The following is a 282,883-nucleotide window of genomic DNA, read 5'->3' as shown; positions in this document are numbered from 1 at the left end:
GGCCTCCCTCTCCCCGCGTGAGGGGAGTTTTAAGGGAGTCAGCTGAGAGGAGGAGGGAGAGTGAGACACCTCTCATGCAGCTACTGATGGGAGGGAAAGAATGGGTCACTGGTGACTTCAAGTACAGGACCTGTGCGTGGGTCAAAATCCCTGGGCTGCAAGCCAACTTAGCCACATAAAACAACAGGAACGGGGCGACGTCTCCCTGAGCTCAGGGAGATGCCCTACCCACCCAACTGCATGGCGGTGGCCCCTGCATGCCCCTCTCTAAGACAGGAGGGAGCTGCCCTGTCCTACCCTCGCTTCTCCATCCCTTTCCTTCCCCCAACGTCCCAGACCAACTCCAAGGGTTTTTCTGACTCCTCGCTATTTTCTTTTTCAGTCTGATCTTTCCCCCACAATGACACCCAGGCACATCCGTGATCTTTCAAAGGTTCCCTCCCTCACAGCGGCTGCACCCCTGCCCTGCATGTGTGTGCTCCCCCCTTCCGCCCAGGCCTCGTCTGGTTTTCCCCTTTAAGTAATCCATAGCCAAGCTTGGGCTGGCCCCGGGGAAAACACGCACAGGCTTGTAAATCAGACAAGTGTATGAGCAAAGCCAGCTCACACTTCCTCCTCTGTAGAGGGAAGATCAGAGCCAGTACCCTCCCTGCTGGTTAGGGGTGTTGTGGGGACCAGAAGATGAGGTGCACTTGTCCTACACAGTGTAAATCCACAATCCCCGAGGCTATGGCTATGGATGACACCTTATGTTTGGCTGAGGCGGTGGTGGAGAAAAAGAAACAGCACTGGCCCCACTGCTGCTGGAGGTGGGATGAGTCCTTATTCTATTCTTATATGTACAGCTTGGGGCAGGTTACTCAAGTGCCCTCGAGCCTGGTTCTCAACTGTGAAGTCCACATTCCAGTCTCTCATCCAACACTAGAGGGACCTCGGGCATCAGTGATACTGGCTTTGTCTGCTGATTTGTTTTGTACTGTTTTGCCCCAATGAGTGAGGCTTTGCTCATCAGAAGGTGGTAGCAGACTGTGGCGTGGGCATCACCCTGGGATCAGGGCCACGTACAGAGGATGTGCACCTGGGTGCACCCAGGAAGCAGGGCTCGCGGTCGCTAGTGAGGAGGTCACAGAACAGACTGTGTTGGCTCAGCTCCCGGAAGAGAGGTCTTGAGCTGCCCAACATTGCCTCCCAGGCCCAGTGTCCATGCCTCCTTCCAGCCCCTGACCACCTCTCCTCAGCCCCACATGAGGCTCTCTGAGGTCCAGCTCAGCAGGGAGACTGCCACCAGGGGCAAGTTCAATGTGGGAGGCTCAGTCAGGGGCAAGAGGGGAAGTCAGAGCTCCCACCTTACCCACCCTTCCATGTCCCTTCCTCCAGGTGCCTCTCTGACCCCAACAGGATCCCAGCTCCAACCCCGACTCCCCCTGGCTTTCATTCAGAGTCCTCAAAAAAGACAGGTGACCTGTGACTGGACACCAGAAGGGAGGAGAAAGCCATGCAGGTGCCTGGGCGAAAACCTTTTAGGTGAAGGGAACAGAAAGGGCACAGTCTCAGGGCTGAGCGCTAGGCCTGGTCAAGAACCTCGAGGAGGCTGCACCCACAGGAGTGGGGCAAGCAGGAGAGGGCATGAATGGGTCTGGGACAGATTGAGCTTCCAATGTGGATACTCAGTTGGGCTCCTGAGGGGCATGGGTCTTCCCCAAAGCCCTCAGACTGCCATGTGCACATAGGGGCCACTGCTCAGTCTAACTCCTGGCTGGCCTGCCCCCAGTTCTAATGCAGTAGGATCTAAGGGGACCCTCCTCTCCTTATCCTGCCAGTGGAACTAAAGCATATGCCCTGTAGACTCTTGGAAACCAGGAAAGTATGGGAACACATGAATATGGCCCAAATGGTGTATTTGAGTAGTTTGTAGCCACCATCATATTTGCTCCTGAGAGGCAGGCAAAGGAGAGAAAATTCTGGACTATTCTAGGACCTGAGGCCAAAAGTGGGAGAGGTTGTGCTCAGCCAATGCAGTCCCAGCCCACCCCACACAGCCTAAACTGCTGGTGGCTTGAGCTGGAGGCAGCCCTTTGATTCTGTCCTGATGACCACTTCGGTCCCCAAGGCCCCTTCTATCCATGTGGCCCTCTCTGGCCTTGCACCCTCTCCCCCAGTGGGTGTGGGGCTGAGTGCAGGGACTCTTGGTAGTAGAGACTCAGCATCGGGGAGAGCCAGAGCCCCTGAGGAGCAGGCTGCACCGGACCCTCAGGGTGAGTGCAGGTTCCTGGAAGGCCCTCCCTCCAAGAGACCTCTGGCCACACTGCCACAGTGCCAAATGACTCACCGATGGCCCACCATTAGCTCACCTGGGGGAACAACGCCTGACCCAGCACCTACAATTTCTTGACTTGGTGATCAAAATGCAAATTTGATGGGATTCATATTTAGTTCCTGGTGGGCACAGGGTACCTCAGGGCAGCTTGTTTCCTGGCCAGAGCTCAGGGACGTCTGACACCAAGGAAAGGGCCCCAGCAGGGCCAAGGAGACTTGCCTGGGTGCTGGGCTGACTGGTAACCTAGGCTGCCCTCCTCCCTCCTTCACAAGAGGGCGCTCCAGGCCCCAGGATGCCCAGGCTGTACCCTCAGCCTTCTGAGGGCCTGGAAAAGGGTCTGCCACATGAGTGTCCACAAGGGGGCAATGTGGGCCAGTGCTTCCAGGGGCCAGCCAGCCTGGGGACCAGAGCCTCAGGCAGGACCCGAAGTATGGTGCGAATCCCACCCTCGCCCTGTGTGGGTGCCCAGGGGTCTCATCATCGCTGAGCCAGCCCCTGACTGTCCCTGCGCATGCAGCCTGCCCCCACTGGGCTAGAACTCATCTGTATATCACTCAACAATCTTGTTCATCACCAAGTTCATCACAGAGGTAGAGATACCAACCTGCTCTCTCTTGTGTAGGCCCCAGTGTGTTAGGGGGAGAATTTGACTTCAGTCCTATTGGTCTAAAGTGTGGTTACATCCAAAAGCTTCCATGGGCCTGAAAGGAGGTGTTTGTTCAGACTTTGTTATGGCACACCGCCTCTGTCCTCTGCTTCTCTCCCTAAGACAGTGTCCAAGGAGATTGAGAGAGGGAACTCATGGGCCCCAGGGCTTTGGAGAAGGGGGTTGCTAGCAAGTGGTGTGGTCCTAGGGTGAGCTTGTTGATGTCTGGTCTCCATGGGGATGACCCTCATCTTCCTCCTGCCCTGGACCCTACTCTGCCTTCCTCTGCCTCTGTTCTCCCCATACATGAGAAGTCCATATGGCTGTAAGAGCCTGTGCCCCACTGCTAGACCACGCTTTGGGGGCCAGGACCTGAAATTCCCTGGGCAGATGGCCCTGGCAGGATTTGTCTCCAACTCTGTCCTACCGAGGATAGATTGTCCTGCTGGTGTGTGTGGCCCTAGGCATACCTAGATAGAGTGGTCATGAGCTGATGAACCCTTCGAGGGGGTACATACTGGGGACACTGAAGGTCTCAGAACAGGGGCTCAGGCCAACATTCCCTCTATGTTGACCGTTCGGGCAAAGAACTCAGGAGAGCCCAAGACTGTGAACCCAGACCTAGCCTTCCAGGATGCTGCAGGATGGGTGTATTTGCCAATGAACAAGGAGAGAACATGTCTGTTTCATGGTTTAGCGCATGATGTGTAGCCCTGAAATATTTACATACGTGGATGTAGCTCTCCCTGGGGAAGAGATGCGTCTGACACTTCCCTGCTCTCAGCCGTTTTCCCTCCTCCCATGGTCTGCAGTCTACCTCCCTGTCGCTCTGCCACTGAAAGCATCCCAACCACACGTGGGAGAAGCCTTTGATCTGAGTGCACTAGCTCAGCTGTGGCTAGACCAAGGGGGAGAAAACGGAGAGCGAAGTACGATGACCCGGGGCCCTCGACAGGCCAGTGCTGTTGTCTCACAGGGTGATCTGGTTTGGGAGAGGTTGCTGCTTCCCTAGTAGGCTCAGGCAGCTGTCAATGCTGGGACAGAGGCAGGTGGTAGTGTTCAGTAAGGCTTTAGATCAAGGACTTGCAGGAGTGAGAATTGCAGATTTCTGAGGGAAGAACCTTCCTGGCAGAGGGAACAGGTGTGGAAAGGCCCAGAGACTAACTGAACCTGTGGTTGGGGCTTTGAGCATGGGGGAAGAGGCCACAAGCCCAGGAGTGCGGCAGTCCCCGGGGCGGGGGAGGGGAAGCAAGCAAAGGCGTTCTGCCCTGAGAGCCTGCAGAAGGAATGCACTTCTGCAGACAACATGAGTTGAGCCCTGTGAGGCCCGTGGCAGACTTCTGATCTCCAGAACTGTAAGAGAATATATTCGGGCTGTGTTAAACCTCTGAGTTTGGTGTGATGGTTGCTGCAGCTCTAGGAAACGCACACAGACTGGGGTGGGGTGTGAGAGAAAGTGAAGGAGGATCTGAAGTCATGCCCCTGAGCAATGAGGCGGGTGGCGCTGCCCTCACCTGGGATGCAGGAGGTGGGGTGCAGAGGGGAAATGACCCCGCCAGCCTGCTCACCGTGGCGCCCTAGCCCCAGGCATAGCGCTGTGTGTGGGATGCCCTCAGCCGAGGTTTGTGAAATAAGCAAATGTTTAGGTGCTCAGTAAATATGTGTGAAACGCGGGAGTGAATTAATGATTTGACAAGGCTGAGCTGGGACACCCCCCCCCTCCAGTGTCAAGGGGTTGCTGGGGGTGGGGAGCCAGGAGAAGGTCTACACAGACATATTCCTTGCCAGTCTCTGGAGCTCAAGCAGGCTCCCGTGGTCCTGCAGGGTTGGGGCCTCCTCCACAGGGTACTCCCCAACTCAGCTTGCCCCTCCCGCTGCCTTCCTCCCAGCCAGCCTTTGAGTCCAGTCTTGCAGGCCCCTCTCTGCCCCCCACGGATGCTACATCCCCAAAAGCCCTTCTGGAAACATCATTTTTTCTCCATCTTGCTATTTAGTGCTAGGACATCTTTTCAGACCCTTTGGCCCCAGAGTGAATTCAGGAAGGTTCTTGTCCTATGGAAGCAGAGAGGCCCAAATAGCCCTGCTTTGGGCCAAGAAGCCAACTCTTGGGACCCTCAGTGTCCTCTTCTAGACCTGGGTGGTGGGAGTTTTCTAAGGGGCTCAGTAAGGCAGGGGTCTCTTAGCCAGGGTCCCAAGGTTTGGAAGAAGCACCTAGAGGCCAGGCACCTCTGTCAAACTCCAGGGCTAGGTGGGTATGGGTGATGGCAGCTGAGGACAGGAGGGGCAGGAAGCCAGTGCAGCCCTGGCGGGGCGCCTTGACAAATGTCCCCTCTCTTTGGTGCCAGTGTGTGCATCTGTCCCATAGAAAAGACATGCACAGCCTGCTTTTATTATGTATTAAACACATTTGTACCGCATGCCCACCATGTGGCTAGCATGTGGGCCCTGCCCTGAGGAAGTCATCCTATTTGGACGAGGGTGATGTGGAGGTAACCTCACCTGTGAAGGTGATACCCACTGGAGCCCCCAGCTGGTCCCTTAGGATATATGGTTATGGTGGCTCTGGGGTTTCGGCTCCTCCATTCTTTGTGGGAGTGTTTTCCTTCTCCCAGGAGCCACCCTCCACCCCCTCCTCCATCCCTGCCCCCAACAGGAGAATGAATGTATTTCGTTCCCAGACACAGCCTTCTTCTTGGTGATGGCAAGGGTATTGGCTGACATTTGAGGTGTTGGCTGATAACCAAGCTGTTACCTGTTAATACAGGTGTTGGTGAATGCTGAAGTGTTATCTGTTAAGAGTTATGATGTTCAACGTGAAAGCTTAATGCTGATTAGGGTAATTTTTAACAAAGATTTTTGAAAACAGACTGCCGAGGACAGACAAATCCAGAGTGAAGGCCTTGGGGTGGTAAGTCAAGTCCCCAGCAATCAGCTGGGCTCCTCAGGTGTTTGCTGAAACTCTGGAAAAGCTTCAGATGTAAAGTCCCTTCAGGTGGGAAGAGGCCAGGGAAAATGCAGTCCTTCCCCAATGCATGGGGACGTTGGGTTTCAGAGAGAGGGACTAACTCCAGCCTTGGTAGCCCCAGAACAGAGGCGGAGCTCCCCATGTCCTCCTGACCCCAGTGCCTCACACTTCCTTCTAAAAGGCTCAGAGATTCATGGCCCAGGGGACTTCTAGATGTGTGGGTACAGTGGAGCTAAAATAAGGGCTGGCTGGAGAAATGGCAGAGAACCAGATCCGTCTACAGTGCCCACCCACACCTGGGCCTCTGGACTTCCCCCACCAGGCCATACACTGAAAGTTTCTATGCTGGACTGGACTGGACAGAGGGTCCCTGGACTGGGGGCCATGGGGCAGAAGGGGTAGAGGTTGCAGCACACATTTTCACAATGCTGAACCCCCAGACCTGCCCCCGCTCCCCACCTCCAGAACACTAGAATCTGGGCCTTTCCCTTCCAGGCAGGACAGCAGAGAGATTATCTCCAGCACATCTGATTAGCCAGGAGATACTGGGGTGCCATGGCAAAACTGACAGTCAGCAAGCCCCATTCATGAGTCCCACTCTGCAGCCTGAACAGCCAGCCAGGATGACCAGACGTCTGAGGGACACCTGTGACATGGAAGATCAAGAAGAAGCAAACAGAAAGGGGTACCTGGGAGGAGACAAGGACTATGCTGGAAGAAGACTTAGAAAATCCATCATTAATGTCCTCAGGAAGAAAAAATTATAGTCATGGAACAAGAACTAGGTGTTATAAAGAAGGAATATCCACCAACTATAAAGAGCTCTTGGAGTGCTCGCTTTGGCAGCACTATATATATATATAGTATATATACTATATACTATATATATATCTATAGAATATATACTATAAAAAGAGCTCTTGGAAATTAAGAACATGATGATGGAAATTGAAGACCCGGTGGAAGAGCTGAGAGCTAGGATTGAGGAAATCTTGCAGAAAGTAGACCAAACAGTTGAAAATAAGAGGAAAGTGTTAGAGAACTGGTCAAGTAGGTGTGACATCTACATGGCAGGAGTTCTCAAAAGAGAGAATAGGTGGGAGGAAAAGCATTGAAGAAATACTTGAACAACCTTGACATAAATTAAACCTGAATTTCCAGATTGAAAGGATCTACTGAACGCTCAAATCCAAGTGTGAGAGTAAGTGCACACTAAAGGCCCAGTAAAGGGCAATTTCAGAACACTGGAAACAAAGAGAAGTTCTTTCAAGCACCCAGAGAGAAATAATGGATACTGTACAAATGACAGGGCTCAGAATGACTTCAGACTTCACAAAAGCAAAAGTTGCATCTGGATAAAAGTTCTCAAAATTCTCAAGTTAAATGCTTTCTAAGCCAGAATTTTACACTCAGCCAAACTATTAATCAAGAGAGAGGGTAGAAGAAAGACTAAAGGTTCTTTTTACCAGCAAAAATGGGTTTATTCAGGACAAGCAAGCTACAACAAAATCATAGGTGCGTCCAATAGACAAAGGAGGGGACATTTATTTTACGGAAGGAGGAGGAAGTTGGGAGGGGCTGTTTCCAACAAAAGTCTGTTGGAGAAAAGCGAGAGTTCAGGGTGATGAGGGTTTCTCATTGGCTGAGTTGCAATATAGTTGATTTATAGAAGGTGCAGTGTCCATCTTTCCCTGTTGAAACCTGTCATTGATGATTTGGGACTGTTAAGGATGCTTCTGTTAGAGATCTGTAGTCGACAATTCTTCCTGTAGCCCACACTGAATGTTCCAGCTCCCCCTGCCAGCCTTCCCTTCTAGTATCCCCAGGCCACTGTAGTGAGGTTTCTTTACATTTGTTTTCACATTTCGGAAAGATAAGACCTCAAAAAATGTAGGCCCCAGAGCCCTTTCTCAGGAAGCTGCTTGAGGGTGTGCTCCACCGAACAGAGGGGGGAAATCAAGAAAGGGGAAGTCACGGAATGGAGAACACAGGAAATCCTCAGCAGAGAGAAGGACGAAGGGATGTCACAGTGCTGGGGCAGGCAGGTCCCGGGGTGAAGGCTGTCCCTCAGCTGAGAAAGCAGGGTGTATTTTGAGTTGATAGGATACATCACACACCAGGAGATCTTGGGGGAGAGCCGGACATTTGACAGAATTTAGAGTTGAATTTGTTGTGAGAAATTAAACATCATAAAAAAAGATGACATTAACTTCAGGGCAAACAAGAAGTAGATCAAGAAAGGAAAAGTTGTCATCACATATTACATGGCTCAGACGTGAGTGGTGTTTATAACTAGCATCACGCTACCAACCATGACCATTGGTCTGAACAAAATGATGATGTAGTGATATCAGAGGTCAGGAAGTGGCAACGTAAGTGTGTTACTTGGGAATATGGAAGTGAAACCAAAAGAATGAGCTCAAACTTGCCATGGAAAATGAGGGGTGGGGGGACGGCTGTGTTTTGTAAGAAGACTTGTAAAACTATGTAGCTCTCTACACTACATGCACGTAAAACTCTGGTAATGAGTCAAAACTAAATTTAAAACACACACTCTAAATGAGTTGTGTGCCCAATTTTGTCTCGTTGGTGAACTGGCAGGATGTGAACGTGTGCCTCAAAACCGGCTCATTTTTGTGCAGCCCTAGAAAGAGTGACAGTAGACTCTCCTTGTAATAAGTAAATACACGGGTGTGTAGTAACCAAATGCTGCTTTTACCTGTCCTTAGATATTACGGTGCCAAATAACAGTTTTATCTTCAGGAAGTTTTTTTTTAAAAAGCCATCTCATTGTTCTCATCTGTATTTATTTAGTTGTTAGTGAGTTAGAACGTGTTTAAAGTTGTATTAGTGGTAACATACAGTTCCCATTTTCAACTAAAGGGGTAGAAACTTGTAAATAACTCGTAAAAATGCTTTAAAAATTTTTTTTAATGTTTATTTATTTTTGAGGTGGGGGGAGGGGCACAGAGCGAGGGAGACACAGAATCTGAAGCAGGCTCCAGGTTCCAAGCTGTCAGCACAGAGCCCGACGCGGGGCTCGAACTCAACAAACTGTGAGATCATGAGCTGAGCAGAAGTTGGATGCCCAACAGCCCAGCCGATGGAGCTTTTTATACTCACCCCTTGTTAATGCATGCATTTTGCACATATTCCTTCCCAACTTGTCCCTTTCCTTTCAATTCTGTTTATGGTGTTTTTAACATTCATCTTTAGGGAGTCACTTTTATGTTGCCCTATCTGCTGGTTCTTTCCTTTATACTAAAAAAACCAGTTGTCTTCACCTTTGGCTTGTGCAGGGAGAGCCCGCCTCCTCTCATAGTGTATAATCACCTACATTCCCTTTTAATGTATTTTTCTTTTTTTAAACATTTTAGATCTTTGATCTGGGGTGAAACTTATTTTGGCATAAGATGGGAGGTAGGCTTTCTTTCTCTCTGATGGTCAGCCAGGCATTCCAACCCTATCTGTGAATGCATTGAGATAAACAGACACAACTTTGCCCTTAATTTTTTGCAGTATGAAACAAGAAAAAAAAAAGCAATCTTGTATTTTTTTTTAATTTTTTGATGTTTATTTACTTTTGAGAGAGAGAGCAAGAGAGCAGCAGAGAGAGGGAGACATAGAATCTGAAGCAGGCTCCAATCTGTCAGCACAAAGCCCAAAGCAGGGCTCCAACTCAGAAACCGAGAGATCCTGACCTGAGCCAAAGTCGGAGGCTCAACTGACTGAGCCACCCAGGCGCCCCAGCAACCTTGTATTTCTGTGTGTCTCTGTGGGAGCTGCCCACACACAGGCTCTGAAGCCAGACTTGCTGAGAGCAAGTCTCACACTTCTGAGAGCCCCCGTTTTCTCATCTGAAAATGGGGCTCTCTGCCATCCCGTGATGGGTGTGGGATGAGCTGGAGGAAGGGATGTGAGCAGGTGCTCAGGGAAGGCCACGGGTACCCCCCTGACTAGGCCTGGTTCAGCCACACCTCCCCACTCCCGTGAGCCCCGCCCCACTCCCCTCCTGGCTTTCCTCACATGCTAATTAACCCCAGTTTCCCTGTGAGATGGAGGCATCTGCTTTTGGAGTCCTTGTCAAGCAGACTCTGCCCTTCCTCCCCCCAGCTTCCCCCCTCCAGCCCTGCCCCCCCACCCCACCCCTCCTCACAGCCAGCTCTGGGCTGGGCACTGCTCAGAAGTTCACTGTAGGTGGGCCATATTCATCTTTCCCCAGTCCCACCACTGGCGAAGGCTGGGAAGAAAGGCAGGGGGCGCAGAAGCAGGGCATCCTGGACCTAAGCCATTCTAAGCTGCCGTGGTGGGCACAGGCTGAGCACTGCGTCTGGGGCCCAGGAGGCTCCCCCTCAGCCCGGGTGGGGATGGGAGCACAGGAGGGCATCACAATGTCAGGTGCAATTCATGAGTCCCACTGATTGATTGGCCCGAGGGTGGCACATCTGGACGGGTGGTGTACCCAAACCAGCAGCTGCGGGCCTCGGAGCTGCCCAGCATGGTTAGGAGGCCCATGAGAGTGGGGACTGAGGACCAAGTCCACTCAGAAGGGGGAGAGGAGTGGTGCCCCCTGGCAGGCGGCAGCAGGCCTGGTGAGACTCTCCCGGAGCCCCAGAGGGGCCCAGCTGGGCAGGAAGTTCTGGGAGCCTGGTGGGGCAACTCCCTCGTTCACTCCTACTGAGGCAGGGGCCTGGAGGACAGCCACCTCCCTCTTGGAGGTCTCCCTTCCTGGGAGGAGCCCTCCCAGGCTGCCCCTTATTCCTCTTACCCCTGGTGGAGGAAGGCTTCATACTCCCACCTCATCCCAGTGTCCACTGTTGTTGGGGAGGGCCACCTGTCCCCTGACCTCAGGCAGGGTGCTAAGTGGGGCCCCCTGGGGGTGCCAGGAGGCCTTCCCATCCTGAGGACCACAGCTTCCCCTTCCCAAGCCCCATGGGCTTCCCCTGCCAGCCCCCGGGGGCCTTCTGGAGGTCATGTGGACAGCAGGGTGCAGGAGCTTCGGAGTGGGGGTTTGCAGAGGAGGATAGAGAAGGCTCCATGTGTACAAACACCCACCTCCTCCACACCACCAACTCAGGAAGTGGGACCCAGAATAGAATGGGCCACTTTCAAGTTCCAAATTGGGCTGGGGGTGGGGGCTGAGGGCAGGGTGGTTGGTTGTAAAAATAGAAACAGGAGTGTGTGCGTGGGCTCCACGTCCTCTACCCATGGGGTTGGTGTCTAAAAATAGAACTTCCTAGTGGGGCCGGCCTGACTGTTGTTCTCTGTGGAAAATTCACCCAAACAAACCCCTAGGAGGGCAGAGACAGTAGTGGCCTGGGCTTCGCGGGATGCTGCTGGGCTTTGCTGGCAGGGGGGCAGCCCATTTGGGGAGGGGAGGTGGGTGTGCAGGGAGCCCCACAGTTCAGTGGTCCTTCTTGTGTGGGGAGGAGAGTCCTCCCAGGCCAGCAAGGCCGGCCGGGCTCTGTCGTCCCCAGAAAGGCTCCTCTGACTACATTACCCTACACGTCTCTCAGGCTGGCCGAGAAGGGAGCCAGGCTGAGCCACACACTCAAGCCAGGCCGGTACCAGGCATGAGGGGCAGAAGGCAAAGCCAGATCCAGGCACTGCCCTCCAGGCTATCACAGTGGGCAGCCCACCCAGAAGCCCACAGACAGGGCTTGCCACCGGGGGCAGCCTCCGATCAGGGCCCAGTGCTGGACAGTGCTGGGATGCAGAGCTGACTGACGGGGCCCTGCCCCCGGCACCCCTGCCTGGTGGGGGTGGTAGCTAGAAGTTCCAGCCAGGGCTATCCAGAGGGGTAGGTGGGGCTGGGCTGTAGGTGGGCTTGCGCAAGAATGCAGTGTGCGGGAGGCCTCCTGGGGCAGTGGTACTGAGCTGCTTCTCCCAGGAAGGATGCAAGAGGGCTAGGAGGCAGTGGGGAAACCAGCTGTAGGAGTTCTGGCTTGGAGTCTGGATGAGACTCCCCATTTCCACCTGGCACTCAGGCATCCCGTAAGCCACGGCCTCCACTGTCCACCCTCTGGCCCCCGCTCCTGCTCTACTGGTCTCCCCTGGCCACCAGCAAAGGAGGGTAAAGTGGAGTGAGGGAATGCTGGAGGGTGGGCCCGAGGTTCAGAAATAGCCTAGAGCTGAGGCTGACCACTCCCGCCCAGCCCTGTTCTCCTTGCCAGAGCACATACCGCTAGTGAGTCCCCTGGAAGAGGCACCTCAGAGCCCAGCAGCCAGCACCCCCTCCCGCCTTACAGCGTCAGTCCCTCTCTGTCACCTGCTGGGCCCTGTGGCCAGAGGCCCTGATCCTGCGGTTCCAAATGGCCTCCCCCAGAGGGGGCTGGGACAGTGGGAAGGGCACTTGTTCCCTGCTGTTCCAACTGGCAGGCAGACTGCCAGAGGGGGCAGTGGTACAGCCAACGGCCTTGGCCCGGCCCGAGAGCAAGCCCACCAAGGTGTTCCAAGCCCCTTTCCTTTCACCCCATAGCCAGGCTGGTGAGGCAGTACTTAGTATGACTAAGGGCCACTCCTGGGGTTGGGATGGGTGAGAAGGTTGATGTTTCTGGGTCCTCTGGACACAGCTCTGCCTAAGCCCGCCCCTTCCTCGCAGCTGCCCCTTGAGGCCTTTGTCTATTCATCCTACAACTGTTTTTTGAGCATCTACTCTGTGCCAGGAAGGCACTGAGACCCTGGAGAGGCCGCAGTGATGCAGCCAAGTATGGTCCTGACCTTGTAAGATGACATTCCAGAGGAGTCCAACCATAACCAATAAAAATATATAGGGATTTAGGGAAGGGGTAGAAAAGATACGTATGTACGTGTGTGTGTGTGTGTGTGTGTGTGTGTGTGTGTGTGTGTGTAATAAATCTGGGGGAAGACTGATGTAGGAGCGAACAGCAAGTGAAAGGTCTTGGGGCAGGAATGTCCCTACAGAGCGCCTTCCCCAGCAGCAAGAAGGCCAGTGGGGCTGCTGGGGGTGGGAAGTAGGGAGAGAGGAGCTCAGAGAGGGAACAGAAGTGTTGTGCAGACATGTGCCCTCAGTGAGAACCCAGGTATTTGCTCTGGGAGAGTCCACAGTGGACAGGTAACATGATCTGACTGACATTGTGACCGAATCCCTCTGTTGTGACATTGGATACTGTAAGGCAAGGACAGGAGCAGGAGACCAGATGAGAGAGGATGGTGTGGTGAGGGTCTGAGAGGGGTCAGGATTCTAGATGGACAGAGTAAGCATAGAGTTAAGAGGAGGAGGGGCATGAAGAATGAGGCCGGAGATGGGGAGGGCAGGGGAAATGAAGCGCCTGCTTTCCAATGTGTTAAACCTGAGACGTTTGGAGATACCCTGGAAGACATGGCGAGTGGGCCCTGGATCATGAGTCTGTGTGAAGCCTGGTGGTCAGCACAGAGGCTGGTGATGTGACTTTGGGCATGGTATGGCCAGGGCTCGTACGGATGTTGACAGGGAGTGAGCTGCTTAGAGCTCCAAGGTTTTGGGGGAGGAGTGACCTCTGGGCCAGCAGCAGATCTTGCCCCTCAGCTCATCTTAATCTTAGCCACCCTCAGACGGCAGCTGCCGCCAGTTGTTCTGGGCCCCGGCACAGCCCACCACGTGCACAGCCATGGCTACCCTAGTGATGGGTGTGGTAGAGGGACTAGCCCTGCTCTTTGGTCATCATCCCATGAGCGTGCTTCACGTGACACTGGTGTGCCTCTAACGTGGTCCTGCTCTAGGGAGGCCTGCCCCACTCTTCTCCTCTGGCCGGCCAGAGCTCGTTGCCTCACCTCTGCTCACCTGCGGGGCCGGGCCTGCCTGCACACCCTCCCCGCAAGCCAGAGCTGCCTCCTCACCAGCGCCAGCCCTGCCAGCTCCCACGGGGACCCCTGGGCGCCCGGCTCCTCTGGCCTGTGCCTCCTGTACTCCCTAGCTTGACAGGCTGCTTTGAGGTGCACTGGGGTCCCAACCAGCATTCCCTTTCCCCCCAGGGCCTAGAGTTAGACTGGCGAGGAAGGACAGCAGCAACCTGAGCTCTCGATTCTCTCCAAGGCAGGGGCTGCACACTCTTCCCCATTTGGCTGAGATCTCCTGCACACACAGGCAGTTTGCATTCCTGGGAGATATTTCTCTGGACCACCTGGTTTGTCCAAACCATCTGCAATGAGCCTCTCTGTCGTCACCCACCTTGGAGTGTGGCATCTGAAGTCAGCCCCTGCCCATCCTGTCATGCTGTCATGCAGGGGCTGGAGGCATGGATGTCTGGCTTTTTCCCACTCTGTTCCAGGTCTACCCCCTCCTTAGCCACCCACTCCAGAAAGTGGTCACTCATGGATGACACAACAATGTCTGCTCATGTGTCTATCTGCTCCTTCCTACAAGAGAGAAGCAAGAGCGAGGATTTCCCTGCATCACCTTGGGGTCCCCAGGGCCCAGCAGGTGTCGGCACTTGGTCTGCTGAACTGCCAGAAAACATGTATGTCCAGCCACAAGGTAATGAGCACTGTGTCAGGAGCTCCAACGCAGCCGAGCCGGCACTGAGCCTCCTTCACATGGGGCCCTGTTCCAAGAGTGAGGTGCCACGTGGGATGCTAATGGTGGCTGAGGCCAGCCAGTTCCACGGTGCTTCTGTGGGCCTGGAGGGGTAGAATTTCAGAGTCTCTGGGGTCTAAGTTCAGCCCTGACAACCAGATTCAGTTGTGGATGGGTGGGTGGGTGGAGTCACAGACTGGGGGCAGGGTGAGGGGCGGTGCTGGGCCAAGCAGGGAGAGTATCTCCCTGAGATACCTGAGTACACCCCTGAGAGGGGGCTTTAGGGCTGGGGTACCAGGCCCTTTGCTTGCTCCTATTCTTCCCCCAGCTTTTGCCAACTCTCCAGCAGATGCCCCTTCCCCCATTTCACAGATAGAGAAACTGAGTCCCTGTTGGTTGAAGGCTTTCCCGTAGCCTTACCAGCCTCCGACTACCCCTTCCTTACTTAGCTTTGCCCCTTCCTCTCAGGTGGTCTTGACTTCATCGTGGTCTCTTCCTGGTGGGCATGGGCCTGACCACTTGGTTTTCTGGTGTGTCCCGGGCAACTTCTCTGACCCCAAGTGTGTCTCATCAGAGAGCACATGAACTGTTGCAGCCAGGTCTCCCCTTTTGGGGGCCGGGACCGTTGCCAGGCAGCTCAGGGACAGGTAGACAGCGAGGTGCCTAAGCTCTGTCCAGCTGCAAGTGGACAGCCCCCCTTGCCCGGCAACGTCTCCTTAAGGCCCTCAGAGACCTCAGCGTGGGCATGACCTAAACCCAGCCCCTGGGTGACCCCCATGCCTGTGTGGTTCAGAGCCATCCAGTCCAGCCATTTCCCCCTGCTGGACTCTGGCCCTTCGTACCCAGTGCAACACAGAGGCAGACCTTGGCCTCCCACCTGGGCAAGGCCTAGCCTCTGCTCGGCTGGCCTTCTGCTCTCCCCATCAGCCTCTTTGGGCCCCCAGATAGATCCTGTCCTTCCTCTGCCCACAGCTTCCTAGGCTCTGGGACCAGGATCCAGCCTCCACTCATCTTGGAGATGAGCCCTGCCTCCTCCTCCTCATGCCCTAAGCAGTGAACCCCTTCCCCAGAAGGCTTCACTCACCTGCAAGCTTGCAGGCGTTGTTCCTTCTCCCTAGAATACCTTTACTCTATCTCCACTGCTCACATTGCCTACCTGGCCGTTATGGTTCCCGGCCCCCCACTCCCCAGGCCGGGGAGAGCTATTCCTCCCAGAAAGGCCCTTCCCCAAAGAGACCTGCCAAGCCCCCTTCCTCCACCAAGCCCCAGCCCCTTAAACAGGGTTATTTGGGTGTAAACCTGGATTGTAATCCCCCCTCTCTTCCTCAGCTATTGGGAGTGGCCTTGCTGCTGGGAGCTTCCCAGGAGGCAAAGTAAAGAGTACCCTATTTTCTGGGCCTCACAGTGTTGGGGCCAGATCCCTGAGCCTTAGGAGTCCAGACCTGGTCCACGGGCTGTGTCTTGATTTGGAAGCAGCTGAAAGTGCCCTGGCGGCTCTTTCCTGACAAGGGCGAGGTTCCAGAGGCTCAGTTCCCAGCAAGCCCTTCTCTGCCAGGGGGGATTCAATCCATATCTCTGCTCCATACCTCCTGATCAGAGTCAGACTCTTGAGTCAGGGGTCGGATCAGGGACATATACCACCTCCTCCAGCAGGATCAGGATTGCAGGGTTGAGAGGGGGGGCAGCGCCACCTCCAGGGGGGCCACAGTGTCAAGGGCGGCCTCGCAGAAAGAACAGAAACGCTGCTCATTCGTTCACATTTGCATTTACTGGGCACCTTCTGTGCGCTATGCACGGACGGCGTGTCTACGCCCGCAGCGGACGCCCACCTTCTCCTCCCCGGGGCGGGGGCGGGGCGGGGCAACGACCCAGCCCCGCCCCCAGCCGCCGCGCGGCAGATAGGGGCGGGACCCAGAGCCTGGGAAGGCGGGGCCAGGCTCGTGGGGAGGGGCGGGGCCCTGCGGGGCGGACCCGGGCTGGCCCCAGTGCCTGGCCGCGGGTCCCGCGGGCGGGAGCCGCCGCCGGCACGCAGGGCCCGCGGGCCGGGTGCAGAGTCTCACCGGTAAGGCACAGGCGGGGCGCGATCGAGTCCCCCGGACCGGCCCGGTTTCCCTGGGCTAGGGTCCTCGGCGCTTCTGCCCGAGAAAGCGCGCGGGTTCGGGGGCTTGCACGGTGTACCCCGGAGGTCCAGGGGTGGAGGGCGGTTGCGTCGCGTCGGGCCCGCGTACCTCTCTTTGTTCTCCCCCCTCCCGCTCCCCCCCCCCCCCCCCGCTTCCCTAGGCCCTTGGGGCTCGAGGGCCCCACAGCGCCCCTCCGCCCCCAGGCGACCGTCCGGACCGAGCCTCCAAAGGCTCAGAGCGGAATTTGCTCCCACCTCCTCCTGGTAATCCAAAAGGTGAGAGGAAAGTTGCTTATTGGAGCTGATTCACATTGAAGTGTGAGTGACTGATAGATCCGTGGCTCTGGGGAGTCTGCGAGTCTTATTTGGGGAAACAGTGAGTGCCAGAGAGGGTGGCAGAGAGGATGGGAGAGTTCGGGGTTGGGGACAGCCTCCTGAAGGCCGGTCTCTTCCAGCTGCGCAACACTTTCCTGCTGCTCCAGGCCTTGGCTGCCCCTGGTGAGGTGGTGCCGACCTGGGCTTCCTCTGAGAGTGTTGGCAGGGACTGAGCTCTGCTGCCCTGTGTCAGCCTGGGGCCGGTGCTCTCTGCCACCCTTGGTGACCACGAGCGCCTCACATCCCCTTTCTGTGCCTTCGTTTGTTCATCTGCCAGTGCTGGTCATGTCTGTGCCTTGGGCTGGTGGCCAGACCAAGTAAGCCGCCCCTCAGAAGTGGCTCTGGCCTGGGATGAGGGCTCTGTGTGGGACTGCTGGGGTGTCCGTGTGCGTGACAGACGTGTGATCTTGCTTATGAGGCGTCAGCCAGTCCCCAGCACAAAGGGGCTCAGAAAATGTTACTTGCAGTGACAGCTATGATGGTCATGATGACACGTGCAGACTTTTTTCTCAAGAGTTGGGGGACCAAGGGGACATGGTGAATCCTGGAGTGGGAATAGGGTCCCAGGTTCTTGTCCAGCTCAGCACTGACTCAGTGTGACCCCCAGGGGTCAGCCCCCAATCCTGTCCATGCCTGGCTCTGCAAAAGCAGAGGAGGGGGCTGGGCCCCATCACCTGCTGGAACCTCCTGCCACTGTGTCCTTTACCCAGGAGGGCCACACAGGGCGCTCCTGGGAGTCAGGGCTCCACTCCTGGTGGAACAGGGGGCCAGGGTGGTGGCTCTGATGGGTAAAGACTGTCAACCTCCCCTTCCCGACCTCCCCACCCCTGTTACTTGGCTCTGTGTCCCATACTGGAGCACACCTGGGCAGAGGGAGCAGGCAGAAGGGCAGACAGGTAGATGGTCCAGGCCAGTCCCTGTCAGCTGTCTGGGAAGAGGGTACTGATGGGGCCCTGGCCCTTTCAGGGAGTCCCTCAGGCCCACAGAGTCAGGAAAGAGCCCCCCAAGGAGGCTGGCCTAGGAGAGAAAGAAGACAGATGGGGGGGGGGGGGATGCAAATGTGTTTTGTCCCTTCCTATTATTCACATGGACAGAGGGAAATGAGGTGCTGAGTGAGCCCCTGCCGTCCTCTTCTTCCCCCTCCCCACCCCCCACCCGCAGGCAGCCCTGCAGATGGGAAGCCTGAGGGAACACAGACAGACAAGGTGGCCCAGCTTGGTCACAAGGGGCTGGGTCCTGGGTTTGAGTTTGGCCATGTCGATTTATCAGCTGTATGATCTCGTCCAGGAGATCTCACATTGCTGAGTCTTGGTTTCCTCATCTGTAAACTGCGGTAGTGAACCCCTACCTAGTGGGTGGTTCTGTACGTCTGAGGGGCTGGTGGTGGCTCATGGTTGGTGTTCAGTGACTGTGAGCCTCCAAACTGAACAGCAGGGACAGCTGGGCCGCCTCTGCTTGGGAGTAGGGGTAGGACCAGACATGGAAAGGCCTGGGGGCAAAGGGCAGGCTCTGCTTGGGTCTCGTGGCAAAGGCCTGAATCTGTGAGGAGTGGCCAGGGTTGGGGAGCCACCTGGGTCCTCCTGGCTTCTGTCCTTAAAGCTCTGTGGTGAGATACCCAAGGTCAGTGACTGGCAAGGTAGTAGGTGGCCTCAGTAAGTTCCAGGCACATGCATATGTGGTCCTTAGGTACCCCTGGGTAGTGCGGCCAGCCTGGGCAACCTGGCTGGTGGGCTACAGGTGGCCTGTGCAGGCAGGGGTTGCAGTCAAAAAAGAGGAGGGCTGTTCTCTGAGCCATGGTGGATGGCCTTGGAGGCAGGGACAGACTGAGCCAAAGGCTGGAAGTGGGAAGGGTGGCAGACCAGTTTGACCAGAGTGGCCTGGTGTGTGCCGGGTATGGTGAGGGCATGGATGGGGCAACCCGTAAAAGGGCAGAGGGGCTCTCAGAATGCCCCCCAGGGTAGGTGGTCTCTCTCCAGAAGGCCTCTGGATCTCTCCAGTGGCCCTGACTGGGCATTCACGGGCCGGGGCTGGCCCCATGTGTGGACCACGTAAGTCCCAGCCAGAGGTGGCTGGGGGGGGGGGGAGGGGGAGCACATTCTGGGCTCATCATAGCCTTGGGCAGGCAGGCCCAGCCGTTTCTGCCAGACCACCTTTCTCACCACCTCTGCAGGCCTGCGCAGGGGAGAGTGGACAGGATGGTGCCTCTTAGTCTCAGGCCAGGAGACCTGAGGCTCCTTAGTGACACTCTGATACTTCCTGACCCTCAGGTGACAGAAGCCCCTGGCTCTGGCTCACACTGAGGGATTTGGCCTTGGGGGCCAAGTTCCTGAGCTGCACGTGAAAGCCAGGAGCAGTACAAGTGAAATGAATGCCAGCCCTGCTGGGCTCTCAGTGGGGAGGGGCTTCACTGTGCTTGAGGTGACTTCCAGCTCTGAGGCCACCTGAACGGTCAGCCTCTGCTCACCCCTGCCCCAGAGTGTAGGCCGTGCTGGATCCTGATGGCAGGGCTGCTGTTTCCTTCACCCCTGGCCCACGTGGGCTGGCCATGCCAGATTCTAGTAGTCTTAGCCAGCTGGTCTCCCGGGATGGGGTTGGTGTGCTTGGTTGCTGGAGGCAGTGTCCTGGGGAGGTCAACAGGGCCTGTGGAGCTGGTGGGGCATCCGTGTGGTATCCACACCCCTAGCCCTTGCAGCCACGTTCTGATTCCGAGAAGTGCCCTGTTTCCTCGTGAATCAGATGTTTATTGTGCGCTCGCTGAGCCCAGGGTGGGGATGGCCTGCTGCCAAGCATGCCTGTTCCAGGCCACTGAGTGGGGTGTGGGTGCCTGCCTGCTGGAGCCTGCAGAGGGAGCGAGGTCCCCGCCCCAAGTCTGAAGTGGTGGTGATGGCTGTGCTCCCCCACGGAGGGGCGGGGGGGGGGGGGAACTGAGCCTGCCCGGCAGGCTGTGTCCACTTCAGGTCTGAGTGACTCCCTGGACTTTGGTCCTTTCCGTGTGAAATAGAGTAAGACCAGTTCGAATGCCTGATGTCCTTGGGAAAAGTGAATGAGATGCTGCCTAGGAGCCCTCATGGGCATCTCAAGCCCCGTGAGGGGCTCCATCAAGGCCGCACCCCCAGACCCCCGGCCAAGACATTCCTGCCCTTGATCTTGCACAGACTGTGCAGCTCCATTTTGAGGGTTTCCTCCAGCCTGGCCCGAGGTGATGTTGTAATCTAGCAGCCCTGTTCTGTAGTTGGAGGGCCACGTGTCTGCATACCCTGGCTGGACTTGAGGCCCCACCCATGTCCTGAGCTACACTAGGAGCCAGTCAAGCTCCTAGCCCTCAGTGCTGGTTGCCCCCAGCAAGGCGGGGAAAAAGTCAGAGGTAGACCTTGGGGCTTGGAATGCCAGGGTGGGGCCTTGGCTTGTCCCCACAGTCCACTTGGGGCTCTGGCTGGGGGCCTGGGCCCTTGCCACCTGGCTTCAGCCCTTGCCTCTGGAGCAGAGGTGGACCCCTTCAGAAAGCTGCTGCCCCCAGCCCTGTGCTCCTCTGCATATGCTGGGTGCTCTGTGTACCATGGCCTGGTTAGCATGGGCCCCAGGAGTAGACAGGCCTGCAGGTGGAGGGCAAGACCCGCTGGCAGATGCCACACGAGGCAGCTTGGCCTTGGCCCACCCTGCCTCTCTGTCCCTCAGAAGTAGTTTAATGAAAGGCCTAAGTGTCTGTCCTGCTTGATGCTTAGGGGACCCTTTCTGGCCAGTAACCGGGTGCCTCCTCTTAGCCTCCCAGTTCATTGCCTGGTCACCGTGTTTACTGGGAACTCATAAAAGACAGGGTGCCCACATAGGCCTGGTCCGGGGGGGGGGGGTGAGGTGCATGTGGGCCCCCCCACAGGGAAGTCCCACTGTGGAGCATCCCAGAAAGTTCAGAAGGCATGGCCTCAAGTGCCGGCGGGCAGGTGGCACCAGGGCGGGGGCAGGGCAGGGCCGGGCCCTCTTTGAAGTTGGCTTGTTACTACCTGCCTACATTTAACTGTCCGCTCAGCGTCTGAGATGAATCCGTGCCGTCATCCTGGAACCCTCTGCTGCCCAGCTTGGTGGAGTTGCCAATCAGATAACCATGGGTTGTTTGTTGTGCTTTGGCCTCGCTCAAAGGTTTCTGTCATCATTCCCCACCCCCCACCCCAGCTGACTGCCCTGCCCCAGCTCTGGGTTCCAGATGCTCTCAGTGGCCCCAGCAGGGTTCAGATGGGGAGACTGAGGTGGGGTATCCTGGGGGTCCCACCCTAAATGGAAGCAGTTCCTTTCTCTGTGGCTGTTTCCCTTCCTGAAGATGTGTGTTAGGGCCAAGATTGGGGTCAGCCTGAGCTCCCCTGAACTGCAGGCCACTCTGGAAACCCAGTCTTTGGGTCCCAGGGAGCCAGTCCCCGAGGTGGAGTTGGTGTGCAACCAGCAGGAGAGCGATGAGGAAGGCCCCAGAAGCCCCAAGTGGACAGGTGTGAGGACCACAGCCTTGTGTCAGAGCTGGAGGGAGGTGCACCAGGGCACTCAGCGCCTGCCTTGTCTCCTGAACGTCCCTCCCTAATCCAGCTACTTCCTTTCCTCCTATTTGGGGCCGGAAAGGGAGAAGCCGTTTGTGTTGGCTCCCTGGGATCCCTGATAGCCAGGCGGACACAGCACTGGGGGCCTGGCCCTGACAGGCAGATCAGGGGTCAGCTGGGCAGGCAGAGGGTGCAGTGGCTGTGTCTCCTAGCCCTCAGCCTAGGATGGGAGGTGGCCTGTCAGGCCTAGAACGTCTAGGAATGCAGGAGGTGCTAAGCAGGAGGCAGGGTGCTGTGAGCTGGACGCAGCCGAGGGCCTCAGAGCCCCTGCAGTTGGTGTCAGGCCGCCAAGGCCTCCCTGCCGACCCACCCAGCTCGGGTCAGGGCTGATGGTGCTTGGCGGTAGCCCCTCAGCCTCCAGTGTCTGCCTCCCTGCACCCTACCCTGTCTCAGGATCTTGTCTGCATTGTCCCCCTTCCTCAGGCAGTCCTCCTGTCTCTCCAATCTGGCTCAGGAAGGGTATGCTCCTCCGGGGACCTTACCCCGACACTGTGCCTGGTATGTGACAGGGCCGGGACCCCCAGACTCCCAGCGCTGGCTCCTTGCCACAGCAAACTACTTGGGGGAGGGGGGGCATGGGAGCAGGAGACTCTGGAACCCTTTCCCTCCCAGCCCAGTTTGGTTCCAGACCGTGGGCTACAGCTGCCAGCGGAGGGCGATGCCTGCCCTTAGGTCAGGGCTCTGTCTCTGGTCTGGTGCTGGGGTGTAGGGAGCGCCCCAGGCTGGGAGCAGGCCTGGGTTCTGTCCCACCTGGGTCAGCACCAGTGGTCCACAATGGAGTGAGGAATGGAGCCCGTCTCCGAGGCCCTGACCCGTTTTGGGGTCCTGGGCGCCTGGCCTCGGAAGGTCTGCCACCTGGGGCAGGGGCTCTCTGAAACCAGCCTTCCCATTTTCCTGGGACTGTGATGGGAGGGTAAAGTGCTGTGGTTGGTGGTGGCCATGTTCACTGTGGAGGCAGGAAGTTGCTGAGGAAGGAAGAAGGTTGAGAAAGAGATCCTACTCCTGAGGGGATCTAGGAGGCCCTGCCCCAAGCTGAAGCTTCCCAACAGCCAGGCACGGGGGCGGGGGTGGGGGGGCAGCTGTTCCGGGGCCAAGGTCTTGGGAAGCAGGAGGAGACTGCCCACTCCAAGCCCAAGCCAGCGGCCTCCATGTTGAGTCATGCACCCCCTCAAAAACCTGCACGGAGCCCTCCTGGGTGCCTGGCCTGGGGGTGGTCCTGGCCCTGCTAGTGGGCAGCACCCAAGAACGGCACAGGAGGTGCTGTGGGGGGCATCCATGATGGGGCCTCCTTGGGGTGGGAGCAGGAAGGGGAAAAAAGGGGCCAGGCTAGGGGCCCTGCGGTGTGTTGGCATAGAGACTCTGAAGGAGAGGCCTGGAGAAGGCAGAAGGGGTGCAGAAGTCAGGCCCGAGGGCATGGGAGGGTCTCGAGCAGGGGTTGGTTTCTATTTTCAAAGTTCACTTGGGTCTGGAGATGCTCCCACATGCGCAGCCCCCCTGAGGCAATGGCTGTGAAGCAGCTTGGGTGGGAGTGGGGGGGTTGGAAGGGGGCTTAGACAAGTAGGAGAGCTAGGTGTGTGGTGGGGAGAGGGGGTCAGCTGACCAGGGTGGAGTCAGTGACCGCAACCGAGCGGCTGTTGGGCCTGTGGGGGAGGCAGTCCTGGTCAGACGGGGTAGCGCTGGGCCCTGGTGCTACTGACTCTGCACCCCCCCCCCCCACGTTGTTTGCTGGCTTTTCTGGCCCACAGTGATGTGACCCCACAGCTGTCTCCCTGGGGATGGGGAGGGTGTTCCTAGAGCACCCACCGAGCCGTACCCCCTCCCCCTCCCACCCAGCAGGCTGCCCCAGCCAGGAGGAGGCCTTAGGGGCCGGCACCCAAGAGCTGGGCTCTGGGCTCTGCTGGCCGGCAGAAGCCTCCTTGCCTCTGGTGCCTCAGTTAGACTCCCTGTCTCTATTGCATGTGGGGATCTGAGGGAGTTCTCTAGGGCTCTGGCTCAGGGCTAGGGTGTGGGGTGGGGGTGGGCAGACGGGAGATCTCCGGCCGTGGGGCTCACACAGGTCTGGGCTGTGGTGGCTGGGGACGCCGACCAGAGCTGTCTGTGCCTCAGGAAGGGCCCGGCCTGGGATCCCTGGGCAGCGATGGGGTAAGCCCCTCTTCCTGCCCTGTGTCACGCTCTGAGAACCCTCAGGGAGCCATGCCCCAGCCTGATTGTGGGGCATCAGGGGTGTCTTGGGGTGTTCTGAACTGGGGCCGAAGGCCAGGCAGGAGTTTGTCAGATGGGGATGATATGAGGAAGTCAGGGAAGGGGTGTGAGGTGTGCACTGTGGTTGAGCACCAGCTGGGTAAGGACCTTGAACTTGAGCCTGAGTGTGATCACCTTTGAGAACGTTGAGAACCACCTCTCTGCTTCGGCTCAGAGCCAGGAGAGGGTGGGGTGGGGGGACAGGAGGGTGGGCCTGGGGCATGGGATCTCACAGGACACCTGGCCTTGGAAAGGGGACAGTGTGCAGGACAGCACGGTGGCTGGACGTAGACCCCCTGATGGAGGGCCCAGACTGCTTGCAGGGGAGACTGGGGACTGGGCTCTTTTCCTGCCAACCTGGGCCCCCTGCCAGACCCTTTTCTTCATTGGGCCTCCGAACAATGGGGCAGTATGAGGGCGCCTGGGAGCAGTCTGGTCCCCCTGTGGGGGGTCTGTGCTGAGGGCGCGGGAGGAGCCAGTGGCTGAGTCATCCTGTCCAGTGCCCAAGCCTGGGTTCCCAGGTGAAGGAGGAACACACTGCTCTCAGTTCCTCTAATGGGGGGCTGACCTGCTCCCCCTTCCCTCTTCTGCCCCTCTGTCCGGCCTCTTCCTGTGTCCTCTCTCTGGCTCCCTCCCTCTGGACCTGTCTCTGTCTCCCTGTCTCTGTCCAGCCAGAGACCGAGGCCTGGGAGTGGCCACAGCATGCTTCCCCAGGCCCTGCCCACTGTAGCCCCGACAGGCAGGCTAGCCTGTCGCCTGGGTGTTCCCTTTTGCTGGCCTGTGAGTGACCTCAGAAGGTCACTGATGAGAGGGCAAGACCAGGCGGGTGTGAGACCTCCCGAGGCCAACCTAAAATTTACCGATGGATACAATGTGACCAAAAACAAAAGACAATGCAATAAAATTAAAAAAAAAAAAAAAAAAAAAGAGGCAACAAAAAACCTCAGAAAGTAAAAAGTAATCAACAGCATCAAAGAAAAAAATGGTTTGAAAACAGCTTAAAAATGTTCTGTTGGGGATGAAAGTATAACAGTAGGTGGGTTAAGAGAGAAGAAAGACCTCACTGTAAAAGGCTGAAATGAGCAGAATGAGAGAGAGATTTTGTCGTGTAGACTCCCTGCTCTGCGTTCTGGCCTGGGGCAGGGTCAGCAGGAGGCCAGAACCCCATTGGACAAATGGTGACCTGGGGTTCCTGGTGAGTAAGGAGTCCCTGGAGGACCCAGATTGGGGCCACACCTCATGACCCTGCCCTGACCTAGCAGCCCTGAGCCAGTGAAATGTTGTAGAGTGCTGAGGGACACCACGGTTTCCTGTGGTCTAAGGGAGGCCACCGTGGCAGGAAAGATACTAAGGAGAGGGGTGGTGGGTCAGATGGCGGAGTGACCAAGGCCACTGACTGCTGCAGGGGTCAAGGCTGTGTCCCCGGTGGCCTAGCCCAAGATGCCTTGTCAAGTGGCTGCCAATGTGGAGGGCTCACACAGCTGCCTTGGCCTGGCACAGGTGGACAGCAGGTGTCCTTACAGTGTGCCCATGATGGCTGACCTTTGGTCTCTGACTTCGGTTCCCTCGAGGAGCAGTGGGGCTGGATCTCTCTGGCTGCCTCCTCTACCCACATCCCTCCCTAGCATCGGTTTCATGGCCTTGGCATCCCTGCTGTGTTCCCTTGTTACACCTTGCCCTGGTACTGAGATCTGGGCTGAGTGGGTGCCCTCTACCCTCAGAGGCCCTGAGACCCAGTGTTGGGACAAGTGGCTGTCTCAGAGTTCCAGTGAACGGTCGGTCTTCTTTGGTCCTCAGGGACCAAATAAGCCCATTTGCACCAGGACCCCATTGCAAATCAGTGAAACTAGGCCCGGAGCCTAAGCCTGAATGGGGTCCTGGCCTGGGACCTCACCCTGGGGACAGGCCTGGGATCTCATCCACACTCAGCTGGGCATGTGGCCCTGACAAACAGCTCTGAAATGAAACTGCTTTTGTCCCTCTGGTCTGAGGTGCGTGTTCCCTCCTACCCCAACCCCAGGCCCTTTGCACAAGTTGCTTCCCATCCGGGACACCCCCCCGTGTGGTTTCCGTGCTTGGCTACTTCATGTGGAAGATGGCTCCAAGGATGCTGGCTGATGTGTCACCGTGTCTGGGTGGAATGGTGGTCACAAGGACATGAGTCAGAAGTGGCTGCCTCCCCAGCAGATCGGGAGCCCCGCTCCGGGTGGGGCCAGCTTGGATCCTGGGGTGAAGGGGGTGGTGTTTGCCGGCAGGTGGCAGTGCCCTGACTGCCTCCCTCTGCCCCAGTACCAGGAGAACTTGGGGGTTGCGCTAATGCTCTGTGCAGGACAGACCAGCACCCCAGCCCACCCTGGCCCAGTGGTGGACAACACTTCCTGCTCTCAGTTTTATTAGCTACCCAGTGGGGTTCGGCTCTGGCTCTGTAGGGGCCCCCCTGTTTCTGACGGAGATACTGTTTCTGGGATATCTGATGGCCTGCTCCTTCACTTCATTTGACTCTCTGCTGAAGTGTGGACCTCTCCATCCACACAGCCCTAGCACTGAGCGCCGGGCCTCCTCGGTTCTCACCCCGCTGAGCCTGCCAGCTCTCAGAACGGCCTGAGTTACCAATGGAGACTCCGAGGCTTCGGCTTCTGCTTCTTGCCAGTCCTTGTTCTGGGGTGAACACTGTCCTCCCCCTGCAGCACTGGCAGCAGTGAGCCAGGCTCAGGCTGAATGTCTCCCGACTGGGCTGTCCCTGGGCTTTGGACGTGAGTGTAAAACAAGCAAACCCTGAGCCCACAAGGACAGGCTGGCATGCACCAGCACGCTGCACGGTCTGTCCCGCCCCCTGTGCTGCAGCCTCCTGCCCAGAGCCTGGGGCCCCCCCTCCCGTTGCCCTCTGGGCTGGTGTGTTTTCTGCCCAGGTGGGAGCCATTGTGGGGCTCCTCCTCTCCCTTCGCGCCTCTGGGAGCCAGCCTCAGCAGGAAATGCCGGACTGTGTGGTGTGGGTGAGGTGGCTCTGGGCTCCAGGCCCCATGGGCAGTGCCGGCTGGATGGCTGTGCTGCGGCCTTCTTAGCCTCCCTTTCCTCATCGGGAGAGCAGCAGTGTGTACCCTTGAGCAGCTGGGGACCGCGTAGGCCACGGAGCTGACACATTGGTGGACATTCCAGGCCCCTGCCCTGGCCCGGTGGCTTGGCCATCCGTAGCGGGAGGGGACTACAGGAAGGAAAGCACCCTAGCCTTCGTGATCCCCTGGCCTTGGCCTCAGCACGTGGGGAGTTTGCCCCCGTGGGATGTGCGTGCGACACAGGGGTCCCCAGGAGGGTCTGGTTGATGGTAGCCTCTGTTCCTGAGGAGGCCGGCCTAGGGCTGGTGGCAGGAACCAGGCCCCCTGTTGGGGAGGCAGGCCTTGCACTGAGCACCAGAACTGCCTTCTGGAGCCTTCTGCTGCCCAGTAGGATGGGTGCTCAGTGAGTATGTGCTGAGGGAGCCGATGTGGCATGGCCTGGGAAGGACAGAGGGGGAGCAGACTGGATTTGGGGAAGTCTTGGTCTCTGTGGATCCCTCATCTGGCCAGGGATCAGCTTATCTCTGACCTGAGAGGAGATGGTGTCTCTGTTTCTGGGTATCCTGCCAAAAAAGCAGATCTCCTGCCCAACCACATTCCCTGGACCCCTGGAAGGTCAGCAGCAGTGTTGGGCAGTCTTGTCGGCCTAGGGCCTGGCCCACCAGGTGCTTGGGGTGTGAGGGTGCCTGGTCTGGCCCCACATCTGCTCTGTCGGTGACCGTTGCCAGCCTTGCTTTGTGGACGAGGACACAGGCTGGGAGAAGTCATTCTGGGGAGGGGTTCAAGCCCTGCTTGGTGGGCACCAAAGCCCCTATACTGGGCCTATGTCATGTAGCCAGAGGCCCCCAGGGGTGGAGAAGTGGGGGTACTTGAGGCAAGAAATGAGCGTCCTGGGCTGGACGCCATGGGGAGTAAGGGGCACCCAGCTAGCCAGGGATGCAGTAGCTCATGCTCTAGAAAGTACTCAGTGCCTGCTTTGTGCTGGACACACTGTGGGGGGTGGACATGAGGAGTGACCGTCCTCTGGAGCTGATGCTGAGGGAGGGACAGGTGGTCCCCAGACAGACTGAAATGCTCAGGTGCAGGGTATGAAGGGAGGGGCAGACTCTCCCAGGAGCTGGGAGAGGGGTCCTGCGTGTGGTTGGAGGGCTGTGGGTGCGGTGGGTCACCTCTGGGTGCAATTCCCAGCGCTATGGGAATGTGGCTCAGAATGGGGCCATCAGTGGCCGGGGATCCTGGGGTGCTCAAGGGTCCAGACCCCGAGGGGCCGGAAGGGAAGGTGTAGCCCGGCTTCGAGCAGGATGGTTTGAGAGCACACTCCCCCTTTCCAACATGACTGCACTGACAGTGTTCGCAACAGAACCCCAGTGACCAAGTGCCCCTGGAGTATCCCTGCCCACCAGCCGTGCCAGATGGTCCTGGGGACATCCTGCACCAGAACTGTCAACCCCATTCTTCACATGAGGAAGCTGAGGCTCAGAGTGGGCCACAAGTTTAGAAGAGGGGATTGAGCCAGGCCTGTCCCCACGGAAGCCTGTGCAGTAACCACTGTGCTATTCTTGCCCACCCAGGTCCTGAGGCTGGAGCAGCCCCTTCATGGGGAACCACAGGGGCAGGAAGCCCTGAGCATCTCTCTTGGGGCTAGCACTTTGGGGCAAGGCTGACGAGAGGCAGGCTGCCTCCGCGGGCACGGGCCAGGAACTCGGGGCACACATCAGTGCTCTGGGACATTTTTTCTTAATCAGTTAAAAGGCACAGACTTGTTTAAGTTCTGATGAACCGAAGCGTGAATCCTGAGCACCTCTGCTGGCTTGTGGTTTGAGGCAGGAGAGTGGTTCATGCCAGTGACAATGCCAGCGTGGTTCCCCCCAGACCTAGCCTGCCCCTCACCACAGCCCACAGTGGACCTTGTCCCTCACACAGGGACCTTGGCCCGGGGCTCCCGCCATCCTCCCTCCTGCCTGCATGCTGCTCCTTCCTGGCCAGGCTCCAGCTCCCTCCTGGGGAGCCTCCCTCTCCGGGGCTCTGCTGGAGGGAGCTCTGCCCTGGGTATGAGCCCAGGGGTACCCCCGACTCTGTGAGGGCCCCTAGCTCTGCTCTGCACTCTGCCCAGCTTGGGAATGTTTGCTGGAGGCAGAGACGCCAGGCCAGGGAGAGGAAAGCTCCGGGGTGCTGTGTGACTGGGGCAGCGTCCAGGGATGTGAGGGCCTCATGAGTCTTCTTTGGGGACAGAGCTTGAGGGCCAAGTGTCTCAGAGCAGAAGCCCCACCCCCACCCCCATCCTGACCCAGAAGCCCAGGCCCCAGGGCGGGCAGCCATGCATGTGGGTCTCTTTCTGCACTTCCCTTAATTTCCTCTGCGCTTGGACACAGGAGTGACTGGACGCTTCCTGCCTCTATCCTGGGCAGCCCTGAGACCCTGGGGGCCTTCTGGACCCCAGCACACCGCTGTCTTTCTGGGGACACTGGCAGGCTCCAATGCGTCCAGTTCATCTCTGTTTTGCAGTTAGCAGTCTTGAATATCTGCTCCCTGCCGGCCACCCCTCATCTCACCGAGGAGGGATCCTGGGCCATGGATGGGCCTTGGTGGTGGCCACACTGGACATCAGTTCTTGTTCAGGGTCAGATTAACTCTAAGTACACTCTGGCTCTGAGGGATGGCCTAGGCAAGGGCTAGTTACAGCCACGTGAGGGGCATGGCCGTGTGTGTAGACGTGATTCTGAAGCCATCTGTCCCATCTATCCATCTGGGCCCTGCATGGGTCAGGCACCAGCCTGGCTCTGGGGATTCAGCAGGACCCAGGCCAGTGGGGAGTGCTGGGGTATCCGTGTGATACTCTGGTGTATCAGGCTATGCCACTGACGGAGATTTCGGAGAAGGGTGTGAGGTCCTAGATGGTTCTGTTTTCCAAGGATGAGGGAACATTTTGGAGAGGATTTAGTTTGCAGGTAGAAGAGATTGGCAGGTACTGGGAATGGGGCATGATTGATGGGCCTATGTGGCAGGCCTAGAGTTAAGCGCCCAGGGCTGGAAGCGGGAGCCAGACCCCATATACCTGTCCAGGGAATCAGGCTGACCCCTGCTTCATGGTGGAAATGTGCTATGGGGGGGCTGGCCAGGGGTGTGAACCAGAGGCAGGAGGAGGGCTCAGCAAGTGTGATGGGTGTGAGCTGGGTGTGGCACCCAATCCCGTGCTTGGGAGGGTAGGAGGTGGTGGGCCAGGCCCGCAGGAGGTGTGCACAGCCAAGGAGGCCAGCTCAGGTTAGCTCCGTCCAGCTGGATGCCCATGGCGGGCGCTGCCCACAGAACCCGTCTCTCCCTGCAGGATATGCTCGGGCTTCAAGTGAAGTTGGCCCAGGGAAAGGACTTTGGAGAGTCCCTGTGTGTGATAGTTTCCTAAGGCTGTCCTAACCCAGCACCACCCCCTGGGGGCTTAAAACAATAGACATTCACTCTCTGAGTCCTGGAAGGCAGAAATCCAAAATCCAGGGGTCAGCATGGCCATGCTCCCTCCGGAGGCTCTAGAGAAGGATCCTTTCTTCCTTGCCTTTTCCAGCTTCTGGTGGTTCCAGAAATCCTTGGCTTCTCTGGTTTGGGGCCACGTCACTCCAATCTGTGCCTCTGTCTCTTCTTTCTCTTGTAATCCAATCCTTGTCATTGGATTTAGGGCCCATCTGGCCAGTCCAGGATGAGATCCCTAACTACATGTGCAAAGGTCCCTTTTCCAAATAAGGTCACATTTGTAGTATCTGGGGACTAGGACTGAGACATATATCTCTTACACTGGGTGACTCTGGGTGGGCCCTGTCCTCTACATCATCCGCTCCCTCTGCCCAGTACCACCCTTGCAGCCCTGCTCTGGAAGGCAGCCTCTAGCCTCAAGTATGGAGAGAAGAGTGAGGCTCAGAGAAAGGAGGGAAGTTGTGTCTACGGGTCCTAGAGCTGGCTCTAGGTGGACCGAGGCCCTGCGGGAGGGGCTGATACAAAACATCTTGTTTTGAGAACTTGATGTTTTTCTCCATCATGGGTGCCAGCCACCCCTCCCTGGGCCCAGGCCCTCCCCAGAGCCCAACAGGCCCTTCTCAGCACCTTCAGTGCCTGAGCTGCCCCTGAAGGTGGCAGATGGGCACCGGGTTGGGCACAGGGGCCCGGGGTGCCTGAGGGAGACCCGGGGCTGGCGTTCCCAGGGACATGGTTCCATTCCTCACCCCTCCGTTCTCTGGCCATCAGCCTGGCCGGTCTCAGCATCTCTGAATGGCAGTGTTCTCACGGTCAGCGCAGGTTACAATAGGACCAGCTTCGTGGGCTGTGAGCACACGGGTGAGGAAAACTCCGTGCCCAGCTGCAGAGGTCACGCTGTGCTAGGTGTTTGCCTTGCTCCTGAGGAGGCTGAAGACCCCAAGAACTCAGAGTGAAATCTCCCTGTCTTGCTTTCTTTTCAGGCTGACCCTTGGCCCCTGCTGGCCCTGCTGGCTGGCTCCCACCCACCCTGGTAAGTGCCCTACGTTTGGTGTGGTGGGGTGGTCCCCAAGCCTGGCAGTTTGACGCACCTGCCCTTGGGGCAGGGGGAGGAGCCGCAGCTGGGGGAGGGTGGGCTAGAGACCACAGCCATGCTCCAGCCTCACGCCTTTTGCTGCTGGGATCCTGGCGTGGGATCATTTCCATGGCTATCTCCAGCACACCATAAAAGGTCTCGGAGCTGCCATTATTGGAGGGTCCTCTGTTTTCAGGAATATAAATGGCAGTGTTCGCTGCAAGGATAAAGTGATGCCTCAGGAGGTAGGAGGGCACATGAGGAAGCTGAGGCCCAGAGAAGAGCGGCCTGCAGAGGTCACATAGCAGCCCAGGACTCCTGACCTCCACCTCCCAGAGGGAGACAAAGGTTGGAGAAGGGGCCAGCATGGGTCTGACCCCTGATGGGGATCCTATTCCCCTCATGGCCCTCTGCCCCCCCCCACCTCTGCTGTTGTTTAGGCCCGTGGGGACCCTCCAGGGCGCAAGGGCGGGGGAGCTCTGGCTGCTGCCTTGACCTCAGGCCTCTTCATCCATCCACCTGTCTGTCCGTGAGGGGCGGTGCATCCTGGGGAGTGTTGGCTGGCTCCCGGTCCTCGTCTTGGCAGCTTCTCACCCCCACGCCTGTACCCCAGCCTCGCTGGGCCTCGGTCACCCTGTTGCCCCTGGATTCCTCCCCACCCTGTGATGTTGCCCTGAACCCCTGTCCTGTCTTTGACTTCCTCACCCCAGCCCCTCCCAGCAAACTCTGCCTCCCTCTGTCAGATCCAGCCCCCTCCCCTGGAGGCCTCCCCAGTCTAGTGCCTGCTGGGCCTGCCGCCTTCTGTTGACCCCATAGCATGGCCCTTGAGGCCGAGGCCCCCACCCTGGCCCAGAACTGCCCATTGGCTTGTCCTGGCCGGATCATGGCCCAGGAGCTCCTCACCTGCTATTTTATCTCAACCCTCAGCACCCATTTCACAGATGAAGAAACTAAGGTTCAGAGGTACTAAGTAAGTTGAGGCCACAGAGCTGGCACAGGACAAAGGTAGGCTGAGTGTCCAGCTTTAGCTCGCTCTGGGGCCCTCTATCCACCCTGGGCAGACTGCAAAGAGGAAGAAGGGGCAGAAACCCCCCTCTAACCCTCCCCCTTGCTACCTGTCTGTCTGTTGGTGTCTGTCTGTCATGGCCAACTTTCTGCCAAAAGCACAGTCTGCCCTTAGCCACCAAAGGGCATCGAGGCTGGCCTAGGCGTGGGGAGGCCAGGGCAGCCATGCCTATCCTGAGGAGAGCTCAGACACAAAGGTCAAGCCCCCCATCCTCTAAGAGACAGCAGGTGGTCTGTGACCCCAGATAGGCCCCCAGGTAGCACGAGGACCTTGGCAGATGTCTGGGGCAGTGGATGCTGTGGGAGATGGAGGTCCTCCGGCCTGGGAGCTGCCCTCCAGTGCCCTGACTACAAGTATGTGAGACGGCTAGGTGCCCCAGGAAACTTGGTGGACAAGACCATCAGCAACTCCCGGGGACCCTGTGGTCTGTGGCCTCTCTGACCCTCAAATCCTGCTGTGGGGGGGGGGATGGTGGTCCCAGAGTGCTCCTTCCTTTGGTTGGGCCTGTCCTCTGTGGGAAAGGTATGACCTTGAGACCCAAGCTCAGGAGAAGAGAGCCAGGGGATGTGGGGGCTCAGCACCGAACAGCCTGGGCTTGAATCCCTGCTCCCCAACTTTTTGGCTGTGGATCTGGGCAGGAGAGGCACCCAACCCTTGTGGGGCAGCGTAGGCTGGGGAGGGGACGCATTCTGAGTGGGACCTGGGGCAGGACCGGACAGTGGCAAGAGCATGCTCTGATAGTCGTCAAGCCTGGTGTTGAGAGTGATGATTGCCAGAGGCAGTGAGCCCAGCTCTGTCACAGAGGCCATGCCTGGCTGGGGGAGACGGGGAGGCCTGTGGTAGAGGAGGGAGGGAGGGTGGCAGGCAAATGCCTGGGCCAAGGCTGGGAACCTGGTCCCTTGGTCCCTTGGTCCCTTGGTGTCAAAGGTCAGAGAGGTAGAGGTAGTGAGTTCCCAGTGTTGGGTGTAAGCATCAGCTTCGTGAGGGGAAGGGGCTTCTGGGGCCAAGGAGACACAGTGTGACAGCCCATGGCTGGGAAGGGGCTTTGGTCATTTCCTGGAGAGAAGCCAAGTATGCAGAGGTGGCCACAGGAAGTGTGTGTGGGGCATCAGCAGGGAGCTTCCTCCCAGGGGACAAAGCTTGTCTTGCCCCGGGGCCTGGAGAGCTGTGGTCTCCGGCTGCAGTAGGGCATGGGGGCAGTGCTGGCTAAAATCCAGCAGGCCTAACAGCGCTGATGGGTGCAGCCCTGGGTCTCACTTCGGCCTCAGGACCTGGGAGGGTAGAAAGCAGGAAGTGCTGGCTAGCTGGGGCTGCCCAGGGACCCGGCAACAGGAAGTCTCTGGAGGGGAGGAAGCCTGGCGGCCACAGGCCCCACATGCAGCCGGCGGCTGTCAGCAGGAGGGAGCTGTGGATGCAGCTGCCTGGGCAGCACCCAGGACAATGCCGGGGCATCAGGCCTTCCCCGCCTGGGGGACGTGGGCTGTAGATCCTCCCTGTGGCCCCTGAGCCACATGGCCTCCCTGGGCCTCAGGACACCTGCCCCCAGCCCATCGACAGACAGGAGAAGAACCATGTGCTGGGTCAGTGCTCTCAGGTCAGTGCGGCTGCCCCGGGAACGGGGGGCTTAGCAGGTGGCGTAAACGCCGGGCCTGTGGAACTGTCCAGGCTGAGCCCTGGACCCCAGAGCCGATAGGCTGTGAGGAGAGCCCTGCGGAACTGGATGGGGCACAGTGGGAGCCCCAAGAGGGAGCCTGTTGCTAGGACACCCCTGCCCCACCATGTGCTACTCAGCCCGCAGCTGGCAGGGAGGTGGGGGCCCAGGTTGGGGGGTGCCTTCCCACCACGTATGCTGCCAGGTCCTGTGTGCGCACACATTGAGTGAGTATGTGTGAATGGATGTGAGTGTGTGTGTATGTGTACGCGTGGACCGTGCTTGGGAGCCTGGCATGGAGCTGAGGGGCTGGGGGGCTCTCCGCCTAAAGCCCAGGTCATGCCCCTTCCCTCTGGCATGGCTGCTTGCCGCCTCCCCCCCCCCCCCCCCCCCCCCCGCAGGAGATGTTTGGTTTTGATTCTCTTGTGGAGGAAGATTCTGGGAAGAGAAAGGGGGAGGGGAACGGAAAGGGGAAAGGGGAAAACAGATGGCCTGGGCGTGACCCCACTGCCACCTAGCGCCTGCAGGGTGCCTGCCTGGGGGCGTGGCTGTGCCTGGAGAGTCCCCCACCGTTTACTGGATGTGTAACTTTGGGCAGGTGACTCAGCCTCTCAGACCCTCGGTGTCTTCATCAGTGGTGTGGGGATGACGCCAGTTCACACGTCAGGGGGTGTCGGGATGATGATGTGGGGTGATCCTTGAGAAGCACAGAGCCTGGCTAATGGTGAATGCCCAGGGCGCTACTCCCAGCCTCAGGGTTCTAGTCTGTAAAACGGGAATAAAGCATTGAGCCCGTGGGACTTAAGGAGCTGTCAAGTAGAACATTCTAACCTACGCCCAGGCTGCCAGCCTGGGGCACGGGGGCCACCCACAAAGGGTCTCGGGAGCCCCTGGAGGCTGTGCGTGTGTGTATATTTACGAGCGAGTGAATGAGTGTGTGTGTCAGTGTGAGTCCATAAAAGTGTGTATGAGTACATAGTGAGCTTGAGCGTGTGTGACAATGAGTGCGTGTCTACGAATGGGTGTGTGTATCTGAGTGAGTGTGTGAGTGAGTGTGGGCGTATGAGCATGTACGTGTGAATATATTTGTGTCAGTGGGCATACATGAGAAAGCATACGTGTCTGTGTGTGTGTCTGTGTGTGTACGTGTGTTTGTGTGGGTGTGAGTGTGTGAATGAATGCATTTAGGTCCCCTTTTCACTGGGGCCGGAGGTCCCAGCCTCCCCTTTCCCTGCAGTGCCCACAAAGGGCCGGTGTGGTCACCACTGACAGGAACCCCTGACACTGTGGTCGCACGAGGCACCAGCTCCCTCATCACAGTCAGGGCAATGTCTGCAAGTGTCAGAGAGGAGACCGCAGGAGCTCAGCCTCCAGGGCCCCTGCTTGGCTCTCACACAGAGGCTTACACCCATGCACACGCATGCACACACACTGATGTGCACACTCTAACCTGTGTGTGCACTGTGCAGCTCACAAGCACAGCCTGCCCGAGCACACTATCTGTGGCACTCACACGTGGGCCTGTGCAAATCATCACCACACACCTGTGGGGCTCACAGCCCCGTGGTAGGGGGGAGCCACAGAGCCTGCACTTTGTGGGACTCCTCAAGGACTGTCTCTGGGGGACCGAGTGGTTTTCATCCACCAGCTCTGCCCCTGTCCCTGCTCCTCGGTCGCCTGGACTAACCTCCACTGTAAGAGAAGGTCAAGTGAGCTCAGGAGCGGAGACCAGGGCGTGTGCCTGAGGTGCCCGCCTTCCAAAGGTCACACGCCGTCTGAAAGGGTTCATGGAGCCCAGCGGCCACCCCCATGCTGGCCACCCTTACACCAACCTCTGTGTAATCAGAGTCCTGCCCCAGTCAGCCCCTCTGAGCTGCAGGGAACCAAGCCCCTCCCGGCATAGCAGTCTCCCTGGGTGGCCTCAGTACCCTCCTCTGTAGGGAGAGATGCCCTGAGGGGTGTCGGGGGACTCTGACGACTGGACTTTCTGTGCTCACTTTAAGTGAGAGGAAACAGAGGTCAGAGGAGGACAGGCCTGGTGGGATTTGAACCTGGCCCTCCAGCACTGTCCCTGGGGGCTCCCACCCAGGGTGGCTCAGCGGGCACCCCCAGCAGCACAGTGAGGTGTCCCTACTGCTGTGTCTGCCCCTGCAGAGGAAGGGACTGAGGCTTCCTGCTGATGAGCCCATGGAATGAATGAGTGGAGTTAAACCCTCAGGGAGCTGGGTGACACCGTGGACATTGAGGGAGGTAGCCGGGGAGGCCAGGTTGGCCAGGAGTCTGGATGTCTCTTGGGGGTTCCCCTCAATTTTCCTGGGCACCAGTGGAGTTGGAGTCTTTGAACTGGGCTGAAAGTCCCCAAAATCTGTGTGGTCACCACAGCCACCATGGCCCATCATTACCCTTACCCTCAGCTACCATTTCCTTCCTTTTTTCTGCTCCAGCCTGGCCTGGCACTGGGCACTTGGTCAGGTGTCAGCCCACTTCACCCACTGGTACAGGGTGGGGCCAGGTGGGGCCAGAGGATTTGGGGGCCTCAGGATGGGTTTCCCCTTGGGTAGTGCATCCTCTGGAGAGAAGCTGAGGATGTCAGCATCTGTCCCTGCAGTGAGGACGTTCCTAGGGGAGGTGAAGCTAGAGTACAACCTGATTCTCTCACGACCTACCCTCCACACTAAGGTTAGTCAGCGGCCACCTAAGAGCCCTCATTCTGCCCACAGAGAGACTGCGGCCAGGCAAGAGTGAGGCTCTCATGGGCCTGTACCTGCCTGGCCACTGAGCTGAGCCAGAGTGGGGCTGTATACTGCCCTAACTCCTCCCCTCCAGTTTCCCACACGTGTGGGACTGGGAGGAGTGGTGGGTTCCATACTTGTTCACGGTAGCTGCCCCTCCCCCAGGACACACGCTGGGGTCAGAGGAGGACAGGCCTGGTGGGGTTTGAACCTGGCCCTCCAGCACTGTCCCTGGCGGCTCCCACCCAGGGCGGCTCAGTGGGCACCCCCAGCAGCACAGTGAGGGGTCCCTACTGCTGTGTCTGCCCCTGCAGAGGAAGGGACTGAGGCTTCCTGCTGATGAGCCCATGGAATGAACAAGTGGAGTTAAACCATCATGGGGCTCGGTGACAGGGCCAACATTCTGTGCCCCCTCTGGGGCTCCCTGGGTGTCCCCTCTGTGCTGAGCCTGAGCTGGTGAAGATGGGGAACAGCGACAAGCTAGCGTGGTCAGTGTTAGGTGGAGGGAAGGGTGTTCTAACCCCACAGAGGGACACAGGACCCCTGGAGGTCAGGGAAGACCACCTGAGGGAGGGAACACTTGAACTAACTCTCATTTTTGGATTGTTCATTGCTAGTACGTATATAGAAGTATGGCTGTTTTTTGTGTTTTGATCTTATATTCTGCTAGCTCATTTATTAGTTCTAATAATTGTTTTGTGGGTTCTTTGAAATTGTCTGTATACATAACCATCTAATTTGTGAATAGTTTTGCTTCTTCATTTCCAATCTGGATACCTTTTATTGCTTTTTCTTGTGTAATTGCACTGGCTAGTACCTCCAGTACAAGGTTGAATACAAGTGGCAAGAGTAGATGTCTTTGCCTTGCCCCTGCTCTTAGGGGAAAGCTTTCAGTCTTTTTACCACTGAGTATGATGTTGGCTGGGGATTTTTCATCAACACCCTTTCCATGTTGAGGAAGTTTTCTCCTATTCCTGGTTTGTTGAGTGTTGCTCGTATCATGAAAAATTGTCAAGTTTTTGCCAAATGCTTTTTCTGTGTGTGTTGAGATGACCATGTGCTTTTTGTCTTTTATTTGATTAGCATGATGTATTACAATCATTGAATTGTAAGTGTTACCCTTGCATTCCCATGATAATTCCCACTCAGCGTGGTGTAGAATCCTTTTTACATGGTGCTGAATGCCATTTGCTAGTATTTTGGTGAGGCTTTCTACGTCTACAATCATAAGGGATGTTGATCTGTAGTTTTCCTGTGATGCCTTTGGCTTTGATGTCAGAGTAATGCTGGCCTGATACAGTGAGTTCCTTTGTCTTCTGTTTTGGGAGAAGTGAATGAAGGACTGGTGTTCATTTGAACCAATTCCTGAGGGCTGAGTTAGTTCAGTTGCAACTGGAGGCAGTGCAAACAGTGTGCACTGCAGCCTGGAGGTGGTGCTTGGTGGTTTTGGGTCTTGGATTCGGGAACCACAGGGTCTGGGTGGCACAGGTGCATGGGAGGGAGAGGGCATGAGGAGAGCCCCTGAGAAAGATCCATGGGGCCTGGATCTGGAAAGGCCAGGGGGCATGAGGAGGCCCTGGAGTCCTGGAACAAAGTGGTGATGGGAATGGCTTGTGTGGTGGGGGAGAGTGTGCTGAGTGAAGGTGATGGGGGAGGAGGTGCTGCAAGCAGGGGAAGGAACTGACACAAGTGGTGGGGGCTGCCCGGAGGTGGTGGAGAGGAGGAAGGGAGGTGGTGGCCTTGAGGGCTGAGTGTGCTGCCAGGGGAGAGATTGGCAAGGGCGCTGTGAACAAGGGCACACAGATGGGATGGAGCCTCCTGCTGCAGTGGGAAGGGGCATCGAGGTCCAGCCTGAAGTGGAGGCCAGGAAAGCAGGGAATGGTGCCCAGTGTGTAGCTGGGTGGGAGCAGTGCCCAGGCTGTCAGAGCTCCCTTATGCCATGGCTGGCCCGTTGCTTGGACAGGCTGTGTGCAGGTGGGAGGCAGAGGAGGCAGAATGCTTGGGGGGCCAGCAAGGCCATCCCAGCCTTTGGCCAGCCTGGGGGTCCCCTAGGAGGGGAGCCCCCATCTACCCAAGCAGGTGGGAGCTGCCAAGGACTGGACTTTGTACCTCCTGCAGGGAGACTCCTGCAGGGAATCCAGGGCTGGAGGCCCATGGCGGCAGATGGGTTAAGCAACTTGCCCAAGAGGGGGGCAGGAAGACCCACAGACCCACCCTGGGCCCCAGTGCCTGCGGGTCACACCCCCGTCAAGCCCACCCGCAACCCTCGGAGGCAGGGCTGCCCTCACCCCCATTTGCAGAGGCGCAGACTGAGGCTCAGGGAGGAGAAGCCCCTCTCCCAAGGGCTCTAGCCGGCCGGGAGTCCGGCCGTGTGCGCCTGCTTTGCCTCGCCCGCTTCCGGAGCCCGGGCCGCGCTGTGGACGTCCGCTTCGCGCCCCGAGCCACCGTCCCGCGTGGGCAGTTGGGGAAACTGAGGCCGCGCGGCGGCGGGCGGAGCGCCGGGTCCCCACCTGCCGCGCCCGCCCCGCCCGCGAGGGGAGGAGCCCGGCGGCCGCCCCGGGCGGGGGGCGCGGCGGGGCGCGGGGCGCGGCATGGCGGGCGCGGGGCGCGGGCGGCGGGGCTGGGGCGGGCGGGAGGCGGGCGCCGCGGGGCCGGGCCCGGGGCCGTGTCGCTGCGCGCAGGGACGGCGGGCCGCCGCGTGGACGCCGTGAGTACCGAGCCGCGCTTCCTGCGGGAACAAAGGCGGGCGTGGGCCGGCTGGGCGGGGCGCGGGGCTGTGTCGCGGGGGCCGGGGACGTGCCTTTGTTCGGAGCCTCCTCCGCTGTTGGCGGGACCCAGGCCGAGGGGTTGGTTTTGGGCAGATGGAGCCGGAGGGGGGCAGCCTGAGTGACCCAGGCAGAGGCCGGGGGAGCAGCCCCCGGACGTTTGGTGGAGGGTGCTGGTTTGCCAGCAGCAGAGTGGTTTTCTTTGTGTGTGTGTTTGGGAGTGGGAGCTGTAGTGGCAGGAGTCCCAGAGGATGGGGCCTCTGGGTCTAACCCTAGTGACTCATTGGGACACTGACCACACACCCAGTTCAGTCCAACTCCACTGGGGCCCCAGGAGGGACCCGGCACCAGGTTCAGGCAGGCACAGGCAAAACGGTGCCCGGTGGGGTTGCTGTTCAGAGGGACCAGTGGCAGGGGACCCGAATATGAGGTGGCTCACAGAAGAGGGGACTCAGAACCTGGGTCTTGAAGGATGAATACGAGTTCTTCATGTGAGAAGGGGTAGTGGTCAGTCATTCCAGGCAGAGGCCGGAGCCTGGCATGTTTCAGGGAGAGCAGCTGGGGTGAACAAGAGGCTGGACAAGGGCGAGGGCTGACGCTGGCACTTGGAATGTCAGGTTCTGCGGGCCCGAGTTAACCCTGAGGCAGTCAGCCTGCCCCTGGTGACTGCGCTGTGTGGTCCTTGCCTGAGTGGTGCCCCAGCTGATGGGGAGGCAGGGTGGATACCAGCCAGCCCACTGGATGGTCATCACGGCCACTGCCGATAAGGGTGTGCTGTGTGCCAGGCTGTGTCCACTCTGTCTTTCCATTCTACAGTTCCAGCAACTGAGGCCAAGGGGTCCCCCAGAAAGCCAAGCCAGGATGGGAAGTGGGGACTCTTGACTACCTGTTTTCCTGCTTCCTGGGCTCAGGGCCTTAAGGAAGGGATGGACTGAAGCTGGCTAAGGGCAGGCAGGAGTGGAGGGTGGGGCATCTGGGGGCCATGCCCCTCACCCCTTCCCTGCTAAAGGGTCAGAGATGGTAGAGAGGGTGACCAGGGCCTGGCCCAGCCCCTGTACCTCTTTGACTTCATTAGGCTGTGACCCTACTCATCTGCTAGAAGCCCTCCGTGGCGGTCCCCATCGTAGGTTCACGTAGCACTCAGATTTGGGGTGGTTATGGCCCAAGGCTTGATTTATCCAAGCCAGTGCTTTATTTTTTTTTAATTTATTTCGAGAGAGACAGAGCAGGAGCAGGGGAGGGGCAGAGGGAGAGGAAAAGAGAGAGAATCCCGAGCAGGCTTCGTGCTGTCAGCACAGAGTCCAACGTGGGGCTTGAACTCATGAAACGTGAGCTCATGACCTGAGTGAGACAAAGAGTTGGACCCTGAATCGAGTGAGCCACCCAGGTGCCCTTGGGCCAGTGGTTGTTTGAATTCACTCAGGGTGGTCCCTCCCCTTCCTTGAATTCAGTAGGCGTGTGCTGAGTAAACCAGTGACAGTGAAGGAACACACTCAGTTCTCAGAGTCCTTGGGGCTCAGGTTTGTGGCCAAATAGACCAGAGGCCAACCAGGTGGACCAGTTGGCCCTTTCTCTCCCTGGGGTCCCACCAAGAAGCCTGGGGCTTTCCGAAAGGAGTTTCCTCACCCCTTGCTGACCCTTCACACTGTCTTCAGTATCTTGGCAGTATTCCCCACTGCATGCCCTCAGCTTTGCCGTCTTCTGTCCCCCAGCCCTGGCTGAGACCTGTCTCCTTTTACTGCAGCTTCATGGCGGCCGAGGAGATGCACTGGCCGGCCCCCATGAAGGCCATTGGTGCCCAGAACTTGCTAACCATGCCCGGGGGCGTGGCCAAGGCTGGCTACCTGCACAAGAAGGGTGGCACCCAGCTGCAGTTGCTGAGATGTGAGTCCTCTGGGTGGTAGGGCGCATGACGGGAGGATGTGGGGACAGGGCTGAGCCCCAGCCCTGCCACCCCACTGCCCTGGTGGACCTCCATGGGCAAGCGATCTGTCTCTCTTAGCCTCTGCCTCCTTCCGTGGTGGGCCCTCCAGAGTTTTCCATCCCTCCATGGTGGCCAGTGCTGCCTGGGGGTGCTGAGGTCAGCCTCCCCACTCCCCAGGATCGTGGGAGGATTCGGGGTGTTACTGCTAAGTGGAGATAGGATGGGCATTTGGTGCACAGCGCTGATCATCGGTCCAGGGCAGCTTCAGTCTGCAGCCAGGGGCTGGGGGCCCTCAGTGGCCTGGTAGGTCTGGCCTTGCGCTATCCAGTGGGTGTTCAGTGAGTTGGTTGGTCACTCGGTCCTTAGTGAACTAATGTGCCAAGAGCCAGCTGGGTGCTGGACCTTCAGAGTTGCATGAGGCCGAAGCTCTGGTCCCTGGGACAGCATTTTGGGAGAGGGTGGGAGCCCCCAGGTCTGGGAGATGCCCAGTCATTAAGACATTGAAGGCCAAAGAGCATCAGGGCCTTGTTTGTCCTTCTGCCCAGGCCTTTGTTCCAGCAGCGCCCTCTGCCAAGGACTCCCAGGCACCGTGCTGCCTTACGGAGGTACTGCAGGCTGGGCTGCTGGTCTGCTCTGCTCTTTGGACAGGGGGCCTCCAAGGAGGGGCTGTAACTGATGTGCCCCTAGGCCGGGGAGGGACTGTCTGGGAATAGGACAGTGGAGTGTGGGGGTTCACTGTAACTGTCTAGGCTGGTGTTTGGCTCCATACCAGTGGCTCTTTGGGCTTCTTTGCCCCTACCCTCGCTCTGCCTTCCTAGGGTGGAAAGAGGTGGCCATGGCCTCTGGCCCTGGCTTTGCCCTTCTCTGAGCCAGCCTCTCTGGTCACAGTCTGCCCCTGCCCTGGGAATGGCCAGGCCTGCCTTGGTGCTCGGGCTGGTCAGCATGCCCATGGATCGTTTACGTTTGGACTCCGTGGGAGGGGCAGCATGCGAGCCCAACTCCAGGCCCTTCCATTTAGTGGGGTTCAAAGGCAGGAGGTCTGGCCTCGGGTCACCCAGGGCCTCTGGGAGTGGCCCCCAGAGTGGGGTCTGCCTGGCAGCCTCTCGGGGCTCACCCTGTGCCCTTGCCCCACTGCCCTCAGGGCCCCTGCGCTTTGTCATCATCCATAAGCGATGCGTCTACTACTTCAAGAGCAGCACGTCCGCCTCCCCGCAGGGTGCCTTCTCGCTGAACGGCTATAACCGGTAAGTGCCCGCTACCCGCCGGCCCCAGCAGAGCCCTGGCCAGGCCAACCCCAGGTTCCCACCCAGGGAAAGTTCGGGCTCTCCTGAGTTGGCTCATACCCCACCCACCCTGGATCGCGTCCAGCATTCTCCCCTCCCTCTTGGCCTCTATGTGGCCTCCTCACGACCTCCCCCAGGTCTCCCCGGCTTCAGGGCCTCCTGGGCTGGGGCCAGCTCCTTGCTTTACACATGCCATGGGCTGGGTCCACCCAGTGAGCGCCTCCCTGCTGATGGGGTTCCCCTGGGGTCCCCCGGGGAGGGATGTTTCCTTTTCCCAAACACACCACCCTGACCTCAGGGGATGGTGCAGATGGGCACGCCTGCCCCAGGTGCCTGGCCCCATGGGCTCCCCCGTGGCAGTGGGGGCAGGGTGGGGGCTGACATGTTAGGGCCCCCAACAGGCAGGCCAGGGGCCAGGTGGGGCTGAGGTGGGCAGCGAGGGTGACGTGTCCTCGCTTTGGAGCCCCGCATGCTGCTGCTCCCAGGATGACCTCCCAGACCCCAGAACCATGTCTGCCCATCCCTGTCCCTGCCTACGTGCTTTCCTCTGCCTGAAGCATCTAGGCCTTTGGCCTGGAGAGTGAGCAAGGTGGGACTGCCCAGACCTGCCAGTGTCCTTGGGGGCGTGCTGGGTGCTGGGTGCTGAGGCCTGCCCAGGTGCTGACCGCTGGCCCCGTGCCCTCAGGGTGATGCGGGCGGCTGAGGAGACGACGTCCAACAATGTCTTCCCCTTCAAGATTGTCCACATCAGCAAGAAGCACCGCACCTGGTTCTTCTCTGCCTCCTCTGAGGATGAGCGCAAGGTGAGGCTGCCTCCAGGGGCAGGGAGCTGGCAGGGATACCATCCTGGCCCTGAGGGGACGTGGGGGGGCAAGGTGCCGGGCAGGTGCTGTTCCTCAGTCCTCCTCCTTGCGTCCGTGGCCTGGTCCGGCACCACGCTCTTGGAAGCTGTGTCAGGAAGAGCCCTGAATGGGCTGAGGGGAGGCCAGAGCCCCAGGAAGGCTGCCAGCCAGGGCCCTGAGGGCAGGCAGCGTGAGGGAGGGGCAGGCCCTGGACAGCACTGTGCTCACCGCAACCCGGACTGATCCACAGGGCTGGATGGCCTTGCTGCGCAGGGAGATCGGCCACTTCCACGAGAAGAAGGACTTGCCCACAGACGCCAGGTGGGTCTGGGCATGGGAGGCATGGGCAGGGTGTCTCCAGGGCCACTGGGTTGACATGTGTGCCTACCTCCCAGCTTCCGGGGGCCTGACCCAGAATCGCCTTCTTGATGAGTTTTCTGAGGGTGCCAGCCAGGCTGTGTGTGTGTGTGTATGTGTATGTGTGCGTGTGTGTGTGTGTCCCGGAGTGTATAAGTGCGTGTGTGCACACCCATTGGTGGTTTCTGTTCAGGGGCTGTGTGTGATTTTACCTGCCCGCCCAGAGGCCCAGCACTTGTTGTAGCTCAGAACTTCAACTTCCCAGTCCCCTGACGCTCACCCTGGCGCGTTGAGACTGAGACCAGAGTGAGTCCCCCAGAGTGCCCCCACTGGCACAGTCCATCCGGGTCTCGGTGACCTCACCGTGAGGTGGCCCAGCAGGCAGCAAGGGCCCTTTGGGCAGGAACAAAAACCATCCTGTCCTTTCAGAGCTGAGGAAACTAAGGCCCAGAGAAGGCTGGGCACACCTGAGGCCATCCCACAGGTGCCTGCCTGCCCCCAGAGCTCCTGGCCCTGAGCCTTATAGCAGGCTCAGTTCAGAGCTGACTGGAGACCCAGAGGTGGGCAGTGGGATGTGGGGCTGGCCCTGAGGCCTGGCCCTGTCTGGTCGGTCAGGGGAGGCACCACAGCCTCCAGTCCCTGTGTCTGTTTTTATCACCTTGTGTGGGTCTTTTCTTTTTTAAGTTTATTCATTTTTGAGGGCGAGAGAGAGAGAGAGAGAGAGAGAGAGAGAGACAGACCAAGCATGAGTGGGGGAGGGGTAGAGAGCGAGGGAGACACAGAATCTGAAGCAGGCTCCAGGCTCTAAGCTGTCAGCACAGAGCCTGATGCGGGGCTTGAACTCATGAACGTGAGCTGAAGTCAGATGCTCAACCAACTGAGCCCCCCCAGGCACCCCCTATGTATTTTCTTGTTTTGTGTTTGTCTGTGGGTCCAGCTCTGTGTATGTCTGTGTGTGTCTGTGTCACGTTTGTGCTCATGTCCTCCTCTGTGTGTCTCTGTGCATATGTATCCATACGTGTGGGTGCAAAGGACTCCCCCCTGCACAGTGCTCACTCCCCCCCCCTCCCCCCCCCCCTTCAGTGACTCCAGCTCAGACACAGACAGCTTCTACGGTGCAGTCGAGCGGCCTGTGGACATCAGCCTCTCTCCATACCCCACAGACAATGAAGGTGAGGCCTGTTTCTGCAGCCCCTGCCCCACCACCTCTCGGCACCTGGCTGCGGCAGTAACAGGATCAGTCCCTCCTCTCTGGCTGCCACCAAGGAGGGGAAACATATCTGGCTGTCCTTGATCTGTCCGTTTGTCTTCCCCAGGCAGCCTGGGTCCTGGGTTCACACCCGGCCCACCTGGTCTTTGCCCAGTGCCTCCCTGACTCTTGGCTGCCAGTGTTCTGAGGGCACCTGCCCTGCCACCCAACCCTGGGTGCGGCTGGGCCTGGGCTGCCCTAGGTCTGACCCTCTGTCTGCCTCACAGACTATGAGCATGAGGACGAGGACGACTCATACATGGAGCCGGACTCCCCTGAGCCCGTGGAGCCCGAAGGTAGGTGGGCGACCTGTGAGCCTGGGGCGCTCACGGGGCTGGGGCCTAGAGCAGAGCCCTTCCTGGGCTGGGAGTGCTGGCCAGAATCCTGCTCTGGGTGGCCTCCGTTTCCCTGTTGTGTGCACTCTGGCTGGCTCTGCTCACCTGACCCTCCAGCCTCTGCAGTAAGCCTGGGATGGAGGGGGAGGATTTACAAATAAGTGAGCTGGGGGCCCACACTTGTGATGCTGGGCTGGGGTGGTCCTGGGGGCCGAGAGGGGGGAAGGAGGGACACTGAGGAGTGGGTGGGGCCAGGCTAGGGCCTACTCCTGTGGCCGATGGCCATCTGTAGCACCTCCAGGCTAGCCTGTCGCTTACCGACCCACTCCCACCCAACCTCCCTGGCAAGGGAGACAGGCTTGTACTGGGCATCACACGTATGCGCTACAGCAAAGCATAGGGTCAGCGGGAGAGGGCTGTGCCCATCACTCACTATCCTTTCCACTGTCCTGGGGACTTGGGACAAACCCCCTAACCCGCGGCCTCCCTGTGTCTCTGCCTCCTCTCCTCCAACGACCTTGTCCTCTGCCCACCTCAACCCCGAGTCCCTCTCAGGTGAAGCAGGTCCAGCCCCTTCCCTTCTACTGGCCCCTCCCTCTGAGGCCACCACCAGGGCCTCCCAGCCATGTGCCAGCTCCCCTCCCAGCACAGAGCCCACAGCTCCATCCTGTGTCCCTCTGCCCCTCCCTGAACTGTGGCCACACGTGGCTGGAGGTGAGCACGCTGGGCCTCGCTTTGCTCCCAGCCGTGCACCTCCGGGGCCAGCGCTCCTGCGCACCTGCCTGCACACTCCCTTCTGAGTGCCCCCTACAAGCAGGCTTTACCTCCCCGTCCCCGAAATGTGTCTTAATATGGTTCCAGCGACCTCCCCATCCCCCGATGCAGCCTCGGCACCTGTGAGTGGAGCTCTACCCGGCCTGGTGCCGTCCCCCCTGCTTCTCAGCCGCCTTGCTCAGCACCAGGTGCCTTGTGCTCCAGGCCCTCCCCCGCCTCACTCAGCCTTGTACCAGCCCCCTGATGCCCATCCGCACAACCCTGGCCACCCTGGGACTCAGGCCCGGCTCGCTCCTTTCCCTCCAGTCTTAGGCTGCCGGGACAGCCATGTCACACTGGCATCTCCATCCAGTACCTCTCCTCTGAACCCCAGACCTGTGCCCCGATGCCCACAATGTGTCTTGTAGCACGAACACACGTAACCCTCGCCTTCCTCCCCACCTGCTTCCATCCATCCCCATCACCTCTGTTGGTGGGAGTTATAGTCTCCTCTAACTGAGGTCAGGGCCTAGGAGTCCGCCTTGCCTCTTTTCTCTACCTCTGCTTCTGGGAACCTGATGGCTCCTGATGTGACATCTAGGCTTCTGGAAGCTTGTGTGGGCTACTTCTGGGGGGTGCGTGAGGCAGGCCAGGTGGTGCGGGTTGGTGGTGTTGGCCCAGCCTCAAGCAGCTCATGCTTGCTCACTGACTGGTCTCGTTGCTCTGCAGACACTCTGACCCACCCGCCGGCCTACCCCCCGCCTCCTGTGCCCACGCCCAGGAAGCCAGTCTTCTCCGACATGCCCCGTGCTCACTCCTTTGCCTCCAAGGGCCCGAGCCCTCTGCTGCCACCCCCGCCCCCGAAGCGTGGCCTCCCCGATGCAAGCCTGGCTCCCGAGGACTCCAAGAGGGACGTGCTGGGCCCAAGGCGGCCCGAGCCTGGCCTCAGAGTGCCCACGGCCTCCCGGAGGATGAGCGACCCCCCAGTGGGCAACCTGCCAACCATGCCCAACCTCCGGAAACCCCCTTGCTTCCGGGAGAGCCCCAGCCCCAGCCCAGAGCCCCGGGTCCCTGGCCATGGGGCTGGCTCTGCCTCCAGCTCTGCTGGCGTGGCCACTGCCACCTCCAGGAACTGTGACAAGCTCAAGTCCTTCCATCTGTCCCCTCGGGGGCCACCCACGCCCGAGCCCCCGCCGGTGCCGGCCAACAAGCCCAAGTTCTTGAAGATGACTGAAGAGGCCCCCACAAGAGAGGCAGCCAGGCCCGGACTCTTTGTACCCCCTGTGGCCCCCAGGCCTCCTGTACTGAAGCTGCCCATGCCCGAGGCCACAGTCCGGCCCCCCGTCCTGCCCAGGCCAGAGAAGCCACCCCTCCCCCACCTCCAGTGAGTTTACTTGGCACTGGGGCCCCTGGGGTCCCTCCCCAACCTGATGGGTTCTCCCGCTGGTGCCCTGGCCTCCTCATCTCTGGCCCTCTCTGTCCATGAGGGGTAGCCGGCAGCCCTAGCATAGGAGCGGGAAGGCTCCTGGACAGCCCCAGCCTGGCTAGGCTGAGCAGCCTCCCCTGCACTGGCCCCAGAAGAATGTCCAGTCTAGTGGGTGCTGGGCCTGGAGCCTGTGGCTGCCTGGGGAGCAGTGGGCAAGTTGGGTCTTGGGGGAAACTGGCCTCCCAGAGTCCGTGCTGGGCAACCCAAGGACCCTGCAAGGGTCAAGGGAGAGGCCTGCAGGGCTGTCTGCTCTGGGATGGACGGTAGGGGTGGGAGCTGGGGCTGTGAGCCTCTTGGGGCCAGCGAGTCTGCACAGGCCTCGCTGGTCCACAGCTGTCCTTCCCAGCCCTGCCTGGGGCTCTGGAGCCACCAAGGCTGCCTTTGTGCTCTTCCTGACTGGGAACTTGCCAGAATGTGGAGTATGTTGGTGACTCACCCTGAGGTCTGCGTGGAACACTGTCTTCTTTATTGCTGGGCTGCGTCAGGAGACTGGTGTCCCCTGCTCCCACAGTGTCATTCATACCACAGCCTGTGGTCAGAGATGTCCGGGGCCTTAAACAGTGAAGGCTCTGGGAGCCATGGGGCGAGCCTTGAGTGAGCGTGCTGACCCAGTGCTCCTGGAACCCCTTTGGCTCTGGCTCTCTCCTCCCTAGGGCTCTGTTAGCTCTGCTGCTGTGGGAGGGTGCCTGGGAGGACCCTCTTGCCAGGTGATAGTCCTAGAACTAGAACTATAGAACATAGTTCATAGAACTATGTGACAAGGGGCCATGATGGTGCAGACTGGGTCAGTTTGCCAAATGCTACAGGGTTGGGTGTGCCAGGGCCGACTGCCCACGGCCCAGCAGACCAGCCCCGTGTGGTCTCCTTTAATCCTCCTTGAAACTGTAGAGGCTTCGGACCACCTGGCCGCGTGTGTGGGACATGTTTGTGGACTCCCATCCATTCACATGCATCCACTCTCTGTGGCTTTGGGAGGGGCATGACTTGGCCAAGGTCACAAGCTGGTTAGCAGCAGAGCTGGGCTGAGACCCCCAGCCCAGAGCCTTCTCCCACAGCGCCCAGAGTACTCATCTGTCGTGTGACCCCTGACACCAGAGTTCAGGCCCTTAGGACCCCTCTTGCCAGTGGCATTGGCAGCCGTCACCCAAGGCCTGTTTCAGAGCTTTCTGGTGGAGGCCTAGGGTGTGTGGGGGTGGTGTGCAGGGGTGTGACAGTGATGTCCCTTCCTCTGTTTTTCCCCTTCAAGGCGGTCACCCCCTGATGGGCAGAGTTTCCGGAGCTTCTCCTTTGAGAAGCCCCGACGACTCTCGAAGCCTGAGGACACGAGTGCAGAGGGTTCTGACGATGACTATGAGAAGGTGAGGCAATGGAGAGCTCCGGATCCTGGCACTGGGCAGGTGGCAGTGGGCGGGCTGCAGGCCGGGGTGGCCCCTCACTGGCCACCTCCAGTGACAAGCCCCCAGGACGCTGGAGTTGTCGGGAGTGTAAGCGTGTGCACAGCCCCAGATCTGGGCACAGGCTGGCAGCCCACGGGGTGGGGGGAGGGGGGGGAGGGCTGGTGCAGACCCTGACCCTGACCGCCATTGGCCTCTCTCCAGGTGCCCCTGCCCAGCTCTGTCTTTATCAATACCACGGAATCCTACGAAGTGGAAAGGTCAGCACGAAGCCCTTCTTTCTCCGAATCCCTGTTTTTGCAGATGTGAGGTCCCCTGCCTTTCTGTCCCCTGTCACCTGCCTTGGTGTTGGACAGTGGCTAGCACAGGTGCATGGCCCTGAGCAGAGTGGGGAAGCCAGCAAAACAGCGGATGCCATCAGCCCAGTCCCACTGCTGCCTGTCACCCCGGGCAGGGCCCCAAGCCCCGCACAGGCCGGCCTCACCACACCGGTTGCTCTCAGACCATGTGCTGCAGAATAGTGAGGAGACAAAAACCTACACTGAGGAGTGAGGCTGGAGGGTCCCTGAGAGGGTTGGCTGTCTGAGGATGGTTTGTTGATGCAGCTGTGTTATTTTAGGCTGTTCAAAGCCACAAGCCCCCAGGGAGAGCCCCAGGATGGACTCTACTGCATCCGGGATTCCTCCACCAAGTCAGGGAAGGTAGGTGCCCAGGGAGGGTGCCCCAACAGTCACCCTGCTGAGTGAAGGCGCCCTGGGGACTGCTGCCTTGTGGGGGGGTTCGTCTGGTTCTGCACACACTTGGGCTGATGGCACGCATCGTGCTTTATACATCGCTTCCCTGCACAGCCTCTTACTTCGCATCTCAGCTCGTTCCGTGTCGTTGGGGTCTCTGCCTGGCAGCCCCTCCCCCATCTATTCTCAGGAACTGAATGCTGTCTGCAAGCTGCGATAGTGGCCCAGCCCCCCAGCACAGGCAGGAAATGGGAGGGAAGTGCTGGGGGTCCTGGAACTCTGATGCGGCTGTTTTTTTTTTTTTTAATGTTTACTTATCTTGAGAAAGAGTGTGTGTGTACATGCTCAGAACAGAGAAGGGCCAGAGAGAGAGGGAAGAGAGAGAATCCCAAGCAGGCTCCTCACTGTCAGCCCAGAACCTGATGTGGGGCTCGATCTCATGAACCGCAAGATCATGACCTGAGCCTAAGTCCAGAATTGGACACTTAACCTACGGAGTCACCCAGGCACTGGGCTGGGGGTTTTCATGCACTCTGAAGGGGAGGCTGCTTGGGGCAGTGGGAATAGGGAGAGAGAGTGCTGGGTCTGCCTCTGCTCCTCTGGGGTGAATTTGTGACCTCACTGAGCCTCAGTTTTCTTGTCCTTTTTTCCTTCTCCCTCCCCTCCCCTCCCCTCCCCTCCCCTCCCCTCCCCTCCCCTCCCCCCTCCCCTCCCCTCCCCTCCCCCCTCCCCTCCCCCTGCCCCTCCCCCTGCCCCTCCCCTCCCCAAGTAAACTCTGCCCCCAACGTGAGGCTTGAGCTCACAACCCCAAGATCAAGAGTCACACGCTCTTCCAGCTGAGCCAGGCTGGAGCCCCTCAGTGTTCCCATGTACGTCAGACATGGTCGTAGAGTAGCCAGGCACCTGCTGCTATTACTTATGTCTCATTGGAGGCTATTGGGCGGGAGCCCTGGGGCAAATGGCTGCCCATATCAGCCCTGCTGTCCACGTGTAGAGTGACCCCTCCCTAGGTCACCGTAAGTGCCGTAGGACCCAGGCATGATGCCTCTGTCCACTCCTCCGTCTCTGCGGTCCATCTCCTGAGGCTGGGGCTTCTCTCCCTGCAGGTTCTGGTCGTGTGGGATGAAAGCTCCAACAAAGTGAGGAACTACCGCATCTTTGAGAAGGTGGGCAGGCTGGCCCCTCACCTGGGCCCTGGCTGGGACGGCGGGGGTGTGTGTGTGTGTGTGTGTGTGTGTGTGTGTGTGTGTGTGTAGCAGGCACAGAGGTGACACAGGGCAGCCGGGAGCAGGCCTGACTGTCACCCTTGCTGCTGTCCACTGCACTTTGCAGGAGACCTCCCCCTGACCCTGCCACTCCTTCCCCTTCCCAGGACTCTAGGTTTTACCTGGAGGGCGAGGTGCTGTTTGTGAGCGTGGGCAGCCTGGTGGAGCATTACCACACCCACGTGCTGCCCAGCCACCAGAGCCTGCGACTGCAGCGCCCCTACGGCTACACAAGGCCCAGGTGACGCCCATCATACATGCTTCTGGGCAGAGACGACCACTGGGGCTGTGGCCCCGGGCCATGCAGACGGGACGGGCTCGCATGAGAGCATGATCTGGAGTGAGCGCCATGCTCTGATCCAGGGCCTTGTAGAATCTGCAAGGCCAGGCCCCACTCAGCAGGCTGGGTCCCTGGGGCTAGGCCAAGCTCTGGTCTCCAGAGGATCGGGGGGCTCTCCTGTCCCATGAAGACCACCCTGTCCAACCTTCCAAGAGCCCAGGGTCCCAGGACCGAGCCCCTCTTGGGCTTTGTGGACAAGAATTCTGGTCACCTCCACCCCTCCCCACTCGCCCAGCACACTAACCCGGCACTGGGTTGGGAGCTGGGCAGGGCTGGGGCATTTGGGGTTAGGGCAGGGGCTGGCCCCCCAGGACCGACACCCCCAGGAACGCTAAGACACAGGCTCCAGGATGGGCCATTGATGTACAATAAAGCACAGATGACCTTTCTGTCCGTGGCTGGGGTTTCATTGGGAGAGAGGGATGACCAGCCTTACCAAGTACCCACACCCACATCCAAGCGGCTGGCTGCAGCAGCCCAGCTTACAGGAAGCCTAAGAAGTTCTTGTCTTCTGGGGCAGAGGTCCCTAAATGACTTGCTCGGGGTGCATAGCTGGTAACAGAACAGGATTTTACCTTGGGCACTCTGGACTCAGAGCCTGTACTCTGAAGTGCCACAGGTCAGGGGCAAGGCAATGGGACTACAGAGCTAAAAGGTCCCCGTATGTACAGTTGGGTCATTTGCCGGATTAACAGATGGTTACTGGGAGACAGCTGAGCACACACTGGCCAGAGCATTGGGGTGTGCCTGGGTGGGGAGCTAGAACCCCACTGAGGTCTCCAGGAAGACTTCTTGGAGGAAGTGATGGCTACAGAGGGGTGGGAAGAGTGGGTCCTGTGTAGGCTGAGTGGGTGGGGAGGGTGGTCCCCAAATGCTGAGTCCCCTGGGCAACACCCCATTCAAGTCCTGCCCTCACCGCCCACTCCTTTCCTACTACAGAATTCCAGCAGGTGCTCTCCCTGGCAACGGCCATCCAGGCTGGATTTTTATGTGTGTGCAAACAGACTCCATTTAGGGTCTGGGCTGGCAGGGAGGGACCCCAGGGTCATCAGATCCTCTCTGCACCTTATGTGGAGAAAGAAGTTTGCTGTGTGAGATCCAAACCCAGGATAGCACTTGTGCCCACCAGCCAAGGATTAATCATCTTTGTTTGGATTGACCTCCACGGGCCCCTGGGCATGTTTTGGGGGTGGGGTGGCTTGCTGGAGGAGGGGGAGGGATGGGGCCTCTGTGGATGTGAGAGGCTGCGGCCCCAGGGTACTGAGAGGTCCCTTCTAGGAACCAAGTGTCCAGCACCGTCTGTGTAGATGTTTCCTCTAAAGCCTGCCAGAGGAGGGGTCAGCACAGGCACGGTCCAGTGTGGCGCACGGGGCGCTTTTGATGCCCTACCCCAGCCCCGGGAACGAGCAGCCCCTCCTCCCTGCAGCTACAGTTCTTGCCCCTCTCAGCCCTTGTGTGGGGAGCCCACTGAGGCACTCCATCCCCACTGTGGCTGCGGCTTTCCTTCCTGTAAAAACTGTTCAGCGGGGGGCTTGGACCAGAAGAGTGGTTTCCAGTCCGTGCCTGGGAGTCTGCTTGCTGGTGATGTGCTGCTGGATGTGGGATGCCTTAGCACTTCTGGCTAACATGGGGCTAAAATGTGTTTGAAGACCCCTGAGCTGGAAAGTCTGGAGGTTCTGGGGTCCAGAGCCTGGTGATAGGTCCTCTGCTCACTTGGATGGATGAGGCCTTGCTGCCCAAGACCCACCCCAGGGCCTGGACTGGCTTTACCTCTCCTTCTGGGCCCTATGCCTGCGCAGGACAGGCTCCTGCCTCCCTGAACTGCCCCAGGGGCCCTGGCCTCAGTGGTAAGAGTGTGTGTTTTGGGTGGCCGATGGGGTCGCAGGCATGGTCTCCAGCATAAAGGAGGAGCCAGAGGGATCCACTCCCTCCTGAGACCTGCCGTGAATGTTCTATTCCTCCTATAGTGTTGGAAGGTGGTTACCACTCACCAAGTACTTACTGGGTTCCAGGCACTGAGCCCCATGGATACTTGACATAGTTTGGATGGAGAAGAAGCTGCTATGTTCCCATTTGATAGGTGAGAAAACGGAGGGTCTGAGAAGCCTAGATTCAAGTCCCAGCTCTGCCACTTGCTACCATGTGACCTATCCTTTGCTGCTCTGAGCCCAGCCCTCAGCCCCTGGCTACCTCCCCACTACTCCTGGGGGCTTCTGATAGTCATGTGGAGTGTCTGCACAGTTCTTAGGTATGCCCTGACCAAGTCAAGGGGGCCACAGCCCTGGGGCAAGCAAACTGGCCTGCTTCCCTCTGCTTTGCCCTCTGGGCCCAGTCTTGGGGGGATAAATAGAAGGCCTGGGACCTGCCCCAGGGGCTAGCCTGCTTCTTCATCTTACAGATAGGGAAACTGAGGCTCAGAGAGGATTCATTGCCTTGTCTAGCATCATGGTGGGCTCAGGGATGGGTCCAACTCCTGGTCCTGTGAAAGGCCCAGACCCTTTGTGAAGTTCTCCAAGCAGAGGACTGAACGTGGGTTTACTTTTTTTATAGTTGATCAGAAAGAGTACGGGGAGCTTCTCTACCTTCTGTTAATAGACTTTCATGGTAAAAAGAAATGCTTTTAGAACCAGAAGAGACCTCACAGAGCGAGTCCAGACGTGCTACAAGTCCCTGCCCCAACTCTGGGGCGCATTTCAAGGACGCCCCCTGCTGGTCCAAGGAGGCACCCCTCCCCGCCCCCACCTCTCCGCACCCCTGTAGCGATGGGCCGCCCTGACAGGGCACCAGGGAAGAAAAGTCAGCGGCTTAGGGCCAAGGGAGAAGGGAGGCCTGGAGGACATGAAGGACACACAGGGAACACGGGGCAGAGCTGGCACTTAAACCAAGTCCGTGTGTCTAGAGGGCAGTGAGGGGAGGGCCTCTGTCTCTGGCCATGACCCCGTGGCACGGAGCCCCTCACTGGGAAGCTTGCCATATCCAGTCTGCTGTGTCTGTGCCTGCATGCCCTATCCCACCCCCTGGAAAAGATGGCCTGATGGGGGGACCTCGGGGAGGGCTCCTGTCCAGGGGGGGCAGTGACCCTCAAAGATGGTTGGTAATGGCCAGCCCTCATTAAGCTCCCTTCTGGCATGCTCCCACGAGAGGGAGAGTCTTGACACACAGCTGACCCCAGACACGTCTGCCTCCTTCAGACCTTCCTTTGCTCCTCATGAATCCTTAGAGGCTGCCCAACAGCTGCTCCTGCATCACCCTCCGGCTTCAGCTCTGGCCATGCTCTGAGCTACCCAGAGCTGAAGCATGCTCCTTTTTTTCTTTCTTTCCCCATAGAGTAAAACACACATTCAGAAAAATGAGCCAAATGCAAATGTGCAGCCTAACAAATTGCTATGAAGTGAACATTTTTACGATCCCATCAAGAGAGCCTCTCTGGCACCCGTGTGCCCTCCCCATCACAGCACCACTCTCCCGGTCTCATCGGCAACCCCTGTCCTGGCTTTGGTGAGGCTCATGTTCTTGTTTTGCTATAAAGCCTTCACCACTCAATTGTACATCCACTGCAGCGGTTTCCTGTTTTTGTATTTTATGTGAATGGAATCCTACAGATGAAGCTTTGACATCTGGCTTCTCTTGCTTGTCATGTCTTTGAGATTTGTCTGTGTTGCTGGGCGCAGCTGTAGTTCCCGTTCATTGCTGAAAACCATTCCATTATATAAGTGTATCGGTTCACGGTCCATTTTATCGTTGACGGACATTTGGTTTGCTTCCAGTGTGGGGCAGTCCCAGACAATGCTGCTAGCGACAATTTTATCCATGTTTCATGAGTTTCTCTAGGGTTATGTACCCAGGAGGCTGACTGCTGGGTTCTAGGGCATCAGAACCTTTTACTCTCTTCCAGGAATTTTATTGTTCCAGTTTACGCTCCGACCAGCAGTAAAAAAGATAGTTCCCTTGGTTCCACATCATTGCTGACACTTGGTATTGTCAGATTTTGTTTTTTGTCAATCTGGTGGGTGTATAATTATGGCTTTAATTTGCATTTAGCTGATTATTAGTGGGCTTGAGCATATTTTCATGTGTTTATTAACCATTGTGACTTGTCTCCTGTGAAGTGTCTATTTAAATGTTTTGCACATTTTTCTATGTGTTGTTCCTTTTTCTTGTTAATCTATACACATTCTTTACGTAGCCTTGATATTGTCAGTAATGTGTATTGCAAATATCGTCTCCAACTTTATAATTGTTCTTTTGCTTATGGTGAGAGGTAAGGGTTCACTTCTATTTTTTTCCCCTTAAGTTTACCCACTTCTTCCAGTACCATTTATTTATAATCTGCTCTCCCCCCACCATCTGCAACGCCACCTGTGACATGTCCATATATATGTAGGTCGGTTGTTGGACTCTGTTCTGTTCCATTTGTCAGTCTATTCCTATGCCAGTAGCAGCTATCTTAGTTACTGTCACTAGATTATGTCTTTCTATCTGCTAAGTAAGTCCTCACCTTATTTTCTTCCTTGAGAGTGTCTTGGCTATTATGGCTCTTTCTACTTCCATGTGAATTTTTTCTCCCACTTTCTTTTTCACTTAAGTTTTAAAATCAGCTCATCAATGTCACTAATAACTCAGCTGATCTTTTTAAGCTTATTTTGAGAGAAAGAGAGAGAGAGGGAGAGAGCACATGTACAAGCAGGGTAGGGGCAGAGAGAGAGAGGGAGAGAGAGAAGCCCAAGCAGGCTCCACGCTATCAACACAGAGCCCGACATGGGGCTTGATCCCGCAAACTGTGAGATCATGATCAGAGCTGAAACCAGAGTTGGATGCTTAACCGACTGAGCCACCCAGGCATCCCTCTGCCGATCTTTTGATTGGGAATTCATTATAGCTGTAAATCAGCTTGGAGAAAATTGACATCTTTACAACATTGAGTCTTCTGACTCATCAACATGGTCTATCTACCTCACTATTAATTTGAGCCTTCTTTAAGGTTTGCCAATAGGATTTCATCATTTTGTCCATTATGATCTTGCTCAAGTTTTTTTTTTTTTAATGTTTTTATTTATTTTTGAGACAGAGAGAGACAGAGCATGAATGGGGGAGGGTCAGAGACAGGGAGACACAGAATCTGAAGCAGGCTCCAGGCTCTGAGCTGTCAGCACAGAGCCCGATGCGGGGCTCGACCTCACGGACTGTGAGATCATGACCTGAGCCGAAGTTGGACGCTTAACCGACTGAGCCACCCAAGCACCCCAGGAAGGTGTATTTTAATAGTATAAAAACTTTTTTTTTATTATGATAAAATATGTGTAATACGAGATTTACCATTTTAACAGTACAGTTCTGTGGCATTAAGTACATTCACATTGTTGTGAATCATCTCCACCATCTATCCTGACAACTCTTTTCATCCTGTGAAAGGGAGACTCTGTCCCCATTAAACAACTCAGCATTCTCCCTCCCCCAGCCCCTGGCTCCCACCATCTGCTTTCTCCCCCTGAGAGACTCTGACACACAGCTGGCCGGTTAGCTCACTTGGTTTGAGTGTGATGCTAATAACACCCAGGTTGAGAATTCGAGCCCTGCAAGGCCAGTACTTCCTCTGCTTGTTTTGGCAGCACATGGACTGATGGGAATGATACAGAGATTAGCCTGGCGCTTGCAAGGATGGATTTCACTACTCTGGGAACCTCATATACGTGGAATCGTGTAACAGTTTGTTGTTTTGCATCTGGCTTGTCCCACTCAGCGTAGTGTCTTCAGTATTCATCTATGTTGTAACAGGTGCCAGGATTTCCTTCCTTTTTAAGGCTGAATAATATTCCATTGTACGGATGGACCACACTGTTTATCCATTCATCTTACACTGGCCACTTGAGTTGCTTCCACCTTTTGGTTATTGTTGATAATGCCGCTATGAACATGGACGTACAAATATCTGTTTGAGTCTCTGTTTTCATTCTTTGGAGTATGTACCCTAAAGTGGAATTGCTGGGTTCTATGGCAATTCTCTGCTTGCCTTTTTGAGGAACCACCTTACTGTTTTCCACAGTGGCTGCACCATTTCACATTTTCACCAGCAATGCATAATTTCTCCACATCCTTTCTAAACGCTTACTCTTTTCTTTTTTTATTATAGCAATTCCGAATCGGTGTTAGGTGGTATCTCGTGGTGATTTTGATTTGCAGTTTCCCAATGATTAGCGATGTTGGGCAAATGTGCTTATTGGCCATCTGTATGTCTTTGGAAAAGTGTTCAAGTCCTTTGCCCATTTCTTTTTTTTTTTTTTTAATGTTTATTTATTTTGGAGACAGAGAGAGACAGAGCATGAGAAGGGGAGGGGCAGAGAGAGAAGGAGACACAGAATCCGAAGCAGGCTCCAGGCTCCGAGCTGTCAGCACAGAGCCCGACGCGGGGCTCGAACCCACAAACCGTGAAATCATGACCTGAGCTGAAGTCAGTTGCTCAACCGACTGAGCCACCCAGGTGCCCCTGCCCATTTCTTCATTGGGTTGCTTGCTTTTTTGGTGTTGGGTTGTAGACAGTATTTTTAATATGCAATTCTCTTAGATTCAATTCTTTAGGAGCAAAACCTGAAATGGGGTTCCTGCGCGAGTGATTTCTAGAGATCTTATCTTATCTAGAGAGCTTATCTCAGGATAAGCTGAATGGGGGAACCAGGATAGGGAAAAGGAATAAAGAAAGGATGGAAGTCCCAGCTGGAGTCTAGCTTCAGCCTGATCGCACGGGGAGCTCTGGAGTGTGGCTTGTCTCACTGTTGATCCTGCTTTGAGGTGCCCCTGGATCAGCCAGTTATTGGCTCTAGGCTCTTCAAGTAGGGCGATAATGTCCTGGGCAGGGCGACACTGGAGGCAGGGCTCTGGGGTCATTAGCAGCTAACACTCAGCACCCGGGCAGAGCCCGCTTCCGACACCAAGCCAGAAAGGTAATCTGGGTAGGCACCAACAGCGACGACCGAGTCCACCCGGTGAACTACTCGTATCTACTTGCTTCTCACATCAAGGTCAGTCCATTCAGACATAGAGTGTCCAGTGTTCTAGTGGGTCCGAGTATCTGGGGGAACTTCTGAGAGGTGGGTAGAGAGATGAGCTGTAGCCCTCACTGGTGCAGTTGCCCTCCCAGGCCACAGATGATACTCACCATCTCCCTTTTCTACCACCCATTTTAGATTTCTTCACGGCTGACACTTTGGCTCTCCTAGATGGCTCGTGCCTGAGGGTCTGAGCTCCTGGGGGCCTGCCCTTACCAGGACATGTTGCCAGGCTTGCCTGTTTACAGTTTCTGGGTGGGGGAGTACCAAGAGATGCCCTGCTCCTCTGAATGCCTGTTCCGGTTGCCCGAGTGCCAAACCCATTCCTGCCTGCCCTCATCACGTGGCAGGTGGCTCTACACATTCCTAATACTGCAGGTCAGGTATCCTTACCAATATGGTTACTCCCTTCTGTGCCCACTGATCTACTGGCACAAATTGTCCCACGTGACCAGGTGGTAGCCATAGTTTCAACATTACTCTGCTCCCTGGTAGAAGTGTCCTCTTTGGTGACATCTAGGATGGCTAAGCTCACAGCACTTAGTGTTGCAGAACAGGAAGCACAAATTCCTGTAATAGGTCACTGGATATTGTGCCCATTAGGGATGGAGCTTCATAAAGTGGTTATTGATATAAAGTGCATACTGCTTCCTGGAGGCTAGCACCCCACCTCCCAGGTGTCCTCTCCAAGTTGGAGCCTCATCTGAATCTCCATGAGGTGAGTCCATCACTGTAGTATACCAGCAACTTCTAGATGGTGCATATTTGGTAGGAATGGTGGGCTCCCGGTCATGTGCCCATTGCCATACCTCCTTTACCATAAAGCAGGTCCTTTGGTAACTAGGCAGTTATGTGGGATTCCATGTCAGCAAAGTAGACACTTTGTGAGCTTGATAGTGGTGTTGGCAGAAAGTATTGCAGGCAGAAAAGGCAAACCCACACCCGGATCCATGAATTATTGCTTTTTCTAGAATAGAAAGGATCCAGTGTAATCAACTTGCCAACAAATAGCTCGTTGGCTCCTTCAGGGAGCTCAGCCCTGGTCTCTGATGCTGACAGGTTACATGTGGCAGTGGCAGTTGGTGGGTCAGCCTTGGTTACAGGAGTCCATGTTGTTAGACTCATGCATAGCCTCCACCCTGGTACCATGATTGCTTCATTCAGGAGACCACTGTGCCAGCAATATGGGGGCAGAGGACAGAGTCTGGCTGACGCTCATTGGCCAGTCCATTCTATCTGCTTGGTTGTTTTCAGCCTCTGTGGTGGATGCTCACTGGTGCACATTAACATGCGGTACAGAGATCTTCATTCTTTGTGCCTACTCCCACAGGCCCATTGACGTGCCTTGTCGTCAGACCTCTGTGTTCCCAAAATTTTGAGATTGCTCCTTTCAGGCTCCTGACCAACCAAATAAGCCATGTGCCACTGTCCATGAATCCTGGCAACATCTCCTGCCACACAAAGTAAACAGCCAAGTTCACTGCCTGAAGCTTTGCCTAGTGGCATGAGTGCCCCTCACCACTGTTTCAGAGCAGTTGCTGAATGGGGATATAGTGTGGCAGTAGGCCATTTTCAGCCCATACCAGCCAACTTTCCTATGAACCAAGCACATGCTTTTTGCCCCTCTGGCACTGTGTCACAGGGAATCCCCCCGAGACGACTGGTGTGAGCTGATAGATATTGGTGCTACAGGGGCAGGTGACGTAGGATCTGGACCTCTGTATCCACATGAATCCATCCAATCCTGGATCTGCCACTTAGATTATGATGTATCACCTGACTTTATGTCTCGTTAGTCTGATGGGACCAACTGATGGGCGATGCTGGCCTCACTTTTGATGTCCCATAGAAACATTCCATTTCTACCAGAGCCCAGTAGCAAGCCAGAAGTTACTTTCTGAGTTGCTGGTATCCGCGGGTTTGTAGTTGTTTTATCAAATTTGAAAAGAAATTTCAGCCATTGTATCTTCAAATAGTATTTGTTTCCTTCCCACCCCCCACCCACATTTTCAGGGACTCCAATTACACATTTATTAGGCTTCTTGAAATTGTCCCACAGCTCACTGATGTGGGGTTCATTCTTTTCAGGCTCATTTCTGTGTTTCATTTACTTTCTCCCCGTCTTCCAGTTCACTTTTTCCTTTGCTGTGTATAATCTGCTGTTAATCCCATTCAGTGTATTTTTCATATTTGATGTATTTTCCACCTTTCGAAGCTTGATCTGGCTCTTTTTTGTCTTCTGTGTCTCTACTTAATGATTGATTCTCAGTCATTAATGATTGAATCTCAATCATTAATGGTTGATTCTCAATCATCTTCTATTCCCCCCTCCCTCCCTTCTTTCAGCAAGCTCTCTATGCGCCAGGCCTTGTTCCTGGGTGCAATGGACACAGGTGACTGATACAGAGGTGCCTGGGTGGTTCAGGTGGTTAACTGACTCTTGATTTCAGCTCAGGTCATGATCTCTCTGTAGTGAGATCGCCCCATTCTCCCCTAGAGCTCTGCATTGGGAATGGAGCCTGCATGATTCTCTCTCTGGCCTCCCCCTGCCCTGTATATGTGCACGAGCGTGCTCTCAAAAATCAATCAATCTCTATTTTCTTATTAAAAATTTTTTTAATGTTTATTTATTTCTGAGAGAGAGACAGAACATGAGCAGGGGAGGGGCAGAGAGACAGAGGGAGACACAGAATCCGAAGCAGGCTCCAGGCTCCAAGCTGTCAGCACAGAGGCTGATGCGGGGCTCAAACCCACAAACCATGAGATCATGACCCGAGCCGAAGTCAGTTGCTCAACCGACTGAGCCACCCAGGCGCCCCAATTTTGTTTTAATTTTTTAAATGTTTATTTGTTTTTGAGAGAGAGAGAGAGTGAGCAGGAGCAGGGAGGAGCAGAGAGAGAGGGAGACACAGAATCTGAAGTAGGCTCCAGGCTCTGAGCTGTCAGCACAGAGCCTGATGCGGGGCCGGAACTCATGAACCGTGAGATGATGACCTGAGCCAAAGTCGGACGGCTTAACTGACTGAGCCACCCAGGCACCCCTCAATCAATCTCTTTTAAAAAGAAGTGACTGGGGTGCCTGGGTGGCTCAGTCGGTTAAGCATCCGACTTTGGCTCAGGTCACGATGTGACAATTTGTGAGTTCAAGCCCTGTGTCAGGCTCTGTGCTGACAGCTCGGAGCCTGGAGCCTGCTTCGTATTCTGTGTCTCCCTCTCTCTCTGCCCCTTCCCCGCTCATGCTCTGTCTGTCTCTCTCTCAAGAATAAATAAACAGGGCGCCTGGGTGGCTCAGTCAGTTAAGCCCCTGGCTCTTGGTTTCAACTTAAGTCATGATCTCACGGTTGGTGGGTTCGAGCCCTGCATCAGGCTCTGTGCTGACAGTGCAGAGCCTGCTTGAGATTCTCTCTCTGCCCCTCCCCCACTCGCTCCCTCTTAAATAAAAGTAAATACACTTAAAAATATATATAAACATAAAAAAAAAAATGACTGACATAATTATGGAGACTTGTCTGGAAGTGCCCCAAGATCAGAGATCACTGACTATTACCCATACACAATATCCCTGAGTCTTCTGGGGGCAAAGCCAAAGAGGTTCCTGCTGAGAAGGGAGGTTTGGGTTCCACCCTGTTCTTCCCCTGCCCAGTGCTGGGCCTCAGCTTCCTATGGTATAAAGGGAACAAGAAATTCTGCCTCCCTGTCTCCTGGGCCTTTTGGGGGGTATTCAGATGAGACAACAGGAGGGAGAGGTTAAGAGGTGCTGGTCTGGTCTCTAGGCTAGCTCCAGGTCACTGGCAGGCGTCCTGGTCTTGCCAATGCCCCCGCCTAGACTCATTCTACTGGCTCTGCGGAGAACGGTGCTCGTTCATCAAGCATCAGCAGGGTAGGCCCTGGGCACCAGGTGGCCACCCTGTGTGTGGTGCCTTATCACCATCCACAGACCCCCTTGTCCTGACTCCACCCAGGCTGCCAGCCTCAAACTCGGCCTCTGGTCCCGCCCGCTGCTCTGCGGGGCTTCTGGACAGAAACAGGCACAGGGCCAGGCTCACGGGGGCCGGGTCCAAGGGTCCGTGCGCTGGAGGAGTCCGCGAGGTGGGCAGGGAGCGGACGCCCACCCAGGCCGGGAACGGGACGGTTTGGGACGCCTGCTGCGCATCCCGGGGCACCTGGCCCGCACGAGTCTTTCACCAGGGTCTGGCCCGCGACAACGCGCGAGTGCACAACGCGCGAGTGAGCAAGCGGGTCCGGGAGAGCAGGCGCCGCTGGCAGAGCCGGCCCACCTGCGTCCGTGACGAGACCTGTGAGGCCGCGACCCACGGTGCCCACGCACCTGCCCAGCCGGCAGGTAGCTGGGACCCTCCCCTGCGCGTAGGGGGCGGGCTGGGCCACAGCCGGTGGGGCCTCTGGGATCCGCGGCGGCCGCAGGCGGGGCCTCCGCCCTTACCCTCCCCCTCCAGCGCGAGCCCCGCCCTTTCCGCAAGGCCCGCCTCACGGTCAGCCAATAGCAGGAAGATTTGCTGGGCGGTGCGGCGCGGGATGGACCTATGGGGTAGCGCGTTGTTTGGCTGCGGTGCCGCAGGCCGCACCCAGCTCCGGCGGCGGGGGCAGCGCCAGGGGCTGAGGGGGCGGAGAGGCCGGGCCGGCCGGAGCTGCGGGCTGGGGTGAGCGCGGCGGACAGGGGGCGGAGCCCGAGCCCCAGCCCGAGCCCCAGCCCGAGCCGGAGCCGACGAGCGGCGACCGCACTCGGACCTGGGAGCCGGTGCGCTGCCTGCGATTCGCCCCTGAGGTGAGGCCCGCTCGCAGGGGCGGCGGCGGGGCCCAGAGCGCGGCGGAGGGGCCCGGGAGCTGCAGGCCGGGCCGCGGGGCCTGCGGCGCGGGAGGCCGGGTGGAGGCGGGCGGCCCGCGGGGGCCTCCGCGGAGTGTGGGGGGCTGCGCCGGGCGGGGCGCTGGCGGGTCTCCAGTCGGGCGCCGGGGCGCGCTGGGAGGGGTCCCCGCGGTGCGGTCGTCAGCGGTGACCGGGTGCGGAGGGGACGGCGCTCTGCACATCCCTGGCCACTCGGACTGCTCCGTGGGAACGCCCCGGGAGCTCGCCGTGGGCTGGTTGGTGGGCGTCGGGGGTCCGCGAGGAAGAGGAGGCGCGGGACCCGGCGCTGGGTCGGCGGGTGCTCGCGACAGCCCCGTCTGTGGCCTGCAGCGCTGACGGCTCGGGGCTTGGGCACGGTCGCGAGCATCCGGTGCTGCCTGTGGGCTCTGGTGTTTTCACAGACGACGGGGTGTGCCAGCCCAACCTGCCTGCAGATGGGAGTTACTGAGGGGCTGGCGGTCATCTTCCTCCCTCTCTGTGCTTGGTTTTCGTTTGTTCTGGGGAGGTTGCAGAGGGCTTCTGCCTTTAACAATAACATTTGTTTGTACCCTTGCAATTACGGCTCAGGGTATTTTGTAGGTGATTTGTGTTCACCTCTTGCACATCTACCTTGAAATAAATATTTTGGTTAACCGGAAACTGCTGGTGGGGTGATCATATAATTTTATGCCTAAATGACATAAGGCAACTGTTAAATTCCTAAGGATGAAAACACGTGTAACAGCTGCATGTATTGCTGGTAAGTTATTACGGAAAGATTTTTTTTTTTTTAATATGTGTGAAAAACGCATTGAAATCTTAATGGGGATTAGAAATAGGCTCGGTCCACTCTGTCTCCTTTGCAAAACCACAACAGAGGCCTCCAGTGAAAGCGAGTGCGTGTGGAGGAGTAAGAGTTCAGGCACCAGAGCGGGGAGGGCGTCTCTGGCCAGGAGCGTGAATTGTATCAGGGTGAGATTGTACAATTCAGCCTTCAATTAATGGGCCGATGCTAGCAATGTAGAAGTTATTTCTTAAAATCCAAAATTTTAATACATTCCTCCAATCTGACGGTGAGATTGTACAATTCAGCCTTCAATTAATGGGCCGATGCTAGCAATGTAGAAGTTATTTTTTAAAATCCAAAATTTTAATACATTCCTCCAATCTGACGGTGAGATTGTACAATTCAGCCTTCAATTAATGGGCCGATGCTAGCAATGTAGAAGTTATTTCTTAAAATCCAAAATTTTAATACATTCCTCCAATCTGACGGTGAGATTGTACAATTCAGCCTTCAATTAATGGGCCGATGCTAGCAATGTAGAAGTTATTTCTTAAAATCCAAAATTTTAATACATTCCTCCAATCTGTGGGGAAAGCTAGAAGAGTAAAGGCTTTTTTTTTTTTTTTTAAGTTTATTTATTTATTTTTGAGAGAGAAAGAGCAAGCAGGGGAGGGGCAGAGAGAGAGAGAATCCCAAGCGGACTCTGCACTGTCAGCGCGGAGCCGGATGCCGAGCTTGAACTCGTGGACTGTTAAGATCATGACTTGAGCTTGGAACCGAGAGTCTGATGCTTAACTGAGCCGTCCAGGTGCCCCCGTAAAGGTGTTTTTAAAGGAAGTGAATGGTTTTGGCAGTCAGAACTGCTTTTCAGAGTTTTGATGTGGTTTGCAGCAGGGCAGCTGGTATGTTTAGATTTCAGTCACAGAGGCTCACTGCGTGCCCTGAATGTAAATTCTACCCAGTTTCCAAAAGGTGGGATAGTTTTCTCTCTGAAAGTTAATTTGTACAGCCGGCCGTTTTCTCCTTTAACTCTTTGGCATTATCTGGTACTGATAAGGTTATGTTTGGTGTTCAGCTTTATGTTGCAGACTTTACCATAAAGGCTGTTTCTGTAGATAATAGCTCCCAGTTAGTTCTTTCAAGTAGTCGCTGTATTGTCAGAAGAGTAAATACCGAAGTGCCTTAAAAGATACTTTAAAAAATATTGTTAAAAAAACACATATCCGACCAGTGTTAAAATTTACCTTGATTGACTCAATTTTTAGCGGTTTGACAATTAATAAGAAAGATGTTTTTATTATATGAAACTTAAAGTGTAAATTGACTTATTTATTTTACGTCTTTAATTGTTCTCATGCATGTGTAGAGAGAATGGTGTAGTAATTCCCTGCTTACCCTTATCCAGCTTAAACAGGTGTTAATAGCCAGTCTTTTTATTTTTTTTTAAGTTCATTATTTTTTGAGAGAGGGAGGGAGGGGCAGAGAGGGAGAGAGAGAGAGGATCCCAAGCAGGCTCCATACTGTCAGCATGGAACCCGACGCAGGATCTCTTGAACCGTGAGATCATGACCTGAGCCGAAATCAAGAGTTGGATGCTTAACCAACCAAGGCACCCAGGCACCCCAGTCTTTTTAGAGAGAGCACGAGTGAGGGAGGGAGAATCCCAAGCAGGCTCTGAGCTGTCAGTGCAGACCCCAATGCCAGGCGGGGCTCCATCTCACAAACCATGAGGTCATGACCTGAGCTGAGATCCAGAGTTGGACGCTTAATTGACTGAGCCACCCGGGTGCCCCTAGCCAGTCTTTCTTTGTATCCCCCCAGACCCAGATTTCGTGCCATTTTAACTTAAATATTTCAGTATGTGTATTTACTATCTTTTTAAAAAAGATAAACCTAAGTACCACCATCACAGAAACATGAATAATTTCTCATCCACCTTCACATACCCAACCAGTGTTAAAATTTTCTTGTCTTACAGTTTTTTAATAACAGTTTTAATGAGGATCCAAATGCTATTTATACGTTGTGACTTGTTTTAATTTATAGATTCCCCCTCCATCTTTTGTCTTCTTTTGTAATTTATTTGATGAAACTCAGTGAGTGGTTTGTCCTGGGGAGTTATATCCAGTCTGGATTTTATTCTGTATTGTAGTTTAACTACACAGAATTGATTGTAAACTGGTAGGTAAATCAATAGGTGTGATCAGATTCAGGATTTATTTTTGGCAAAAAAGACTTCAGTAGGTTAGTAGGCAGATTATGATTAGTGGTCTTGTTAGCAACCCTTGATGCTCAATGCCTGGAGTCATTATTTTATTAGGCTTTGGAAAATGTTATTTTAATCCTATAATTTCATCATTTATTAACTGGAATGCTTCTATAAAGAGAAATGTTTCCTCTGTAATTTGGTTACCCTGAATTTTAGCTCTTTTGGGAAGAGTAGGATAAATGCTTAATTCCTCTCCATTATTTACTAGTTCTCAAAATGAGTTGGAATCCTCTAAAAGTTGCCAGTGAATTGTGCATGCTTGTGTCATTGTCACCGGTGTCGATGGTGTGTCATCGGTGTCACTCACCGATACTTGATATTTGATATGGTTCAATCCATTGTAGACATTGTCTTTATTGATGCTGAGATTGTCTAATCTTTGTCCAATAGGAATCTATTCAGTTTGGCTCCTAAATCCTTTAAACAGGACTCTCAAGTCTTTGATCTTCATTCTAGTGTGACACACCCCACCAGGCTCATCTTGTACATTTCTTTCCCAAGCCCTGGAATCATCCATTTTTTCAAGGGGCCTTGGTTTCTTTTCATGAAAAACAGTGTTTAGTAATGACAGTCTGTGTCCTGGGGTAGTTCTGTGCTGTTGGGTTGGGTCACTGTTTTTAGGTCTTTTCAGTGCACAGATCACAGGTTACTGTACAGAGACCTACTTAACCTTCTTGATCTTACACCTGTATCTTTTTTTCTTCCAAGAGAAACAGCTTGATTTGAACTACTCACTGTTTCATCCCACACCATACACATCTGAGTCTCAGAAGAAGAATACTAAAACTGCTGTCGACTAATAAAATTTGAGTTGTTTTGCATCCCTGTGAGGGATATAAAGTCAAATTACTGTGTTTTAAAGTCACTTAAAGGGGTGCCTGGGGGGCTCAGTTGGGTGAGCATTTGACTTTTGGTTTCAGCTCAGGTCATGATCTCATGGGTTCGTGGGTTCAGGCCCCACATTGGGCTCTGTGCTGACCGTGTGGAGCCTGCTTGGGATCCTCTCTCTGCCCTTTCCCCCTCCCCCCAACAAATAAGTAAACTTAAAAAAAAAAAAGTCGCTTAGAATAGTTACTCTGATTTTGTTACTACTCGGTGCGTAGTTTTTTTTTTTTTCTTTCAATATTTAGGGATTGCTTTTTAAAAATTTTATTTTATAATGACGTAAAATATTAAAAGTCTTTCAAAATCAAACGTATGAAACAAGGTATAGGCAAAGAAGCTTCTTTTTGTCCCTTCATTTTCACCTATCCTCTCTTCCCTATAGATAACCTTTGTACATTTTAATTTTATGGTTATATTCATACCTCCTCTTTATTAGATGGATAGTAATATATACACATTATCTCATGGTGCTTTAAAAGGCCTCTTTTAGTTGTGGTGAAATACATATAACATAAAATTTACCATCTTAACCATTTGTAAGTGTACAGTTCCTGGTATATACATTCGTGTTGTTGTACAGCCATCACTACCATCCATCCCAGACCTCATTCATCTTGTAAAACTAGAACTCTGTGCCCATAAGTCAATATCCCCACCTTCTCCCTTGCCCTCAGCCCATCTTCTGTTCTTTCTGTCTCTATGATTTTATCTACTCTAGATACCTCGTATAAGTGGAATCATGCAGTATTTGTCCTTTTGTGACTGGCTGACTTCACTTAGCATAATGTCCTCCAGGTTCATCCATTTGGTGGCAGGTGGCAAGATGTCTTTCCTTTTGAAGACTGAATAATACTCCACTATGCAGATATACCACATAAGTGCTTTTTAATGAATACTTAACTTAAAAATCTTATCCATTAATGGCTTTTTCCCCCTTATACTATGAGTTAATGAGAATTCTCTGGTACATTTTAAGTTATCAGATTGGAAGGAAATACTTCTCATAGGTTTGATTTCATACTCAGAAATTCAGTTGACTAGACTTTAGTCTTTCTTTGGTGGTTGACAGCTACAGATATTAAAGACTTCAGTTTTGTATTTTTCTTTTTCTTTTTAATAGCTGCCATTTCAGCTCCTCAATTACAGCAGTACTGTTTTATGTTGGTTTTTTGCAAAGTCCATTTCTGAGATAGAATCATCTAACTCATATTGACACACGAGTCCATTATTAATTGATTTGTTAAGATTACATTGTAGTAATCTGTGTTTCTGGTCTTACCTATCGTTCTCTCACCTATTATCTACATACATGTTCCCTGAACTCTGAGATATTTAAGCTTTCAAGTCTAAAATATTAGGCCTATAGATTTTAAGGGGATGAAAAACAGTTCCTATAGCTGTAGTTATTAATGCTCTTTTGCTAACATCAGTTTTGTCAATTATGCTTCCATCATGCATTCTGAACCAGTCCTGTCCCATCTCTGCTATCGCCATCTGGGGCCCAGTAGCCGTGACATCTCCCTTGGATCAGCACAGCAGCCTCCGGCTGGTTTCCCTGCATCCTTCCTACCCATTTTCCACATTTCAGCCAGGGTGATTTATTCATGTAATATAAATTAGATCATGGTCTGTCTTGCTTGCAGCCTTTCAAAGATTGATAAAAGTGGTTGCCTTTAGGGACAGGGAACTGTGGCTGAGGGATGGCATGGGGGGGAGAATTACTCTTGATGGGATAAGTTTATATATCTTTGGATATATGTTTTAGTTCATGTAGTTGGATTATGTACTCAGAATAAAATAAGTCATCTTACAAACAAAAACCCAGTGACTTCCCATTTATATTTAACGACATAATCCAGATTTCTTAACATGATCTCCAAGCTCACTTTCTGTCATTCTTCTGCTTGCTCATTTATCCTGCATTTACAGTGATTTTCCTGGAGGCCCGTTCTTCCCATTTAGGGAATCGCACATTGATCTCTTTGCTTAGAGTGAACACTTTTATACCACTCTGCACGGCCAGCTCCTTCTCTTTTGGTCCCCTGCATAAAAGTCCCTTAAAGAGACTCTCCCTATCCTGCCTCCCCTCTTTCAAGTAGGTTTCCCCTGTTACTAACTCAGACATTTCTTGTGTCCTTCAATTGTAATGATTTGTTTACTTACTCATGTTTTTTTTCCCATAGCAAGCATACTTTATGAAGGCAGAGAGCATATTTATTTGCTGTTTAAGTTGGCCCCTTTGTGTTTTGCTAGAACGAGTTCTGAGTCACAGACTAGACCATGACACTTCCTTTCTTAGAGCTTTTCATCAATTCTCCCTGGTCCGTAAATCCAGAGCTCCTGGACCGGGCTTTCAAGGCTTGGCCTCTTCCCATATATATCTCCAGTTTTATCTCTTACAACACCTTGGTTTTGCTTCCCACAGTGCTCTGAGCATGGTAACCAGGCACACAGGAGGTGCCCAGTAAATATTTGTGGAATGAGTGATTTAAGATTCAGTCTCTTTAAGTCTTTGGGAAATTAAGTCACACTCTTAAGACAATGATAGCTAAAAACATAAGGTCGTAAAGCTTCAGGGAAGGCTACATAAAGAAGGTAGAGTTTAAACTCACCCTTGAGAGCTGGGTACGGTGGGTAAAGGGAAAATACCATTCTGTGAAGGAGAAATGGGAAGTTTCTTAAGATTAAATTTTTTGTTACCGTGTTTTATGGCTGTGGTTTAAACACACATGCAGGAATCCCATCTAGACCTGCTGAATTCCAACCTTGGACCAGGTGATTCAGATGTATTCCCCAGAACAGTGGTCCCCCATTCAGTGAGTGTTGAGTGGGCCCAAGACGACCATTCTGTGCAGGTGGTGTTTCTTCCACATTGGGTGTGTGTGTCATGTGAAGTGCCTCTGGATTTTCTGCTGAGGTTTGTCCTTCTCTCTGTTTAAATGATTGTTGAAAACCAGGGATATGCTTTCAATTAGCAAGACAGAATTTCTAAAATTGAGTTTATAAACTAGAATTTTCATCTTTTTAAGTACCTGCTATAGGCCAGGCGTTGTGCTTTTATGTAATAGCTCATTTAATCCTTACAACAATCCTGTTCAGTGCTCATGAGATTATCTATGAAAACACTAAGGGAGTGTAGATGATTGCCAAGGTCAGACAGTTAGGTGGTGGGGCTGGGATTCAGACCAAGGGTGCCTGACTCCGCACACGATGCTCTTAACCACCAGGCTGTGCTGCCTCCCTTCTGTATACTCAGTCCTGACACTGTAGGCAGCTGATTATAACTGTTGGTCCTGGTGTTCCCCGTGAGAGCAAGGGCTGTGCCTCACTACTGCTGTCTTTGAGTCCAGCACAATGCCTGGCACAGAGTAGGTCCTCAAGAAATAGTTGTTGCGTTAGCGATCTTCAGTTATTTTTTAAAAGCTAAGTTGTGAGGAGTAACGTTCATGGCAGATTGTTAAAAGTGGTGTGGGTCATCTGTTCCCTTAAAGCAGTGGTTGGCAAATTCTCTGTAAAGGGCCAGATAATAGGTATTTCAGGCTTTGAGAGTTGTAGGGTCTCTGTTGCAACTATTGAGCTCTACTGTTGTTGCAGGAAGCAGCCATAGGCAATATGCAAATGAATGTGCATGACTGTTCCAATAAAACCTTCTTTATGGACGCTGAAATCTGAATTGATTTGCATGTCTATCATCTGTTATTATTTATGTTTAATATCATTTTTTCAACCTTTAAATATTAATCTTAACTTGTGGCCCTTATAAAAGCATCTGGCTGGGTCGGGGGTGGGGGTGGGGGGAATCATGACTTGCTGATTTCTGGCCAGGGTCTAAGTTTTATCATTAGATTGAACTAGACCTCTCTCCTGAACCAAATTGTTTTGTCTGCTAGTGGCCTGTGTTTTGTTGCATCCATTAAGGAACTGTGTATGAGAAACACTGTTCTGAAATACCATGTCGTATTGGGCATAGGGCAGTTGTTGGAGGCCTGTTCGTTATAATAAGTGGAAAAAAGACTGTTGTTTGTTTTCACGAAGAAATCTGCTTTACTTTCTTTGAATAGAATTCTCCATTTTATTATTCTAGCTCTGTTCCAGAATGAACTTTTGTATTTTACATTTTCCCTTTAATATATTTCAATTGTACTTTAATAGAAAGAGCTATTTGGAATTAGAAAGACCTGGTTACACCTCACTGTGTAATTTTCTATGCCAAATTAACCCCTTGTTTCCTGAATTGTAAAATGAGCTATTTCCTACTTCATTTGGCATATTTATGGGGATTAGATATAACGTAAGTGAACTGGTAGCATTATACCTGGCCCACAGGTTGCAGTAAATTCTCTTAGATGAACTCCCAACAAATATTTATCTCCTGCCTTTTGGGTGTATGTACTAAGAAAGCAGATGTTTGGTATATTACATCTAAGAAAATGTAATCCTTGCAATTCAAAGGTGGTATTGCCCTAGAAGTTTGCTACACAGAGGTGTGTAGATTTGAGCCAGAAGACTTGGAACTTGAAACCGTTGGGCTCAACCCTTTTAATTTTTACTTTTTCAAAAGGTATTGCTTCACTGGGTTTTTACTTGCAACATTTCCTGTGAGAAATCTGCTGTCATCCTAATTTTTGTTCTTTTACGTGACATGTCCTTTTTTACGGCTGCTTTAAAAATTTTTCCCTGTTACTGGTTTTGAGCAGTCGTATTTTGATGTGCTTTGTGTACATGTTTTTGTGCTTGTGGGGTACATTGAGCTTTTTTTCTTGGATCTTTGGGTTTGTAGTGTTCATCACGTTTGGGAAAATCTTGGCCATTATTTTTCACACGTTTTTTCTGTTCCTTCTCCATGTTGTCTGCTTTGAGGGCTCCAATCCCATGCATGTTACACCATTAAAAGTTATCCCACAGCTCACTGATGCCCTTTTATTCGATTGTCTTTTCTCTGTAGGTTTCATTTTGGATAGTTTTTATTACCATATCTTCACATTCACTAATTTTTCTTCTGCAGTGTTTAATCTACCGTTAGTCTCGTTCAATGTAATTTTTCATCTTACACATTGTAGCTTTCATCTTTATTTTTATTTTTTACTTTTGTACATATATATTTTAAATATAATTTATTGTCAAGTTAGCTAACATACAGTGTATGTATACAGTGTATACAGTGTGCTCTTAGCTCTTCCTCTTAAATTCCCATGATTCGTTGCTTACATACAACACCCAGTGTTCATCCCGACTAGTGTCCTCCTCGGTGTCCATCACCCATTTTCTCCTCTCCCCTCCCCACCCCCCATCAGCCCTCAGTTTGTTCTCTGTATTTAAGAGTCTTTTATGATTTGCCTCCCTCTCTGTTTATAACTTATTTTTCCGTTCCCTTCCCCAATGGTCTTCTGTTAACTTTCTCAAATTCTACATATGAATGAAAACATGATATCTGTCTTTCTCTGACTGAATTAGTTCACTTAGTGTGATACCCTCCAGTTCCATCCACATTATCGCAAATTGCAAGATTTCATTCTTTCTCATTGCCAAGTAGTAGTCCATTGTATATATAAACCACATCTTCTTTATCCATTCATCATTTGATGGACATTTGGGCTCTTTCCATAATTTGGCTATTGTTGATAGCACTGCTGTAAACACTGGGGTACATGCGCCCCTATGAATCAGTACTCCTAGATCCTTGTGGCTTTCATCTTTAGAAGTTCTGTTTGTATCATGGGACCCTGGGTGGCTCAGTCGGTTAAACGTCCAACTTCGGCTCAGGTTATGATTTCACAGTTTGTGAGTTCGAGCCCCACTTTAAACTCTGTGCTGGCAGCCCGGAGCCTGGAGCCTGCTTCAGATTCTGTGTCTCCCACTCTCTCTGCCCCTCCCCTGCTCGTGCTCTGTCTCTGTCTCTCTCTCAAAAATAAGTAACATTAAATTAAAAAGTTCTATTTGCATCATTTTAATTTTTTATTTTATTTTATCTATTATTAAAAAATTTTTAAGCTTATTTATTTTGAGAGAGAGAGAGAGAGAGAGAGAGAGAGAGAGAGAACGAGCAGGGGAGGAGCAGAGAGACAGAGAGAGGGAGAGGGAGAGTATCCCAGGCAGACTCCATGCTCAGTGTAGAACCTGACGAGGCACTCAATCCCACAACTGTGAGATCTTGACCTGAGCCGAAATCGAGTCGGATGCTCAACCGGCTGAGCCACCCAGGTGCCCTTATTTGTATTTTTATATCTTCCAATTCTCTACTTAAGATTTTGAAAATACAGAATATGGTTTTACCAACTGTTTTAATGATCTTGTCTGCTAATTTTAACTTATCTTTCAGTTCTGGGTGAGTTTTGATTATTTTCTCAATATGGGTTATATTTTCCTGTTCTTTGCTTGTTGGGTAATTTTTTATTAGATACCAGGCATTGTAAATTTTACATTGTTGTGTTATGAAGAGTTATTTTTTCCTATAAATATTCTTGAAGATTGTTCTGTTATGTCAGCAGCAGGACTTTAAAATTTTTCTCGGTGGAAAATTGGTGAATTGCAACAGTTTCTTTTTCTTTTTATATAGGTTAAGTTCATAGCCTTCTTGAGAATCTAAATTCACTAAAAAATACCTACTTACTTGTGAACTTGTGAATCCTACATGTCGTTTTGTTTTTATTTTCCTCCACACTTTGCAAAGTTATTTTGGCAAGTAGAAGGGATGTCCTTTTTTGAATTCCCTATTTTTTAAGGTTTTCAAAACTGAATCTAAGATTTGGTCAGTAACAGTAAATATGTTAATACCCCCTTAGTTTGGTCAGTGCTTACTGGCAATCACATGTCTCCTTAAAATAGTTAGGAATCTTAACATAGCATAATATTAAATTTTAACAGAACTGTTTAATAGTTAATGCTTATTCTGACCTACATGCAGGAAACTTGAATTGGAAGGAATGAAGGGAAACAAGTTTAATTCATTTTACCCTTTGAGCTTTATTCCAGAAGTATCTTTTTAAACAATTGTTATGACTAATGTACATTGTTTCTGATAGTTGTTAGTTTATAAGTGTTCAGTGTATTTTGACAAGGCTTTTTTTTTTAAATGAGTTTATGCTATATAGGAAAAAGCTGGCATTTTATTTTTTTAATTTTTTTTAATGTTTATTTATTTCTGAGGCAGAGAGAGACAGAGCATGAGTGGGGGAGGGTCAGAGAGAGAGGGAGACACAGAATCAGAAGCAGGTTCCAGGCTCCAAGCTGTCAGCACAGAGCCCGATGCGGGGCTCGAACTCAACAAACCGTGAGATCATGACCTGAGCCGAAGTCGGTCGCTCAACCGACTGAGCCACCCAGGCGCCCCAAAAGCTGGCATTTTAAATACAGTAGGACTAGAGCCTGTAGGACACTTATCTTTTAACAGTGCCTTGAGAACCCTCTCTGCCAGGATAAAATAACAACAGTAATTTTTAAAAATGTTGTTTTGCAAGCACATTTTCTGTTCCATGTTAACTTGTATATCAGTCCCATCTCTTCATATATACTTACTGAGCACCTCTTACGTGTTGGGTATTTTTGTAGGCACAGCGGACAGACACATTCCCCTTCTGGGGAACTTCTATTGTAGAATGAGAGGTAAGGAATGAATGTTACATTAGGTAGTAGTAACTGCTGTGAAGACTGGAGGCATGGGGAAATAGAGGATGATGGCAGCAGGATCTATTTTAGATGGAGGACAGAGTTGACTGAGGAGGTGCCATTTGATCAGAGCTCCAATCTCTGTGTGTCTGGGAGCAGGTGTTCGGGCAGTGGGAGTGGAGCTCCATCTCACAACACGGTGTTTTTTGTTGCCTGTCGGTGGCAGATACCGACCAGGGCAGGCCACGTGGGCTAGGTGTCCCAGCTAGGCCGTGAGCTCGAGGAGACGGAGCAGATGGTGAAGGTCGGTTTCTCGTATCTGCCTAATGCCTGATGCTGGGAAGTGTAGGTATGAAATGGATTTTTTTTTTGGAGCCCATCTAATAACAGCAACAGCGAAATTACTAATGTTACTATTCTAGTAGTGTCATGATTCTATAATCGTTAAGTTACAGCAGTAGCCACAGGTAATTTTTTATTGAGCACTGTGTGGGAAGTACTGTTGTTATCCTGCTTTGAAGATGAGGAAGCTGTTAAGTAACTTGCCTGAGATCACACAGCCAGAAGGGTGGTTGGCACATATACCTCCTGTAGAGGTGCCTGGCTGGCTCAGTAAGTAGACTGTGTGACTTGATCTCGGGGCCATGGGTTCAGGCTCCATTGGGCATGGAGCTCGCTTAAAGCAAACAAGGAACAGGTTGCAAAAAATTAATAAACTGTACGAGAAAAAAAATAGAAATGGCTACACATGGTGATACTGATCTTGCTCTGCCTTAATACATCTCAGAGAATGCCCAATGTCAGCACACAGAAATCTATTTCGTTCTCCTTAAGTCTCACGCATCCTATTTTACAAGTAGACTGTCATTTAATCACTGCTGTATTGATTGATGTTTGTTTTCTGAATCTTGCTGTTATAAAATGTTTCAGTTAGTATTCTTGCATCTCCATCTTTGGGCACTCTGAAGTATATTTATAGGGATATTCCGAGGAGTGAATTGCCTGGCCCAAGGATATTTGCGCTTTGGCTTCCATAGCTGTTTCCAAATTTTGCTTCTTAGAAGTTACACCAACTTACGCTCCCACTAGCGATATGTTTCCCCCAAATAAAGTGTTTCCACATAACTAACTTACACAGTTATTGTAAGGTACCTGGTACCTAGCAGGCTGTCAGTAAATGGCTGTTACATATTACTCATGTAATTATGAACCTTTGTTTCTGAACTGTATTACCAGAAATACCGTAAGCCTAGCAACTGTTTCAGGAGGTTGGGAAAGAGAAGTTATACAACTGGCCATAGTACTTTGTGCCCCCTAGATATTGTCACCTGTATCAGAACAAATTAGCTCTGCATCCAGCCCCCAGAGGCTGATGTCATGATGGAACCCGCAGGCACGTGCAGGCTTGCACCAGGCCCCCGGCTGCCCGCAGGGACAGGACTCAGTAGGTATCTATTCCTCGTGTGCCTACACGGTGCCCTGCAGTGGCAGCTTTTGCAGTCTGCACGGGGAAGAGAAGGCCATCACTTGAGGGGGGCCTTTAGAATACCCTGTCCTGAGCACTTTGTTTGCTCTTCCCTTCTCTTACTCTGAAAGGCTCAATGTAAATTTGCCTTATGGATTGACTTAGAATGACTTGTATCTACAATTACGGTTCCTCTCATCTGCTTGCTCTTGCTTGAAATTCCCTGCAGGGGAGATGGAGCAGTGTAGGGTTGTGAAGGAGCCCGTCTTCAGCTGGGAGGTGTGGGTCTACTGCTGGTTAACTGAGAGTGATTGAGCAGTAGGTGAAAAAGTCACTTTACTGCTCTGAGCCTCAGTTTTCTCCATCACAAAATGAAGCAGTTTTAAGATGCAAAAGAGAGGGGCACCCAGTTGGCTCATTCAGTGAAGCATCTGGCTTTGGCTAAGGTCATGATCTCACGGTTCGTGAGTTTGAGCCCCACATCGGGCTATGCGCTGACAGCTCAGAACCTGGCGCCTGCTTCTGATTCTGTCTCCCTCTCTGCCCCTCCCCCACTCTCTCTCTCTCTCTCTCTCTCTCTCTCTCTCAAAAATAAATGAACATTAAAAAAAAAGATACAAAGGAGAGAATGTTATTAAAACACTTTGAAAATGCAAATGCCATGTGAAAACATCCGTCCACACAAAAGCTGGTGCATGAATGTTCACAGCAGTGTAATTCTTAATAGCTAAAAGATAGGAACAACCCCAAACGTCTATGAACTGATAGATGATACACAAAATGTGGTGTATCCATGCAATGGAGCAGTATTTGGCAACAATAAAGAATGAAGTGTTGATACATGCTTCACATGGACGAACTTGGAAAACCTTATGCTAAGCCAAAGAGAAACGGGGAAGAGGATGGAGTACGAGTGGGGAGAGTGGGGAGAGCCTGCGAGAGACTGTGTGTGGAACATGTTACAAAATTAGATGGTGATGAAGGTTGCAATCTCTGTGAATAAACGAGAAACTACTGAACTGCACACTTTGATTGGGTGAATTTTATGGTATCTCAGTCCAACCGTAAACCTGCAAATGCTGCACTAGGAGCTCAGGCTCACTGCAGCGAGTCCGTGGTCGACTGTTGGTGTAGCACCGGGGATTAGGGAGATGGTGTCAGGATGCAGTGCCAGCTTTGCTGCTCAGAGCGTGTGGCCCTGGATCAAGTTGGTGAAGTTCTCTGAACTCCTTTTCCTTTCTGTAGGAGTAGTAACACTAACAGTCCTGTCTAACTAGAAAGTGTCGTGGGCCGCAGGGAGAACTTGTGACTGCTTATGGTGCACAGGTGTGCTGTCCGTGTGCACTTTCCCTTTCCTTCCTCTTTTCCAGTGTATAGAGTAGTTCTAACAGATCTGTTTTAAAGTATATTTTATTTTTTCTTGGTGGATAATTTCCATTTGTATTGCTTTATAATGCACTAGGATGAAGTAGAATCCTCATAGACTAGGGAGAAGTGGACGCTAATAGTGAAAGGCACAGAAAAGCAACAGAGAGCCCTGTTTATTAACCGCTACCATTGTGTGTGTGTGTGTTTTTTTAGTAAGTCAAAGCTCTGTGCAGAGATGTTTGTGTCATGTACAGCTGTACATTTTTGCAGCTTAGCAAGGATTTTGTGGTTGAACATGCTTTCCAAGATTTAAGAATATTTTAGTTAACGGGCCAACCTCATTCCCAGATGATACCATTAATCAAGTTATTGTTGCATAGAGCTTCAGGCAGGCAGTGAGGATTAGAAATGGTGCTCGAGTCTCATGAAATGAGCTCCCTTTAGGCCTGTCTACTTCAGTAGGAAGGGATGTGACATTAATGCACTCATCTTTGGGGAACTAGTAACCCCACAATCCAGATACTCCCTATCTCAGTTTGTGTGGAGCATCATCTCCAGGGACTGAAGCACAATGTGTTTTGACCGCATGAATATCAGGAATGACCTTGACTTAGAGAATCTGGAATATTTAATGTGCTCTGTTTTTGCCTAGGGTGTTAGACTGATTGTTTTAGAAACCAGGGAATTTCTTCAGGGAAAGGAAGCATTTCTTTTCTAACTTTTAGTCAAACGATGAAAGTATGAATTTTCTTTGTCTCTAGTTGCTAAATGATAATAGCGTTTAGGAGACTTTTTAATTCACTGAAGGTTTTTTTTTTTTTTTTTTTTTAAACGTTTATTTATTTTTGAGAGAGAGAGGAAGTACGCAAGTGGGGGAGAGGCAAAGAGAGGGAGACACAGGATATGAAGCAGGCTGCAGGCTCCGAGCTGTCAGCACAGAGCCCTACACGGGGCCTGAACCTGTGAACCATGAGATCATGACCTGAGCCGAAGTTGGATGCTCAACCGACTTAGCCCCCCAGGCGCCCCTTACTGAACTTTTTAAAAAGACTTCCATCTACCAGGATTTGTACTGAGCATTGAGGAATTGAAGATAACAAGAACAGAGGTCCCACTTGTAGGGCTCATGGCTCTGCAGGTCAGAGAAGAAGCCCATGAGGCTGCACAGGTGCTCCTGCTCACGTCTTTGGGAGGGACACTAGATGGATGCCTGTTAGGGCTGTTGGAATCATTGAGATGTTTCATGCTGCTCACCCACAGTTACTTTTATCAGTTGTATCTTATAAAAATAAAGCTAACAGTTCTTAAAAATCTAACAGTTCTGTTTTAAAGTATATTTTAATTTTTCTTGGTGGATAATTTCCATTTTTATTGCTTCATAATGCATTAGGATGAAGTAGAATCCTCATGAAAATAGTGCAGATTTTCATGACTACAACTATGGGAGATTGCCAGTACTTTTTTTTTTTGTTATTTGTACATTATTTCAGCTTTTGAGGCCATTGACCCCAGATTTCACTGTGCTGTGAAAAAAGCCATGACATCATCTTCATTCCCAGTAAAAATCAAGGCTGCGTGTCGTTTGCCAGATTGGATACATGAATTGCGTTTTGAGATGTGATGTACATACATTTTTTTTTTCCCTGTGAAAGGATATGTGGTTTGTGCTTTTAAACTCAGGTAATCAGCACATTTTTAGCTATAGCTATAATCTAACTTTCAGAGTTGTTTTAAGGATTAGAAAAAATAAATAAATAAAGCATAGGGAGGGTTATGGATTGCTGAATGTGTGAAGTTTATTCTTTTTCTAAGTTCTTAGAAGTTGGTCACTTAAAGTGTTTAAGTCTACCTTTCTCTAAAAGTAGCTCTTTAGGGAAGCCAGTAGTTTTCAAGTATTATCTTTTCATTATGTGTGTTTAAAATTTCATTATGATTTTTGCTTTGGCCCATTAGTTGTTTATAAGTGTGCTTTTAAATTTTGAAATATATATGTTTATGTATACATACGTATACATATATATTTAATACACATGTAAAAATTTTTAAATTTCTATTATTGATATGTTTTCATTGGATTGTGACCAGAGAAATGGTTTGTATTTTTAATTTATTGAGAGAGAGAGAGAGCGAGAGTGCGCGCAAGCGTGAGTGGGGGAGGGGCAGAGAGCGAGGGAGACAGAATCTTTAAAAAAATTTTTTTGTTAATGTTTACTTTTGAGAGAGAGACAGAGTGTGAGTGGGGAGGGGCAGAGAGAGACGCAGACACAGCAGGCTCCAGGCTCTGAACTGTCAGCACAGAGCCCAACATGGGGCTTGAACTCACAGACTACCAGATTGTGACCTGAGCCAAAGTCGGACACTTAACCAACTGAACCACCCAGATGCCCCAGGAGACACAGAATCTTAAGCGGGCACCAGGCTCTGAGCTGTCAGCATAGAGCCTGATGCGGGGCATGAACCCATGAACCGCGAGGTCATGACCTGAGCCAAAATCAGAAACTCAACTGACTGAGCCACCCATGCACCCCGGAATTTGAGATTTAAAAAATTTCTATCCAGAGGTGTGGTTAATATTTATGAATGTTTTTTGTATTCTAGAGAAGAACATATATTCTTGTATGTATGTGTGTAAGTAATCTCTATACTCGATGTGGGGTTCGAACTCACTATCCTGAGATCAACACACTTCCAACTGAGCCAGCCAGGTGCCCCAAGTGTATATTCTTTAATTGTTTTTAGAGAGCAGCGAGGTGCAAAGTTCTGTATATTTCTGGAGATAAACTTGTTGATTATTCTTATTTTCTATTTACTATTCACTGATTTTTGACTTCTTTGCCTATTAATAATTGAGCAATGTTTTAGTTCCCCATTATGATGGTAGATTTGTCAGTTTCTCTCTGAGTAATTTTGGTTCATATGTCTTGAGGCTATTTTATTATTATTTTTAATCTTTCTCTTGAAATAAACTTTTTATCATTATGGAGTGGCTTTTTCTGTCCCAAGTAAATGCTTTTATTTTCCATGGTCTTTTTTTGGTTTCATATTAACACAGAAACTTCAGCTTTCTTTTGGTTGGTGTTTGCCTGGAATACCTATTTTTATCCATTTACTTGCAAACTTTTATGTTCTGTGCTTATGCTTTATTGATATATTTGTTTTTGCTTTATTTTTCCTTTGGTGGATACCATAACAAATTACCTAAAACTTGGTACCTTTAAACAACAGAGATTATTGTTTTGTAGTTCTGGAGGCCAGAAGTCCAAAATCAGTACCATGGAACTGATGTCAAGGTGATGGCAAGGCTGTAACTTCTCTGGAGTTTCTTAGAGGAGAATTTGCTCCTTGCCTCTTCCAGCTTGTGGCTGCGGCTTTCGTTGGCTGTGGCCGCTTTGCTCCAGTTTCTGTGTCTCTGGTTCTGGTCCCACCACCCTCTTGTCTTATAAATCTGTAGTCACATTTCCTTCTGCAGTTCTTTTTGTTGGCAATTGCATTTTGGTAATCCAGGATAATCTCATCATTCCAAATCTTTAATCACATCTCCACAGTCTTTGTCATGTAAAATAACATTTACAGGCTCCTGGGATGAGAACTAATGTCTTTGGTGACCATTATTCAGCCTACCACACTAGTTGTAATTTCTGTCTCTTAACTGGCATAATTTAGTACGGTTACGTTTTTGGTGATTTTGATAAATTTGTATTTTTTCTGTCATTTCACATTTTGTATTCTTTTTTATTTAACCAGGCAAGCCTTGATTCTAACTTTCTATTTTCATTTTTAAATGTTTGTTTATTTTTGAGAAAGAGAAAGAGAGGGAGAATCCTAAGTAGGCGCTGTACTGTCAGCATAGAGCACCACAGCCTCCATCCCACAAACCGTGAGATCGTGACCTGAGCCGAAATCAAGAGTCAGACCCCTTATTGTTTTTGAGACAGAGAGAGAGAGAGACAGACAGAGAGAGAGAGAGAGAGAGAGAGAGAGAGAGAGAGAGCATGAATGGGGAAGGGGCAAAGAGAGAGGGAGACACAGAATCTGAAGCAGGCTCCAGGCTCTGAGCAGTCAGCATAGAGCCTGATGTGGGGCTCGAACTCATGAACCATGAAATCATGACCTGAGCTGAATCCAGACGCTTAACTGACTGAGTCACCCAGGCACCCCCCCCCACCCCCCCCCCACCCCCGCCCATGGCATTTCTGATTTGTTTTCCCTTGAGATCATTTTTTCTTTTTTAGAAGTTCCTTTTCTGCAGGTCTGTAGATGGTACTGTTGTTTTTGTTTATCTGAAGTGACTATTTTCACACACATTCTTAAGAGAGTTTTGCTTGTTATACAAATCCAGATTGGTGGTTATTTCCTTTTAGCATTTTGAAGATACTCTATTCCTCCACTTTTGTTGTTTCTGTTACAAGCTTGCCAGTGTCTAATTGTTACTCTTTTTTTTTTTTTGCCTTTGCTATTCTATAGATTCATTACTGTATGTATAAGATATGTATTTTTCTTTATTTTGCTTGGTATTTGGGGATTTGTGTCTTTCAGTTAGGTAAAAGTGTTACCCATTCTGTCCTTGGATATTATATTGATGCTTCACTAATCTTTTTGTTCTTGTTTAGTTTTTATTTCATAATCACAAACTTAAATCTAATCCAGCTAGACTTGGAGGTGGGTAAGGATAATAAGGGACCCATAGAACTGCAGCAGAAGCACAGAGATTATAGGATATTTCAAGCAGATGGGGGTGAGGGGGTGCTCTTCTGAGCTACAAGAGGAATGGTGTGGTAGTTAAGATAAAAGGTAAAACACAATGGAAATAGTGGTTGTGAATGTGGAATAGTGGTTTAAAACTTAGGAAAGCATATTCAGTGTGAGGTGATTGTAAAATGCACACTTTTGAGGGTTAGTGTAGCGAGATGTGTTGGCGTTCCTGGTGTAGGAGGAGCTGGCGCTAGCTTGGCCAGCATGTGAGACTTTGGTAGTAAAGTCACGACTTTGCTCAGTTTTATCATCTGTAAAGTGACTGGATGACTTTTAAATTTCCTTCTGGTGCTAAAAATTTACTCTTCTAAGGTTTTGTCTCACTGCCCTTTTTCCCCCTTTTATTAATAAGCATTGTTTAAGGTCTGTGCTCCAAGTACTGTGTTGGGAATGTCAGAAGGTAAAGTGGTATAGTAGCTCCTGCCTTCAGTAAGTGTGCAGTCTCGCTTTTGTATTAAAGATTGACAGTACAGAGCAGTGACGCCCGCTGTCAGGGAACTCTCAGCAGTGCTGAGTTCACTCATTTAATCTTAAACCAGGGAGGTAGATAATGCTGTCGTTCTCATTCTACAGATGAAAAAACTACAGCTTACATAGAGAGATGAAGAAACGTGCCCAGGGATGACCAGAGCTAGTACGTGGTGGACTGAGATCGGTATCCAGGTGGTCTGGTCCTGGGGTCTGCACTCTAATGTGAATTCAGTGGGGTTTATAAATCAGTTAGCATTGAGAGGCAAATGGAATTTTGTTGACGACCCAAGCCAGGTTCTTTCTGTACCAGTTTTATCAGATGGATTTTGGAAATACAAACAGCATAGAGTACATTGAAGTTCACTTAAATTTGTTCAGTGAAACAGATGGTTAGTTGGCTTATCTTTAGTGCCTCGCCCAGCCTTGTTTTCAGAACCACACCCATCAGTTTCAGTAAGCCACACCAGAATGTTGGTTGAGGGATGGAGTTAAAGTGAGAAATCTCAATTAATTAGTGCTACTGTGTGTTGATACAGATAGAATACGGTAGTTTTTTAGTTAAAATATAAAAAGATAAAATAAGATGAGTTTATAATAGAATTAACTTTTAATTAAAATAATGTGTTTTAACATTTAGTTGGTTAAACCTGATGTTCTTGAAGTTCCGAAGTGAATTTTTTGGCATATTACTTTTGTATTCCCATTAGAAACTAGATAATTAAAATAGTTCCTATTTATCGGGTATCCACTGTGTCAGACATTGTGCTAGATATTTTACATTTATTGTTTCTAATTGCCCCAACAACCTTGGGACATGTGACTTGAGGGTATTTCCTTATAGATGAAGCCACTGAGGTGCAGGTCAGGTGGTGTAGATGGGAGGAAGCGGTGGGGTGCTCTTGCCCCAGAGCTCGCCTGTGTGTCCCTGGCCCTGTCGGGAGGGAACCACACTCATGTGTCTCTGTGGAGAGGCGATTATCGGCAATGAGATAACTGGAAAACATCATTCATGAAAATAAAGTCCAGATGGATTAAGGACACATGTTTATAATTATAGAGACTGTGGGGAAAGCACGATAGCATGTTTATCAGAGATGATTCCTGAAAACTGTCTCGGAACATTTGTGGGACTTGCGTCTGTGAAGGAATGAGGAGTGTCTCTTAAAGAGAAGAGTTCAGAGGGAGAAGTTTGCAGACCTCAGTATACAAAATATTAAAATATTCATTGAAAAATAAAATTATAGAAAGTAACAGTCTGGGGAATCAAATATGACAAAAAGTCAGTAGGTATACTGTTTTTGTTTTTTTTTTAATTTGTAGGAGTAACTACATCAGGAGTTGAGAGGTAGGTGGACAAAGAAATTAATAGACCCTGTGGGAAATTGGAGACGTAAACAAACACAGGGAGGACATTCATCCTCAAGTAAAGGTCAGAGGAATGACAAAGCAGCCACTTCCGATCTACGATCTACGATCTACGATCTACGATCTACCGGAGCGGGGAAATCTCAGTGATCCCTCTGTTTCCTTTTCAGAGTCTGTGAGTCAAAAAGGAAGTAAAACTTAAAAAAAAATTTTTTTTTTTTTACATTTTTATTTATTTTTGAGAGACAAGAGAGACAGAGCACAAGTGGGGGAGGGGCAGAGAGAGAAAGAGACACGGAACCTGAAGCAGGCTCCAGGCTCCCAGCTGTCAGCACAGAGCCCGACGCGGGGCTTGAACCCACAAACTGTGAGATCATGACCTGAGCTGAGGTCGGACGCTTAACCGACTGAGCCACCCAGGCGCCCCTGGAAGTAAAACTTTATATTTAATCCTAACCCATTTGGGGGTTTCTTTTACTGTACACTTTCCATTGTCAGGTTTACCCTTCAAGCAGTTGTTTTAGAGACACAGTTTTCTGCTATTTCATTTGGCAACTGTGTTTGAGCTCCCACCCCAAAAACTAGCAGTTTTTGAAGGGGTCACATTTTCTGGGATGTTTATTTAAAAACCTTTTTTTAAAAGAGGTTAGAGTGGGAGAGAGACAAAGCATAAGAGTCTCTTAAAAATGGAGAACAAACTGAGGGTTGATGGGGGGTGGGAGGGAGGGGAGGGTAGGTGATGGGTATTGAAGAGGGCATCTTTTGGGATGAGCACTGGGTGTTGTATGGGAACCAATTTGACAATAAATTTCATATATTAAAAAAAATTAAAAATAAAAAACCTTTTTTTTTTTAAACATTTATTTACTTTTTGAGAGACAGAGACATAGTGTGAATGAGAGAGGGACAGAGAAAGAGGGAGTCACAGATTCCAAAGCAGGCTCCAGGCTCCGAGCTGTCAGCACAGAGCTCCGAGGTGAACTGCGAGACCTGAACTGAAGCCGGACATTTAACCAACTGAACCACCCAGGCGCCCCTCTGAGATGTTTATTTTATTTGCCATGTTACAATTATTTTCAGAGTACTTTGCATTTAAAAAAAATTTTAATGTTTATTTGTTTGTGAGAGAGCGTGAGTAGGGGAGGAGCAGAGAAAGAGGGAGAAGCATCCGAAGCAGGCTCCAGGCTCTGAGCTGTTGGCACAAACAGCTGCTTGTGCCAACAGCTCAGAGCCTGATGTGGGGCTCAAACTCATGAACTGAGAGATCATGACCTGAGCTGAAGTCGGACACTTAACCGACTGAGCCATCTAGGTGCCCCAAGAGTGCCTTGCATTTTTACTGGCTTGTTAAAATAGGCTGTAGTTTTTCAGAAGGGTTCTGAACTGTTGTGTGGAAATAATTTTGAAGTATAGTATGCCATGCTTTTGGGACCTGAATAGAATTGCCTCCCCTAAGTAAACAGAACATTGCTATTCATTTGAAGCTTGGATCTGAACACTTTGGTGGGTTGTTTCTATTTTATATAACCACGAGAAGAACAGGCTGTGAAACCAAGGCTCAAGATTTTCCTAGACACAGTATAAAATACTTGGGAAAGAATGAATTATTTGCTCATTTCAAAGCTGGGTTGTTTAGGTTAAAAGTGCTAGTATTATTCAGGTATTAAATGAAATGGGATGAATGAAAGGGATAAACTTTGTTTTCTCCTTTGAAAAGAGCAATTGGCTTCTGCTGGGCTTAAACAGGATCTCCTGTGGGGATATACTATTAATGTTCACCCTGTATCTTGCATTTCTTCTACAGTTCCAATGGCCACTTAACATGTCTGGGTAAAATCAACAGTAAGTGGTTTCCAGAATGTGACTCTTTTCGACTGTCCTCCAAGTTGTTTTTTCCCTTGAATTAAAAAGGTTTTATTTCTAAAATTTTAATCAATAGCCACATGATTTTAAGGTTTCATTCATTCATTCATTAAAGTAGGCTCCACACCCATCGTGGGGCTTGAACTCACAACCCTGAGATCAAGAGTCACGGATGTGCCCTACCAACCGAGCCAGCCAGGTGCCCATGATTTTAAGGTTTTAAAAGCACCTATTCAGGGGCGCCTGGGTGGCTCAGTCGGTTAAGCGTCCGACTTCAGCTCAGGTCACGATCTCGCGGTCTGTGAGTTCGAGCCCCGCGTCGGGCACTGGGCTGATGGCTCAGAGCCTGGAGCCTGTTTCCGATTCTGTGTCTCCCTCTCTCTCTGCCCCTCCCCTGTTCATGCTCTGTCTCTCTCTGTCTCAAAAATAAATAAACGTTAAAAAAAATAAATAAAAGCACCTATGCATATACAGATATTAAATAGTTCTTGTTTTTAGCCATTTTGTTTTCATTTTTAACCCAAAGGGGTATGCAAAGATTACAGGGTTTCCTTCAATCCCAACATATTTAGTACTTTTTAAAATAAGGGGTTTATATTTGAGAGCTGTTGACATTCATTTACATACATAAATGATTCTAGAGAATTTTAACTACCAAAGGTTGATTTGTTCAGTATTTATTAGTATTAAGTATGTTTTATTATATTTGAGGGTTTTGAAAACCGGCAATTTTATTAATCAAAATATTCAGTTAACTAGATCTTTCTGTTTAATAGCCACATCTGTCTACTCAGTAACTTTAGGGAGTTCCTCTGGTATTCGTTCCTCTGAAAGTCTGGATCTGGCTTGGTGGGTGCGATATGAACAATGATGCCGTCTGTGACCGAGGGTCGGTGTTTTCAGGCACCAGCTGTCATGATTACACTGGCAGGTGCACGGGACTGCATCAAACAGACATCGTGTTGAGCATGTCATGTTCACTCAACAATTGTGCGAGGTGGATATTATTATTGACCCCCTTCTAACCATAAAAAAACTGAGATACAAATAGGGAGCTTGCCCAGGATACCCTCTTAGTAGTATCTGGGCTGGAGTTTGAACCCTGGCGACAGTCCTCCCTTCTTCCCATTAAGCGTCGCTGTCCTCGCCACAGTTGTGGGACCTGAGGGTTGTCCACTCACAGTCTTTCTTACCATATACTGCCTCCCTTAGAATATTGATTCCAGGCAGATTCCAGGTGGAGAACAGAGCTGTGGGATCACACAGAGCTAGCCGAGCAAACAGCCTGTTCTTATTTCAGCCAACAGATACTAGGGGTTGTGGAGTGAAGGAGCGGATGACAGAGCCTCTGTCTAGCCATGTTGGCCTCTGTCACTGTTGTGTACTTGTCACAGCTGCAGTGATATTTTGTGCACGCCGTTTGAATAACTTGAAGTGTTGCCCGTGTCTTACATACTGCTCTTAAGATCATTTTTATGACTAAATACTTCTCCATCCTACTCCTCTGTAACTATTAAACTCTTCCCCCTGATACCGATTAATGTACTTTTTGGGGGAAACATTCTCATGCTAGTGTTGTTAGACGGTCCTTCCTAATGTGTTTAACTAGGTTGCAGAGTGGGTTTTTTCTTCCTCATCACATCTGTATAGAATTTTCTATACTTACACGTGTCTGGCCAACCTGTGCCTCCTATCTTGCTCGGCTGGATCTTATGCAGTGTTTATGAGCCTCACTGTATTACCATGCACACTTAGTTGTGAAGTCTGGAATTCTTTCTTATTTTCCGGCCTCTGGGAGTTACACTTGCTTGAATCTTCAAATCTAGTCAGCTAGAGACACATAGGGCTCCTGGCCTTGCTTTGTATACCGACTTTGGGAATTGACGTAATTCTTGGAAATGTAAAACCCAGGCACCTCAAAACACAAAACCCAATTTGATATACAGATTGTCCACTTGCTGTCCTTGTGAGTGGCAGGCGGAGATTTGGAGCCTGTTTAGTTAGCTGCTTGCGTCCCCAGAGTCTCTTGAGTCATATGTCAGTTGTGATTAAATGAAGCAAGGTGATGGCTTTTCTTACAGTCAAATGCTCTAGCATCCAAATGCTTATATTAGCATTACCAGTCCAGAATGTTAGATTGGACATGTCTGTCTGTCTGTCTCTCCCCCTATATTTATGTGTATGAAGTGTGAGTCTGTAATACAGGAGTAAACGGTACAGATGAGCCTCTTGCCCTATTGGGTTTATATTCTAATAGCGAGATAGGAATACGAATTTCTGACAGTGATACTAATAACGAACATTTGAATACTTCCTATGTGTCAGATACTTGTTTCCAAGCATTTTACATGCATTGAGGTGGTACTGTTGTTAAGCCTTATTATTTCACATGTGGGAAATGAGGCCGAAGAAGTTAAGAAATTTTCCCAAGCATACAGAGTCGGTAAGTGGCTGAGCTGGAATTTGAACTCAAGCAGTCTGGCTCCAGAGTCTGTGCTCTGAAAGTGGTGATGAGTGCATTGAAGGCAAAGAAAACCCAGGGTGATTTGAGAGAGGTGGGAGTAGGGGCTACTCTAGGGTGGGCAGGGAAACTAATCTCAAAATTTATAGGTGAAATTTGACCCAAAACTTGCTTCTAAAATAAGGAGTAAGACACTCAGCGAAGCTGGAATAAGTTTGTTGTGGGCAGAGAGAAGGTAAGTGTAAAGCTGTCAGGCAGGAAGGGGTTGGGTGTGTTTGTGGACAGAAGAGAGGCTAACGTATCTGGGACATCACGGCAGAGAGATGGCTAGGGGCCAACCTTGGAGGGTCCCTGCCGGCTCTGGTCAGGATTTCAGATTTTATTCCAGGGGCTGTGGGAAGCCATTGGTGGGTATTAAGCAGGGGCAGGACATGGTTTGATTATATTTTTATGAAGAACAAGTTACAGGAGTTTGAGGGTAGAAGCAGGGAGACAAGACTAGGGGAAGATTAAGAGTCCTGTTGGGGACAAGTTAAGGTTGAGTGGACCTTTTCGTGTCTTTGTTTGCTTATTTACCAGAATGTAAATGAAATATTTTAATGCTTAAAGAAAATGATGAGAAACAGACTTTGTTTTATCCCCGGGCAAATGCCGGTCCTCATTCCTGGCCTTGGCTCTGGCTATCCCTGTGCCTGGAGTGTGTGGGTGCCCTCACCATTATGGTGAGGGCGATGTCACCTTCTCCAGAGCCCTCTTCCGCCCTCCTCCTCAGTGTTGGACCTGCTCCCCACCTCCTTGTCCTCTTGGCCCCCCCCCGTAGTGCTTCTCCCCTTCGAATACACCATGCCACTTACTCACTCATCGTGCCAGCTGCCTGGCGCCTCTGCCAGAGTCTGTCACTTCTGTCTGCGGGCTAAGTGCAGAGCCTTTTCAAGTTGGGACTGTCCCCTCCACTGCAGTAATGTCTTGTCTGTTGAAATGGCACCATTTTGAAAAGTAGAAACTGATGAAGGTATGCAGTTTGAGGCATGATTTTCCTTTGTCTGAATTTGGTTTTGACCTCTTTTTGGTTTATAGTTATTAAGGCTTTTCGTAATTTCCCCTTTCAGATATCATCCAGAATTTTTAAAGACTTCAGAGGTTTTTGGATGTTAACATAGTGATAGTGATAATGAGAAATAAATTATGTGTGTACATGTGTGTCCCAGGTGAGTCCAGTAATCATAGCTGCTTGTTAATGTGCGTGCCCTGTCTGCCAAACACCGCTAAATGCTCTCCAGACAGCATTTCGGATTCTTACAATATCCCTCAAGGTTTCCATCACCACATCCAGTTTATAGATGAGGAAACTGAGTCCCAGAGAGAAGTTAAAGCAGCTTGTTCAGGATTACACAATTCGTAACTCTCACTTGGCCTTGATCGACTCTAGACATACACTAGGCTGCTGCTCTCTGCCAGTGATTCCCTGTGTGCCGAGTCTTCTACTTTTCTGATCCTCAGGTTTCCTGCTTTTAAAATGAAGGGGTCAGGGGCACCTGGGTGGCTCAGTTGGTCGACTGAGGTCAGGTCATGATCTCACGGTTCGTGAGTTTGAGCCCCGCGTCGGGCTCTGTGCTGACAGCTCGGAGCCTGGAGCCTGCTTCAGATTCCGTGTCTCCCTCTGTGTCTCTGCCCCTCCCCCCATTCATGCTCGGTTTCCCTCTGTCTCTCAAAAATGAATAAACAAAAAAAAATTTTATAAAACAAAGGGGTCAGAGTTAAGGGGTCTACTGCGGAGACCTTTACAACATTGAGTCAGAAAGGCTGTAAGGTCCTCATGTCTGCTGTGCTGCCTACTAACTCCTCAGGTTAACACACTTAAGGATGACCTCCTGTGCCCCAGACAGCAGGGCGAGATGCTGTTAGACCACGAAAATTCATAAAGCCTGGTCTGTCTCTCCCCATTAGCAAGCTGGACCATGTCCCCTAATAGCTACAGACTTCAAGGCCAGTGCGATTAGTGGCCTGTTCTTTAGCGCTAAGCCTTGCCTGTCATTCTCTAACACTGAAGAGCATTTTATTTGCTTCCTTAGAGAAGGAAGTGACCTTTGGTACTTGTAGGGCAGGAACTCCAGCGCTTTGGGCAAGATGGAAGTCATGGCTGCAAACTAGAGCCAATGTGGGTTTAAATAAATACTCCCGTTTTAATCAGCCACTACTGATGTAAAGAAGTATTGGGTTATAAATGATTCTGATATGAACAGAATCATTTTGGAGGAGAGACTGGGAGGGGCTCGTTTAACCTTCTACATTATCAACTCTTGCAGTCTCTACTTAGGATGAGACAGTCTCTTAGCACCTACATTTTATCACCTGTAAAATCGGGAAAGGGCCACCCTACTAAAACATCTAACAATATATATTAAACTATAAGCTGTAAACAAATGTTTGGTATCATGCTGCTGGAAATACAATGTACTGTGTATTCTGTTCATTTTATACCTTCAGTGATGCTTATTATTTATGTTCTTCATGGTGTTATGTCTTAAAATTTTTCTTTTTTTAATAAATTATACTTTATCAAAAAAATTATTTTAAATGTTTATTTTTGAAAGCAAGAGATAGAGTGCAAGGTGGGGGAGGGTGGGCAGAGAGGGAGACACAGAATCCGAAGCAGGCTCCAGGCCCCGAGCTGTCAGCACAGAGCCTGATGTGGGGCTCGAACCCACAAACCATGAGATCATGACCTGAGCCGAAGTCAGACGCTTAACTGACTGAGCCATCCAGATGCCCCTATAAATTACACTTCAAAAAAAAAAAAAATCTATCTATCTATATCTATCTATCTATCTATCTATCTATCTATCTATCTGAACAGTAAAGACTCTCCTGGCCATCTCTGTCCTCCATCTATCCAGATCCTTCTCACTTCTCACAAGAAAACCACCATTTTAAGTTTCTTGTATATTCTTCTTTCATATCTTTATGCAAATACAAGCAAGTACAGGTATTTTTCTTACCCCTCCTCTCCCTCATGAAAAGCCACCACACATATATCATTCTTTGTATTTTGCTTTTTGCACCTGACAGTATATCCTTATTTTTGTGAGAACTAGACCATCAAAAAACTTGTGTGCTCATAAGTATAGCATAAAAGGGTTTTCGTTCTCCGTCAGCAGGCATAGTTACTTTTCAGAGAATATACTTTTGGCAGAATTTTACTTAGGCTTATGCTTGTGATTTTAAGTACTTCCTGACCATCTCCAAAGAGAAAAACCTGGCCTTGTTTTCAGAAGTCCCAGAGTTAATAAAGGAGCCTGCAGCTCGACCTTCGCGTGTGTGGAATATGCATTTCTTGGTGCACTTGGCAACGTGCCCTCCGTCTTTTAGCCCTGGTTGACTATCTTCAAAGCTTCTGTTTAGCATTTGTCTTCCACAGGAACCAGTTACTTCACAAATAGGAACATTTAGTGACTGACCATTACATTCTGAAAACACTGTTTTTGTGGTCAGTATTTTTAATCTTCTGTATGACCCTGCCAGACTTCCTCACCTTCTCCCTCCCCCCAGAAAAAGAAACAGAAACCCAGCTCAGACCCTTACTTTGTAAGCCACTGTCATAGAATGAAATCCAGGAAGAGTCTTGTTTCAGTAAAACAGTAAATTTTGGAACAGTCCATTGCTTCAGTAAAAATATAGTGAAAACTAAAAATAGTAATTGAAGGACAGTAATGGGATCGTGAAGGAGCAAAAATAGAGAAAGTCGTTGGCACTATCAGAGGATGAAGTTGAGTTATGCCCTTGATTATATATGGTGGTTCAGGGCATGTGGCTTAGAATGTGTGGATCAGTAGAGTAATGGCAATGGAGACTGTCCCGTGGAGTGGGGGTTATTTGTTGAATTGTGAGGTACCATATGTAAAGTTTTTTCTCCCAGATTCCTCTCTTGAAATCTGAATTGCAGTTTCCTTTGTGGAACTTTTTTTCTTTTCTTTCTTTCTTTTTTTTTTAATTAAAAATTTTTAAACATTTGTTTATTTTTGAGAGACAGAGTGTGAGCAGGGGAGGAACAGGGAGGGAGACACAGAATCCGAAGCAGGCTCCAGACTCTGAGCTATCAGCACAGAGCCTGATGCGGGGCTCGAACCCACGAACTGTGAGATCATGACCTGAGCCAAAGTCGGAAGCTCAACCCACTGAGCCACCCAGGCATGCCATGTGGAATTTTTTCTTGAAAAACATTTGTTTGGAGCGCCCAGCTGGCTCAGTGAGTGGAACTTACAACTCTTGATCTTGGGGTTCTGAGTTTGAGCCCCATGTTGGGGATAGAGATTACTCAAAAAATAGAATCTTAAAAAAAAAAAAGAAAAGCCCTTGTTTGAGAGTAAACTGATCAATATGAGCTCATGTGCCATCTGAAAGTGCTGGATGTCACTTCATAATTTTTCTGGACTAAAGGAAATTTTGTGAAATCAGCAATGGAGGATAACTTTGTATTTCTTCACCGTCCATGCACTTAACCGATCTTCAGGTCTGTTCTGTGCTAAATGGTGGGGAGAGAGTGCCCTGCTTTCCTGCTCTTGGCCAGTGTTCCACTTTCGACTTCTTGTACAGCAGTTGAGGGATGAGCTTGGCGTTTGGAGCGAGTGGTCTTGGGTCCGTGGCCTGACTTAGCCCTTTATTCATCTTGAGGCCTCAGGAACTTGAAACTCAGAGTCCGTTTTCCACCTGCAAATGGGTTGTTAAGTGGACAGAGCTGGGTGGGAGCTTGGTGCTCTGCAGGGGCCTTTGGCACGCTGCCATAAAGTTCCTGCGCTGGGCTCTCTCCTACGTCCCTTGCATTTCCTAGTTGTATTCTCCTCAGCTGGATTGAGAGCAATTAGGTGTGGAGTTCGAGAGTCCTAGAAATGGTAATTATTTCTCTGTAGCATTTTCTCATTTCTTCCCCCAAGGTGCTCTAGGCTGCATTGTCTCATTTGATTCATTACGTTAGGGAGATCTTTCTACTTTATGGATGAAGACTTGGTCCTTGTTGAAGTTCTGCAGTGGAAGTAGTAGGACTGACCACTGGGGTCTGACCCAGGGGCTTGTCCACCGCCTCGCACTAACCCCTGGACTGGAGGGTCCTGTCGTCAGCACATGTGGACAGGCTCCAAACTGTAGTCTTATTTCCAAATTCTTGCTTTTCCATTTATGGCTATGCACCCTTAAACAAGCAACTCGACTCTGTGATAGTACACCATAGGGTTGATTAAAAAACTGTAGTTAGGGGCGCCTGGGCGGCTCAGTCGGTTAAGCGTCTGACTCTTGATTTTGGCAGGTCATGATCTCACAGTGGTGGGATTGAGCCCCTCATCGAGCTCCGTGCTGAGCATGGGGCCTGCTTAAGATTCTCTGCCCCTCTTCCCTGCTAGCTCTCCCCCCCCCCCCCGCCCCACTGCAAATGAATAAACATTAAAAAAGAGAGAAACCTTTTAAAAAAAACAGTTAAAAGAACAACAGCAGGTATATGACTGAATGCAAAAACTAAACTGTGGAAGATTTAGGCTGGGGACTTGTTAATTAACCATTCATCCTAAGGGAGAGAGGACATAAGAGGACCCACCCAGGTTATCATTTCCTGATTAAAAGGAGCATAAGTGTGGGCCACAAGGCTGGGAAGCAATGTTTTGATTCAGTTTGACTTTTTATTTTTTTCTTTCTTTTCTAATTGGATCCGTGCTGGGACAACATATGGGTGGGGAGGTTACTGTGTGGTGTTGTTAGGAGCAGGCGCTTTGGAGCCAGGCAGCTGGAGTTCAGATGCTACCCCTCGTGTTGGCTGCTCACTGCTTTGTGCCTCAGTTATCTTATCTGTGGGAAAACATGAGTTAATGCGTATACAACTGAGTTTTAAATCAGCACTTAACCAAATAGTAAGCAGCGATTATTTTAAAGGGGACTTTGGAGCAGTTTCATAGGCAAGGGAACATCCGGAGACACAGGAATAGAAATGATCCGATCAGAGTAATTAAAGGCTTGTACTTAGCTTTGAGGCCCCAAGCAGGGCAGGACACTCAGCCTGAACCTGTGAAGAAGAATCTTACACAGAAGGTGGGTGTTTGCCCTCGAGGGGAGGTGGAGAAAGAGGCTGGTACTGTGAGCAGTGAGGGCTTCTAACTGATTCTGGTTGTGTTCTGTTTGATTTGGGAGAGGGCTCCAATGTTGGACTCCCTCCTGCCAGTCGGTATTAGGGACTCCTCTTTTGACTGGCATAGCACCCCTTCCAGACTTGTAGGTTTCTAAGAACTTACCATGAATTTTTGGCCACGGTTTTTGTGTCTCTTCTGCTTTCCCAGCCCAGGCGCTGGACAGGGTGTGGACTATCCATGCAGCACTGTCCCAGTCCTTTGTCTGAGCTTAGCCATCAGTGTCCACTCCTCCTGTTTAAAAGCTTGTCACTCTTTGGGGGTGCCTGGGTGGCTCAGTTGGTTAAGCAACCGGCTCCCGGTTTCAGCTCAGGTCACAGCCTCTTGGTTCATGAGTTTGAGCCTTGAGTTAGGCTCTGTGCTGGCAATGCAGAGCCTGCTTGGGATTCTCTCTCTCTTTCCCTCTCTCTCTGCCCCTCCCCCTGCTCGATCTCGATCTCTCTCTCTCTCTCTTTCAAAATAAATAAATAAACTTAAAAAAAAATGCTGTCACTTTTTCCAGCAAAGACTACACATTTTTTTTAAGCTTTTTTCCCCTATGGATTTATTGAAATATAATTGACAACATTGTAATACATTTATTTTTTAAAGTTTTTTTTTTTTTTGAGAGAGAGAGTGAGAGAGTGCACACAAGTTGGGGAGGGCAGAGAGACAGAGGGAGAGGGAGAATCCCAAGCAGGCTCCGCACTGTCAGCGCCCCCCGACGTGGGGGATCAAACTCATGAACCTCGAGATCATGACCTGAGCTGAAGTCAAGAGTTGGACGCTTAACTGACTGAGCCACCCAGGTGCCCCTCAAAACTGTGATATATTTAAAGTGTACAGTGTGATGACTTGATATGTGTAAACGCTGTGAAATGATTCTCACAATCAGATTCACATCTCCGTCACTTCTCACAGCTACGTGTTTTGTTCTTGTTTTGTTGGGGGGCGATTCTGCCACCTGTTCCATTGAGTGTGTCCAGATGATGCAGTTTCATTCTGGGCACAAACCTCACAGAGCCCTTCCCGAGAAGTTAGGGTGTCTCTTGCAGCAGATACTCTACTGCAAGAACAAACAGGGTCTCTTGAGTCCCTACTGTATGCGAAACACTCTCCCAGGGCTTGTTTACAAAAGTGAACTAGAGATTGAGTGTCTCTGTTCTTTATGGGCCCACAGACTGGTGATGGAGCAAGCACTCATACAGATAATTTGGTCCTGTTTGAAAGTGGCCGAACAGAGGTGAGTGGAAAGTTCCTTGGAGCCCTGGAGGCCAAGTGCCAAGCTCAGAGGCTTGGGAACACTTCACAGAGCAGGATATATTTGAGTGGGATCCTGACAGTGAGTGGGGCTGGAAGGTTTGGAAGAGAGAACAGTTCAGGTAGGTCACTAAAGGCTCCTTCAGCACCTTCCTGCAGGGTGCCAGGCATGACGCGTGGAGCGGGGGTGGTTGACCGCTCGCTCACTGTGCTGTCTCTGCTGCTGTCTTTAAAGCTCAGTAGATACCCGTTCACCAGGTGACTGCTACCTGCCCCGAGCCTCCTGGAAGCAACTCCTTAGCTCTAAATGCATCTCTTCTGTGAAGCCTTCCAGACAGCCCTCTGTATCGGTTTCTTGGGGCTGCCGTCACAAAGTACCATTGCCTGGGTGACTCAAACAACAGAAATTCATTGTGTCTCAGTTCTGGAGGCCAAAAATGCAAGATCAAGGTGTCGGTAGGGTTGGTTCCTTCGGAGGCCATGAAGATGAATCTGTTCCAGGCTTTTCCACTAGCTGCTGGTGACTTTCTGGCAGTCTTTGCTGTTCCTTGGCTTGTGGATGCGTCACCTCAGCTGACCCCTACCTTCCTCACACGGCGTTCTTCCTATATTCGAGTCTGTATCTAAGTGTCCTCTTTTTATAAGGACACCAGTCATACTGAATTAGGGATCCATACGATTTCACTGTGACCTCGTCTTACCTAATTACATCTACAGTGACCCTAATTTCCAAAAAAATGAAGAAACAATGAATTTTGCGGGGATACAGTTCCACCCCTAACACCGGCGCCGCTCTTTTTACCTCGCACCGTTGGGCACGTCTCCCTCGCTGATACTTAGGTAGGTTTCTGTCATGACACCAAGAGTGTTTGATTACATTTATTTGTCTCTCATCTACTCATTTTCTAACTTTTTATCTCTGGTGCCTCACACGTAATGGGGAAAGTAGCTGTAGTGGAGATCTGTTCAGCACTAGGAGATAACAGAAATAAAGGGAGATACTGCAGAGGTCACTTCTTTTCTTGTTCTCCTGTTGACAGTTCCAAAGGCTGTCTGGAGTTAGGTGTCAGATGGCCAAGGACACCTGCAGAAAGTACCACTTTTATCACCACATGAGCATTTTTGATACCTCCTGGTTTATTTTCCATGGAGAAGTTCATTATCACCTGGCAGTCATGGTTCCTGAGAAATGTTTTAAGAATAATTAGGAATGGACGTGACCTTCTAGCACACGCTTTATCCCGAGAATTTTGTTAATGGCCACCTTCTTGTTTCAGCCTTTGGTTTGAGTGTTCTGCCTTTAGGGATTCAGAGATAAATTCAGTGAATGGTCAGACTAGGTAGCCATTAGCAAAATGTCTGTGCCGGAAGGGAGATGCCAAGAAGTAACTGAATCTGCCCACAAGCTTTGGAACGATCTCATAGCTGTTTTAGAGAAGCAAAAATCTGTCTGGTTTGTGATCTAAGGTTTAGTTATATATCAAGATGGATCATTCTGGGCTAGAATACCTTTGGTAAGAAAGAATATTCCAGGGCATACTTTGTCATTTCCATATCAGTAAATAATGTATGAGGCAGAGTGGTGTCTTATGGGACATTAGACAAGGGGTGTTAATCTTAAAATGTCTTTTCATCCCAGTATCAGTGATATCCGTGTGAAAGAACTTGCTGAAATGTGTTCATCTGAAGGCAGGCAGGGACCAGCTTATGTAAGGGGTTTGGAGACGTGCTTTATTCTAAGAGGAAGGAAAATTATGGCGCCTTTCGGACCATGCAGAATATATAGTGAATCCTGCTTTATCCTTCATCCAGCTTCGACAGTTACCGGCTCATGGCCAGTCTTACCGGTTTTGTGTAAGCCTTACTCTTCCTCCCTCCCACCCCCAGAGAAGCTTTAGGCGAATCCCAGATACCATGTTATTTCATCCATAAGTATTTCTGTGTGTCTCATATAGCTAATATAACCATAATAAGATCGTACCTAAAAATTTTAACAATAATTTCTTCATGCCATCCGAGACTGGTTGATGTTCAGACGTCTTATTGTTTCATATGTCATTTTTAGATTTAGATCAGGATTCAGCTAAAGACCTATTGTTAGCCATCAGGTTTTAAGCAGGAGAGTGAGTGCTATGATCAGACATGTTTAAACTCCTTGGTTTCGCTGGGGGAATGGGTTGGTGTGGGGATTATTGGGAGACAAGAAGTGGAGAAACTAATTAGGAGGTAGTTGCGTGTCCAGGAGTGTGTGTCCAGGAGTGACATGGGCAGGGGGTGGGTGCGAGATGTCACGTGGGCAAGCCAAGCTTGGTAGTCAAGGCTCATCCAGACCTTTGGGTTCTGTTGAGTGCATTTGTGTATTTGAATGGATTGTTCCCAGAGATTTCGGTGATTTTAAGTATCAACATACTAAATTTAGTGAAATCTTAACATTTTTACACAGGTAAAATTAGAGCACCTTTGTAGAATATTGAGATGGAGAAATGCTGATCCATTCTTGTCTTTTATCAATTTATTCAGCTTTAGTACAGCTCATGTGATACTGTGTCATCTTGTCTGTGTAATCATAATTACAGTATTGATAATATTATAGAATAGAATAGAAAAATTATAGTTTTTCACTTATATGGTATAATCTCTTATGTATGCTATGCCAAAGAATCTATAATTTCATAATACTGTATTGAGCAGATTTTAATATTTATGTTATGACCATTCATGTACTGTTAGACATTAACAATTAGTGAGCTTGTTACTACCTTTTAAATTATTTTAAAATACTCTAAGGTTGCCAGAAATTTTTTTGCATCTGTATTTCCCCATTTCTTTTTTAAAAATTTGGATTAAGTAATAACTTAGTTTTAGAGATCTTCCTAGAAAAATTTGCTGTCTTAACATGCTCCTAAAAACTAAGCTCATGAAACTTGAGTGCACAATTGACAAAAACTAAATATAGCTTTGTGCTTTAAAAATGGAATTATGTTTATTCTTGATTAGTAGGCTCAGAACATGTATACTTTGGTTTTGATTTAAATTTATAGACTTCCTTATTGAAGGAAAGGAACACATGCATATCTAGTCTGCACTCTGCGTCTTATCCCATTCACATGGCAATTTGTAATAAAAAGAGAGCAATCTCTGCCTTATCTTTAACAAGTGTTTTAGAGATTCTGTGAGTCAGCTCTGGGAACCAAGAACCAGCGATGGTTGCCTCTAAAATGTTGCCTGTGTCCTTATTAATTGGTGAAAATGTCTTCCAATTGGGACTCAGTAATAGAGAAGTAACAATACTGCATATTCTTCTTCTTCCTCTCTCTTTTATCCTTGATATAGAACCTTTGTTTCATTGGCTCAGAATGTTCAGCTTCATTTACATCTGATGAAGAAACATTAGACAACCATTATTTTATTCTTTGCGTCATTATTTTAGAACAAACTAGGTTAAAGTAAACAGATTAAACTAAAATTTTATGGGATATGTTTAGAGAAGAGTAAGTTTTAAAGACTACATTCAGGTCCTGGGTTTATTTATTCTGTGTTGACTTTTAGTCCCTGATTGTTTTTATACCTTGTCTTTGAGTCCTTGAAATGTGTCACTTTAAGCATATATTATTTCTGTCCTATCTTTAGGTTTCAGAAGAACAATATTTAAATTGATCTCTATTAAAAAAAAAAAGGTTTTCTCCAACTGATTCTTTGGCTGTTGATACCGTAAGATATTTTTTATATAAACTTTTCTTTAAAGCCTTGCTATTCAGGGGCACCTGGGTGGCTCAGTCGGTTAAGTGTCTGACTTCGGCTCAGGTCGTGATCTCATAATTCGTGGGTTTGAGCCCCATGTTGGGCTCTGTGCTGACAGCTCGGAGCCTGGAGCCTGCTTCCGATTCTGTGTCTCCCTCTCTTTCTCTGCCCCTACCCGCTCACGCTCTGTCTCTCAAAAATAAATAAATGTTAAAAAAAAAAAAAAAAAAAAAGCCTTGCTATTCACATTGCAGTCCAAAGTCAGTGGCATTGGTCTGGCTTACGAGACATGTAGCAATGTAGCATCTCAGGCCATTGATTTCATTCCTTCTCATCCCTTTGGGGACCTTCTCCCCCGCACTGCTGCCTCTGTCCCCTCCCACTGTCATCCTCATTATTTACAGTATGGCTTACAGGTTAAGAACAAAAGCTCTGCAGCAGATGACCTGCACTTTGAATCCCAGCCCTGCGCCTTCTCTGTTGAGTCGCTGAGTTCCCTCATCTGTGAAGTGAGGAAAACAGTGATGTGTCAACAAATAGGGAAGGGCGCCTGCCTGGCTAGGTCGGTGGAGCTTGTGACTCTTGATCTTGGGGCTGTAAGTTCAAGCCCCATGTTGGGCATAGAGATGACTTAAAAATAGAATCTTTAAAATAAAAAAAAAACAAACACAACCACAAAACCAAATAGGGAAGTTGAGAGGATCACGTACAAGTGAAAACCAGTGTCTGGAATACACCCTCTCTTTCCCCTGAGCACCATTATTTCAGTAACAAGCTGTCCTGGGACTTTGCAGCTTAAAATAATTATCTTATTATCCATAGCTCATGATTTTGTGGATCAAGAATTTAGGCCCTTTCAGCTGCTCAGTTCTTGTGCTCTTTGGGGTATCCACTGAGGTCACTTGATAATTCTCAAGTTTTTTTTATTGTTATTTTAATTATTACATTGTAAGAGTTCTTTATATATTCTGGATGCAAATCTCTTCCCAGATACATGATTTTCAAATATTTTCTACCATTCTGTGGGCTCTCTTTTTACTTTCTTATGTGTCCTTTGAAGCACAAACATTTTTAAGTTTGTGGAAGTCCAATCCATCTCTTTTTTTCTTTTTGTTGCTTGTCCTTTCAGTGCCATAAAACTTTGCCTAACCTGATGTCTCATGGATTTACTCTTGTGTTTTCTTCTAGGAATTTTATAGATTTTGCTGTTACATTTACGTCTGTGTTCCATTTGGGATGAATTTTGTGTGTAGTGTGTAAGGAAGGGGCACCAATTACGTTTCAGTTGCTAACTTAATCAACTTGGAACTCTCTACCTTGCTTATCCCGTGTGGCTTGAGGAGCTGTTGTCCACTCACCATTCAAATTCTGCCTGTGGCCCCTGAGTCTGTTTCTCACCCTGTCTCTGTTTCCTTTCCTTCTTGCTCTTAATTTATTCAAAAACTTTTGTTTATATACAGCTCTATGTTGGGAACTATTCTAGGTGCTGGTTCTGCCCCTTGTTCTCACGTTGTGTTCTGCTAGCCAGTGTCCCCTTCTCTCTGGCTTTAACTGCTGTCCCGGTGCTGATGACTTCTGAATCAGTGCCTCCTCTCTCAGTTTGTGACTCCAGCTTCCCCAAGGTGAGGACAGTGTCTGATTAATTTTTGTGCCTAGCACAATGGCTAGACATAATAGGTGCTCAGTAAGTACTGCATATATGTAGTTGAAGCTGTCATTCAGTGTCCTATACGAACAATAGTAATTAAACTAATTGATTAGTAAAGGGTGTTGTCTAGAGATTTAGTAGTTAAAGAATATAATTTAGTATTTGAACATCATTTCAGATAAAAAGATTGGGATTAAAAAGTGTAAATAAGTAGCTATAGTAACAGATTTTTAAATTTGAGTCATTTGGGCATCTTTTAGGTTAGTCACAAATTAGGCACATTGACATTTTCAGGACCTGCCGTTCTTTGAACTGAAAAGGTGATGTTGATGAGGGGTATTTCCCATTTGCATGAATCAAGATGTGTGAGCAGCTTCTTATTGATGGGTTTGGAAAATCCTTTGCACAATCAGTACTGACATAATCTTGGAAAAATACCATAAATCAGATTTCTCCAGAAATGAACTCTGCTGTTGGTAGGTCCTGTCTGGGTGGACAACATCATGACTTAAACCGTCTTGTCACAGTTGCATATCGAGTTCTTTTTCACTTTGACAGAGGACTTAATAGCTTTGTGAGATTGTTCTGTTGTGTGTGAGGAACAATGGCCAGGACAGACGCCCTTGGCCTTGGGTTCGTAGAAGGGGCCGGAGGTGGCTGATGCACCATGTGCCTCAGGCCACAAGGAAGCCTCACGCGCCGTGGCTCTGACTCCATTGGTCACAGCCCTGTCACGCTGGAGGCTGGGTTTGTCAGGCTGGCTGCTGGCTGTGAAATGCTATTGGACGTTGACTCCAACACAACGCTGTCTGTGTGTTGATTCTGTAGGAGCCGAGAAAGACTGTACGATGAACGGTGACACGCGGGCTGCGGTGGTGACCTCGCCACCCCCGACCACAGCGCCTCACAAGGAGAGGTACTTCGACAGGGTGGATGAGAACAACCCGGAGTACTTGCGAGAGAGGAACATGGCACCGGACCTTCGGCAGGACTTCAATATGATGGAGCAGAAAAAGAGGGTGTCTATGATCCTGCAGAGTCCCGTAAGAGAAGCCTTCTCTCTGAACCAGTGCACTCCTCCTCCTCCTCTTTCTCCTCCTCCTCTACCTCCTCCTCCTCCTCTACCTCCTCCTCCTCCTCCTCCTCCTCCTCCTCCTCTTTCTCCTCCTCTACCTCCTCCTCCTCTACCTCCTCCTCCTCCTCCTCCTCCTACTCCTCCTCCTCTTCCTCCTCCTCCTCCTCCTCTACCTCCTCCTCCTCTACCTCCTCCTCCTCCTCCTCTTTCTCCTCCTCTTTCTCCTCCTCTTCCTCCTCCTCCTCCTCCTCCTCCTCCTCCTCCTCCGATGCGTCTGCTCTTAGCTGTGTTTTGTGTGTCCGGGTCCATGTGTTTTCACACAGGAAATCAGTGCCTCGCATGTACGTGCAAGGCTTTTGAAAGAATTTTGTCTAGTTCACGTTATCAGTCAAAATAAATGAGAACTCTTCAGTGTCCTCAAGGAGGGGAGGTGCTTTCCTTCTCTTTTTCACTCTCTTACTACTTCTCCAGAGAGTCTGTTTATTTCAGGACCCTTTAAAAAGGGCCCTTTCCGGGGCGCCTGGGTGGCGCAGTCGGTTAAGCGTCCGACTTCAGCCAGGTCACGATCTCGCGGTCCGTGGGTTCGAGCCCCACGTCGGGCTCTGGGCTGATGGCTCGGAGCCTGGAGCCTGTTTCCGATTCTGTGTCTCCCTCTCTCTCTGCCCCTCCCCCGTTCATGCTCTGTCTCTCTCTGTCCCCAAAATAAATAAAAAACGTTGAAAAAAAAAATTTAAAAAAAAAAAAGGGCCCTTTCCTCCAGACCACCTAGCTTAGCGCCGGGCACTTACTGGGCCTTACCCTGCGCCTGATCATTGATTGGGTTTCCCTTCAGCTGCGTCAGCACTGAGAGTGGGAAGCGCGCCCAACTCTGCGTCTTGTGCTTGCGTCTCCACGTAAAGTAGTTCTGTCTTATTGTTTCCTCATGTTGATGCTGCTGCCCTTGTATATGCTTTATTCCTTTTTATCCTTCTCATCTTGTTTGATGCCCTTAATACTTTGAGGTATCATTTGGCAGGTAGTCATTGAATTTTTTTTAATGTTGATTATCTCAGCAGCATATAGCTGTTCAAGGAACCTAAGGAGTTAGCGGTAAACAGGACAAATAAGGTCTCAGATTCTAACAGATTCTATTTGTTTGGCCGTTATTACTGTTTGCTTATTGTTGAGGCGTACCTTAGAGTGATGCACAGAAACCTCAAGTGTACAGCTTGGTGAAATTTGATGTGTGTCACACCCTGTGTGAGCACCCAGGTCAGGGAGAGGACTTCACACTCCCCTCGAAGGAGGTGAACAAGAAACAACAAAGAGAAGTGTGGTGCAGGAAGCAGTGGGGTGATTAGATTGAGTGGTGGTTAGAACAGGTCTCTCTGAGAAAGGGAGGTCTCACCTGAGTCTGAATGACTGGAAGGAGCCGGCCATGCAGGGGTGGCGGCGGGGGGGGGGTGGGGGGGGGGCAGCCTTCCAGCTTGAGGGGCAGCTGACATGAAATTCCTAGGATAGCCAGGGGTGTGCTCTGTGGGCTTGGAGAGTCAGAAGGCACCAGTGTGGTCTAAGCACAGGAGGCAACAGGGAGGGGGCAGTGAAGTTGGATGGTGGGGAGGGGCAGGTCCTGGAAAGCTGTGTAAGCTCACATCAGGAGTTTGTTTTGTGTTCAGAGTACAGGAGAGAGTCATTGGAGGGCTGCAGACAGGAATGACACTATTTGGTTTTTAAAGAAGTTATTCTGGGTTTTGTATGGAATGAGTATTATAGGGGCGCCTTGGTGGCTCAGTCGGTTAAGCGATTTCAGCTCAGGTCATGATCTCACGGTTCGTGGGATCAAGCCCCACATCAGGCTCCGTGCTGATAGCGTGGAGCCTGCTTGGAATTCTCTCTCTCTCTCTCTCTCTCTCTCTCTCTCTCTCTCTCTCTCTCTCTTTCTCTCTCTCTCTCTCTAAGTAAATTATAAACTTAAACACACACACACATATTTAAAAAAAAAAAAAGAAAAAGTAATCGTAGGGGTGCCTGGAAGGCTCAGTCAGTAGAGCTCATGATACTTAATCACAGGGCCATGAGTTCAAGAGCCACGTAGGGTGTGGAGCCTACATTAAAAAAAAAAAAAAAAAAGTATGGGGTAAGGGAGAAAGCTGTCTTCCAAGAAGGAGGTGGTGGTAAGTTTTGCGTTTTATTTTGAAGGTAGGATACATAGGACTTGCTGATGGCTGGTGAGGAAGAGGTGGTAAGAAAAAAGAAAGGAATCAGGAAAACATTTAGACTTTTGGCTTGAGCAGTTTCCCATGTAAAAGCCGCAAGAAACTAAGTACAAGTCCCCAGGGGTAGAGTGCAGAAAGGAAACTTCCAGCACATCATGTGCAGGCCCTGGGGACCGACCAAGCCCCCATCCACAGGTTGTCTAGAGCACAGTAAGCATCGGCTGTTACCAACCTGAATGCAGTGTGGGACCCTGGAACAGAGGACAGAAGTCGAAAGCCTAGAATTGCTTTCTAGTAACGCACTGGTGCTGGTGTCTGGTTTTAGGAGCACGGAGAGTTGAGTCAGTGAGGGGAGTGGGAAAGGCCTTGCCATGGCCATGGATGCTGGTAGTTGGACAGATGCCACAGGGAGCTTGAGCACACACTTGAGGCTGGTTCTGTCTTGTCAGGGAATAGTAAGTGGAGCCACCTGCTGAGAATGCGCCCAGGGCATTGTGCAGGGGGTGTGAGGAGAGAGTGGGTGAGGGGATGGGCTGTTGCTGGGTTAATGTGAAGGGCGCGTCAGGTCAGGGTCAGGAATTCATAGTGAGACAACATAGCAAGGTCTGGGTTTTTTTTTTTTTTCCCTCCCTCCAGCCTCTCTACTCATTTGAGCAACATGAATAGAAAGAGTGAAGGGTTGAACTTAACCAGGATTAGGGTTTTGTTGGGTGAAATGGTGGAGAGTTGAAGGTGTGAGCAAGGGAATGATTATAATGTTAAACCAAGGGTCTAAGTTGGGTGAGGGAGGTCAGGACTCAGGAAAGGTAAGGGATGGCAGAAAGGTGTTAGGGTCATGACAGCGTTGAAGGAAAGGGTGAGCTGGATGCTGGGGGCGGGGGGTGTTTGGAGAACCCATGCTTGGCTCTGACACTGAAGAGGGGCGCAGTTCCTAGGAAAGAGCATGTCCAGGGCATGATCGTGGACAGGGGAGGCTGAGGTGAGTTGGATGACAGGGGCATTGGAGGAGAGGTGGTCAGGAAGCAGAGAAGTCAGGTGTGGATGTAGCACCAAGGAAGCACACAAGGTCATTGGCCGGTGACTGCTGGCTGGAGCTAGATTCTGGGATCCAGACAGGTGGCTCCCGGCCCTCACTGGTCACCGCTAAGCTCAGCTCCTTACTGCACGTGTAAGTCATCTGGGATGCTATTGACACAAAGGGCCTCTCGCCCTGCGGTCTTATTTTTGTGTTGTATTTGCTAAGCTTTAAGTTCCTTGATGGCAAGAACCATTTTTTCTATGTGTATAATCTCAGTACCTAGAACAGCACCTGATACTTCTGTGTGTTGTGCTGTGTACACGTGCTGAGTTGTGATGTCGTGCATGTACATATGTGGTACCTGTATGTTGAATTGAGCTTCCTGCACATATGTCTGTGGATTTGGAAACTGTGGAAATAGATTGTTTGGTTTTTCAGATTGAGGGCCCGTGAGGGCAGGGAGCTTATTTTATGCAATTTTTGCTTCCTCTGTGCCCAGCCAGCACACTCTGGGATGTTTGGTAGAGGCTCTCTGCATCTGTCTGTATCTCATCGTCTGTATCTGTGCATATCTGTCTGTGTCTTACATTCTGCATTGATAACAGAGTTCTGTGGATTTAGTTCTGTTTCTTACTCAGAGCACCTGTCAGCTTTTCCCTCCTTCCTTGACTACCACAGAATACGATCTGTGACATTATTTCTCATGATACAGTAAATAGGGGCTCCTCCAGCAGCTCTTGGTTCTTGACGTTCTTTTATACCATTACATTAAATGTGGTATGTTTGTTTGTTGCTTGCTTCCTGCAAGTGATAGTTCTATTTAGACTGCCCCTTGGCAATATATCTTTTCAGCTTTACATTGAGGCAGTGGAAAACTAGAAGAAAGTTTAGTATATTTTAATATAAAGTCATCCAGAAGCCCTCAGAGTATTTAAAATCAGGGGTGGATAATGATTCAGTGAGTTCATATTTTCACATTAAATGTTATTTATTAAGATATTTCCTTATAGGGTATATTAAAAATTATTTTATTGCGGTTTGGGAAAGCTATAAATCTGTATTGTTTCAGTAGTGACTTTATATGAAAGTCACTATTCACCCAATTTAATCCTTTTGCCTAATTTAGGATTTTTTAAAAAAATTCAGGATTATTTGATAAAGGACAAATGTTTTAGGGTTCCTTTTTCGACTTTTAAAAAGTAATTTCAAAATATCTATTTTGAAAACAAATCTGTTTTGAAGAAAATACTGAGAAGCACAAAGTACAACATGAAAATCGCTAGTAATTCCATCACTAAGATAATTGTAATGAACATTTTGATGTATTTAATGTAGTCTTTTTCTATGTGTAGATACATATTTTCTCTTACATAAAAAGGTTCCATTGCTTTCTAACCTTTTCACGAGCAAAAGTATATCAGGAGCAATTTTACGTCCTTTGCTTTTCCTCAGCCTCTGTGTTGAATGTGCGCAGGGAATTCTGTCGTGAGGTGGCCAGTGTGTTCAGTCAGTTCTCCACCGTCTAAAATGTCAACATCACCCGTTTTCCCGTCTGTCATCCATGATAGAATGAACATTCCTAGGAATAATTCTTGGGCCATGTCTTGATTATTTCTTTAGAAAAGATTATCAGCAATAGAGTGTTCAAAGATTTAAGCTTTTGTACTGTTTAAATTACTTTCTAGAAAGAATGTAGCAGTTTATGCTCCAAGTAGTAATATATGAGAGTATCCACTTACTTTTCCAGCACTGGATGAAAACAAACAAATGGGTCTATGCGATAGTTACCTGTGCCTTCCCAAGGAACAGAAAAGAAATAGTGTCTCACTGTTGTAATTTGCTTCTAATTAGGCTTTCTGCGAAGAGTTGGAATCAATGATACAGGAACAATTTAAGAAGGGGAAGAATCCCACAGGCCTGTTGGCATTACAGCAGATTGCAGATTTTATGACCACGAACGTACCGAATGTCTACCCTGCAGCTCCGCAAGGAGGGATGGCTGCCTTAAACATGAGTGAGTAGCTCCCGACTCTGCATATATGTTCTGTCGTTTTGTAAGTTAAATTTTCTGACAGTTTTGGGGCGCCTGCATGGCTCAGTCAGTTAAGCATCCGACTCTCGATCTCAGCTCAAGTCTTGATCTCAGGGTCGTGAGTTCAATTCCCACGTTGGGCTCCACGCTGGGTAGGAAGCCTACTTAAAAAAAAAAAATTCCTGACAGATTTTTACGTGAAATAGATCAGTATACAGTGTAATACATAGAATCGAGACTTTTGAAAATTAATATTTCAGTTACAGTAAAAAAATAGTCTGTAAGTCTGGAAATGTCTTGAGTGTAGAGGCCTCCTTTTTTATGAGCCATTAACTGTTATTTCTCAGGCAGATGACATTTTAGGTGGCTTCTCACACCTTTTGTGAACTAAAATTAATCAGAAACAATGCTTGTGAAGCATTGCACACATCAATTTTGCCTGAACTTCATTCAGGCAAACATTTCTTATCCACCGTTCCTTATTGCTGCTTGTAAATGGGCGAGAAACAGAGAAATTCCGAAAGAAAGCCAGGGGGAGATTGTTGGATGGGTGAATGTGAGCAAAGAACGGGTAGCTGTGCAAAGGTGGAGGGGCTTTGCCGTCGCTGTTGAACTTGTAAACGTTCACATGACGGGGTGAACCGAGGGCAGCTTGAGTACTGTGTACTGACCTACTGTGTACTTCTCTGGACCAGTGTCTGCCGGTTCTAATTGGATAGTCAGATTCTTTTTTTTTTTTATTTTTTTTCCCCTGACGTTTATTCATTTTTGAGAGACAGAGACAGAGCGTGAGCAGGGGAGGTGCAGAGAGTGAGGGAGACACAGAATCCGAAGCGGGCTCCAGGCTCCGAGCTGTCAGACGGAGCCCGACTTGGGACTTGATGAGATCATGCCCGAGCCGAAGTCGCATGCTTAACCGACTGAGACACCCAGGTGCCCCTGGATGGCTAGCTTCTGATGGGCCAGCATGACAGCGGTTTCTGTTAGGTCACCTGGTGTCTGCAGTTTGCCTGTCAGTTCCATAGTACTCTTGGAAGTTGACTGACACCCACCAGAGTGACGCAAACAGCATTTAATTCACTAACTCCAGCTTTTACCCTGAAGTCAAACGGTAGTCGGTTTTTCTTGTTTGCACATGGATTTTTAATGGAGTCCTGTGCTGTCTGATACCGATTAGGTAATAAAAGGGTGGTGTAATGTATTTACTTACCTGCACATTGTCTTCTAGTCAGAGAAAAGGAAATTTTATTTCAGTAATGCCACACCGTGAAAAGAAAGGAAGAAAGCTAATTAGTTTCAATTATATCTGATGATATGTTTCTTAAAAACACAAATTGAAAAACAAATTATTAAAGCCTTTGTTGTAAAATATATAGAAATAGCATAGAAGAAATGATCTGTAACTTATAAAGGATTTTAAGGTGAATACTTTTATAACTCCTACCCAGGTTAATAATAAAACGTTATTGATCACTTGGCCTGTTTCCTATCATCCTCTCAGAAGGAACCCACCATCTTTTAAGAATTACTTATTTATTTATGTTAATTTATTTATTTTGAGGCGGGGGAGGAGGGGCAGAGAGAGAGGGAGAGAGAATCCCAAGCAGGCTCTGCCCTGTCAGCGTGGAGCTTGACGAGGGGCTCAAACTCACAAACCGCAAGATCATGACCTGAGCCAAAATCAAATGTTGGACACTCAACCGACTGAGTCACCCAGGCGCCCCTAGAAGATTTTACTTTTAAGTAATCTCTCTATCCAACGTGGGGTTCGAACTCACAACCCTGAGATCAAGAATTGTACTGACTGAGTACAGCTGGTCACCCCAGGAGCCTCCATTTTGGCTTGTAACCACTGCCTTGGTTTTTCTGCATGGTTTCGTCAATCAAATGGTCATCCCTAAATATTTTGGTTTGGTTTTTGTCTGTTAAAAAAAAATTTTTTTTAATGTTTATTTTTGAGAGAGAGAGGGAGACAGAGTGTGAGCAGGGGAGGGACAGAGAGAGACAGAGAGATACAGAATCTGAACCAGGCTCCAGGCTCCAAGCTGTCAGCACAGAGCCCAATGTGGGGGCTTGAACTCAAGAACTGTGAGATCATGACCTGAGCCGAAGTTGGACACTCAACCTACTGAGTCACTCAGTCGCCCCTTTTCTCCTTACATTTAAAGAAAATGGGTTTGTGGACCTGTAGAGTTTTTTGGCTGAATTTTGCTGATTCCATCTCCATGGTGCTGCTAACATGTTTTTTTGTCTTCTGTATTTACAGTAAGTTGGTAGTTGGATCTAGATGCTTGAGTGTGTTTGGATTCAGTTTTTTGGCAAAGCCTACTTTGTAGGTAGTACTGTGTTCTATCAGAAGTAGGCACGTAGTCTGGTTGTTTCTTTTTGCGTTAACAGCCACTGATGCTCAGTAAATAGATCTATTAATTTAATAAAGGTTCCAAGATGGTGATGTTTTAATTCTATCATTCCTTCCTTTATATTCATTAGTTAAAATATTTCTATCAAGGGAAACTTCCCTGGGAAATGGGGCATGGCTGGAAAGGGGCCACGCCCTTCCCATCACTCATTTCATGTTCAAGGGGAGCCTCTTGCTGAACTGCTTGTAAATGATCTGTTTCTGGGTCGGGGTTTCAGACGTAACAGAGCACTTTCCTGGCTGTGATCTACTGACCATCAGGCATGCACGCAAAAAAGGAGCTTCCCTTCAACAACTGTGTTTGGTTACCCAGTGTGGTCTAGAGCCCTTTTCAAAATAAGAAGTTAGTTTCCTCTCGTTCTTAGATGACCAATTATTTTTTAGTATTATTTTGAATTCATAGATTTAAATATATTTAATGTGTTTCAAAATGTTACAGTTACCTGTTGTGATGCTAACATTGTCCCATCTTTGATCAGTGGAAGTCCCTCCAGGTTGACTTCTGAGCCTAGTGCTTTGACAGTTTCCAAGCCATCCCCCATGAGGAAACGTTCCAGGTTTCCCTAGTACATTTCCTGCCCCAGGTCTGGAATCAGCCATATTGCTAAGAAATCTTTATGTCTTTTTGTGGGAAATGGAAATTAGGTACTAGGGATGCTCTTTGCTAATGGATTAGTTATTCTTTTCTAGGCCTCTTTAGTGGGCAGAACTAGGAAATATATATTGTCTTGTGAATTATATGGCATATAGGAATTTTAAGTATATTGGAATTATACTCTTAATTCCAATCAAAATTCAGGGCTAAGGGGTTTTTACTGGACCTTTTCTATCTAACATTTATTCTCCTTTCTTCCACAACAAGAATTCTGGCCTTTAAGGACAACCAGGAATAACAAAACCAGAATATTATGTAATTACTCATTTGTTTTCCCATATATCACACAAAGTAACCATACTCTACCAACAGTCTATTCTCTTCATGATTTAAAGTAGTCTATGTTGTCAGAGTATGTAACCATTACACGTTATGATCTCCCTCTTATAATGTTCATTTAGTGTTATAATTAATACATAATAAATATATGTTAATTCTCACCACCAACCTTTGTATCCGTGTATCCCTCAGTCGTTTTGGTTGTCTGAAGTGCCTTCTGTAGTAGAGTTCTCAGAAAAGACTTGTGGAAGCAATACTCTCTGAGTTCTTCCATGCTGTCGTCTCTGTATATCAATATTAATTGAGTTTGGTTTGTTAGGGTGTAAAACACTAGACTCACATTTTCTATGTGTATCTTAAAGAGATAATTAATTTTTTTCCGTCCCAAAGCATTGCTATTAAAATTGAAGATACTCTTCCATATAAGTGACTTGCTCTCTTTTCCTGGATGTTCAAAGTACTTTTTTCTTTATAGAGTCCATCATTTTTATCAGAATATGTCTTAGTGTTGTTGGTCATTGTGGCTTAATTTTCTCAGATGATGCGCTCTTCCAGATCTTTTGTATTTTATCAATATTTTGTTTTTTAGCAGTATTTATTCTGTTTCCTGTTGTTTCCTACTTCGGGGATTCCTGTTATATGCATGTTGGAGTTTCTTCGTCTTTCACTGTTGCTTGTTCTCAAATCCTTTTTATTGCTTCATTTCTTTATGATTTAAAAAATTTTTCCATTTCATGTTCTTTTCTCTTTTAGTTTAGTGCGTATGTATTTATTTAGAAGATTTTGTTTTATTTTATTTTTAAATTTTAGTATATGTGCTTGCCAAAGCAAGCACTATTTTATTTTTTAATTAATTAATCTAAAAAATTTATTTATATTTGAGAGAGCAAGCGAGTGTGGGTAAGGGGCAGAGAGAGAGGGAGAGAGAGAATCCCAACTAGGCTCTGCACCGTCAGCGCAGAGCCCGACACTGGGGCTCAAACTCACAAACTGCGAGAACATGACCTGAAGCAAAACCAAGTCAGACGTTTAACTGACTGAGCCACCCAGGCTCCTCTAGATTTTATTTTTAAATAATGTCTACACTCAGCATCATCAGGCTCAAACTTTACAACCCCAGGATCAAAAGTTGCATGCTATACCACCTGAATCAGCCAGGTGCCCCCTAGCTTAGTATTTATTTTTAAAATTATTTTTTCATTTATAGCTAATTCCTTTTATGTTCTAATTCCTTTTATGTTCCTTCGTGAATTTTTCTAATTAAACGTTTTTTCATATCTTCTATTATTAATACTTTTCTTTACCTTTCTTTACTGTTTATGAAGCAGTAGGTTATCGTTTTCGTCTGTTTTGCATACAGATCTTTCTTGTGTGATTTCCTTATCTGTAGGGATGTGATTCTGCGCTTCTTTCTTAAAATAATTTTTGGGTGGTATTTGATCATGGTATGTTTTTGTTCACTTTTACACGAAACTTGGTTTTCTTGGAGATTCCTTGTTTAGGCAGGCTTTTCTAATGTCATGGCTCTAGAGCTCCCTCTTCTGTTTTTTCTCAAAGTGGTAAAAAAATATGGCAGTTTGTTGAATGAAGTTGGGTCCTGTTTCCCTTCCTTGCTTTTATCTGGACTCTTCTGTTTTCTTTATAGTTCTGTGCTAGTCAGTTTGGGTTCGAATTACCATATATTTCTTAGTGTGAGGCCTTGTCCTAAAAGACAATTTTAAATGGTTAGTTTGGAGAATTTTTAAGGATTTAAGTGTGCAGAACTCCTCTTGGTTCTAGCTGCTGTTCTCAAATTGGCCCTCTGAGCTTTGTAGTGAGTTCCTGATGGTTCTTTTGAGGGTCTTAGGTTCAACCAATGGTCCATGGTTCCTTCTGCTTCCTCCTACATGTGTGCTGATATACACTGTTGTCTTTGTCAACCCTGCCCAATTATATTTTCAGTTTTGTGAGTCTACCTTATTACCTAGTGTTGTTGTAGATATCATTCTTAGGTTTTTGGCTTTGATATCTTAGTTGCTGTAGTTAATTTTTTTGTGGAGGGTTGGAATAGAGATTTAGTAAGACTCAAAAACTGTCCCATCACTGCTACCATCTTCTGAAAATCTTCTGAAAAACAATTTTTAAGAATTGAAGATCTAGGGGGTACCTGGCTGGCTCAGTTGGAAGAGCATGCAACTCTGATCTCAGGGTAATGAGTTTGAGCCTCGAGCCCGACGCTTGGCGTAGAGATTACTAAAATAAATAAAACTTTAAAAAAAGAATTAAAGATCTAAAGTAGATGATTGACCTATGTTAAATCAAGATGATAGGTGGTTTTTGGTATTGTTCTCTATATTTTTCTGTATGCTTAAGATAGTTTATGATTAACAAGATTCAAATCTAGCAACATGTAATGAGTCGTGCAAATACTTTTTTTCCTTCCTTTCCAGTGTGTGTCTTTGTTTTTTTTCCTTTTTCTTGCCTTATTGTGTTAGTTAGGATCCCTACCTAGTATAGTATTCAGTAAGAATGCCAGAGTATACATCCTTACGTAGTTCCTGGCCTTGGGAGAAAAACATTCAGTCTTTCATCATTATGTTTGATGTTAGTGGTGGATTTTTGTAACTGTCCCTTATTAAGTTGAAGACAGTACCTTCTATTACCAATCTGCGGAGAGTTTTGGGTGATGAATTTTATGAACTGCTTTTTCTGTATCTATTAAAATGATCCCATACTTTTTCTTCTTCAGTATAGTGAATTATATTGATTGGTTTTTGAATGCTGAACCAATCTTGTGTGGCTGAGATAATCCCCCTCATGATGTATTATTCTTTGAATTTTTAAAAAATGTTTATTTTTGAGAGATAGAGCATGAGTGAGGGAGGGGCAGAGAGAGGGAGACACAGAATCGGAAGCAGACTCCAGGCTCTGAGCTGTCAGCACAGAGCCTGACATGGGGCTCGAACTCACGAACCATGAGATCATGACATGAGCTGAAGTTGGATGCTTAACTGACCCAGCCACCCAGGTGCCCCTATTCTTTGTATTTATTGCTGGATTATTTGCTCAAAGTTTGTTAAGTAATTTTAGTCTCTGGTCATGAGAGATACTGGTCTGTTTTTTCTTATAATGTCATGTAACAAAATATCTTTGTATGGTTTTGGTATCAAGATAATGCTGGGCCTGATAGAATGAATTGGAAAGTGTTCTGGAAGGGTTTGTGTAGAATTTTTGAGAAGAGTTTGTATAGAATTGGTATTATTTCTGACTTAAATGTGTGGTAGAATTCATGGTGATGTCATCTGGGCCTGGAGTTTCGTTTATGGAAATGTTTTTAACTGCAAATTCAGCTTAATGGAAACAAGGGTATTCAGGATGTCTGTTTCTTCTGGAGTGAGCTTTTGATAGCTTGTGTGTTTCAAGGATTCTGTCTTTTTCATGTAAGTTAAAACATATGCTGATATAATTAGTTGTTCGTATTATCCTGTTATTATCCTTTTAATGTCTGTAGGATATGTAGTTATGTCCCTTCTCTACTGCTTCATAGTGTAATTTCTACCTCCACTGTGTTTTTTTTGGAGTCTCCCTAGAGGTGTATTTTATTTTATTTCATTACATTTTTCATTTTCTTTTATTTCATTAGTTTATTTTTAATCTTCTCAAGATTAAATCAGTTTTCCTCTATTTTTCTGTTTGATATCTCCTTTTCTCTTTATTACTAATTTTTTCTTCTTGTTTTTGGATTTTACTTTTTTTAGTAAGGTGAAACTAGATCATTTAAAAAAAAAACTTTCTTCTTTTCTAATATATATGTTTTCTACTGTAAATTTCCTGCTAAGAATTGCTTGACTGTATCCCATAAACTTTGCTACCATTTTGTTCTTGATTTCTAACTTAGCTGTATTAATGTTGGGGAACATGATCTTTATGAAATAGTCTTTGAAGTTTTCAAGACTGACTTGTAGCCTTGTGTGGAAGATTCATGTCTCAGGATTATTATTATTTGCTTTATATTTGATAAGGAATAGTAAGTCTTTGAGTTTGTTTATCTTCTATTTCAGGTCTTGGTATGGTGACTCCTGTGAATGATCTGAGAGGGTCTGATTCAATCGCCTATGACAAAGGGGAGAAATTATTGCGGTGTAAGTTGGCAGCATTTTACCGACTGGCAGATCTTTTTGGATGGTCTCAGCTTATCTACAATCACATCACAGTGAGTATTAAGTGGGGTAGTAACTGAGTGGTAAATGGAATGTTATGTGTCTGACATCACTGCTTCCCATTTAGGAGAAGAGGAGAGTCGCCTGAAGTAAATCTTAGAACACTTTCTTTCTGATTCCTGATTGCAGAGTATTATAATCTGAGAATTACCCACTTTGAATTAAAAATTATGAGAATAGTAGTTCTTTAAAACTCCTTTCTTGCATGCTAATCTAATAACTGTTTACCAAAGTGCAGTGGTCCTCCATTACATAGGGTTTTGCTTTCCACGGTCTCCGTTACTGTAGTCAACCAGCCCAGAAGCAGGTGATCCTCCTGGCGTATCGTCAGGTCAGCAGCAGCCTCACGCTGCATCACCTCCCGCATCACTCACCTCACTTGGTGTCCACGTGTCGGCACTTCATCATCTGTCATCGTTGCAAGAAGGGTGAGTACAGGACAGGAAGACATTTTGAGAGAGCGAGGGAGACCACATTCTTGCAACTTTCATTACAGTGTATGTTACACTTGTTCTAGTTTATTATTAGTTGTGTTGTGAACCTCTTACTGTGCCTAATTTATAAATTAAACTTTATCGTAGGTATGTAAGTGTAGGAAAAAACAGTGTATGTAGAGTTTAGTATTGTCTGCTGTCCACAGTTTCAGGCATCCGTGAGGGTCTTGGAACGTCTCTCCCATGGATAAGGAGGAGCTATGTATAGGCAGTTCCCAAAATTCTTGATATGCCTAAAAACCTAAGAATGAAGGTATTTTTTTTCCTACTCTGACCAAAGCCTTCTATTTCTCATAGTTATTTATTTCTTCAGCTACTCCAGTTTTAGCTATTTTTCAACATGATCAGGACTTCTGTTTTCTTCAGTTGATTTTGCAGTGAATATTTATTGCGTGTCTCTTGTAAATATTTATTCAGTACAAGCCTTGTTCTAAGTCTGGGGTTATATCAGTGAATGTGACAAGTCCTGCCTCTGTGGATCTTCCTTCCTGCATCCCTGTCCACTGGCCCACATTCACTCCCTCTTTGGTCCAGCTTGGATTTCCTGGTGCTACATCATTTCGGTAACGCTCTTTGCCAATGCTGTCCTCTCCCTCCTGCACCCAAACAGCTAATCCTGCTGCAGAGAGTCTCAACAGGGCCCACAGGCCTTCTCTGTAGGTTACAGACCCATGACACTGCCTGGCACCGTAGGACGTCTCACTTAGGAGCTCACTCACTACTCTCTCACTACTCTCTCTACTACCGTCTTCGGAACTCCTGACCTCTTTTCTTTTTAAAAAAAAATTTTTTTTTAATGTTTATTTATAATTTTTGAGAGAGACAGAGGCAGGATGCGAGTGGGTTAGGGGCAGAGAGAGAGGGAGACACAGAATCCGAAGCAGGCCCCAGGCTCCGAGCTGTCAGCCCAGAGCCTGACGCGGGGCTCGATCTCATGAGCTGTGAGATCATGACCCGAGCCGAAGTCGGACACTCAACCGATTGAGCCACCCAGGCGCCCCTGACCTCTTTTCTCTTATCAAATGACCACAGTGTGTCACAGAGAAAAGGGGAACGCCTGATTGATGTTTGTACCCATTCTGTGCTCCTGAGCACCTCCTTCCTACCTGCAGCCAAACTTTGTTTCCCAGTTGGAATTTCATCTCTCTTGCCTTCTTAGATTCCTAATGCACCATCAGCCTTCTATTTTTTTCTTTGCTTTTCCAAAGAGATAATCTTTCCTTGACTCTTAAACTGTTCCAGTCTGTTTCTTCATTTATTTTCCTTTGTTGAATATTTCAAATTTTTAGTACAGTGCCTACCAATAGCAATAAGTGCACTTCACAGGGATGTCTAAAGAGGAAGTTGTAATCCTGCCGATACTCTTACCTTCTTCAGGCAACTGGTGTTAACAGCTGTTTAAATCGTTTTACCCTTTTCTCTATACCCAGCACACGTGTAGGTGGTGTGCACATGTGGACTTGTAAGTGGTGCTGGGCTCAGTTCCAGCGTGGACTCCAGGGTGGCGGTCTGGAACCCACCTTTGTGACCAGTGCACTGTGCTTGTGGCATGTGATGTGGATCTTTCCAGAGATACCGAGTTACTCTCCCCTCCGTCTCTTCCCCCTGTTGCCCTTAAAGTTCGCTTTTCAAAACGCAGACCTGGCCCTGTTGTATCCACACTGTCGTGCCTGTTGTATGCACACTGTCGTGCCTGTAGGACGCTGCCTCCACCCTAGTGCCCCTGCTTTATTTCCCCCGAAGCAGTTCCCATCATCCATACTTGACTTTTGCCTTTTGTCATCCGTCTCCACTCATGGGAACACTGACTCTGTGAAGGGTGCCTCTGTTGTGTTTCCTGTTGTGTCCCCAAGACCAGGAGCTGTGCTGGGCGTACAATAGGCATACAGTGAACTCTAGGGTGAAATCCCCCAGGCCGAAATCTGGCCTCAGTAAAAACATCAAACAGGAACTCCGTGGTGCCTTTTGGTGTTTGGTCAGAAGGTCCCCTTCACCTGCCAGAAGTGCCAGTTCTGTTTCTAGTGCCTGCATGGAAATTGCTGGCACCTGAGGCTGATTATGCCTGACCAAGTGCTCTGTGCAGAGATTTAATGCTCAGTGGTTGGCTAAGAATTAGTTCCATGAAAATGTTACAGCTGTAATAGGAAATGTAATCCTTGGCTTTAATAATACTTTCACATTTTGGGGGGGGGTGTTTAAAATGCTGTTTACCAGTAGTCCTGGTATGAATGCTATTTAAATAAGTTTAAATTGCTGAAATTGCTCCCCCTGCCCTTTATTCAGGACTTGGCAGAATTAAAACATTAGTTAAATGTTTACTATTCTGTAGATGATCTGTGTGGCCCTTAATACTGAGTAAAAAAGATTTTTAAGCACCAAAATATTTCCTGTATCTTGTGAGCTAGAGAATCTTTGAGGGAAAAAGTTTTATTTTTGTTTATTTTAACTACTTGTGGTATACATTTTTTGTATTATAATCTAAATGTTACCGTATAAACACTTAACAGCAAAGAAATACTAACGATATTTATCAGTGCAACCAGAAAGTGCGAACAGGTCATGGTGACCTTTCTGGGAAAGAGGGCCATAGGGATTTTCTGCTGAAGGGATTTAGAGTGCTGGCAGGCATTAGGAGATTGGAGATGATTGTCTGAATTAGATCTCTGTCTTAAGATCGCATTAGGTTTAGAGAAGCTTTGGGGGGTGTCAATAGCTGGGGTCTTTCCGTCCCTAAATGCCTCTGGTGACAGTGGAGTGCTGGGTTCAGCTCCATGTGGACTCCAGGGAATGCTAAACCTCAGGTGGTGGTCTGAGCCCACCTTGTGACCAGTACACTGTGCTTCTGGGACATGATATGGATCTTTGCCAGAGATACTGAGTTGGGTGTATTTGGTTTTCAGTGAGTGACCTTAAAATTTGTGACATGAGTAGTCAATCTCAGTGAGGGTAACGCCAGTCTCTTAGACACCAGAAACCTTACTTGGAGGGGCACCTGGGTGGCTCAGCCAGTTAAGTGTTAGACTTTTTTTTTTTTTTTTTTTTAATATTTATTTTTGAGAGCACGAGTCAGGGGAGGGGAGAGAGACAGAGAATCCCAAGCGGACTCTGCGCTGGCAGTGGGGCTTGAACTTATGAGCCGTGAGATCCTGATCTGAGCCAAAATCAAGAGTCAGACGCTCAACTGACTGAGCCACCCAGGTGCCCCGTGTCGGATTCTTGATCTCAGCTCTGGTCTTGATCTCAGCTCTGGTCTTGATCTCCGGGTCCTGAGTTCAAGCCCTGCATTGGGCTCTGTGCTGGGTGTGAAGCCTACTTAAAAAAAACAAAAACAAACTTACATGGAAATATCCTTCACTCTTTTTTCACTTTACATCTGTATTTAGCATCTTTTCTTTCTTTCTTTTTTTTTTTTTTAATTAATGTTTGTTTTTGAGAGAGAGAGAGACCAAATGCAAGCAAGGGGAGGGGCAGAGAGAGGGAGACACAGAATCCGGAGCAGGCTCCAGGCTCTGAGCTGTCAGCACAGAGCCCAGTGTAGGGCTTGAACTCATGAACCACAAGATCATGACCTGAGCCGAAGTCAGAGATGCTTAACTGACTAAGCTACCCAGGTGTCCCAGCACTTTTTCCTTTTTTTGCTTCAGACTCAGAAAATCATATTTTAAGCTTTTTCCATTAAAATATGTAGATTTATTAGGCTCACTCTTGGAAATACATGTTAACGAAATATGTCAAAGAAGAAAAAGTGATAGCATTATTTATAATAATAAAGTTTGAGTCTGAATATCCAATGGTAGGTGGAAAATGCCCCAGTTATTCAACATCAGTTTGAGGGAATGTTACATACTATGAAAAATACATATATAGACCATGTGGAAAAAATGAAAAATAGTTATTACAGAAGAGGGAATATAAAATGTATACTGTTTATAACTATGAATTATGCCATAGAGACTAGGAAACAAGAAGTCATTAAAAAATGGTATGTAATAGTTTTTTAATGTGGAACCTGATAGTATGCTTGTAAAGTTTATAGGGAAGACGAAGTCCAAGAATGGCTAAGATGAACTAAGTGAGAGTTTTTTCCTATTAACTGAATTTGTAAAAGTGATACTAATTAAAATAGTGTGTTTTGGGCAAAGGAAGAGACAGACCAGTGGGACAGAACCGAGCCCAGAGCTGGATCTCATTTATTGAAATCAGAGGCACAAAAGAGTCTGTGTTGCAGAGCAGCATGGGAAGAGTGCACTAGGCAGTAATTGGTGCTGGCACAGTTGGAGTGAAAAATTGAAATTGGAAAGTTGCATTGGATTCCCACCTTATATATTTATACCCACAAAGGAATTCCAATGAATTCAGAATTAAATGTGAGAGGTAACACTTTAAAAATTTTAGAATGGGGGTGCCTGGGTGGCTCAGTTAGTTGGTTGAGAGTCTGACTTGTGCTCAGGTCATGATCTCGCAGTCCATGAGTTTGAGCCCCGTGTCAGGCTCTGTGCCGACAGCTTGGAGTCTGGAGCCTGCTTCAGATTCTGTGTCTCCCTCTCTCTCTGCTCCTCCCCCACCCACGCTTTGTCTCAAAAATAAATAAATACTAAAAAAAAAAAAAAAAAAAAATTTGGGATCAATATAGGCAAAAATCATTGACCTTTAACTTAATTATTTATTTTTTAATTTTTTAAAATCTTTATTTACTTTTGACAGAGAGAGAGAGAGTGCAAGCAGGGGAGGAACAGAGAGAGAGGGAAACACAGAATCTGAAGCAGGTTCCAGGCTCTGAGCTGTCAGCATAGAGCCCGATGCGGGGCTTGAACTCACCAACTGTGAGTTCATGACCTGAGCCAAGGTTGGACACTTAACTGACAGAGCCACCCAGGCGCGCCATTGACCTTTAACTTCTGACCTAAGGAAAGAGGTCTTAAGACACAAAAGCACCTATTATAAAAGAAAAGATGGGTAAATTTGACTACTTTAAAATGAACAAATTTCTTATTAAAAGATGCCATAAAGAGAGTAAAAATAGGGGTGCCTGGCTGGCTCAGTTGAAAGAGCATGTGACTCTTGATCTTGGGGTTGTGAGCTCAGACCCCATGTTGGGGGGTACAGATTACTACAAAAAAAATAAATAAACTTGGGACAAAAATCAGAGTGTGAAAAAAGAAAACCTACAACCTGGAAGATTTTGCCTTACAGGTAACTAACAAACAATTAGTATCTAGAAAAGATAAAGAACTATGAGTATGAAAAGGACAAACCAGTATGGTCATTTTGTGACCAAAAGACAAGAAAGGAATTGCACAGAAGGGGAAATAAGATGGCTCATAAAAATATGAAAAGTTGCTGAACTCATTACTAACCAGGAAATTATAAATTAAAACCACAATGGAATACCATATCACAGACATCAGATTTTAATTTTTAAAGAAGATAATAGTAGAAGCACATTACTGGCAGGAGTGTCTATTTAATTAGGCTCTCTGAAGGTAATTCGGTGTCGCTCTGGAGAAATTTGACCATGTATGCTAGGAGGCAGGTGCAAGAATGTTCACAGCGTTTTTAGTAGCAAAATGGGAATCATGGCCATTGACAGAAGAATGGATACATAAATCGTATACTCATCAGTGGACACTCTACAGCAATGGAAGTGAACACATGATAGGCATGTCTGTCATTGTCTGGAGGAATCTCAAAAATACTGTTGAGGAAAAAAAATGTCACTGCAAAGAAAATACAGTATGATTCCAATTAGTTGAAGTTCATAAACAGATAAAAATGAAACAGTATACTGCTGAGGGATAAATATATATAAGATAAAACTGTAAAGAAAAGGAAGAAGATGCTTAACACATAATTCAAGTTAGTGGTTACTTTTGGGAGTTGGGGGAAGGGACACGGGGCTTCCAGGATACTACACTTCCTCTGTTCTGAAGTTCGTTGAAAGATACATGGGTGTTTGATTTTTTTGTACTTAAGTGCCTTTTGTACTCATGTGCCTTCTAAATACTCTGTATGATGTTGCAAGAGAAAACTTTTAATGTAAGTAAAAATATCTGACATTTAACTTTTCCTTATTTTTCATTCCAACCAGTAGTAAATACACAAAGTAATAGTCTGCTCTATGTTTTTTGTTTTGGCCCAACTTGGAAATTGGGGGAATTGTGTGGTTTTGTTGTAGACAGTTAAAAAGGTGCATGCTTTTTAAAGTACAAGAACCGACTTTAGATATAAGCCTAGTGAACTCACCATTAATGGGAAAATATTTTCGGGAAGAATGGAAATCACGTGTACATTTTTGAAACTCAAAGAGAGCAGGGACTAGGGTAATGGGGATTTAAAGAGAGTGGGTATCATGGAGGTGGATATAGAATAGGCTCATTCATGGTCATGATTTACTGCCGTTGATCCTGTTACCGCTAGTAATAGTAATCGTGGGGAGAGGCCATGTACTGATTATTTATTGTGAGTACCAGCCCTTATCATCCCCTATTTATGGACAAGGAGGCCAGGAGAGCAGGGTCCCCAGAGCAGCACAGACCATACTTGGCAGAGCTGAGATCTTAACTAAGGTCTTAACCTGATTGTGGCTCCGCATGATGTCATCCTGAGGGAATCAGGTGAGTTTAGCATGAAAGTGACAGGAGGAGGAGGGTAGTTTCCCTGTATCTGAGAGCTAAATTGTACAAATAGGGGACTGGGTTTGTTCTGTGTTGCACGCTAGAAGAGTGAAGAGAAATTCAGGAAGACAAATTTCTGCTGTGTGAGTAAGGACGTTTTGATGATCAGGTCTTTCTTGCTTCACTTCTGGCTCGGTCCCCGCCCCCGTGGGTGGCTGTTTGCTGAATGAAGAAATGAGGCCCAGTGAGGATGTGGTGGGCGCCCCCCTGCCTCAGTACACCTGCCCCGGCAGGCCCCGGGTGTGCATCTGTTTGGACCACTATGGAAGTCACTGTGCTGGTTAGGAAGTTGTACTAAACACCCTAAGTCCTTTCCCACAGATGCCGTGCTCTGCCTGCCTGGCCCTCATTGCAGTTCTTAGACCAGCAGTGAGTGCGTCCCAACCGAATGGCTTTGGGGAATCATTTGAGTTCTCCCAGAATCATCCTAAAAATGGGCAGGACTCTTTTTTTCCTGTTGTCACTAGTATCTAGCGCAGGTACACGTTGAACGAATTGTGGACAGAAAGCAGTGGAGGAAGGGGCAGACCCACCAGGGGCACGATCATGTGTAGAAACTTTCTGAAATCCTTCATCAGCGGTAAGGAGGAGGTCTCTGTTGTTTGTGATTTTTATGATCGTTCATTATCCTGCAGGTTTTGAGGACCAGAAAGTTTTGGCTTTCACTAGTATATGCCTCCGGGATGCCACCTTCTGGCCTGTGATGCTGGTTTGGTAGCCACCAGGTGTTTTCCCTATAAAGTTAATTGTCATGAGTGTGACCAAGATGCACTTCATGCACCTGATAAATTACTACAGCGTAATGATACAAAGCTTCCGGTACCTCATAGCTTCGTGACAGATGCTGTACTTAATGTGCTTTCCTGTGTAGCTCACTGAATGCACACAAGCCTGTGTGTTTGTGGGTGGAAAGAGATGCAGATCATTCCAATTGTATTTTTGAGCTAATTTTCCTTACAGACCAGAGTGAGTCTGTGTGAGTAATTCCTTTCGGTAATTTTCCTTACAGACCAGAGTGAGCTCTGAGCAGGAACATTTCCTCATCGTTCCCTTTGGACTTCTCTACAGTGAAGTGACCGCGTCCAGTTTGGTAAGAATATCCTTTTCCTCTTGGGCGTTATGTGTGTTTAGGTCATATTAGATGATGAAACACCTAACCCTACGAGACATATAAAACCCAAGAAAGGGGACGAAGTTTATGTTTTGTGTGACTAACTCAGAAAAACTTTAGAACTAGTTATACACACTTTAAACTTTGGTTTAAATAATACCTAGTAAGGGTAATGTGAAATCCTCTTGACATTGAAAATTTTGATTTGCTTATTTTCAGGTTAAAATCAATTTTCAAGGAGATGTGGTAGATCGCGGGAGCACTAATCTGGGAGTAAATCAGGCCGGCTTTACATTACATTCTGCAATTTATGCTGCAAGGCCAGATGTGAAGTGTGTGGTCCATATTCACACGCCAGCAGGGGCCGCGGTGAGTGCGTTGCCCTGGTGGCAGCTTACATTTGAAAGCTGTTTAGTGAAAGGCACGCCACGTTTACTCACAGCTGCCCTCTTTTGAGGCAAGTCAATAAACCTAATTTTGTTGGAGTGAAGAAGGTTTTTTCCTAAGTTTGACTTTCTTAAAAGAATTTTTTTCTTTTTCTAAGGGGTCCGTATACTATCCAGTTTTGGAAAACCTGTGTGAGCGAAAGTGTCCGATAGACTTGACAGTTAGCAAATCATAGTGTATTGAGGGTGAGGTCAGATTTCAGTGTAAGTGAAGACTGCAGAGACACCTTGTTGGAGAAGAGGGGTGGGAGGGAGGGGCTCAGGCAGGCCGCAGGAGGAGGCTGTGGACTCAGAAAGGATCAGCTGGAGGCAGGAGACCTGAGCCCACTGATGGGATGTGGGGAGGAGCCAGGTGAGACAGCGAGAGGTTGAGGCCTGGAAACCCCTAGATGTTCTGTCTGGAGCCAGCAAGAGCAGGGCTGGGTCGTGAGAGGAGAGGAGGAATGGCTGTTGCAAGAGGAAGGCACAGACATCGTAGGCTGTTAGGAGACTGGCCTCCGAGCCTAGAACTTTCCCAAAGCCTGCCCCTGCCCAGTCACCGAGCCCTGGCCTTTCTGGTGCCGACAGCCCAGACCTCCCAGTATGAAAATGCCCATTCCGGTATTTGGGACGGTCATGTGACAGTGAAATACTACAACTATCTAGAATTGGCTTTTTATCAGCCATTTTATTCTTTTTTTTTTTTTAACTTTTTTTTTCAATGTTTATTTATTTTTGGGACAGAGAGAGACAGAGCATGAACGGGGGAGGGGCAGAGAGAGAGGGAGACACAGAATCGGAAACAGGCTCCAGGCTCTGAGCCATCAGCCCAGGGCCTGACGCGGGGCTCGAACTCACGGACCGCGAGATCGTGACCTGGCTGAAGTCGGACGCTTAACCGACTGCGCCACCCAGGCGCCCCAAGCCATTTTATTCTTTAATGACTTTGTGGGCTTATTTGTACCACACATGGATTCAGTAATGTGGAATTATATGATGTTTTAATGTCACGCATATTGAATTGTTTTGATGCATGTTAGACCTGTCTAGTTTATTTTACTTTGAACATGTGGTTCTAGATGTGAACAGAAGAGTTTTGTTAGATCTATCCTTTTCTGAAGTTTTTTTTGTAAAAAGATGCATGCACTCCCAACCACATGCATTTTAAGGAACTATTTGAGGTCCCTTTGAGAATATGGTTCCAAACAGTTTACCATGTGATATGTTTTAAAACTTACCAAATCACTTCACTTGGTAAGGAAATTCTTCTTACAAGAAGGCTGTGAAAGGAATTTAATGCTGTATCGCCTTTTTTATTGTGGTGTCTTTTTAGGTGAACTTGTATGTGGCATTGTTGCACCCACCTCTAAACACTATTTGAATCTTTGGAAACTGTTCTTTCATCTTGGTAGAAAACCTTCAAAATTAGCACATTCTGAAGTCAGTTTGGAAATTTAAGGAAACTGAAGGGCTATATGAATGCTTAAGGTTTTTTCTACTTAAATAGAAATTTTACAGCATAATTATCCTAAACTTCAGAAATTTGCTTTTATGTAAATTTCTGGTTTTGGTTCACCTACGACCTGAGATGAAAAGTGTATCAGAACGTCTCTTTGCAGTGTCCCGATTCATTCAGGGGAAGTGATGGTCGGTCCTTGCGTTAGGGCCAGGGTCATCTTACCCTGAAACCTGAGCTCGCTTGGCATTAGGAGTTTTAAGTGCACATCACTAGCAAGCCCCAGAAGTTAAAGTTCATCCTAAGTTCATAGGTTCATTTATTTCTCAGAAGGTAACAAAATAAAATCTGTCCCCCTGTTTATTTCTTTGAGGAAAGCATGTGCCATGTCATCAACGTGTGACCCTTGATTTCCCTTCATTCATGGTGACTGCGTGTTCTCTAGGTCTCTGCGATGAAATGTGGCCTCTTGCCGATCTCCCCGGAGGCACTTTCCCTTGGAGAAGTAGCTTATCATGATTATCATGGGATTCTGGTTGATGAGGAGGAAAAAGTATTAATTCAGAAAAATCTGGGGCCTAAAAGCAAGGTCAGTGGGCATCTAATGTGGTCTTTATTTTTTTATTTAATTTTTTTTTTTAATTTTTTTTTTCCAACGTTTATTTATTTATTTATTTTTTGGGGACAGAGAGAGACAGAGCATGAACGGGGGAGGGGCAGAGAGAGAGGGAGACACAGAATCGGAAACAGGCTCCAGGCTCTGAGCCATCAGCCCAGAGCCCGACGCAGGGCTCGAACTCACGGACCGCGAGATCGTGACCTGGCTGAAGTCGGACGCTTCACCGACTGCGCCACCCAGGCGCCCCTGTGGTCTTTAAATTATAGAGGGAAGAAGAAAAAGTTAAAGTGTCAGTCTTCTTGCCTCGTTCCTTAGGGCTTTCATGTTTCTTGCTCAGGTTCTTATTCTGCGGAACCACGGGCTCGTATCCGTCGGAGAGAGCGTTGAGGAGGCTTTCTACTACATCCACAACCTTGTGGTCGCGTGCGAGATCCAGGTGGGTGGTGGCCACTGTGTTCTGTCTGCAGCTTATCTGGGTGTTTGCAGCTTATCTGGGTGTTTGCAGCGTTTTCATAGAGTTATGGTACTTGTTTTGTAGGAATGAGTCTTTGTGTAGTCTCTTTGCCAAAGATGAGCTCATGGATTTGGAAATCGACCAGAGCAAATGCCATTTCACTGGCTGAAACTTACAAATGATTACTGGGCTTTCATTTCTAGTTTTTTATTGCTCAAATACGTCAGTCGCCACCATTACAGAGCACCCGGCATCGGGCGCTTCCTAGATGTTATTACATGTTCTTTCACTTGCCCCTCACAGCACTGTTTGTGAAAAAGCACGTGCAGGGAGGCAGAGCCTTGCCCCTGGCCGCTGAGCCAGGTCTGCTCAACCCCAAGTCTGCACTCTGCATGTTACTTTGACTTACATTCAATGCAGTACTGCAGTCCCAGGCTCCTCATACGGTCTTCAAAGGCGCTCTGCTTCCCCATTTCTCCTCCAAGCATGAGTGCTCAGTATCTTTGTCATGCTAAAGACGAGCTTCTGAAAATAACCTTGTGTGTGAATAGTCTGTTGCTGTCCATCCTCCATGTTTTATTCTTACACTCTGATGACTTGGTTTCTTTTGAAACGTACATTTCTGTTTCAGTCATCTCTTGTAGTCGTCTGATCCTTCTGCCCTCAGTAACGAACTCAAACTACTGTTTGCTTGTTTTGGAAAAGGTTCGGACTCTGGCCAGTGCAGGAGGGCCAGACAACTTAGTCCTCCTGGATCCTGGCAAGTACAAAGCCAAGCCCCGTTCCCCAGGGTCCCCGGCAGGGGAGGGTACCAGCTCACCTCCCAAGTGGCAGATTGGTGAGCAGGAGTTCGAAGCTCTGATGCGGATGCTCGATAATCTGGTAAGAATGTTGCTACCACCTGACGGTAAAGCTTTTGTTCTGAAAGCAGAAGCGTTCGTGTTTTTATAGCAAGTGAAATGGCGTGAAACTGTCTTCATGCAGTATCTGAGTGCCTTCACCCTCAAAAATCATGAAGAAGCACCGGGCAATATAACTTCTAAGCTAAATCATGGCAAAATACAGAAGTGAGGGTTTCTTGTCTTCTTTTGTTGTTTAAAGGTAATCACACTTGGACTATGTGGGGACAAGAGCACAGAGAATGCCCTGCTCTGAAGTAGGCTCCTGGGTTGGGGTGCCTGGTGGTTCAGTCGGTTGAGTGTCCGACTCTTGATGTCAGCTCAGGTCATGATCTCCCGGTTCGTGAGTTTGAGCGCTGAGTTGGGCTCTCTGCTGACAGTGTAGAGCCCACTTAGGATTCTCTCTCTCTCTCTCTCTCTCTCTCAGTCCCTCCCCCACTCATGTTCTTTCTCTCTCTCAAAAATAAAAATGAAAATAACTTAAAAATAAAGGAAGTAGGCTGCTGGGTAACTTGCTCCTAGAGTAGCAGCCAGCTCGGTGCCCATCCTCCCACAAGCAAGCCATCTGGGGGTGCCTTCTACATCTGCTAGCCATGTGCTTTGTCTTTTGTTTTAATGTAAGTTCTAGCTACGTGGGGCCTGATTATTATGTTTCACAGACATTTGCTGCTGATTTACTGTGTTGGGGAGACCCCTTCCTCCAAATTGCAGGGACACGGAGCCTAGCACAACACAGAAGCTGGACGCGGTGTATTAAGCATAATAAGGATGTTCTGATGTTACCAGCAGGATGTGGTCTGTGTTAGAGGGTTCAGTGAGGGATCTCATCCATTTGCAAGCATCAGGGAGAAAACTTGATGTGGATGGCACTTGGAAGTGATCTTGGAGAGTAGGTAAAATTGTGGTATGCCGAGTTGGGAGAAGGAAGGTGTGTGCGTGACTGAAGACACTACAGTAGGTGTAGGGGGTGGGGACATGCCTTCCAGGCACTTGTCTGGTGTGAGCAGGTTCTTTAAATATTTAGGTCAAGGTGTTATAAGACGTAGGACTCTGTCTCACAGAGACGTTGGGCTCTGTGCCTGCTGTGGTGTCACGCTGTTTAGATGGAATTCGGGAGAGTCCATCATCTTTGACCTCAGGTGGTATAGACACAAGGACCTGTCCCAGGAGTGTGGGATTGAGAAGCCTCCGGAAGGGCTGGAGTCCCCATGTGTTGCTGTGGCCATGCTGGGCACCCTAGATAGCATCTCCAGGGCCAGCGGGGTGCATTTTAGCCTAGCAGGAGAGAGTCCCGACTATTGGACCAGGTCACACAGGGGAGGGGTGGCTTCGGAAGGCGGGAAGCTTAACTTTCTTGAAGATGTTGGAACACAAAGAATTCATGGATCTGATTCAGGGGTGCTAAGTGTCCTCAGGGGCTGGATTTGATTAGTCAGGGGGGAGTGAACACAGAAAGCAGAATCTTCTATAACTTCTGAATTCATTTGCCCTGTACAGGGGGATTGCATTTACTGACCATCTACTATTGTGCCAGGAGCCATTAACAGGACACAAGGAGTTCATGACCTACCCAGGGAGGTGGACAAACAGATCCCACATGTGGCCGTGCATCTGTGATCTGGGTCCTGACAGAGCACAAGGAGAGCTGTGGAGGCAGAGACACAGGGCATGGGCCAGGACTGGTCTCGGGAAGCAGGGGGAGGAGTGAGGCGCACTAAGAACATGGAAGAAGCAGCTGGAGTCAGGTGGCAGGGGCCAGTGGTGTCCCAGGTGTCAGTACTGGGAGGCAGATACCCCCAAGGGGCCCCACGAGGCAAGGAGCGCTGGGGCACCCTGTCTTACAACCTCTCTTCTTTCCTCCTGACCGTTGCTCTGGTTTCACTGTTCTTTACTTGGAAGTCAGGTAGCAATCAGAAGAGAGGACCAAGAATCGAGAATACCAGCCCACCACGTCTTGTGTCCTCAGCGCATTCTAGAAGGTGGAGAGAGAGAACTCAAAATCAGGCAATAACTCTTAATGTGATAGAGGAGGGAGAGAGAGGACAAAAGATGAATAAGTGAAGTGCTCATTGCAGGGGTGTTGGTATTCAGTGTCCCTGATGTGCACAGGTTGTTATTGTCATTTTGATATTAGAAGGCTGTGTAGTTTGTAAGAAATAATAATTATCATTACAGTCCATGTTTTAACTTAGCATTCTTTTTTTTTTTTAATGTTTATTTATTTTTGAGAGAGAGCATGAGCAGGGAAGGGGCAGAGAACGAGAGAGAGAGAGAGAGAGAGAGAGAGAGAGAGAGAGAAAGAAATACCAATCAGGCTCCGTGCTGTTAGCACAGAGCCCAGTGTGGGGCTCAAACCCACAAAACCATGAGATTGTGACCTGAGCCGAAACCAAGAGTCGAATGCTTAACTGACTGAGCCATCCAGGTGCCCCTTAACTTAGCATTCTGACTAACCATGTATGTTTGCCAGTAATTGAGTAGGGTAGACAATAGTTGAAAATTCTCATACTGTAAGAACTATTTTAACGTACACGGAAGAAATGCTGATTGCTTCCCAAACATGAAGATCTAATTCTAGCTTTTCAAAGAAGGAAGGAATCCATATGTGTATCTATAAGCCATACAGTAGGTGTGAGGTCCTAGTATTGCCTCTAGTTTTGGCTTGACAGCATTTAAAGGGGAAGATTAAAGAATAAAACCATACCCTCTGAGGATAAAATTTTGCAAAGTTCTGGTGGTTTATCCTTCCATCATGGAGACTACCCAGGAGTCTTGCCTCCCTCAGCGAGAGGAAACTTGAGTTAACAAGAACTTTATTTTTCTGAAGATAGCCTTTTTACAGTGGAGCCATTATCTTTTATTGTTCCTCAACAAAGCATGCTCATCAATGGAAAAATTGCAGGGTAGACATTTACCGATCTTCTTGAGGATTGTGGTGGGAAAACAACCACTGAGGACTGCGTTTCAGAATTGTCACCACCCTTTTTTTAATGTAGTAAAGGGATGTTGGTATGCCAGTGGTCTCCCAAAGAAGAGAAGCATCCAGAAGGGAGAGAATTCCTGAATTGGGAGAAATGTGAATGATTCTAAAGTACCTCAGCAAGCAGGACACAGGCCGGGGCCCCTCTAATGTGACAGCCCTTATTCTCCTGTCCTTTATAGTGAAGGTGCTGTGAGTGACTCGGTACAGACGTGAAACGGCGAGTCAGGAGCAAACTGAGCCAGGTCCTTGGCCTAGGGTCTCACAAGGTGGTGGCCGGGACTGGTTCCCATCAGAAGGCTCAGTGGGGCAGAACCCACTTCTGAGTTCCAGACAGAATTCTGTGGAGAGAATTCATTTTTCTTACCGCTGTAGGAGTCATGGCTGCTCGCTTCTTTAGAGCTAGCAATGGACAAAAGACTCAAGATGGGTGCCAGCCTCCTATGTAGTACATCCTGCATCACCTTTGCCAAATTCCATGGGTTAGAAGCAAGTCAGGTCCTGCCCACGCTCCAGGAGGGAGGGCGTTACAGCAGGTGGGGACCATGGAGCGAGGCGGGGGGGGGGGGGGGGGCACCATAGAGTCTGTCTGCCACACCCACCAGCTGCTATGCACTGGGTTGGAGGGAGGGGGAACACATCCTCCTTGCCTTGGAGAGATTGCCTGTGGGGATTGGCAAACAGGTTGGTCCAGCATGTGGGCTAAGTGCTATTGCAGTGATGACAGAGGTGGGAACTACTGGGGCTCAGGCCTTAAAGCCTAGTAGTAAGTGGTCATGAGGCAGAATTGAAGGTTGATCTCGAAGATTGTTACATTCAAAGAAAGAACCAGGTTTCACGAGGTGTACTTGTTTGGCCTTCCCCAAAGATTATTACGGTATCTTATCTAAACTTTATCTTAAAAGGTAAAAAAAAAGAAAAGAAAAAGAAAAAAAATTAAGTATGTTGTTTAATACGATCTTTACTGTAGACAGCAGCAAGTAAGCCCATTTAAGTATTCAGTTTATTAGTATTCAGTTTAGTAACTTTTAAAAACTGGGGGCACCTCAGTGCCTCAGTTGGTTAAGTGTCTGACTCTTGGTTTTGTCTCAGGTCAGATCTCATGGTTCCTGAGTTCAAGCCCCATATTGGGCTCTGCGCTGACCGTGCGGAGCCTGCTTGGGATTCTCTCTCCCTCTGCCCCTCCCCCATTTACACACATGCACTTGTTCTCTTTCTCAAAATAAGTAAACATTAAAAAATTTTTTAAAAACTGAACACACTGTAGAACCAGTATCCAGATCAAAAAACAGTAGCACGGGGGGGGGGCCTGGCTGGCTCAGTCGGTAGAGCATGTGACTCTTGATCTCAGGGTTATGAGTTCAAGCCCCCCGTTGGGCGTGGAGCCTATTGAAAACAACAGCAGCAGTGATGACAGAACAGCACCTCAGAATCCCCTGTACCCTTTCAGGTGCTTCTTTCTGTAATTTTTATAAGTGATGAGTGGAATAGTGTTCTTTCGCATTTGGTTTCTTTGACTCAGCATCACATTTGTGAGGTTCATGCTAATGTTGCACCTGGTGATGGAGCATTTGCTCTGAATCCGGCCCCCTAGTCCGTTGCGTGGATGCTGCAGTTTGCCCATTCTGGTGTTGCTGGCTTTGTCTAATCTGCGGTCAGGATTTTGGTGAATGTTTGTGCGTCTCTGTCGGCATGTATCTGGGAGTGCGGAGTTGTCGCACGTGTGCCTGTCCAGCTTTTGTAGGTATTTCCACGCAATTCCCCAAAGTGAAACTGTTGTGAGATCTGGCATGTTGATGGTCTTTCATTCTCTTTGGACCCTAGGGTTACAGAACTGGCTACCCTTACCGATACCCTGCTCTGAGAGAGAAATCTAAAAAGTACAGCGATGTGGAGGTTCCTGCGAGTGTCACAGGGTACTCCTTTGCTAGTGACGGGGATCCGGGCACTGGCTCCCCTCTCAGACACAGTTTTCAGAAGCAGCAGCGAGAGAAGACAAGATGGCTGAACTCTGGCCGGGGTGACGATGCTTCCGAGGAAGGGCAGAACGGAAGCAGTCCCAAGTCGAAGACTAAGGTGTGGACGAACATTACACACGATCACGTGAAACCCTTGCTGCAGTCTCTCTCGTCCGGTGTCTGCGTGCCAAGCTGTATTACCAACTGCTTGGTCTGTGCCTACCTTACTGTTCATAGTTAGATGATGTAGAGCAAGTTGGGTAGCTGGGGCTTCGGAGGCTTTGGGAATCTAGCCTTTCTGACCTGGATTTCGAGCAAACCTTCCTCCTTAACCTTCTTTAGCCCAAACCGGACCTGCTGTATGCGTTAGCTATAATTCAAGTGACACTGTCTGCTTGAAACTGCTTAAGATACGGAGCACTTCTTCAGTAGCCCCCACATCACCTAACCCTGTGCGTAGCGAAAATACTAAGTAACTCACACGTATCAATCTAAAAGTTGGAGCTGACGTTTAATTCAAATTATGTTCAAGGAGTCCTAATGCTTCATGCACGGAACGGTAGTTCAGTCGTAACCTGTTACTTCAGTGTTGTCGTCGCCAGACTGCGGTCTGTCCTCTAAGCCTTCAGTGTTTTCTCAAGCAGTTGTCCCTGGTGTCTCACGGGCATTTTCCCAGCTGACCTTGTCCTTTCTTGTTGGCCTCGTTCCCCGCTTGCTGTCCCAAAGCCTCCGAACGCTCTAAGCCAGCTACCTTCTGCATGGACTGTTGCATGTGAGTAGACGGCCGTAGTGGTGAGTCCTGTGGCTCCTGCTGGGTGTGGCATGACCCAAGTGCGGCGCAGGCCATCTGCAGGCACCAGCGGCAGACCCTGCGAGGCACGCTTTGTTTCCGTAATCACAGACACGGCCCTCAAAGACACTTTGCTGTCTTGGTGCTCACGTCCTGTGAAGACCGGTCTTCACTGCCCCGTAACCCAGCCTCTGACAGTTCAGCGGCTCCTGTGCCACACAGAGGGGGCCCCTGGAGCGGCCGGGGCAGGCACGCAGGTGACCCGTGAGGTCGGATGGCCTAACACGGTGTGCCCCGAGCAAGCATGCGGGGCCTCCTGTTCCCGTAATAACAGTGTTCTTACTTTATAGATTTATTCCAAAGAAGACAGTTCTGTCTTCCCCAGGTGGTTCTGGTGCGCGAGCCTCTGTGCTCCTGAGCAGACTCGTCACGTGGAGCCCGTCTCTCCTCTCTCCTTCCGCCTCCTCCTCTCCCTCTTTTCTTCTCCCTAGTTTCAGCTGTTTTGTTTTTATTTGTTTTACTTGTTAAAGGGCGTGGGCCTAAAAACCACCTTCCTGCTGAGGATATACGTACATAGTGCTGAGTTGCCGTGATGAAGTTTTTCTAAGCACATGTGTAGCCTCAGCTTTGAGCTTTATTTGCTATTGTCTTGAAACAATATGAAATCACTTTGCGTGTTTTAGTCAGTGTGCACATTGAAGGGGAGACCTTGTTCAGCACTTAAATTTGTTTCCTACTACTCCGGAGTATTGGGCATGCCATGCAGTGTTCCCAGGTTGGTATGTTAACTTACAGTAACTGTTCTCAAGTTGCAAACGTGTTCACGCTTCCAAGGTTATTGCTTTAATGTTTTGACTAAAACTTATTTTTAATAAAAAGCTGGAGTTATTTTTATCTGAGAAGATAACTGTCAGTGAGTACCTCACAGCTCGTGCCCATCCCACACTTCCCTCCGCAGCAGCTAATAAGCATTTGCCAGTCTGTTGCTTTCTTTAAAGTCTTACGGTTTATGGTCATCTTACTGCCTCCTGAAAAGACTCTCAAAGGCGTAACATTGCTGGCCTTGTTTTAATGTTCAGTGCCCACCCATGCCTCAGAATTAGAATTTGATTGGAAACCTCGTGTGTGATTGGAGATCCAAAAATAAAGACAAAATGTGAAAGGCGCGGTGTGCTGATGCTATGCACTGATATCTAAAACAGCCTTCTGATAAAAACTCATGAAGCGCTTCAAGTTTGTTTGGGATATTTTTGTAACACTCTGAAGTATTAAGTTATATAAAATATTCGACATCACCAAACCCTCCCACCAGGCAGCTACTGTATATACGTTCATGCAGCAATTTTCTTGGGTTGAAAAGCTATGCCAGCAGCACGTTCTAAAGCTGTACTTTATTTTCATGCAAAACTTTGGTGATGCCCACTCTTGCCTCCCAGTCCGGTCTTTCCCTTTACCTGGGTGGCAACATCACATTGCTTTTCATGACCCTGCCATCTCATGCTTCCAGCGGCTTTGGTATTGATGACTCTCAGGGCGGTGAACCAATGTGCTCTGAGGGGTCCCCCCCATGGCTAGTCCGCGGGAGTTACAGAGCGTAGCTCTGTCGTCAGCCTCTGCCGGGCCTTCTGGATGGCGTGTGCCGGTCAGTCACGACTCTGGCTTCCACCGTTACTGGTTTCTGTTTGCACACGCCCTGCCCCGATCCCACCGCTGCAGTGACAGGAGGTGTGGTCATTGGTTCATTCTCTGTGATGTTCATGCATGACCAGGTGTGAGACACGTGGGACAGATTGGATGCTGTGGCATCACGTAACCGTTGTCCCAGTTCTGACTTTTCAACTGTTCTTGATGTTTACAGTGGACTAAAGAGGATGGACACAGAACCTCCACCTCCGCTGTCCCTAACCTGTTTGTTCCATTGAACACTAACCCCAAAGAGGTCCAGGAGATGAGGAACAAGGTACGTCATGGCTGACGTCAGCCCGTGGCAGGAACTTGTGTGCAGGCGGAGGTGGTGGCGGGTAGGACGGAGGTGGCACGTGCTCGCCCCTCGCGGAGGGCTCCCACCGCTGCAGCCGAGGCCCCTCTCCTTCCACTGCTTGTGCGCCTGTGCTAACAAACGTGGTGTGTGAGCAGCAGACAGCCTGGGGCCCCGGTTCCTGAACAGATGCTTGCTCCCATAGTGGGCAGAATCGGAAGCGACAGCCTGTTTCTGGCAAGAGCAGCCTTTGCCCCCGCGTTTCAGCGTTCATTCGCTGAGCTTTGAATGTTTGACGTGTCAGATGGAACATGAGATCCACCAGTGTTCACAGCGCCACCGTGAGAGGGGCTCGTAGGGAATGTTTCTCCTCGAGGAGTGAGTACGGTTAGAGATCGGTGCTTGCCAGAGCCATCCAGAAGGTGCAGAGAGTCCATCCCCTTGGACTTGTGAACCTCTAAACAGGCCGGACTAGCACCACCAGACAGGCACTGTGGCCATGTGGGGCCCTGAGGGGCAGGGCAGGGGTGTGGCTTGCGCGTGGCTCTGGGGCCCCAGTGCACATGCAGGGTGACTCAAGTCGTGGCGAGTCTTCTCCGTTCTGTTGATGTGTGTTTCTCCTTCTTGTGTCCTCAGATCCGAGAGCAGAACTTGCAGGACATTAAGACGGCTGGCCCCCAGTCCCAGGTTTTGTGTGGTGTAGTGATGGACAGGAGCCTTGTCCAGGTGAGACCCCAGAGCGTCTGATAGTAGTGGGTGGTGGCTCTAATGACCGGCCACTCCAAAATTATTCTTGAGTTGGCAGAGAATGATGCTATGAGGTAAGTGTTCTAGGCAAGACCTACCTCTGTGAAAAATCCTCATGATGAGAAACAGCCCCCCACTTTTCCTAAAGTTGTAGACGTAGCGCAAGCATGCCCATGGGCCGTGTCCTCCCCAGCCCTGCTCCGTGTAATGCATGCCTGTGTGAGGGTGGCACTCACGCCACCTGCTTTGGGGCCTGGATTTGCCCTGGTTTGGCAGTGTACGGTGGAAGATGCTAGAAGAGGGTGGGTTTAACGGACGTTTCTGTTCTCGTGTGTATTGCTCTCTGCAATAAAGTGCTGCTTGGGGAAAAGTGGTTACAGAGGGCACCTGTAAATGTCTGCATTTATATGCCTTTCTGTAAGAGCACTGTACTTCGTGGCACATTGAAGATAATCGTGTAAGTAGTTATCTCTGAAAATTAAGTTGCCACCTGCTGCTTTAAACGCGACCCTGCAGGGTAGGTGTTTGTGCTCTGAGTTGGGGCAGCCGTGGTCCTGGTCTTGTGGTCTGTGTCTGCACGTGCACCGCCATCACTGCTGCACCGCCGTGGACGGCCGTCTCTGCTGCATGCTCTCAGCCAGCTCCATCCTGTGCTCTCAGTTGCTGTTTCGAAGCCGGGCCTGGCGGGCTCTGATGACTCAGTTTACTGTTGCAGGACGCACCCCTCTCTGACTGTACGGAAACAATCGAAGGGCTCGAGCTTACAGAGCAGACCTTTAGTCCTGCTAGATCTCTGTCTTGTAGAAAGGTACTCACCGCCCTGTCCTTGACCGCCTCTCGGCACGCGCTGCCCTTCCACCTGCCCCGTCCCCACCTGTCTGCTCTTGCCGGGCACCGTCTCAGTTACCCCTGCCTCTGCGATGGACCGAGGTTCCGTTCTGCCTGTTCTGTTCTTTAATTAGAGTGTCTGGTACGAGGTTATTTTTATAATCCTCGGCATCCACGAGGCATCCACGAGGTTGGGGAGAAAGGGCCCCTCTTCACGATGCGTGGCGCATTTCTGAGGGTCTGCACGTGACTCTGGTTAGTGCATGCTTTTGGGTTTCGTTTGCCTTTTATGAGATGTCGATGGCAGAAGGCTCATACGGGCCGCCTGTGGGCAGCGGTGGCTCCCTGTGCAACCTTCTACCTTTGCTTGCTCTGCTGTGACCGCACGCGTAGTGAATGTGGCCATTGGAGGTTGTAGAATTGAAAGACAGCATTTCAGAGGAACGGAAAGTAAAACTGGACAGTTTCTATTGTTGATGAGATATATTTAGTTTTTCTCCTAAAAAAAAAAAATCCTAGATAATTCTTTAAAAAGTGTTTCACAGGGGAAAAGAGACATGGAAATTTGAAGCCAGGAGTAGTAAGCTGTGTACACGCACACGTTGATGTGGATGGCAGGTGGGAAGTCTGTGTGATGTAACCTGCCCCGTTGGAAGGAGCCCCGTGAGGGCCCTGCAGGTGTGCTGGTGTGCACAGCTCGGCGCTGACAGCAGAAAGCGGCTGCCTGCTCGGTGTTGAGTCGTAGTGACGTTTACCCTGTGTTCAGAGGAGATTTTTAGGGTGTGTCTCTTCAATTCCTACGCCTCCAGTGAGATGCCATCTCTTTGTAGTGATGTCCCAGTTGCCAGAGATTCGTACCAGGGGTTCTGTATCCTGCGTGCAACCCTCACCAATGACGAGGTTTTGCATACTTAGGGATTAATTCAGTAGGTCCGTTTCTCCTTATCCTTTGAATGTACTTTGAGCTGCCGTTCTTGGAGGGACTTCTCGGAGCAGGGGAGAAAGATGGCCTTTTTCTGCATGTCTCAGTACTTTGGGCTTCAAGCCGTTGTGGTCTTGCTAGCTCATAATTTTCTTTTCTCTGATGCGTGAAGCTGTGCTGAGTCCGTGAGCCCGGGGTGCTTACCATGCGGGGTCTCCACTGTGGCTGCCACCCTGTAGCCCTTGGGCAGAGCTGATTGACACTGTCATTGCTCTGCAGTCTCTCTGGCACTGGGTCACACGTGGTGGCTTCTGCTTGACCTTGTTCGGGCTCTCCGGAAGGTGGGCTGGTTGGCTGTATTTCAAGTGGGCTTTTTCGGCCAGTTCCTCATCCAGCCCCAATTTTTGTTTTTGCTCCGGCATGTCAGACTCGGGTGTGTGTCACCATCACCTGTGAGTGCTTCATCACGTGTAGATGTGGCCCCCCACCCCCGCCTGCCAGGAAGTCAGAGTCGCTGGGAATGGGATTCCTGGCCATTCTGGTGCCTCACCCCCTAGTCTGGGCAGCGCACTCTGGGAGTGCTGCATCCAGGTGGGGTCAGCAGGGGAAACCGCACCCAGCCCAGCCTAGAGGGTGCTCCCGTGCCTGGATTCTTGTTCCAGCTTGCATTTTCTCCAACACCCTCCTGCTGCTCACATTTGCACCCTTGGTCTTTTTCTCATTTTTACACTGAGAATACGACTCCATCCATGACCTTGACTGAAGCTGTTCCCACATCTTTCGTGCGAATCTCAAAACGCAGACTGCATTGCTCCCTCTACAAGGTGGCCCTGCTCTCAAGGTGGCAAGTTGAGTTTTTCTTTGACAAAGTGGAAAAAGAACTTGGTTACGTGTCCTAGTAACGTCCTCTTCCCAATGAGGCAGATCTGTAGATACCTGCTTTCCATTTGAGAATCTGAGGAACATGTGTCTGGGGCGTAGGAAGTAGGGGCTCTGGGGAAGTCCTTCCCTTTGCTTCCACCCCTCCCTCCCTGGTGATGGCCGTTCACTCGGGCCCTGTCGTCCTCTGCCTGAAGGAGGAGCGGCAACTTGTCAGCCGCACCCTGATGCTCTGGTTCCAGAAGGAATACTGAGCCCAGCCGAAGGCTCTCTTAACTCCACGTTGCACGCGCCAACACGGAAGCTGTGGTAACTGGCCGCCTTTTGGAGGTCATTGCAAGTGAACTGAGCTGTTAGATGTTAGCGCGAACAAGTTCATGCCAACAGCTGCCGGGGGCAGGCCGGGACCGTGCTGCCGGATTTGTGCTCTGTGCACCTGTGTGTCCTTGGGCAGAGTCCCTCTCACTTGGTGCTGTGTGGGGGAAATGGGAGGTGCCTGGGCCCACCTTGCAGTCTTACCTGGTGAACTTGGTGTTGAGCGCCCAGAAGCGCGTGGCCCGGCACTAAGAATGTAAGTTCAAATCTGAGTGGGTTTTTTGGCTGAAAAGCCTGATGCTTGGAGAGGTCGGGTCACTAGCCACATTTGTAGTCCACACCAGGCGCCTCAGCCAAGCGCAGAAGCCGTTACTCGGCAGCATCGGTTTTGCTTAGAGCCGCGTTCTGTGGCTGGAAGTGAGGGGAGCAGCGAGAGCCTCTGCGTGAAGAGCAGCCACTTCACATCCTGGCTTCTCAGCCCAGGCTGCTGCCCCGCAGGGGACCCGTTTTCCCTCTGCATCCCGAGCCTTGTTTCCGTCCCCCCAGATAACGCAGTTCCTCTGTCCTCCATTCCGGTCAGAGCCCAGGTCTTGGGGGCTTGGCAGCCGCTTGGCGCCTGGCTGAGGAATTTGGAGGAAGGAGGCTCCCTGCCAGCAGAGGTGGGAACCAAGGTGCCTTGAGGGTCCGGGGTCTCCGTGCGGGAAGGGCCTTGCTTGCCGCAGGTGCCTCTGTGGCAGTTGATGCTTGATATTTTATTCATTGCTTGTTCTGAACTGTTGAGTTAAATGGATTTGAACATTTCTCTCAAACCTCGTATCGCCTGGTCGCTTTGTTGGCAGTGCTAGCGGGGTGCACGTGCAGCAGGTCAAGTGCCCCAGCTTTCAGGACACCCCACCCAGCACTTCCTGCTGTCAGCCCAGCAGCTCCTCCCGAGGATGGCACACCTGAAGCCGATGCACAGGAACAGGCTTTACCGAGAAGAGGGATTCGGTTCCCCGTCTTGAGACAGGGCAGCTTCTGAGTGAAAAGCCGGTTGACTTTGGGTCAGCCTTGGTTGGAAAGTGGGCTCCCCTTGACCATCCAGGTTGTCTTGACTCTTCAGGCTCTCTAAGCAGAGGTGGCCAATTGCAGCAGGTCCTTCCCTTCTCTTCCTTGGGTCTGCGTCCCAGAACAATCCTGGGGTGCTCTGGATGCTCTGCACCCAGCCTGCTGGACAGTCACCCCTCCATCTGGGTTTTCCAGGCTTTGCCAGGGTAGCAGGTGGCCAAGGTGTCCCCAGTCTGGCTCTGTCCCTCGTGCACATTGGTCGGCACGGCCTGTGTCTGGTGTTTGCCTCTCACTGAGGAGAGTGTTGGCAAACCAGCCTGGCATCAGAATTTTGGCTTCTCCTTTCCTAGGTGGTTTTTGGAAGCTCCTGATAAGTAATGCGCACGTGTGTGAGCTCTGGCTGACTTTCTCGGTCAATGAACCCAGGGCATCTGGGGGCCAGCCAGGCTGAGCAGTGGAGTGCGGAGCTGTGCTGGGGCAGGCGAGGGTGGGCTGGACGTCACACGCCCAGGGCTGCCCTCTTGGCCCTCTCCCTCTGAGGCTTGCCTTCCCCCTTCCCCCTACCCCCTGCCCTGCCCTGGGTCTGTCTCTTCCCTGCAGACTGGGTGTGACCCGTGAGCTGCTTTCTTTCTGTTTTCTTCTCTTTTCCACATGTTCCTAGTTCTCCAAATTCCTCAGACAAATACTGATATTTTGGGACTTTAAAACAATTTCTTGGGATCCATTTTCGGGAGCTGGTTGTAAGCTAAATACATAGTCAAAAGGACAGAACTTACCTGTGAACTTAGTAAAGTCAGTCTCCGAGCACACCTTCCCTGACCATCGGAACCCTTGACATTTTCTGCTGTCGTGAGGGGGGGCAGTTGACTTCAAAAGTCCACTCTTCCGTCCTGCCTGTCACTGTGGAGACGGCATTCTCCTGGAGGTGCCCGCTCTGTGCTGTCCGTCTGCACCTCATTGCTTTTGCTTCTGAAACCTGAAGGACTCTCCTGTGATTTTTTTTTCCTCCTGGTACATTTGTTTTGTGGCATTTAAATTGTGTTTCTCTGTCTCCTACCACTGGAGGCCGCAGTCCGGCCTCTGCCTCAGGGCCCAGGGCGATTCCTAGGCCCCGTCTCAGGGATGCGTGCGTGTGCGTGTGCGTGGGTGTGGGTGTGTGCGCGTGCACTCTTGGAAACCCGCCTGCCCCGCCCCGCCTGCAGCCTTGCCCGGGATGGGGGAGAGTCCCCTCTGGCAGGACTCCCACCGACGGGGCGTCCCTCTTTGTCTGCAGGGGGAGCTGGTGACGGCTTCCAAGGCCATCATTGAGAAGGAGTACCAGCCCCACGTCATTGTGAGCACTGCGGGCCCCAACCCCTTCAGCACGCTCACCGACCGGGAGCTGGAAGAGTACCGTAGGGAGGTGCAGCGGAAGCAGAAGGGCCCTGGAGGTGAGCATGCGTGTGCGCGAGTCCTGGGCGAGTCCTGGGCGAGTCCTGGGCATGCTGGTGCAGGCCACACGGGCTGTCCCCGAAGCAAGAGAAAGCGCTGTGCCCGCTCCTCTGTGCCAGGTGTTAACGGTGGGCAATAAGGTCAGTGACTCACATGAAAGAGCAGCCTTGGGTCTGGTTAGTTCAGAACGTCACTGAGCGCACGTTTCCTAGTCCCGAAGGAATTAGACCATGAGACACCCTTGTGAGTGTGCACGGTGCCTGTGCAAGAGACCATGTCGGAGAGCTGAACTTCCCTCCTGCACGAACCTGGAGGGTCTTCCTGCACAGGTGTGCTGGCAGGCCCACGGCCCAGCGTGCGGCCTGCTCTGGGTCCCAGACCCAGTGGGGAGTGTGGCCCTTTGCTGGCGTGGCCCTTTGTTTCTCTTGGTAACTCGCTGACGCAGGAGGTCATATTTTATGTTTTTGTAAAATACAATGGGACTATTTGCAGCAAATGAAAATAAATGGTTCTAAGAACCAGAACCTCACGGAGCAGGTTGTTTTCAACTTTAGGTTTTGAAAAGTAGATCCAAGAATTTTGAGAATGCCAGAGGTGAGCCTCCCCCTGCCTCTACCAGGAAGGCTCCAGTGGGTCTGCGTCACTTTCCCCAGGCAGCCTTGGTTGAGACCAGCAGACCCTGGGCACAGATGTCCCCCCGCCCTCCCCGCCCAGGAGGTTCGTGTTGCCGTCCTCAGGGCCTTAAGTTCTAATCCTGGTCTTTGTAGGGACCACACTTCCTCCTTGGCTCAGCCCCTAGGAATCTGCCTTTAGGAATGGAAGTCCCACAGTGTTCCATGGCCCTGGGTCTGTGGGGATTGACCGGGAACTACTCCTGAGTCTCTGAGTACTGCTCCCGAGTCTCTGATTTGCCCCGATTTAGGTTTTTCTGGTCTTGTTTTAGACTAAATAATACATTACATAGCTGCTATTGGAATTTGGGTCATGCAAAAAACTGTCGTTTTCCGTCTGTGTCACTTTGTTAGGTGTGCGTTAAAATTAAGACTTAGTGCATATCGAATCAGAGTGAGCCCAGTCTTCCCGTCACACCAAGCTCTGTGTCTCTGATCGTCACCCTTGCATGTACGCATGGCCCTGCCGAGAGCTCTCTGTGCTGTCACCATAAGTCCCTGCCTCAGATTAGAGCCCTGGGGGTGGTGCGTGGGCCGGCCCCAATTCCAGAGCACACACATGCATCTGACCCTGGGCCCCTCCAGTGTCGGGGGGCCCGGATTACAAGATGTTGTTTTTTTCCCTTTACGTTTATTTATTATTGAGAGACAGAGACAGAGAGAGACAGAGCATGAGCAGGGGAGGGACAGATAGAGGGAGACACAGAATCCGAAGCAGGCTCCAGGCTCTGAGCTGTCAGCACAGAGCCTGACGTGGGGCTTGAACTCACAAACCGCAAGATCATGACCTGAGGGAGCCTAAGTTGGACGCTCAGTCAACTGAGCCACTCAGGCACCCCTCAAGATGTTTTTTTGAGTCAAACCACGAGACATACAGGAGTTTTCCCCATACACGAGGCTCCATGACGAGGGATGTTCCAGCAGTTGAGTGGACAGGACAGCTGTGTCCGTGCTCTGTGACCACAGAGCCGTCAGCAGTGGGAGTGCCAGTGGGGGTGTGCTGCCAGGAGACCCCTGCCCGGCACTGCTGCTGGCCCTTGGCATGGGGGCGGGGGACAGGTGTTGGGTGCCATAGGTCAGCACTTCTGGCAGGAGGAAAGAAAGCCTCAGGGCTCTGGCACCTTCTTCTGGTTGAGGGAACTTGTAGGAGATGCGAAGGCCTTTGTTTATAGAAATCGGGCTTCAGGAAGGTGGGTTGGCATCTCTTTGAGATCAGAGGCCCTAATGATTGTAGCTGCCTGTTCAAAATATGGGACCTAGTAATGCTAAGCATTAATATAAAAAGTGTAAGTGAGATAAGGAGATTTAGGGAATTAAGATAATATTAGTATGTATTTTTCCCTAAATGAGAAGTAGGCTTGACATTTCCTAGGTCTTCGTTCGGTCCTAGTACCTGTAATTTTTCCTCTGGTCCTTGTCAGTGATTTTATTTCAGAAAATAAAAATACGCTTTATTAGCTGCCAGGTTTAAGTTATTGGTAGAAAATGTTCTACATAGCAAATGAAAACCCAGGTAATTCTCATGTTCCATCCCTTGAGGAGGTGAGCAGGGTGAGGGTGCTTGGGACCCTGGTCTGCTAGCTCAACAGTGGGGAGGCTGGACAGTGAGGACGTGGGGAGGGGCTCCTCCCTGGAGGACAGATGAGGACAGGCCGGGGGCCTCCAGTCGGTGTGCCACAGAGTCAGCTCTGGCGGAGTCTCTCTGGCCTAAGAGTAGGAATTAATTTTATTTCCAAAGTTGTTGGATCTTTCTGAAATTCAGATGCACAGTCATAGTGGGCTTTCTTTGCCCTGGCGAGGTGAAGACGGTGTGGTCGTGAGCCCTCCCAGTCTCCTGGATGCAGCCAGATGGGCTGGGCAGGGAGGGCAGGGGCTGCCTGCTTTGGAGGAGGGTGAAGGCTCACGATGTCTGAAGCTCTCTACCACCTGCTTCTCTGTGTGTCTGCCTGCAGAGATTCTGGACGAGAGCAGAGAAGAGAAGGAGAAGAGTCCTCCAGAACACCCTGCTGCCCCCCGCACCCCCCCCAGCACCCCCGTCAAGCTTGAGGAAGGTGAGCTCTGGCTGCCCGCTGTGGGAGGGCACGTGGCCTTCTGGGGTCCGGCGATGGCCGGGAGGGGTGGGCCTCGTGTTTTTGTCCTGTGGGGGGAGAGCAGCCGGGTGTGCGGTAGAGGGACTGAGTGATGAAAAAGCGCTTTTGCGTGGAAAGCCACCCACCACATGGTTCTGAACCGGCCCTCCTTGCTGGCGCTGGCCTTGGTAACTCAAGGACAAACGGATTGTTAGTGAGATGTCAGAACCAGGCGGGAAAGGTTTCGGGGGTTGGATCCCGCCTTCGTTATGATGTCCGTTTTGCCCACTGCTACACAGTCCTTAGACCTTCCTGTGTTCAGATCACTCCTCTGGAAACGTCTTCCATCATGTCTGAGCCGTGGTACCTCGTTGGACCTGCCGTAGTAATTGGTCCGTGCGAGTGCAGGCCTCCATTGGCCTCTCGGACTGCCCACTGCGTGTCTGTGGCGTGTGGCCCACGTGTCTGTCCCTCGGTCTTCTGTGTCGTGCTGCCCGTGCCTGTTGGGAGCCTGTGGCTCACCTTCCCCCCGTTCCTTGTCCACAAGAATGGCTCAGCCATCCTTCTATAACCCGGCGGCTGTGACTGAATGCCTAGATTCTCTCCCTGTGCTTTTCTCTTCCTGTGGCTGCGTCACAAGCAGGAGGTGGATGTGCTAAAGAGTACCTGTTACCATAGTAAGTACCGCCCGTCCGGCCCTCTGCTGTTTAACCAGCATCCCCTGTGCTTTGCTTCATTCTCCTGCTTCTTTGTTGCTTACTCAGTTTTGTTTTCTGTTTATTCAAAATAAAAATAGAGGGCCCCCCTCCCCCTTTCTCACACCCAGTTCCTCCATCCCAGGCAGTGGCATCTTGGCAGGGACTCGGTCACCAGAGAGCTGGGTGGTGGCAGCCTGTCCCTGGGGCCCCTGGACTGAGGGCCCTGCTCAGGGAGCCCTGGGCCTTGGAAGCTCCACAGCGATCATGTTGGCCGGATCAGCCTGTGATTGCTCTGGGCGGGAGGTTTCGCTGTTTGGATCGGAAGTACGTCTAGACTAGGTTCAGACAGCTTAGGGGTCGCATGTGTTTGGATCTTTGCTTAAGTTCAGATGGGGCAGAAGAGCTACATTTGGCACTGGTTTTTTAATGTGACATTGGCCACACGATGAAAGTCCCCAGAGGCACCCACAGGCAACCTCTGCGTGCTTTGCAGAGTGAATCCCGACCTCCTCCTGCCCTAGCCAAGTAAGGACATTTCATTATCCTGGGACAGAAGGTGGCTAAGGGCAGGGACAGGGTAGCTCCAGCCTCCCAGAGCCAAAGTGCTAAGTGTTTGGGGCCCGGAGCCTCCTGTGCCGGCCGCAGCTCACCGACACTCAGCTCGGGGCCCCTCCTGACTTCAGCTCCATTTCTCCGTACTAGACGGTTTGCTGTTGCCTAAGCAGCAAGTTGCTTGTAACTCTATAGGCTGTTTTTAATTATCTACAAAACTGGTTCGGGGATTAGATCCCGCCTTCGTTATGATGCCCATTTTGCCCACCGCGTGCACAGTCCTCAGACCTTCCTGTGCTCAGATCACTCCTCTGGAAACGTCAGAGGAGTCTGTATAGAAATCTGGTGATGGGGACCTTCGCTAGAAGCACACCCTCAGACCAGTTATGCTGAACCTATTTACGTTTCCACGTTCAACTTGTGAAGATGGCCTGATGTTTTGCCCCTAGCTCTTACCTCATAATTCATCTCTTTTCTTTGATTCTCCAGCCTAAAATGGCTTTATTTCGTTTGATGCTGATATATGAGGTCTGGAGTTAACCATGACTTTCTGTGGTTTTCTTCTTGGGGGAGACCAGGTGTTGTGGGCTGAAATTGAGACTTAATTTCAGGACTACTGATAATGTGCCCTTAGGGTTCTAGAATAAACTTCTGTTCAAGCGCTAACGCAGAGCACTGTCCTGCTGAAATGCTCCCGACTTGCCCACCTCGCGCTCTCTGGCCGGGGACCGAGGCCCTGTCCGTGAGCGCCCTGTCCATGAGGAGGAGCTGAAAACAGCCCTGAGATCGAGCCTACGTCTTGTTCTCTGAGCTCCCCCTGGCCCTGAAGTAGAGCACACCTCACTTAAAGTGTCAGTCGGGTGTCGGTAGAAGCCCCTGCGTCCAGGTGGGCTCCGCGCGGGGCGCTGCCCCCTCCCCCCTCCCCCCTCGGGGCCGCCCCGCCGAGGTCTGGCAGGCATTCTCCAGCCCCGTCTCTCCTACCCCACCCGCCAGACCTGCCGCAGGAGCCCGCCTCCAGAGAGGACAGTGACGCTGCCACCTTCAAGCCGACTCTCCCCGACCTGTCCCCTGATGAGCCTTCAGAAGCGCTCGGCTTCCCGACATTGGAGGAGGAGGAGGAGGAGGAGGAAGAGGAGGAGGGGCTCTGTGAGGCCCGCGAGCCCCCCAGCCCCACCAGGTCCCCCTTGGTGGCCAGCCCCGAGCCAGCCTCCGCCCGGGCGGCTGAAGAGGCCGCCTCCCCAGCTGCCGAGGACCCTGGCAGCGACGGGTCTCCGGGCAAGTCCCCTTCCAAAAAGAAGAAGAAATTCCGCACCCCCTCCTTTCTGAAGAAGAGCAAGAAGAGGAGTGACTCCTGAAGACCCCGTCCTGCACCAGCTGACGCCACCAGACCGTCCCCGATCGCGTCTCGTGTCCTGTCTTCCCGTGTAGTGGAATGCAAAAAGCCCAGCCCTCCATGTAGCTAGAGCTCCCCTCCCGGCCTGACCAGACCCCCACGTCCACTGGTGCTCGCCTTGCGTGTGTGCGCAGCGGTCCCCCCCCCTCCTCCCCGGCCCGCAGCCTCAGGTTCTGGGGGAGACGAATCCACGTCCCTCCCATCTGTCTGCCCCTCGGTGACACCCTCTCCCCTGGCGGTGAGAAGTCCTGGTCCTGGCCAGACGGTCGGAGGCCCTGCCGGCTCTGGCCTTGACCGCTCTCTCCTGTTGTGAGGTGACCCGTGCTGTGTGCTAGGCTCCCCTTCACCCCCAGGTCTCGGGTGACTCAGGTCTCTTGTAGTTTCCTGCTGGCGTTACCTGCTGGGTGAGTGATCTCACTCTGTGGACACAAAGCCTCAGTCCTGTGAAAACACTCACGTGCCCGCCAACGGCCCAGGGCATAACAACAGCCTTTGAGAGGCGAGTTTGGGCTGAGCCGGAAACCCCAACAGCAAAGGGGACCTGTGTCTGCCCAGCACAAGCTATGTGTGGTCTGATTACCCTGAGGCCAGAAACAGGTTCAGGGGCTCCCCATTTCTCACTCACTGGGGTCTCTGGGTTCCTGTCATGGGGAAGATACGTCAAGACAGGGGAAGAGTCCTTTCTAGAATTTTTTTTTCAGCAGGTTTGCAATTTACCCTACGTTTTTTACCGTGAACAGGCCACTTTTTAGTAAGTTTTTTCTCTGCTCACTCGTCTAGGGGACGTTTTGGACCGAGAAGGGGTCTTCTCTTACCTTTAACTCTGCCTTGAAGACCCCCCTGGTTTTGGTAAAAGGCGCAAGGTACAAGACCCAGTGGTCCCTCCCTCACTGCTTACACCAGCCACTTATGAGCCGTGACTTGCTCTCCTTGTTCGGCATCGTGAAGTTTCACTTAACTCAGACCCCTGGGAAGCCACATGAAGCTGCTTAGCGGGACTAGTGGGTGACCCATTTCAGGAGCTGCCCCGGTGCCAGCCTGACCAGGCACCGGCAGGCCTCCTCCCCGGGCGGACCCACGCTTCTGACACCAAGGCAGGACCTGAGGCTGGCTGCATGGCGCTGACCACTGCTTCGAGCTTGCTGGCGACTTGCTTTTCTCCTGTGTGTCACTTTGTTGCCATGGTGGCGTCCAGGCGCTGAGCCCTCAGCCCGTACTTCAGTTGACCCCGGACTCTTTACCCCTTCCTTTTGTCCCTCACATGCAATGACTTTTATTTCACTTTTGTAGTTTATTTTAACTCTTTGTATTACAACATGAAGTCTAGTCGCATATATGGATACAGGCTTGGGAGGATGGGTCCTCTGTCCTCCACTGTAACGTGTTTTACTCACAAATAAAATTCTTTAAGCAGTTTCCTTGTCTAAATTTCGGAAGCAGTTTGGCATTTTTTTCCCCCCTTTGTTCAAGATAGGACTTCCAGAAGTCTGTCTTGAGATCCCAAGTGTTTATTTCTTGATTGGACACTGTTGCTCTGCACCAGGAAGGCCCCTAGAACCCAGAATCGCCTTGCCCGGGGTGCCAGCCTGCTCTTGGGCCCGAGAGCCTGACGCCCCTACAGTCCGAACAGATGCGCAGGGGTGGGATAGTGATGGGAAGAGCCCAGCACAGGGCTCCCTCCTCCCTGGGTGGCCAGGGTGCAGGGCACAGCTCACGTAGGCCCTAGCGAGTGTGGGCTCCCATCGTGGCGGGCCCTGTGTCACCCTTTCTGTCCTCCCTGTTGTGCAGAATGGTCACGGGCCCCGGACGAGCCTTGGACTTTTCTGCTCAGTGCAGGTGTAAGAGCTTCTGGTGCTCGGGGGTCTCCCAGGTGGGGGGTAGTGAGGCACAGCCGTGTGCTGGCGAAAGGCACTTGGTATAAAATAGCTGCTTTATTTTGTCATTTGGAGGCTTGGCTGACACCGTGTGTCTGAGAGAAAAGTGAACACAAAACCTGAAACGTGTTGGGGAGTCCCTGCTCCCAGCACTACGGGCAGGACCGTCCAGGCGCGCGTACCACGGAGCTGCTGGAGTGTCTAGCAGGGGCCAGGGCTGGGCCCCAGGGGGAGGGGAGAGGTCCCGTTTCCCCCCCCGCCCCCTTCCCCAGCTTGGGGCGGGGCTAGCTCCACTACTCGGCCTTGGGTGCCATGCGGGCTGGAGGCCTCAGGTTGCGCAGGAGCAGGAAAGGGAGCAGGAAGAGGCCTGAGCACACCGTGAAGCAGACCCTGGCCCCGGCCAGCCAGTACACTGTGGAGAGACAGCCCGAGAGGTGATGCGGGCCCTCCCTCCCCGCTGCGCCTCCACCCCGGGGATGGCAGGACCACGGCAGGAACCGACGGGGCGGCAGGGGAAGGCGGATGGCAGGGCCACGTGGCCTCCCCCCCCTGGCCTTGCCTCCCAGGGGCACAAGCGTGCCTGGAATGCTATCCCAGGGCCCTTACCTGAGGCAGCCACCATGGGTCCCACTGCCCTGGCCAGGGCGCCCAGGCTCCGAAGTGTGCCCATGATCGTGCCCTTCTGCCTGGGCAAGCCTTTGGGGGAAGGGGGGGAGGAAGCCGTCGGGTGCTTGCTGGTCTCCTCCCACCTGGGGGGCCTCGGGCAAAGAAAGGCTCCTTACCATAGTCAGCGACCACGGAGGACAAGCAGGGCACCACGACGGCAGCGGCTGCCAGGGGACACCAGGAAGGTGGCAGGCAGCCTCCAGGTGATGCCTGGAGGGCTGTGACCCGGGATGGATCCCTGGCCACCGGCTCCCTACCGTTCCCACCCTGGCCCCGGGAGGACCCCCTCACCGAAGGAGTAGAGCAGCAGCCCCAGGCCCAACGCGGGCAGCGTGAGCCCCCAGCCAATGAGGAGGAAGGCAGGCACCAGCAGCAAGATGGCCTGCGACGGGGGGGGGGGGGGGGGGCATGGCAGCACTCAGGACCCACCCCTGCCGCTTCCAGCAGGACTCGCGACAGGGCCTGCCCCCCACTCGCCCGGGGGAGCCTCGTACCCGCTTCACCGCTGCAATCTCGCTGCCAGGGCTGATCTTCCGGGCGTAGGCGCCCTGCACGGTGGCCATGGTGAGGCCGATGAAGAAAAACATCTTTCCTTGCTGCAGGCTGGGAGCGGGGGAGCCGTTAGTGCCTTGGTCTGACCGCCCTGCTCCCGCCAGCCACGCCGGAGCCTGGGAGCCCACAGCTTCTCCTGGGCCTCAGCCAGCGCCTGCCCCAGGGATGGGCCAGGGTGGGCGTCACTGAAGCGGGGAAGACAGGCTGGCGCCGCTACCTGCTGAACTGGAAGCGCTGATGAGCGAGGAAGCTCAGGGTGAACTCGAGACCCGAGAACAGGAAGAGGTAGAGGAAGTACACCAGACCCAGGCGGCGAAGGTGACGGATCCCTGGGGAGCACGGAGAGCGTCTGTAGGGGCCAGCAGCCCGAAGACGCGACAGTCCTGCACTCGTGATGGGGGTGCCTTCTTACCGTCTCCAGCGGGTGGGTCCTGGCCACGGGCCACGGCCGAGAAACGGAGCAGGGCCACGGGGCTGAGCAGGTCTGCCGCAGCCTGGAACCCCGGGCCGATAGAGGATGCCTGGGGAGGGGGTGGGACTGGAGAGGCCGGCCAGGCAGCTGGGGAGGGCCATGACCTGAACCTGGCCTGGCCTCTGGTCCAGATGCCCGGACCAAGAGGCAGGGGTCCCCGGAGGCACTGTGGCCCCAAGAGCCCCTGTGCAGGAGGAGAGGCCAGCCCAGCCATTCTTGGCCAGCCCCACGTGCCCACAGAACTGAGCCCCTGCCCTGGGGCTCGGCAGCAGGTTCTGGGACCCACCTTACCCGCTTCTCCGCAGGCAGCGTCTCCGGCAGGAAGCAGAAAATAAACAACAGGTCGGAGGCAGCAAAGAGCAAAGCCAGCCAGGGTACCATCTCCGCTGGCAGGAAGGCGCCAAGCATGGGGCCCAGCGTGAAGGCCAGCGAGAAGGCCACTCCAATGACTGCCTGGGGAGAAGGCCGCCTGAGCCGGGATGGGAGACCCCAGGCAAGGAATCCCAGCCTCCTCGCCCCGTAGTGCGCACGCACCATGCCTCGGCTGCGGGCAGAAGGTGAGCCCAGGTCGGCTACGATGGCTGTGGAGAGGCTGACGTTTCCCTTGCTGATGCCCCCAATCACCCTGGAGGCCAGGAAGGCGGCGAAGCTCTTTGAGGCCGCCCACACGGCATACGAGGTGGCCAGACCTGCCTGTCCCCGGGGCAGGTGTGGTCACTTGAGGCCAGGAGGGGCCCAGAGTTGGGCTGACAAACCCAGGTAACACCGCTGGGACCCGGCCCTGTCTGTTCTGGAGCACTCAAGGTCCATCTGTGTTCCCGATGTCCCCCCGCAGACAGGGAGCGGCTCTGGGAAAGCCTGCCTTAGCCACAGGAGCCAGCACCCAAAGCAGCACACCCAGGGGGCAGCGAGGGCCGCTGCCGGGTGGGTGAGAGGTGGGCACCCGTACCAGGGACAGCAGCATCACCGGGCGCCTCCCGAGACAGTCTGAGACAGCCCCCGTGACTGGTGCCAAGAGGAACTGCAAGAAGGAGAAGACTGAGCCTATCAGACCTGAAAGAGACAGACGTTTGGGTTACACGACTCGGTCTGTCCTCATGGGTCTGGTGATGCTGGGTGGGCCCCACCAGGAGTGGACACTGCACACGGGAAGGGGGCAGACAGTGCCCAGCAGCAGGAAAGTGGGGACAAGGACCCCAGCGTGGGACTTGGGGCCGTACCTCCAAACAGGACACTGTTGTACCTCTTCTCCGCTGGCATCCTGATGGCTGCGGCAAACCAGTCCACGCCTTGTTGCCAGGAGCCATAGAGGGGATCCTGGGGAACAAGGAAGTGTGACAGGGGTTGGGGGAGTCCCTGATGGGCTTTGGGGCAGTGGGCAGCCATTGTGGGAGTCGGGGGGGCCTCCAGACATGGGGGAGGGCTCACGTGGGCACGGCCATGGCTCTCCAGCAGCCCTGGCAGCAGAGGCAACAGCAGAGTGAAGGCCAGGAGGTCCAGCAGGAGGCCGAGGAAGACCACGGTGATCACACGGGGCTCTGACAAGGGCTGCTGGCGGATGGGTGGGCGCGGGGTGCAGCTCCCTCCTGCTCCCCAGCCCATGGTGGGGGCCGCTCCAATCCCGCCTGGCTGACAGTGTGGCAGGTCTGCATGAGGGCACCTCTGGGTACCCCAGAGCCAGAGACCTATCCTGGACCGGGGAGGAAACAGAGTTCCCCAGCCCTCACCATGCCCCCGACCCACTAACAGCTAGCAAGCACCCTAAAGGGAATGCCTGCCTCCCTAAGGGCCCCTCAGTGCGCCCTCTCCCCGATGCCAGGCAGCAGGAAAGTCAGGCTGCTGGGTTGCGCAAAGAAACCGCAGCCACCGATGCCAACCGTCCCAAGGGGCCGAGGTGGGGGCATCGGGGCCCCGGCCTACTCCATGCAGCCGCCCCAGGTCGTCTTGCAGAGTGGCTGAGGAAACTGAGGCCCGGGCGGAGGGCAGCCCCGGCGGTGTCCGCGTGCCCCTGAATCCCGGCCCCCAGCCCCCACCCCCCAGGAACCCGGCCCCCGACCTCCCCCATCACCCGCCCCGCCCCGCCCGGAATCCCGGACCCCGACCCCCGCCCTGGCTCGCATCCTGGGCGGGGCAGTGGGGCGCGCACGGACGCGGGAGCAGCCCCCCCTTGCACCTGCCGCGGCCGCGCGCTCAGGGATGTCGGACGGTCGGACACACGAACTGATGGACGGATGCGGAATGGACTGCGGGAACACTGCCGGGGGCGGGCGCACGCCGGCCACGCCTCCTCCCGCCCCGGAAGTGGGCGCCGGCGCGCTTCCTCTTCCGGCCGGCAGGCGGAGAGCGGGCGGGTCGGGAGGGGCCGGCGCGCCTTCTCGCCGCTCACCGGCTCGTGCCGGCGCGGGTGTCCCCGCCGTGACCGCGCACGCCAGTGTCTCGGCGGCTCTGCGCGTTGTGCCGATCCCGGGACCCCGGGACAGGCGGCCGGGGAAGGGGACCCGCGGGAGCCACAGCGTCCAGCCGGCAGCGCGCTGGCCTCTCCTGCCACCAGCCTGACCCAGGTCGGCGGACGCCCACACCACCTCACCACCTCCACCCACATGCCCTCCAGGATTCGTCCGACTGGCCGACCCGAACCAGAAAGTAACGGGAAGTTCTGGAAATGAGGTTCGGCTTCCAAGTTGACGCGCGTCCACAGCCCACCCCTTGTCAACTTGGCATTCCTACCCCCTCTTTACACCGTAGTAAACTCCCAAGTAAAGATAGCGGCAGTTCCACCGCCTGATAATAGGCGCAAGGAGTCCGCTTCCAGCCAAGAAGAAAGCCGTTAGCACTTTCTCCAAAGGATACGTTCGGGTCATGTTCGTTTTTCCCAGCTGGGCCACGGGGGAGGGGCATGAGGTACGAGTTGGAAATAGTGTCTCAGAAGGCTCGGAGCAGCCCTCGGTTCTGCCCCTGGCAGGCTGGTCCTAGCCGGGTTTCATCCCTTCTTCCAGAATCCCTTGCAGGAAGAGGCAGGGCTGGGCTGGGCCAGATACACAGATCCTGACATTTCCAAGAATTACATGTCCAGGGGGTTTGGGGAGAGGCCCGGGGGGCGGGGGGAGCAGAGTGATAGCGTGATCCAAAGCTGGGGCTTTAGGGCTTGTTGCCGGCCCGGTCCAGCCTCGTGGGACTGAAGAGCAGGACGTCGGGCTGAGGCCCAGGTGCACGAGATCCCGGGGCTGAACGACGACAGCTGGCCAGGCCTGCACATCGAGGAGGTGACGCCAGCCTGGTCCGTGCCTGTGACAGCTGCCGGGGCCTCCTGGCTTTGTGGAGCCACACAGCTGGCGAGCCGGTCTCTGGCGACCCAGGGGAGGCTGGCTGAGTGCTCCTCCCTCATTCCCAAGGCTGCTCTCTGTAGTCGGGTCTTGAGCCCTACGTGCTCCAGGGGCATTCTGGCCCCGGACTCCGCGTAGAGTTCCAGCACCACCCGATTTGGCCAAAAGCAAACTGCCAATTCTCCCCACCAACCAACCTCCTCTTTCCCACCACACTTAGGCCGTCCTGCCAGCCACTCCGAGTCCCCCACACCCCCCTGGCCAGTCCTCAAATCTGTGGTTTTTGCCACGGCCGACTGTGTGACCTCAGGGACTGGTGTCTCAGTGCAGGTCCCAGGGCCACCTCGCAGGACTGGCTGCTGTGACCACAAGCTGTGTGACACTGGCCTCCAGCGCCGGCCTGTGGGAGGCAAGGCCTCAGCGCCGGGCCCTGTATCACCTGCCAGGTACACCGATTTCTGTACAGGAGCCAAGTATCTGTGGTCGTCCCAACACGAAGCTGGCCGGGATCCCCTCAGTCCCAAACCCTGTGATTCAGCGAGGCTTGTCCGGACGACGGAGGAGTCCGTCCCGGCCGGCTGGCGTGGCTGTCACGGAGGACTGTGGGGCTGTGGTGCGGGGAAGAAGAAGTCACACTGACAGTTCAGCCTTTATTACGTTCAGTCTACAGGATCTCCTTGCCTAATGTGCGAAACTTTACTTTTTGAACTTTTTCCTCTTCAGAGCCTTCCATTCCCCTTCCTGTGTGGCCAGACTGTTAAAAAGGTGTTTCACTTTTCGCTTTCTTTCCGCATCCCTTCAAAGCAAAGGACAAAACCCCATTTTCTGGATTAGTTGTTTTGCAGGATGTCTTGCCCACGAGCCACTAACGAGCACGCGGGCGCCGGACCCATGGAGACGCGGGGAGTCAGGGGCCCAGGCCTCCCCCCCCCCCACCCCGTCAGGCAGCCCCCCCAGCTTCCTCACCGCTCCAGGGTCTCCGCCAGCTGCATCCGAGCCAGGAACTGGTTGTCCCTGCGGATCTCCCTGACGGCTCCTTTAAATTCACGCTTGTGTTTGTGGATCAGTCTTTTTCTTTCCTGCTCCTCCTTGCTGCTTCCCTGCTTCCGCCCAAACTCCAGGCTGAGAGTGGAGAGCCGAGGTCAAGCCCACCCGCCTCGGGCAGTCTGCTCCCCTGTGGCTGTTCCCCCCGCCCCCCTCCCCATCCCGAGCCCTCCTGCACCCCCGGCTGGACCCCTCAGAGCGGGGCCGGGGGGCCGTGGCTACGCACACTTTGACCAGTCGGGGGGTGAACAGCTTCAGTGGCACGGGCCTGCTCTTCTCACAGATCAGCGGCCGGTAGCGCCGTTCCTGCTTCCCCATGGCGGCCAGCGCGCTCCGGCACAGGTCCTGAAACGCGGGCAGGCGGTGGGGAGGCTGCAGCAGGCCCGCCGGCGTGTGGCCTCTAGGCCCCGGGCCCCGGGCAGGAAACGGGACAGAGACCCGGCCCCCCTGCTGCGCCCCTCTGGCTCCCGGCCTCCTCCGCTAAGTAAAGGGGTGCGGGCCCAGCCGTGAGGGAGCCCCCTTCATGCCGGCAGGGGTGGGGGCCGGTGCACGGCGGGCCGGCTCCCGTCCTGGCTGGCAGGACTGCAGGGCCACCGAGACCCGTGCAAAAGGGTGTTCTGCTGGCACACGCAGAAGTGAGGACCGCCTGTGCCTTGGCGTCCGGCAGACACCGAGGAATCTCCTCCCCAGAGAAACCGCTCACAATGGGTGTCCGTGATCCACCCGTTAAGGACACATACGGGACAGCCTTCACTTGTACCCTGAGTGGCGAGGAGTGCAGGGGCAGCCAACGGGGAGCCACACTATGGGGGCAAGACTGAGTTTCTACCCGACTTTGTGATCTGACCTTACAGAACCAGATGGTTAAGGTACCTTCACCACGGCTGTGACTTCTGAGGAACCTTCTAGAAGCCGGCATACTGACGGTTCCTTTCCCCTCACACAGCTGTGTCCTGGAACTCAGGCCTCTGGCACCACGGGCACAGCACCCCTCACCCCCGGCCCACACAGTTGCTTCTGAGGCCAAAAGCCCCATCTCCACAGGAACTGCACGTGAGGCACAGCCCGCTTGGCTCGCCCCGGGTCCATTAGCACCATCGAGGCCCCTCCCGCAGGACCAGAGAGCCACTCCGTCCTTTAAAGGACAAGCCACAGCCACACCTACAGTAAGACATAGCTATTGACATCTTAGCCTCATCAATCTCTACGTGCTGAGGTGACTCCGTGTGGACCGCCCGGGCTCGGAGGGTGTCCAACAAGGGACGGCTGAGCTCCTGTCCTCACGGACACGGCCTGTCCCTGTGCTAGCAGGGGAGAGATATGACAATGTGTTGTGGAGGAGAGGCCAGGGAGGGGTGAGCAGCAGGGGCCACTCCCTTCCGGACGGCCTGGCTTCCTGAGGAAAGCGAGGGGATGAGCCGCCGGTCTTTAGGGACAGTGCTCCAGGCAGAGAAAAGGGCCAGTGTCAACTCTGCAGATGACGGGGTCCGAGCGGGTGAAGGGAGTGTGCCAGCTCGCCTGGCCTGACACACCACAGTCCCGCCTTCGCCTTCTGATGGCCCTGACGGCCCCTCGGACAGAAGCCTATGGCCGGCTGGGGACGACTCCAGAGGAGACAGGGTGGGGAGGCGGGGCACCCACGGGAAGGAGGGTCTGGAGTTTAACGAAGGCACGACCAAAAGACGTGCCACAGAACCGGCAGCTGTTGAAGACATCTGCTGAGAGAAACCGAGGGGGTCCTTCTTGGCTTCTGTCACCTTGTAAAGAACCGTGGGACTCTTCTCAGAAAACCTGTGAGGCTCAGGGGATGCGGAGCCCAGAGGGCACGTGAACACAGGGCAGCTCTCAGACCAGGTTCTCGAGCCAGACGCCGTGCAGGCCGAGTGCCTTCTCCCTCGGCACCCCGCTACTGCGCCTTCCTGTTGGTGTCCCCGATTCCTAGAGTCACAGCCTCGTGACAAGAACGCCCCCTGACCTGCTCCCCACCCACCCGAGGCGGCCGGGAAGCCTTACCTGGAGCTCCTGGGGGTGACTGCAGGCGGCCAGGTGCTCCGTCAGCAGGGCCCGGAGGGGCCGCACGATGTCGTGGAAGGATGGCAGGGGGCCGTACGTGAGCACGCAGTGCTTCACCAGAGCCAGACACACGGCCAGGCAGGACAGTCTGCAAGAGGGCGACACCCGGCGTCAGGGCCGGTGGCCAGACGGGAGCCGGCTCCTTCCCGTCGGGCACTGCCTCCGCCAACCACCCCGGCAGCACTCAACTCCGAGACCTGTCCCGGGCCGCGGGGCCACCGGAGCGGAGACCCTGCCCGCGCAGTGTCCGCAGCAGCCGACGGCTCACGGCATCGGGCCAGAAACACCGCGAAACACACCTTTCGTCCCCAAGTCTAAAGGACCGTTGTGGGAAATGCAGTAACAACTTTGGGAGAGTGGCTCTGTGTTAGGTTTTAAATTACTATTTGCAAAATCAAGCAGACAGATCTCCAAAATTTTAGGACAGGTTTTTTTTTCTTTCATGGACTTGGACGGACACTTCTCCACAGAAGACATACAAATGGCCAATAAGCACATGAAAAGATGCTCAACGTCACTAGTCTTTAGGGAAATGCAAATCAAAACCACGAGGTGTCACTTGATTCCCATGAGAATGCCTATTATTAAAAAAAATGATAGTAATGAAATAATAAATGTTGGTGAAGATGTGGAGAAACCGGAACCCTGTGCACCGTTGGCGCGGATGTAAAATATGGCACTGAGTGGAGGCTCATCAAAAAAATTAAACGCAGAATTACCATAGGACCCAGCAATTCTGCTTCTGAACATACACTGAAAAGAATTAAAAGTAGGGCCTCAAAGAGATACCTGTACACCCACATCCACTGCGACATTACTGACAATAGCTAAGATGTGGAGGAACCCAAGTGTCCGCTGACAGAGAAGCAAAACGTGGTCCATCCAGACAATGGCATATTATTCAGCCTTTAAAAAGTAAGGAAATTCTCGGGTGCCTGGGTGGCTCGGTCGAGCATCTGACTCTTGATTTTGGCTCAGGTCACAATCCCTGGGTCGTGGGATCAAGCCTCCATGTGGGGCTCTGTGCTGAGCGTGGAGTCTGCCTGCTATTCTCTTCCTCTCTCTCTTCCTCTGCCCCCTCTCCCCTGCTCATGCTCTCTCCAAAATAAAAATAAAAAAAAATAATAAATAAAAAAAAAGGGAAGGAAATTCTGATACCTGCACCTTGAGGACAGTATGCTCAGTGAAATAAGACAAAAATGAAGAGACAAATACTCTGTAATTCCACTTCAGTGAGGTCCCTAGAAGAGCCACATCCACAGAGACAGAAGGTAGATGGTGGGAGTCTGGGGCTGGGGAGGGAGTGTACAATAGGTATACAATTTCAGTCTTACAAATGAGAAGATTCCGGGGATGAATGTGTGGTGGCTGCACCGCAGTGCAAATCTATTTAATACCACTCAACTGTTCTCTTAAAGATGACTAAGACCCGGAGCACCTGCGTGGCTCAGCTGGTTGAGCGTCTGACTTCGACTTAGGTCACGATCTCGGTGAGTTCAAGCCCTGCATCAGGCTCTGTGCTGACAGCTCAGGGCCTGGAGCCTGCTTTGGGTTCTGTGTGTCCCTCTCTCTCTGCCCCTCCCCCACTCATGCTCTGTCTCTCTCAAAAAATAAACTTTAAAAAAAATTAAAAAAAAAAATGATTAGGATGGTAAACCTTCTGTTGTTTTACTGCGACAAAGGAACACTTGAAAGAACCCACGATTCTGAAAATCAGAGAATAAAGACTTCTGACAAAAACCCCTGGTCCTCCTCATACTCCTCCTCCTGTAGACGGAGTGTTTGTGACCTTCCCCTATTCACATGTTGAAACCTAATTCCCAATGTGACAGAATTTGGAGGTGATTAAGTCTTCCTATCCATGAACATGGGATGTATTTCCATTTATTTATAGTGACCTCTTATAGTTTCGATAGTCTTTTCCCTCCTTGGTTAATTCCTATATTTTATTCTTTTTGACACTACTGTAAGTAAAATTTTCTAATTTTCTTTTCAATTGTTCACTGTGCATAGAAATGCAGCTGACATTTTTTGTTGACTTTGTATTCCACTACTTCACTGAATTAACTTATTAGATCTAACAGCTTTTCTGTAGAGTCTTTAGAGCATATAAACATGTTAAGTTTATATCCTCTGCAGAGTGAACACCGGTGCGTCCTTTGAGTGCTTTCCTGGTCATGTCTGGCTCCAGGCCAGGCACTGAGGCACACCCTCCCAGGTGCCCCAGGCCATACACCTACCTCATGTGGTTGGCCTCCGTCTTAGTCTGGGCCTTCAGTCCATTTGCCCAGTGGAGGGAGAGGCCTCTCCTCTGCCATGTGGCTATGTCCTCTTCATCAGAAACCAAAAGCAACTCTGAATTCTTCCCAGATGCTCTGAAAGGGTGCACCAGAGTGTAACCTGAATTCCAGGTGGGACAAGGACAGAGACAGCCTCTGAGCATTACTGGGCTCAGAGGGCAGGCTCTACATGGTGAGGCCTGTAGAAAATTCACTTCTGACACACACACCCTATCTTTATCACGCACAGGTGGGATTACAGCTTTCGTAGGGGTGCCTGAGGGAACAGACCAGGTCCCTGACCTCGCTGGGGAGATAGGCAGTAGACAACACCCACACGACAGAAGTGAACAAGACTGAGATTCAGAAAGATAATGGTGGAGCAGAGCAGGGGGAGGGCGGGAGGCAGATAGTACAGTTAACCAGCCAGGTCAGAGAACGCCTGTCACAGAGGACAGACGCCAGTGACAAGGACTTAACCCAGTAACTGCCCTGAAGAGCCACTGAGGCAGCAAGCACGGCCTGCCAGGCCTGGTGGGCTCCAGGCACAGCAGGCAAAGGGGGAGGGGAAGGTGGGCTGACAGCGAGCCTGCCCCCCGCCTCCCCCCACCCCAGCGTCCAGTGAATCTCACTGCAGCCCTCACCTTGGGCTATGACCATCTTGCAGCAGGTTCCCAGGGCATGACTGAGCCTCTCCAGGGCCCAAAAGCACACCTAGCACGCTGGAGCATGTGATGCGGGGTCAGTGGCCAGGGAGCAGAGCGGCGTGCAGGGAGGTTTTGCCGTGAGGTCACAAGGGGACAGCAGGACAGGCCCCATGTTTAGGGTACTGGACAGAGGAGCTGCTGGGCTCCCTCAGCCGCACCCCTGAAGGTCTGAAATCGTCCCACCGCCCCCACCCCAGCACTGGTGAGGTGCTCCGCACAACAGGCAGCATCAGATCTGCACCTTATCCCTGAGACACGACCTACGATCGGGGCAGGAAAGCTGATCCTACGGACACAAAAGAGCGAGGGGCAGAGATCAAGTGACACCTCAAAAACCCAAGAGGGAAGCAGGGTGTGTGGTCACATCCTGGGTGTGGCCAGAGGCAGACAGGGGAATGGAGAGTAGGGGGCAGTCTAGAAGATCAACAAACACTACAACTCCCTCCTGTCATAATGTTGCTTTTGATGGCTACTCCTCCCAAAATCCCCACAGTAGAAACTAGAAACTACACAGAGGAGGGCTGAGCCGCTGGAAAGACGATGTGAGCCACGCAGAGTGAGTGAGAAGTTCTTGTTGCAAGAGAAAGTAATGAAAAGATAGATCTTAATGACATACTTATTTAACCCAAAATGTAAAAACATTATCTCAACACATAATCAATATAAAAAACCCTGATGTGTCTTATTATCTTTAACAGGAAGTCTTGGTCGTTGTGCTTCATACCCAGCATGCCACTGTCCAGGCTCGTGCACACGGCTGCTGGCTGACACGGGGGACACAGACAATAGGGTCCCGACTCTCTCAGGGTGCAGTGTGTCCACACAATCATGCGCTCTCTCTCTCGAAAATAAACATTAACAAAAGCGGGGGAAGGAAAGGCTGCTCCTCTGGACAGCAGGGTTCCAGATGATTTGGCCTAACGCTCCCGTGTCCCACACCCTCTACAAGTAGTACAAGTTACTTTTAAAAGTCCTCAAAAAGAATGCTAACGTGTAATGAACTTGAGAAAGCTCCCTCAAACCAGCTCACCTTGGCTTTGCTTGTTTGGAGTTGCGATGTAGAGAATCCCGAGGAGAAAATTGATAAGCTCGGGTATGAACCTCTGAGACAGGGACACGTAATCCAGGAACAGGCAGCACACGAACAGGCCCTTCACCGCGTCTTGGAGGGACAGGACGGGACACTGGCACAGAGGCACAGGGCATGGTCAGCGGTCAGGAGTGATGTTCTGGAAGGCTGCACCAGGTATGCAACCTGGCTTCCCGGGTGAGACGTGTGGCCCCAGAGCCTCACCTGCACAGAGGAGTGTGAGTGTGTGTGTGTGTGTGTGTGTGTGTGTGTGTGTCTCCCTTGCATGCTCTATTCAGGGGAGGCGACCCTAGTGTTCTCCCTTCCCAAGAACAGTTACAATGGCAAGTACCACCGTTAGTGAACCAGCCATACGCCTGACCAAGGAGAACGAGACTATCTGGGCTTTTTAAAGCCAAAATGGGGACAAGACCCCACATCCAACTTGATGCCTTCACCATGAACTTGTCTTCTCTGGTGTCACATCCTCTGTAACCTCGTCCGGGTTACCACTTCTAGCCTCAGAGATACTGACTGGTTGTCTCCACAGGCCCCGCTGGGTGACTTTCCCTCCCGTGGCCCCGAGGGTCACAAGCCCTGCGCCGCCACGGGCTCACCGAGCGGGGCCCGAGGACGTACCTTGGTGAGCAGCTGGCTCATGCACACGAGTGCAGGCGTCACGACGGGGTGCCAGAAGTCAGAGGTTGGAAACAGCACCCCAGCCAGTTTCAAATAAATGAGCTAAAAGACAAAGCGTTACCACACGGATTAAAGACACAGCAGAGTGAAGTTCAAACGCGACCTTTACAGAGGGCCTGGCGGCAAATCAGGCTCTGACCGTCCCGGTCAAGGGCAGCGGAGCGCCTGCGACGTCACACCCATGTCCCACCTTCGTCCCACCGTCCGGTAGCCAGGGCGGCACCTCCCTGCACGTGTTGGCTCACACCCATTCTGTCACACTCACCACACCCGCCACAGTCCACCAGAGCAGCCGCTAAGCACTGACAAACACGCCAACGGCCTGGCAGAAACAGGCAGAGGACGCGGGAAGACTGCTCACCGAAATAATTCCTCTCAAACACGTGAGATCACCCTCAGCTAGACTCAGAGTGGGAGCCGTGGAGACTAAAGCTACGCTACAGACCACAGGCCACTGTTTCTCTCTCTCATGGGTGAAGGCAGGTGCTGAGGCTTGGGGACAGGGAGATGGGCGGGGCAGACAAGTACCGGGTCGGGAAGAGGAGAAAAGAACGCACAAAGTCCCACTGCACCAGGCTCGGCCCAGCCCTGAAGAACCGGGGCGTGAGTGGTGGCTCTGGGACAAAAACGAAACAGACGAGGCCGCACGCAGTGGATGGGGGCCCCGAAGAGGGGGGGAAGAGGGCGACAATCACAGGCAGTTACTTTTCAGGGACTAACAGGGAAAGGTGCACCCACAGGCTACCCACCCTGGGAGGCACCGAAGAGGCTGGCTCACAGATTAAAGCAGAAAATCGTCGAATCTGCAGACCCTTCATCTTGTTCAAAGGCACCAAGAAATCCCCCAGAACACCCAGAACTAGATCACTCTGAAAATGTCACGTGCACCCCAGGAGACCCCACTCCTTCCTGCTCCTGGCAGGGGCTCGACGGTCAACCACAGACCTACCAGGAGGGCCTCCCACAGAGCCCTCGACCTCACTCTGACCTGGGACTCCAGGGGACACAAGGCACAGGGAGGCAGAGGTGGAGGACAGCCCACCTGGCCCCCAGCACCCCCGCCCCCCGCGACCCCTCGCTCTGCCAGCAGCAGACCACGAGTGTCCGCTAAAGGAACGGTCGTGACGGGTGATGGTCCCAGCTTAGTGACTGCTGCACCCAGGCAGTGACACAGACACATTCCGCGCGTTAGGTCATGAGTCCTCATATCAGATCTCTAGGGCAGACATTACTGTAACCGTCACCCCCGCTTCCAGACAAGGAGAAAGGCCAGGGCCACACAGCTCATCTAAGGAGCAGGGATGGGGCCCAGGCGCTGCCTATGGCCCCGCTGCACGGTCTCTGCACGGACACTCCGTGGGGAGACAGGCTGTGTCTCCTTGGCCACCAATCAGCAGGTAAACGGGGAGAGTCTGCTAAGGGCCGAGGCTCACAGAAGGAAGTCGCAGCAGCGGTGCATGGACACTGGCTCAGACCCTGCTCTGGAGAGGCTTTAAAACCAGGCACGTAAATCCTGTATTTTTAAGTTTGTTAATCACTGTTACATTTCCACAGAAAAGACTAGAATATGGGACAGACGGAACAAGTATTTCTTCAAAGTCACCGAGGCTGACAGTGCAGCCCGCGGCTCTTACGGGACTGTTAGAAACCTCGGAGCCACGCAGGTGCCTCAACGAGCAGACACTGGGACCGAGCAGCTCCAGCACAAGGGCTCAGGGCCTTAGGAAAACATACGTGTTCTGTTCGCCCTAAAGTCTCTCTGCCACTAAGGCCACGCACAGCCCCATGTGCGTGGAATCAAACCACAGTCTCCTCTTTTACGAAACACATTTTAGTTCGCTGTTAATGGATAAACAATCCTTCCCACCTAGTTCCAGCCTGTTCTCCAGATCAGTCTGGAAGCTCTAACTACTACGCACGGTACTCAGTGAGCCCTCCCAGGGGCCAATGCCACTGGCCCCTGGTGGCTGAGACCACACGCCTGCTCACCACGTCCAGGCCTGGAAACGCCGCCCGGCCTCTGGCCTCAATCGCTCCTTCCATCTCGTGCATGGCATCTCGGAGGACAAATTGTATGCAGCCGCTTGCAGATTCAGGAAACATCTGGCAAAGATTGTATAACTGCCTGTTAATCAGAAACACAGGTCAGGTGAAAATGACTCCAGAGAACAAAAACAGAAAAAGAGCCCCCTAACTTCACGTTCACCGTTTCCCTGTGATGCACTGGAAACCCCTGGATGAATCCACTCTTCCTCTTACTGATCTGGCTGGCCTTCTTGGCGACCCAGGTAATTTTCCCAGTAGTGCTTGTTTTATAACAATCTACACTTACTTTTGCCATCTCTTAAAACACCCTGACATTTTAGCAGCAATGCTAGTGAAAAGGTAATGCCACCAGCGGCACGTTCTACGTGCCACACTCAGAAGACCGTGCCAAGGTGCTGTCCACGGGAACCCTCTGTGAGCCCTGCCGTGCTGGCAGAAGGTGGCATGGGGGGTGGGGTGCGCAGTGTGTGGCTGGCCCCAGAGAGGCACCCATAAGCTACCTGTGCTCACTTAATCCTCCCTCCCCCACACCTCTCTCCGATGACCTGGCCCAGGAGCCGCACTCCAGGGCCTGCTTTCACAGGAGTTCTGGTGCAGCGAGGGCTCCAGCCATCGCCGGGCAGGGTGGGAACAGGCAGACCAGAGGGACCAACCTCCCTGACGCTCACAGCACGAGCCTGTCAGGGTCCACTGAGGCGTGAACCTGGAGCGGGCGGGTTCCTGGACACCACGATGGAGTCTACCCCGTGTCCCAAACACCTTTCACCTGTCCAAGCAGAGCTTGAAATGGAACTGGTGAACGAAACAGAAAGCTAATCTTCAAGCACCAGGAACGAGTCTGAAGTGTTCAACTGTCTTAAGTCAACCTGTTTGTAGGTAACATCGTATCGCTCTCCAGGGTGACAGGAGCAGTGTGCTAACGCCACGCAGAGGGGGCGTCTTCACTGACATCACCATCGCTGGTGTATGCTGCGGGGTCTATTTGCAAGGGCAACCTTAGTAACTTGAGGTGTATTTTTGTGGCTCTAAGTAGGATAAAAGTTGTTCAACTCAGCCCCGTGATCCAGTTCAACACCCTCTGTACTTACACAACCAATTTATCAATCACTCTGAGGTCTGGTGGGTCATCTGTAGCCAAATCTCCAATGTATTCCAAGAGGAAGTCGAACAGTTTCTGCAGGAACACAGATTGGGAACAGAGTTCAGTGCTGAGCCCCAGAATAAAGACCACAGGCACGCAAGCCGTGCAAGGCACTGCCACCTACACTCTGACTAAAGCGGGTGCGCACACACCTCGGGGCCACTGACGGGGGCACCTTGCGAAACGCAGGCCAAGATTCCCGTGGAACACTGGGCGGTGGGTTCACGGGACAGCTGCGGGCTGAGGTGTGCACTCGTCCATCATGGCGGACGACACCCAAGCCTGAAGATCAACCAAGCACACACCCAGCACCGCGACCTGCTCCGTGAATGCGCGCACCCAGCGGGAAGAGGGGCACCTTCCCCGTTACTCATCTCCCTAAGTCTAGTTCTGCCACTTGACGGCCAGGTGAGCCACTCCCTGAGCCTGGTCTTCCTCGCCTGCAGGCGGACGGCAACGGTGCTGTGCTCAGCAGAGGTGGCCCTCGGCCTGCCCCGAGCCCCCCTCCGCGGTCACCGCGCGGTGCTCACGGCCGCGAGGCGCTGAGGCGCACCGCGTGACAGTCAGCATTCTGACCCAGAGCGGGGCTGCCCTGCCACCCACAACGCCCAACACGTACTTCTAATTTCGCTTTGTTTCCCACCGCGAGGCTGGGGTGGTTGCAGGCCTTAATTCTCTCCACCACCAAGAGCTGCTCTTCCATCGATTTCCCTGATAATAAGGATTTAAGTTCCTCGTAGGACTCAGGGGCTATCAAAAACACAAAACACATGCCACGGTTACTATTCAAAATGAGACTCATGTTTCTGATAACCCAGAGGTTAAGAACGGAAAGGAACATTAGGGATATACTTCACCAGAACACGATTTCACACGATTCTACAGACACATTTCGCCTCACACCACAGCTACCTCTGGTGCATCTAACACGTGCTCCAGAGCGTCCTGGGGCTGAGGTGAGGTGGGACGGCTACGATCAGTGACAGGCACCCGAGCACAGCCCCAGTGAGACGACAACTCCATGCCCAGCACACGGGAGGTTCAAGTGGCACAGCGCTGGTTCTAGTGTCCAGACCGGGCTCAGACTGACACGGGAGAAGCCATGTGAGCAGAGTGTCGGCACCACCCCCAGACTCCCACCAGTCGCAGGCCTCGCCCGCCAGTGCCTCCTCTGGAAGTGACCCTAAGTCACGCGACAACCTAGGGCTGCTCACCAGAACCAGATGATTCTTCTCTGCAAACCAGACAACAAGACATGCCACGTTTGCTATAAGATGCTATGTGGCCACTCAACTGCCCAGGTCTGAACACTGGAAGCCTCCTCACAGGCAGCTCCCCAACTTCCCAGGCCCTGCCCTGGCTCTCCGGGGCGGCCACGATTCCACCACAAAAGGCTGGCCATGGAAAGAGCACAGAGAGCTTCTAAGGAAAGGCACGTGGCGTCCTCATTTTGCCGTGGGCCCACAAAACCACCTGCAGTCACACCACAAAGGCTGGCTAACACTCCGGCCAGACAGCGGGGAGAATGACACGAGCCAAGACTTCACAGGTAGGCAGGTGTCCGTGTGCCCAGAAGTGTGCCCTTGGCCCCCACTCCTCAGAGGGGCCCCAGCGAGGTAGACATATCGCCAGGTCGTGGAGGTCATCCCAAGACATAAGAAAAGCCAGCGGTCTACCTGCAAAGGTATAGGGCAGCTCTGTTCTGGCAGCTTCTCGAGCTTTGTGACCATCGCTTTTCAGCCTTTTCCCTGGAGCCTGCTGGGTCTCTCTGTCCTCCTCGCTCTCCACGTCCGATTCCAGGTCCGAGTGCCCATCAGGGCCACTGCTCTCCTCTGAGTCCTCGCTCGGGCCTTCATCCTGTTCCTCGTCACTGTTGTCATCACCGGCTTCCCTGCTTTGCTCTTCCTCGGTGCTCACCTTTCCATCCTGGAGTAGAATAGACAGGGACACCACAGGCTCACTACCCCGGGGAGCGCGCAGCTGGCACATCCTGTAACCACGTCAAAACGCTGCACACGGAGCACCAACCCTGTGTTGCATTCGCCCTCGGGCACCGGGCCCCACCTCGGTGAGCTCCTGAGCCACAGGGCCTGCCAACAGCCTCCTGAATCCTGGTCGCCAGGGCTCTGGGCAAGGGTTAGCTCCTGCCACGGGGCGGCAAGGCATGGAAGGCGCACCAGTGGCCATGGGCGCTGGTGGCCGCGTCTGCAGTGTCTCACCGCTGGCTTTGGGGCTGGGAGATGACTGGTCAGCAGGGACTTCATAACATTTGGGCTGCACCTGGAGGTGGCAGGACCTCAACACCTGGGGGTGACCCCCGACTGTCCCCTCCTGCTCAATAGCCCGGCATTCTGTGAGCACTCCGTTTCCTGCCTCGGATCCTTTTCTGCTGAAAAAACTGCGTCTGTATTCCCGCCCTGAAACCTGATTTGCTCTAAAGGGGAAAGGGTGTAGACTTTACAGACTTTGTGAACTAAAAACTACCGGTTTCAGAAACTCGATTATTTTACTCAACTCGCTCCATGGCCATGCTGAGCCCGCATAAACCAAAGTGGCCGATGTTAACAGGCGAACACACAGCAGGGGACTAGCGTGCCCCTTCTCCGGGCAGCCAGCCTGCTTCCAGGCGCGGGACCTGACCCGCCAGGGACACCCAGATACAGAGCGCATGAGTGTTCTCAGAGATTTACACTTCCCACCTGTGATAAACCCATTAAACAAGACACCGGAAACTGTGCTTTTGAATTCACAGAGCAAGCCGACCAGCAAAGGCAAACACTCACTTTGTAAGAAAGCAAGTGCCTGTCGTCCTTGTCCAGGACAAAGCCGTCATTTAAGTCATCCGCTGACTGATGTTTTGGTTTTTTAGTGCCGCCATCCTCGTCCTTTCCGAGCATTCTCCGCAGCCTGGCAGCCTGAGCGGGAAAGAAAGCAAAGCCGTCTGTTGAGCGCACAGAGCTCGTCGGCAGGAGGCACGCCGTCCCTGCCCTCCTTCCCCGGGGCCCCGGTCCCTGCGGCAGCGGCTTTGAGCCTGCTGTCTTCTTTCTAATGTGCAGGCGCCAGGCGAGCAGGCATCAAGTGGGGGACCTCCTATCGCACAGGAATGAAAATAAATGCTGTGGCACAAGGATGTTCTAGTCACAAGGAAGGCAAGCCTGTGGTTCTAAGGTCTTACTGGCTAAATTATGCAGACTTAACTCCCCAGTGCACAGCCACCGAAGAGGGCAGGCACCCCGCGGTGTGGTCTGTGTGTCCAAGCTGCGAGCCCAACCACACCGCTATTTGGAAATACGCAGGTGACAGAGGAGCCTCGTGATGTGGCTGTACCGAAAGGGACAGACATAGAATGGTGTGCCAACATTCGTATATTTTTTACAATGTTTACTTATTCAATTTTTAAAAAACGTTTTTTAGTTTTGAGAGAGCAGAAGCAGGGGAGAGGCAGAGAGAGGGGGACAGAGGATCTGAAGCGGGCTCTGCACTGACAGCAGCGAGCCTGGTGTGGGGCTTGAACTATGAACTGCAAGATCATGACCTGAGCTGAAGTCAGACACTCAATCAGCTGAGTCACCTAGGAGCCCTAGTGTTTATCTTTGAGAGCGAGTGAGCAGGGGAGGGGCAGAGAGAGAGAGACAGAAGATCCGAAGTGGGCTCTGAGCTGACAGCAGAGAGCCCAATGCGGGGCTCAAACTCACGAGCCATGAGATCATGACCTGAGCTGAAGTCAGATGCCTAACCGACTGAGCCACCCAGGTGCCCCAATTTTTGCTTTAATGTATGAAATTTTAAAAGGCTTCTTTAAGGCACAAAAAAAAAAAGTTGAGAAAGCAGTACACTTTATAGTTAGCAGTTGCTCTGAGGTATAGGCATTAGAGCAAACACTCACTGTTTATTTGGTGTATTTGAGTATTATCTGCATTTTTCTTGCTTCTATAATAAAAAAGATACTTATAGTAAAATAAACATAAACTTCAAATAGTCTAAGATTCCTTTGATAAAACCGTGCATCTGCGACCCTCCTGAGAGAAGGCAGAAGGCCTCCCGCGGGGACCACGTGGGCCGAGTGGCGCTGGGCCCCAGGTCACGGTCACAGTCACACCCATACCTCCAGCTTCTCAAGCCGCTCCTGCTCCTCCTTCGCCAGTTCCTCTTGTGTCTTCATCCGGTTAGAGGGCTGGGCCTTCATTTCAAAGCCAAGTTCACGGACCATCATGTCATATGCGTCAGGCTAGGGCAGAAAGAAGAAACTTCATTTTTAGGGTTTTTTAAAATGACCTGCACAGCCACTTCCTGCATGTCCAGTAATCCCTGGACACCATGGTGGATGAAGCCAAACCATATCGGAGTCTTTTCTTCTTGAAAGAAAGCTATTCTAATCAGTCTTGAGAACTTTAAAAAAAATTTTTTTAATGGATGTTTATTTTTGAGAGAGACAGACATAGACTGTGAGTGGGGGAGGGACAGAGAGAGAGAGGGAGACACAGAATCTGAGGCAGGCTCCAGGTTCCGAGCTGTCAGCACAGAGCCCGAAGCGGGGCTTGAACTCATGAACCATGAGATCGTGACCTGAGCTGAAGTGAGATGCTCAACCGACTGAGTCACCCAGGCGCCTCAGTCTTGAGGGCACTTTAAGTAAAGATACATAGGAATTTTCACTCCTGGGAAATTCTTCTAGAAACATACTGCTTTAATAAAACGTTGCTCATTAGGCATGAAGCCCACAAAATGTGGGTTGGGTAAAGGCAGCAGCGACAGTGAGAGTGGCTCACAAAGGTGGACGCTGGCCACACATCAGTCATCCAGTGAGATCCTAGGCATTTCCTAGAAGCCAGTCACTCGTGCGAATGCAGCTTTTCCAACAATTCGGACTAAAAAGAACGTGGTAGGAACCATATACTGTTTGGAGGGAAAACTAAGTAACTGTATACATCAACATACAAACGTGTAATAGGAAAATTCAAACACCATCTGAAGAAGGTCTCACCCTCGAGGACTTCTCGTACCAAGAAACCACCATTTTCTTTTGTTTAATTATTCAGGAGTAGATATGGAAGTCACTTTTTGTCTCTACGCGGACACTACATGCATTAGGAAAGTTCCTGCCCACCGGAGGACGCAGGAACCAAGAGAAAAGGAAACAGTTGTTGATGTCAGGAACAGGCCAGAGGAGACGCCGGCCTCCACCTCTTCCCAGAAAAAGGTCAACCAACTCGACTCCCACCTTGGGCTTCTCCTTTTTGTCCTTGTTGTCAGACTTGGGTGTTTTGTGTGCAAGGAGGGTCTGGATCTCTTTCCAGTCCTGATCCAGCTTCTCTGTGAGTTCCAGGGCATCTTCTCGCTGTGCCTGCCTCTCCCTCTGGGGAAAGAGAAGGGACACGGTGTGTGCCACTACTGCTGGGCCCCGACCGAGCAGCCCCACGTCAGTGTCCAGGCCACACTTGACGCAGAGTCAACACTTAATGCATCAGCAGAATAGACCATGAGAAATCAGTATTGTAAAAGGAAAGCTACAAAATCTCATCACACAGAACTAATTTCCTGCTGTAAACTGTTCATTAAGACGCTCTGAACAGTCTGCCGGTAGTAAAACAATGATAAAATAATGTCAAAATACAAAACCCAACCAGACAAAAAACACCCCTCCCCAAAACACAACGGACCATGAGAAGTATATACATGGTGAAATAAAATACCCCTATTCAAAATTAATGCTTCTATTAAGTACACAGAAAAATGTTAGCTACAGCCTAAAGATGCACAAGGAAAAAAGTCCCAAAGTGTTTTGCGAGCGTCTCTGGTGACGGAGGCCCCCACCGAGTGTGCTGGCGCACCTTCTCCTGTTTTGATTTTGCAATGAGCTCTTCAATCAGTTCTTTGCGTGACCGTGGTTTCTCCCCCTCCTCGCCTTGCTGCTGAGCAGTTTTCTTGTGAAGGAGGGCACCACCACCTCCAAAATGGGTGGCGGTCAGCTCGGCTGGCAACAAAGAACAGAAAACACGTCTGTGAAGCCCAGGCGCTGGCGCAGGACCCACTTCCTGCCCTGGTCCACCAGCGTTTACCCAAGTGTGGTCTTGAGAACCAATTCCGTATTCAAGAAAAAACGGTCACACGCAGTAGCTGCACGAGACCACAGGCACAGTGGCACTTGAGAAACGCCCGAGACCTCTCCAAGAAAACCCAGACATGGAATACCACTTGATCATGACCTGATGACTGGAAACCCCAAGGATCTACCTGCTGATTGCATTGCATAAAAGACCAGCAAATTCAGTTAAACAAGCCGAGTGAGGAGTCTTAGGAGGGAGATCTTAGGATCGGGCTGCATCAGAACCTACATTCTTCACACCTTCTTGGGCAGGGACTCGGAGATTAAAAAGTCCTGAGGGCAGGAACCCGAGCCAGCAGCATAAGACACTGATGTTCAGCCGGCCCCACTTACCAGGGCATATGAGAGAGAAAGCACTGTGGGAATCATCACCTTTGGAATGGAAAGAATCCTTAAAAAACCCAGTATCTCAGGTGAGAAAATGGAGGCTTATACATTAAGCCATACTCACTTCCAGTAACAGAAACAGAACGTCCAGGCTGCTTTCCCCAGCGGGGCCCAGGGTCCCACACTGCTGGCAGCCTCAGCCCTCTTGTTAATGCTGCCGCCACCTGCTGAGATCGCAAGGAGCACCTGCCCCCGCCACAGCTGCGCAGGTTAACGTGTGTGCAGGAAGGAAGCGCATCGTACGTAACACTGCCAGGCTCTTGAGGCTCCCCGTCGGCGGCATCGTTTCCACGGCCCACTCACTAGGGCTGGGGCTCCGTTTCCACCCGCTCTCAGCTGAGAAAACTAGAAGTCTCGCCCACCCAACCAGAGAGCATCTTTGGGGCATCATCCTCAGCCCCTCAATTACCACACAAGCGTCTGGGCCATCCCTTCCAGGCTACTCAAGGAAATGACCTGAGCAATTCAACCACCTTTGTCCCAAATCAAATTTTCTCATTCTGTTGGGTCATTATCTGATTTCTCTCCCGTTGAGGTGCTCTTATCACCCTCACTGCTCCTGGGCCCTTTAGTCCTGGGTCGCCTGGGCTCTCCATCACTGCTGGATGGGCTCCCCACCGAGGCAGGCTCACCAGTTCTCACTGCGCCTACCACCAGGGGCTCGGGACCCTTACCACTCCCTCCTGGAAAGGCTTTTTTCTCAGTGGTTTCCAGCAGCTCCAGGATGCCTCATCCGCTCTTTCCCTCCCACCCCTGGGGCTGCAGCTCCAGGCCTGAGGCCTCCCGGGAAGGTTTAACAGCATTTCAAACTGCCTGAAGCCAGTCTGTGTCACACTCCAGCCCCTCCCAAGTCTGGCAGTCCCACCTTAACAGGTGCTCAGGCTGAAACCCTGGGAATCTCCCGATCCCTCTCCTCCTCCCACACCCATATCTAATTCATTCGGCAATCCTCCTGGCTCGGCCCCACAGACGAAGTCGTTCCGTGCTCCATGCCCTCTGATGGCTTTAGGTCCTCAGTAAAAGCCAAAATCTTTCTTGTGGCCTAGGTAGCTCTGGTCTACCCACCTGCTATCATCCCTCGCCCCAGGCATGTTCCCACCTGAGGTAAGGATCATCCTGGACACTCTTGCCCTTGAATCTTTATGTGATCACCACCTTCTTTCTCAGTGAGGCTAAAATCAAGACTACCTGACTGGCACATTCCAGCCTGGAACTTACTTTATTTTTACCCTACAACACTTTGCTTTCCATTATTCCATATAATTTAGTGACATCTTTTGTTTATCGTCTGGGTCTTCCCAGTAGTAAGTTGCAGGAAGCTTTTATTCACTATTGTTTTTTTTTTTAAATGTTTATTTATTTTTGAGAGAGACAGAGACAGAGCTTGAGTGGGGGAGGGGCAGAGAAAGACAGAAGGAGACACAGAATCCCAAACAGGCTCCAGGCTCCGAGCTGTCAGCACAGAGCCCAACACGGGGCTCGAACCCACACACTGCGAGATCATGACCCGAGCCAAAGTCGGATGCCCAACTGACTGAGCCACCCAGGCGCCCCTATTCACTGCTATTCTTATAGCACCAAGAACAGTGCCTGCTACATAAGCCAGTATTTATCAAATAAACAATTCCTCTGTTTCCTAGAAAATTTATCAGAAAACACTATTTAGTATTTTAGTAATTCAAGACTATTTACAATATTTTCTGAAAATAAAAGTATACAAACCATTAACTAATAAGGTGGTATTACATAAGAAATTCAGTCATGGGGCACCTGGGTGGCTCAGTCAGTTAAGTGTCTGACTCTTGATTTCAGCTCAGGACATGATCTCAGAGTTGTGAAACTGAGCCCCAAGTCAGGCTCTGTGCTGACAGTGCACAGTCGGTTTGGGATTCTCTCTCTCGCCCTCCCCTGCACGCACGCATACGCGTACTCTCTCAAAATAAATAAACATTAAAAAAAACCCAAAAAAACAACAAATTCAGTCTTGGAAAAAAAATCTTCCATCAGTGTGCTTATATTAGGATTTAATTAGAAAGCTTTTTAGATACTTATGTATTCTGAAATCCAACTACAGTTTACAGTATGTTAAATGCTTGTTTTCACAATGTGATAGAGAATAACACTATGGTTTCGGTTTAAGTCAAACCCAGAGGGATGTGAGGCATAGCTCCACCTGGCTCTGCAGCCCCAGGCAAGTTCCCAATGCCCAGCCTCAACCTCAGCCTCTGCAGCTACACAAGGAAGTAACAGCCACCTGTCACCTCTCCTAATATACGAGACTACACCGTGTCATGCAGCTGGACAAAACAGAATGTGTTTCCAAATGATTCCTTTGTGAAGTTATAGTAAGTATACATATTTTCAAATATAAGAGCCTTTCTTTTCTAAGTTACCTGGGTTTTGGTGAGCTTATAACCAAAATCAAAGGATGCCAGGAAATCTCTAATGAACAGTCAAGCCCCTAAGACCCAACACCAGGAAGACATGGAATCCAGCGTCTCCTCCAGACACCCGAGCATCACAGCCTCTTGTGCCAATAAGGCCACGGCCACTCACCTTGTGAAGGCCAGTTTGGAAACATGAAGGTGTCAAGCGCTTACCTTTGCCACAGTGAGTTATGACCAGCTAAGTGACCGTGTTTAACACTTAAGCACTCAAAACAATCTCGAACAATGAGAAGACAAAGAGAAAGGCACAGAAGATGAAACTAGTCTTCTACAACCCCCCAGTCTCAGCACAGCTGTGGTCCCATCCCCAGTGCCATGCAACAGAACCATGTGTGCCCTACGTCCTAAGCCTTCTGACCCCAGGAGCATCCAAATTTCAAAGGGCAATCACGGCTTTAATGCCTTAGCTTTCCACACACTGTAAAGACAAAAGCTTTAAGTCAGTTTTAGTTTCTGCATCTTTCTGAAGATGTTGGAAAATGGGACACTGTTTTTTTTTGGTTTGTTTATTTTATTTTATTTAAAAAAATTTTTTTTTAATGTTTATTTATTTTTGAGACAGAGAGAGACAGAGCATGAACGGGGGAGGGGCAGAGAGAGAGGGAGACACAGAATCGGAAGCAGGCTCCAGGCTCTGAGCCATCAGCCCAGAGCCCGACGTGGGGCTCGAACTCACGGACCACGAGATCGTGACCTGAGTTGAAGTCGGACGCTTAACTGACTGAGCCACCCAGGCGCCCCTAGTTTGTTTATTTTGAGAAAGAGAGCGCACATGCAAGCATGCACACAAGCAGGGGAGGGGCAGAGAGACAGAGAGACAGATTCCCAACCAGGCTCTGTGCTGTCAGCACAGGGCCCGAAGTGGGGCCCGATCCCACGAACTGTGAATCATGACCTGAGCCGAAATCAAGAGTCAGATGCTTAACCCACTGAGTCACCCAGCTGCCCCGAAGCTAAATTTTATCTGCTTTAGTACCACGATACCATCTATAAATAAGAAGCCCAGTATTAACTACTCCCCAAACTGCCATAATTGATTCCATAGTAATAAAGACTAAAAGAACCACGTAAACCCATTAGTTCAAACATTCAGACCAAACTGACTAAACAGGGGTAGCAAAGCAGTGTGGGTGAGGGCAGTCAGTGAGGTGGGTTCTACCCATGGCTCTGAATCATGGGTCACACTAATCACCTTGTTTCTCTGAGCTATGGGTAAAAATGAGCTGTGGTGAAGTTCAAATAAGATAAGGGATACGGAAGTGCTTTCTCAGCCTAAAAAAGCCTTTGTCTATGTACGTATACACCCTCTGGACATAGTGAAAAAATACACAAAAGACCCTGTCACGTGTACAATTCTTGAGAAGCTAGAGATGTGGCACTTGTATCCCACATTTTCCTAGGTCTCCAAGGGCTGGAAGAAAGTAATGATGAGCAGACTGCCCCCACTCCCGGCCCTTACCAGACAGCGTTCCTCTCTCCTCAGCATCACTGTCACTATCGACAATGTCATTATGTTTTTCGACATCTGCCAAAGACTGGCCGTAATGAGTTAATTCTTCATCTTCGTTGAGGTTGTAGATGCTTTTCTTTTCATGTTGTCGCTGACAGAAGAAAAAAAAAATCAATTTCCTAAAAATTCCCCACCATTTAATAGCAAAAATCAGTTATTCTTCCACTATTTACATAATGTAACAATGCAGCCCAAGCAGTTTCCAGTTTATTCTGGGTCACGTGAGCAGTGATTCAGATATGAACAGAACCCCCGGAAGGTAACCAAATCAGTGGGCCAGCTCAGCCACCGGTAACTCATGCAGCTTTACCCACCAGGATGTTCCACAACCTACTCGCAATCCACCCGACCAAGCCGCAGGAGCAACTGAGTCAAGAACGCCAGGACACATCCTGCTGCACGTTCTAGTTAAGCTACTCTTCCACCCAAGCGGTATTTGCAAAAGGCTGCTTCCCCCTGGCCTACGCAGACAAGGTACAGGATTTGCACCTCGTGCGTGAGTGCCCACACAAGTATAGGTGAACAACGGGCACGGGGCAACTGCCTTCTCCCTGTGCTGGACTCTTGTTCAGTCTGCAACATAAGACCCTCCTCCAATTGTCTTGCATACCTGTTGTTCCAGGGCAAACCTCTTCATCATCTTTTCCTCTGGGCTCATGTTGCTACTGTATTCCCCAAAGCGCTTATCTGTGAATACATTGGACTTATCCCTTTCTTTGTACTCCTTTAGTAACGTCTGGGTACGCTGGAAAACAGATCACAGAAAAATCTCACACTGGTCCCGGTGCAATTCGGAGCTCTGATGGCTTGGCGATCTTGGTCCCTAAAGGGAAAACGTTCCTACAAGGGGACACGGGATGGTTCCAACGAAGCGTAAGACGACACTGCCACCTGGCCATTTTGTACGCCTCAGACCACTGAAACCAACAGTCAAAATAAAGGGGCTGAGCTGCCAGCTGGAAAGACTGACCTCAGTTACCGAGGGAAGCTGGGTTGCCACCATACAATGGAGACAAAGAGAGGACCGTCTGGGGCCCAGGGGATTCCCTAGAGCATGCGTGGGGACCTCCATGCCCAGTACTAAAGGTTAAAGAAAAAACAACAGCAACCAAAAGAAAGCAGAACGCTGGAGCACGCAGGGGTAGCTCCACCAGGTGGAGAAGCTGGAGGAGCTAAGGTTCTGGCTGAGAGGAAGGGAGACATGAACAAGGACTTGAACAGGAAGCCCTATATGTAAACCGTAATGCCATAACCGATCGCAGACACAAAGACTGTAGTAAGGCGTGCCCGTTTTCTCTTTGGTACATACGTGCCTTTGCTGGTAAACAGTCAATCCCTGTTACCTCTCGGATTCCAGATCCATAAATCTGTCTGCTTGCTAACGGTTATTTGCGACTCCAAACCAGTACGCGTGGCACTTTCATGGTCATTCACGTGTGAGGCCCAGGAGGTGAGGTCAAGAGTGTGGACACTGAATTCCGCCAGCTCCACCACTTCCCAGCTACGACTCTGGGAGGCACCTCACCTCTCTGTCCACCAGAGGCCTCACCTATAAAAGGGAAGTGATGGTAGTAATCACCTCAGGCTGTCGGTACGGGAGCCACAAGATGGCTCAGGACAGAGCCGGGCACGGTGTGTGTCACACTCAAGTCTAGCTTTGGGTCTCGGCTCCTCCATTCCTGACCTGAAGAAAGGCCTGGAACCGTTCTTGTCTCAGGTTCCTCATGCATTAAATGGGGTAACAGTACTTCCCTCATAAAGCTGACCGCGAGGATTCAATATGAACCCCGTAGTACGACGCCTATTCTGGTGTGAGGGGTCATGGACACGTTAACTCTTGTTATTTCACAAGTTCTGTGAGAACTGAGGAAGGTGAGGCCTAGCCATGAGATGGCGCGTGCTGCCCAAAGCGCTGCCACTGACAAGAGAGAGGGCACGTGGGCCAGTGCGTTTACTTCCGAGGGACTGTCACTGAGAAGACGCGGCCCCCCCAGCCCCTGCCACCCTGTCCGCCCCACTCCCCCACATCGAGCTTTAACCGCCCTGGATGACCTGAGCTCCCCTGGGACAGCTCTGAGCTCTTCCACCCCATGCCGTGCCACACTCTCCGCTACAGGGGACGATGTGCCTCGGTCCCCACCTGTAACATTCTGCTCGCCCTTCCGAGCTCCAGTGTGGCTCCCACTAGGAAGAAGTTTCCGATTTTCCTACTGTACCTCCTCCAGACTGTCAGCCCCCAAAGCACTCAGGTTCTACTTCTGATTCCTTCAAAGGCCTGTTTCTACTAAGTACTTGGGCCAAGCACTGGGATCAGAGGAGGCACCAACACCTCCCTCCAGGCCATTCACCCCAGGCCTTCAGCACAGAGCACGGAGGTGTGGGGCCCCGGGCACGTGGAGGTGTGGCACCTGACAGGTGAATCTACCAGGGGTTACAGGCGTGAGCAACCTGCCCTGTTGGGGCCGTAGGGCTTGGGAAAGTATCAGAGGCGGTGACCTGCACCAGCCCCTGGGAGACTTGGCGGGGGGTAAGGTAGGACTTTTTGGACAAACTGAGTTGTAAGAGGCAAAGCAAGGACAACAGGTTGGGCCAGACTGGGAAGGAGTCTGAGAATGACAAGCTAAGAAGTTTAAGAATAATAGCTAGTGTTTAGAAAATGCTAGAATGCTTACTATGTGCCAGATGTGCTATTTACTTAACCTTACAACCACTAGTAGAGAAAGACAGTTATTACCATCCCCACTTTAGAAATGAGAATACTGAGGCCTAGGGGGTGAAAATAAACACGGCTCTTGCAGAGCCCACACTGTCCCATCCCAGAGCCTGCCCTGGGGTGGATCCCGGGGCACTGATCAGAGGCCATCCTAAGTTTGTCGTGACCACTCCTTGGAGGAAGGATGCCGACCGATTCAGTTCAAAGCTGGACCGGAGAGCACACTGTAGGACGGGACACAGTTGGCCGCCCTAGAAGGCAGGGGGTCCAGTCTCAGGTGACCTTTATCTCCCAGCAGCTAGAACAGAGCTAAGGCTTCACAGCCATTCAAACCAGCGCAAGCCCTGGCCCTTACCAGTTCTGAGACCTTGGGAAACATACACGCCCTTTCTGTGCCTTAACTTTCCCACCTACCTTAACTTTTCAATAAAATACTAGTGTATATTCCTTACAGTAACAACAAATATCCTAAACAAACCAAAGAACGCGTCTCAGCGGCTGCATATAGATAGAGAATTCCATCTGCACTGACTTCGAGAGGTGCAGATTATTCTGGAACCCTAAGTACAGGAAAGAAGGAAGCATTTCAGTTTCCTCTCAAGGGATAAGGTGCTGCGCTTGGAAAGACAGAAACACGTGCTCTCCAAACGTCTGTGAAGCATCCCCATCCCGTGTATGCCTACCCGGGGAGGAAGAGCATCCACAGTCCCCGAACCAATAGCTCAGAGTCCCCGAGAGACAAGGCTGTAGGAGGTGTGCGCAGGGGTCACGGGGCACAGAAGCGATGACCCACGCCCGAGAGAGACGAACACGCGTGTGCTGCACCTCGACGAAGCGGCAGCAGCTTTCCAGGGCAACGTCACCGCCGCGCGTGCAAGGGCAGCAGGCGTGAAGGCTCACACGACACACCACAGAACGCCCAGCCGTGCCGGCATGAATCTGATGTCTTGAAAGGAGCGCCTCTGGCTCTCCTAGCGGCCCCAGGGCGCCAGCGCCCTCCGGGACCTCCGTTTCACAGCTCCGGGGACCGCGGCGGCCCCGGCACGTCCCCACGTCCCGGAGGCGCGACCCCCGCCACTCACCTTCTGGACGGCCCGCGCGCGCGACACCCCGGGCAGCCCCACGGCGTGGCGCGCCTTCCTGCCCAGGACCGGGAACTTCTGCCGGTTGACCTTCACTTCGAACGGGTTGGGGTTGGGTCTCGCGCGGCCTCCCGCCGGGGCCCCCAGACCCTTCCTGCGCGCCGCGACACCCCCAGCCTTCCCCATGGCTTGCATCAGCCACCGCGAAGGCCCGCTCGGCCGGCCGCACGGATCGCTCCGTCCGGAAACGCGTGCGGGGACCTGAGAGCCGCCCCGCCCTCGTCCCGCGAGAACTGAGCCAGTGAGGCGCACAAGCGACCGGCAAGCTAGCCTATTCGCCTACAGGCCAGCGACCACAACTCCCAGCAGGCCACGCTCTCCCGACCCGCCACTTCCTCCCTGCGCGCGGCCTTCTGGGAGCGTTGCTGCCCTGCGCGGCGCCGCACCGCGGCGAGAGGTGCACCCGAGCTCCCTCTTCTGGGAAGCCGTTGGAGGGAACCGGCCGCTGTGAGAGTGGGTAGCGGCGGCGGCGGCCGTAGCCGTCGCCGCCGGGGGGGCGGGGAGCCCCGGCCACTGAGCCCCTCCCTGGGGTGGGGCTCGGCGGAGACTCTGGGCGGCTGGGGAGCCGGGCCCTGAGGAGAGCGTTGCCCTTGCCAGACTCGGGCGATGGGGCCGAGAGCCCGGGCCCCGGCGCGGGGAAGGTGACCGCAGATTCCGGCGGTAGGCGGGCTGCCAGCTCCCCTCGCCCCAGCAACTCGCCCTCTGGAAGCCCGGGCCGCGAGGGCAAGGGCTTCCCGGGCCGGCGCCAGCAGCTTCCGAAGCAGCTGCGGCGTCGCGGGCGGTCTCGGAGGCAGCAAAGCGGTTGGTGGCCGTGGCGGCGGCGGCGGCTGGAGGGGCAGCAGCCGGAGCCGCGACAGCTGGAGCGGCGGCGGCGGCGGGGCAGCTCCCCCGGGCCCTCTGTGGACCCTCCCGAGCGGGTGGCGTCCTGCGAGCGATGCCCGGAGGCGCCAGAGCCCTCTCCATCTCCCCTTCCCCCTCGCACACGCCGAGCCCGGCAGCGGCGGAGGCGGCGGAGGCGGCGGCGGCGGCGGCGGCGGCGGCGGCTAGGGGCCATGGAGCTTGAGAACCTCTTGGCCAACACGCTGCTGCTGAAAGCGCGCCAAGGTGGGTGCACAGGGGCGCCCGACGCCCCGCAAACTCAGATCCTCCGAGGAGCCCGACCCTGACCGGGAATCCCGATCCCCGCAAAGCCCCGAGCCACCGTCCGCTCGGTCGCACTATTCGCACCGGCCAGACAGCGAGGTGTCAGCTTGGGTGCCTTAGGCTGCTCTGCGCGCCGCCCTGCACCCCTCTCAGCAGCTGTGGGCCCAAGTAACGGTAGCCTGCGCCCCACTCTTGTCGGTGTGAACCTGCTCCGTCCTGCCGCCTCCAGTGCGTCAGCACAGGCTAGCGGGGTCCTGTCCTGGGAGGAGGAAGCCAGACCACCGAGTGAAGCCGGCGAGAAACAGCCGTGCCTTTGGGGTCTTTAAAGGACAAAGAAGACAATCCTGTTAACGACCCTAAGCGAGAACCTTCCATTAGTCTTTTTGGACCGTTATTTTACATTTATTTATTTTTGAGAGACAGAGTGAGACAAAGTGAGCGTGGGGGAGGGGCAGAGAGAGGGGGAGACACAGAATCCGAATCAGCCTCCAGGCTCTGAGCGGTCAGCACGGAGCCCGACGCGGGGCTCGAACCCACGGACCGCGAGATCATGACCTGAGCCGAAGTCGGACGCTCAGCCGACTGAGCCAGCCAGGCGCCCCTGGACTGTTATTTTAGCGTAGCTTTTTGGTTTTGAGGCTTCGTGGTGTGTGGAGTGGGTTTTACCAGGCAGGACGTGGTGGCGGATTCCACAGTTTGGTACGAATCCAGCCTCATATCCACGAAAAGGCACAGTTGACCCAGCCCTTTTGCTCAGAGATGGCCCTGGCCCCGACCGTCCTTCTCGTGCCTCCCGAGAGAGTGGAGAGCTGGCGACACAACTACCCACCTGCGGTTCTGCAGCCCCTTTGCTCCTGCCGAGTGGGTGACGGAGCAGGTGCTTGGTGTTTGTGCGCGATGGCGGGAAATGGCCGCCGGAGGGACCGCATTGGCCACGACTCCGGAGTGAAGATGGTATGGAAGGGGTGCTGTGCACAGTCTCCCAGGGCTGGAGTCCCATCCTGGGCGCACGGGTCCGTGAAGTGGTCCTCCTGGTCACTTGGGATGCTTGTTGGGAAACATCAATAAACTCACCTTGTGATTGAAATAGCGAATAACGTTCTGTGAGAGAATTTAATGTGGAATACAGCTATTTCAGATCTTTGGGTTTTGTTTCCTTTTTAATGCTCTCCTCTTTCCCATTTGTGTCCTAAGTGTTTTTTAAGAGGAAAGAGCTTCATCAGAAAGTGCCTGATCTCTCAACTCAGTGGAGACAACCCAGAAACGGTCAACAGGAGTTCGTGAAGTAAGAGTGACAGGTGCAGAGAATTAGATACCTAAGTTAGGTTTACGTAGAAGGATCCAGAATTAAGAAGTAGTGAATTTTTTGTTTTGTAAAGTGTTTCTCATATTAAGAGTTGAAAACAGGAACTTCATTTTCTCACATATTTTTGTGTGCTAACTTGCATTATTAAAAAAAATTTTTTTTTTACATTTATTTATTTTTGAGAGACAGAGCACAACTGGGGGAGGGGCAGAGAGAGAAGGAGACACAGAATCTGCAGCAGGCTCCAGGCTCTGAGCTGCCAGTACAGAGCTGGACAAGGGGCTCAAACTCACAAACCATGAGACCGTGACCTGAGCTGAAGCCAGACGCTTAACCAATCGAGTCACCCAGGTGCCCCTAACTTGCATTATTTTGAAGAGTGAAGATGGGTGGGAAGAAAGTGGGTCTTATTTTTCTGTTAAGGCAGCGGGAAGTCCCTGAGAGCAGTACGTTTCAGTGGAGCATTTGATTGTGTTTCGTGTTTCTCACTTTGAACTCCAGATTGGTCATAGAAGCGAACCATGATCCCGGGCACCCCAGCGGCTCAGTCTGTTGAGTGTCCGACTTCGGCTCAGGTCACGATTTCACGGTTTGTGAGTTCGAGCCCTACATCAGGCTCTGTGCTTATAGCTTGCAGCCTGGAGCCTGCTTCGGATTCTGTGTCTCCCATTCTCTCTCTGCCCCTCCCCCGGCTCATGTTCGGTCTCTCTCAAAAATAAACGTTAAAAAAAAAAAAAGGTGAACCATGATCCGTGGAAATCTGGATCTGTGGAAACCCATACTAAACCTGTTTTTTTCCATTGTACCGTCATCTTTGAGTATAATGTACAAAAATGGACTGTTATATCGAGCAGATTTCCTTACGGTGCTGTAGAGGTTAGGTGATGAGGTGAATATAAGGGCTTTGTAAGTGCTGAATACTTAAAACCAGTATTTCCTGCCATAAAGCCTAGGACTGCGTACTTTCAAAAGAGTTTTAAATTTTGTTCCTTAAAGTATTAAGCCGTCGTGTGTGATTCTTACAGGGTCTGCCCTGTCAGCAGATAGTGCTTACTCCTGTGTTCAGAAAGAGTCATTCTGTCAGTGTGGTTGATGCTCAGAGAAGTTGAATATGAAATATCAGAAATACAGGACTATATGCTGAGTGTTGGTTATAACTGAGGGCTGTTCTTCCAAGTCAAAGCAGCTTATTTGCTTTAGAAGCTCCTAGACTGTCTCCTAGCAAGGGTCTTCTTGGACATGTGTGTTCATGGCTGGTTCCTCGTGTTTCTGGCGCACGCATTAGAAAGTTAACGTTTGAAAGGAGTGTACGTAGCAGAGCAGTTATATGTTGGCCTTGGGAATTACACTGTTGGCTTAATAGTATGAGTGAGGCCGTTTTCTCGATTTGTTTCAAAGAAATTCAATGTCTTTTTCTGGTCTCCAACAGATTTGTTTAAAAGAAAAAAAAAAAAACAGAGGATTTGTTAAAACTGTTCCTCCTTTTCAGGAATGTTGGGAGATAAAGCTACATCGACAAAGTGGTTTGTCACTCTGCCAGCACACTTTAAGGAGGCAGAAAATGGGGGTGCCTGGGTGGCTCAGTCGGTTGGGCAACCGACTTCCGCTCAGGTCATGATCTCACGGCCTGTGGGTTTGAGCCCTGCATCAGGCTCTGCGCTGACAGCTCAGAGCCTGGAGCCTGCTTCGGATTCTGTGTCTCCCTCTCTCTTTGCCTCCCCCACTCACACTCTGTCTCTCTCTCAAAAAAATAAACATTAAAAAAAAAGGTAGAAAATGATCATACTGTTAATAAAATAAAACACAGAATCCCTGCTTCCCCCCCGCCCCCAACTTTTAGGATTTTTTTTCCTATGTAATACATCTGTTAGGCAATTTGTGACCTTTCATAGCTCTAAACGGTAACCTCAAATTGTTTACGTCATACTTATAAAGAGACATCCGCCCCATTTTCTCTTAGAGGAACTGACAGCGTAAATAGAGAGGGAAGAATAAAATATATGTATGTTTAATGTGGATTTTGGCCTTTTATATAGCAATTCCATTCTGATTTCAGATGATAGTGTTATTTACCAGTTGTTTTTTTAGCATCTGACGCATAGTTAATATTTTTTTAATGTTATCATTTTTTTTAATGTTTTTTAACGTTTATTCATTTTTGAGAGACAGAGCACGAGTTGGGGAGTGGCAGAGAGAGAGGGAGACACAGAATCTGAAGCAGGCTCCAGGCTCTGAGCTGTCAGTACAGAGCCCGATGCGGGGCTCGAACCCATGAACTGTGAGATCGTGACCTGAGCCGAAGTTGGGCACCCCATCCCTGTTATCATTTATGCCCTTGTTGAGGCTCCCCAGGATTTTGGTTGCAAGGAATCTCTGGAAATAGCTTATAAACCCTTTGATTCCAGAGGTATAGTGGCCAATATTTGTGTTTCCTTCATTGCACTTAATTTGATCCCACACCCAAGAGCTACTTAACGCATTTTTGTTGTAAAAAATAACTTTTGTATTCATTTGGACGTGTTCTTGAATGCTTACCATTCCAACGTGTGCAGTCGGCCCTTCTTGCTTTTTTCTTGCTCAATTCTTTCTACCCTTCAGAATCCAGTTTGCCTTCCTCTTTGTAGCTTGCTCTGTTCTTCCAGCTCAGGGGCGTTCTCTGCCCTTTGGAAATTTGGAACTTGGGGTTCACAACAGCATAGTCAATGATTCTTTTCCCAGCTAATTTGCAATCTTTGTATGGGCAGGGCATAGCTCTTACCTTCATTTTTTATCCCTTTCAGTGCTGGCTGGCCATATAATTGGTACTTGGTAAACAATTGGAGATTAAGGGGTTGATTTGTTATTTTGCTAAATTCAAGAAAGAGGGGGTGAAATTTCATGTTGAAAACAAAAGGATTGGTTGGACTTGGAAGGAATAAAGTGTGTTCCCAGCTTGCTTAGAGACTAGTGGTTGATAATGATAGCTAACATTAGTGAGGGTTTGCTCTGTCCAGGCAGCATGCTAAATTCTTTAAGGGCATTATTTCAGCTAGTCCTATCCTTCATTCTCCTAACCCATAAAACCAGACAGATAATAATTCTACTTCACAAGGTTAGAGGATTGCTTGTGATAATGTGGCACAGTGCTTGGCGCTCAGAAAGTGCTCAGTAAATAGTAGTAGTTGTGGTTGTAGATTTTGTTGTTCTGTCCAGTGTCATAATGAAGAACTGGTACTTTAATGTGCAATTGTGTTAACTGACCTTGAACCTGGCTCTTTGCCTGTAGTCTGTTCTCATTCTTAGATTTCCCAAAAGCGTAGCTTTCCTCTTCCTAAATTCTTCCATGCTGGAGGTGCTTGAATCTCATTTATCCTTGACCTTTGTTATTTCTCATGTCTGTCTCTTTGTCTCTATTTTCACCTAGACACCACCCCCACCCCCCACCCCTCACCCTGATGGTCTTCTATACCTCTTCAATTGACTGAGGGCAAGAATTTCCAGGCTTTTTTCCCCTTTTATCATCCCCAGTGCTGCTAGAACACTCTTTCTAAAACACAGATTTGTTCTCTTAATCTTCTGTTTAGAATTTGGCCTTAGACCTCCATTCTGGGTCAAGTATAAACCCCTTAGTGCATCATGGCCCACAGGGTCCTACCTGACCTCAGTGACCTGCTCTTCTCTCCTTGTCCATTTGCTGCTAAGTGTATGTGACTACTCGATGCCTTCCTACCCGGTGAAGTCTTGTTCTTCCTTCATGTTCTGGCTCGGGTGTCTTTTCTGGAAACTTCGACACTCCTGCAAGAGACTTGATCATTCCATCTTTTGTGCCACTGCCATGCCCAGGATGAGCTGTTACTGCACTGGGCTGATTCAGGACAGCTTGGGTGTCCCTTTCTGTGTCACCAGCATCTAGCACTGTGCTAGCTCCCAGCTCTACAAATGCCAACTGATGACTGGGGACAAAAGAGCACATCTCAGGAATTCTTTCAATACTGGTGATAACCAGAAATTAAGGCTTCAAACCAAGCTGTCTTTTTAGACTAGTGATCTGGAAGTAGTCTGGATTCCTGGAACAGAAATTGAGATTTTATTCAATTTTTGGAATGTCAGTTGGCTCCATACTTCGAAGTGGTGAGTAGTTCTTATTTCATTGTGAATTTAATATTGTTTTTAGCAAATCAGTATTAAAATATTTAATTATACCTATAACGCAATCTGTAGTTCTCTCAATATTTACATGCTCATCACTAGCGGAGACAGCAGCAGGGTTAGCCACAACTAGTTAGGATGTTAGCAAAAGGCCACACCCGTACATTTTCCTTTTAGAGGGTAAACTCTCTGTTTTTACCAGATTGAAAGAGTTTCTAGTTCAAAGAACACATGGTAGTACTACCTTTCCTGCCCCCTTACTCCTGTGCTGATTTGTCTCACTTCCTGGCAGAGACATTGTGCCTGAGTGTTTGCATGGTAAACCTAGATCTCTTCTTGTGAGTTGTTTGGAAGACGATGCTAGCACATTTGCGAGGTTGACAAGGCTGCTGAACTGGTAGCATCCCCCCCCCCCCCCCCCCCCCCGCCCAGGGTCAGGTGTTTATCCCTTTTGACAGATGGGGGAAGGGCAAGTGAAGTGACTTGATCGAGGTCACGTCACCAGTAAATGGGAGTGTTAGGTTTCAACCCAGGTCTATCTGGCCCCAAACTCATGTTCTAACCAATCATGTAATGCTGTCTGTTGAAAGACTTCCTCAGTTTACTGATTCAATGGAAATGAGTTGATGTTTTGTATTTAGTTTCTGGCATGAAATTAGCTTTCTAGATGTGGGAGTGTCGCTCCTTGGCTGGTTGGACAGCATGAAAGCACAGTTGACGGAAGTTGGGATGTGGCAGGGGAGGGGGGCGCGGTATTCTCATCTAAGGAGAAGTCCGGAGACGTTGTCTGTGTTTAAGCAACGAGAACTAAAGAGCCAACAGCATTGTTCACTGAGAGGGAGCCTATACCAGATCCGAAAGTGATGGTAGACGTTTGGCGATGGGGCAGGGCCTTACTGAGGTCACTCTGAGTCTGAAAAGAGGGGACTTGGAGCCCCCTCTCTGCTCCCTGTTTTATTACATTTGCCTTCCATGCTTGTGGTCTTTCCTTCAAGTTCTCCATTGGGTTAAACACAGCGTGTTTCCTCTTGAAAGGACAGCCTGCTGGTGTCCCCTTGTAGAGCTGGTGACAGAATTCTCTTTGAGCTGATTCTGTTCCACTAATTTAAAGTTTTCCAGGGTGCCTGGGTGGCTCAGTCGGTTAAGTGTCTGACTCTTGGTTTTGGCTCGGGTCATGATCTCGCAGTTCTATGAGTTCCAGCCCAGCATCGGGCTCTGCACTGATGATGCGGAGCCTGCTTGGGATTCTCTCTCACTCTCTCTCTCTCTGCCTCTTTCTCTCTCAAAATAAATAAACTTAAAAAAAAAAAGTAGAAGAAAAAAGTTTCCAAACAACCTATAATAAAAAAATCAGAGAATTATCAGACTGTAAAACTTTTGCTCCTGAAGGACATGGAATATTATCTTACTGTTTGGGCACCTTGGGCTGCCATAACAAAATAACGCAGGCTGGGCGGCTTAAACAACAGAAATGTTTTTGTTCTTTGTGTTTTTTGTTTGTTTTTTTATAGTTATGGAGGCTAGGAATCCAAAGTCAACTTACCAGCATTGTTGGTTTCCGGTGAGGACTCTTCCTGGCTTGTACAAAGCTGCTTTCCCCCTGTGTCTTCACGTGGCCTTTCCTCTGGGTTCACACTGAGAGACAGTGGTTTTCTGGTGACTCCTCTTATGAATACACCTGTCAGATTAGAGCCCTAACTGGCTGACCCTTCCTGAAGACCCCATCTCTAACTACAGTTTACACTGGGGGTTAGGGATTCAACATGTGAGTGTGGGGGGGAGGAGATGGGATACAAATCAGTCTATAATGCTGTTTTAATTTGCATTTTCCCAATTAAACATCTTTTCATATTGAGGGTGATTTAGCTTTCCTCTTCATGAATTGCTTCTTCATATCTTCTGCACAAATGAGGGCAGAATATCTTACTGATTTATAGCAGTTTTTTATATAATCGGGATACTAAGTACACATCGCACAAATCTCCCATTCTCCCACCTGCTCTATTAGTTTTCCTATTGTTGCTGTAACAAGTTACCGCAAAAAACTAAACAGCTTCAAACAACACAGATTTGTTGTGTTACAGTTCTGGAGATCAGAAGTCTGAAATGGGTCTCACTAAGCTAGCATCAAGATGGCAGAAGGGCTGTGCTGCTTTCTGGAGCTTCTAGGGGGAATCTGTTAGCAGACAGAGAACCAGTTCTGAGCTCAGGTTTGTCTGCTTTCTCAAAAATCAACACTCGAGAGACCAGTGCCGATGGGAAGGGTGGCATCAGTCAGGAAGCCGGCAAGCTGGGAAGACAGGTGGACAGACGTCTCAAAGACGATCTTCCCTGTCCAGGCCAAGTTGGAAGGTTTTCGAGGGGAAGGCACAGGAAAAGGGAGGGGGGCTACATGCAAGAGAAGCAGGTGCTCAGGCAGTTAGTCAGTGGTCTGTTGGCATGACCTTGAACAGACTCACTGGCGTCAGTGGCAGCTGTTTTTGAATGTGGTCAGCCTTACCTTCTGGAAAAGTTTGGCCCTTCACTCCTCCAGGCCAGTGGTCTGCAAATCTCAAGGAAAGAGGTTAGTTCTGCTATAGACCAAGGGAGTTAGGTCAGCACACAAGGAGCACAAGAGCTTGAAGCAAGTTAATGCTTAATACAGGTGGAGCGCTATTAGAGATTCATTTTGGAGGTTCTGTGGGGGAATCCATTTTCTTGCCTTTTCCAGCTTCTGGACGCCACCTGCACACCTCAACAATAATCAGGTGTTAGCAAAGACCTGGAGTAGCTGCAGCTACAACTCTCCCGTGCTGCTTGGTTGAGTGTGAAACAGGAGAACCATTTCGGGAAACTGGCAGTTTCTAATAAAGTTAAACACACACCTACCCAGTGACCCAGTGGTTCTCTTTCAAGATCTACCCAGTAAAATGGGCATATGTCCACAGAAAGTCTAGTACAAGAATGTTTGCAGCGGCTTTGTTCATAACAATCTCGAACTGGAAACAACCCAAATGTTCATCAATAAGAGGATGGATAAAGACATACTGATACGTGTAACGCAACGTGGTGGTAAAAAAAGAAAGAGCTGCCAGTATATGCAAGAGCACAGACCAGTCTCAGGAGCATGATGTTAAGGAAGAAGAATCAGAAGAGAGAACAATCCTTGATGGTTCCAGTAGTATGAAGTGAAATTAATCCACAGTAATACAAGTTGGGATGCTGATTGCTTTGAAGAAGGGAGGGATTGTCACTGAAGAGGCAAGAGGGAACTTTATGGGATGATGAAAATGTGTATTGATCCTGCTGGTAATTATGAGGTTGTAGAGCCATAGTGTTAAGATTGGTGCATATTATTGTGAAAATTGTGTCTGTTAAAAAGTGTTGTGTTTTTTTTTTATAACGAAGAATTTTTTTATAAGTTAGGACCTCTCTGCTCCTTAAATGTTTGGTAAACCTTTATGAAACTGCCTGAGGTTGGTGTCTCCCTCATCCCCCATCCTGACCTTCTTGCCTAGGAAGCAGGGATAGGGATGGTTCTTTTTATTATCAATTTAGTTTCTTTAATACTTGTTGTGATATTCAGGACTGTTTCTTTTCAAGGTAGATTTGGCAATTTATGTTTTCTAAGAAAATTTTTTAAAATTTAGTTAACACATGGTACAATATTGGTTTCAGGAGTAAAATTCAGTGATTGATCACTTACAACACCCAGTGCTCATCACAACAAGTGCCCTCCTTAGTACCCATCACCCATCTAAGCCCATCCCCCACCCCATCCCACCATCAACCCCCAGTTTGTTCTGTATCCTTAAAAGCCTCTTGTGGTTTGTTTCCCTCTCTTCTCTCTTTCGCCCCTTGCCATGTGCTCATCTGATTTGTTTCTTAAATTCCACACATGAGTGAAATCATAGGGTATTTGTCTTTCTCTATTTGACTCGTCTTGCTTAGCATAGTGCATTCCAGCTCTATCCATGTTGCAAATGGCAAGATTTCATTCTTTTCAATTGCTGAGTAATATTCCATTGTATATATTTTTACCACCTCTTCTTTATCCATTCATCAGCTGGTAGACATTTGAGGTCTTTTCATAGTTTGGCCATTGTTGATAATGCTGCTATAAATATTGAGCTGCACGTACCCCTTCAAATCTGTATTTTTGTATCCTTTGGGTAAATACCTAGTAGTGCAATTGCCGGATCATAGTGTATTTCTATTTTTAGTTTTTTGAGGAGTCTCCATACTGTTCTCCAGAGTGGCTGCACCAGTTTGCATTCCCACCAACAGCGCAAGAGGGTTCCCCTGAGAAAATGATTTTCACCTAAGCTTTCAGATTTATTTGGCATAAATGTTATTGGTAACATTTTCTTGCTATTTTTACAATTGCAACTGTGATATTTTTAATTTAGAATATTACTTGTGTGTGTCTTTTGTTTTTATTAGACTTGTAAAAGATTTTTGTTTTATTAAACTTTTCAATGAACCAGCTTTTGGTTTCGTGTGCTTTGCTGTATTATGTTTGCCTTCCAGGTTATTAATTTTTGCTTATATTGTATTCTTTATTTTGATTTGCCTCTAGCTTCTCAAGTTGAATGCTTAACCTATTACTTTTTAAACTTCCTTGTTTTATAGTAAGTGTAAAACTCTTAAGTTTTAAGTATTGCGTTAACAGGAGCCTGCAAAATTTTTTTAATGTAGGTTTTTCATTTCAGTTATGTTTAGTGATTTTCATTGCGATTTCTTTGTTAAGCCTTGATTATTTGGATGTTATTTTTAAGAAATTCTAAACTTGTGGCACCTTTTTAAATGATCTTTTTTATTGGTGGTAATTTAATTATATATGATCAGAAGATATGGTGTAAACGATAACAATGTTTTGATATTTGTTGAAATATACCTTGTGGTCTGTACGTGGTCAATTTTTATAACTGTTTTACCTGTCCCGAGGAGGAATATGTGTTTTTTATTTGCTGGGTAAGACCCTGTACAATTATCTATTAGGTCAAATTTGTGATATTATTATATAAATAGCCTCTATTTTTATTGCTTTTTGTCTGCTTGATTAATCAGTTTATGATAAAGGTTTGATAAAATCTCCCATTAAGGCTGTGGATTTATCAAATTTGATTTCCCTAATTTGGTTGATTTTTATTTCAAGACACTGTTAAGTATTTACTACTTAATGATTTTGGTATCTTCTTGTTGGTTATTATTTTTTTTATTACTATGTAAGGTGCATCTCTATCCCTACCAGTGCATTTGCCTTAAATTGTATTTTCATCTGGCATGTCTGTTATTATACCTGCTTTTTTTTTCTTTTGCCCCCGCTAATTTGTGCTGCTTTTCTCTGCCTTTTGGTATTTTTTGAATGCTTCAGATGTCTCTTGTAAACAACATCCCGCTGGATTTTGCTGATTTGTCCAGTCTAATAATCTCATTCTTTTAGTACTTAAGTTTTAGTCCCTATTTTACATTTTATGGGACTTTTTTTGGTATGTATTTTGCTACCATTTTTCCTTTGGCTTGATAGTCTTATATAATCATAATAGCTAATATTTGAGTATTTGAAATGTACGAACCTCTGTTTTTATATAATCATTTCATTCTGATGACTCTTTAAGAAGATAGTTTCAGTAATTCTGTTTGCAAATTAAAAAATAACAAACAGTCCAGAGAAGCTAACAGCTGGGCCCAGATCACACAGCAAGTGAACAGTGGGGTCAGATTAAATCCAAGCACCCTGGCTTTAGGTCTTATGATCATGTGCTTTTCAAATGCCTTTATTACCTGAGAAGATATGTACCTGTGAGATGCGTGTATAATATAAAGCTTTCCAAAAGTATGGCCACTACTGGCTATAGTAATGCATTTGAACACAAGCAAGAAAGATTGGGGAAAACTGCAATACTGATCATTTATATTCATCTTTGAACATAAGTGGAAATGATTTGAAACCAAAAAAGCAGCAAATAGCCCTGTGCTTTGTTTATATTTTACCATAAATGCAGAAGCATTTCAAAATTAAACGAGTTCAAAGGAATCTTTTCTTCGTTAAGCTTGAGTTTAAAACATTAGAGATGAACTGTGATCTTGTGGGGGGAGGGGCAGAAAGGTCGTCCAGTCTCCAAGGTCTGTCGTTTCCCCGGGGGGGGGGGGGGGGGGGGGAGTGGGGGGGCCACTCCAGCATTTGAAGACACTAGGTCTGTCGATACTTCATTTTTCTGTTTGTAAAATTATTTTCCATGACTTGTTCACCTTATAGGAATGATAGGTAGTTGAGGTTGTGTATGAAGAACATTCAAGGCTCTTCATTTCACGTTATGCATTGGTCAACTTGAGTATTACAGTAACGTAACCGCAGGAAGGAAGAGAAATGATAATCACAACGGTTCCGTTAGTTAATATCTTAAGTGTGACATTTTTTATTTGTTTGAGATTTTTTTAAAGTTTATTTATTTTGAGAGAGCGTGCACAGGAGGTGCTGCTCAGGTTCACCGGCATGTGTGCCCCAAGCCTGCTGCTATGAAGTGAAAGTTTCTGTCCTCTCACAATTTAATAATTGAAGCTCTAATCCCCAGTGTGATGGCATTTGGAGGTAGGGCCTTTGGAAGATAATTGTGGTTGCATTAGGTCATAAGGGTGGGGGCCTCATGATGGAATTAGTGTCCTTATAGAAAGAGGGAGAGACGTGAGATCTCTCCGAGTGCACGCAGCAGGGAAAGGCCATGTGAGAACATAATGAGAAGATAGCCATCTACGAAGCAGCAAGAGGGCCCTCACCAGTCAGTGAATCTGCTGGCGCCTTGATCTAGGGATTTCCAGCCTCCAGAACTCTGAGAAGTAAAGTGTTTGCTGTTCAGGCCCCCCAGACTATGGTATTCTGTTATAGCAGTCCAAAGTGACAGAGACACCTGTGGAGACCCCATTCTTCTGTCTTTCACCTGGTGATATTCTTCTTCAGACCAAGCCAGGGAGCGTTGTCTAGGGAGAAGGGGGTCTTTTGTGGCCATAGCTTACCCAGGTGGCACAGGGTCTGTCTGTGTGCACTGCTACATTTAGTGAAATGTGAGTGATGCCCTGTGTTTGGATGTGCATGGTGTGAGCACTATTGTGTGTGTGTCATTTACTCTTTAAACGGGAAATTGTCAGTGAATTATGTGCTGGGTTCTGAGCTCTCCCCTCCCCCACTTCCCTAAAACCACCCTTGTCCAGATCACCAGGGTTAGTTCTCAGTCCTCATTTTACTATGCCTGCGGGCTGCCCTTGACATAGCCCATCATGGGGGTTTCCTGAGTCAATATGTCCTTTTAGACCAACCTCTGTGTTTTTCTGCTGTTTCAGTGCTTGTCCTTCTCAGACTGCTTGAGTGGTCACCCCTCATTCTCTGGACCTCTTCACATGGAAGTATTCTGAAGGTTCAGGCCGTGGAATCTCACCTTCGTTATCCACACTCTCTTGTGATCTCTCAAATTGAAATCCGCAGACTGGACTTGTCCACTGCACTGCAGCTCATTCTCCACTTGCCCACTTGATATTGCCCACTTGACTTGGAAAACCTCATAGGTGCATGTGCGCGCGCGCGCACACACACACGCACACAGTCAAAACTAAACTCTTAACACCCACGTACACCAATTTTTTCCTTCTGTATTTCAGTTAATACCCAGGACAATAATCTTGTAGTTGACTTTTAACTCCTTACTTTCAATTCCCCACATCCAGCCCTTGGACAAATATTTTTAGATCTCCCTTCAAAATATAAAGAATCTGACCTCTCATTGCCTCCACTGCTTTCAGCATGGCTCAAACCATCAACCTCTCTCACCTGGAAGACTGCAGTTGACTGCTACTTGGTTTCAGCTTTTGGCTTTCTGACCTTATAGTCTGTTCTTAACATACAAGCCAGAGTGATCCTATTAAAATTTAAGTCAAGATGTCATCTCTCTCCTTTGAACTCTTGTCATGACCTCCCAGACCAAGCAGAGTAAAAGCAGGAATGTTGGAGTTATCAGACCAGGAATTTTTTAAAACTGAATATTCTAAGTGTTTTAATGGAAAAAGTAGACACCATGCAAAAACGGATGCATAACATAAGCAGAGAGATGGTAATTCTAAGAATCAAAAGAAATGCTAGTGGTAAGAAAAACCAAAACAATAACAAAGAATCCTTTTAGGGTACATGGGTGGCTCAGTTTGCTGAGGATCTGACTCTTGATTTCTGCTCAGGTCATGATCCATGGTTGTGTGATGGAGTCCCACGTTGGGCCTTACACTGGGCATGGAGCCTGTTTAAGATTCTCTCTCTGGCACAAAAACAGACACATAGACCAATGGAATAGAATAGAAACCCCAGAACTAGACCCACAAACGTATGGCCAACTCATCTTTGGCAAAGCAGGAAAGAACATCCAATGGAAAAAAGACAGTCTCTTTAACAAATGGTGCTGGGAGAACTGGACAGCAACATGCAGAAGGTTGAAACTAGACCACTTTCTCACACCATTCACAAAAATACACTCAAAATGGATAAAGGACCTGAATGTGAGACAGGAAACCATCAAAACCCTAGAGGAGAAAGCAGGAAAAGACCTCTCTGGCCTCAGCCATAGCAGTCTCTTACTCGACCCATCCCCAAAGGCAAGGGAATTAAAAGCAAAAACGAACTACTAGGACCTTATGAAGATAAAAAGCTTCTGCACAGCAAAGGAAACAACCAACAAAACTAAAAGGCAACCAACGGAATGGGAAAAGATATTTGCAAATGACATATCGGACAAAGGGCTAGTATCCAAAATCTATAAAGAGCTCACCAAACTCCACGCCCGAAAAACTAACCCAGTGAAGAAATGGGCAGAAAACATGAATAGACACTTCTCTAAAGAAGACATCCGGATGGCCAACAGGCACATGAAAAGATACTCAACGTTGCTCCTTGTCAGGGAAATACAAATCAAAACCACACTCAGATATCCCCTCACGCCAGTCAGAGTGGCCAAAATGAACAAATCAGGAGACTATAGATGCTGGAGAGGATGTGGAGAAACGGGAACCCTCTTGCACTGTTGGTGGGAATGCAAATTGGTGCAGCCACTCTGGAAAGCAGTGTGGAGGTTCCTCAGAAAATTAAAAATAGACCTACCCTATGACCCAGCAATAGCACTGCTAGGAATTTACCCAAGGGATACAGGAGTACTGATGCATAGGGGCACTTGTACCCCAATGTTTATAGCAGCACTCTCAACAATAGCCAAATTATGGGAAGAGCCTAAATGTCCATCAACTGATGAATGGATAAAGAAATTGTAGTTTATATACACAATGGAATACTACATGGCAATGAGAAAGAACGAAATATGGCCCTTTGTAGCAATGTGGATGGAACTGGAGAGTGTGATGCTAAGTGAAATAAGCCATACAGAGAAAGACAGATACCATATGGTTTCACTCTTATGTGGATCCTGAGAAACTTAACAGAAACCCATGGGGGAGGGGAAGGAAAAAAAAAAAAAAGAGGTTAGAGTGGGAGAGAGCCAAAGCATAAGAGACTCTTAAAAACTGAGAACAAACTGAGGATTGATGGGGGGTGGGAGGGAGAGGAGGGTGGGTGATGGGTATTGAGGAGGGCACCTTTTGGGATGAGCACTGGGTTTTGTATGGAAACCAATTTGACAATACATTTCATATATTGAAAAAAAAAAGTTTCTCTCTCTCTCTTTGCCCCTCCCCCCACTTGCTTGTTACCTTGCTGTCAAATAAAAAAATTTTTTTTAAATGTTTATTTTGAGAGACAGACTGCACAAGCTGGGGAGGAGCAAAGAGGGAGAGAGAAAATCCTAAGCAGCCTCCACACTTAGCGCAGGGCTTGCTCCCACAACCCTAGGATCATGACCAGAGCTGAAATCAAGAGTTGGATGCTTAACCAACTGAGCCACACAGGTGCCCCTAAAAAAAATTTTTTTTTTCAAATGAAGAATCCCTTTGATGGCCTCATTAATTGATTGGACAGGGCTGAGGAAAGAATCTCTGAGCTTGAGGATAATAACAGAATTCCTAAAACAAAAGCAAGGAGAAAAAAAGACTGAACAAAATTAGGACAGAATATCCAAAAACTGTGGGACAACCACCTGTAAAAGGCATAAGAGGAATGCTGAGAGGAGCAGAAAGAGAAAGGAACAGAGGAAGTATTAAAAGTAATAATGACTGAGACTTTACCCAAACTGATGTCAGACACCAAGCCACAGACTCATGAAGTTCTGAAAACATGAAACAGGATAAATACCAAAGAACTACACCTAGGAATGTCATCTTCAAACTTCAGGAACTAAAAAATAAGGAAGCCATCTTGAGAAAAGCCACAGATAAAAACACTTCATCTGTACAGGAGCAAAGATAAGAATTCTATCCAATTTCTTCTCAGAAACCATGCAAGGAAGAAGACGGGAGTGAAACATTTAAAGTATTGGGAGAAAAAACCCACCAACCTAGAATTCTGTACCCTGTGAAAGTATCCTCCAGAAGTGAGGAGAAATGAAGACTTTCCCAGACAAAAACCAAGGGAATGTGTTGCCAGTAGACCTGCCTCTCAAGAAATGTTAAAAGAAATTGTTCAGAGAGAAAGAAAATAATATAGTCAGAAACTTTACGTATAAAGAAATGAAGAGCATCAGAAAATGAATAAGTGAAGGTAAAGTGAAGATTTGTTTCTCTTAATTGCTCTAACAGCTATCAGCTAACAGGGAACAGATATATACATGGAAGACAATAAGAGGAACAAAGATAAGGATGACAAGTACTAGTAAAAATATGGTGGAGATTAATCCAACTACAGACATACCTTGTTTTGTGCTCTGCAGACACTGTACTGTTTACAAATTGAAGGTTTGTGGCAATCCTGTGGCAAGTCTTTTGGTGCCATTTTTCCAGCAGCATTTTTTTCTCTATGTTTCTGTGTCACATTTTGGTAATTCTTGTAATATTTCAAACTTTAAAATTATTATAATTTTTATGGTGATGTGTGATCAGTGATTGACTTACTGAAACCTCAGATGATAGCATTTTTTTAACAATAAAGTATTCTAAAATTAAGGTATGTACATTTTTTAAAGACATGATGCTATTACGCACTTAATAGACTGCAGTATAGTAGTGTAAACATGGCTTTTATATGCACTGGGAAACCAAAAATTCCACTTGTATTTATTGTGATATATGCTTCATTGCAGTGGTCTGGAACTGAGCCCACAATGTCCCTGAGGTATGCCTGTATTGTATGATATTTAAATATCTGCAGTCTAAGTGCAACAAAGACAGAGATTGTCAGAGTGGACAGAAAAGTAAGACCCCACTACGTGTTGTCTATAAGAAACCCACTTTAAATATAAAACACATGTCAATAAAAATAGAGATGTATGATCCTTTCAATGGGTGCAGAAAAAAGCATTTGACAAAATACAGCATCCTTTCAAAAACGCTCAAGAAAGTAGGGATAGAAGGAACATACCTTAACATCATAAAAGCCATGTGTGAAAGGCCCACAGCTGATAACATTCTCAGTGGGGAAAGACTGAGAGCTTTCCCCCTAAGATCAGGAACACGACAGTGATGTCCGCTCTCACCACTGTTCTTCAGTGTAGTACTGGAAGTCCTATCCTCAGTATTCAGACAACAAAAAGAAGTAAAAAGCATCCAAATTGGCAAGGAAGAAGTCAAGCTCTAACTCTTCACAGATGAAATGCTACTCTACATGGAAAATTGGAAAGACTCCAACAAAAAACTGCTAGAACTGATCCATGAATTCAGCAAAGTCGCAGGATATAAATCAATGTACAGAAATCAGTTGCATTTCTATACACCAATAATGAAACAGCAGAGAGAGATATTAAGGAATCAATCCCATTTACAACTGCAGCAAAAACCATAAGATACCTAGGAATATACCTAACTAAAGAGGTAAAAGATCTGTACACTGAAAACTATAGAAAGCTTATGAAAAATTGAAGACACAAAGAAATGGAAAAACAATGCATGCTCATGGATTGGAAGGACGAATATTGTTTAAAATGTCGATACTACCCAAAGCAGTCTACACATTCGATGCAATCCCAATCAAAATAACACCAGCTTTTGTCACAGAGCTAGAACAAACCATCCTAAAATTGGTGTGGACCCAGAAAAGACCCTGAATAGCTAAAGTAATGTTGAAAAAGAAAACCAAAGCTGGAGGCATCACAATTCCAGACTTGAAGATGTATTACAAAACCGTAATCATCACGACAGTATGGTATTGACACAAAACCAGACACATAGATCAATGGAATAGGATAGAGAACCCAGAAATAGACCCACATATATATGGCCAACTAATCTTTGACAAAGTAGGAAAGTATCCAATGGAAAAAAGACAGTCTCTTTAGCAAATGGTGCTGGGAAAACTGGATAGCGATATTCAGAGGAGTGAACCTGGACCACTTTCTTACACCATACACACACATAAGTTCAAAATGGATGAAAGACCTAAATGTGAGACAGGAAACCCATCAAAATCCTACAGGAGAAAACAGGCAGCAACCCATTGACCTCAGCCACAGCAACTTCTTGACATGTCTCCAGAGACAAAGGAAGTAAAAGCAAAAATGAACTACTGAGACCTCATCAAGGTAAAAGCTTCTGCACAGCAAAGGAAACAATCAGCAAAACTAAAAGGCAACCAATGGAATGGGAGGAGATATTTGGAAATGACAAATCAGATAAAGGGTTAGTATCCAAAATCTATAAAGAACTTGCCAAACAACACCCGAAGAACTAATAATCCAGTGAAGAAATGGGCAGAAGACATGAATAGACAGTTTTCCAAAGAAGACATTCAGATGGCTAACAGACACATGAAAAGATGCTCAACATCACTCATCATCAGGGAAATACAAATCAGAACCACCATGAGATACCACCTCACACCTGTCAGAATGCCTAAAATTAACCACTCAGGCAACAACAGATGTTGGCGAGGATGCGGAGAAAGAGGCACTCTTGTGCACTGCTGATGGGAATGCAAACCGGTGCAGCCACTCTGGAAAACAGTATGGAGGTTCCTCAAAAAATTAAAAATAGAACTACCCTATGAGCCAGCAAAGTGTACTGCTAGGTATTTATCCAAAGGATAAAAAATGTTCTTTCAAAGGAATATATGCACCCCATAGTTTATAGCAGCATTATCAACAATAGCCAAATTATGGAAAGAGCCCTAATGTCCATTGACTGATGAATGGATAAAGAAAAATGTGGTATACATACACAACGGAATACTACTGGATGATGAAAAAAATGAAATCTTGCCATTTGCAACAATGTGGATGGAATTAGAGGGTATTATGCTAAATGAAATAAGTCAGAGAAAGATATCATATGATGTCACTCATATGTGGAATTTGAGAAACTCAACAGATGAACATAGGGAAAGGGAAGGAAAAAGAAGATAAAAACAGAGGGAGGCAAACCATAAGAGACTCTTAAATACAGAGAATAAACTGAGGGCTGCTGGAGGGGAGGTGGGTAGGGAGATGGGTTAAATGGGCGGTGGGCATTAAGGAGGGCACTTTTTGGGATGAGCACTGGATGCTCATGGAAGAGATGAATCACTGGGTTCTACTCCTGAAGCTAAGGCCACCCTGTATGTTAACTAACTTGAATTCAAATTAAAAAAGAAAGAGAGAGATGGAGAGAGGTATTCCACGCTAACACTAATCAAAGGCAGTGGGAGTACCTATAGTAATTTCACACAGTTTAAACTTCAGAGCAAAGAAAGTATCAAAGATTAAGAGGGGCATTACAGGGGCACCTGGGTGGCTCAGTCGGTGCAGCGGCCGACTTCGGCTCAGGTCACGATCTCGCAGTCCGTGAGTTCAAGCCCCGCATCCGGCTCTGTGCTGACAGCTCAGAGCCTGGAGCCTGTTTCCGATTCTGTGTCTCCCTCTCTATGACCCTCCCCTGTTCGTGGTCTGTCTCTCTCTGTCTCAAAAATGAATAAACATTAAAAAAAAAAAAAGAGGGGCATTACATAATGATAAAAGGGTCCATTCTCCAAGAGGATGTAGCAATCCTTAACGTGTATGTGCCTAACAGCATATAGTCAGAATACATGAAGCAAGAACTGATAGAACTGCAAGGAGAAGTTGAATGCACATGATCCTCAAGGTTACATGGAACGTTCTCTTAGTCCGTATTCTGGGCCATAAAACACATGGTGACAAATTTAAAAGAATAGATACCATCCAATATCTGCTCTCAGACCGCAGTGGAATTAAACTAGAAATCATAACAGACAGCTGGAAAATCCCCAAATACTTGGAGTTTAAGCAACACACTTCTAAATAATATGGGGGCCAAAGAAGAAATCTCAAGAGACACTAAAAAAATACTCTGAACTCAGTGAAAATGGAAACAAAACATCAGAATTTGTGGGACATAGCAAAAGCAGTGCTTGAGGGAAATTTACAGTTTCAAATGCATATATTAAAACAAATCTTGGGTGCCTGTGTGGCTCAGGTGGTTAAGCCCCTGACTTCGGCTCAGGTCATGATCTCATGGTTCATGGGTTAGAGCCCCGCATCGAGCTCTTTGCTGACAGCTCAGAGCCTGGAGCCTGCTTTGGATTCTGTGTCTCCCTCTCTCTCTCTGCCTCTCCCCTGCTCATTCTCTCTCTCTCTCTCAAAAAATAAACATTAAAATTAAAAAAAAAAATTAAAAAAAACCCCCAGAAGATCTAAAATCAGTAATCTAAGCTCCCACCTTAGGAAACTAGAAAAAGAAGAGCAAATCAAAAGAAGGGGAATAATATTAGAGTAGAAATCAGTGAAACCCAAGACAGGAAATAAAGTGAAAATCTGACTCTTTGAAAGATTAGTAAAATCTGTAAGCCTCTAACCAGACTAAGGAAAAAAGAAGACACAAATTACTAATACCAGAAATTAAAAGGGACATCACTACCGATGCCATGGATATAGCTTGGCTAGGAACAAGGAATCTTAAAATTGCTAGAGAAAGGTAAAATTATGCTCATATAGATAAAAGTAAAATGAACATATGTTTTATTTGACTCATACATAGGGAACCAGGCAGATGTTATAATCAATTCAAATGAAGTCAAAAGGCTCAAGTTTACATGGCAAAAGGAATTGTTGCAAATCCAGGCAAACTGGTTTTCCTACAGAGGGAAGAGAAGTGCATGGGAGCTACCAGACAAAACAGCTTCCATGTCTGCCTGTCACCCACAGTTCGCAGAAAGCTGGACAACATCTCAGAGACAAGGAAGGCTAGAATCTGATAACCTGGAAGGATGTGCTGGACGGACACCATGCAGTGTTTTGCTGTCACTGTTTTTCTTCTGAAGAGTTAAATCAGTACACCAAAATCATTAACTTGAGCTCATATGAACTGATGAGCCCGTATGACTCAGGAAATCGAAATTAGGGAACTTTACCAAGAAAATGACACAGGAGATGCCAGCTCTGTTTCTGTCACCGCTTTGCTCCTGCTTCATCACTGGATAGATATCCTATGACCAGCCATTTTCACTCACACAGGGACAACCCGGCCTGGAAGGGTATGCTGCTTCCCCGTCAGCCTGTGGCTCTGGGAAGTGACCTATCATTGTCCTGGACTCTGGCTCGGGGGCCAGAGGCCAAACCGAACCTGGAGTCCTGGCCAGGGCTCTTCAGCACCTGCGGCCCCAGCCTGTGCCCTTCCTTGGTGGAGACTGGTATACCTTGCTGGCTCTTCTGCATCAGGAGCACTGGGGCTGCCTGTTCACCAATCCCTTCCTTCCTCTTCACAGACCTTTTAGAGAAATACTTGCAAAAAGATGACTGTGGGAGGTATGAGGGAAATGGGTCATCAGTGAGCCAGACAAGATGAGGGCACTTGTATGTAAGTAAAGCCCCATGTGGACCATGCAGTTAAGGGTATGGAAGAGTAGAGTATCTGTTGGGGTTCCGTCTCTCCTGAGACAGAAGTTACCAGGGCAAAATTTTCATTGACATAGTTGGGTGGGAATAGCGAAACACTGTACTGAGTTTTAAATGAGCACATCTGGTGGTTGGCAGACCACCCTTTATTCTAAGATGGTGCACCCTGCTTCTTTTGCATTGCAATAGCCTTTCTCAGGAAGTATTGGTGGAAACAGACTTGATCAAGTAAGGTACCTGCAGGGAAATCTGATGTATCCTCTCCATCCTCCTTTTTCATTTTTCTGTTTGGCGAAATAACAAAATCCCTGTGATTTTATCATGGGGTGAGAAAGAACTGGGGTAGGCCCAGTGGGGTTTTTGGTCCCTGACTCTTGCTTTGGTTGTGTTAGGTAAATGTTGACACTGGATGCAGTGAGGAAGAAAAATAGCCCTGGAGTCTCCCAAAGGAGCAAGCTGGGACCTGGATATGTCATTCTAGTGTGATGGCTCTGTGTGCTGAGTTTCCGGCAGGATTAGCAGTTATGTTGAACACCCTTATCAAGACTGTTGTGTCTGGGGACTGTTGCATATCTGTTTTCACTTCTGGGTGACTATGAAGTGGACAATTTGGGTGATATCTTTTTAGCACAAAAAGAAACACAAATTACTAATCTCAGAAATGAAAGAGGGACATCGCTATAGATCCCATGGATATAGTCAACAACAAGCGACTTTATGATGTTTGAGTAGATTTTTTTTTCAAAAAAACTTTTGTTGTTGTAAAATACATTTAACCATTTTTAAGTGCACAGTTCAGTGGTATTAAGTAACATTCACATTGTTATTCAAACATCCCCACCATCCACCTCCGGAACTCTTTTCATCTTCTCCAATCGAAACTCTGTCCCATCAGTGATAACTCCCCATTCTCCCCTCTCTCCAGTCCCTGACAATCACCATTCTGCTTCTGTCTCTTATGGTTTGACTAATACCTCATGTAAGTGGAATCCTACAGTATTTGTCTCTTTGATGACTGGCTTATTTCACTTAGCATAATGCCCTTAAGGTTTATCCGTGTTGTAGCAGGTGTCAGAATTTCCATCCTGTTTTTTTTTTTTTTTTTTAAACCTTAAGTCCTATGACAATTGTTTACTATAAAGGTGAACCCTGATCCTCATGATGGGCTTATTGGTAAACTTTCTGGTAGTGAGCATAGGCACCAGGACAGCCAAACTTTGTGGATTCACAGCCCCGGGGATCGGCCACCAGCAGGGTCTGGTTGTACTGGATGAGGATGTCTTTAATCTCCTTCTTGGAAGCCTCATGCATGTATTTCTGGTAATAGGCCACCAGGGCTTTGGAGAGGGACTGGTGGATTTTTTTCTTTTGGTTCAATGAAAGACATTTATTTCATGAAATACATAGAAACCTTTGCTCTCTGAAACCAGGAAATATGTTATTCTAGCCTCTGAGGTGTCTGAGTCATTTAGGGTTTACTTCCTTGAGCATTGACATTTTAAAATTGGCATTTCTACAGTGTACCCTTTCTGCCTTTATTAAATACCCCCTAAATTAATTTCTTTTGGATAACTTAAGGGCATATTATGATCCTCCATATGTTAAAAGCTACTCTAAGGCCTGTGGCATGTGCCTCTTTATCCCCATACCAGGTGGCCTCGATGCTGTGCTTTGAATGCTCACATTTCCTTTTTATGCTGTTCTGTGGCTATTCTTTCAAGCTGCTGTCACATAGATCTGTCTATAAATTACCTATTACAAGTATTGTTTTTTCTTTAGTAACTTTCTGTTTCTAATTTGTTGTGGTATAGGAAATCAAAGCCAAATAATAAGAATTGCACATAAAATAAGAGAAGACATCAGGGCCTAAGAAATTCTTTTATGAGTAAATAAAATGTGCAAGTTTTAGCATGTTGACTTTGTGCTTTGCCGAGGTCCTTTTTCTTTGTGGTTCTTACTGTCTTCTGAGTTGACTAAGTGATGTTGCTACTAAACGTAAGTCAGTGGTGAGCATGTTAATAAACAATTTTATTTTCAGGTAAATCCAGCCATATTCATTTTTATCTTCTAATATCCCAAGTCCCATGCTAGTGCTGTCCTGTTCATCAAAGCACACCTTATTATTTAGGGTAGGCTGAACTCATGGAACATATAGATCCCAAGTGTAATCTCCAACTTAGTAGAAGTTCTTTCTGTCCTGCAAGGGTCCAGGCAGATGGTCCAGCTGGGTGGCAGTGCTGTTGTTCAGTCATGTAGAACCCAGGCTGATGGTGGCTCTGCCAGCTTCATCAGGTAGCTTCCTGCTGAATGCAGTGACCACAGTGTACCTTTGAGAGGCCCCCTGCTCAACATGAATGCCTGATTCTCACCATCACATTTGTGTCTGCAACTCTGTGGTATGATAAGAGTTTGGGAAGACTCTTATGGAAGACTCTGGAGCCCTGTGGTTATAACTGATTTTAAGAGGGAAGCGAATTACGTTTATTTGGCTTTGTCTCAGCCTCTCCACTCCATGGAGCTCTTCTTCTGACTAACCAAAGTTGTTTTAAACTCAAGGAAGAGAACGTGTCTTCTTTTTGACTACAAACTTAACAGTACGTGTGAAAAGCAATCCTGAGTGGCTCCTATCAAGGGAATTACACCCAGTGTGTGTGCTGTATTTTAAGAAATCATGGTAACTGACAACGGTTTCGGAGAACAAGTGAAAAGTACTCATTAATGTCCCAGGTCAAAAACTCTCCTTCTAGGTCTACACTCTGCAGAAATGGTGGTAAAGAAGACATTTATAAGAATATTTGTTGTAACATTATTTGTAATACTGGAAACCAGGAACATTAAATGACTATTAATGGGAAATAGATAAATAGGATATTTATATAGTATTTAAAACAAATTCATTTATTCACCAAATATTTACTGAATGCTTATTTTATGCCAGGTGCTCGTGTAGCTGTTGGGATTATGACTGTGAATAACACAGATAAACCCCTCTCTTCAGGGTGTCTCTAATCTTGTGAAGACACAGGTCCTCAATAGCATACATTGAGTAGATTGCATGGTGGACGGTGATAAGGGCTAAGAAGAGACAGTAAAGCAGAGAAGGGGGATGCTAAGGGTTAGGCATGGGGGTAGGACATGAAAGTTCAGATTGGGTGGCCAGAAGAAAAGACCTGAGATGAGGGATCTAGCTTTGCTGAGGAAGAGCTTTTTGGGCCATGAAACAAAGAAGGCAAAGGTCACAAGGCTGGAGGCTGGGGGCTGGGGGTAGGAGGAGCATGGAGCCCACCTGGGACAAGTGGATAATCTGTGTCAAAATGGCCTGAGCTGTGTAGGAAAAGTTGTAGGGTGGTGTATGCAGTAACACACCATACCTGCTAATTTAGCAACCTCTAGAGTAGGAGCTCTTAATCTAAATAAAATAGTATACATATGATCGTAACAGAAGTCAATTATATTGAAATAATTGTAAAATTTAATGGATTAGTGTTATAAGAAGTGCTTTGTTATCCGAGCATTAAGCAGCAAGGCAATACCTAGGCAAGTTAAAGGCTTGTCCTTTAAAGATCTGTCCGTGTGAAGGGTGTCATTGGTTAGTCCGAGTGGAGCTTTGAAGCTGTGGGGTGGCCTTTGACAGAGCTGCTTCCGTGCGTCCATCAACACAGTTGTAGGGAGTCACTAGACAATCCACGTGAGAGCGTGGGACCTGCCATTTGGAGTCTGAACGATTAACGACCAGGCACAGAGCTGCCTAGGGGTTGCTTGGCCCCGTCACCTGAGCCCTTGTGGACGATCTGGCACCAATGTTGTAATTTCAAAGCAGTGTGAGTGTAAATGACATTTTGAGTTATTTCTGACAACTGTAACATGATAGAAAAATCTGAATTTTCTTGGTGATGAAGTCACAGGTACTACTAATATTGTGGTACTCTTGCCTACATTTGTGGTTGACAGAAATGATGAGTTTTGGCCAGAAGTTAGTGAAGCTAAATGTGAGTTTTTTTCTGTCCAAATTCAGGGACACCCTGACATCGGCCTGTGGATGCCAGGTTAAGAATTTTCCTCCAGGGGGGCCTGGGTGGCTCAGTCGGTTAAACATCTGGCTTAGGCTCAGGTCATGATCTTACGGTTTGTGGGTTTGAGCCCCACGTCAGGCTCTGTGCTGACAGCTCAGAGCCTGGAGCCTGCTTCAGACTCTGTCTCCCTCCCCTACTCGTGCTCTGTCTGTCTGTGTGTGTCTCTCTCAAAAATAAATAAAAACAACAAGACAAAACAAAAAAGAATCTTCCTCTAAAGCAATATAGTGTTCAAAGCCATACACACACACACACACACACACACACACACACACACACACACAGATTTACAAATGGATTGGGATAACACACGCCAAGTTAATGATTGTGATTTTCTGCGTGTCTTGTACTAGGATGGTATATAATATCCCAGAATATGTTATAAACACAATTATGGTATTCATAGTAGAAAACCAAGTCCTAAACCTCTTAACATCCAGCAGAATTTGTAGGCCAGAGAGCTATTCGGTCCAGTTCTTGGTCACCGGATGCATTTCCCTTGGTGGTCCTAATTACCGATAGAAAAACTGAGCTATTGTGACAAAGGGGATGTCCCCCTTCGGCCAGTGTGATTACATGGGCTCAAATCCCAGCTTTTCTGTTTACTGCTTATAATGCCTTGGGCCAATTATTTCACATACCTGTGCCTTAGTTTCCTCACCTATAAAATTAGGATTGAAACAACTTTGCACCTGTATAGCAGCAGTACTCACCTTGTAGGATTGATGGGAGGATCTAGTGAGAGCAGACCGGGATCTTCTAGCGGAGTGGCTAGCTTACAGTCAGTGCTAATAAGGGCTGCCTGGTATTAGGGCCGTCACCATAACCACTTCCAACGTTTGGGAAATGTTGGTTTAATATTATTTTCATTTCACAACATGATTTGATTGTAAATGCGTTTACGGCAAATTATTTTAAATGTTTGTGTACTTTTAAAAAAAGGCTTTGTTACACCATTTTTCTTCTTAATAGCAGTAATGATTAAACAGGATTCCTGGAGTGGGGCAGACCCACGCATCTCACTGGTTGTGGCATGTTGGACAAGTTATGTGACCCGTTTGCTTTGGTCCCTTATCTGAGAAAATCGGATAGTAGTAGTGTTTTCATCACAGGACGAGGGATGATTCAATGAGTCAATATATTTATGACGCTTCTGGAAAGGTGCCCAGCACATAACAAATACTCAGTAAACTAACTTCCTCCTCCTCCTCTTAGACCTTGGCAGTTTCATCCTTCCTCTGACCCATACTCTGTAGTCAGCATCTCCAGCTTTTTCCTTTAGTGTCTGCTGTGTGCGGTATACTGCTCGTAGTGTGCTGGGCACCTGGAGGTCCATTTATTTATTCCTTCGATCATTTTTTGAATGCTGGAGATACACTGAGAGTGAGGCCACTGACCTAGAACCTGCCATCGAGATTTAATGAAGGTGTTTTCAAGATGCAAAAGGTATGGAGAGGAAGGAGTCCCTGCATCTCCCTAGGAAGGCGGGGCAGGCTGTGTGGGGGTGGTTCTGCCTGAGCTGAGTAGAGATTTGCCTACAGTAATAAGCCCAGGGTGACAGTCCAGGATGGAACCTGCTTTTGCTTCTTTGGGACCTTTGTGGACAGTGTGGCTCGGGGATGGTGTGCCTGTGGAATGATGGTAGGCAGGGCTGTGCTCTATTCTGCTTCATCCCTCGACTCAGGAGGGGGCTGTTACTTGCATTTTAGGAAAGTAACCGTGGAAGGCAGTATGGAGGAGGCTCTGGAAGGGAAGACCAGAGGTAGGAAGGCCAGTCAGAAGAAGAGGCTAATGATCTTTTAATAGCGTGGGCAAGGAGAGTAGGGGACAGGAGAGCCTCTGAAGGCAGCGCTGGCCACCTGACCCTCCACTGTGTGCCTGGTGCCCGGACAGTGCCCCGCACACGGGACTTCAGCTGCAAATGCTTTCTGAATAAATGGGTGGGGCACTTCAGAGACAGAATTAGTGCTGCAGTTTCCAGCTCCACTCGAGGCGTAGTGTGTGGAAAGAGGGTTGAATTCGAGGGGAAGATAAATGGAGTCTGGTTTGAACATGTTGGCCTTGAGGTGTTCTGGGACCTCTGTGTAGCCTACAGTCGCGACACAAGTCCGGAGTCCCGATCCCAGTTGCAGTGGGGTGGTGGAGGGGTGGTAAGAGGAGGAGCGAAAAGGCCACGGAAGAAGCCCCTGCGTGTCCAACCAGTATCCGTTTGGCCGTCGAATCCGCGTCTCCAGCTCAGGCCTTCTGTCCTGAGCTCGCCCATGCCGCTGTCCTCCAGGTGGCTTTCTCTCAGTTCTCTGCTCGCGGTGGTCAAGGCCGAGCTCGTCACTTCCCGGAACGTGGCTTTCCCCGTTCGTTCCAATCACACTCACCAAAACTGTGATATTTTCTCTTGGATGAAATTTGGTAAAATCTCAGCTCCTCAGAAGGCTTAAAATGGAAGGTTCTAATTTCTCTGAGGTTTTATTTTTAATGTTTATTTGTGAGAGACAGACAGACAGACAGAGAGAGAGCAGGGGAGGGGCAGAGAGAGAGGGAGACACAATCCGAAGCAGGCTCCAGGCTCCAGGCTCCGAGCTGTCAGCACAGAGCGAACTCCCAAACCATGAGATCATGACCTGAGCCCAAGTAGGATGCTGAACCAACTGAGTCACCCAGGCGTTCCAAATTTTTTTTTTAAGGCGCTTATTTAAAAAGATCTTTCTAGGGGCGCCTGGGTGGCGCAGTCGGTTGGGCGTCCGACTTCAGCCGGGTCACAATCTCGTGGTCCGGGAGCTCGAGCCCCACGTCGGGCTCTGGGCTGATGGCTCAGAGCCTGGAGCCTGTTTCCGATTCTGTGTCTCCCTCTCTCTCTGCCCCTCCCCCGTTCGTGCTCTGTCTCTCTCTGTCCCAAAAATAAATAAAAAACGTTGAAAAAAAATTAAAAAAAAATAAAAAGATCTTTCTAAAATATTATCTTTTTAGATTTTCATTACTTATCTATTAAAAATTTTCTTCTATTTGAGTATAGTTGACACACAACATTACCTTAGTTTCAGATGTACAAACAACATAGAGACTCTTGCCTCTCTATGCTCCGCTTACCGCAAGTGTGCCTGCCATCTGCTAAAAACACGACCTGAGAGCTTTTCCCACCATTCTTGTCTCTCTAGGGGACACTCTTCGTCCAGATCTTCCAGAGACTCACTCCCTCACATCCTTCACGCCTCTGCCTAAGCTTGACCCTCTTGAGAGGCCTTCTCTGATCTCACCTTCACCTTGCTTGATTTTGTTTCATACCACTTAGCGCTGTGTGATTGGCTAATATTTTAATCACTTATCATTAACTGCTTTTTGGTTGTTTTTTTAAAACCTCCCGCGCTAGAATGGAAGGGTGGGATTGTATTTCCTGTACTTTGCAGGTGTTTGATTCATACTAGGTATGCAGCCATGTATGATATGTTACGTCCGGTTTACAAATTTGGAAGCCGAGGCTCAGCAGAGTTACTTATGGAAGGTCAAGGTCACACAGTTTCTAAATGATAGAGCCGGTGACTAATTGTATCACTTGGGATTTTTATACTCTGTCAAGCTGACTTCTAGATAAGACCAATTGTTTTAAGACTGTATTTTTACTCGCGATGGGTACCGAACTACTCAAACAGATATTGGATATTTCTGATCATTAAAAAAATACTTTTTCCCCCAATTTAGGAGGATATGGCAAAAAAAGAGGTCGTAGTAAAAAATGGAGGGAAATGCTGAAGCTGCCCCCTGTCAGCCAGTGCAGCGAGCTTAGATGTTCCATTGGTGAGTAAATAGTGCCAGTCTGGGGCCCACGTCGGGCACTGTACCATTCGTTAGGTGTTATTCTTTTAAGAAGTAATATGTGCACATTGTTCTATATAGGACAGAAGAGTAATATAGTAAAATTTCCTCTCCCCATGACCCAACTAATCATCTCTCTAGAAGTGAACACAATGTTTTCAAGGTTCATCCATGTGGTAGCATGAATCAGTACTTAATTCCTTTTTCTTGGGAAGTAACATTTCACTGTATGGTTATATCACTTCTTGTTTATCCATTCATCAGTTGATAGAGGAGTTGCTTCCTTTTTTTTTTCTTTTTGTCTATTATGAATAATGCTGCTAGAAACATTGATGTACAAGTGTTTGTGTTTGTGGTAGAGTACACATTAAAATGACCATTTTAGCCATTTTTAAGGGATCCAGTTTCATTTTCTTGCATTGGATATCCAGTTGTTCCAGAACCATTCATTGAATGACTATTGAATTGTCTTAGTACCTTTATCAAAATCAACTGACTGTGAAGGTGAATGTTTATTTCTGGGCACTTGTAAGGATACACGTGTTTGCATTTAGAGCCCACTCAGATAATCAGGACAGTCGTCCATCTCAAGATCCTTGCAAATAATCATATTTGCAAAGGCTCTCTCTCTTTTTTTTTTTTTTCCTTCAAATAAGGTCGTATTTATAGGGATGAGGACCTGATACCTTGGGAAGGCTGTTATTCAGCCTATTACAGATGGTAACTCTAAGCTTAACTTTTTCTTAACCTCTTGAGGAACTGGCAAACTGTTTTCCAAAGGCAGCTGCACATTTTACATTCCCACCGGCAATATACGAGAGTTCCAGTTTCTCCACATCCTTGCCAACGCTATTTTCATTATAGTTAGCCTAGCCGGTATGATTTGCATTTCACTAATGACGAATGATGTTGAGCATCTTTTTATGTGATTATTGGCCATGCTTCTTTGGGTCAGCTGATACTTGATCCATAGTGTTAATAGTAATTTTTCTCTGCATGTAGCCCCAAGTGATTAATACAAAGATTGATTCCATTATTTGACGCATGCATTATAATTAAGATATTATAAGCTTTACTTTGGGGTTATTTATGCTATTGAATATATTCATAGGATCATAGAAATATATCCATGTATATTTGCATATAAATTACCTCTGTATACTTCTGATTCTTTGGGGGGTAGGTTTTAGTACATAGAATGAAGTAAATGAGATTAAATATCCCATTAGTTAACCTTCCCCCCTGCCATTTCATGCTTTTAAAAATTAATTTTTATTTTTATTTTATATTTATTATTTATATTTTATATTTAAAATTAATTTTTATTTTCATTTTTTTAAAAATTAATTTTATTTTTATTGAGATATAATTTACATATAACATTGTATGAGCCTAAGGTGTACCACTCCATTAGTTAACTTTTAAATGTCAGCATTTATTTGCTTCTGTGTACCAAGCACTGGGAATGGTGCCACCAATAACAGTGGCTAAGAAGCAGACATGACTTCTGACCTCTTGGCAGAGATAGTTATGAAATAAATCATTGCAGAAATAAGCACAATTACAAATTGCAGTAAGCCCTCTGAAGGAAAAGTTCTCACCTGCTGGGTAAGTACAAGGGCCCCAAAGTGAGACGGAGCATGGCAATTCCCAGGGACATCGGAAAGGCCAGTCGTACCAGAGCAGAGAGGTGGAGAAGGAAAGTGGCACTGGATGAGAGGAGAGGAGGGAGGCAGGGTTTGTAGGCCTGGTAAAGGCATTCATCTCGTTAGAAAGGTGGCGTTGTCAGAGTTCCAGCAGAGGGATGATGTAAGTAGACGCACGTCTCTGGAGGGCGTCTCAGGCTTCAGGGTGAGGCATGTAATTGACAGGGTAGATAGAGAGGCAGGAAGGCCACGGGAGAGACTGTCGCCCTTGTGTGAGCAAGAAATGATGGCAGCTTGGCATGGGATGGAGGGGACCAAATTGGATGGCCATGAGAGATGTTTAGGAAGTAGAATCAGTTGGATTTACATGTGGAGGTAGGAAGGGTAGAGGTGCTAAGGGTGGCTTCCACGTCTGGTCCACCCACTGAGATCGGGTCCGTGGTGTGAGGAGCTCTGTTTGGACGGAAGGGGCACATTCATGTTTAGAGATCGGAAGAGTTTGGGTCTGGGAGAGCTCCGTGTCCCAATGGCGGTTAGCGGTCATGACTGGGAGTGGATAAGCTCTCCCTAGAGACAGGAAGAGGAGAAAGGGCCCTTGACCAGGTTCAGAGGACCTCACATCCTGGTGTGGCTCGGGCAAAGCAGACCAAGGAGGAACAGCCAGGGGGGTCTGTGCGCAGTCTGGGGAGCGGATGGGTCCAGAGAACTGGGGGCCAGGGTGGCCCCAGGTTGGTGGGCATGTCAGCGGAGAGGTCAAGCGGCCACTGGACTTATCCCAAGGTCAAGGTCTCTGTTTCACCCACAGTTTCGTGAAGTGAATGAATGAAGGAATGGGTGAATTGGTGACATTAGTGCAGTTGCTTCAGGGAAGATGTACAAGCCGACTTTCTCACTGAATAAAACGATGTTTCCACTCAGATACCCTCTACTTTGTATGCAGCTCTTCGTTTATTTTATTAGTTTACGTGTGTGTCTGATTTAGTGCAGTAGTAGGCGCATGCTGGGTCTTTCTAATGTTCATCCTTGGGTTGTTCTAAATTGGTGGCTTGTAGAGAATCCATGAGCTATAAAACTTAGAGTTAGTGTTTTTACTGAAGGAGGATCACTTTGAAAGTAAGCAAGAGAGCTTTTGTAAGTGGCTCATCCTTGCCTCAGAATTTGGTGCACTTAGAAACCCCAGTGTCTCATGTGGCTGGCTCCCCTCCCTACGCTGCCCATGGGAGAGTGCCTCTCGGGGAGCGGGCTTTGACTCTGGTGCCCTGAGGGCTCCGACCTGGAAGTCTCCGGTGCTGGCCCTCCCTGTCCCTGTCTACCACGGCAGGGCTCTTCCCCTCTCTGTGGCCTGAACTCCCTGTGGGGTGTCTGCTCACCCATGGCCGGGACAGTAGATGGTTCACTGTGCAGCCTCTGAGGGGTCAAAAGAAGAAGCTGGATCTTCCGGTTCCTGCAGGACCAGGGCTTCTGACGGGAAGACGGAAAGAGGGTGGCTGCTGCTTCTGACACATATTTCGTGGCGCATCTCTGTGGTTTATAGTGTTTGATTTAGTAACATGTGAAATCTAATGCATGGAAAGGTGAAATCACCAATAGAATTGTGAGCCAGATAAGGTAAAAGGAAATAGATTTACAGTTTTTGTGATTATTTAAATGCCAGGTTTGTTTTCGACTGGTTTAGAGAAACTTTTTTTTTTTTTTAATTCCCTGATTATATTACTTCCCACGGGTTTTGTGATGTTGCTGTCATTTCTCTAGGGTTCTGCTGTTAATGTCATCAGTGTGAAAATATTGAATTACTGCAGGATGGAGAAAATTGTGTGATGAAATATTTTGAAATAGAAAAAGGACTTTATTGACTAAATAATCACCTATGTTCCCACCACCCAAATACAAGGGGAAGACTAGAATTAAGGTCTCTTGGAGCCATGCATCGTTTTTGCTAATGTACCTGAGCCAATCTAAGACGATTGGACTGGGTAAAATTAGACCTTTTCCCGTGAGGTGCCCACATCAGTGCTGTCCAGTCTGAACGTCCCTGCTGCCTGCTCACCACGCTGCAGGACCGGCCTGTCCCCAGAATCAAACTCCCATTGATGGACAGCCCGTTCACCCAGGTGTGTGTGGGGAGTCCCACCAGTCCCTGCCCTTACCCAGCGCTGTGGGCAGAGGGCGGCAGCGTCATTTTCCAGACGGAGCGAGGCGCGTGTCACGTGACCCGGCCTTGTCCTAGACCTCCTCGTGCTCTTTGATTTTGCCCCGCTTCCTTCCAGAAACATCCAAGGGGCTGTTACCCTGTGTTTATGTTTTTAAAGATCTTTCAGCAAATGTGGCTTGCATCATGTGATCATTTCCTCAGAGATTTTATAGTTAGGATAGAAATTTATACGGTATCTGAGCTTTAGGATCTTAACGTTCTTCCTGCTGAACCGGAATTAAGACTTGTAGAGCCATTTAGGTAGCTTCCCTTACAAGTAAGGACTCCTATCTAACAGAGTTGCAGATGAAATTAAGGGTAATCAAGAAATGAATTTGGAAAGTTTGAATGGAATCCATCTCTAACCAAGTATTTTTAGCGTCTAAGGATAGATGTAAATATAAAATGCAAAACAATCTCAACTATGTACCCACAGTTACGCCCCCACCCCCGTAAACTTCAGATGTTTGGCTTTACCAGATAAACCAGATTAAGCTGGAGCGTAACGTTGTCTTCCCTGCCAGGCTGTTCCCTCCTGACCGCTGCGGTGGCTTCCTCCTCCTGTGTCGCTCTCTTCCCCACATCTGGGCTCTGGAGCAGTTCTTTTTCAAACAAAACAAAACTTTTTTTTTTTTTTAAGTTTATTTATTTTGAGAGAGAGAGAGAGAGTGAGCCTGTGTGCACATGAACGGGGGAGGGGTTAGAGGGAGAGAGAGCAGGGAAGGGTCAGAGAGTGAGGGAGAGACAGAATCCTAAGCAGTCTCCACGAAGCCCCACTTGGGTCTCGATCCCACAAACCTTGAGAGCATGACCTGAGCTGAGGTCAAGAGCCAGAGGCTTAACTGACTGAGCTCCCCGGGTGTCCTTATGGAGCAGTGCTTAAACCCGGGATGTCCCACAGGGGTCTCCCACCGCACATGTTGAACTCTGGCCATAGGCTTTGCAGCGCCTTCCTCTGCAAAACTGTTGTTTGTTGAAACAAGCGATTATGCACTGGCAACCAAAATATCTACATCCTTGCATATCCTTTTCTATATGCAAATTCAGCGATCCGAAGTCGGATTTAGATTCCACTAATTACTTGGCATTAACAAACCTGTTAATTGAGGAATTTGTTATGGCTTGCTTATTTTTCACAAATTTTATTTAATTCTTCAGCTTTAGGGCCACTTTAAGAGTACCTGAGGGGTGCCTGGGTGGCTCTGTCGGTTAAGTGTCTGACTTCGGCTCAGGTCATGATCTCACACTCCGTGAGTTTGAGCCCCACATCGGGCTCTGTGCTGACAGCTCAGAGCCTGGAGCCCGTTTCAGATTCTGTGTCACCTTCTCTCTCTGCCCCTCCCCTGTTCATGCTCTGTCTCTCTCTGTCTCAAAAATAACGTTTAAAAACATTAAAAAAAAAAAAAGAGTACCTGAACATAACATTCATTTCAGGTTCAGAGCAACTGATTTTCTCAATTTTTAAATTAGCCTATTTTGAACATAACATTTTTGTGTTTGTTTGTTTGTTTGTTTGTTTGTTTTCAGTAGGCTTTGTGCCCAGAGTGGAGCCCATTGTGGAACTTGAACTCACGACCATGAAATCAAGAACTGAGCTGAGATCAAGAATTGGACACTTAACCAACTGAGTCACTCTGGCACTCCCATCATTTTTGTTTTATATCCCTCTAGATACTTTGACTAAATATTAGTGCCTTGTTCTCAAAACAGTATCAGTGTTTGGGGTAAGGTTAAGGTATATAACATATTATCCCACTGAAAAGAAAAAAAAAACAGTTGAAAAACAATTAAGCAGAGGGGCACCTGCATGGTTCAGTCGGTTCAGTGTCTGACTCTTGATTTCAGCTCAGGTCATGATCTCATGGTTGTGAGATCGAGCCCAGAGTAGGAGTCTGCACTGGGCATAGAGCCTGCTTAAGATTCTCTCTCTCTCCCTCTAACCGCCCCTCCCCCAACTTACGCACGTACTCACTCTCTCTCTCTAAAATAAAATAAAATCTCAGTGTGTGTCTTTAAAAAAAAATAATTAAGAATATATAATGTTTGTAACTTGTAAAAGTGTAAAATGGTAGCAAAATGGCAAAGAATTTAAAAAAATGTAATTTAGTACATCCTGTCATGTATTTCACCACATACAATTTGTCCCAAACACACTGGGGGGGTAGGCCTGTACAAGGACAGGGCCAGGTCTCTTTCTTGCCCCCTTTTTCCTTCACTGTGATCTTGACTGCTCAGTTCCCCAGGGAATACTGCTCCCCTACATAAATCCTTTTGAAGGGGAGCAGGGACATTTCCAGTTTGCTTCACACACTTTTATCAATTCTTCCAGCTACCTTTTGCTCTGTGGATGGATTATAAATATTCATGATAACCCAGTCTAGATTAGTAAACAAACCAGTAGTTAAAAAAAAATACTGCAAATACGATTATTGATTTTATTTTATCAGGTGAAAATGGCAGGCTCAGAAAATCACTTTCTGAATTGTAATGAATATATTTGTTCATTTCTTATCCCCTTTCTCCACCCAGAAAAGGATTATAACAGCCTTTGTGACAAGCAGCCAATAGGAAGACTTCTCTTCAGGCAATTCTGTGATACAAGACATGATCTAAAGATATACATCAAATTCCTAGACGTAGTGGTGAGCAATTTATCTCAGTGTTGAACCACCCAGTCTTGTGCTTTTGAAAATTAAGAGACTCGATCTAAAAACTTTGATCTAAGTTAAGTAGACCTTGGCAATGATGGTAAGAGGGGATAAACTAGTTTCTTGGTGTCATGTTACCTTGGTATGGAAGTCCCTATATAATATTCCCTCTTGTCTGCAGTTTTGCCTTCCAGGTTTCAGTTGTCTGGGGCCAGCTGGGGTCTGGAAGCAGGTGACCCTCCTTCTAACATATGGTCAGTGCAGGCACACTTGGAGATATTGCAGGTCAGGTCCAGTTCCAGACCATGTCAGTGAAGCGAATGTTGCAGACTTTGAGTCTGGAGTTCTCTCTTGTCCAGCAAGAGAGTGGATGCAGAATTAAACACGAGACAGGCTAATGTTGGAGAGGAGACAAGAGCCCAGAGTAAGGGTCCTTGCTCCGTATTCACTAGGATCAGAAGGCTTACAAATGTGATGGACATGCAGAAAGAGACGATAAAACAGTGATCATTAACTCGTGTGTGAGAGGAAGGGGGTTTCAAAGGTATGCAGTGTTAGGGGTTAGGGTCAACACAAATCAGAGTCCTGGCACAGAGCAGACGGCTGTTTACTGCAGGCACCAGGCACCGTGTCTGTTTATCTTAAATTATCTAGGGGCAGTGTCAGAGCATGCTACCCCAGGGTTGACAAGGCATTTTTCTTGCTAATTAGTTCTGGACATTTTCATCCTGCTGTGGGGCTTTCCACTTCTACCCGTTCTCGGACGCTTTCGTCCTGTGGAAGCGGCTTTCCGCTCCATGCTTTGCTCTACACTGGGGGCACTTTTGCCCTGTGGTGGCTTTCCGCCCTGAGTCCTGTTAACCCATTGGTGCAAACTCAGGGAATTCTTAAACTTAGTCCCTACAAGTGAATATCGCAATGAAGTGAATCAAATGAACTTTTCTGTTTCCCGTTGCATATCAAAGTTATGTCTAGGGGCACCTGGGTGGCTCAGTCGGTTAAGTGTCCTGACTTTGGCTCAGGTCATGATCTTATGGTTGGTGGGTTCGAGCCCCGCATCGGGTTTTCTGCTGTCAGCACAGAGCCTGGAGCCAGCTTCAGATCCTCTGTCACTCTCTTTCAAAAAAATAAATAAACATTAAAAAAAAGTTATGTCCACACTATACTGTAATCTATCAATTGTACAATAACATTATTCTAAAAAAACAATGTATATACCTTAATTAAAAAATACTCTGCTGCTAAAAATGCTGTCATCTGACCTTTCATCAAGCTGTCATCTTTTTGCTGGTGGAGGGTCTTGCTTTGGTCTCCATGGCTGCTGACTGACCATGGTGGGGGTTGCTGACTTGGGGTGTCTCTGGCTGTGTCTCACAATAAGACAAAACACAAGTTTGCCACATTGATTGGCTCTTCTTTTGCTTGAACACTTAGAAGCCATTGTAGTGTTATTAACTGGCCTAATTTCAATACTGCTGTGTCCCAGGAAAGAGAGGGAGAGAGAGGGAATGACCGGTCCGTGGAGCAGTAAGAACACGCACCGCATTTATCAAGCCTCATATGAGTGCAGTTCATGTCGCCCCCAAACAGTTACAAGTGACATCAAAGAGCACTGATCACAGATCACCGCAACAAACATAATAATGATGAAGAAGCTTGAAATATAGCAGACATTTCCAAATATGACACAGAGACATGACCTGAGCAAGTGATGTTGGAAAAATGACACCAATAGACTTGCTGGTTGCAGGGTTGTTACAAACCTTCAATTTGTAAAACAAAACAAAACAAAACAAAACAAACCCAAAAAACAAAAACAAACAAAAAAACACAGCACATTATTTGTGAAGTGCAATAAAGCAAAGCACAGTAGAATGGAGTACACCTGCATTCTTTCAGAAAAGCGTGTGAGACTCTTACCTACTCTCCCTGGAGCTCCTGCAGCCCTTTCCTTCCTGGCACCTTTACTAGGATAAGACAGGGCTTTGAAAGGAGGTAATTCTGTTTTCCAGCCAGAACTTGGTGTGGTGGGGCACGCCTTACCCTTGTCCAGGAGTGGAGTGTGGATATGTCTTCGTGCATTGGCTTATATTTGCCAAGCTGCTGTATTTTAAGAATTTAAGGACCTGTGATTCTTCTTTATTTCAAGATGGCTAAGCTGCTTTGCTAAAGCTGGTTCAGGTTTGGACCTCCTGGCGGTGTTACGAGACTGGGGACCGCCAGTTGACTGGCGTGACAGGTTCTGCTCTGGTCTGGTTTTGGCGCTAGCTGTGTGGGGCGATGATGACACCTGATGAGGCCGTGCGTGGGGCACTTGCTCCTGGAACCACCCTTGTGGGAGGTGGTTACAGGTCCTTGGAGCTTCTGGAGTGCAGACATGGCGTCTGATCTCTCTGCCTCCTGGCGCCTGGCATGGCTGTTCGCTCTCTTCTCTGCTCCGTGTTTGTCGACTGAATTAAGGGCCTCTGTGTCAGTGTTCAGTGAGAGAAACAGAGCCAAGAGGAGATATTTATTAAGAGATCTATTGCGAGGAATTGGCTTACATGACTGTGAGGTCTGGTCAGGAGAGTCTGAAATCTGTAGGGCAGGAGGGAACCCTCCAAAAGGAGAGAAGCTGCTGTCCTCAGGTAGAACTCCTCTGAGGAAGCCTCAGCTCTGGCCTTAACGTGCCTTTCAGCTGACTGAATCAGTCCCTCCCAGATTATCTAAAATAATATCCTTTACTTGAAGTCACTGGTAAAGAGTTTAATCACGTCTGCAGAGCCCAGCTCGGCAATGACTAGATTCGTGTTGGAATAACTGGACACTGCTGCCTGCCAGGCTGATGTGTCAAAAGATGGTCACAAAATCACAGGGCTTTCTCTCCCACTCATTACGTGCCATCTAGCATCCAGAATGTAAGTTGAAGGTTCTTTAAGTAAACAGTGTCTAGTTCCCAGTCAAGGTGAGTAGTGCCCTTGAGCACAGAACGTGAAGCTGGCTCTGGCTGGCCGTCAGCCTGATGGCCGTGGCTCCTGTGTTGGGGAGGCTCCTGGCCGTGGCAGCAAGTGTGAGGCTCAGTCGACGCACTTCCTTTGGTCTTTGTTTCCTCACCAACCTCTTCGGCCCCATCTGGCTAGTTTCACTGCTCTTCTGAGGCCCCGACTTGCAGAGCCCGGTGGCTGCACGGAGGCCTCCTCATGCCTGAGTCTCCAGGTCTGTTGACATTGTCGAGTACCTTCTTCTTGAAATTCTTATCCAGGCTTTTATGATTTCTCCTCTGGTTTTCTCTCTTCTCTTTCTTCTGCTTCTTCCTTGCCTATCCTTTGTAGGTGCTTAGATATCGATCAGGTTCTGCCTTGACCTTTCCTCCGTTTTCTGGCCTGTGTGGTAGTGTCCTCTCTTAAGGTCCCTCATCTGACACCTGTGAAGGGATGTGACTTCTCTGGGAGCTCTGCACTCAGGTTCTCCTGAAGTGCCTCTTGGGCATTTCTAAAATGCTATTGCCTAGAACAACCCAAGCTGTTTATTTGATTCTATTTTACTTGGCCACATGTACGGGCTGAAAGTGTAGTATGACAGAGCATTACTGGATGTGTTGCTCTACTGCATGACTCACCCTTTAAAGAAAACTGTTATCTCCCCTCGTTGCCATTAGTTGCCCAAAGAAGAGCTGCAGATCCTTGATCAATATCAAATCAGTTAGAGCTACTCTGTGGTTCGTAGGGTCCTAAGTGAATTGTGTATGTCAGAGAATTTGAAACACTGTGAAGCCGGCGAAGCTTAACTACCATTTTTCTTTGTTCTCATCTCTACCATCAGGCAGAATATGAAGTGGCTGATGACGAAGACCGCAGAAGTTATGGACTGTCCATCTTAGACACGTTCTTCAGTGCTGCTGAGGTGCGTTTTCTTCTTTACATGCGCAGAGTTGTAAATACTTGCTGAAATAATTAGAGTACATAACCATTTTTACTTAGTTGGGTAAGATATGGCAAGTATGTTAAAAACTTTAATTTCTTATAAATACTCCTCGTATGCATTTTCTTTTGAATCCGTGAGGAAATTAACAAATCTCTTAGAAAGTTGATTCAACGAATTTAAAAGTTTCTGTATCCTCAAACAGAATACAGAATTAGAGAATTTCATGTGTCTGTCTTGGACCGAAAATAATATTTTTCTCCTAAAAGCTTTAATGAGTCTTAGTTTCTATGATTTTTGACTTGGTAGATTCTTACAGTTTAGAAAACCGCTCTAAGCCATGTACATGTAACAAGTAAGAGTCCTCTGAGTTGGGTACATTATTATGTCTATTTTCATATGAGAAGACTGAAGATCCGAGTGGTTGAGTGACTTCCCAAAGGTTACACAGCTGGGAAGTGCCAGGGCCAGGCATCAAACGTGTAGAGATGGGGTTGGAGAACAGCGTAGTGAGTTTGAGTCCAAAATATTCGGTTGTTGAGCCTGGCTCACTGAGGATGGTGGAGCCATCAAGCAGGGGGAGCTCGCTGGTACAAGGGGAGAAGGCCAGTGGACTAGCAGGTGGGTACAGAGATATACGCACAATCGGCAGAGGCAGAGGTGTGGTTCGGACCGGATAGGTTTTGACTCCAGAGCTTGCGTTTGTCTTAGCCTCCAGTCTCACTACCATGGCTCCTAGATCATTCTTTTCCAACACAGCTGCTACAGCATCCACGTAGTTAAAGATACCCCCAAGTCACTGATTGGGAGGAATTGATGGGAAGTTGCATTGAGCTCGTTTATTTTTTATTTTTGAACTTAAATCACTGAATAGGATTATTTTTTTGACAACAGGAATAAACCTTTTTTTTTACATTAAAAATAATTTTGACATTGAAATTATTGTATAGCTGTATTCACAATGATTATAGAATGAATCATTGAAACATTGGTTTAATTTTCCCCCTGAGTGTTATCCTTAATCTCCATCATCTATTTCTCCCACCATCCCACCTGCCCTCTGGTGACCATCAGTTTGTTTTCTATCATTAAGAGTCTCTTATGGTTTGCTTCCCTCTCTTTCTTCCCCCTCCCGCGTGTTCATCTCTTTTGTTTCTTAAATTCCACATATGAGTAAAATCACATGGTATTTGTCTTTTTCTGATGAATTTCACTTAGCATTATATTCTCTAGCTCTATCCATGTCGTTGCAAGTAAGATGTCATTCGTTTTTCATGGCTGAGTAATATTCCATTGTATACACCATGTACCACATCTTCTTTATCCATTCATCAGTCGATGGACACTCGGGTGCCTCCATAGTTTGGCTATTGTAGATAACGATGCTATAAACACAGAGGTGCATGTATCCCTTTGAATTAGTGTTCTTGTATTCTTGTGTTCTTTGGGTAAATACCCAGTAGTGCAATTACTAGATTGTAGGATAGTTCTTTAACTACCTACCTACCTATTAATTTTTAACTTTTGGGGGAACCTTCATATCGTTTTCCAGAGTGACTGCACCAGTTTCCATTTGCACCAACAGTGCAAAAGGGTTCCCCCTTCTGCATCCTTGCCAACATCTGTTGTTTCCTGAGTGGTTAATTTTAGGCATTTTGACAGGTGTGGGGTGGCATCTCACTGCGGTTTTGATTTGTATTTCCCTGATGATGAGTGACGTTGAGCATCTTTTCATGTGTCTGTTGGCCATCTGGATGTCTTCTTTGGAAAAGTAGTTCATTTTTGCTTTTACTTCCTTTGCCTCTGGAGATGTGTCAAGTAAGAAGTTGCCACGGCCAGGGTCAAAGAGGTTGCTGCCTGTTTTCTCCTGTAGGATTTTGATGGATTTCTTGTCTCACATTTAGGTCTTTCATCCGTTTTGAGTTTATTTTTGTGTCTGGTGTAAGAAAGTGGTCCATGGCACTAAAACAGACACATAGACCAATGGAATAGAATAGAAACCCCAGAACTAGACCCACAAACGTATGGCCAACTCATCTTTGACAAAGCAGGAAAGAACATCCAATGGAAAAAAGACAGTCTCTTTAACAAATGGTGCTGGGAGAACTGGACAGCAACATGCAGAAGGTTGAAACTAGACCACTTTCTCACACCATTCACAAAAATACACTCAAAATGGATAAAGGACCTGAATGTGAGACAGGAAACCATCAAAACCCTAGAGGAGAAAGCAGGAAAAGACCTCTCTGACCTCAGCCATAGCAGTCTCTTACTCGACCCATCCCCAAAGGCAAGGGAATTAAAAGCAAAAACGAACTACTAGGACCTTATGAAGATAAAAAGCTTCTGCACAGCAAAGGAAACAACCAACAAAACTAAAAGGCAACCAACGGAATGGGAAAAGATATTTGCAAATGACATATCGGACAAAGGGCTAGTATCCAAAATCTATAAAGAGCTCACCAAACTCCACGCCCGAAAAACTAACCCAGTGAAGAAATGGGCAGAAAACATGAATAGACACTTCTCTAAAGAAGACATCCGGATGGCCAACGGGCACATGAAAAGATGCTCAACGTTGCTCCTTCTCAGGGAAATACAAATCAAAACCACACTCAGATATCCCCTCACGCCAGTCAGAGTGGCCAAAATGAACAAATCAGGAGACTATAGATGCTGGAGAGGATGTGGAGAAACGGGAACCCTCTTGCACTGTTGGTGGGAATGCAAATTGGTGCAGCCACTCTGGAAAGCAGTGTGGAGGTTCCTCAGAAAATTAAAAATAGACCTACCCTATGACCCAGCAATAGCACTGCTAGGAATTTACCCAAGGGATACAGGAGTACTGATGCATAGGGGCACTTGTACCCCAATGTTTATAGCAGCACTCTCAACAATAGCCAAATGATGGAAAGAGCCTAAATGTCCATCAACTGATGAATGGTTAAAGAAATTGTGGTTTATATACACAATGGAGTACTACATGGCAATGAGAAAGAACGAAATATGGCCCTTTGTAGCCACGTGGATGGAACTGGAGAGTGTGATGCTAAGTGAAATAAGCCATACAGAGAAAGACAGATACCATATGGTTTCACTCTTATGTGGATCCTGAAAAACTTAACAGAAACCTATGGAGGAGGGGAAGGAAAAAAAAAAAAAAAAGAGGTTAGAGTGGGAGAGAGCCAAAGCATAAGAGATTCTTAAAAACTGAGAACAAACTGAGGGTTGATGGGGGGTGGGAGGGAGGGGAGGGTGGGTGATGGGTATTGAGGAGGGCACCTTTTGGGATGAGCACTGGGTATTGTATGGAAACCAATTTGACGATAAATTTCATATATTGAAAAAAAAAAAAAAAAGAAAGTGGTCCAGGTTCATTCTTCTGTGTGTCGTTGTCCAGTTTTCCCAACACGATTTGCTGAAGAGACTTTTTTCCATCGGATGCTCTTTCCTGCTTTGTCAAAGATTAATTGGTCATATACGTGGGTCCATTTCTGGGTTCTCTTTTCTATTACATTGATCTTTGTGCTGTTTTTGTGCAAGTACCATTCTGTCCTGATGATTACAGCTTTGTAACACAGCTTAAAGTCTAGAATTGTAATACCTCCAGCTTTGGTTTTCTTTTTCAACATTACTTTGACTATTTGGAGTCTTTTGTGGTTCCATACTAATTTGGGTATTGTTCTAGCTCTGTGAAGAATGCTGGTGTTATTTTGATAGGGATTGCATTGAATGTGTAGATTGTTTCAACATTTTAAACAATATCTGTTCTTCCAGTCCACGAGCACGGATTGTTTTTCCATTTCTTTGTGTCTTCAATTTTCCATAAGCTTTGTATAGTTTTCAGAGTACAGATCTTTTACCTCTTTGGGTAGGTTTATTCCTGGGTACTTATGGTTTTTGGTGCGATTGTAAATGGGATTGATTCCTTGATATCTCTCTCTGCTGCTTCATTATCGGTGTGTAGAAATGCAGCCGATTTCTGCACATTGATTTTGTATCCTGTGACTTTGCTGAATTCATGGATCTAGCAGTCTTTCGGGTTTTCTATGTAGAGTATCAGGTCATCTGTGAAGAGTGAAAGTTTGACTTCTTCCCTGCCGATTTGGATGCTTTATATTTCTTTGTGTTGTCTGATTGCTGAGGCTAAGACTTCCAGCACTATGCTGAACAACAGTGGCGAGAGTGGACATGCCTGTCATGTTCCTGACCTCAGGGGGAAAGCTCTCAGTGTTTCCCCATTGAGGATGATATTAGCTGTGGGTCTTTCATATATGGCTTTGATGATGTATTATTGATTAGATCTCTTGTGTTTGTTATGAACTATTTTCTGTATTCTGGTGTTTCAGGTTGGGCGCATAAATATTTACAATTATTATATCGTCTTATTGGTTTGCCCCCTTTATTATTTATATAGTGTCCTTTTTTGTCCCCTATTACAGTCTTTGTTTTAAAGTCTGTTTTGTCTGATATAAATTTTGCTACTCTGGCTTTCTTTTGACCTCCATTTGCATGATAGATATTTTTCTTTCTCCCCACTTTCAATCTGCTGGTGTCTTTAGGTCTAAAATGAGTCCTTTGTAGGCAGCATATAGATGGGTCTTGTTTATTTCTTTTTATCCATTTTGTCACCCTATGTCTTTTGATTGGAGCATCTAGTCCATTTACATTCAAAGTAATTACTGATAGACATGTATTTATTGCCATTTTATTACTTGTTTTGTGGTTATTTCTGAAGATTTTCTCTGATCCTTTCTTGTTTTTCTGTCTTTCATAGTTTGCTGCTTGTCTTTAGTGATATATTTGCATTTTTTTCTTTACTCATTTATTAGTGGTTTTCGATTTGTGGTTATCAAGTCCAATGAGTATCCTTATGATCATTGCTTTAAATACTTCATCAGGCATGTTACTTATATCTGTTTTGCTTGGCCGTCTGGCTGTGGCCTTGTTTTCTTTCTTCATTTTGTCTATGTCTCTGTGCCTGTTTCTGTGTGTTAGGAAGTCAGCTATGCCTCCTGTTCTTGAGGGTAATGGCCTTACGAAAAAGAGGTCCCCGCAGTGCAGTGTCCCCTGTTCCCCAGGCCCTGGCGCTTCCGGGAGTGTCTCCAGTGTGTGCTGTGTGCACGCTCTTACGTCCTAGATACTTTATCCTTCAGGCCAGCTGTCTGCAGAAGCTTTCTTCGCCTGTTGTGTGCAGTGTTTGATGCATTTTAGGTGCTCTCTGGTGTGCTTGTGAAATGTGACCTGTTGCTGCCTCCACCAGAACAGAGGTTCTGGAAAACTCCCAGGTTGGGAGACCCAGTGTTGGCATGGGCTTGGGCCAGTCTTCTGGGGGAGGGGGCCTGCCACGTGGGACTGAGGCGCAGGTGGCTGGGGAAGGGTGGTTCTTCTGGAACGCGTGGTGGGGGACCCGGTGTAAGCAATTTAGGTGGTGAGTGTCAGGGTTGCACTGTTTCCCGCAGGCGGCTTTGTGCTCGTGCTGAGGGGCCTGGGAGGGAAATGGCACCTGCTAGATCCTTTATTCCCAGAGAGGTCCCTCTGTGAATACTGCCGCTCTGAGACACGCTCCCAGATGAGCAACTAACCTCCCCACTGTGTGCCCCAGGCGCTCTTCAGATCACTGTTTCCTCGTGTATGTCTGCAGGCTGTTTGCCTGCCTTTTCTCCAGGAGCAGCCCAATGTCCTCTGAGCTGTCCCAGAGCCAGGGATACTGACCTTTCAAACTCCAGGCTTTAAGCCCCACTGGTTGCAAGAACTCATGAAATTCGGGCCCTGTCTCTTTCCAAGCCAATTGCTATTGGGGTTCGATTTCCCCATGTGCTCCCCTGTGTGCTGGTCTGTCTCCTCCTTCTTCACGACTCCCTCCCCACCATCATGGCCATGATTTGTTTCTCTCCCAAGCCGCATCCCCACATTTCTATCTTTTTTGATGTGGCCTCTTCTCTAGTTGTGGATTTTTTTCTGCCAGTTTTCAGATCGACTCCTGGGGTATTTCTTTAGTTATGCAGTTGTATTCCTGGGACAAGGCAAGCCCAGGGGCCTCCTACTCTGCCAGTATCTTTCCCTCGCACCTATCAAGTTCTTTTATCTTTTTGTTACCTCTTTTTTCCCCTTTACCTTTCCTGAAGAAATACTGACATAGCAAGGGAGGTTGTCAAGAAGAAAGACTTTAGGGGCGCCTGGGTGGCGCAGTCGGTTAAGCGTCCGACATCAGCCAGGTCACGATCTCGCGGTCCGTGAGTTCGAGCCCCGCGTCAGGCTCTGGGCTGATGGCTCGGAGCCTGGAGCCTGTTTCCGACTCTGTGTCTCCCTCTCTCTCTGCCCCTCCCCCATTCATGCTCTGTCTCTCTCTGTCCCAAAAATAAATAAAAAACGTTGAAAAAAAATTTAAAAAAAAAAAAGAAGAGAGACTTTATGTATTTATTTTTAAAATGTTTTATTTTATTTTATTTTTTGAGAGAGAGGGTGCAAGCGAGTGAGGGGCAGAGAGACAGAGAGAGAGAGAGAGAGAGAGAGAGAGAGAGAATGGGAGAGAGAGGGGGAAAGAGAGAGAGAGAGAGAGAAGCAGGGCTTACCCTAAGCGGGGCTCACACTCACAAACCGCGAGATCATGACCTGAGCCGAAGTCAGATACTTAACTGAGTGAGCCACCCAGATGCTCTAAAGATTTTATTTTTAAGTCATCTCTGCACCCACCATGGAGCTCAAATCTACAACCCTGAGGTCAAGAGTTGCATGCTGTATTGACTGAGCCAGCCAGGTGCACCAAAAGACATAATTTAAAAGGAATCCTGACGGATGTAGCAAATGTAGAAGGGGAGCGGAGGGGTGCACATGCCTCTGTGGCTCAGGGAGGGGTGTTTATGGGCGGCCTGAAGATGGTGGAACTTGAAAGCTTTTTTTTTTTCTTAACATCAACTGGGGAAACTATTCTTGTGCTTTATGTAAAAATAACAATGGGTCACATCCTTATTGTAGATTTTCTTTTTCCTGTCTTTTCTTTAAAAACAACAAGCATCCTTTTTTGCATCTTGAAAAGGGAACTCCTTTATTCAAATTCCAGCAATGCAGAATTCTTAAGTCATCTAAAAGTAAGGCAAGACTGTGTATATTCACTCTGGCCTTTCTTTTTTCTCAGTCACTTTTAGTTTTTCTTAGTTTTCTTTTCAGTATTCCCAAATATTAAAATTCAGTCATTTGATTCACAGTTTTAAAGAATCATGACCAAAGCCCAGTGAAATTTATTCTAGGAATGCAAAGTTGATTCAACATCTGATAATCAATTAATATAATAGAGCATATTCATAAAGGACAAAACCTGTCACATGATCATCTTAGTAGAGGCAGAAAAACCATTTGACAAAATCCAAAGACTCCTTCCTAATGCACGTATCCAACAAATTAGGAACGGAACGGAACTTGCTCAACCTGATGAAGGTCATATACAAAGCACAGCTAACGTCATATTTAAATGTGAAAGGTTGGATGTTGTGAATAATGCTGTGAAAACGGTGTACAGATGCTTCTTGACAACTTTGCTTTTCTTTCTGGTTTTATTTGCAGAGGGAAAGATCTAAAAAGGTGGACAACACAGTGAGTTCTGGAAAACGGGACTGGGGTGCAGGGTGAAGGTGGCATTTTGGCTTGTTATTTCATACACTTGATGTTATAATTTTTTTTTTTACAGCAAGCTTTAGGTTCTGTTTACAATTGGTAAATTATGAAAGCACTAATTGTTATGCATTCGATTTGTTCTGTACTAAGAAATCGGCAGCCCCTTTACCAGAAATACCTTCACGTGTTTTGAAAGAATGTAGGTTGAGACTGAAGGAGAACCCCTCCAAGGACGTCTTTGAGGAGTGCACCAGGTGAGCACCAGTCCGGCCCTACACAGACTGAGACGGGGGCTCCCGGGGGGGCCTCCCTGCAGGAGACAAGCTCTTATTGGAGTACTTTCCAAAAGAAAATGGTCACTGTCACTAGGTAGAGCTAAATGAAGGGTGATAATCACACAGATGTAAATGACACACTGAAATGGGTCACATTGTGGAGAGCCAGTGTGTGCACAGGTTTTGTGGGCCCCTGGCCCCTCAGCTCAGCCTTCTAAAATGCTTGTGTCTGGGATGAAAAGACTGGCATAAAATGTTGTTTTTTAAAGACCTTGGCACTCGCTGAAAATTTCTTTTCTCTGGATGTTTGCAATGTGGACAGGAAAATTCTGAGTCAGAGCACTTTGAGTGAATCTGGCATCCTTCTGTACATAGGAAGAAAGAATGGTTTCTGGAGTGATCTGGCCTGAGACACGTGTGGTCCTTTGTACAGTTAGGCAGCATTCGGGTATCACTTACCCATTCATTCAACAGGTACTTGTTGAGTGCCGGCTCTATGTCAGGGACCGTGTCCTTTTCCCAAGGCTGCCGTAACAAAGTCCCACAGACTTAGGAGGCTTCGAACAACAGAACTTTATGCTCACAGTCTGGAAGCTGCAAGTCTGAAGTCATACTCTCTGCAGGGTCGTACTCTCTGCAGACTTGAGGAGAGGGCTCTTCCTCACCTCCTCTTGTTTCTGGCGGTGGCCAGGAGTCCTGATGTTTTGGGCCTGCACCCGCTGCATTTCAATCTCTGCTGTCACGTGGCCTTCTTCCCTTGGGTTTTTGTCCCTGTGTTTTCTCCTTTTCTAATAAGGGCACCAGTCATATTGGACTAGGGCCCATCCTACTCCAGGGTGACCTTATCTTAACTAATTATATCTGCAACGACCCTATTTCCAGGTAAGGTCAGTATACAGGTTCAAGGTTAGGACTTCAACATAGTTTTTGGGAGATGGATTCCAAGTCATGATAGTTTGCTTCTTTGGGTTGAGGTTATGGTAGAGGACAAAACAGCATAAAATGCTGCTGACTTGAGTTTACATTCTTACATGCCCTAAGGAAATATACAGTGTAGAGTCTTCACTTATTACTTATTTTTTGGAAGACATTTATTTAAGCACATACTATGTGCCTGTCATTGATCTAGTTTCCAGGAATAAAATGATGAGCAACAGTGAACTCCTAGGGAGCTTATAACCGAGTGGAGTAACCGAGACGTCGGTATTAGTTGCCAATTGCTGCTGTAACAAATTGCCACAATCTTGGTGGCCTAAAGCAACACACATTTATTTTCTTGCAGTTCTAGAGGCCAAAGGTCTGAAAGCAGTGTCGCTGGGCAGAAATCAAGGTGTCAGCAGGGCCTTGATCCATTTGAGAATGTAGGGGAGAATCCATTTTCTTGTTTTTTTCCAGCTTCTAGGAATACATTTCTTGGCTCATGGCCCCTTACTCCACCTTCAAAACCAGCAGTACAGCATTCTCAAGCTTCTCTCTGCTTCCATCTTCACATAGCCTTTTCTTACTCTGTGTGTCCAAATCTCCCTCAGTCTCCCTTTTACAAGGACACGTGTGATGGCATTTAGGGCCCACCCAGATAATCCAGGATCGTTTTCCCTCTCAAGCCCCTTAACTCAGTCACATTTGCAGAGTCCCTGTTGCCATGTAAGGTGACAGTCCCAGGTTCCAGGGATTAGGACCCAGATGTGTTTCTGTCATTGTTGAGTCTCCCACAAGTGTAGGGCAGGTTGCCAGTGACCTGCCCTCTCCTAGTCTGTGACCAAGAGAAGAGTGTCCACAAAGACTGCACCTAAAGGCTGAGGGGGAGGCCGAGGGAGCTGGACCAGGTTGGGGACACTAGGAAATGTGGAGGCGATCTTCATAGCCTCCAGAACAGCGCTCAGGTCTAAGGTTGTCTACAGCAGCCGTTTCGAACTTCCCCATCTCCTGACGCCATTACACTATTAAACACTTTTGTATATGTGGCTTATGTTTTTAAAAATAAAAAGACACAAGCATTCTCCTAGCCATCAGAGCAATGATATCCTATGTCTTATGCTTCTGGAAAACCCTCTGTGGAAATGAGATGTTTTTTTTTTTTCACGTGTATTTATTTATTTTGAGAGAGAGAGAGAGAACCAGTGGGGAAGGGGCAGGGAGACAGGGGGACAGAGGATCCGAAGCTCGCTGTGTGCTGACAGCAATGAGCCCAATATGGGGCTCGAACTCACAAAGTGTGAGATCATGACCTGAGCCAAGGTTGGATGCTTAACTGACTGAGCCACCCAGGTGCCCCTGAAAATGAAGTTTTTAAAAGGTACATGATGTCTTAGCATTATAACAAGTATAGTACAAATATAGTTTCCTTATTAACCGCCTGCCCACCCCCGACTGACAAGGTCTCAGAATCCACAGAGATCCTCAGAACACATTTTGAGAATCACTGTGCTATAACACTAATGAGTCCAAGAGCTTGTGAATAACCTCCTTTTACAAAATGAAGTGAAATCAAGTGGCTTCCTCAGATTATTTTTTCTTTTAGAGAGAACACACGCCAGCCGTGGAGAGAGGCGGAGGGAGAGAGAGGGAATCCCAAGCAGGCTCCACACTCGCATGGAGCCCCGTGTGGGGCTTGATCCCATGACTGTAAGATCGTGACCTGAGCTGAAGTCAAGAGTCAGACCTTCAACCGACTGAGCCACGCAGGCGCCCCTGATTGCTCAAGTCTAACGACCAGTAAAAATGCTGGAGCCCCTTCAGTTACTGGCCTGCTGGCAATCCCCCATGACGACTATGATCTTTTCCCATTCGGAGTTCTGCCTTTGCTTGGGAGACCCTCCCTTCTCCCTTCCTCAGGGTGACTCCTATTCAGCTCAGACGCCACCCTCACAAAGTCTCCCTACACCTCCTTTCCCAGGAGAGGTGTTCCGAGCACACCAGGCACGGCTGTAACAACTCTGGTGGCACTGTTCTCCTCATGGCACGCTATCTTACCAGTCTCCCTGTTTGAGTGGCCAGATTCTTCAGGGTAAGCCTAATCTAAAATTGTCTCTCCAGTGTCTTGCACACTGCTGACAATCTAGTCGTTAGATGCTTACTGACTAATGAGCTGTTTTAAATGACAGACTATGGGGGCTCCTGGGTGGCTCAGTCAGTTAAGTGTTTGACTTCGGCTCAGGTCATGGTCTCATGGTCTGCAACTTGAAGCCCCGCGTCGGGCTCTGTGCTGACAGCTCAGAGCCTGGAGCCTGCTTCCGATTCTGTGTCTCCCTCTCTCTCTGCCCCTCCCTTGCTCACGCTCTGTCTCTCAAAAATAAATAAACATTGCAAACAATTTTAAATGACAGACTACATTCTGTCCCTTACTGAGTCTCCAAATAAGAATTTTATTACTTTGGGGCATCTGGGTGGCTCAATTGGGTGAGTGTCCGACTCTTGGTTTTAGCTCAGGTAATGTTCCAAGGGTTGTGGGATTGAGTCCCCTATAGGGCTCTACACCGACTGTGGAGCCTGCTTAAGATTCTCTTTCTCCCTCTCCCTCTGCCCCTCTCCCCACTTGTGCTCTCTCTATCTCAAATTTAAAAAAAAAAATTATTACTTCTGTAATAAAATTGTAAATAAAACTTTAGAAGCATGACTAATTGCACAAAAATTCAGGAAGTGTATAGCATAAAATAATTCATTGGATGCTTTAGTTTCAATGTTTAAAAAAGGTGGTGTCACATATTAACATTTTCTGTCATATGACTATTATCATTTAGATATTCATTCTAATCTTATATACAAAATGTTTACATTCCCTGCTGAAATACACATGTTTGGGTGTATGCACACGTGTGCACTCCTGCACACACGCACATGCACACACTCACACACATGCGCGCGCGCGCACACACACACACACACACACACACCTTGAGTACATATACATAAAAAGAACTTTTGACTTTGGGAGGGTAAACCAATTTCATTTCTTCTGAATTCTTGCCTTCATATTTTTAGTGATAACATTAGAAACTAGTGTGGAATTCTATACTTGCAAACCTCAATATATTTAATTGTGTATAACGATTGATTTCCCATATCCAGTGTTCATGACTGTACTGAACGCAGCTGTTTTCCTGCTGTAATGCAGCAGATGTATAGAATTATATAAAATCTTTTTCTAGATTTGTTCATAACTATTTAAGTGGAGAACCATTTGAAGAATATCAAGAAAGTGCATATTTTTCTCGATTTCTACAGTGGAAGTGGCTGGAAAGGTATGTTCTAATTTAGAATTCAACAAAAACAAGTAGTAACTTCTCAGAACGTGTACTGATAGATGTATACTTTCCCATCTGTCAAAATACTATTAGAAATCTTGGGCTGTATATGGTATTTTTATACAGAAATTATTAATATGTGTTATATAATTTCTTCTGATTTAGTTGACTCTGTTCTGTCTTTTTAAAATGGCCAGTTACGCCTGGGTGGCTCAGTCGGTTAAGCATACGACTTTGGCCCAGGTCACGATCTCACCGTTGGTGGGTTCGAGCCCCACGTCGGGCTCTGTGCTGACAGCTCAGAGCCTGGAGCCTGCTTCAGATTCTGTCTCCCTCTCTCTCTGCCCCTCCCCAGCTCACACTTGCACTCTCTCTCTCTCTCTCTCTCTGTCAAAAATAAACAATAATAATAATAATAATAATAGAATAAAATAAAATAAAATGGCCAGTTAGCCCTGTGGGTATAGTAGTTAGAAAATAAAACGTATCCTGGATTCACAGAAGTATAAACCAGTGCACACTGGTTCAGTCTTGTGGTCTGAGCCCTGCTCAGCTTTGTACAAGCCATGTGGGCTCAGTCAAAAGACCTGACCTTCATGAGCATCGGGTCCTTGTTCTGTAAAATAGAGGTAATTCTATAATCTACCCCACGGGGCTTCTGAGGCCACCTGAAAAATGTGTGTAAGGTACTCAGCAGTGCTTGGTGTACAAAGTAAGTGTTCAAAAAGTGTTAGCTGCCACCAGTGTCACTGTTGTTTTGATTGATTGTTTAAATTTCCAGTTCTACTTCATGTACATTTCTTTCGAGACGTTGAGGATGAGCATGTCCTCTGAGGTTCTTTTCCCAAAGGATAGTGCACTGTAGATCTATCATTTTCCTCTGCAGCTTTCTGACCGGCCCGATTCATAAGTATTTCATAGTGTGGACTAGTTGCTGACCTGTCTTTAATTAGCAAGGATACTTGGACTGTTCCATATGTATCTTCAGTGTATCCGGTAAATCTTCAATGTTGACGTGCGCATCTGCCTCTTAGTGCAGAGAGCTGTGTCAGCAGAGGGGATGGAGTCCCTGAGCACAGGCACCGTGCCCCAGGCACTTGCTTTGAACCGCATGCTTTCATAAATAAAGCAGGACAAGAGCTAGGTAGGCTTTTCTGTTTTAAAATAACAATGTGATGTGAGACCTGAAGCTTTTTGTTTTTTTAATTAATTAGGCAACCAATAACAAAGGACACGTTTAGACATTACAGAGTTCTAGGAAAAGGCGGATTTGGGGAGGTAAGTAAGGTGTGACTAACCATAAGCAATACTTCTAGAAAAGTAAGATAGCAAGGGAACGAAAAGACGTGCTTCAGCTTTACCAATACCTTTATTTCCTCACCGCGTGTTTTGGGAATAATTTTAGCCAACCATGTGAGTTAAGATTGAACTTCGAACAAAAGGTGCTTTGCTACATGCTTTTAAAAAATTCGGAGATGTGGAAAGAAATGTGCTATCATTGTGATTTTTTCTTCACTTCATGTTTCTTATGGAAGCTGTTTTCCTGTGTTTGATTGTCCGATGTTCAAGCTCAGTTTGTCCCGACTGAAAAGATGATTCTGTTTCCATATTGTGGACTTTCTGTTACTCTATTTCCATAATTTAGGACTAGCCTAAAAGCTCACTTAGTACAGGGTATATTATTAAATAGGCTTATTTATCTCAACTCTGTTTGGATGTGTATATGTGCCCCCACACCTACATCAAAAGATACTACACAACATCTAAATTTGGGGAAATCCTGCAGAAACTGTCCACAAATTCATGAGACATGGTCTAAATGTAATGGCTCTCCCAGATAGAGACTATTGTGGGAGGTGGACACAGAATCACATGCAGTTCTGTTTCGGTAACTTAAAGAGGTGTTAATGGCCTCGCTATTGGTCTGGAGTGGTCATATTCAGCTCAGGCATTTACAACTGCCCAGAGCCAGGAGCTGTGTGTTTAGTCAGAAGCAAGTCACGCTGGCCACTCGTGATTTAAATCCTGCACACTCCCAAATTCCAATCAAAAGCCTAAACCAGACGTACCAGAATTGCCTTAACGTGAATTAGGAAGCTGGCCTCGAGGCCTTGTGCTGCAAGTAAGACCTGTAGTTGGACGTGGTAAGAAACTGGTCCTCGTAGCCATTACATCAGGAGAATCCATGGTACCGACCCTCTGATACGGTTCTGGAGACCTTTTAGAGTATTTTGAGTGATCTCAACCAAAAACGTTTGCTGTCACCCTGTCGGGATAGATATTTCTGTAAGAAATCCAGTCTATCTTTCCGTACATCCTAGAGCAGGAAAATTTGCTCTCTTTAATTCATGCTATTCTGCCTTTCGTGATCTCCAAGTATAAAACTCAGATTTTGTCGGAGAACAGACGGAAAGACATTTCAAGCACATGGATCTTGTGTTTACAACAGAATGTAGTTCTAACTGTAGCCATGTGTACATTTAAAAATGGACTCAGTGATAACATGTTTGCAGCTTTTAACTGTTGTGGAAGACTTGGTGTATTTATGATATTTATAGATTACTTTTTAACACATTTACTTGTGTTTCCAAACAAAAGATTGTGTGGATGAAAAAAATGTTGTGGCTTTTCACAGACTTGTTCTGGATGTGCTATTTGTTACATCAAGTCTGAGCTCAGCGGAGTGAATATCTGTTTCTATTCTGAATACCTGTCAGAGGGAGACTGTGACCCTAATGCAGACAGCCTCAGTGCCTCTTTTATTTGAGATAGAGAGAGAGAGGAGGAGGAGGAGGAGGAGGGGGAGGGGGAGGGGGAGGGGGAGGGGGGGCAAAGGAAGAAAGAGAAAGAATCCCAAGCTGATGTGGGGCTCCATCCCATGACCCTGGGATCACGACCTGAGATGAAATCAAGTCAGACACTCAGCCAACTGAGGCACCCAGATGCCCTGCCTCGGTGCCATTTAAATCCAGATTCCAATGGTATATTTACTTTTTCCAAATGCTAATACTTCTTCCGGTGGGTTTGAAAGGACAAACATTTTGGTCTTATCTCGTCAACTACAGTACTTTCATTTATGCTTGAAGTCCTCCAAAATGGATCTGTAGGGCTCTGGGGCAGAACGGGGGAAAGAGAATTGGTAGCGTCTTTGCGAGCACGGTTGTAGAGACAGCAGAGAGCTGTGGAGAGAGCGTATCTGTGAGAGATGGGCCGACTGGAGGTGAGTTCCTGTTCCATCGCTTCCAGCTGTGTGATCTTGGGCCCACCGTCCCCTTCTTACCCTTAAGAGGGAGATGATCCCTGCTTCCCTGGGTTGTTGTGAGCGGCAAATGAGTGTTCGTCTCCAGCCATAGTGCAGGGCCTGGCACGCTTACCTCTTCCTTCTCTCTTTGACTTGCCAGTTTCACTTAAAAGAATTATCGTAAGTTAACGATGGAGAGATATGCCATGATTTGTGTGCCGTGTCTTAATGATTATATAAGGTTTGGAGTATTCATATATTGGGAGAACATTTAATGATGAGAAGAGAGTCCCACTGTAAGATGAAAACAGTATAAAATATTACCTATTCTATAATATAAGGCCGGTCCCCCCTGCCAAAACTGAGGAGAACTCAGGACCCTATACAGCAAATGTGAATGAGAGTCATCTTGGAATTTCAACGAGTTTTATCCTTATTGAGTTTTGTCCTTATTAATACTTTCTGTATTTTCCACAATGAACTTTATATTTTATTATCAAAATCATTTTATTGATGGATTAAAATGATGTGTCTTATATTTGCTTATAAGGTAATTGTGTTTGTGTATGTGTAGCATGTGCCTGTGTTACATGCCTGGGGGCACATACGTGTCTATGGTGTGCAGTAGGTGTGTGTGGTGTGTGTACATGTATATATGTGTGTGTGTGGTTGTGGAGTAAGTGTGTATGGGGTGTGGGTATGTGTCTGTGGTGTGGACGTGTGTGTCTGGTGTGGAATGGGTGTGGATGTGGTGTAGAGGGTGTGTGTGTGTCTGCAGTGGGGGTGTGGAGGGTGTGTGTGTGTGGGGGGTGTGTGTGTATAGGGGGTAGGAGTCTGAGGAAACAGGGTAACCCTGAGCTGATAGCCAGAGGCTGGGGGTCAGGCACATGGGAGCTTATTATTCCCTCCTCTCCACTTTTGTAATTTTGGAAATTTTCTCATAATGTAAGGTTAAGTAGTATATAGATATCATTTTACAACTAAGTAGAATCAATGTATTAAAGGTTATGAATTCTCTGAAATCTATTTTTTTATATTCTTGAACTTAAAAAAAAAAAAAAGGCACCTGGGTGGCTCAGTCGGTTAAGCGTCAGACTTCGGTTCAGGTCATGGGCTCACAGTCGGTGAGTTCGAGCCCTGCTGTGGGCTCTGTGCTGATGGCTCAGAGCCTGGAGCCTGCTTCGGATTCTGCCTCTCCCTCTCTCTCTGCCTGTCCCCTGCTCATGCTCTGTCTCCCTCTCTCTCAAAAATAAACATTTAAAAAGAAAAGAAAGATGAATGTATTTAGTTTCAAAAGGTGTTGCTCTTGCAAGAAAACTGAGAAGACCCAGGAGGACCCTTGAATCAAGCGGCTGCCGCGGTCACACCCGAGGAGTCCCTTGTAGCCGTGCCCCCCCACACCCCCCCCCCCCCCGAGTTCCAGGAGCACAGCCTCCCTCTCCGCTCACCGGGTTGTGTCTGAGGAAGCTGGGGGAGGAGGGAGGAGCCCGTCTAAGCCCTCACGTGTCCGTGAGTGGAGTGGCCTTGGCCCATCACATGCTCTGGGCCGGAGGAATTGCCATGGACAGGACAGGGTTTGGTGGTGGTGTTGGTGGTTGGCAGCCTAGAGATGTCAGGTACGTACAAAGCTTGCGGTTTCTTCTTTTGGACTAGGTCTGTGCCTGTCAAGTGCGAGCTACAGGAAAAATGTACGCCTGTAAGAAGCTAGCAAAGAAAAGAATAAAGAGGAGGAAAGGTGAAGCAATGGCTCTAAATGAGAAGAGGATGCTGGAAAAAGTGAATAGCAGATTTGTAGTAAGTATCTTGCCTTAGTCTTCTCTGTACGCGGTGTCCTGAGTCCCACCTTCCTGAGAGCACCTGCTGCTGGACTCGCCCACTCTCCACCCTGGGGCGCGCCCACTCTCCACCCTGCGGCGCGCCCACTCTCCACCCTGGGGTTCGCCCACTCTCCACCCTGCGGCGCGCCCACTTTCCAGCCCGGGCTCGCCTACTCTCCATCCCCGGCTCGAAAACTCCACAGCCAGGGCTCGCCCGCGCTTCCAGGCTCAGCATGTGCTGGGAACCTGGGAACGTGCCAGGGACAGCCTCTTTCGTCCTAGTGGCAGCCCTCTTCTTTCCAATTCACTTCTTACTGGGCACAAACATAAATGAGTGGGGATCCCACTTCCAACTTCCGACCTGCTATAAATCTGTAGCTGTCCACCACTGCCTGACCTGTGGTTCCTCTCCACACCCAGCAGTGTGCTCTTAACCAGTGAGGGCCCTCCTCTCCCTGCGGGGCAGACAGCCTTACCCTCTGGCCTTTCAGCCACTCTGACTCCTAGTCCTGAAAGGCCCTGCCTCTGGTCCTTCTCTTCTCAGTGGCCTCTTTCTGACACTTGGCAAATGTATTACTGGCCCTCTATCAGCACATTCCAACTGTATGGAGCCTCAAATTCCACCTTCACTGTTTCAGGCAAGGATTGGACTTGTGGGGCTAGGGTGAACCTTGGGACCCTTCCAGGCCCTAGGCTGTGCATGAGGTGGTGTGGTTTTCATCGCCAAACCTGACTTCTTCACCCCATCACCTATCTCCCATAGCATCTACGGCAACAGGAGGGTCTGCCTGAAGCGGGGAGAGGAAGGTACTTTATGAAAGAATTTGTAGTGTTACACTTACTTCGTCCCGGTCATTCATGTCTCAGTACTGAGGTTGGCTGATTTGTGGTAGGGAACAAATGTTCCAGAACAGGGGCCTGCACAGCCATCATGTACACTTGTCTCCGTGTATGATAGGTCACTTCTGCACCCATGACACGAAAATCTTTCATAAAATCAGCTCATCTGGGAGTTTCTTTAAATATATTTGTATAACTACCTTGAAACATGGAAATCCATAATCTAGCTTTATGAAAGGAACATAAACGGTATCTATGGTTTATTCTACTTAAATGAAATATTTTAGTTTCTATATTCTTGGCCTCTCCCAAGGAACCTGGAAGTAACTTCCTTCATCCTTTTTTTCCCCAACTGAAGGATAATTGACATAATAATATCCTATCAGTTTCAAGTGCACATCATAGTGATTTGATATTTTTCTACATTGTGAAATGAGTCTCATGATAAGCCTAGTTACCATATCAAAGTTATTACAAGTTATTAAAAAGTTACAAATATTGACTGTATTCCCTATGCTGTACATCACATCTCCTTGACTTATTTGCTGTATAACCAGAAGTTAGTACCTCTTAATCCACTTCACCTATTTTCTGACCCCCAACCCCTCCCTACTCTTGTAACAAGCCTGTTTAGTGTTGGAGTCGGTGTCTGTTTTGTTGTTTCCGTTTTGTTTTGTTGTGAGTGTGTTTTGCTTTTTAGATTCCACATATGAGTGAAACCATGTGGTGTCTTTCTCTGACTGACTTGTTTTGCTTAGCATTGTCCTTTCTAGGTCCATCCACGTTGCCGCAAATGGCAAGATTCCATTCTTTCTTATGGCTGAGCAGTATTCATTCTCCTGTATACACATCGCATCATCTTTATCCATTTGTCACCTATCAGTGGCTGCTTAGGTTGCTTCCATATCTTGGCTATTATAACTAATGCCACAGTCAACAGAAGGGTGCAGATACCTCTTTGGATTGGTGTTTTCATTTTCTCCAGATAAATACCTAGAAGTGGAGTTGCTGGATCACATGGTGTTTCTATTCTTAATTTTTTGAGGAATCTCCATACTGTTTTGCACAGTGGCTGCACCAACTTACATTTCCACCAACAGTTGTACAAGGGTTCCTTTTTCTGCACATCTTCACCAACCCTTGTTTCTTGTCTTTTTGATTCTAGTCATACTGATAGGTGTGAAATGCTATCTCGTGGTGGTTTTGATGTGCATTTCCCTAATGGTTAGTGATGATGAGCATCTTTTTATGTGCCTGGTAGCCCTCTGTATGTATATGTATGTATGTACATTTGGAAAAATATCTGGGGTGCCTGGGTGGCTCAATCAGTTAAGCGTCTGACTCTCAGTTTCAGCTCAGGTCATGATCTTATGGTTTCATAAGTTCAAGCCCTGTGTCAGGCTCTGCTTGGGATTCTGCATCTGTCAGTGCAGAGCCTGCTTGGGATTCTCTCTCTCTCTCCCTCCCTCTCTCTCTGCCCCTCCCCTGCTCACACTGTATCTGTCTCTCTCAACATAAATAAGCAAAAAAACCACAAAAATATCTGTTCAAGTTCTCTGCTCATTTTCTCATCAGGTTTTTTTTTTTAACATATTTGTATAATTTAGAAAATATATTTTGATATTATCTCCTTATCTGATATATGATTTGTAAATATCTTCCATTCAGTAGGTTGCCTTTTTGTTTTGTTGATGGTTTCCTTCGCTGTGCAAAAGGTTTTTAGTTTACTATAATCCCATTGTTTATTTTAGCTTTTGTTACTCAGGAGACTGGTCTGAAAAAACATTCCTAAGACTGATGCCAAAGAGCTTACTTCCTGTGGTTTCTTCTAGGGGTTCTGTGGTTTTGGTTCTTACATTCAAGTCTTTAATCCATTTTTAAGCATTTTCTTTTTTTTAATGTTTATTTATGTTTAGTTTTGAGAGAGACGGGGGTCGGGGGAGATAGGGAGAGAAGGCCCATGCATGTGAGCAGGGGAATGACAGAGAGAGAGGGAGAGAGAGAATCCCAAGCAGGCTCTGTGCTGTCAGCACAGAGCCTGATGTGGGGCTCGATCCCATGAACTGTTGAGATCATGACCTGAGCCAAAATTAAGAGTCAGACTCTTAACCAACTGAGTCACCCAGGCACCCCTCAAGTCTTTAATCCATTTTGAGTTAATTTTTGTGTATGGTAAAATGTAGTGGCCAGCTTTATTCTTCTGCATGTAGCTGTCCAGTTTTTCCAACACTATTTATTGAACAGGCTCTCTTTTCCTGGTTGTATATTCTTGCCTCCTTTGTCATAAATTAATTGATCTTATATGCATGTGTTTATCTCTGGGCTCTCTATTCTATTCCACTGATCTATGTGTCTGTTTTTATGCCAATACCATACTCTTTTGATTACTACAGCTTTGTAGTATAGTTTGAAATCAGGGAGCATGATGCCTCCAGCTTTGTTCTTCTTTCTCAAGATTGTTTTGCCTTTTCAGAGTCTTGTGTTGTTTCATACAAGTTTTAGGATTGCTTGTTCTAGTTCTGTGAAAAGAGCTATTGGTATTTCTTTAATGTTTATTTTGAGAGAGAGAATGAGAGAGAGAGAGAGCAAGTGAGTGTGAGTGGGAGAGGGACAGAGAGAGAGAGAGAGAGAGAGAGAGAGGGAGAGAGAGAATCCCAAGCAGGCCTCATGCTGTCAGTGCAGAGCCCAAAGTGGGGCTCAAACCCATGAACCATAAGATCATGACCTGAGTCAAGATCGAGAGTCAGATGCTTAATTGACTGAGCCACACAAGCACCCCAGAACTATTGGTATTTTGATAGGGATTGCATTGAATCTGTAGATTGTTTTGGGTACTGTGGGCATTTGAACAATATTAATTCTTCTAATCCATAAGGATGGAATATCTTTCCACTTATTTTTGTCTTCAGTTTGTTTCATCAATGCCTTATAGTTTTGAGAGTACAGGTCTTTCACCTCCTTGGTTAAATTTATTCCTAGGTATCTTATTCTTTTGATAAAACTGTAAATGGGATAGTTTTCTTAGTTTCTGTTTCTGATATCTTATTATTAGTGTATAAAACTGCAACCTGTTTCTGTATGTTAATTTTGTACTCTCTGATGTTACTGATACCATTGATTAGTTCTAATAGCTTTTTGGTGAAGTCTTTAAGGTTTTCAATGTGTACTATCATGTCATCTGCAAATAGTGAGTTTTACTTCCTCCAATTTGAGTGCCTTTTATTTCTTTTTCTTGCCTAATTGCTATGGCTAGGACTTCCAATACTATGTTGATAAAAGTGATAAGAGTGGGTATCTCTGTCTTGTTCCTGATATTAGAAGAAAAGCTTTCAGCTTTTTATCATAGAGTATAGTATTAGCTGTGGGTTTGTCATATATGGCCTTTATTATGTTAAGGTATGTTCCTTCTATACCCACTTTATTGAGAGTTTTTTAAATCATAAATATATATTGAATTTTGTCAAATGTTTTTTCTGCATCTATTGAGATAATCATATGATACTTACCTTCATTTTGTTAATGTGGTATATCACCTTGATGTATTCGTGGGTATTGAACCATCCTTGCATCCCTGGAATAAATCCCACTCGATTGTGATGTATGATCCTTTTCATGTGTTGTTGAGTTTGGTTTAGTAATATTTTGTTGAGGGTTTTTACATCTATGTGTATCAGGGTTATTGGCCTGTAATTTTCTCTCTCTCTCTCTCTCTCTCTCTCTTTGTAGTGTTTTTATCTGGTTTCAGGGTGTTTTTATCTGGTATCAGAATCAGGGTGATTCTGGCCTTGTAAAATGAATTTGGAAATCTTCATTCCTCTTCAATTTTTGGAAAAATTTGAGAATAGGTACTAAGTCTTCTTTAAATGTTTGGTAGAATTCACCTGTGAAGCCATGTGATCCTGGACTTTTTGTTTTTTATAGGAGTTTTTAAATTATTGCTTCAATTTCAATGCTTGTAATTGGTCTGTTCATATTTTCTATTTTTGTGTGATTCAGTCCTGAAAAGTTGGGTTTCTGGGAACTTATCCATTTCTTCTAGGCTGTCCAAATACGTTGGTGTGTAATTATTCATATTAATCTTTTATGATTCTTTGTATTTCTGTGGTGTCAGTTGTAACTTCTCTTTCATTTCTGAGTTTAAAAAAGTTAATGTATTTGTTTATTACTGACAAGTCTGGCTAGAAGTTTATTGATTTTGTTTTTTCAAAGAACCAAGTTTTAGTTTCATTGATCTTTTCTATTGTTTTTTTTTAACTCTCTATTTCATTTATTTCCACTCTGATATTTATCATTTTCTTCCTTCTACCAACTTTGAGCTTTGTTCTTTTTCTAGTTCCTTTAGATACAAAGTAACATTTTTTACTCCCTGCTTACAGTTGATCAGTGGAACCTGACCTGTACCTGTCACTCATTTCCTCCTGCTTCCCACTGCCCACCCTGACTGGCCCACGATATGATTATGTATGATGAAAGCCTAACACTTTCTATATAACTTATTGTGTATCTAGCCAACCACAAATAGTTAGAAAATAAAAAAAATTTAACTGATACCATTTATAATAGCATCAATAAATATCAAAATCTAGGCAAAAATTTAATGAAAATATGCAAGACTTCTAAACTGAGAGCTAGAAATGCTATTACAAGAAATTGAAGAAGACCAAATAATGTTCATGGATCAGAACATTCATATGAATCAACATATAAAGATATTGCTTCTCCCAAATTGATATATAGATTAAATGAATTAAATGCAGTCCTAATCAAAATCCCAGCAGGGTGTGTGTGTGTGTGTGTGTGTGTGTGTGTGTGCACGTGCACATGCAAATTGACCTACATACCAACAGAGAAATGGGCAAAAAACTTGGACAGGTACTTCACACAAGAGGTTCCAAATGGATAAGTATATGAAAAACTATGAGAAGTGTCTCCTTTATTTGTATGTACAGAGAAATGCACATTAAAACCACAATAAGAGACAACTATGCCTCCACCAGCACTGACTGACGGCACAAAACGTTGGAAGGATGTGTAGCAGCAAGACCCCTCATGCACTACTGTGGAGAGTGTCTTTAACTTGTATGCTAAACGTGGGTGTTCTACAAGTATGGACTATCAGTGCTCAATGATTAGAGAGCATAGCTTTGATAAATCGTAGTCCCAAGTGTCTTTGAAGTTTTGCCACCTACCCACTTAGCCACAGAAGGTTCTGTCCTTGCAGTACAGAACTGTTGTAAAGTCTTTGATAGGTACATGCCTGAGAAGCGCCAGATGCATGATAGGCATTTTCCTGAAGCATATAGTATTTGGGTTTTCTAATTATAAATCTAACATGGGTTATTTGAATAATGTTAGCAAATAGAGTAAATCACCAATGAATGCACAGGTTTTTGTGCTTTGTTTTTTATGTTGCTGTTGTCCTTAGGTTAGTTTGTCTTATACTTATGAGACCAAAGACTCCTTGTACTTGGTACTGACCATTATGAATGGAGGGGACTTAAAGTATCACATTTACAACCTGGGCAGCCCTGGCCTTGATGAACAGAGAGCGATCTTCTATGCGGCCGAACTGTGCTGTGGCTTGGAGGACTTACAGAAAGAAAGAATTGTGTACAGGTAAGAACAGAACGAACTCCTGGGCCTGAGAGCCCAAGACTCCCACCCGGCTACTGCTCACCCCTCACGAGCCTGGGCACAAGGCCTATGGGGCCCCTTGGTGGCCATTTGTAGGGTGTGGTCACTCACACCGTAGGAAATGGGATCAGTCGGTGGGGGGACCTTGGTTTTCTTTTCAGTTCTCTTCCATCTCTCGTAGGTTGGTTTTATTTGTTACGTTGATGAAATGTAGGCAGTTTTACTCATGTAAGAAGAGCCCATTTCCCAGATTCTTAGGCATCTTGAGAGCTCTATTTAAGGTTGTAGACTATGTTTCAACAAAATAGCGTACAATTAAATGCCTCAATATTTTAATATTTTGTGCCTTAGAATTCAGTAAAGAAAATTAAGCTTAATTTAATAGGTAGAATTAAATTAGTATGATCAAATATTTAGTTTTAGGGAAAGCAGTCCTTCCTTCCACCTTTAGGTGTGGAGCTCACGGGCTCTGACACCCTTCTCTACCCCTCCCTGCACAGCCCGTCCCTTCGCCTCTGTGTGGCGGTGCACCTCTACGTGGAGACCATTCCCTACAGGAGTTTCTCACCGTGCCCTTTTCCTGAAATTCCCAAGGGCTCTGTGTATCCCCTGCCTTCATATTCCCCATACAGTTGGTCGTGAAATCACCCCTGAATGTTTCCCAGATCATTCTTTAGGGTCACTGGCTTAGTTTGGGTCTTCTGTAGGTTACCTGGCAGGCAGACACTTATGCCAGTCTTGCCCCAGTGCCTCCTCCATGAGACCAGTGACAGGCCTTCCTGTGATGTGGATCTGATCCTGTCATGCTGTCCCTAGCTTGGACCCCTGTGGGCCTGGCTCCCCTGACCCTGTGTGACACCTGTGTGATGCCGCTCCTCACTGACTGCTCCAACCCAGTGTCCTGCTGCTCCCCGAATGGGGACTCCCTGCCTTCGTGCTGGGCACATATTTGCAGCTCACACTCTTCTCAAGCGTCTGCAGGGCTTCATACCTTTGCACATGTGGTCTGCTTGTCGGACGCTTTTTTTCACTGTGGCCCTTCTTCCTTCACTCTGAGACACTGCTGCTCATTGTCCCAGAGTTAGCATGGCAGTGTCCCCTCCCCCTGCCCCCGAGAATGTGGCCCCAAAGAAACTGTGCTGAATCTACTCTGCCTGCGCTCTACAGATGGAACAACAAAGCCTGGATGACAGCATATCTGTTTACAACATGGTTTACCAAATATCTGAAGCCGACTGTTCAGACCTACAGTTCAGAAAAAAAGATTCCTCTCAAAATAGTACTGCTCATTGACATTGTACCCAGTCACCCAAGAGCTCTGGTGATGTATAGCAAGATGAATGTTGTTTTCATGCCTGCTGATACAACATCCATTCTGCAGCCCATGGAGCAAGGAGTAATTTCTAATTTTGACTTTCTAGTCTTACTATTTAAGAAACACATATCTTAAAAAATATAAGGCTGTAGACGCCATAAATGGTGACTCTTCTGATGCAGCGTAAATTGAAAATCTTCTGGAAACGATTCACCATTCTGGATGTCCTTACGAAAATGTTTCTTGCCGTGGCTCATGGGAAGAGGTCAAAATATCAATATTAACAGGAGTTTGGGAGAAGTGGGTTCCAGCCCTCATGCAGGACTTTGAGGGGTTCAAGACTCCGTGGAGAAGTCACTGCAGATGGGGTGGAAACAGCAAGAGAACTATGATCAGGGGCTGAATGGCTGCGATCTCAGGGTCAAACTTGAACGGATGAGGAGCGCTTCCTACGGAGGAGCAAAGAAAGTGGTTTCTTGAGATGGACTCTGCTCCTGGTGAAGATGCCGTGAAGATGGTTGGAATGACAGCAGGGATTTGGAATATGGCATAAACGTAGTTCATAAAGAGCGGCAGGGTTTGAAGGGACTGACTCCAGTTTTGAAAGAAGTTGTACCGTGGGTAGAATGCTGTCAGACGCATCACGTGCCACAGAGAAATCATTTGGGAAAGGAAGAGGCGGCACATTCATTCTCTTGTTTGGGAAACTGCCACAGACACCCCAACCTTCAGCAACCAGGACCCTGATCAGTCAGCAGCAGTCTGCGTCAAGGCAAGACCCTCCACCAGCAAAAAGGTTGCAGCTCACTGAAAGCTCGGATGATGATTAGCAATAAAGTATTTTTTTTTTAATTTTTTAACCTTTATTTTTGAGACAGAGAGAGACAGAGCATGAATGGGGGAGGGGCAGAGAGAGAGGGAGACACAGAATCGGAAGCAGGCTCCAGGCTCTGAGCCACCAGCCCAGAGCCCGACGCGGGGCTCGAACTCACAGACCGCGAGATCGTGACCTGAGCCGAAGTCGGACGCTGAACCGACTGAGCCACCCAGGCGCCCCAATAAAGTATTTTCTAAATTGAGGGATTCATTGTTTTTTTTAGACATAACACTGTTGCACATTTAATAGATTATAGTACAGTGTAGACATAAATGTTATGTGCACTGGGAAACCAAAACACTCATTTGACTTGTTTTATTGTGAGAGTCCCTTGATTGTGGTGGTCTGGGGCCAAACTGCCGTGTCTCTGAGGTGTGCATTACTGGATTGGCTAGAAACGAACCTTTCTATGAACCCAACCTTTCACCTCAGGCTTCCCCTTGCCCTCCGACAGAGCAGGTGAAAGGCGTGGGTTGGCTGGCACTTACCGGGAACTGGAATACCTGTCTCCTCCTCTGCTGTGTCCACAACACCTGCCATCGGGAGGTGCCCACTAAGTGTTTGCTGAATGAATGACTGATGGCATTCAGCCTCTGCTGGTACATTCCCCTCCTCTTTTAAGCTAAGGACCTGTAAAGCACTGCTTGCATTCTTCAAAAGAAAGGTTTTTGTGGCCTACTTCTTGTCAGAGATTGCCTCTTGACAACCTTGATCAGACCAGGTGGCAGAAAGATGACCTTCCTTTTTGCAGAGGGACAGTACAAATAAAAATGCTTTACTATTTCAAGTCTAAGGTCAGAAGAGAGGAGACACTCAGGTTGGGCTTTAGACCAGCCTTAGGGTGTAGCATGTTAGCGGTCAGAATTGAGAGCCTGGGGGCCTCCTCACCCTCCTCCGCAGGAGCTTCCCCCGAGGGTGCCAGGCCTTCCGCGGGCCTCTCACCGAACTGGAAATAGCAGGACGGATGCTGCAGCCTGATGGGCTCCCGGAATTCTCTCTACCAGAAGTGCTTTAAGTCGGGGAAGGCTTCCCAGAGGGGCTGGGACTCACCAGGCAGCTTGGGTAGATGGCTAAGATCTGGGCAGAGGGAGAAGGGGTCGTTCTTCCAGGGGAGATGAGCGTTGTGTTTGCATTCTGGAGAAAGTGGGCAGAGGAGTCCATGGAAACCAGAGCAGTCCTAAAGAGAGGAGGAAGGGAGAAGCAAACATGCTGGCTTTTGGGGTGCCTGGGGAGCTCAGGCGTTAAGCATCTGATTTTGGCTCAGGTCATGATCTCACGGTTCACGAATTTGAGTCCCACATCAGGTGAGCTCGAGCCTCACTTTGGGTGAGTCCTGCTTCTCTCTCCCCTCTCTCTCTTCCTCTGCCCCTCCTGGGATTCTCTCTCTCTCTCTGCCCCTTGCTCACTTGCTCCCTCTCTGTCTCAAACAAAAAACATGTTGGCTTTCTGTTGCCTGCCAGGCCCTAGGCTGTGCCTGTTTGTATCTGTTATTTTTTGGAAAAGGTTAAGAAGTTGCTAAAGGGCCATAGCATTGTTGAGGTCTTTTGTTGCAGATGTAATTTTCCTGGAGTATTTCGTCTTGTTTGTCTGTAGTCCTCCGCTTTTTGGTCCCATAAAATGCCTGAAACAGCGTAACAACAAGGCACAAACGAAGCGCCAGACTCAGTGTGGCCCAGGAGCACCCCTGGGGCTGGGCTGCCGCACAGCATTCGGGAGGCGGACAGCAGGTGTGAGTAGCATGATTGTGTGGTTTTCCCGTGTAGTTGTGTCATACCTTTAGATACCTCTACTTACAACATGGCTTTGTCTAAACTGTCCAATGACAAAAAGCAGGCGAATGAAAGACAGTGTAGATGTAATCTTGAGAGATATGTGATACTTTTGAGTGTGCAGCCTTACCTTCAGTTAAGAAGTCAACCGTTTAATTAAAACAAAACAACGATAGGGGCACCTGGGTGGCTCAGTCGGTTGAGCTTTCGACTTCGGCCCAGGTCACGATCCTTGCGGTTTGTGAGTTCGGCCCCACGTCAGGCTCTGTGCTGACAGCTCGGAGCCTGGAGCCCGCTTCGGATTCTCTGCCTCCCTCTCTCTCTGCCCCTCCCTCCGGACACGCTCTGTCTCTCTCTGTCTCTCCAAGATGAATAAAGGTTAAAAAAATTAAACAAAAAACCAGAACAACAATTAAGGTATTTGTGTGTGCACGCGTTTTAAGTCCAGCTGAGAACTTTCACTCGCAAACTCTCGTGCGACTTTTTTGCCTGTTCATTATGCAGACATGTGAAGGGGACCGCGGGCCTTTGGGGTTTTGAACGTCCTTTAAAAGTTAACTTAAGAACATAGTTTCTACAAAATCAGATGAACTAAAGTGCTTTTAGCTAGGAACACACTCCATGGGTCCATGCCCTGACACCACCTGAATACTAACGTGCAGGCATAACCAATTCCTTATTAAACAGCACTTGGGTTTCTGGGTAGTGTGGTTGACCCTTGAGCAGCCTGGAGGTTGGGGCATTGACTCCCTTGCAGTCAAAAATCCACAGAAGACTTTTGACTCCCCCCAAACTTAACCTACTCATAATTTACTCTTGACTGGAAGCCTTACTGATGACAAAAACTGTCGATTAACATATATTTTGTATGTTATGTGTATTCTACCTTATTTGCTTACAGAAAAGCAAGCTAGAGAAAAGGAAATGTTAGTAAGAAAATCATAAGGGGAACATACATTTACAGCACTAGACTGTAAGAAAATCCATGAGTAAGGGGACCCATGTTATTCAAGGACCAGCTATGCTTTGTTTCCATGTAAAAGCTTTTCCCAAGACCAGCCTACTAGCAGCTGGATACAGAGAACAACCTTCTCTGTGTTCTTCAGCCTCTCTGGGGATGGCAGATTCTGCTTGCTATCGTTTGGGTAGTGTAATTTCTCTTAAATTACAAGAATTATTTTACATAACAATGTATAGTCTGTATGCAGGTGAATATGGCAAAAGGCTATGAAAATTTTAATGAGTTACCTTTTTAAAATGTTTTCAATTTTGCCACTATGGAAAACAGTACGGAGGTGCCTCAAAATATTAAAACTAAAACTACCATATAACATAGCACTTTCACTTCTTTTTTTTTTAAGTTTTTTTTTTTTTTAATGTTTATTTATTTTTGAGGCAGAGAGAGACAGAGCATGAACGGGGGAGGGTCAGAGAGAGAGGGAGACACAGAATCCGAAGCAGGCTCCAGGCTCTGAGCCGTCAGCCCAGAGCCCGACGCGGGGCTCGAACTCACGGACCGCAAGATCACGACCTGAGCCGAAGTCGGACGCCTAACTGACTGAGCCACCCAGGCGCCCCACTTCTTTTTTTTTTTTTTTTTAATTTTATTTTTAATTTTTTAAAAAATTTACATCCAAATTAGTTAGCATATGGTGCAACAATGATTTCAGGAGTAGATTCCTTAGTTTCCCTTACCCATTAGCCCATCCCCCCTCCCACATCCCCTCCAGCAACCCTTTGTTTCTTCTCTATATTTAAGAGTGTATTCTGTTTTGTCCCTCTCCCTGTTTTTATATTATTTTTGCTTCCCTTCCCTTATGTTCATCTGTTTTGTATCTTAAAGTCCTCATATGAGTGAAGTCATATATTTGTCTTACTCTGACCGACCAATTTCGCTTAGCATAATAACCTCTGGTTCCATCCATGTCATTGCAAATGGCAAGATTTCATTCTAAACCACGTTTCCTTTACTAATCCTCACAAAACTAAAAGTAGTTATTAAATCAGGATGATTTCTACAGTTTTATTTTATAATAAACAAGTTTAACAACTTAAACTTGCAGTACATGTCCTTTCACTTTGTTTCCACGTATCACTGTTTTTAAAGAAAACCACTCCCTATGATACGAATAACAAAAGATGCTGCTGGATATGGTCAAGATATATACTAATAACACTTATTTGTACAACACATAGCATTTTCAGGGCACTTTGGCATACACTGTAATTTACCGTCTCAACAATTTTGAGGGATCATGTCTATTTACAGATTAAGAGAGATTGTCTCTTGTCACCTTCTCTGCGAATGATGGATACTGATCCAGGTCTTGTGTTCTATCCTTTGTGCCTCACTCTTTCCCATAACAGGAGGGAAAACCTGAATCTTAACCTGTTTTGTTGTTTTGTTACATTTCTCAAGAAAGTTGACTCTGCCTTAATTAAGCAAGATGAAATTTCCACCTGTCAGGAATGCTGTAGTTAGAAATTGTTAAGGGAAATGGATGTTTAGTTGCGCATTGGATTTCTTTTTCTAGTGAATGAGTTGTGGATTGAAAAGCAGATGATATTATTCACCGTAAGGAGAAGGCAGTTGGTGTGCAGGAGAGTAATGGTGGGAAGGAAAGAGTTTGGACCTACACTTTTCCAGTAGTGAATTGGCCCACACAGGCCATTAGTACAGCTTATTGCTATCACGTTAGATTTTTCAGTAGCAGGAAGGATCATTCAGTCATTCCAGAAATGTATATTGAGTCCCAGATGTACACACACTTCTTAGTTGCGTGCTAGAAGCACACTCCGGGGAACAGATTGGATTTTGAAGTCCTTGTGCTCAGGAAGCTTATAACCAAGAGGCTAGAAGGGTAGTGTGCAAATACACACATAAACGGAGATATAACTACCATTTACAAGAAGCGCTTCAAAGGATAATCTCTTGTTTCCATGGGTTTTGAAACATGGAAGTTAATTTAAAGTGAGAATGGCAGATCTTAATGTTTAAAAGAACTATTAACCTGCATGTGACCCACATCCTTCCAGATTGGACATTTCTGCCTCATAGCAGTATCTGTCTCTAAGGACAATAGCAACTAAACAGATCCATTCTCTGGAGGCTGTCTTGGACAGGTGAGCTTTTCTGAAGTGGGGGGCATGGTGGCATGACAGGGGATGGGGACGGACCTTAGAATGTTGCCCTGAGGCTCATGAGCCCCATTACCTTGAAGAACGTTTAAGGGAACTCTAGGGAACGAGCCAAAGTTATTTTTGCCTTTGTTTCCTTACTCTCCCCCTTCCCTGATGGAGAACATCGCTCCTGATGCCTTCTGATCGGGGTGGAGCTGTTTCCCAGGACCAACGTCTGTTTAGACTGTACTGAAGATCCAGCGTTGCCAGGGTTTAGGAAACCCTCACCTGTGGCCGGGCCAGCCCTTGCCATTCTCTTCACCTGACTCTCACAGTGTGCCCAGCAGATCGCTCACCCACGGCCTCACTCCCCAGGAGAGGCCGGCTACGTGGCAGGACCTGGCAGGGAGTGAGGTGTCTTCCACCAGGAAGACAGAGGATCATCAGGGGAAAGCAGGGCACTGGGATGTGGACAAGGGAGGAAGTCACCGGATGAGCCGTTCAAGCCTCAGCCTCCAGAAATCAACTTAACGCCTCAGTAACAGGCTGAGAAATGTGATCCAGATGGCAAATATGTCTTTAACAAGAAGAGGATGGACATAAAGTCAGAAAATGAGTTTCTGGCCCCAGAGCATGGAGGTGTAAGATCACTCTTAAATGGCTGGGAGCACAACGAATTATATGCAAGCTATACCCAAGTCAGCAGGCTGTGTGTGTGTGTGGGGGGGGGGGGGGTGGTGTTGTACAAATGTAAGAAGACGACCTCACTTGTTTTTAACCTCCGCCTTGGACCCTCCTGTACATGCTGACGTCAGCGTGTGTTCCTGGCTCCAAAAGCAGCTGAAAAGATCACTAGGAAACCCCTCCCCGGGCAGGTGAGGAAGCCAAGCCCTGGAGGCCGAGTGAGTGGCCAGTGATGAGGCAGTGCTCAGTGTCCTTCAGTGTCCTCCACACCCCGTGCCCCAACTTGGAGATGTGTGAAGACAGCCATTAAGTTGACTAAAAGCCTGGAGAAATCGTTTTTGGAGGAAGGTGGGAGAAACAACACGTTGTGGCCTAAAGCGTGGCAGTGGATTGCTCATATGCGCGCAGTTTACAGCGGGTGTGTGCGGGAGAAGCGGGTGGTCTGGGGCCTGTTCCAGCTTGTCCTTGAGCGTCCCTGTGACACCTGTGCTTTGCACGTCCTCGAGACTCACATTCTGCCCACAGCTACTTCACAGATCTTGTGGCCCCGACAGGAGGTGGTGCCTGTGCCGTGGGTAAGCACAGTCGTGGTGTGTGTGGGTAGTGAGCTGACCCGAAGGCCGCCTCTACTGTTAACTCCTTTGGGAGACGGATACAGCACACTTCCTTTCGGAGCGAGCGGACTGGCTGTGCACGGTGGCCCCAAGTGTGCGCTGCTGAGCTGTGCCCCGGGGTGGGGTCGGGAGGTCTCAGGCGGGGCCCCAGCTTGTATTGTGACCAGTTCTGCAGGGAGCAGTGAGGCTTGGGAAGTCCCCAGAGGAGGTTCTAGTAATTTGGGTGGGCAGGTATTGTGGTGGTGATGAGTGTAAATTTACGTAAACAAGGAGGCTATGGAAGTTTCGTGTCAAGGAAGACTCCTTTTCTTAAAAATAACATTTATTAGGATTTTTTTTTTAAACAGAAAAGAATAAAGGAAAAAACAAAAATGTTCATCATTCCGCCCAGATAATGCAAGAGCATATGCATGGGGCTAGAAAAGGCAAACACAGGGGTGCCTGGGGGGCTCAGTAGTTTAAGCGTCAGACTCTTGATTTCAGCTCAGGTCACAATCTCACAGTTCTTGAGTTTGAGCCCCATGTTGGGCTCTACGCTTACCCGACTGAGCCACCCAGGTGCCCCTAAGTAAATAAAATTTTAAAAAAAGAAAAGAAGGGGCGCCTGGGTGGCTCAGTCGGTTGAGCACCTGACTCAGGTCACGTTCTTGCGGTCTGTGAGTTCGAGCCCCTCGTCGGGCTCTGTGCTGACAGCTCAGAGCCTGGAGCCTGCTTCCGATTCTGTGTCTTCCTTCCCCTCTGCCCCTCCCCCACTCATGCTCTGTCTCTCCCTGTCTCAGAAATAAATAAACATTAAAAAAAATTTTTTTGTTTTAAATAAAAAAAGAAAAGAAAATGCAAACACAGAAGGCCCCCACGCCTCTGCCACTGGTCTCTGTCCCCAGGGAGACCGTTACCACAGTGGCCTGGGTGTTGCTACAGGAAATGTTTCTCTGCAGCTTCTTCTCTCCCTGGGCTTGGAACCAGGTAACCTCTCTCCTTTCCCAGGGCTGTGGGAGTTGGCCTGAGCTGGTTTTACAGGAAGTGCGGCCTGTGGGCCTTGTGGGCAGTGCTCTCACTTCAGCTGCTCCTGGTTCTGCGGGGCCTCTCTCTACAGAGCTTTCTGGAGGCCAGCCGCTTCCAGCCACCATTGCTCTCACTAGCTTACTGTCTTGTCTGTCCATCTGTCCTGCTGCTTCTGCCTCCTCTGTAGGTTCTAGTCATTTGGCCACAGATCAGGGGTGATGCTCAGGGCACACAGTGTTGTGATAGGGCCATACTGGAAATCAGAGTTAAATGTAAATCCTTTGAAAAATAAAATTTTTGGGGCTCCTGGGTGGCTCAGTTGGTTGAGCACCCGACTTCGGCTCAGATCATGATCTCGTGGTCTGTGAGTTTGAGCCCCACGTCGGGCTCCGTGCTGACAGCTCACAGCCTGGAGCCTGCTTCCGATTCTGTGTCTCCCTCTCTCTGCCCCTGGCTTATTCATGCTCTGTTGCTCCTTCTCTCTCTGTCAAACATAAATTTAAAAAAAAATTTAAAAATTTAAAAAAAAAAGAAAAAGAAAATTTTTTCTCTCTAAGGGAAGAAACAAACAAGCAGCAGCTTGAAATATTACTTTTAAGATATCTTAGTCTTTCGTGATCTATATTTATTCAAAGTTTGTGGTATTCCCCACCTCCCCTTCACAACGAACTACCAATAACAGTCACTGCTGTTGGTTACCTGCTTCCCGCTGCAAGGCCTGAGCTCCCCAACCCTGCCTTGCCGGGAAGCGGGTGGGTGTGGACGGCGCTGTGAGGGGAGGACACCAAGGCCTAGGGCGGTTAAGGCCACGCAGCGGAGAAGTGGCAGACCGTGCCTGTCTGACCCCCAGAGCTGAGTTCTTCCGGTACGGGGGATTTTCACTTGTTGACGTTTTAAAAAGTACGTTAATGATAAGAGAAACAGCCAAGTTTATTATGGACTAATTCCTTGCTGACCTTCCATTAGATCCGCGGGCCTGTGCAGAGCGGTTCGCACACCGCTGGCACATGCATGGTGTTGGCCAAGATGAAGCCTCTGCGGGGTCCTCGTCCTTCCCGGCGACAGCGTGAAGGGCTCAGGAGCTGACCCACAGAGGGTGGTCTTGTCATCTCCCATTCTTGCTGCTGCTCAGAGTAGAGACATCTGTGGTCATTTCTGCTGGGTGCTGAGGAGTCACAGTGTCGCCTTGTGAATAACTGAGCTTTTTGTTGTTGTCCCTTCCTTTGTAGAGACTTAAAGCCTGAGAATATCCTCCTCGATGACATTGGTAAGTGAGTGAGCTTTTCACGTCTAACGCATAAGGCTTTGTTAGGAGGGACCTGGCTACAGAGAGTTAATGTGCGCTTAGCCCCTTATCGCAGAACAGAAACAACACCAGAAAGAGAAACTCATTGGTACATGTTCTTTTCAAAATCTAACAGAGATAATAACATGGTCGTTCCCCCGTATTTAGGCAAGAAGCAGAGATGGTCATAATTTTCCGTTAATAATTGAGTTCTAGAAGCATATTAAAATAAATTCAAAAGTAAGAACATTTTCCTCTGCCCGTATCTTGCTTTTTCCCTTGGAGGGGTATATCTTTGCCCTTGTAAATACTGGCCCGCTGCCCTAGCCTTAGGCTTCTTTCACAGAGCAGGAGCGCAGGTGGCTGGTTGGGGACCCTGTGAGCACAGGTGGGGAATGGCCCTTCTGGACCGGCTCATTGTCATCAGCAGGTGCCCCTCCTCAGTTCTCGGGGTGATGGCTGCACTGGGAAATGCCTTCTGGCCCTTAACCCGCGGTTCACTGTGCTGTGCTGCTGACCAGCGGGGTGTGAAAGTGGCTTTGAAAACAGAGGATGTACTCTGTGTGGAAACGGGAAGTGATCTCCAACATACAGCATTCCCTGGAAAGAAGTGAGGTCAAGAACAGCATAGAGTGTGCTGCCTTTTGTGTAAAACGAGAGGGGAAGTAATGTGTATTTGTATTTGCTTTATACGTACAGACCTGAAGAAACACAAAAGAAGAGTCATAAGAAACTGTTAAGAGTGCAGATAGCCTAGGGGGAGCAGGGTTTCCACCGACACTAATGCCCTTTTAAATTTTTCAGTATGTAATTCAGTTTCTGCAAAAGAACCCACAACATGCTGGGATTCTTATTGGAATGGTGTTGGATCCATAGAAACTTTGTAGAGAACTGACATCTTAACAATATTAAATCATTCCGTTTAAGAAAATAGTATATAATCCCATATATTTGGGGCTCGTTTAATTTCTCTCCACATTATTTTGTGATTCTGTTCGTTGTAGCACCATGTGAGTACATTCATTATTCAGAAGTCATTTGTTTGTATCCCTTTTTTTTTTTTTTAACGTTTATTTATTTTTGGGACAGAGAGAGACAGAGCATGAACGGGGGAGGGGCAGAGAGAGAGGGAGACACAGAATCGGAAGCAGGCTCCAGGCTCTGAGCCATCAGCCCAGAGCCCGACGCGGGGCTCGAACTCATGGACCGCGAGATCGTGACCTGGCTGAAGTCGGACGCTTAACCGACTGCGCCACCCAGGCGCCCCTAAAAAAAATTTTTTTTAAAGAATTTTTCTTTTTAAAAAAATAACAAATGGTTGTTGAATTTTATCAGTGCTCTTCAAGATAATTATAGGATGTCCTTTTTTTTTCCTGTTAATATAGTACATTTTCAGATGTTAACCTAACATTTCATTTCTGAAATAAATCCAACTTGGGCATAGTATGCTATTCTTTACATAGATTGCTAGATTCTGTTTCCTGGTATTTTGGGGGTGAAGGTCTCTGCTCTCTGTGTCTGCAGTAGCATGGGAGCACCAGCGGCCTGCTGTTGCCTACATCCCTGCAGAGGCTCCAGGGCCCAAAAGTCTTGACTCAGCCACGGGCTGGCCCAGCCTCGGTGGGAGTCGCAGGTTGGAGCAGCTGGAGAGTGGCCGTGTGTGGCCCCTGTTATGCCCAGAATTCGTGATCCCCAAAGACCACCAGGGAGCCGAGTCCGATGCAAAAGCAAAGAGGCTTTATTCGAGCTAGCTCGACCTCAATCTCCTACCTGAACCAACGCAGCGGTGAGATACCAGAGAGAGCAAGTTTCAAAAGCACAAAAGGTTTTATAGGGATCATGGCCTTAGCCGATTGGCTGGGGAAGGGTCGTGGACTCAGCCGATTGGCTGCTAAAGTGTGGTCCCAGATCAGCAATTATCAGCATCAGCTGAATCTTGTTAAAGATGCAAATGTTGGGCCTGGTGGTTACAGACCCACTGAATCAGAAACTCTGGGGGTGGGGCTCAGCAATCTGTGTTTGAACAAGTCTTCCAAGAGATTCTGATGCACCTGAAGTTTAAGAACCACTGGGTCTGAGGATCTCTAACATGTTTGGCCTCAGTGTATACAGAACGTTTCTCACTGGTCACCTATTAACCATTGGCTGTCCGCCTTGCTGTGCTATAAATACCTAGCACCAAACACCATCCCCAGAGACTCTGATTAATTGGTTTGGGGAGGGGTAAAATGCTCCCAGGTCATTCTAAGCCTGGACAGGGTTGAGGGCTCCTGCCTCTGGCCCCTACCTGAGAGAAGCCCTCCCTCTTCTACTCACACTTTCCACGCCTCTCACACTACCCTTCCTCCCACCTCAGACTTCGGAAGAACGCATCAATCGGTAAGTTACTTAAGGGGAGGAGGCGTGTTCTGAGGTTTGAGCAGGAACTTCTTTCTGCGGCCGTGTCGGGGACATAGTCACTAGTCAGCCGGCCTAGATCTGCTCTTTCAGCCCCCACTGCCAGTGAGCAGCCTTGCTCTGACCAGGATTTGCAATGCTTCTGAGAAACGCTGGTGCCCCTTGGCAGCTCACCTCTGTGTGGTTCTCTGTACGGGCGTCCTGTCCATCCGATACAGTCACCGTCGTGGCTCGTGGACACCCTTGGAGAACGGCTTGTGTGATTTGTTAGGCTCTGCAGTTGTGGCTGGTAGTAGCCTGGGCCGCCCTGACCTTCACCACCCTGCCCCGAAGCAGGAGCCCAGCATCATGTCTGTAGTCCTTACTGTTATTTGTTCTTTTGATGCTGTGCACCTGGTCACATTCCTGTTAAGAATGGAAAGGAATATTCTACAGAACTTTGTTTTGCTTTCCTTGATTTCAGGAGATTAAAAAAATGTTTATTTATTTTGAGAGACAGAGAGAGGGAGGGCATATATGTGCACATGCACGTGCATGATGGGGAAGGGCAGAGAGAGAGAGAGGGAGACAGAGACTCCCAAGCAGGCTTTGTGCTGTCGGAATAGAGCCTGACACAGGGCTCGATCTTACAAACCATGAGATCATCACCTGAGATGCAATTGAGAGTTGGACGCTTAACTGACTGAGCCACCCAGGTGCTCCGATTTCAGGAGACTTTAAATCTTTTCTTCTTGTTTTCCTATTCTTTTAATTTTTAAAATGTAATCCTAGCTATACTTTATGACTTATGAATGTGATTGATTTTAGGATTTTTAGTATCATGTAGTTAAAATTCCCAAGAACTAATTTCCACCAGAAACCATAAAACATAAGAGTAACTCTTTCATTTCCCATCTAGACAGCTTGTTAGGGCTTCTGTTCTTGTCTGTAAAGCAGAACTTGACATTTGTGGTGAAATTAGGTTTAAAAAAAAAAGATGATTATAAAGAGAACTACAGGCAAATATCTCTGAACATGGTTGCAGAAATCCTCAACAAAATACCAGCATACCAAATCCAACAATACCTTAAAAAAATCACTTACCACAGTCAAGTGGGATTTATTCCTGGGATGCAAGGGTGGCTCAGTGTTTGCAAATCAATCAATTGTAATGTATCACATCAAATAAGAGAAAGGATGAAATCACATGTTCTTTTCAATAGATGCAGAAAAAGCATTTGACAAAGTACAATATCCATTCATGATAAAAGCCCTCACACAGTAGGTTTAGAAGGAACACACCTCAATATAATAAAGGCCATGTATGAAAAACCCACAGCTAATATCATCCTCAATGGGGGAAAACTGAGAGCTTTCCCCCTAAAGTCAGGAACAAGACAAGGATGTCCACTCTCACCACTTTTATTCAACATGGCACTGGAAGTCCTAGCCACAGCAATCAGACAAGAAAAAGGAATAAAAGGGCATCCAAATCAGCAAGGAAGTCAAACTTTCACTACTTGCAGATGACATGACACTACATGTAGAAACCTGAAAGACTCCACCAAAAAACTGCTAGAACTGATATATCACTAAAGTGGCAGTATACAAAATCAATGTATAAAAATCCATTGTATTTCTATACACCAATAATTAAGGAGCAGTGAAATTAATAAAGCAATCCATTTATAATCACACCAAAAAAATAAAATACCTAGGAATAAGCTTAACCAAGGAGGTGAAAGGCCTGTACTCTGAAAATTTTAAAACATTGATGAAAGAAACTGAAGACGATACAAACAGATGGAAAGATATACCATGCTCATGGATTGGAAGAACCAATATTGTTAAAATGTCTGTACTACCCCAAACAATCTACAGATTTAATGCAACCCCTATCAAAATACCAACAGAATTTTTCACAGAACTAGAACAAACAATCCTAAAATTTATATGGAACCACAAAGACCTCAAATAGCCAAAGCAATCTTGAAAAAGAAAATCAAAGCTGGAGGTATCACAATTCCAAATTCCAAGATATACCACAAAGCTGTAGTAATCAAAACAGTATGATACTTGCACAAGAATATACACATAGATCAATAAAACAGAATAGAAAATCCAGAAATGAACCCATAATTATATGGTCAATTAATCTATGACCAAGGAGGCAAGAATATACAGTGGGGAAAATACAGTCTCTCCAACAAATGGTGTTAGGAAAACTGGACAGCTACATGCAAAAGAATGAAACTGGACCACTTTCTTGTACCATACACAAAAATAAACTAAAAAGGGATTAAAGACCTAAATGTGAGACCTGAAGCCATAAAAATCCTAGAAGACAGCACAGGCAGTAATTTCTCTGACACTAGCCATAACAATATTTTTTTAGATATGTTTCCTGAGGCAAGGGAAACAAAAGGAAAAATAAAGTATTAGGACTACATCAAAGTAAAAAGCTTCTGCCCAGTGAAGGAAACGGCAAAACAAGAAGACAACCTACTGAATGGGAGAAGATATTTGGAAATAACATATCCCATAAAGGGTTAATATCCAAAATATATAAAGAAGTTATAAAACTCAACACCCAAAAAGCCTTCAGGTGACCATCACTCCTGCAAGCACCATGTGGGCACACACTGGGGAGAGACCTTTTGAGTGTATGGGGTGTGGGAAAGCTTTCAGTCAGCCGCAAAGTTTTCAAGGTCATTTGAAAATGCACAGCGTGATTAAACCCTGTGAATGTAAGGAGTGTGGAAAGGCATACAAATTTTCCTCGTCTCTTTGAGTGCATATGAAGAAATACCTTGGGGAGAGACCATCGCAAGCCACTGCTCCCTTCAAGAACACAAGAGGGTGCACAGTGGACAGTAAGCCTTTGTATGTGAGGACTCTGGTGAGACCTTCCAGTGTCCCACAGACTTGCAAGTATGTGTGATGGCCCTTGGTGGGGAGAACCTTGTGAATGACTGCTCTGTGGGAAAGCCTTCACTTGTCCCTCTTCCCTTCGAGGACACACATGAAAGCACAGTGACATGAAATCCTATGAACTTAAGCACCAGGGAAAAGACTTCAGGTATCCTAGGAATCTGTGAGCACAGACACACTGTGGGAAAGCATTTAAATTCCCTTAAAAACTTATTTAAAATGTGAGCCAATTGCAATGGAGATGATCCTGAATTGACACAATTTGGGGAAAACTTCAGAATACTTCAAAACACTTCATGTATTTTGTTCATGAAAATTCAGGCGGGACAGAAATCTTTTCATTGTTATGAATGTGGCTTTGACTTTCCAGGTGCCTCTTCCTTGATGGGGATCCCAAGTGTATGAATTCCCAGTTCATGTCACTGATATGAATACTAATGGTTTCAAGTGTCCTTCCTTGTCTTCTACATCTGTACAAAATCTTTGTTGTTATCTCGGACTTGAAGTAATCACACAGTTATGTACATGTCTCTTTCCCATTACAATGTCTCTTGGACCCAAGGGTGATAAAAATGTGTCTGTTGTTGGTGGGTACATATGACTTTATATATTTTTACAAAAAAATTTCTTGAATTGTACATTCCAAAATGTTGTTTACATTATCATGACATAAGACCTGTATTGGTGAAAGTTCTTTTCTGTTCTCTGTTGTGGATACTGGAATTTCCTGATTCTGTGTCTACTCTTTTTAGTCTTTATTATTGAAAGATATATTTTCACATCAATTCTCTTTTTCTTCAATTTTTAAAGTTCTGATATTGGTTTATCTTTTCTGGGACTAATTATGTCTCTGGTCGATTTTGGTCCAAATTATGAGTTAGAGGAACATCCCTTTGGACCACAAAAAAACAAAACAAAACAAAACTCAACACCCAAGAGACAAATAATCCAATTAAAAATGGGCAGAAGACATGAATGGACACTTTTCCAAAGAAGACATCCAGATGACCAGCAGACACATGAAAAGATGCTCAACATCCCTCATCACCCTCATCACTGTCCTATATTAAAATACAAATCAGAATCACAAAGAGATATCACCTCATCCCTGTCACAACAATGGCTATTATCAAAAAGACAAGGGACAGCAAGTGTTGGAGAGGATGTGAAGGAAAAGGAACCCTTGTGCACTGTTGGTGGGAATGCAAAACGGGTGTAGCTACTCTGGAAAACAGTGTGAAGGTTCCTCAAAAAATTAAAAATAGAACTACCCTATGATTGCACTATGGATATTTACCCAAAGAATAAAAAAAAAAAAACTAATTTGAAACCCCTATATTGATTGCAGCATTATTTACAATAGCCAAATTATTAAAGCAGCCCATGTCCACCGACTGATGAATGGATAAAGGAAACGTGGTATATACATACAATGGAATACTATTCATCCATAAAAAAGAATGAAATCTTGCCATTTGCAACAACATGGATGGATCTCAAGAGTATTATGCTAAGCAAAATAAGTCAGAGAAAGACAAATACAATATGATTTCATTCATATGTGGAATTTAAGAAACAAAAGCAATGAATAAAGGGAAAATAAAGAGAGAAACCAAAAGATAGGCTCTTAACTACAGAAAACAAACTGATGGTTACCAGAAGGGAGACGGGGGTGGGGATGGTTGAAATGGGTGATGAGAATTAAGGAGTGCACTTATCTTGACGAGCACCGAGTAATATATACAATTGTTGAATCAGTATATTGTACACCTGACACGAATATAACCCTATGTTACCTGTGCTGGAATTACAATAAAATTTAAATTTAAAAAATGCTAACTATCATCTGTTCCAGGTTGTAAGGTATATTTACCGGGTAAATTTGTCCATCCTAAATATGTCAACACTCTTTTTTGAAAACTTATAAATTAAGAGGGACTTGGTTTGTGAAATGTAGCTGGTAGCTGACATAAAAAAGAAAACTGTATCATTCCTATGTTTTCTATAGCAGAGACCTCGGTTTTATGAAATAGGCATATTCCTAAATAGCAAGATAAGTAGTGAATTTTTGTAAAAACCGGTAGCATTTTATCATTGACAGTGATTTTAAAGAAAGTCCTAAACATCATATTCTTCTATCTCTAAAATATATATCAGGGGCGCCTGGGTGGCGCAGTCGGTTAAGCGTCCGACTTCAGCCTGGGTCACGATCTCGCGGTCCGTGAGTTCGAGCCCCGCGTCGGGCTCTGGGCTGATGGCTCGGAGCCTGGAGCCTGTTTCCGATTCTGTGTCTCCCTCTCTCTCTGCCCCTCCCCCGTTCATGCTCTGTCTCTCTCTGTCCCAAAAATAAATACACGTTGAAAAAAAAAATAAAAATAAAATATATATCAAAGGTAAGAATGCTATTTTTTAAAACATAAATCCAATACTATTATTACATCCAAAAGTATTTAGCAATTCCTTAATATCACCTAATATACCATCAGTTTTAAATCTTCCTTCATTATTTCATAAATGTTTTTATAGTTGTGTGTTGAATGTAGCGTGAAGTTCACATTACATTTTGGTTGATATCTGGTTGAGTTTTTTTTTTTTTTTAACTTCATAGGTTTCTTCTCCCTGCTTCTTTCTGTCATTTATTTGTTTGTGAAACCAGGTGTTATGGACCAAATTGTGTCCCTCTAAAGTTCATGTTGTGAAGCCCTAACCCACAGTATCTCAGAGCGTGACTATGTAGTGGGCCTTTGAACAACATGGGGATTAGGGGCACCAACTCCCACGCAGTCAAAAATCCGCAGATCATTTTTCACCTTCCTCAAAACTTAACTACTGGGGCACCTGGGTGGCTCAGTTGGTTGAGTGACCAACTCTTGATTTCAGCTCAGGTCTTGATCTCAGGGTCGTGAGTTCGAGCCCCATGTTGCATGGAGCCTACTTAAAAACAACAACAAAAACAATAACAGTTAACTACTAATAGCCGACTGTTGGCCAGATGCCTTACTAATAACATGAATAGTCAATTAACACATATTTTATATGTCATAATATTATATACTGTATTCTTACAATGAGGTAAGCCAGAGAAAAAAATGTTAAGAAAATCCTAAGGAAAATACATTTATAGCCCTGTCCTATATTTAGAAAACCACACGCATGAGTGCGCCCGCGTAGTTCAAGGTCGTGTTGTTCGCAGCTCAATGGAGTTAAGGTCTTTAAAGATGTGATTAGAGTTGCCGGAAGCCACTGGGGAAAGTCCTGATTGAATCTGACTAGTGTTCCTGCAAGAGGAGGGGTTAAGACACGCATGCACGGGGTGGGGGACGCTGTCAAGACACAGGGCAAGAGCGGTCCTCTACACCCCGAGCGGAGAGGCCGCCCGCCCTCGGGCTCTTGGCCTGGGACTCCAGGCTCCAGGGCTGTGGGGAAGTAAATATCTTGCCGAAGGCCCCCAGCCTGTGGCACTTGGGTTATGGCCGCCCTGCCACACGAGTACACAGACATTTGTCCCGTAGAATTTCCTGTGTTCTGGACTTGGCTGGACTTCACATGTTTCCTACTGCCCTACTTTCCCTGGAAGCCAGTAGTTAGATCTGGAGGCTGGAATAGGTCCAGATTTGATTTTTGGTGAGCACACTGTGTGTGTAACTCCTGTGGTACTACATCAGGAGGCATATGATGCCTGAGCGTCTCTCTTTTTATGGTGTTCAGATTGATGAGTGCTCTCAGATGCTTTGTCAGCCTGATCCGTCCATTATTCGTTCCCCACCGGCGTTTCACTTAACAGCTTAATGATCGACATCAAGACCCATCATTTCTCCAGGATTGTACAATGGTGCTATTCTAATTCCATCACTCCTTTGGCACTTATCTGTTGAGATTCATCTGTAAAAAGGAACGTCGTTTACCTGTTTGTTCAGGAAAAGCGGGTGAAATACTTGAACACGTCTTTTATTTCCACTTTTCAGAGTACTGTGTTAGTTCTCTATCATTCTCCAAGGTGCTCATGAGGTTTTTGTTCTGTTTTGGTATCATTATGAACGTATGGATTTTAACATGTTGACATGGTTTCATCCATTCGAGTAATTATTCTTTTTGATGTTTTTTGTCCCATCTTCAGCCCGTGGATGCCCAGTAGCCTTTAATAACTTCCTTGTTTTCTGTTATTGTTTCTTATTAAAGATGTTCTAGGATTACCTTGCACGTGTGCTGACCAAGGCCTGGAATCAACTGTTTCTCTGAAGGGCCTTGGTCCTCTGTGTGGAAAGCAGCTCTGTGAGAGCACAGTGTGGGTGCTAAGATGTTCTTTGATGCCATGATGGTCATTCTTCCTAGAAAACATTGTTCTTGAAAACATTGTTTTAGAGGCGCCTCGGTGGCTCAGTCGGTTAAGCGTCCGACTCCGGCTCAGGTCATGATCTCACGGCTCCTGAGTTTGAGCCCCTCATCGGGCTGTGTGCCGACAGCTCAGAGCCTGGAGCCTGCTTCTGATTCTCTGTGTGTGTGTGTCTCTCTCTCCCTCAGAAATAAAATAAACATTAAAAAAACTTTTTTAAAACGTTGTTTTAAAAGAAAATATTCATCATGAATTCGTGTTGATATTTCCAATTCTCATTTAACTTCTTTGTTTCACATTTGGGTTTTTTAATCCTAATGCTGAAAATATTAGTTCCTAATGACATTCATATGATTAGAGTATTTCCCTCTTCTTTCTTTCTGTCTTTCTTTCTTTCTTTCTTTCTTTCTTTCTTTCTTTCTTTCTTTCCTTTTAAAAATATTTATTTTTGGCAGAGTGGTAGTGGGGGAGGGCAGAGAGAGGGGGACAGAGGATCCAAAGTGGGCTTTTCCCTGACAGGCTGACAGCAGTGGGCCTGGTGCAGGCCTTGAACTCACGCACCCGCAAAATAATGACCTGAACAAAAGTCGGATGCTCAGCCAACTGAGCCCCCCAGGCGCCCCCACTTTGCTTCTTTAATATGTAACATGGACCGCTCTACAACACCAAATAGAGACCTTGCTTACCCGCTTGTCCGCCTGCCTGTGGAGGGACCAGCAGGATCTGCCCGGTGCACACTGGTGGACAGCAGGCTGTTCCCCGTCTTCTGCTATTTCTACTGCATAAATTTGTCCACGTGCCATTTCCTGCCTTATCTAGTGTGTCCTTGGGATAGACTCCTGGGGGATGTGAGGCTGAAGGATGGGTTCACATGCAGTTGTACAGACGTTGCCAAATTCTTCGTGAGGGGGCTGTCCGTCTATGCTGGTCTGTGTGCCCGTTAGGAAGGTGTGTGTGCACCGGCTTCCCCGCGGTCTGCACAACAGGCCGTGTTCTCAAACACAGTTTGTCAGCAGTTTTGCTTTTCATGTCCCAGTTAAAAAAAAAAATCACTTTTTAAAAGAAAAGTAAGAAAGGTTACTTAAAATTTCACGACGTGCCAGTATTGTACTTAAACACAAAATACATAAAAGCTGCCTTATTGAGGAAATCTTTCTGTATGAAAGCAGGAAACTGAGACATGCTAATAAGTGGCAGAGCTGGGACTCACGTCTGGGCCGCGTGGCTCCAGAATCTGTGCCCACCAGCCTCCGGCCTCCCCCATGGTGGGCAGGGAATGATGTGACTCCTGGTGGCAGGCACGCTAAGGGAGAGTCATCTTTCCATGTAGAGCATAATGTGGACTGTTGTAAAATGGCCCCAGGGCCTTGAACAGTATGTTGTGTATTTTCAATGCTCAGCACACATTTATTGGTTGATTCACTCACTTCCTCAATAAATATTTATTGACCACCTACTATATGCAGACGCTGTGTCAGAAGCTGGGGACACCTGGTGAACATGGTGACCAGGGTGTCTGCCTCCAGGGCTGGTTTATCTTTCTAGACTCTGAAAAGAAAACTTTCTAGAAGTTGTTATTTTCATAAGGAATTTAATAACTACTTAAATCTTTCTACGTACAGGCATTAATACATAACATAGTCTTTAAAAAAATTAAAAAAAAATTTTTTTTAATGTTTATTTATTTCTGAGACAGAGAGAGAGAGAGACAGAGCATGAGTGGGGAGGGGCAGAGAGAGAGGGAGACACAGAATCCGAAACAGGCTCCAGTTCCGAGCTGTCGGCACAGAGCCCGACATGGGGCTTGAACCTACGGACCTGTGAGATCATGTCCTGAGCTGAAGTCGGACGCTTAACCGACTGAGCCACCCAGGCGCCCCCATAACAGTCTTTTAAATGAATTTCCTTGATTTTTATTTATTATTTTGCTATTACGATTTGTTCTTCAGAGAAAAACTCCTTATTCATCTGTTGTTGTCCCTGCATATAAGCTTCCTGGTGTTCTGATCAAAAGTGTTTATTTTCGATTGTGTAGTTCATGTACTATGCGTTACAGTTTTATTTATAGGATATAAAGTAATAAATGCAATGCTTCTGTATCATCAAGTGGTTGTAGTTAAAGGGCTTCCTGGTCAGTAGGCAGCTGTAAATCTGGTTTCCTGTTGTGTTAGTGGAACCACATACCGTCTTACGGAATGCGGAGAAGGTACACGTAATTTTAGGTTTTCCCCCATGGTTTTTTGCCGTTAATGTGTCGGCACACCCCGTGTGGTTTGTGTGATGTGCTTGAACACACAGGGCACATCCGGATCTCAGACCTGGGTTTAGCCGTGGAGGTCCCGGAGGGCCGGACCGTCCGAGGAAGAGTGGGGACCGTCGGCTACATGGGTATGTGAGGGGCCGCTTGGAGGGCCTCGCCCTCTCCCCAGGTGCTGCATGCCCAGAACACACCCGAGACCAGGTCCAGGCCGCCTGGAGGGGCACGGGCGCCAGGGCCGGGACTGCGGAGGGAGCCCTCCGTCTGCCCTCCTGTCTCACAGAGGCGGGGTGTGAGGCCTGCCGGGTCACACAGCTGAGGGAGGTCAGAATCGGGACAGGACGGGGCCCCCTCACTGCCACAGTCCCCACGCTGTGCCCTCTGGCCTCTCAGGCCCCTCGTGAATCCACCGTTCCCTGGTTTTTGCAAAGCCTCTGTGAGCGGGAGGCCCTGGCCTGGGGTCAGCTCCCAGCCCAGCAGTGCCAGCCTGACCCAGGGGTGGCCTCCAGCAGGAGGGACCCCGAGAGCCCCACGCCCCCACTGTGTGTGCTACCGCCTGCCGCGGGGTCTTCCCGTGTTGGGAATAGGCGGCCGATGCCCGTGGGGTGCCCATGGGCATGCTTCTGGGTGTCTGAGGGGTCGCGCTCCTCAGGAGCGGGGTCTTACCCGGAGCACCGCTTTCCCCGTGGCCCTTATTCTGTGGCTGTTCGTTCCACGCTCCGGGATCGTACAGACCGTGTCCAGTAACCGCTTTGTTGAAACATGAGTCCCACACCGTTGAGTCCACCACTCTGAAGCGGGTTTCAGCATGCTCACGGAGCTGTGCAACCACCACAGGGTGTTGCCCTCACCTCCAGAAAGAGACCCCGCGCCCATCAGCACCCCCTCCCGCCCCAGCCCCTGCAGACTGGTCTGTTCCGCCTGCTTCATGTGCGTGGAATCACATACTCTTGGGCCATGTGCGTCCGGCTTCTTTCCCTTAACACATTTCCGAGGTTCATGTTGTAGAAAATGTTAAATTTATAGTGTTTTATTTGTAAGTAATTGCAAGAAAATTTAAAACCAAAACTTAATTTACATTTCCTGTATTTGCTGTGTAGCTCCTGAAGTTATCAATAATGAAAACTATACATTTAGTCCTGATTGGTGGGGACTTGGCTGCCTGATATATGAAATGATTCAGGGACATTCTCCATTCAAAAAGTTCAAAGAGAAGGTCAAGCGACAGGAAGTCGAGCGCAGAGTGAAGAAGGACACAGAGGAGTACTCCAGGAAGTTTTCCGAGGACGCCAAGTCCGTCTGCAGGATGGTGGGTCGGGCTCCAGGGGGGCCGGGCTGGGAGACACCCTCTGCCTCATTGTAGTTGTTGCCACCAGCGCTGGGGACACCCAGCAGTCTCCGCGCCAGGCTGGCGCCACACGTCCTGCCCTTGCCCGGGGAAACAACGCGACTGGGCTTCAGCCAACGGGAGCAAAGCAGAGCAGTCATTGTTTGCTTTCTCCAAAGACGCACCTGACAGGGAAGGTGGGGCCAAGGTCATCATTTCCTGCAAAAGTAAAGACAAAGCAGCATCTTCGGTATCTTAGAAACAGTGAGGTTTTTCTGTCTTTTCATGTTTCTTTCCTCTTTAACTACTGCCAGGAATCATGGTCAAGCAGACACCTTGACCTGATGGCCTGCCACGTGCCTGCCACCTTCCTTGATGTGTGAAGGACCCTACGAGGCTGTGGGGTGGGGCGGAGGCCGAGGGGTGGCTGACTGATGGACAGTGGAATCGAAGTGGGTTATAGGAGGGTGAGGAAGAGGGGCTCAAGGGAAGGGGCAGAGTTGGCGGGCTCTAGGCAAGGTGGGGGCCCCGCTCGTTGGAGTCTGGTCCCTCCTTGCCAAAGTCAGAAAGTCTGGGGGAGCGTGTGGAGAGGACAGGAGGTCTGGCTGGTCACGAAGAGTCTAGGGAGAGAGAGTGGCAGGAATGGGGGGCGGAGGACCAGGTTGTTGGTGAGGAGGCCACAGAGAGGCCGGGCGTGGGTCCCCAAGTGGGTGTGGGACCAACAGCCGCTATACTGAGTAGATCAGTAACTTCAGTGAGTTGTCGGTGGCTGGAGAGTACCTGTTTTGTTTTCCCTCCCCTGTTGTTTCCATATATGATGTGACCAATGTTTGTGGCCTGTCACCAGACAGCGGAAGCAGGCTGGCCTTTCTCCCCGCCAGCTCATTCTGCTGGGAGCTGGCAGTGTTGGGTCAGCGCCTCCACGGTTAACAGCACTCTGGCCAAGCTGCTACTTGACCGAGTGCTTGTGATCTGCCAGGCACTGATAAGGGCGGTGGGAATGTAAAAGTACGGAGCTGGGAGAGCCTGCCGCCTAAGGAATGCACGCGTCGACCTAACGTGAAAAAGAACTGTAGTGGAAAAGCAGGATTTGACGGGTGCCGTCAACAAGGAAGAAACCAGGACTCAGGGCTTTTCAGGCTGCAGAAGTGCTGTTCTCTGCTAGGGGTGCCGGGGAGCAAGGCGGTGCCCGCGTGAGTGCCCGTGTTGGGGCTGGCAGCTCTGGCTTGGAGCTTGTGCCAGGGGCCACGTCTCCGCTCCCCGTGCCGGGTTTCCCTGCCGGCACCTCTGGTTTCTCGCCCCTAAGCTGTGGGTGGTGACGACCTCTCCTCCACAGGCTGGCCGGGAGGCGGTGCAGCTGTGCGTGTGCCGGGCCTGGCAACACAGATCGGCAGCGGCTGCTTCCTGGAGAGGGGGTTCAGTGCCAGCAAGCGAGGACCAGAGGAGGGGGCGTCTTGGGAGGCAAGGGGCAGTCGAGGGGGACGGCACCTCTGGGGACAGGGACTTGCCGGGGCGGGAGTGGTGCTGCAGGCTTCTGCGGGGCCCCTCGCCCTCTCTGCCTGCCCCCAGCACTCTGCACCTGTGACGAGCGCGTGACCCGGACTTGGTGTGAGGTCAGGGTGTTGCACTTGTGCTCGACAGAGCAGAAGGCAGGGAAGAGGAAACGCCGGCTGTTTACGGTGACTCAAGCAGGAGGTCAGAGTGGCGCCTGACACGTGGGCACCTTTCTGTAGTTTTCACAACTCTTTGACAGATTGTCTCATCTAATCTCATGGTGGATTTCTGGGGTATTTTCTTAGCCTCACAGTTGAAAAGTTAAGACTTTGATTTTCGTGATGTCCCATCGTCAACGGCCGTGGGCAGACTTGATCCCAACCGAGCTCTCTGACCACAAGTCCAAGGCCGCTGGATGGGTGTGTGTTGGCAACGGGCCGGATGGTGGAGTCACGGAGCCCTGAGACGTGGGGATTGTATCTGGCACCACAGTTAGTTTCCAGATCTGTTCCGAATTAACGAAGTGTGCGAGGGGTAGCTGCACTGAGTGAATCTTACTCAGCTGTCGCCCCGGCTGGGTGCTGGGGCCACAGCAGTGAGCGGGAGTCCCCCCCGGCCCTGGAGGCTTTGTTCCAAGCAGCTCCCCACGTGATGTGGTCACAGCAGTCGTGACAGGTATGCCGAGGGAGGTCTGAGGTGGGAAGCTGGAGCCTGAGAGAGCCAGGCCACGACTCTTCTAGACGGAGGGCACAGTGCACATGAGGGCCGTGGGTCTGCGGAGGTGAACGAGGTAGGCGTGCGTCGCACTGGGAGTTGATTTCTGTTCAGAAAAGTGGGTGCTGGCGGCGAGGCGAGGCCAAGGTCGGCAAACTTTCCTGTTTTTTGTTTTTGTAAATGTTTATTTATTTTTGAGAAAGAGACAGACAGACAGACTGTGAGCAGGGGAGGGGCAGAAAGAGAGGGAGACACAGAATCCAAGCAGGCTCCAGGCTCCGAGCTGTCAGCACAGAGCCTGACACGGGGCTCGAACTCACGCACCGTGAGATCGTGACCTGAGCTGAAGTCGGACGCTCAACCGACTGAGCCCCCCCAGGCGCCCCAGCAAACTTTCTTGTGAGGGGCCAGAGAGTAAAGGTGCCTGGGCCTCATAGGTCCCTCTCACAGCTGGTCCTTCACCGCTCCAGTGCAGAAGCGGCCCTGGGCCCAGCTCAGGTAACGGCCCGGCCGTGCTCTGATAAAACCTTAGGTACAAGCTCAGGGGCTCCCCAGGCCTGCTCTGCTGTGCTTTAGAGGCCCCGGCCTCCCATGTTGCTTTGAGCATCCCCAGCCTTACTGACTGATAGTAACCGTGGATGAACCTCTTTGAATTGGTGACGATGATGAGTGTGTGAGTAAGGAACACTTTAGGAAGAGGTGCTGCCTGATCACTTTAAGAACATACAATTTCTGGAACTAGGTTTGCCAAAATTCTGCCTCATCTGAGTTCCTCAGTGATCTAGTTAATGAATAAAGAACTTTCTGGTTATAAACATAACATAGCATTAAAATGGCATATCGGACGTTCTTGACGGTTTCTTTTCCTTTAAAAAAGCCCCTTAATTTTTCCATGGCTAAAATTCTTCCTCAAAGGTTTACTTAGCCCATGCTTTATTTGCTGGTGGCTCAAGGGTTATTTTATTAGCTTCCACTTTTTTTTGAAGCACCATGCATTCTAAAGTAGAGAAATCTGAATTAACGAGGTTTGGTTGAAACTTTGAAATTTGCGTAACTTTGTTTGGATGGAGGTGCTCTTTGCTACCCCTAATTCCCTGGTTCTTATTGCGGAGATTTTCTGAGTTCTCTCACGTCCCAGGAGCTTAACTTGACTTTGCTTCTGCCTCTGGCACAGTTACTCACCAAGAATCCCAGACAACGGCTGGGCTTCAGCGGTGGAGCAGCAGAAGTGAAGGGACACCCCGTGTTCAAGGACATTAACTTCAAGAAGCTGGAAGCAAATATGTTGGATCCCCCTTTCTGTCCTGATGTAAGTACGTTGTCTAGAGAGGAGCAGGGGGTCACGTGACCCAGTGATTTTGTTCCAGCAGATACAGAGTCACCTGGTGCAGCCCGGCTGTGCCCGGGGTGCCCCACCCTGGACCCCCTTCCCCAGCCCCCGCCACGCACCACACTGTCCTCATGGGCCCTCACAGGCCTTCGTGGCAGCTGAGCCTGGCCCTGCCCCACTCAGAACCTCAGCACCACCCCACAGCCTTCTCGGCGGGCCCGGCAAGGCCTTGCATGTTCCGGCGTCCCCTTTCTTGTGTCAGCGCGGGCACGCCTGCCTCTTTAGTCTGGGAAGCACTTGCCCTGTATGCATCTCCCAGTTCCTGGCTCCACACCGGCAGCCCTGGAGGTCCCCTGAGCCTCCTCGTGAGTCTCCTCGTGAGCCTGCGGCGGGGGCCGCGCCCAGAGCCCGGTTTGCAGCCACGCCTGTGGGAACACCAGGCAGTGAGCCCCTGTGGATGGAAGTGTGAACGAATGAGCAGCAAGCAGTCCGGACTCTCTCCTGAACTGCCTGCTGCAGGCACAGCACAGACCTGTGAAGAGGAGAGAGTTCTGCAGGGTGTGATTCAGGGCTTAGGGTGTTTATTCCGTACTCCAGTGCGTTATCTGGTGCCTCCCTCCTTTGAATTAGCTCACGAGCTACAGATCCATGGGGTGCCTGCTACCCGCAGGACACAGATCTCGGGATTGAGGCCACAGGGAGAACAGGAAAGCCAGGTCTCGCTGCCGTGGAGCTCGATCCAGCCTGTGGACATAGGCAGGGAGGCAGGTCGACAGGTTACAAACCGGCAACCTTTGCTACAACTGGCCAACCCCCTGGCTAGTGATTGTGTGCCGCAGGGACTTGAGACGGGCCGTCGGTCGGGAGGAGCAGGGAAGGCAGGCGGTCTTCTCCGGGGAGGGGCGGGAATGCCCTTGCCACACCGGCGAGCCTGGGGCAGGCCCTGGCGGGTCCCGGCTCCGGGGCTGTTCTGCGTGTTCTGCTGAACGTAACCAGAGGAGCCTGTGGGGGCCACTTGACAGGAGAGTCCGGTGGCAGTGGGGTAGGCAGTTTTGTCTACTGGGGGGGGGGGGGTGGCAGGACGGGGCTCTGGGCCTTTGGCCTCTCGTGGACTGCTTCCTGAGTGTGGCCACCATTTGCTCACTTCCCCCGCTGTGTGGGGACTGAACGGATAGCACTGCTCTGACGTGTGCTGACCGGCAACCTATGGAATGTCACTTCTTTGGGCAGGTTCCGGCACGTGGGCAGGACATTTCTCAGAACTGTCAGTGCCTCTTGCACTATCACGGTTTGGTCTGTAGCTGCCGATGCCTTATTTCCAGAAGCACATGCTGCACGGAGGAGGCAGCGGCCCAGGCTTGGCCCCGCCCTGCTTGCTTGATCCTCAGGGCAGCCGGCCTGGGCTCCTGTCCCAGAGGAGGGGTCGGCTCCCGACCACTAGATGACCTCTGACAGCAGGTGGGGAGGCGGGACCTGCTGTTTTCCACTGAGACTTTGCAGAGGGCGTTTCACGTGAAGGAGGCCGAGGGTTGGAGGCACAGGTGGGACTCCGCCCTGCCCTTCCTCATCCCTGCCTCTGCCCGTAACCCACCTTCCACTGCAGAAAAGAGGAGGGCGGGGGCCTCAGGAGGTTTGCGGGCCAGAGGGCATCCGCAGGGCCTGCGACTGAGGAGACTTCCCTGGAGAAGGGAAAGGCTTCAGATACGGTGTGAATGGGTCCATTTCATATGCGTCGTGTTCTTAGTAATTAAGGAAACTAAGATTGATTCCAGTCATCTCAGAGGCCAACGCCTTTTTGTTCTTTGCACACAGCCGAAGGCAGTGTATTGTAAGGATGTCGTGGATATCGACCAGTTCTCCACGGTGAGGGGAGTCTACCTGGACACCACAGATGATACTTTCTACAGCCAATTTGCCACAGGCTCTGTCTCCATCCCCTGGCAGAACGAGGTACTGCGGGTTTCTACGGGGTACGATGCCAGGAGGAAACGCGTGCGCGCGCGTGTGCTTGGAGGTAACATTATGCACAGGAAGGGGATAGTTGTCCACGATGGGTCTCACTTCGAAAGCGGGCCTGGCTGCTGCCCAGCGCCCACGGTACTGGCCTGCTCTGGGGGTGCGCTCAGGGAGAGGAGGAGGAGGCCGGGGCAGGGACCCCGAGAAGGAGTCAGCAAGCAGGAAAGAGGACGGGAATGGGGGTGGCCCCGGAGTGCTGGGCACGGTTGCCGGGGGGGGGGGGGGGGGGATTTGGCCAACTGACCTCGCGGTGTCCCCCACTTCTCTGCGGATGCAGATGATCGAATCGGGTTGTTTTAAGGACATCAACGAAAGTGACACTGGAGAATATGTGGCACTGGATCTACAAGAGACACTGTGCCACCCAGTTCCCAAACCAAAGAGAGGCTTCTTCTATAGACTCCTCAGAAGAGGGGTAAGAACAAAAAGCATGTTGTTATTTTGGATTCTTAAAAAATGTGACGTGTTAAAAGCAAAGAAACATAATTTAAGTGCTCTGGCAATGTGGTGCTATTTGAGCCCCACGGGGGCTCAAAAACCCTCACAAGGGCGTTTGCTGTTGGTACGAAGACTGTCCTGATCCAAAAAGGAAAAGGGCTTACCTGCCTCCGAAGCAGATCCCTCTCTCAGTGACAAGGCACTTAAGCGTGCTCCGAAATCGGTGTCGTGGAGAACAGTCGGGAAACGGTATACGCCGTGTAGATTACTCCGTGCCCGTTCTGACTTCACAGCCGCTCCCTCGCTAGCCTGCTTTCACGGAGAACCTGGAGGAGTGGTTCGGAGACACTTCGCGGGCCGTATCTAGAAACGTTTCCTCCTAGTGCGGTCCTCCTTGGACTAGCGGCTTATCCTGCTTGGTGCCCTGTCCGTTCTCGAAGGCCTCGTTCAGAGCTTGTCCACCAACATTCGAGTCCATCTTTGTTCAGTGTGAAAAACACGCCTTGGGTGGGAAAGGTCTGTCGGGCATGTCCACCATGACCACACTCCCTTGGAGAACGGGGGCCAGGCGTGCGTTAGCACGGTCGGTCTGTCCATGCGCAGGAAGTCGTGTCTGGACACGCTCCACACGCAGGCCTGAGCCAAGGCGAGCAGGTTGCCGGGCAGGGACACCTGCAGCTGTGGTGTCCTGGTGCGGGAGGGGCCGCTCTGCGCCACCCGGTGCTCGCAGGGGGAGCCCGGGCCCTGTTTCCTTCCTTGCAGGCCCAGCTCAGGGTTGAGGAATTGCAATTGGGTGTGTGACAGAGAAAGCGAATCTGAGACGCTGTGTGTGTGTGTGTGTGTGTGTGTGTGTGTGTGTGTGTGTGTGTGAACTGAGCAGCTTCCCTACCGTGAGGTGATGAGAGGAAGTGTGAAACTCAGCCCTAACGTTGGTCCCCCTCCCCGCGGTTGTAAAGTTGCGCGTCCAGCACGGGAGAGCTGAGCCAGCCGAGCGGGTAAGAGATTGACCCGGCCACTCTGCCGTGTTGCAGGGCTGCATTAGCGGTGTCCCCAGCGACAAGGAAGAGCTGCCCTCAGTGGTGTGACCACTCACTGCAGAGCCGGGCCCCAGCGCCCAGGAGCACGAGCGTGGTGTTTGACCCCATCTGTGAACAGCAATAAACATGTGACACCTCGTAAAATGAGAGCCTCATGAGTCTGCAGACGTCTCTATATTCATACGTGAATCACCTTGTCACCAAAGCCGGGTTGAAGACGAAGGCCCTTGTGGACCACCTGGATGCTGAGACCCCCCAGGGGTGGACCTGTGCCACGGAGAGGGGAGAGGGGAGGGCTTGGGCATCCGCCCACCAGTGTCCCGGGCTGAGGGTCCTGTTCCTCAGCCCGGAGTGCCCTCCGGTGTCATTGAGGGGGAGCACAGGCCGGCCCCGCCTTCCCCAGGGCCCCAGCGTCACAAAGCCTTCGCCCGCTTGCATTCAGGCTGACATCTGCACCTTAGTCACCAAGATTCTCCCGCCAGGGCGTGTCTCCGCCTGTGTGCCCGTCCTTGTGGCTGCTGTGCACCTTCCAGGGGTGTTTCCAGCACCCTGAGGCCAGGGCGTGGCTGGCAGCGGTGACTCACCCAACCGGGGCAGCCCCAGTGAGTCTCTGGGACTGCGGGGCTCCCCGGCCTGACGCACAGGTGGGAGGTGGTCGTGGGCGAGGAGCCCCCTTCCAAGCGCTGGTTGGCGCCTAGCCGGCAGGAGCCCCCAGAATTCTGAGGTCAGTAACTCTCCTTCAGCCCCTGCTGCCCAGAGAAGAAGGCGGAGCCCCAAACCTCAGGTGGAAACGTGGGCTCTGTTGCCCGGGGAGGGGCGCTCACACCCACAGGCATTGTGCAGCCCCCGGGGGTGGGGTGCACACAGACCTCTGCGGGTGGCCCCTAGGTGCAGAACTGGCGCTTTCTCCAGTATCCACGTGTGTGTGGCCTTCAGCAGGGGCTGTGGGGTGAGAAGCCAGGGCCCAGACCTCGGCGACTTGAGCCAATGGCAAGGACTTGTTCTGGATGCTGGGACACCACCCCACGGCGGTGTGCAGGAGAGTGAGCCAGGGTCCGCCGCGTGTCCCCAGGGGGACGGCCGCCCGCTCTGCCTTGGTGGAGACCTGCACCCGGAGGTGCTTCTGAGTGCCGTCGGCATCACGGCGTGTCTGAAATTGGTTTTCCACGCGTGTTGTCAGCCGCTGGAGCACCGTAGCGCTGGGCCAGTGTTTCAAGGAAAGCCCCCGCCTGGCCTTGTCCTTGGAGACCAGCAGACGTTGATCCCGAGCGTGCTTTATACCCAGGTGAGGGGAGAGAGAAGTTACCTTTTTTTAGGGATGGCTTCTCTTCAGATGGGGGCCCTCGTCTCCAGAATGGAGACGGCAGGAGGTGGGGACAGAAACTTCAGCATCTTCGTAAAGCATTCAGTAGAGCGTTTGGTATGTGCTACCCGCTCAGTAAATATGTTAGTAACTGTGGGAGGGTAATGCTTGCTCTTGGTAAAAATTACAGGCTAATTTTCTAAAAAATCAGACTAATCTAAAAAATTTTCTAAAAAAAAGTCTAAAGAAAATAAAAATCACCTTTATTCCTACCACCTGTTTACGTTCTGAGGCCTTCCGGACACTTCCATCAGTGTGGGCACAGGGGCGGTGGTCCTCCAGCTTGCCTTCATCCCTTCCGAGGACACTCCTGCCCCTCGTGGGGGTGGAGCCACCTGCCTGCAGAGCCCCGGCCCCAGGGGAGCCTGAGGGGTCCTCTGCCCTCAGGGTTGGGGGGCTGTGCACAGCTCCAGGGACCAGTTCAGTCCTTTCTTCCTTTTTGTTTTGTTTTTTTTCCCTGCTTAAGCCAGTCTGAGCTGAGTGTCTCCAAGACCAAGCGAAGAGTCCTGACTGAGCCAAGAAATCTAGGGAGGATTTTTTCAGACCGGAACATCACGTGTTGACTTGTCTTCCCTCTCTGGTTATAAGCAAGTACACATGTATTGAAGAGAGTTTTGAAAGTAAAGGCTACACAGTGAAAAATTCACCTTTAGTATCAGCCACTGTCCAAAGATAATCCCTATCAGCAGTTTATTCTATATTTATGTAATTTGTAGTTAACTTGTTTCTTGCCATGTCATTTAAATATCATCTTTTACTGCACATTTAGGCCACCATGTATCAGACAATCCACACAATCATTGTTTGCAGCTTTCTTGCTGCTATAAACACCAATGGGATGGACATCCCTGTACTGTTATCTTTGTGCACATGTTAGTGTTTCTAAGGTAGATTTGTAGCAGGGGATCCTTCGGTTAAAGTGTATGAACGGTTGATGTAAACGCTGCAAGAAAGAGCTAAAGCAATTCCAAGTGGCTTTCCATGGGCTTTCTGCCCATTTCCACTGGGATGGGTGGAAAAGGGACAGAGGAATGCTGTTTTCTTTATAAGCACTGTCTGCCCTTTTCTGTTGACCACATCTGTTTATTACTAAGATAAGAATAAACAAGGGTTCCTGGGTGGCTCAGGCAGTTTAAGTGACTGACTCTTGATTTCGGCCCAGGTCGTGATTTCACAGTTCATGAGATCAAGCCCCATGTCAGGCTCTGTGCTGACACAGTGGAGTCTGCTTGGGATTCTCTTTCTCCCTCTCTCGCTCTCTCTGCCTGTCCCCTGCTCATGCTCTTTCTCTCTCTCTCTCTTAAAACAAATAAATGAACTTAAAAAAAAAACTAAAAAAAAAAAAACCAGATAAAAATAAACATTGTCTTGTAAAAATTATTTGTTTTCCCCCAATAAAGCACAATTACATACTAAAAAAAGGTATATGGACATTTTTAAAAGAATGTATATTATATACCTATGAGAACAAACTGCCCTTCTGAAAATTTTTAAAAATTTCCTCTCCCACCAAAAATGTCTTCAAAGTTCCCTGTTAGTTTCATCAAAAACTAGGTTTTTCTTCTGGTAAAGATTTTCATTAGATATGAAGTATTTCTGGGACACGTGGGTGGCTCAGTTGGTTAAGCATCTGACTTCGTCTGAGGTCATGATCTCGCGGTTCATGAGTTCGAGGCCTGTGTAGGGCTCTGTGCTGACAGCTCAGAGCCTGGAGCTTGCTTTGGATTCTGTGTGTGTGTGTCTCTCTCTCTCTCAAAAAATTAAATAGACATTAAAAATTTTTTTAATAAGATAAAATTTAAAAAAAGAAATGAAGTATTTCTTTTTCTTTATTTTTTCAGTGGCAAAACATACATATACATAAAATGTACCCCCTTAACATTAAGTGTCCAGTTTGGCATTAAGTATATTCACATTGTTGTGCAACCGTCACCACCACCCATCTCTAGACTGATGTGAATCTGACACTCTGTCCCCATTAAACACAACTCTCCTTTCTCCCCCTAGCCCTTGGCTCCCACCATGTCCTTTCTGTCTCTCTGAATTTAACTACTCTATTTGTCCTTTCATGACTGGCTCATTTCACTGAGCATAATGTCCTCACGGTTCATGCAGGTGGTGGCAGGTGGCAGGATTTCCTTCCCCCCCCCTTTTTTTTTTTAATGTTTACCTATTTATTTGCCCAGGGTGGGGGAGGGGGGAGGCGCAGAGAGAGGAAGGGAGAGAGAGAGAAGCCCACACAGGCTCCATGTTGTCAGCACTCAACCAGACTCAGGGCTTGAACTCATGAGCTGTGAGATCGTGACCTGCCGAAATCAAGAGTCGGAAGCTTAACTGACGGAGCCACCCAGGTGCCCCGGGATTTCCTTCCTTTTTAGGGCTGAATAACACTCCATTGTGTGGATGGACCACACTGTTTGTCCGTCCATCCGCTGACGGGCGCTTGGGTCTCCACCTTTCGGCGGCTATGAATTCGGCGGAGATCTCTTTGAGGCCCAGGTGCCAATTCTTTTGGGTAAATACTCAGAATCGGGACTGCTGGGTCGTAGGGTAATTGAGAAACCTCCATACTGGTTTCCACAGTAGCTGCCCCAGTTTGCATTGCCACCGACAGTGCACGGGTTTCCAGTTTCTCCACGTCCTCCCGAATGTGTCATTTTTTAATGGCTTTTGGGCATTCTGATATATGAAAGTATGAATGTTTCTACCAATGCCTTACTGTTGGACATTGAGGTCATTTCATCATTTTGATATTATTACTTTGATTGACACCTTTGTACCTCCATCTTTGAGTGCTTATCTAATAATGTCTCTAGAGTAACACTTAAAAAATTTTTTAAAAATATCTAATGTTTGTTTATTTTTGAGACAGAGAGGGAGACAGAATGCGAGCCGGGGAGGGGCAGAGAGAGAGAGGGAGACACAGAATCCGAAGCAGGCTCCAGGCTCCGAGCTGTCGGCACAGAGCCCGACACGGGGCTCCAACCCACGAACGGCGAGATCACGATCTCCGAGCTGAAGTCAGACGCCCAATCGACCGAGCCCCCCAGGTGCCCCAGTAACACTCTTAAGTAGACGCTAAGTCAAATAGTTTGTGTACTTAAATCTTTTGATGGATGCTGCCAAATCCCTCTTGAGAAAAGTGACAAGAATTTATTCAACTAACAGTGTTTGGAGTCCTGTTTGCGTGTGTTCGTACCGGTCCGGGCTAGTGCTGTCCCCAATCTTTGCTCGCCCGTCTCAGGTTCTTGCTGGATTGTGAGCATACTGTTGTTAAGAGTTTCCGACTCAAAGTTTCCCGTTAGTGCTTACCTTACCTGGGGCGTCAGCGCCAGGACCTGGTGATGCAGACTCGGCACGTCATTTCATGTCATCACCCCTCCTGGGTCTGTGTTTCATCATCTATAACACGAGGCATGTGAGGGGTGCCTGGGGGGCTCAGTCGGTTGAGCGTCTGACTCTTGATCTCGGCTCAGGTCACGATCTCGGGGTTTGTGGGTCTGAGCCCCACATTAGACTCTGCACTGACAGCATAGAGCCTGCTTGGGATTCTCTCTCTCTCTCTCTCTCTCTCTCTCTCTCTCTCTCTCTCTCCCCCTCTCTCTCTGCCCCTCCCCGACTCATTCTCTCTCTTTCTCAAAAATAAACATTAAAAAAATAGAAAAATAATAAACTTAGAAAAGACTCTTTAAAATAAATTCGAATCAGGTGCCACTGAACTGTGCACTTGAAAATGGTTAAAATGGTCAATTTTGTGCTCTGTATATTTTACTACAGTGAAAGAGAATGAAAATAATTGAACTGAGATACCCACTCATGAATCCCCAGCTCTGCGTGCTCTGAAGGGCCCAGAAGCAGTGACACCCCGACAGCAGCGAGCATGCGTGGAGCCCAGCTCTTCGTTTCTAGACGTCATTATGTACCGAAGAGTCAGGGCTCCTTAGAGAAATGGCCGATTCCAGGTTTGAGGCAGGAAGGACGGGCTGGGAACATCTTGTTGTGACATAAAATGAGAAAGTGCTCGAGACATGACGGGGTGTGTCAAAAGGACACAGGAGCTACTTTGAAGGGGCTTGCGTTGAACTGGGGACAACTTGAGCTTCCACAAAAGAATAATGGTGAAACTGGTTGTGACACATACAGTTTTTAAGATTGGGAGGAGAGGAGGGAGGGAGGGAATGGATGCGACATGGGGGGACAAGCTGTCCCTCAGAGAGGACAGCCAGGCAGCTGAAGCAGAAGAAACGAGGGAGTTGCCACAGCCACCCCTCTGTCGCTCCAGCCTCCCAGCCAACTCGGGCCGGGCTCGTCGGGGGGTGCCAGACCCACTGGTGGAAGGCTTCTGGGTAATGGAGAATTCTCACAGGTCCAGAGAAGTGCAGAGAACAGCCACAAAGGACCTCCTGATTGTAGAGGGAAAGGTACTTTACACGGGAGAGACCAGCTCTGCTGAGTGACCCCACACAGCCCCGCTGACAGAGGGCAGCCTGACCCTGGGACAAGCCCCACCCAGGCAGCCTCCTTCCCAAAGGGCTTGATGGGAGCCTAGCTGGCCTCCAGACCAGAGCCGTGCAACACAATGTGTGAACCACATATGTAATTTTTAAAAAGTAAAAAGAAACTGCTTTTAATATTTTTGTTTAACCCAATATATCCAAATATTATTTCTACAAGTAAACAGTATAAATATGAGATATTCTACATTCTTTATACGAAGTATTTGAAATCTGGTGCATTTTGTACTTACAGCACATCTCAGTTCAGAGTTATTACCTTAAAAAAATTTTTTTAATGTTTGTTTATTTCTGAGAGAGAGAGAGAGAGAGAGAGAGGGAGGGAGGCGCGCGCGCATGAGCGGGGGAGGGGCAGAGAGAGAGGGAGACACAGAATGTGTGTGTCAGCCCAGGGCCCGACATGGGGCTCAAACTCTCGAGCCATCATGACCTGAGCCGAAGTCGGATGCTTAACCAACTGAGCCACCCAGGCGCCCTTACAGTTAGTAAGTACTCAATAGCCACATGTGGCTAGTGGCTAAAGTATGGGGCAGTGCAACCAATCTTCCAGGTTACAGAAAATGCGAGGGATATGGGAACAAGTCAAACCACACCTCGAGGAGGCAACCAAATTCACAAGGGAGGATGTTCCAGGAGAAACTGGCCTGGATGCTTTAGAAGGTCAGTGTCATTTCAACAACAATAACAACAACAACGGAGAACTATCCATAAAAAATTATAACAACCCAAGTGCAAAGCATGAACCTTGATTGGATCCTCATTTTAAAAAACTTAAAAGACATACTGGGGCCATTTGGAAATTTCACTCAGGACTGGATTTTAGGTGATGTTAGATAGTTATGTGAACATGGTATTGTGGCCATTAGTTTTGAAGGCATCTCCTAAAGTATTGCTGGGTAGAGTGTGACAATGTCTTCAACGTACTTTCCAGTGATTGCGGGGGGGGGGGGGGATATGACAAGACGTTAACCATCGTCGAATATAGAGGAAGGTATACTGGGTGGCCGCTGCACTACTAACTTCACGTGTGTGTAAGAGAGGTAAGAAAAGTGCACTCCGTTTGCTGCATGAAGCCAGGGCTTGGGGCGGCGGGAGTGGAAGGAAGGAGCCACGTGGGGGCCAACGGTGGCTGGGCAGGTTGGATGCGTGGAGACGGAGGAAGTGGACAGTTCTGTGCTGTTGGATAGTTGGATGTAGAAGCAACAATTCACTATGGCTGTGCCACACCACTGGGTTAAGGGCTGCCTAGGACAGGGACTCATTTTATCTATGTTACATTCAGGCAATAAACTGAATAAATACTTCTTTAGTACAATGGAATAGACGTATCGGCCCAGAAGGCAGCAACTTACCCATATACACTGGAGGCATTCATGTTAAAATCAGGAATAAGAGAAGGATGACCACTCTCAACTAACATCCTATTTAATATGCAGAGGAGAACTTCCACATACAGCAAGGGTGGGCTAGGGAATATGGACTTACCTTCTGACAAGTATAAACATCAAGAGAGTAAGCAACTGTCAGGGCTGAAAGCCAGGAGAGGGTAGGAACCTAGAGAGATGAGCCAAATGCCAGGGCTCCTCCTGCTGTGGGGGGACCGGGGAGGATCCTAAGACACTTGAGAGGCTGAGGCAGGGGAACACAAGTCAAATCCAAGGCGTGCCAAGACTGGGGCCCCAGGCGGTTCAGTCTCCACTTTGGGGTCCAGCCCACCCAAGAGAAAGGGTGACCTGGGAGTAAGCCAGCTCTGGAGTGGCCCAGAGAACTTCATAACTGCAACCTGGACTAAGACGCCCCGGGACTTCTCACGTCCCAAGTTGCCCAGCATTGCAAATAAAATATTCCCTGGAGGAAGACAATACCTCAAGCTTCAAATTATTCTATAATGGTTTCCAAATACAATGTCCTGTATACAAGCAAAGAGAAGCAGGGAGAGGAGATGTGACAATACAAATGAGAATTAGCAGAAACTTCAGACAGGAGAGGCATGCCCTTAGGTGCTCCGGGAAATGGAAATCAAGGAGACACAAAGTCTTCAAAAGCTGTGCACGTGATGTTCAAGGCATGACAAATTCATCAGGGAACTAGAAACTTTAAAAAGTGACACGGCATCCTGTAGAACTGATCAGGCATTCTAGTACAGAAAACTACAAAATCTCCAGAACTTAATGGTTAAACGAGGATTGAACAACGGAATGGAAACGGCCAGGGAGAGAACCAGTAAAATAAGTCCAGTTTTTCCAAAACCTGAGAGCCATCAAACCCAACTAATTCCAAGCAGATTCAGTGAAAACCCTACTGTGGGACGCCTGGGTGGCTCAGTTGGTCGGGCGTCTGACTTCAGCTCAGGTCATGATCTCACAGTTCTTGAGTTTGAGCCCCGCATCGGACTCTGTGCTGACGGCTTGGAGCCTGCACTGGATTCTGTGTCTCTCTGCCCCTCCCCGCTCACAGTCCGTCCCTCTCTCCTTCAGATATAAATAAACATTAAAAAAATAAAACAATAAAAAGAAAGAAAAGAAGCCCGACTGTTAAGCAAGCCAGGAACGACCAACACCATGTAGAGGACACGCAGTGTGGACATACAGTGGGGCGAATGGAGAAACGTGGAGGCAGAAGGCCATTAGAAGAAGC

At 48.9% G+C, this 282,883-nt stretch overlaps 5 protein-coding genes and 1 long non-coding RNA gene across 52 annotated transcripts; 4 read left to right on the top strand and 2 right to left on the bottom strand.

Moving 5' to 3' along the window:
• The first annotated feature begins 16,385 nt into the window (after positions 1-16,385).
• On the top strand, positions 16,386-51,910 carry SH3BP2 (SH3 domain binding protein 2). 7 transcript variants are annotated; one of them, XM_027068591.2, is made up of 16 exons: positions 16,387-16,505; positions 16,724-16,838; positions 31,254-31,303; positions 31,542-31,693; positions 41,304-41,443; positions 42,625-42,727; positions 43,452-43,569; positions 43,859-43,929; positions 45,049-45,137; positions 45,442-45,510; positions 47,032-47,686; positions 49,035-49,146; positions 49,387-49,442; positions 49,802-49,883; positions 51,023-51,082; positions 51,289-51,910. In XM_027068591.2, the coding sequence occupies exons 5-16, from the start codon at positions 41,308-41,310 to the stop codon at positions 51,424-51,426; spliced, it is 1,689 nt and encodes a 562-aa protein (XP_026924392.1). In that variant the 5' UTR covers positions 16,387-16,505; positions 16,724-16,838; positions 31,254-31,303; positions 31,542-31,693; positions 41,304-41,307; the 3' UTR covers positions 51,427-51,910. The 7 variants fall into 7 exon arrangements, with proteins under 7 accessions (XP_053073674.1, XP_026924392.1, XP_026924438.1 ...); XM_027068637.2 differs by lacking the exon at positions 16,724-16,838 and adding an exon at positions 32,273-32,350 and having other exon boundaries at positions 16,399-16,505; XM_053217699.1 differs by lacking the exon at positions 31,542-31,693 and having other exon boundaries at positions 16,386-16,505.
• Positions 51,911-63,205: 11,295 nt separating this feature from the next.
• On the top strand, positions 63,206-148,180 carry ADD1 (adducin 1). 10 transcript variants are annotated; one of them, XM_027069382.2, is made up of 17 exons: positions 63,206-63,347; positions 102,319-102,533; positions 107,630-107,792; positions 115,204-115,355; positions 123,540-123,620; positions 123,861-124,010; positions 125,968-126,111; positions 126,479-126,577; positions 127,301-127,477; positions 132,299-132,643; positions 135,081-135,182; positions 135,837-135,926; positions 136,663-136,755; positions 141,212-141,368; positions 143,993-144,091; positions 144,753-144,786; positions 146,353-146,484. In XM_027069382.2, coding segments are annotated over exons 2-17 (2,082 nt in total). In that variant the 5' UTR covers positions 63,206-63,347; positions 102,319-102,338; the 3' UTR covers positions 146,354-146,484. The 10 variants fall into 10 exon arrangements, with proteins under 10 accessions (XP_026925183.1, XP_026925009.1, XP_026924841.1 ...); XM_027069208.2 differs by lacking the exon at positions 144,753-144,786 and having other exon boundaries at positions 132,299-132,550; positions 146,353-148,180; XM_027069040.2 differs by lacking the exon at positions 144,753-144,786 and having other exon boundaries at positions 146,353-148,180.
• A 483-nt stretch (positions 148,181-148,663) lies between these two features.
• MFSD10 (major facilitator superfamily domain containing 10) lies at positions 148,664-153,068 on the bottom strand. 16 transcript variants are annotated; one of them, XR_008296448.1, is made up of 13 exons: positions 152,490-153,068; positions 151,745-152,006; positions 151,537-151,633; positions 151,266-151,369; positions 150,851-151,009; positions 150,608-150,769; positions 150,257-150,365; positions 150,062-150,173; positions 149,787-149,895; positions 149,584-149,674; positions 149,409-149,456; positions 149,233-149,322; positions 148,664-148,721 (listed from the first exon to the last, which is right to left on the bottom strand). XR_008296448.1 is itself a non-coding variant. In XM_053217676.1 (13 exons), exons 1-13 carry the CDS (start codon positions 152,916-152,918, stop codon positions 148,920-148,922), a joined length of 1,896 nt encoding a protein of 631 aa, XP_053073651.1. In that variant the 5' UTR covers positions 152,919-153,068; the 3' UTR covers positions 148,664-148,919. The 16 variants fall into 16 exon arrangements, 14 of the variants coding, with proteins under 14 accessions (XP_053073651.1, XP_053073658.1, XP_053073656.1 ...); XM_053217676.1 differs by having other exon boundaries at positions 148,664-149,038; positions 150,603-150,769; XM_053217683.1 differs by having other exon boundaries at positions 150,603-150,769.
• A 1,122-nt stretch (positions 153,069-154,190) lies between these two features.
• On the bottom strand, positions 154,191-179,228 carry NOP14 (NOP14 nucleolar protein). 4 transcript variants are annotated; one of them, XM_027068890.2, is made up of 18 exons: positions 178,943-179,225; positions 175,758-175,892; positions 175,097-175,238; positions 170,529-170,671; positions 169,919-170,053; positions 168,803-168,925; positions 167,481-167,612; positions 166,374-166,623; positions 165,317-165,447; positions 164,645-164,730; positions 163,500-163,635; positions 161,451-161,552; positions 160,773-160,926; positions 158,997-159,156; positions 156,697-156,844; positions 154,910-155,028; positions 154,606-154,761; positions 154,191-154,435 (listed from the first exon to the last, which is right to left on the bottom strand). In XM_027068890.2, exons 1-18 carry the CDS (start codon positions 179,135-179,137, stop codon positions 154,336-154,338), a joined length of 2,547 nt encoding a protein of 848 aa, XP_026924691.2. In that variant the 5' UTR covers positions 179,138-179,225; the 3' UTR covers positions 154,191-154,335. The 4 variants fall into 4 exon arrangements, 3 of the variants coding, with proteins under 3 accessions (XP_026924691.2, XP_053073648.1, XP_053073647.1); XR_008296446.1 differs by lacking the exons at positions 154,191-154,435; positions 154,606-154,761 and adding an exon at positions 155,557-156,401 and having other exon boundaries at positions 154,912-155,028; positions 178,943-179,228; XM_053217673.1 differs by lacking the exons at positions 154,191-154,435; positions 154,606-154,761; positions 154,910-155,028 and adding exons at positions 155,988-156,401; positions 176,491-176,696 and having other exon boundaries at positions 178,943-179,052.
• On the top strand, positions 154,960-157,895 carry LOC128314598 (uncharacterized). Its single transcript, XR_008296450.1, has 2 exons — positions 154,960-155,074; positions 155,106-157,895. It is a non-coding gene; the product is annotated as an uncharacterized LOC128314598 (long non-coding RNA).
• A 144-nt stretch (positions 179,229-179,372) lies between the features above and the next one.
• On the top strand, positions 179,373-274,518 carry GRK4 (G protein-coupled receptor kinase 4). Of its 14 annotated transcripts, none has more exons than XM_053217686.1 (17): positions 179,434-180,106; positions 209,284-209,379; positions 215,764-215,876; positions 219,684-219,764; positions 227,346-227,375; positions 227,547-227,650; positions 231,820-231,912; positions 233,130-233,193; positions 236,810-236,950; positions 243,239-243,429; positions 254,061-254,098; positions 266,055-266,144; positions 267,114-267,322; positions 270,723-270,857; positions 272,691-272,828; positions 273,196-273,309; positions 274,364-274,518. In XM_053217686.1, exons 1-17 carry the CDS (start codon positions 180,055-180,057, stop codon positions 274,415-274,417), a joined length of 1,743 nt encoding a protein of 580 aa, XP_053073661.1. In that variant the 5' UTR covers positions 179,434-180,054; the 3' UTR covers positions 274,418-274,518. The 14 variants fall into 14 exon arrangements, 13 of the variants coding, with proteins under 13 accessions (XP_053073661.1, XP_053073668.1, XP_053073665.1 ...); XM_053217685.1 differs by having other exon boundaries at positions 179,438-180,106; positions 227,346-227,363; positions 273,172-273,309; XM_027070819.2 differs by having other exon boundaries at positions 179,438-180,106; positions 273,172-273,309.
• Positions 274,519-282,883: the final 8,365 nt, after the last annotated feature.

Source organism: Acinonyx jubatus, chromosome B1, assembly GCF_027475565.1.
Source record: "Acinonyx jubatus isolate Ajub_Pintada_27869175 chromosome B1, VMU_Ajub_asm_v1.0, whole genome shotgun sequence".
NCBI lineage: Eukaryota > Metazoa > Chordata > Mammalia > Carnivora > Felidae > Acinonyx > Acinonyx jubatus.
Note: the sequence above shows the minus strand (reverse complement) of the source record. Positions and strands in the feature narration are given on the sequence as shown.

Bases quoted from the DNA above. Each gene is read 5' to 3' on its own strand.
- SH3BP2 (XM_053217697.1), top strand. From the start codon at position 39,386: ATGGCGGGCGCGGGGCGCGGGCGGCGGGGCTGGGGCGGGCGGGAGGCG. The intron at 41,444-42,624 runs GTGAGTCCTCTG...CACTGCCCTCAG, and splicing joins CCAGCTGCAGTTGCTGAGAT to GGCCCCTGCGCTTTGTCATC. The intron at 42,728-43,451 runs GTAAGTGCCCGC...CCGTGCCCTCAG, and splicing joins TCGCTGAACGGCTATAACCG to GGTGATGCGGGCGGCTGAGG.
- ADD1 (XM_027069040.2), top strand. From the start codon at position 102,339: ATGAACGGTGACACGCGGGCTGCGGTGGTGACCTCGCCACCCCCGACC. The intron at 102,534-107,629 runs GTAAGAGAAGCC...GCTTCTAATTAG, and splicing joins CTATGATCCTGCAGAGTCCC to GCTTTCTGCGAAGAGTTGGA. The intron at 141,369-143,992 runs GTGAGCATGCGT...GTCTGCCTGCAG, and splicing joins GAAGCAGAAGGGCCCTGGAG to AGATTCTGGACGAGAGCAGA.
- NOP14 (XM_053217672.1), bottom strand. From the start codon at position 179,137: ATGCAAGCCATGGGGAAGGCTGGGGGTGTCGCGGCGCGCAGGAAGGGT. The intron at 175,239-175,757 runs GTATGCAAGACA...TTCTTCTGTCAG, and splicing joins GGTTTGCCCTGGAACAACAG to CGACAACATGAAAAGAAAAG. The intron at 166,624-167,480 runs GTGAGTGTTTGC...ATTCTACTCCAG, and splicing joins GGCACTTGCTTTCTTACAAA to GATGGAAAGGTGAGCACCGA.
- MFSD10 (XM_053217674.1), bottom strand. From the start codon at position 152,918: ATGTGGGTGGAGGTGGTGAGGTGGTGTGGGCGTCCGCCGACCTGGGTC. The intron at 151,370-151,536 runs GTACGGCCCCAA...TGTCTCTTTCAG, and splicing joins CAACAGTGTCCTGTTTGGAG to GTCTGATAGGCTCAGTCTTC. The intron at 151,010-151,265 runs GTACGGGTGCCC...CCCCGGGGACAG, and splicing joins CGGTGATGCTGCTGTCCCTG to GCAGGTCTGGCCACCTCGTA.
- GRK4 (XM_027070819.2), top strand. From the start codon at position 180,055: ATGGAGCTTGAGAACCTCTTGGCCAACACGCTGCTGCTGAAAGCGCGC. The intron at 231,913-233,129 runs GTATGTTCTAAT...TTAATTAATTAG, and splicing joins CAGTGGAAGTGGCTGGAAAG to GCAACCAATAACAAAGGACA. The intron at 266,145-267,113 runs GTATGTGAGGGG...TTTGCTGTGTAG, and splicing joins GGGGACCGTCGGCTACATGG to CTCCTGAAGTTATCAATAAT.